The 288,358-nt window shown below is 43.7% G+C and overlaps 1 protein-coding gene across 2 annotated transcripts; it reads right to left on the reverse strand.

The window, feature by feature from the left end:
* Positions 1–72,015: 72,015 nt before the first annotated feature.
* CHST3 (carbohydrate sulfotransferase 3) lies at positions 72,016–226,717 on the reverse strand. 2 transcript variants are annotated; one of them, XR_012322121.1, is made up of 5 exons: positions 226,394–226,717; positions 137,257–137,311; positions 101,221–101,476; positions 96,876–98,478; positions 72,016–73,040 (listed from the first exon to the last, which is right to left on the reverse strand). XR_012322121.1 is itself a non-coding variant. In XM_073685849.1 (4 exons), exons 3-4 carry the CDS (start codon positions 101,355–101,357, stop codon positions 97,227–97,229), a joined length of 1,389 nt encoding a protein of 462 aa, XP_073541950.1. In that variant the 5' UTR covers positions 101,358–101,476; positions 137,257–137,311; positions 226,394–226,717; the 3' UTR covers positions 87,735–97,226. The 2 variants fall into 2 exon arrangements, 1 of the variants encoding a protein (XP_073541950.1); XM_073685849.1 differs by lacking the exon at positions 72,016–73,040 and having other exon boundaries at positions 87,735–98,478.
* Between the last annotated feature and the right edge of the window lie 61,641 nt (positions 226,718–288,358).

The raw sequence follows: 288,358 nt of genomic DNA on the forward strand, positions 1-288,358 counted from the left end.
CGCTGGGGGTAGTAGTGGCGACCCGGTCCGTGGCTCAGGGTGGTCAGACCAGTGGTAGTCCCTTTATAAGTTTTAAGTGATGTCCGACTACGCCACCCGTGGATTGCGGTCAGTGCGGACCGCCGCTGCCAGGTAGACCGCTGGGGCTGATGATGTATGCAGCTGGGATAGTGTGACTCCCCACGGGAAGAGTGCGGCCCCAGGGCAGTATAATGGAAGATGGGGGTGATGGTGACGAGAGTCTCAGTGCCGTTAGTGCTGGAGGAGCAAGGAGCACACAGACAACAGGTTGCAGTCCAGGGTCTTTACTAGAGCAGGTAAACTGACCCACAAACAGTCCCGGCTAGGAGGGGACCTGGATGTCTGAGAGCAGTTGGGAAATTGGCCCTGGTCAGGGTGAGGGTGTAGGCCTACCGTGCTTTCTGAGCTCCTTCTGGCTATCTCCTCCTTATAGGGTAACAGCCCACGTTTCCAAGCTCTCCGTGTATTCTCGCCTGTATGGCCTGCAACGTGGGTTCCTTTCTGCTCCCGGCCTGGTACGGCTTTGCTGGTCCCTTCTATTGCGACAGGGCCTCCGGGCTTCTTAGGCCAAGGAACATACAGTCCCCTGCGGACTGGTTATCTGCTGCAGGATGTGGAATCCTCACAGCCTCAGACACCAAAGTCTGGTAAATTGAGTTCTTTGTCTGCCAAGACAGGTTGACTTCGCCTCTTGTCTCTGGCTTGTGGCTCTCCTACTGCCACACTTCCTCTTAGGGTGCAATGCAACTGTCCCTCTCTGCTCTGGGACACGTCTCAGTCCAGAGACAAGTCGTCCAGTTCTCTCTAACCCAGCCTCCAGTTCCAGCTTTTATAGGGGCAGCCTGTTCCCCCTACTGGCCTGAGACAGCAGGTATTGCATGCTAATGTTCCCCTGACTAGAGAACCTCCCCCTTGCTCTCAGACACAGCTTTATTATATTTGTGGCATCCAGGCCAGGGTGACACATCTGCATGAGCCCTCACTGTGCCTTGCAGCCTGCTGCCAAGTACCGGGTCTGTGTACCTCCAATCACCTTCAGCTTTGTGAATCCACTACAACAGGTAAACTCTACCTCACTAGATTTGGCAGTTAGTATGTCATTGGTGACTTTAGTCAGGGCAGTTTCAGTGGTATGATACGGTCGGAAGCCAGATTGTAAGCGGTCAAAGAGGGAGCGGGAGGAGAGGTGGGAGGACAGTTCAAAATTGACATGTTGATCCAGTAGTTGGAGGCATAGGGGAGAAGTGAGATGGGGCGATAACTTGACATAGGATGGGTTAAGGAATGGTTTTTGGAGGATAGGTGTGATTGAGGTATGTTTGAATCATGAGAGGAAGACACCAGTTGTTAGTGACTGATTGAAGAGGAGGGTTAGGCTTGGGATGAAGACTGTGGTACGGTTTGGAATGAGGTGGGACGGTATTGGGTCAAGTTCACAGGTGGTGAGAGTGATTTGGAGAGTAAAGATGATCTTCCGTAATAGCGGAGAAGCTGGTTTTGGAGGAGGAGAGTTGAGTAGTCATGAGGAGGGGCTGTTGGGACTTTAAGCAAAAGCTTTGCCCTACGTTGTCAATCTTCTGCTTGAAGAATGAGCCTAAGTCTTCAGCTGAGATGAGAGGAGAGGAGAGGGATGGGCATCTGGTGGACAGAGGAGGGACTTGAAAGTACTGAATATAGCTGTTTAGGGTTGTGAGACACGTATGATATGAGAGATGAGAAGTAGGTTTGTTTTGCTGCAGTGAGCAATGGTGCAGCATTTTGAAAACTTCTGTTACTGGACTCCACTACCTTTCTTTGGCAGTCACACAGCGATATGCCTTGTAGATGAGGGCCAGGAAGAACATGTGCTCCAGTAGATGACAAGCGCTGCATCAAGTGGCCTCTGCTCCTCTTCCTCCACCTTAACATCACACACAGTACAGTCCTCAGAGGTGGCACCCCAATTACCCTTCTTTTCACCCGCGTCACACCTTTCCAACTGCCCTACTGACTGTGGGGAAGCACAGATGGGAGAGTCTGCAGAGCTGTTCACGCATTCTATTCTGGGTCATCAGAGGTCTGATCCAAAGCTTCACAGACTCCAGAAGGGCAAAGCATGTGTAGCGATGCCCAAATTTTTTTTCAGTTGATCTTGGCCCAGACAAAGTAGGCTCCGAGAAGAATCCAAACCCTCATCGCCAGACGTTAAACCTCTGGGGGTGGGCATGAATGGGTTGCAGAATGAAATAAATACACACCAGAACATGGAGAACTAAACTAATATACAACAGGAGTTTGAAAACTAAACTAATAAACAGCTAGGGTTGGAGAACTACCTACTACGCACCAGGGGATGGAGAACTAAACCACTAGACACCAGAAGATGGAGAACCAACCTAATAGACAACAGGGGTTGGAGAACTAAACTACTAAACAGCTAAGGTTGGAGAATGAAGCAAATACACACTAGAACTTGGAGAACTATGCTAATAGAAAACAGGGATTGGAGAACTAAACTAATAAGACAACAGGGTTTGGAAAACTAACCTACTAAATAGCTAGAGAACTAAACTACTACACACCAGGGGATGGAGAAGTGTTGGAATCCCCAAGGCCAAACTTCTGTATCTAACACTTCCTTCAGTGTTTCTGTCTCCTTCACCTCCTCTAGGGCCTCCACCTGTGCCCTCAACCTCTGCCTTAATGGGACACACATTCCAACAGTGCAGAGAGAATCCCCCCACCTCCGTACTGCGCAGCCAGGGCTCACCGAAATCAGGCAATGTTAAAATTAATATGCCTTAGAGATCGCAGTCAAACAGGTGAAGAGTTGTGGACAGCTCTCCAGGCCGAGTTTGAGCAATGGCTGTCTCCACTGTACCTGGAGCAAGGAAAGGCCCTGTGTTATAACGGTGCAAACCTGATGGCAGCCCTATGCGGGGGCAACCTCACACACGTGCCTTGCATGGCTCGCATCCTCAACCCGATGGTACAGCAATTTCTCCGCCACTATCCTGGCCTGGATGCGCTGCTGCAGAAACCATGGTCTCTGTGTGCTCACTTAAAACTATAAAAATGAGCAGGATCTTTAGTATAAAAGACAGACTACTAGACAACGAGCAAACTCCTTCATGTTGATAGAGACCACCATCTCCTTAGCTTGCTGGTACTTTTCTGTGGGAATGAACTTGTCTCCAACCAGCCAGGAATATCCGGTGAATGGCACACCACGGTTTGGTATTAGCACCCAGTACCAGAAGAGAAGCCAACCACAATTTCCATACCTCAGGAATTATATTTGGTAGACTGGCTGCCCAAACATTAGTTTCTCACAAAGGAGCTGAAGACACTGAGTGGCAGTAGGTGCAAGTTTCTCCAGCATGACCTGCTTGTTATTGTTAGATATCACAGGGAGAACATAACTGGGCTTCGCCAAGGTGCCATATTGCATCTTAAGTCTTATAGACCCTACACTTGTGGCCTTACATTCTGCTGGATGGTGGGGAAGGAGACAGTAGGTGGTGGTGTTAAGATGGCAGCGAGGCAATGGCAGGCTGTAGGCTGTTTTGAAGAGATGGGTTTTCAGGTTCTGTCTGAAGGATCCGAATGTGGTGGCTAATCGGATGTGTTGAGGCACAGAATTCCAGAGGATGGGGGATATTTGGTAGAAGTCTTGGAGGCGATTGGGTGAGGAACAAATACAGTAAGTGTGGAGGAGAGAAGGAGGTCTTGGGAGGACCAAAGATTACGTAAGGGAATATATCGGGAGATTAGTTCTGAGATGTTCAGAGAAGAAAGGCTATGGATGGCTTTGTATGTCAGTGCACTTTAAACTGGATATGCTGGTCAATTGTGAAGGGATCTTATAGATTGCAATCTTATAGATTGCTGGAGCCAGTCCACAGTAAAAAAGCAGCCATAGAGTGTCCGGCAACCTTCACACAGATTTTTCTTAGTTTTCTTAGCCAGGGCTGCTTCTCAACAAGGTGGACTGGCCCACCAGAGAACCAGAGACTCCTCCAGTGGGCCCTGGCTTCTCCTTCAGGAGAGTTCATAGCGCAAACCTTGCAGCTGCTATGGGGCTCTTGAGCGGGGAAGAAAGGTGAGCCCTCAGAATCAAATCCTCTGGTGGGCCCAATGTTCTTCAGTCTTACACTGCTTCTCAGTGACAGTTGTATTTCACCTCAGCCGTATTCTTTAGCTCAGTGAAAGGACTGGCATAGAGGGAAACCATATCTACTCCGGCTGTCATTTCTCCCAGGAAAGTCCTGTAATGCAGCTTGCTCTATAAGCAATGAAAGTCAGTCCAACATCAGCTCACACTTCTTGGTGGTGCTTCAACACACAAAGACCTTTCTTTGCGCCTTGAATTTCATGACTACAGAGTTGGGCAATGGCCTGATCTGCAATACGTTTTGAGAAATAACTTGCATAAGCAATGCCATAGTTTAGGCCTCTCAAGGTTATCATTAAGCGAAACTCATATAGCTTTTCCACAGACTGAAAGAGGGATATCAAGACTTCCAAGACAGCCAAGACTTCCCTGTCCTCACCAATAGGATGACTCTCCATGTTCTCCTCCTCTTCATTATCCATTCTTTCCCACCATACAACACAGGAAATGCTCTCACAAATCACTCAACCATCTGCTCACTCTCTGTATCTTCCTTCTCTTAGTCGCAGGTGATATTTCTCCTAATCCAGGACCCTCCAGTAATAATAACACTAACTCTTTCCCTGTTACATTCAGAAACCCTGCTAATCTCATTAATATTCCCTGCATGTCTTCTGTCTCATTCAACTGTGCCCTTTGGAATGCACGCTCAGCATGTAATAAACTCTCTTACATCCATGACTTTTTCCTCTCTAATTCCCTCAACCTTCTGGCTCTCACCGAAATCTGGATCCAGCAGTCAGACACCACCGCCAGCTCTCTCCTATGGTGGCCTACAGTTCTCTCATACCCCAAGACCTGACAACAGATCAGGTGGAGGTGTTGGTCTGCTTCTTTCAACAAAATGTACTTTTCAGGTTATCCCCCCAGTACCCTCCCTTATCTTCCCTTCTTTTGAAGCCCACACAGTCAGACTCTACCGGCCCTTCTCCCTGCGAGTGGCAGTTGTCTATCGCCCTCCAGGTCCCTCCCATCAGTTCCTGGATCACTTTGCTGCCTGGCTTCCAAATTTTCTATCCTGTGACATCCCCACTCTAATCATGGGAGATTTTAACATCCCAATTGGCGATTCTCTTTCCCCATCTGCCGCTCATCTTTTATCCCTAACCTCCTACTTCGGCCTTTCACAGCTTGCTAATTTTCCTACACATGAAGACGGGAACACATTGGACCTGATCTTCTCCCGGCTTTGCGCAGTACATGACTTTACTAACTCTCCCCTTCCACTCTCTGACCATAATCTTCTTTCATTCTCTGTCAAGAACTGTGAGGCTACCCAAGAAACCCCCACTTTCCACACTTATAGAAATATACGCACCATTAACACCCAGAAATTTATGAAAAAGTTGCAATCATCATTGGCCCCAATCTCCTCCCTCTCATGTCCCGACTCTGAATTGAAGCATTATAATGAAATATTGCTATGCGCCCTGGATGAAGCCGTACCTCCTACACAAAGAACAATTTGGCATAGACGGCGACAACCCTGGCACACGCCTCAAACACATCTTCTCCAGAGGTGCTCCAGGTGCGCTGAACGGCTGTGGAGAAAATCTAATCTGCCCGAAGATTTCCTCCATTATAAATTTATGCTGAAAACATATAACTCTGCCCTTCACCTCTCCAAACAAACCTACTTTAACAATCTCATCATCTCACTTTCCAATAATCCTAAACGCCTCTTTGACACGTTTCATTCTCTCCTCAATCAAACAGCACAGGCCCCGACCACCAACCTCAGCGCTGACGATCTGGCCAATTATTTCAAAGAAAAAATTGACCATATCCGACAGGAAATTTTCTCCCAATCCACAAACATTATGCATGCTCTCCCCCGCCATATTGTATCTTGCTCACTTTCTGGCTTCGAACCAGTCACGGAAGATGAAGTGATCAGGCTCCTTGCATCTTCTCGCCCTACTACCTGCACCAGTAACTCTATTCCCTCACATCTCCTTCAGTCCCTTTCTCCAGCTGTCGCCACTCACCTAACTAAAATTTTCAACCTCTCCCTCTCATCTGGTATCTTTCCCTCTTCTTTTAAACACGCCAACATACATCCATAACTTAAAAAAACTCCTGGAATGCCTGGTCCATTCCCTTCTAATCCGCTATCTCTCAGACAACTCTCTTCTTGAACCTCTACAATCTGGTTTCCGCTCTTTACATTCTACGGAAACTGCCCTCACTAAAGTCTCTAATGATCTACTAACAGCTAAATCTAATGGTCACTACTCCCTGCTGATTCTCCTGGATCTCTCTGCAGCATTCGACACTGTGGATCACCAGCTCCTCCTCACTATGCTCCGCTATATCGGCCTCAAGGACACCGCTCTCTCCTGGTTCTCCTCCTATCTCTCTGACCGCTCCTTCTCTGTGTCTTTTGCCGGATCATCCTCCTCTCTCCTTCCCCTTACTGTCGGTGTTCCTCTAGGATCAGTCCTAGGCTCCCTTCTTTTTTCCTTATATACTGCTGCTATTGGACAAACAATCAGCAGATTCAGTTTTCAGTACCATCCTATGCTGATGACACCCAATTATACACCTCTGCTCCGTAAATCACCCCTGCATTACTACAAAAGACCAGTGATTGTCTTTCTGCTGTGTCTAACATTATGTCCTCCCTCTGCCTAAAACTGAATCTGTCAAAAACTGAACTACTCGTATTTAGTGTTGAGCATTCCGATACTGAAATATCGGGTATTGGCCGATATTCGCGGTATCGGAATTCCGATGCTTAATTCCGATACTTTTAGAATATCGTATACCGGAATCGGAAGTTCTCATAATGCAATGAGCCAGTTTCATTTTATTCAGCCAATGAGGATCCTAAGAAGTGTGGGCACATCCTGTTAGGCATGTAGGCATGTTAACTAATGGCATGGCTGTGATTGGCTGCTGAAATGATGTCATGATGCACTATAAAAGCCGCCGCCGCCATTTTGAGCTCACTCTGCTGTGAATTCAGTTAGGGATAGTTGTTCTGAGGGACAGTTTTAGCTACCTATTTGCTCTATTCTGCTTTACCCAAGCTACTTTATAAATCGCTGTGCCTTGCAGCGCTAGTGCACAGTTCTCTGTGCTGTTCACCGCTGTCTGCAAGGTCTGTGTGTGTGAGTGCAGCTCACGCTGTAGTGTGTGCTTCAGCCAAGTCTGGTTGTAGTGCGCTCAGCGTGCGTCACTGCCTCATACATTGTCCTTTTTTGCTAATCGATAATTTTTCCTGATTTCTCCTATTAGTGTGGTGGTTCCATCCGTATTCAGCTAAATTGGTTCCAAACACACTATATAGGAGTAGATAGAGAATTTTTTTTGTCTTGCAGCGCTAGTGCACAGTGCTCTGCATCTGCACTGTTCATGCCTGTCTGCAAGGTCTCTGTGTGTGAGTGCAGCTCACGCTGTAGTGTGTGCTTTCGCCACGTCTGGTTGTAGTGCGCTCAGCGTGCGTCACTGCCTCATACATTGTCCTTTTTTGCTAATTGATCATTTTGCCTGATTTCTCCTATTAGTGTGGTGGTTCCATCCGTATTCAGCTAAATTGGTTCCAAACACACTATATAGGAGTTGATAGAGAATTTTTTTTTGTCTTGCAGCGCTAGTGCACAGTGCTCTGCATCTGCACTGTTCACACCTGTCTGCAAGGTCTCTGTGTGTGAGTGTAGCTCACGCTGTAGTGTGTGCTTCAGCCTCGTCTGGTTGTAGCGCGCTCAGCGTGCGTCACTGCCTCATACATTGTCCTTTTTTGCTAATTGATCATTTTTCCTGATTTCTCCTATTAGTGTGGTGGTTCCATCCGTATTCAGCTACATTGGTTTCAAACACACTATATAGGAGTAGATAGAGGAGCCTTTCTGCAGCATTGTGCCCTGCAGCCCCAGCCAGATTAGTATTAGCCTATTTTTTGTAGCCTCATCTATTGCATTGTAGGTTACCTTCCTGCATTGTAATAGCTACAAAAAGTTTGTGATACTATCGGTATTACATCTTTGGGCACATCCAGTGTCTTTTAGTGACAAAAAAACCCTAAATAAAGTTCACCAAACACTCCACTTTACAGTTGTGTAGGCCACATTAGCTCATATTAAAATCTAGTCCACACTTTATAAAATTAGTGTTTCTTATACCTGTTAGGAGCTGTTCAGGAATAAGCACACTAAGCCCTTAGTACTTTTCTGCCTATCTTTATCAGTCTACCAAGATGAAGAAGGCAGGGAGTAAGGCATGTGGTCGTGGTCGTGGGCGTGGAGTTTCTGCAGGGAGAGGATGTGAGGATTCTTTGCCTGCAGGGAGAGGACGTGGGGATTCTGTGCCTGCTGCGGGCAGCAGTGACTCAGCATCCCCCAGTTTTACCAGGGAACAGTCCTTCATGCGCAGCTTTGTAGGAGCTAGCCGTACCCCTCTGCTGCGGGAGGACCAAATTGAAGCCGTTGTCGGATGGATGGCAGCTAACGCATAGACTTCAATTAGTTCCAGATCCTCTCAGGTCCTGAGCACTGAAGAGCACCCATCTGTCTCTTCACCACCTGCCAAATTGCCCAGGCAGTCAGAGAGCCCTGGACAGGAGCCATCTCTACTTCTGTTCTCTGAATCTCTTGGCTTGGAAAGAGGGGGCCAGCCAAGCAGAATTTGAGAATTTGAAGAAGAGGTAGTATGCAGTGATGCGCAACCGTTTTGTCTCTCTGAATCTGAAGAGGCGGGTGGACCAGTGCCTATGGTCAGCAGCACACCTCAGTACGCATCTGATGATGAGACTCAGGTGCCACTTTCTGGTGCATACTGTGCTGTCGAGACTACCCAGGAGAAGCAGTTGTTTGAAGAGGGTGGTGTAGATGATGAGGTTCTTGACCCATCATGGCGTGAGGGGCAGGAAGGTGGTGGGAGCAGCTCTGAGGAAGAGATTCCCCGAACGGCCCAAAAAGGATGGAGAGGGAGGGGGCAGACTTGGTTGCCTGTAGCCTCCACTTTGGCACCCATTAGGAGCATGGCTCTTCCAAAATCCAAAGCGGGCGCTCCCAAGACTTGCAGTGCCTGGTCCTTTTTTGACACAGTTGCAGATGACATTTGCTTTGTCAAATACAAGCTGTGTAATCAGAAGGTGAAAAGAGGGAAAAGTGTCAGCAACCTCAATACCACAAATATGTGGAAACATGTGCGGACCAAGCACGTGGTGGAGTTACAAAAACACACTGAAGACCTAGGCCAACCTACAGCGCCACCTACCACCTGTTCAGCTCGTGTTGTAGCCTCTTCCTCCAGCTCATACACAGCTGGTTCGGCTTCCTCACAGGATCGCCATGCAAAAACCTCTGGCACTGTTGTACAGAGACACAGTGTAATTCCACCCACAGCACCACTTTCCCTGTCATCCTCACACTCCCAGGCCAGTCTACAGCCATTGTTAGCACAGGCATGGGAGAAAAGGCGCCCATACTCGGCAAACCACCCCCGAGCACAGGCTCTGAATGCTGGCATTGCAAAACTACTCCCCCTTGAAATGCTATCATTCAGGCTGGTGGAGACTGACACCTTCCGTAACTTTATGGCATTGGCAGTCCCACAATACAACGTGCCCAGCCGCTTTTATTTCAGCAGGCAAGCCGTCCCTGCCCTGCAACAGCATGTGGAGGGAAAAATTAAACATGCGCTACAAAACGCCGTCAGTAGCAAAATCCACCTGACCACCGATGTGTCGACCAGTAAGCATGGACAGGGACGATACCTTTCCCTCACTGCCCATTGGGTAAATGTTGTGGAGCCGGGTACAGATCTTGAGAGTGGCGCTGTACGTGTTCTGCCAACTCCAAAGATTGCAGGAATCCAGTCTGTACACATTGACTCCTCCTCATACTCCAGTTCCTCTGAATCAGTGCTGCAGGAGCCGTCACGGTCTACCTCCACATCGACCCGTGAACGGTTACCTGTTATGATGACCGATATGAGCACAGCCGTGGCCAAACGTCAACAGGCCGTATTAAAATTAATTTCTTTGGGGAATCGAAGCCACACAGTGCAGGAGCTCTGGAATGCCATCAAGCAGCAGAGCGACGTGTGGTTTGTGCCAGCGAATCTCCAGCACGGCATGGTAGTGTGTGACAATGGCCGAAATCTGGTGGCAGCTCTGGGCCTAGGCAATCTCACTCACATCGCATGTCTGGCACATGTGCTCAACTTGGTCGTGCAGAGTTTTTTGAGGGACTATCCAGATCTTGATGCACTGCTTCACAAGGTTCGCATAGAGTGCGCTCACTTGCGGCGTTCCAGCAACGCAAGATCGCGCATTGCAGCTCTGCAGCGCCGATTATGTCTTTCGGAACATCGCATCATATGTGACCTACCCACCAGGTGGAATTCAACGTTACATATGTTGGAGAGGTTGTGTGAGCAGCAGGCAGAAGTAATGGAGTACCAGCTGCAGCAGGCGCAAACAAGTCGCAGTGCGCGCCGTTCACACTTCACCACCACTGAGTGGGCCTCTATGAAGGACATTTGCCACATTTTGCGTGCCTTCGATTATTCCACTCGGATGGCGAGTGCAGATGATGCACTAATCAGCATGACTATCCCCCTTATCTGCCTGCTTGAAAAAACACTGCAAGCACTAAGGGAGGAGGTTTTGGAAGAGGTGGAGGATGAGGAGTCACAAATGCCATCTGCTTCTGTACAGTCTGCGCAACGTGGTTCCTCACAAAGGCCTAGGCAGGGGACAATTTGTGAGGAGGATGAGGAGGAGTCAATGGAGGAGGAAGACATCTGTCCAGAGGAGGGAGGTACACAATGCTCTAGTAGTCAGTATCTAGAGCGAGGGTGGGGTGATGCAGAGCAGGCAGAGATCACGCCTCAAGCAGGGGACAGCGTTTCTTGGCCAGTTGGCAGTCTGCAGCACATGGCTGATTTCATGCTGCAGTGCCTGAGAAACGACCGCCGCATCGCCCACATTCTCAACATGGCTGAATATTGGGTGTCCACCCTCCTAGATCCTCACTACCGGGACAACTTACAAAGCCTCATAACACCATTGAACCGGGAGCGTAAAATGCTGGAGTACCAAGACGCACTGGTGCATTCCATCATGTTCTCCATTCCAACCGAGAGCAGTGCTGCTAGTGCTTTACAAAGCAGCTCAGTGCGTCGAGGCAGTGGAGGAAGCTCTGCACAAAGAGTGAGCAGAAGCAGCGCCTCAGCACAAGGCAAGACCAGTATGGCCCAACTGTGGCAAAGTTTTGTGTCCCCGCCGCCACAAATGTCTACACCATCACAGACGGCTCCAGTCAGCAGGAGGCAACGTTTCCGTCAGATGGTGACAGACTTCATGTCTTGCCCTCTCAGTGTACTCCCAGACGGCTCTTCCCCCTTCAAGTTTTGGGTCTCTAAGCTGGATACATGGCCAGAGCTTAGCCAGTATGCATTGAAGGTGCTGGCTTGCCCTGCTGCTAGTGTATTATCGGAACGCGTCTTTAGTGCCGCAGGTGGTGTACTAACAGACCGTCGCATGCGCCTATCCTCCGATAACGTTGACCGGCTTATTTTTCTGAAAATGAACAAGGCCTGGATCTCACATGAATTTGCCAGTCCTCTTCCAGAATAAATAATTGGTTGGCAACAGTATCCAGGTCTCCTGTTGTGTTCATGTTTCTACCACCTGAACTGTAATCCCTGAGCTCCAACACCGCCAGTTGCTGCTCAGAAGTGCCATCTGCACAGTCAACGCTTGCTCCAGTGTTATTGGGGTTCAGTAACGTCAGCTGATCCCCAGCTGTGTGTCGGGCAAATTCTCCTGCTCTGTCCACATCCACTGTACTACTAATTTAAAACTTGCTCCAATTACACCTCTGGCTCCTCTGTTTTTAGTATTTACCCTGGGCTCCAACACCGCTAGTTGCTGCTCAGAAGTGCTGTCTGCACAGTCAACGCTTGCTCCAGTGTTATTGGGGTTCAGTAACGTCAGCTGATCCCCAGCTGTGTGTCCGGCAAATTCTCCTGCTCTGTCCACATCCACTGTACTACTAATTTAAAACTTGCTCCAATTACACCTCTGGCTCCTCTGTTTTCAGTGTTATCCCTGAGCTCCAACACCGCCAGTTGGCGCTCAGAAGTGCCGCCTGCACAGTCAACACTTGCCATGTTATTGGGGTTCAGTACCGTCAGCTGTTCCCCTGCTGTGTGTACGGCAATTTCTCCTGCTCTGTCCACATTCACACTACTAGTCTAATACTAATTTTAAAGTTGTTCCAATTAGGCATATGGCTCCACTCTGTTTTTAGTATTTACCCTGGGTTCCAGCACCACCAGCTGTTTCCCAGCAGTGTCTTTGGCACGGGTACTCCCTCCTGCCCAGCCTGGTTCCAGCACGCCAGCTGTTTCCGGGTAGTGTCAACGTCACTTTGCCTCCAATGCGTTGTCCTGTCGTATTGCGGTCGGGTTAGCCGACTCTATGGTGCCTGTAGTTTAGGTGACTCCTATGTGGGCTGCGGGATTTGGCAATGAAGGCTGGTTCCATAGTGCCAATAGGACAAGCACCTCCTGTAGGACTGTGGGTTTCGGTAACTGCGGCTGGCTCGCGGCCTTGCAACTTTTTTTTTCATGGGTACCTTCTGTTACCCATCCGAGTTCCAGTACCGTCAGCTGGTTCTCGGCAGTGCCTTTGGCTTAGGTGCCTCCTTTTCGGTATCCAAGTTCCACCAATGTCTGCTTGTCCTTGGTAGTGCTTTCTGGCATTGGTACCTCCTGCTTAGTAACCGAGTTCCAGTACTGTCAGCTGGCCCTCGGTAGTTCCATTGGCTCTTGTACCTTCTGCTACCCATCCGAGTTCCAGTACCGTCAGCTGGTTCTCGGCAGTGTCTTTGGCACGGGTACTCCCTCCTGCCCAGCCTGGTTCCAGCACGCCAGCTGTTTCCGGGTAGTGTCAACGACACTTTGCCTCCAATGCGTTGTCCTGTCGTGTTGCGGTTGGGTTAGCCGACTCTATGGTGCCTGCAGTTTAGGTGACTCCTATGTGGGCTGCGGGATCTGGCAATGAAGGCTGGTTCCATAGTGCCAATAGGACAAGCACCCCCTGTAGGACTATGGATTTCGGTAACTGCGGCCGGCTCGCGGCCTTGCAACTTTTTTTTTCATGGGTACCTTCTGTTACCCATCCGAGTTCCAGTACCGTCAGCTGGTTCTCGGCAGTGCCTTTGGCTTAGGTGCCTCCTTCTCGGTATCCAAGTTCCACCAACGTCTGCTGGTCCTTGGTAGTGCTTTCTGGCACAGGTACCTCCTGCTTAGTATCCGGGTTCCAGTACCGTCAGCTGGTCCTTGGTAGTTCCATTGGCTCTTGTACCTTCTGCTACCCATCCGGGTTCCAGTACCGTCAGCTGGTTTTCGGCAGTGCCTTTGGCTTAGGTGCCTCCTTCTCGGTATCCAAGTTCCTCCAACGTCTGCTGGTCCTTGGTAGTGCTTTCTGGCACAGGTACCTCCTGCTTAGTAACCGAGTTCCAGTACCGTCAGCTGGTTCTCGGTAGTTCCATTGGCTCTTGTACCTTCTGCTACCCATCCGGGTTCCAGTACCGTCAGCTGGTTCTCGGCAGTACCTTTGGCTTAGGTGCCTCCTTCTCGGTATCCAAGTACCACCAATGTCTGCTGGTCCTTGGTAGTGCTTTCTGCCACAGGTACCTCCTGCTTAGTAACCGAGTTCCAGTACCGTCAGCTGGTCCTCGGTAGTTTCATTGGCTCTTGTACCTTCTGCTACCCATCCAGGTTCCAGTACCATCAGCTGGTTCGCGGCAGTTCCTCAACCTTCTTGTACCTTCTGCTACATTTCCAAGTTCAAGCTTTTTGAAATGGTTCTTGGTAATCACTCTGGATCTCCCTGACGAGGACCCTGAAGACCACCCTGAAGAAGACGAGGTCCCCGAAGACGAGGACCCCAAAGATGAGGACCCTGAAGACGAGGACCCTGAAGACCACCCTGAAGAAGACGAGGACCCCGAAGACGACGACCCTGAAGACGAGGACCCTGAAGACCACCCCGAAGAAGATGAGGACCCCGAAGACGACGACCCTGAAGACGACGACCCTGAAGACCACCCTGAAGAAGACGAGGACCCCGAAGATGACGACCCTGAAGACGAGGACCCTAAAGACCACCCCGAAGAAGACGAGGACCCCGAAGACGATGACCCTGAAGACGACGACCCTGAAGACCACCCCGAAGAAGACGAGGACCCCGAAGACTACGATCCTGAAGACAAGGACCCTGAAGACCACCCTGAAGAAGACGAGGACCCCGAAGATGACGACACTGAAGACGACGACCCTGAAGACCACCCCGAAGACCAAGAAGATGACCCTGAAGAAGATGACCAAGAGGAAAAAGAACAAGAAGACAACCACCAAGATACAGAAGAACAAGAGACAGAAACCCAAGAAGCAGAAGTACAAGAAGCTGCACAACAAAAAGCGGAAGAACATTAAGCATAATACTAAAAATCAGAGCAAAAGATATTATCTAAATTCTAAGCAGAAGAAGACTAAGCAGTGTATGGGGGTGAGTCCGTTCCTCCTCGTGGTGCCCCTGGAAAAGACCTGCTGCTGCAGGCCAAACTGAACGCAGACAAATCCTGTTGTAAATCTTTTGTGACGGGCAGAACGAAAGGTGTAATGTTCAAACTTTTATAGATAACAACTACAGGAATGCCTGTCACAAATAAGAATATGATGAAGAAGAAGAATATGAAGAAGATGAAGAAGTAGAATATGAAGAAGAATAATAGTTGAATAAGAAGAATATGAAGAATGTAAAAAAAAGAATAATACGAAGAAGGTGAAGAAGAAGAAGATGAAGAAGGTGAAGAAGAAGTTGATGAAAAAGATGCTGATGCTGAGGATGATGAAGGAGAAAGTGTGGGAGAAGTAAAAAAGAAGGTGAAGAGCATGGAAGTAGTGAAACATAAATATCTGACAAAACATAAAAAAACTTAACATAGTCAATATTTCCGTAACTCAGAAAGTCTTAAAAAAAATATTAATTCCTGCTATTCCATTTGATTGGGCTAAACCTCTATGCCTTTATTGTCTCCCCCACCTCCCCCAATACATTCTACATTATTCTTAGTTGTTTTCCTTCATGTAGAATTAACCTACAAGGAAAGAAAGGGTTTATTTTCATTCCGATATTTGTGTCCCATTGACTTCCATTGGTTTCCGGTATCGGAATCGGCGATATCCGATATTTTTTGGGTATCGGTCCGATACAATCCGATCCGATATTTCTCGATATCGGAAGGTGTCGCTCAACACTACTCACATTTCCTCCCTCTACTAACCTACCTGTGCCCGATATTGCCATTTCCGTTTGTGGCTCAACCATTACTCCCCAGCAACAAGCCCGCTGTCTTGGGGTCATTTTTGATTCAGATCTTTCCTTCACTCCTCACATCAAATCACTCGCTCGTTCATGTCATCTACACCTCAAAAACATCTCAAGAATCAGGACATTTCTCACCTTTGACTCGGCAAAAACTCTTACTGTAGCTCTTATTCATTCCCGTCTCGACTATTGCAACTCTCTTCTAATCGGTCTCCCTCTTACTAAACTCTCCCATCTCCAATCCGTCCTTAAAGCAGCAGCAAGGATCATATTCCTCACCAGCCGCTACACCGATGCCTCTTCCCTGTGCCAGTCATTGCATTGGTTATCCATCCAATATAGAGTTCAATTTAAACTTATCATGCTTACCCACAAAGCGCTTCATGCTTCAGTACCCCCCTACATCTCCTCCCTTGTCTCAGTCTACCACCCTACACGTGCCCTCCGTTCTGCCAATGACTTAAAACTAAAATCCTCTATAATCTGAACTTCCCACTCCTGTCTCCAAGATTTCTCACGTGCTGCGCCAATTCTTTGGAATGCACTACCCAGGACAGTTTGATTAATTCCCAATACCCACAGTTTCAAGCGGAACCTAAAAACCCACTAAACACACTATCTGTCCATCCCAGTTTTCCCCCATATTAAAATCTTCTTCAATTTCAGGTTCATACCATCCATGTACTTAATAGTCTCAGTCAGGACTGTACACATACTGGCTGGCAACCAGTCCATGTATTATTATTTATCCTATTTAGTATATCAAGGCTGCATTATACAATATATGTACACTTTACCTTTTGTGTCTCTCCCATTTCCTTATAGACTGTAAGCTTGCGAGCAGGGCCCTCACTCCTTTTGATTTGAGAAATGCTTATTCTGTATTGTTTGTATAAGTCTCCTCTAAAATTGTAAAGCTGCTGTGGAATATGTTGGCACTATAAAAATAAAAATTATTATTATTATTATTATCATACAATCTGCATTGAGATGAGGCTAGGCTGTGTGGTATCACCCTGTATACTTCCTTACTCCGCCTGCAATGCCTCCTCTTTAACTGTGAGCACCGAGCGTTCCAGTAGACAGAGAAGCGGGATGGTGACGCTAATTATGGCATCATCGTCGCTCACCATCTTGGTTAAGTCCTCAAAGTTTTGGAAGATGGCACAGATGTTAGACATCCATGCCCACTCAACAGCTCTTATGTGCGGAGGCTGACCTGAATTCCGACAGGCATGTTGAAGCTGGTACTCAACAACTGCCCTCTGCTGCTCACAAATCCTTCCCAACATCTGCAACGTTGATTTCCAATGTGTGGTGACATCGCAAAACAGTCGGTGAGCTGGAAGCTGCACATGTTATGTTCTGCTACCAGAGCTAAGGAAAGAGAGGAGATCTGTCCCTACGATAGAACTCAGCTCAATCCCTACGATGTAACAGGGAACCTGATCCTGCGATCAGACCTGCTAAAGTCCTAAGCTAGTCTGTACGGAGACCTATAGATGTGGGGGAGGAATCCCTACAAGTACTAAGGACTGGGAGGAATATGGGACACCTCCTAACAGAAATAGTAGCAGACAGAAGAACAAACAAAATATATAGAACATAGAGGTCAGTAGACCAAGCAAACAAACAGAGCAAGACACAGAGCACAGGCTAGCTAGAAAGTAGATATACAATGAAGTCCAGCAAAGCCAGAAGGGCGGAGCAGAATTAAATAGGCCAACAAGGTCATGTGACCAGCAAAGGAAAAAAAACTAAGAGCAAGGTTCTAACAGTACCCCCCCTTCTAAGAGGATTCTCCGGATCCCCTAGGACCAGGCTTATCAGGAAATCTCCTGTGAAACGCTCTGATAAGTCTGGACGCGGAAACATCATCCGACCTCACCCAAGAGTTATCCTCGGGACCGAAACCTTTCCAGGCCACAAGATACTGCAAACTACCTCTATACCGTCTAGAATTAAGGATGCGAGAAATTTCATATTCCCCGTCCTCCACCACCGGAGGAACAGAGGCAGAGGCGTCACAATCCGATACAACAGCTTTTTTCAACAGAGAGACATGAAATACCGGATTAATTCTCCAGGAGGTAGGAACCTCCAACCTAACAGCAGATTGGTTGACAACCTGAAGCACCTTAAAGGGCCCTACAAACTTGGGACCCAATTTCTTTGAAGGAATCCTCAACCGCAGATTCCTAGAGGACAACCAAACCATGTCACCAACAGCGAACAAAACCTCCTGTCGTTTCCTATCAAAGTAGTCTTTAGATTTTCTGTTGGCCTCCTGAAGATTACCACGCACATCCGTCCAAACTCTCTCCAAATCACCGGAAAAATTCTCCTCCTCAGGCACGGCAGATCCCAACTTGGAGAACGACCCAAACGACGGATGTCTCCCAGAACAACAAAAAAAAGGCGAACAACCAGCAGAAGAAGATGTATGATTGTTCAGAGCAAATTCAGCAAGTGGCAGAAACTCAGACCACCCCTCTTGATTGTCTGCCACAAAACAACGCAAGAACTGCTCAACATCCTGGTTTTTCCTTTCTGTCTGGCCATTAGATTCAGGATGATATCCGGACGAGAACGACAAATGAACTCCCAACCTATCACAAAAGGCACGCCAAAAACGAGCCACGAACTGAGGACCCCTATCAGAAACAATGTCAGTAGGAACGCCATGAAGTCTGACAATTTCCTTGACAAAGGCCTTAGCGAGAGTTTTAGCGCAGGGCAGTTTGACGAAAGGAACCAAGTGACACATCTTGCTAAAACGGTCCACGACCACCCAGATGACAGTAAAACCCTCAGAGGGGGGAAGGTCAGTTATAAAGTCCATAGCCAAATGTGTCCAAGGAGCACTGGGAACCTCCAAAGGACAAAGCAACCCCGCAGCAGGAGTATGTGAGGACTTAGATCTAGCACATATAGTACATTGACGCACCCACTTAATGACTTCCTTCTGCCATCCAGGCCACCAAAAACTGCGACCCACCAGTCTCTTGGTCTCAGAGATTCCGGGATGACCTGCCAACCGAGATTCGTGACACTCAACAAACAAATCTCTCCTAAAGGTCCCAGGCACAAACAACCTCCCATGAGGAGTGTTAGAAGGGGCATTCTCCTGTGCTTTAAGAATCTCATTTTCCAAAACGGAGTCCAAAGCAGCTATCACAACACCTTCTTGTAAAATGTTCTCCTCTTTCTCAGCACCGACTATGGGAGAAAAACTGTGAGACAAGGCATCCGCCTTAACATTCTTAGTACCAGGGATGTAAGTAACGGAGAAATTAAACCGCGAGAAAAACAGTGCCCACCTAGCCTGACGGGCATTCAGGCGCTTGGCAGCATCAAGATATATCAGATTTTTATGATCCGTAAGAACCTGAACGGGAAATTCCGCACCTTCCAAGAAGTGGCGCCAGTAGTGTTGAGCATTCCGATACTGAAATATCGGGTATCGGCCGATATTCACTGTATCGGAATTCCGATACTTAATTCCGATACTTTTATAATATCGAATACCGGAATCGGAAGTTCCCATAATGCCTGCGCTCTGCAGTGTCTCTGAAGGATGACAAGCTGGATGGCAGCGCTCAGCTGCGATCCAGCTTGTCATCAGAATGCCATCCCAGCGTGGGAGAATTCTCCTGATTGTTTAAAAGCCGGCGCGCGGTAAAAAGCCGCCGGCTTTTAAACAATCACGCAGCCCCATACTGCTTCCCCGCAGCCTCCCACCCCGATCCTCCGCTCCCCTCGCCACCTCCCATCCCGATCGTAAATTAGGACCGGGCGGGGAGCGCAGCACCAAGGAGCGAAGGACCCGGGCGGGGAAGCCGGCAGTGAAAAGACTTCACCGCCGGCTTTCCCGTTCTGTGCTGCGCTTTCCCGCCGGTTATTTCAAATGAACAGCTGAGGTATCAGGTGATGCCGATCAGCTGTTCATTTGAAGTAGCCGCGGTGCCCTCAGAGGGTTCATGTGAGTTCATGCTTGACTGCATGAACTCACATCAACTTTCCCACGGCCGCACAGGTCAGCCTCACCTCCCGGACCCGTCATGATTAGTGTGTGCGGGGTGTGTGTGTGTGCGGGGTGTGTGTGCGGGTGTGTGTGCGGGGTGTGTGTGTGCGGGTGTGTGTGCGGGTGTGTGTGCGGGCAGACATAGGCCGATGTGACACTACTACTCCCATCGGCCTATGTCTGTCCCCCGTCCACTCCTGCCAGCAGGATCAGCTCGATGGGAGCAGTAGTTCCCATCAGCCTGATCCTGCTATTTAAATTGCCCTACTGTGTCCCCAATAAATGTTAGATACATGTCATTGGTGGCCAGTGGTTACCTAAAAGAAATTAGTTCATACATTACCTGTCCCCGCCGATCGCCACCTAAAATAAAGTAAAAAATAAAAAACTACACCTATACTCACCAAGACACCTAATTCCCCGAAGCCATCGATCTCCTGTAATAAAATATAAAATAATAAACCACAACCTTATCCTTACCCCTCCGTAGTAGTCCACGAGTGTCCCACGAAGATCTCCAGTTCAGAGCAGCCACATAGAATGTGACCGCTCTGAACCGCTGCCGCCGCTAGAATGACGGGGCCGTAAGGGTTCACCGGAGTTCAGGCAGCGCTGCTCCGGTTAGCTCCTTTACGGCACTGCTGTATCGTGAGAAATTCCCACGGTACAGCACTGCCGTAAAGGAGGTCTCCGGAGCTGCGCTGCCTGAATGCACTCCGGTGACCTCAGTCAGTGGCTCCCGCTGCCGGGAGCGGACGTGTTCCCGGCAGCGTGAGCTTACAGCAGCCATGCACAGCTGTCACCATCTCCAGATGTGACAGCTGTGCATGGGAGATCAGCGCAGGAACGTGGACAGGTAACTATTTTTTTTTTAGTAAACTAAGAATTAAATAAAATGGTGTTTTATTTCAAATAAATTATTTTTTTCTGGGTGTAGTGTGTTTTTTCTTTTTAACACTTTGTAGGTTAGTAATGGGGGTGTCATATAGACGGCCATCATTACTAACCTGGGCTTCATGGCAGCTGGCGCTGACATGAACCCCACCACTATTACCCCCTGCCACCGCACCAGGGCAGCGTGGAAGAGCGAGGCTAAGTGCCAGAATTGGCGCATCCTATGGATGCGCCATTTCTGGGGCGGCTGACGGCTGGTGTTTCTAGCCTGGGAGGGGGCCAATATTCATGGCACCCTTCCTGAGCTATTAATATCAGCCCCCAGCTGTCTGCCTAGCCTTTGCTAGCTATTAAAATAGAGGGGACCCCACGTCATTTTTTTTTGGGGGGTCCCCCATTTTAATAGCTAGTAAAGGCTAGGTATTCAGCTGGGGGCTGATATTAGTAGCCTGGGAAGCTCCGTGGGTTTTACCCCCTTCCCAGGCTTCAAACATCTGCCCCAGCCGTCTGCTTAACCTCCGCTAGAGACTAAAATTATGGGGGATCCCACGCCATTTTTTTTTTAAATAAATCCTTTATTTTAACACTAAATGACATTTGAGGACTTAATAAAGATGCAGTCCCTAAATTATTATTTATTTTTTAATAAATTTTTCCCAAAACTTTTGACGTGGGCTTCGCCATATTTTTGTATGCCAGCCAGGTACAGCATCCAGCTTCTATGAACGCGCCATTTTCCGGGGCGGCCGCGGACTGCAATTTTCAGCGGGGGGGGGGGAGGGCAAAAAGCTTGGGCCTCCCTGAGCTGCAGATTCCATCCCCCAGCTGCCTAGTTGTACCTGGCTGGACACAAAAATAGGGAGAAGCTCCACGTTTTTTTTTTTTTAATTATTTCATGAAATTCATGGAATAATTAAGAAAAAAAGGGCTTCCCTATATTGTTGTGTCCGGCTAGGTACAAATAGGCAGCTGGTGGTTGGGGGCAGCCCGTTCCTGCCTGCTGTACCTGGCTGGACACAAATATAGTGTGAAGCCCCACGTCAATTTTTTTTTAATTATTTCAGGAAATTCATGAAATAATTTAAAAAAAATTATGTGGGGCTTCGCCCTATAATTGTGTCCAGCCAGGTACAGCAGGCAGGAACGGGCTGCCCCCAACCACCAGCTGCCTATTTGTACCTAGCCGGACACAACAATATAGGGAAGCCCTTTTTTTCTTAATTATTCCATGAATTTCATGAAATAATTAAAAAAAAAAATGTGTGGCGCTTCGCCCTATTTTTGTGTCCAGCCAGGTACAACTAGGCAGCTGGGGGCTGGAATCTGCAGCGCAGGGAGACCCAAGCTTTCTGGGTCCCACCCGCTGCAAATTGCAGTCCGCAGCCGCCCCGGAAAATGGCGCGTTCATAGAAGCGCCATCTTCTGGCGCTGTACCCAACTCATCCAGGGCCCTGGTGCGGTGGCTCACTGGGTAATAAAGGGGTTAAGGCCAGCTTGGCATTATCAGCTGGCCCTAAGCCCGAAATTCATGGGGTCACGCCAATATTAGACATGACCGCCATGAATTTCTAGTAAAGTATTTAAAAAAAACACAAACACCCAGAAAAAAGTCCTTTAATTGAAATAAAGACACAATTCTTTATTGTTCTAAATTAAACCATACTTACCGCCACACCCATTCCAGCTGAAGCCAACGATCTCCTGCAATAAAAGTAAAATAATAAAGCAACCTCATCCTTACCTTTCCATGGTTCCCAGGACAGCTTCAGCTCTGCTACATCGAGATGACAGGCTGGACCGCAGCAGAACGCTGCCATCCAGCCTGTCATCCCGCGGACACTGAGAAGCGCAGGCATGCTTGCGCTCCTCAGTGTCTTTCTGTGACGTCATCCAGATGAGCCGAGGTCATGTCCAATGAACTCAGCTCACCTCATGCACGTCACTGACAGCGTGGGAAAATTCTCCTGCACTCAGCGCTTCAGCGTGAGAATTCTCCCACGCTGTCAGTGACGTGCATGAGGTGCGCCGAGTTCATGGGACATGACCTCACCTCATGCACGTCACTGACAGCGTGGGAAAATTCTCACGCTGAAGCGCTGAGTGCAGGAGAATTCTCCCACGCTGTCAGTGACGTACATGAGGTGAGCCGAGTTCATTGTCGGCTCATCTGGATGCCGTCACAGCCAGACACTGAGGAGTGGAAGTATGCCTGCGCTTCTCAGTGTCTGCGGGATGACAGGCTGGATGGCAGCGTTCTGCTGCGGTCCAGCCTGTCATCTCGATGTAGCAGAGCTGGAGCCGTCGTGGGAGCCATGGAAAGGTAAGGATGAGGTTGCTTTATTATTTTTCTTTTATTGCAGGAGATCGTTGGCTTCAGCTGGAATGGGCGTGATGGTAAGTATGGTTTAATTTAGAACAATAAAGAATTGTGTGTTTATTTCAATTAAAGGACTTTTTTCTGGGTGTTTGTGTTTTTTTTAAATACTTTACTAGAAATTCATGGTGGTCATGTCTAATATTGGCGTGACCCCATGAATTTCGGGCTTAGGGCCAGCTGATAATGCCAAGCTGGCCTTAACCCCTTTATTACCCAGTGAGCCACCGCATCAGGGCCCTGGATGAGTTGGGTACAGCGCCAGAAGATGGCGCTTCTATGAACGCGCCATTTTCCGGGGCGGCTGCGGACTGCAATTTGCAGCGGGTGGGGCCCAGAAAGCTTGGGCCTCCCTGCGCTGCAGATTCCAGCCCCCAGCTGCCTAGTTGTACCTGGCTGGACACAAAAATAGGGCGAAGCTCCACGTTTTTTTTTTTTTAAATTCATGAAATTCATGGAATAATTCAGAAAAAAAGGGCTTCCCTATATTGTTGTGTCCGGCTAGGTACAAATAGGCAGCTGGTGGTTGGGGGCAGCCCGTTCCTGCCTGCTGTACCTGACTGGACACAAATATAGGGCGAAGCCCCACATCAATTTTTTTAAATTATTTCATGAATTTCCTGAAATGATTTAAAAAAAATTGACGTGGGGCTTCGCACTATATTTGTGTCCAGCCAGGTACAGCAGGCAGGAACGGGCTGCCCCCAACCACCAGCTGCCTATTTGTACCTGGTTGGACACAACAATATAGGGAAGCCCTTTTTTTCTTAATTATTTCATGAATTTCATGAAATAATTAAAAAAAAAAAATACGTGAAGCTTCTCCCTATTTTTGTGTCCAGCCAGGTACAACTAGGCAGCTGGGGGATGGAATCTGCAGCGCAGGGAGGCCCAAGCTTTCTGCCCCCCCCCCTCCCCCCGCTGAAAATTGCAGTGCGCAGCCACCCCGGAAAATGGCGCGTTCATAGAAGCTGGATGCTGTACCTGGCTGGCATACAAAAATATGGCGAAGCCCACGTCAAAAGTTTTGGGAAAAATTAATTAAAAAATAAATAATAATTTAGGGACTGCATCTTTATTAACTCCTCAAATGTCATTTAGTGTTAAAATAAAGGACTTATTTTAAAAAAAATTGACGTGGGGCTTCGCCCTATATTTGTGTCCAGCCAGGTACAGCAGGCAGGAACAGGCTGCCCCCAACCACCAGCTGCCTATTTGTACCTGGTTGGACACAACAATATAGGGAAGCCCTTTTTTTCTTAATTATTCCATGAATTTCATGAAATAATTTTAAAAAAAAATGCGTGGGGCTTCGCCCTATTTTTGTGCCCAGCCAGATACAACTAGGCAGCTGGGGGCTGGAATCCGCAGCGCAGGGAGACCCAAGCTTTCTGGGCCACCCCCGCTGCAAATTGCAGTCCGCAGCCGCCCCAGAAAATGGCGCGTTCATAGAAGCGCCATCTTCTGGCGCTGTACCCAACTCATCCAGGGCCCTGGTGCGGTGGCTCACTGGGTAATAAAGGGGTTAAGGCCAGCTTGGCATTATCAGCTGGCCCTAAGCCCAAAATTCATGGGGTCACGCCAATATTAGACATGACCACCATGAATTTCTAGTAAAGTATTTAAAAAAACACAACACCCAGAAAAAAGTCCTTTAATTGAAATAAACACACAATTCTTTATTGTTCTAAATTAAACCATACTTACCACCACGCCCATTCCAGCTGAAGCCAACGATCTCCTGCAATAAAAGTAAAATAATAAAGCAACCTCATCCTTACCTTTCCATGGCTCCCACGACAGCTTCAGCTCTGCTACATCGAGATGACAGGCTGGACCGCAGCAGAACGCTGCCATCCATCCTGTCATCCCGCAGACACTGAGAAGCGCAGGCATACTTCCACTCCTCAGTGTCTGGCTGTGACGGCATCCAGATGAGCCGAGGTCATGTCCAATGAACTCCGCTCACTTCATGTACGTCACTGACAGCGTGGGAAAATTCTCCTGCACTCAGCACTTCAGCGTGAGAATTTTCCCACGCTGTCAGTGACGTGCATGAGGTGAGCTGAGTTCATTGGACATGACCTCACCTCATGTATGTCACTGACAGCGTGGGAGAATTCTCACGCTGAAGCGCTGAGTGCAGGAGAATTTTCCCACGCTGTCAGTGACGTGCATGAGGTGAGCTGAGTTCATTGGACATGAACTCGGCTCATCTGGATGACGTCACAGAGAGACACTGAGGAGCGCAAGCATGCCTGCGCTTCTCAGTGTCTGCGGGATGACAGGCTGGATGGCAGCTTTCTGCTGCGGTCCAGCCTGTCATCTCGATGTAGCAGAGCTGGAGCTGTCCTGGGAACCATCGAAAGGTAAGGATGAGGTTGCTTTATTATTTTTCTTTTATTGCAGGAGATCGTTGGCTTCAGCTGGAATGGGCGTGATGGTAAGTATGGTTTAATTTAGAACAATAAAGAATTGTGTCTTTATTTCAATTAAAGGACTTTATTCTGGGTGTTTGTGTTTTCTTTTAACTTTGACTATGGGGTTAGTAATGGGGGTGTCTTATAGACGCCTCTCCATTACTAACCTGGGCTTGATGTCAGCTGGCATTATAAGCTGACATCAACCCCAACCCTATTACCCCCTGCCACCGCACCAGGGCAGCGTGGAAGAGCGAGGCTAAGTGCCAGAATTGGCGCATCCTATGGATGCGCCATTTCTGGGGCGGCTGACGGCTGGTGTTTCTAGCCTGGGAGGGGGCCAATATTCATGGCACCCTTCCTGGGCTATTAATATCAGCCCCCAGCTGTCTGCCTAGCCTGTGCTAGCTATTAAATTAGGGGGGACCCCACGTCATTTTTTTGGGGGGGTCCCCCATTTTAATAGCTAGTAAAGGCTAGGTATTCAGCTGGGGGCTGATATTAGTAGCCTGGGAAGCTCCGTGGGTATTACCCCCTTCCCAGGCTTCAAACATTTGCCCCAGCTGTCTGCTTAACCTCCGCTAGAGCCTAAAATTAAGGGGAACCCCACGCCAATTTTTTTTTAAATAAATCCTTTATTTTAACACTAAATGACAAGTACAGTAATCAACACTGTCACTGTACTTCATATATATGTGACTGACATGTTTCTATCTATCTAATCTATGTGTGATTCTCTATTCCTTCTATTCTAAATTGTCGGGTACAGATGCTGAATTGCCGGCCGGCTTTCTTAAAGAGACGGTGCATGAAAACACTATTATTTTTTTAAATAAATCCTTTACACTAAATGACAAGTTCTGTAAGCAACACTGTCACTGTACTTCTTATATATGTGACTGACATGTTTCTATCTATCTAATCTATGTGTGAAGCTCTATTCTGTCTGTTATAAATTGTCGGGTACAGATGCTGAATTGCCGGCCGGCTTTTTTAAAGAGACGGTGCACGAAAACACTAATATTTTTTTTAATAAATCCTTTACACTAAATGACAAGTACAGTAAGCAACACTGTCACTGTACTTCATATATATGTGACTGACATGTTTCTATCTATCTAATCTATGTGTGAAGCTCTATTCTTTCTGTTGTAAATTGTCGGGTACCGGTGAATGCCGCTGATGAATTGCCGGCTTTTCATGTCATTCTACATTATTCTTAGTTGTTTTACTTCATGTAGAATTAACCTACAAGGAAAGAAAGGGTTTATTTTCATTCCGATATTTGTGTCCCATTGACTTGCATTGGTTTCCGGTATCGGAATCGGCGATATCCGATACTTTTTGGGTATCGGCCCGATCCAATCCGATACGATATTTCCTGATATCGGAAGGTATCGCTCAACACTAGGCGCCAGTGTTCAAATGCGAGTTTAATAGCCAATAATTCCCGATTACCAATATCGTAATTCAGTTCAGTCTCCGAAAATTTTTTTGAAAAAAAGGCACAGGGATGTAATCCATCCCCGTTATCCTGAGACAATACTGCGCCAACCCCCACAGAGGAAGCATCAACCTCAACCAAAAACGGCCTAGTAACATCAGGCTGCATAAGGATGGGAGCAGAGGTGAACCTCTCCTTGAGATACACAAAAGCTTCAATGGCCTCAGAAGACCACTGAACCGCATCAGCACCTTTCCTGGTGAGATCAGTCAGAGGTTTGACAATACTAGAAATTTTTTTTATGAATTTTCTATAGTAATTGGCGAAACCCAAAAACCTCTGTATCGATTTCAAACCAATAGGCCTAGGCCATTCCTGCACAGCCTGAACCTTAACCGGATCCATCTCAAAACCTTTGCTGGAGATAATGTAGCCCAAAAAAACTAATTCTCTGTACAGCGAACTCACATTTCTCCAGCTTAGCAAAAAGCGAATTGTCCCTACGATAGAACTCAGCTCAATCCCTACGATGTAACAGGGAACCTGATCCTGCGATCAGACCTGCTAAAGTCCTAAGCTAGTCTGTACGGAGACCTATAGATGTGGGGGAGGAATCCCTACAAGTACTAAGGACTGGGAGGAATATGGGACACCTCCTAACAGAAATAGTAGCAGACAGAAGAACAAACAAAATATATAGAACATAGAGGTCAGTAGACCAAGCAAACAAACAGAGCAAGACACAGAGCACAGGCTAGCTAGAAAGTAGATATACAATGAAGTCCAGCAAAGCCAGAAGGGCGGAGCAGAATTAAATAGGCCAACAAGGTCATGTGACCAGCAAAGGAAAAAAAACTAAGAGCAAGGTTCTAACAGTACCCCAATAGAAGGGGGGTACTGTTAGAACCTTGCTCTTAGTTTTTTTTCCTTTGCTGGTCACATGACCTTGTTGGCCTATTTAATTCTGCTCCGCCCTTCTGGCTTGGCTGGACTTACTGTTATGTTCTGCTACCAGAGCTAAGGAAAGAGAGGAGATCTGTCCCTACGATAGAACTCAGCTCAATCCCTATGATGTAACAGGGAACCTGATCCTGCGATCAGACCTGCTAAAGTCCTAAGCTAGTCTGTACGGAGACCTATAGATGTGGGGGAGGAATCCCTACAAGTACTAAGGACTGGGAGGAATATGGGACACCTCCTAACAGAAATAGTAGCAGACAGAAGAACAAACAAAATATATAGAACATAGAGGTCGGTAGACCAAGCAAACAAACAGAGCAAGACACAGAGCACAGGCTAGCTAGAAAGTAGATATACAATGAAGTCCAGCAAAGCCAGAAGGGCGGAGCAGAATTAAATAGGCCAACAAGGTCATGTGACCAGCAAAGGAAAAAAAACTAAGAGCAAGGTTCTAACAGCACAAGCTGCTGAAGCACTGACAGGGTGGCGGAAGCTGTAGCTGACTTTCTGAAATGGGCACACACACGTTGTACTTTCACAAGCAGCTCTGGCAGATCTGGGTAGGTTTTGAGAAACCGGTGAACCACTAAGTTGAGCACATTTAGTGCTCTCTCATTACGAATGTGTGGTCCTGTAGGGAGAACAATATCAGCACCAAAGAATTAAAAGATGAAATATAGCCTGATTTATATACGATGGTCCTAAGAAAACCAATTTTGATTATATCTTGTATACCCCTGTGACAACAATATCTGCACCAAAGATTTAATCTCACTAGAACTTGTATAATGGGGACCGACCACTCTTCCACTACAGCCAACCCAGCATGTGGAGACCCAATCAGGATTCTCCACATTTCCAAAAAGAAGTGGCAGACGCCACCGAAGTGGCATCAAGTTCACTAGAGTAGAAGCAGTATAATGGAGACCAAAACCTCTTCCACTACAGCTAACCCAATAGATGAAGACCCAATCAGGATTCTCCACATTTCCAAAAATTAGTGGCAGACACCAGCAAAGTGGCATCAATTTCACTACAGTAGAAATAGTGTAATTAAAACCGACACCTCTTCCACTACAGTCAACCCAGGAGATGGAGACCTAACCAGGAGAGTTCACATTTCAAAAAATTAGGGCCTGACACCACTATTTCCGTGGCCAACTAATTGGAGATGGAGGAGTTCAATATCTTAGCTTTGTGATGTGTAGGAGAAAGCAATCTTTTACGTGACCACAACTACAGGAATGAGGGCTGGCTGCATTGCTGAGAGAGGGCGCAGTATGGTGAACCGGACAAACGGCTGGACCATGAGTGAGGTACAGGCGGAGATGTTACGGTGGATTGAGAAACATGTGGTGTCCTCAGTGAAACAAACACAGCAGGCATGTCCACTTCCGTTACAGCTGACGGGCTCTCACTCAGCCTGAATGGAGCAGGTATACAACCGGAGGTTTTGCGGTCAGAGACCTGTGTGACAAAATATGGCACGGTAACAGAGCAGGAGGAAGAAGCAGCAGATGTGGTTGACGGGGCAGCTGATGGTTGTTGAGGTCCATATTTTATCACAGCGAGATTGCCAGAGTAATGCATGTTGATTGAGCATGAGAAGGTCAAATTATTGCAATTTTTCCCTCTACTGTTCTTTTTCTTGCAAAGTTTGCAGATAACGTCAGTTGGCTTATCCTTTGCAGTCTCAAAAAAGGACCAGGCTAGGCAACCCTTGCCATCCCTGTGAGCTGCAGACCCGAGACCACTGCTGGCCACAGCCACAGTTGTGGCTAAGAATGCAGTGCTTGTCGCGGTTGCATCACTCTGTGTGTGCGCCGTAGGATGCAATGTAACCTCCTTGTCTTCCTCCTCCTCCACCTCCTCACATGAGCTACTCAGCTGCGTGCCTCTGGATTCACACCAAGTGGGATCCACAACCTTAAAATCATCCAATATGTTATCCCATTCCTCGCCCTGAAAGTCAACCTCCTCCTCTTCTTGCCCTGACAGCATAGTACAGTCGGCATGACCCTCAGTTATCTGAGTCTCTTTAGGATCACCTCCCTCCACCCAGGGGTTAGTGTCTGGGGACGATGGTCAGGAAGCTGCTCGGACCCAACTATTTTTTCCCCCCTGTATGGAGAACAGTATTTGACCCAAAGAATTGTAAGCTCAGATGTAGTCTGCTTTCTATATCAATTTTCAGTTTATCATGACTGTGTACCCCTGTGAGGAGAACAATATCTGCACCAAAGAATTAAAAGATGAAATATAGCCTGTTTTATATTCCACGGTAGAAAGAAAACCAATTTTTATTTCATCATGTGTACCCCTGTGAGAACAATATCTACACCAAAGAATTAATTTCAATAGAATATAACTATTGTAATGGGGACCAACACCTATTCCACTGCAGCCAACCCAGTAGATGGAGACTCAATCAGGAGTGTTCACATTTCCCTAAATTAGGGCCTAAAACCACCAAAGTGGCATCAATTTCACCAGAGTAGAAGTAGTTTAATGGAGACCGAAACCTCTTCCACTACAGCCAACCCAATAGATGGAGACTCAATCAGGAGTGTTCACATTTTAAATAATTAGGGCCTAAAACCACCAAAGTGGCATCAATTTCAATAGAGTAAAAGTAGTATAATGGGGACCGACACCTCTTCCACTACAGCCAACCCTGCAGATGGAGACACAATCAGGACTCTTCACATATAAAAAAAATTAGGACCTAAGACCACCATTTCCATGGCCAACAGATTGGAGATGGTGGAGTTCAATCTCTTAGCTTTGTCATGTGTAGGAAGAACCAATCTTTTACCTGACCACAACTGCGGGACCAAGGGCTGACTGCAGTGCTGAAAGAGGCGGGAGTACGATGAACCGGACAAACTGCTGGACCGTGAGTGACGTGCAGGCGAAGATGTTACCGTGGATTGAAAAACGTGGTGTGCTCAGTGAAACAAACATGGCAGGCTTGTCCGCTTTTGTTAGCCTGACTGGAGCAGGTATATAACCGGAGGTTCTGCGGTTGGAGACCTGCGTGACAAAATGTGGCACGGTAACAGAGGAGGAAGAAGCCACAGATGCGTTTGATGGGGCGGCTGATGGTTGTTTATTGAAAACCAATTTTGAGTTTATCATGTTTGTGCACCCCTGTGTGGAGAACAATATCTGCACCAAAAAATTTATTTCACTACAGTAGAACTATTATAATGGAGACAAAAACCTCTTCCACTACAGCCAACTCAGCAAATGGAGACGCAACCAGGAGTGTTCACATTAAAAAACTAGGGCCTGACACCATCAAAGTTGCATCAATTTCAGTAGATTAGAAGTAGTAAAATGGGGACAGACACCTCTTCCACTACAGCCAACCCAGTAGATAGAGACCCAATCAGGATTCTCCACATTTACAAAAATTTGTGTCAGACACCAGCGAAGTGGCATCAATTTCACTACAGTAGAAATAGTAGAATTAGGAACGACACCTCTTCCATTACAGCCAACCCAGCAGATGGAGACTCACTCAGGAGTGCACCATCCTCTCCAGTCATACACCACGTGTCAGACTTGTCCTCTGTTATGCTGGTATACAAGCTGGTCTAAAAAATGTGTGGAAGGACTCACAGAAATTGCTTCTGCCACTTAGACTACTGCTAATATTTTGGCGTTCACGAATTGACGTACTGGAAGTTGGAACTGTAGAGCTGCGATGCACTTTGTGTGCCTCTCTGCTGTCTTGGGGAAATCTTAAGATTGTGTAAAAGCGTGTTTCGATACTCCAGCATTCGCGGGTTGCTTTCCAAGGCGGGAAGCATCTAGCAAAATTTACTTACAAAAACATGTCAATGTAACACAGGTACTTTAGATGCAGTGACACAGAAACACAGAGCAGCCAGTACAGGGTTAATAAACAGGGGGGATTTATGTTAGCAGGCTCAATCTCCACCCAGGGAGTACAGGGGAAATATGGGGACAACAAGGGGAGTAGCAGGTAACAGACTATAACCGACAATCCACAATTTGGCTAGATGCAGCAGAGTCTTGTTCCCCACAAGGCAGTTGCCGGCTAATGCCGGTGTTGTTTTCTTCTGGCTTCCCCGCCTAAACAATGCTCCATCTTTTGGCGGCAGCGGGTGGTCTCCGGTTTGACCCGCTGAGCCCCTAGTCCATAACACTGCACCTCACTTGCTCGGCTTCACGAACCCTGTGTCTCTTCTCCCTCTAGTGGGGCTTGATCCCAACTGTCAACTCTCTCCTTTCCCGCGCAAACCTCCTTGTTCTCCCTCTTCCTAGACACGCCCCCAGCTCCCCGGTCACCTGACCCCTGAGCTCTGGCTCTGGACACTCCCCTAGCTTCCCGCTCATCTGACTCCTGTGCTCGCAGTCTGTCTTCCCCCTGCAACCAGAGGCACGGCCCCGGCAGTTCCGGATCCGTTGTTCTGAGAGTACTTACACCCCGGTCTTCCCCTTTACACTAGTACTATGGAAGAAACCTCTCCTCTCTGCTAAAGACTATGACCTGTAAAACACTCATGCCCCCACCTTGCTATCTCAGATGATGCAGCAGCAACTCAGAATAAAGCCACATTCACACGTTTAGTATTTGGTCAGTATTTTACATCAGTATGTGTAAGCCAAAACCAGGAGTGGAACAATCAGAGGAAAAGTATAATAGAAACAAGTCACTACTTCTGGTTTTGGGTTACAAATACTGATGTAAAATACTGACCAAATACTGAACGTGTGAACGTGGCCTTTGCAGGGAAGAAACAGACACAGGATGGACGCTGTGCCATTATTATGTTACATTCACATGCGCATTCTGCACTATCTCCATGATTTTGATTATGAATCACCAAAAAATGGACCCAACAGTAATGAACATTGTGCAGAACATAAATGTGAATTTGAGGTGATAAATTTTTATAAAGAGTTACTAAACTTTGTTCATCTTTTTTTTAATTCGGTAAACACTTTAACTGTTTTCAAATCGATGGGTGCTTTGGTTCTGAGACCCCCACTGATCACTAAATAGATCCCCGAATAGTGTGCAGCTCAGAAGACTGAAGCACAACTTCTGGCTGATCGCACACATGGAGAGTAGTATGGATTAAAAAGCACAGGTAGAGCTGTGCACTATTTTGTAGGGGGTTAGATCAGGGGGGACGATTAACCCCTTTACAACCCAAGGTGGTTTGCACGTTAATGACCAGGCCAATTTTTACAATTCTGACCACTGTCACTTTATGAGGTAATTACTCTGGAACGCTTCAATAGATCCCCCTGATTCTGAGAATGTTTTTTCGGGACATATTGTACTTCATGATTGTGGTAAAATTTCTTTGATATCACTTGCGTTTATTTGTGAAAAAAATGGAAAAATGGCAAAAATTTTGAAAATTTTGCAATTTTCAAAATTTGAATTTTTATGCCCTTAAATCAGAGAGATATGTCACACAAAGTAGTTAATAAATAACATTTTCCACATGTCTACTTTACATCAGCGCAATTTTGGAACCAAAATTTTTTTTATTAGGGAGCTATAAGGGTTAAAATTTGACCAGCGAGTTTTCATTTTTCCAACAAAATTTACAAAAACATTTTTTTATGGACCACATCACATTTTAAGTCACTTTGAGGAGTCTTTATGACAGAAAATACCCAAAAGTCACACCATTCTAAAAATTGCACCCCTCAAGGTGCTCAAAACCACTTTCAAGAACTTTATTAACCCTTCAGGTGCTTCACAGGAATTTTTGGAATGTGGAAGAAAAAAATGAATATTTAACTTTTTTCACAAAAATGTTACTTTAGACCCATTTTTTTTATTTTTTCAGGGGTAACAGGAAAAACTGGACCCCAAAATTTGTTCTGCAATTTCCCCTGATCATGCAGATACCCCATATGTAGGGAAAAACATTGTTTGGGTGCACGGTAGGGTTCAGAAGGGAAGGAGCGCCATTTGACTTTTTCAATGTAAAATTTGCTTGAATAATTAGCGGACGCCATGTTGCGTTTGGGGAGCCCCTGATGTGCCTAAACAGTGGAAACCCCCACAAGTGACACCATTTTGGAAACTAGACCCCTCAGTGAACTTATCTAGATGTGTAGTGAGCACCTTGAACCCCCTGGTGCTTCACAGAAGTTTATAACATTGAGCCGTAAAAATAAAATGTTCACATTTTTCCCACAAAAATGTTTTTCAGCCCCCAATTTTGCATTTTCATAAGGGTAACAGGAGAAATTGCACCATGCAATTTGTTGTGCAATTTCTCCTGAGTAAGCAGAAACCCCATATGTGGTGGAAAAACACTGTTTGGCAGCACGGCAGGGTTTGGAAGGGAAGGAGCGCCATTCAACTTTTTGATTGTAAAATTTGCTTGAATAATTAGCGGACACCATGTTGCGTTTGGAGAGCCCCTGATGTGCCTAAACAGTGGAAAGCCACCACAAGTGACACCATTTTAAAAACTAGACCCCTCAGGAAATTTATCTAGATGATTGGTGAGCACCCTGAACCCCAAAGTGCTTTACAGAAGTTTATAACATGAAGCCGTGAAAATAAAAAAATCAAACTTTTTCCACAAAAATGATGTTTTAGCCCCAATTTTTTTATTTTCACAAGGGTAAGAGGAGAAAATGGACCCAAAAAACTGTTGTGCAATTTCTCCTGAGTATGCCAATATGTGGGGAAAATACAGTGCTTGTGCGCACGGCAGAGTTCAGAAGGGAAGGAGCACTGTGTGACTTTTTGAATGCAAAATTGGCTGGAATTGAGAGCGGACGCCATGTCGCGTTTGGAGAGCCCCTGATGTGCCTAAATAGTGGAAACCCCCCACAAGTGACCCCATTTTGGAAACTACACACCTCAAGGATTTTATCAAGGGGTATAGTGAACATTTTGAACACAGAGGTACGACACCGAATTTGATAACATTAGGTCATCATATTGAATAAGTTGTCCTTAGTCTTGAGTGCAAGTGCTCGCTACTTGAGTTAACATCTTGTACTCAGGTATAGAGATGAGCGGTGTTCGACTAGAACTGTTCGCCAATCTCAAATTTGAGCTGTTTTGGGCGGTGTTCGAGTCGTTCGACGAACGCGAACGATTTGCAAAAAATTCGGCTGTTCGAGGTTATGTTCGATAACTGTTCCTGCACCAAAAGCGTAACTGGATTTTTTACATCATGCAGGGATTGTCTGCCACTCACTGTAATGACACAGCCATGGTGGTTGTGGCATTACAGTGGTTGCCCAAATCGATGGGAACAGTGCTCACAGTGAAACATGAAAAGCCGGCAATTCAGCAGCGGCATACACCGGTACCCGACAATTTAGAACAGAAAGAATAGAGCATCACACATAGATTAGATAGCTAGAAACATGTCAGTCACATATATAATAAGTACAGTGATAGTGTTGATTACTGTACTTGTCATTTAGTGTTAAAATAAAGGATTTATTTAAAAAAAAATTGGCGTGGGGTTCTCCGTAATTTTAGTCTCTAGCGGAGGTTAAGCAGACGGCTGGGGCAGATGTTTGAAGCCTGGGAAGGGGGTAATAGCCACAGAGCTTCCCAGGCTACTAATATCAGCCCCCAGCTGAATACCTAGCCTTTACTATTAAAATGGGGGACCCCAAAAAAAATGAAGCGGGGTCCCCCCTATTTTAATAGCTAGCAAAGGCTAGGCAGACAGCTGGGGGCTGATATTAATATCCCAGGATGGGTGCCATGAATATTGGCCCCCTCCCAGGCTAGAAACACCAGCCGTCAGCCGCCCCAGAAATGGCGCATCCAAAGGATGCGCCAATTCTGGCATTTAGCCTCGCTCTTCCCACTGCCCTGTAGCAGTGGCAGTGGGGTAATAGGGCTGGGGTTGATGTCAGCTTATAATGCCAGCTGACATTAAGCCCAGGTTAGTAATGGAGAGGTGTCTATAAGACACCCCCATTACTAACCCCATAGTCAAAGTTAAAAAAAATGTGGGAGAATTCTCCTGCGCATGCGGTGAGCATGAGAGAATTCTCCTGCGCTCACGGCAAGCGCAGGAGAATTTTCCCACGCTGTCAGTGACGTGCATGAGGTGAGCTGAGTTCATTGAACTCAGCTCACCTCATGCACGTCACTGACAGCGTGGGAAAAATCTCCTACGCTTGCCGTGAGCGCAGGAGAATTCTCTCACACTCACCACAAGCACAGGAGCATTTTCCCATGCTGTCAGTGACGTGTATGAGGTGAGCCGAGTTCATTGGACATGAACTCGGCTCATCTGGATGCCGTCACAGCCAGACACTGAGGAGCCCAAGCATGCTTGCGCTTCTCAGTGTCTGCGGCATGGTAAGCTGGATGGCAGCTTTCGGCTGCGATCCAGCCTGTCATGTGAATGTAACAGAGATGGAGCCGTCCTGGGAACCATGGAAAGGTAAGGATGATGTTGGTTTATTATTTTACTTTTATTGCAGGAGATCGTTGGCTTCAGCTGGAATGGGCGTGATCGTAAGTATGGTTTAATTTAGAACATTAAAAAATTGTGTGTTTATTTCAATTACTTTATTCTGGGTGTTGTGTTTTTTTTAAATACTTTACTAGAAATTCATGGCGGTCATGTCTAATATTGGCGTGACCCCATGAATTTTGGGCTTAGGGCCAGCTGATAATACCAAGCTGGCCCTAACCCCTTTATTACCCAGTGAGCCACCGCACCAGGGCCCTGGATGAGTTGGGTACAGCGCCAGAAGATGCCGCTTCTATGAACGCGCCATTTTCTGGGGTCGCTGCGGACTGCAATTTGCAGCGGGGGGGGGGGGCAGAAAGCTTGGGCCTCCCTGCGCTGCGGATTCCAGCCCCCAGGTGCCTAGTTGTACCTGGCTGGACACAAAAATAGGGAGAAGCACCACGTTAATTTTTTTTAAATTATTTCATGGATTTCATGAAATAATTAAAAAAGAAAATACGTGGGGCTTCGCCCTATTTTTGTGTCTAGCCAGGTACAGCAGGCAGGAACGGGCTGCCCCCAACCCCCAGATGCCTATTTGTACCTGGCTGAAAACAAAAATACAGGGATGCCCTTTTTTTAATTATTTCATGAATTTAATGAAATAATAATAAAAAAGAACTTCCCTTTTTTTATTATTTTACTTTTATTGCAGGAGATCGTTGGCTTCAGCTGGAATGGGTGTGATGGTTGACTATGGGGTTAGTAATGGGGGTGTCTTATGGACGCCTCTCCATTACTAACCTGGGCTTGATGTCAGCTGGCATTATAAGCTGACATCAACCCCAGTCCTATTACCCCACTGCCACCGCTACAGGGCAGTGGGAAGAGAGAGGCTAAGTGCCAGAATTGGCGCATCCTATGGATGTGTTTCTAGCCTGGAAGGGGGCAATATTTATGGCACCCTTCCTGGGTTATTAATATCAGCCCCCAACTGTCTGCCTAGCCTTTGCTAGCTATTAAAATAGGGGGGACCCCACGTCATTTTTGGGGGGGTCCCCCATTTTAATAGCTAGTAAAAGCTAGGTATTCAGCTGGGGGCTGATATCAGTAGCCTGGGAAGCTCCATGGGTATTACCACCTTCCCAGGCTTCAAACATCTGCCCCAGCCATCTGCTTAACCTCCGCTAGAGACTAAAATTACGGGGAACCCCACGCCAATTTTTTTTTTAATAAATCCTTTATTTTAACACTAAATGACAAGTACAGTAATCAACACTATCACTGTACTTATTATATATGTGACTGACATGTTTCTATCTATCTAATCTATGTGTGATGCTCTATTCTTTCTGTTCTGAACTGTCGGGTACCGATGCTGAATTGCCGGCCGGCTTTTGTAAAGAGACGGTGCATGAAAACACTATTATTTTTTTTAATAAATCCTTTAACACTAAATGACAAGTACGGTAACCAACACTGTCACTGTACTTCTTATATATGTGACGGACATGTTTCTATCTATCTAATCTATGTGTGATGCTCTATTCTTTCTGTTCTAAATTGTCGAGTACCAATCCTGAATTGCCGGCCGGCTTTTTTAAAGTGTCTTCTGAGCAGTTTGTCAGCTTTTGGACACCTTTGAAGGTGTTTTCTATTCATTTTTATTTGCCTGCCATTGGTTTTAACGGTGTTCGACGGTGTTCGACAGTGTTCTAAGGTGTTCGACGAACAGTTCCACGAACATCCCGGTGTTCGACGAACTGAACCCGAATACTACGGGGGTGACTCAACACTACTCAGGTATGCATCATGTATCGCGAGTGCTCAAGTGACATGCTCGAGTCCCCACCCGCATGTTTCACGGTTATTAGACACCCAAAAAAAAACATGCAGGGATCGTTCATGCATGGCAGGCAATCCCCGCAAGGATTTTTTGGCCTCGAAGCATATGGGGCGGAGACTCGAGCATGTCACTCGAGCAGCTGTGATACTCAGTGCATACCCGAGCACCCGATGCAAACTCAAGTAGTGAGCACTTGCGCTCAACACTAGTCGCCATATCATCATCTTTTTTTTTTTACTTTTGAAAAAACTCCCAACCCTAATACAACCCGAACCCTAACCCAACCCTAACCCTAGCCCAACCCTAACCCCAAACCTAACCCTAGTCCAACCCTAACCCTAGCCAACCCCAATTTTAACCCTAGCCCATTCCTAGCCAAATCCTAACCCCAACCCTAGCCCAATCCTAACCCCAACCCTAACCCTAGCTCAACCCTAGCCAAACCCTAACTCTAGCCCAACCCTAACCCAAACCCCAACCCTAGCCCAACCCTAACCCTAACCATAGCACAACCCTAACCCTAGAGTTTATTTTTTACGTCCTTCTTCGTGCGATATAAGTGATTAGACGCTTTTATTCGGGTCAGTGCGATTACAGTGATAACAGAATCACATCGGGTTTTTATGATTGACAGCTGTCACACACTAAAAGACGCATTTTTTTGTAAAATCTAGTTTTTGCATCGCCATATTTTGAGAGCTATAATTTTTCCATATTTCGGCCGACAATCATGTAACGGCTTGTTTTTTGCGGGACAAGTTGACGTTTTTATTGGTACCATTTTCAGGCATGTGACATTTTTTGATCGCTTTCTATTCCGATTTTTGGGAGGCAGAATAAACAAAAACAAAAAAAACAACAAAAATTCAGGAATTGTTTTTATTTAAAAAAAATTTATACTGTTCCACGTGTGGGTCAGTACGTTTACAGCGGTACCACATTTATATCGTTTTTCTATGTTTTGGCGCTTTTGCACAATAAAAGCTATTTTCTAAAAAAAATATTTTTTGCATTGCTTTATTCTGAGAGCTATAACGTTTTTATTTTTTGGCTGATGGAGCTGTATGGCGGCTTTTTTTTGCGGGACAAGATGACGTTTTCAGCGGTACCATTTTTATTTATACTCGTCTTTTTCATCGCGTGTTATTCCATTTTTTATTTGGCGGTATGATGATAAAACATTGTTTTTTGCTTCGTTTTTTTATTTATTTATTTTACCGTGTTCTCTAAAGGGGTTAACTAGTGGGACAATTTTATAGGTCAGGTCGTTCTGGATGCGGCGATACAAAATATGTGTACTTTTATTGTTTTGTTTTTTTTCATAATAATATTTATTGATGAGTACATTATATTTTTATTTTTGGTGGATTATTTTTTTTATTTTTTTTTTATTTTTTTACAAAAAAAATGTTTTCTTTCATTTTTTAACACTTTTTTTACTTTTATACTTTGTCCCACTATAGGACTTTTTTTACTCTGATCGCGCCTGTATAGCATAGGGATGGAGCACCATCCCTGTGCTATGCAGGCTGTCAGCACTGCAGATGCAGAAGATACTTTAGTCATGCACTGCGCATGACCAAAGTATCTTCCTGCTGACATTCGGTCATCATGGCAACATCCGGAAAGCCGCGGCAGACAGCGTTTGACGACGGCAGGAGAGGTGAGTATGGAGATCACTTCGATCGCAGCATTGCAGGGGTTAATATGCTGGGAGTGGTGCGGGACCGCTCCCAGCACATAGCACTGGGTGTCAGCTGTGACAATCAGCTGACACCCGGCGGTGATCGCGCCCGCACAGCCTGTGTGCGGGCGAAATCAACAGGACGTACTAATACGTACCTGGATCTTAAAGCCCAGGGTACATATTAGTATGTCTTGGGCTTTTAAGGGGTTAAACGGTTGGGGGTCCATAGTGGAAATCCTGCAACAAATACACTACATCTTACATACACATTTTAGGAAATTCTTTTCATACTTCAACCCAAAACCAAAAACTTTTTATGAAGGTCTTTATTTAGCTACGCTTGATATAGATGGTGGGAGAAGGAACTCTCAGGCAGTTATGGGTGACACCGTGGGGGAGGACCCTTAGTCTGTTAGGGATGATAGCTGACTGAGGGCCCCTCCCCCACTATATCACTCCTTACTGATTGAGGGCAATACTGTCAGTGCTGGGGTTGAAAGGAGCCCCCCAATCAGGGCAAATGGCTTATGGACACACATTGAACTTACTTTGGCCTAGAGAGTGAAGCAGTCAATCAGTATTAATCTAAACAGCAGCAGCAACAGCCTGTGGAAGAGCCATGCAAATTACAGCGAATTGGAACAATAGCATTCCGGTCAGCTCAATAACATAGAGAGCTTCAGGCATGGCAGAAGTTTGAGGGGGAAATAAAGGGAACTTGTCATGTCCCCAAATATTATTAACCTGCAGATATGGGGTCAATTTGGAGGTTAATTGAATTCCAAAGCGGCAGCCACCGTACTGAAAGTAAAGCTGCTGGGAGGAAATTAACTTTATTCCTCCAGGCAGCCTCCAGCTTTCAGTCATAGAGGCACGGTAGGCGTGGCTTTAGTCACTGCTCAGTAGACAGTGAGTGGCGATTACAAGCATGACATGGCACATTGACTGACAGCCATTTCTGCACTGTTCCCTAAGAAATGGTGAGAATGAGTTAGCAGGCAGCAGCCAACATGAGGGAGTTGCAAGCTGCACCTGCAGCAATAAGCAATGTGGTGCCTGGGCCAACCAGAAGATCCTCCAGTCCTCTGATGGGCCAGTCCTACCATGTAAGTACAGGAGACACGTACATTCCATATTGGGTCTTTGATTTGTACTTCAAACTTCCTGTGTCTCTGAGATCTGAAATCACCAATGCTTAGATTTGGTACATGCAATTAAGTAGAACACATTTAATTTGGTGCAGGTGAAGGTACCTGGGATCTTGTAATCCTGATGTGTGCTGGTCATTATGTATGAACAATTCTTACAGTTTTTCGGGTTGATTGCTCCTCTTCTCAATTTAGTATTATTTACTTCAGGTCTGCTACAGTATGTCATAAAGCCAGAATATCTAAACTAATGACAGTGCTAGACCTTTTACATTCTAGACACCTGTGGTGCCTGGTGGACCACATTGACTATAATAGGTTCTGCATGGTTTTCTGTCATGATCTATGAACTTCTCTGGAGACCTCAGTAGTCTGGGAAGCTTAATATTTGCTGTAAAATAAGTGTGTGGGGGGGGGGGGGGGCATGCCGTCTAAACTGCCCGGGGCCTTTGCTACTCTTAATCCACCCCTGGCTGCAACATTGCAATAAAATGCAATAGGAAGCGATTACAACATCGTATCTACCCCAAAACCAGTAAAAATGTCAGCTCATAGCGCAAGAAAAGTTAATTTTTCAGATCTGTTTGGTATAGAAGCTGACAAAACAATTAAGCCTATGGTGCTTCTTTTGATGCCTAGTTTGACTCACTGGGTGGATATTTTTCTTCCCTGACTGTACAAACACAGTCACACTGTTTCCACTACTTTAAAAATGACACTGTTTTAATGTGTGCCCGTTTTATCTTCTGTTAGGCTATATGCCCACGATGCAGATATGCTCCGGATTTTTCCTGAGCGTTTCTGCATCTCCCTGGCAGAAAAAAACGCATGCGGATTGTACATGCGTTTTTCCTGCCAGGGACATGCGGATGTGAAGCGTTCTTCGGATGCATTTCCGCATGCGGGTTGTCAAGCGCTTTCCAAGCGATTTTAGCATCACTTGGAAAGTGCTTGACAACTTGGTCACACTATATAAATCCATGCAAATGGCATGGATTTATATACTGTGACCGAAAGAATGGTAAAAAATAAAAAATAAATATCATACTTAACTTCTGATGGCCTCCAGTGTCCTTGTCTTGGCTTGCCGGCAGCTCGTGGTAGACTAAAGGACCTGCGATGACGTCATTTAGTCATGTGACAGGTCACGCGACCGCTGACATCGCCAGGTCCTTAGTCTACCGTGAGCTGCCGGCAAGCCAAGACAAGGACACCGGGGGCCATCAGAAGGTAAGTATAATATTTATTTTTTATTTAACAGAAGATAAAACGGGCACACATTAAAACAGTGTCATTTTTAAAGTAGTGGAAACAGTGTGACTGTGTTTGTACAGTCAGGGAAGAAAAATATCCACCCAGTGAGTCAAACTAGGCATCAAAAGAAGCACCATAGGCTTAATTGTTTTGTCAGCTTCTATACCAAACAGATCTGAAAAATTAACTTTTCTTGCGCTATGAGCTGACATTTTTACTGGTTTTGGGGTAGATACGATGTTGTAATCGCTTCTTATTGCATTTTATTGCAATGTTGCAGCCAGGGGTGGATTAAGAGTATGAAAGGCCCCGGGCAGTTTAGACGGCCATCCCCCCCCACACACACACACACACACACACACACACACACCTGATGTATCACATGACTTGTCACATGATCCCCCTTTGATAGATCATGTGATAGTTCATGTGAAATTAATTCTGCACAATATTAATATATTAATAATAATTATTTTTTTATATTAATTGTATGACTTAATATTGAGCACAATTAAGTATGCTGATAACCCCCTATGTATGTAGGGTCTCATACTGTATAATATGAGCTTTCACATAATCCTCCTATACACAGCAGGAGGCCGCACGGCGCCCCCCAGATGCAGCCGGAGGCCACACGGCGCCCCCCAGATACAGCAGGAGGCCGCATGGCGCCCCCCCAGATACAGCCGGGGGCCGCACGGCGCCCCCCCCCCGGATAAAGCCGGGGGCCGCATGGCGCCCCCCCCAGATACAGCCGGAGGCCCCACGGCGAACCCCCCCCAGATACAGCCAGGGGACGCACGGTGCCCCCCCCAGATACAGCCGGAGTACGCATGGCGCCCCCCCCGCAGATACAGCAGGAGGCCGCACACACACAAACAAACATATACATACATATACAAAGACAAATACATACACGCATAGGCTGCGTGCCCACTGTGCGTTTTCAAGCGTTTTTGCCACGAAATTTCCGCAGCGAAAACGCTGAAAAAACGCTTGGTAATACGTGCCCCATGGTCTCCAATGATAATCCGCATGTGCTGTGCACATGCTGCGGAAATTTCCAATGTGGATTAACATTGCGGAAAAAAACGCAGCATGTCCATTAATTTTGCGGACACGCAGCGTAATTGCCGCCATTGACTTGCATTGAATCGCTTAATATCCGCATGAATACATGTGCACATGTGGATATTAAGCGATTCAATGTCCGGATGGTACCCGGGTTTTGAGAAGAGGAGGCTCTCATCCAGACCCAGGTATCATAGTACCTGTAAAAAAAAGAATTTAAAATAAAAGAAATAAAGATTACCTTCCGATGGCCCCCGGTCTCCTCAGCGATACGTCCGGTCTGTTGTATGCGTCGCGGTGGTGTGAAAGGACCTGCCATGATGTAATTTAGCCATGTGACAGGTCACACAACAGCTGACATCGGCTGTCACGTGACCTGTCACATGACTAAATGACGTCATGAAAGGTCCTTTCACACCACCGTGAGCCGCCCAACACACCGGAAGCATCGCTGAGGAGACCGGGGGCCATCGGAAGGTAAGTATAATCTTTATTTTTTACCATTCTTATTCTTTTTTTTAACTATTACTTGGTCACACTAAATATGCCGGTTGCATGGATTTATATAGTGTGACCAAGTTGTCAAGCACTTTTCCAAGTGATGCTAAAATCGCTTGGAAAAGTGCTTGATAACCCGCATGCGGAAATGCATGCAAAAACGCTTGACAAACGCTTCTACCTGGTGGGAAAAACGAATGTAAAATCTGCATGCGTTTTTCCTGCCAGGCAGAAGCGGAAAAAATATGCAGCATTTCTGCATCGTGGGCACATAGCCATAAACACATTTGAAACACAAAAATACCTATAAACAGACATATCACACAATGATATCTGCACACATTGACACATCACTCACCGTCCCCCTGCTCGGCTCCAGTCGTCCAGATCCTCTATGGTGGTAAGAAGCAGTGCAGGGCACACTGCATGACGTCACGCTAGCAGACACTGCCGCGCACAGGGCCGTGTCTTCTAGCTGTGATGCGGCCGGGCCAGCACACGTGCGCACGCACGATATGCAGATATGCGCACACATGCACACGGTACACAGATATGCGCACAGACACATGCTTACGTACATACCTTATAAACACATAGAACTGTCCTGTCCAGCAGCTCCTCAGGCATGTCTCAGTGCAGGGCCGCCGGCATGTCACAGACAAGGCCCTGGACCATCAGAGGGGCCCACTCGCCGTTGGGGCCTGGGCTGCTTCTACAGCATCTGTGTAGGACCTCTGACGCTGCTTGATTGCTGGCACTTCACCTGACATGGCCGTGCGCTGTGCGGTTGTGTCTGGTAGTAATGGCGCGGAAGGGGCAATACACAAGCACAATTATAGGCGCAGTGTCGCCCCTGCCGTGTCATTAATACCAGACACAGCCGCACAGCTCACGGCCATGTCAGGTGAAGTGCCAGCGGTCCTGCACAGGGGAAGTAGCCCGGGCCACGACAGCGAGTGAGCCCCTCTGATGGTCCACAAATGCATAGATATAGATACATACACACACACATATACATACATACATACACATATATATATATATATATATAAAACACACACACTGCACGTGGACTTACCCTTTCTGTACATGATGCAGGTTCTTCCATCTTCTCTGTGGGGCAGCCTCCACTCCTCTTGAGGCCCGACTGCAGAGCTCTGGTGTAATTGCAGGGCAGGAGGGGGAGAGCGAAGAGGTAACATTCAGACCTGGGTAGGGGGCAGGGAGAGCAGTGGCCATGCTGTAAGTTGGCTCTGTGCTCTGCTGGAGGCAGGAGCAGGTGGGCGGAGCATCCTCTCCTGCACTTACACAGTCAGTTGCTGGTGAGTCATCTTCGCAGCGCCGCCGGACACAGCAGAGCAGATTCCATCTTCTAACTCCCGGGCCCTCCTGTCACACATTATAATGAGGTCAATCCGGCCACAGGCCCCTGGGAGCCCCGGGCCCCATGGCAGCCCCAGGCCCCGGGCGGTAGCCCGGATTGACCTCATTATAATCCGCCTATGATTGCAGCAGCCCAAAAAATGTAATTTCGTAATTTAGATTTTTTTTCGTTACACTGTTTACCGATCGGATTAATTAATTTTCCATTTTGATAGATTGGATTTCGAATGTGGCAATACCAAATATGTGTACTTTTTTTTTTAATTGCTTTATTTTTAATGGGACAAAAGGGGGGTGATTTGAACTTTAATTTATTTATTTTATTTTTTTCATATTTTTAAAAGCATTTTATTCACTTATTATTGTATTTGATAGTCCCATTAGGGGATTTGAACCTGTCATCATCCAATCGCTTGTACTATACTCTATATAGCAGTGCTATGTATTGTAAAAATCAAGGTCTCCTATGAATGCCTGCTAAACACTGGCTTTTGCTGGAGAACTGTCATGACAAGGTCTTCAGCAGAACCCTGGCTGTTATGGCAACCCATCAGCACCCTGCGATCACATCACGGTATGATGTTGTTACTACATCTGTGATTGGTTGGCTGTTATCCTTGTTTCAGGTTCTGCCTAGTGATGTAATGGGGAGGAGGGGACAAGGTAGGAGGAGGGTAGCGCGCGGATAACGGAGGGAGAGGGGAACGGAAGCAGGAGAATAAAAGTATGGCTGTTTAAACCTACCATCCAGCATCTCTGTGTGGCCTTCTGGAGTTCCTTTCGTCTGCATAACAACACCACAACTGGCGACGAGGAAGCGTTCATCATCAACTAAAGGTATTTCAGCTCTACAACAATGGCCTGTTTACCTGCCTTCCCTGCTTTTGATGTACATCAGTCCCCAGCTAACCTAGCAGCATGTTGGGAGAAATGGCTGAAGCGTTTTGATATATTCCTACAAGCCATGAACATATCAGATGATACCAGGAAGAAAGCCATGCTATTACATTATGCAGGGGAATAAGTCTATGATATCTTCACTACTCTGCCTAATGCTGGAGAAGACAAAGACTATGAGCTCAGCAAAGCAGCATTAAGCAAATACTTCTCCCCACACAGAAATGCGGCATTTGAAATCTTCAAGTTTAGACAATTAAAGCAGTCAGCAACAGAAAATATTGATGAATATCATGTCCGACTACGGCACCTTGCAGCTTACTGTGAATTTGCAGCTGTCGACAAAGAGATCCAAATGCAGATTTTACAAGGCTGCATCTCCTCTAAATTACGGAGACAAGCACTCAGAGATCCCACCATGACTTTAGCAAAATTGCTTGAAACAGCACGTGTAAATGATACCGCCGAAAAACAAGCTAAACTCATAGAGAACATTGAGTGCGAGGCGGAAGAACCATCTTGTACAGCAAAGCTAACACAGAGACCTCCTGTGCCTCGTACGCAGGGGGCAACTTGCTACAACTGCGGAGGGTCGTATCCTCACCAGAATGTCTGCCCAGCAAAAGGGGGGACCTGCCATAATTGTGGAAAACAAAACAATTTTGCAAAAGTGTGTAGATCCAAACCACAATCCCCTCATCCCACAGTACAACCCAGGTCACAAAAAGTCCAAACGCTGCAGCTTACTGACGAGCCTCACAGTACTTATCTATTCTCAGTAACTGCAGAGGGATCTCAAACACTGCACGCACTTACCAGTCCAAGGCGACTTATCCTGATAAATGGCAGTCCGGTGGAAGCCCTAGTAGACACGGGGGCGTCAGTAAACGTCATCAGCCGTGCAGTCTATAGCCGACTCCCGAACAGACCTGCTCTACAAAGCACTAGCCTAAAGATTTTTCCTTATGGTTCAGCATCGGCACTACCCCTGTGCGGCAAATTTCAGTCAGAACTTGCAGCTGACGGGAAGTCCATCACCGACACTGTATATGTAGTAGAGTGCTCCGCAGACACGCTTCTCAGCTGCAGTACTGCTATATCTCTGGGTCTGGTCAACCTGGTCAATAGCGTCACGGGTCCTTCGGCCCAACACATCATGCAGAGGTACCCCAATCTCTTTAAAGGTCTCGGTAAGCTAAAAGACGTTCAGATAAAATTGCATATTGACCAGTCAATACAGCCGTCTGTTCAACCTCACAGGCGCATCCCATTTCATGTCCGCAAACTTGTGGAGCAAGAACTGCAAGATCTGGAAGCGTCTGATGTTGTTGAACGAGTTGAAGGCCCGACCCCTTGGGTATCGCCCATTGTCGTTGCACCAAAACCAAAGCAGCCTGGTAAAATCCGGCTATGTGTGGATATGCGGCATGCCAATCTGGCTATTCAAAGAGAAAGGCACATCACGCCCACTATTGATGACATTCTCGCAGACCTGAATGGTGCAAAAGTATTCTCTAAAATTGATTTAAAATCAGGTTATCATCAACTTGAGTTGCATCCAGATTCCAGATACATTACAACTTTTAGTACCCACGTGGGTTTACGACGATTCAAGAGGTTGAACTTTGGTATCTCATCTGCGGCAGAAATATTTCAGAATGTTATCAGTCAGGTTCTATCTGGAATAGCAGGAGTCCTAAACGTCAGTGATGACATTCTTATATATGGTACAACCCAAGAGGAGCATGACAGTCACTTAGAGCAAGTGTTTCAGAGACTGCAAGCCTGCAATCTAACTGTCAATGTGAGTTTAACCAAAAGTCATTAAGCTTCTTTGGATATATCTTTTCTGAGCAAGGAGTTTCAGTAGATCCTCAGAAAATTTCTGCCATAAAGTCAGCTAGCCAACCTCAAAATGTGTCAGAGGTTCGCAGTTTCCTAGGACTAGTCACGTACTGTGGACGATTTATACCTGATCTGGCCACGGTCTCCGAACCCCTGCGACTACTCACGAAAAAAGACACTCCTTGGACATGGACTACTGAACACCAAGCAGCATTCGACTCCATGAAGTCAAGTCTAACTGGCGACACCGTCATGGCCTATTTTGACCCTCTAAAGTCCACCGAGCTTATCGTGGATGCAAGTCCGGTGGGCCTGGGTGCAATTCTCACACAAGTGTCCAAAGCAGGTAACGTCTCTACCATCTCCTATGCAAGCAAAGCCTTAACAGAGACCGAACAACGCTATTCACAAACTGAAAGGGAAGCTCTTGCGGTTGTATGGGGATGTCTTCATTTTCATCTGTACCTTATGGGACATAAATTCACAGTGATAAGTGACCACAAACCGCTCATTCCGCTTTTCAACAAACATTCTTCAAAGCCTCCCCCACAACTTGAACGCTGGTTGCTCCGCCTACAGAACTACCAGTTTCGGTTGAGATACGAGGCAGGAGCTGGTAATCCGGCAGACTACTTCTCAAGACACCCAACACCACAAACTACCAAGGACGACATCCCAGCAACTATCCTTGCAGAGGAACATATCAATTTTATTGTTGCACATTCTGTGCCAAAAGCCATGACTATGGAGGAAATACAACAAACGGTGGATTCCGATCACCAACTTCAGTTAGTTATAGAGACTGTTCGATCTAAAAATTGGAGCAATTTTCTTGCTGAAGCCCGCCTCCAAACACCAGATCAAACAACCTACTTGACAGCTTTCTTTAATGCACGACATGCTCTCTCCGTGTCTGATTCAAATCTACTGTTGCGTAACAATCGGCTGGTGATACCCCAGAAGCTTCAAAGCAGAGTACTGGATCTGGCCCACGAGGCTCATCAAGGGGTGGTGAAAACAAAGCAATTACTGAGAGAGAAAGTCTGGTTTCCAGGACTAGACAAAAAAGTAGAGGCACTTATTGAAACTTGCATACCTTGCCAAGCAACTACAATTGACCATAGACGCGCACCCTTACAAATGACACCCCTGCCAGAGGGCCCGTGGACTGCTGTTAGTGTTGACTTCTGTGTTTTACCGGATCACTCCTATCTGCTGGTTGTCATGGATGACTATTCGAGGTTCCCAGTCATTGAACATGTTTCGACAACCTGTGCCAGGGCTGTTATACCAAAATTAGACAAGATCTTCTCGGCATATGGCATACCGGAAACAGTGAAATCCGACAATGGACCACCTTTTAATAGCACAGACTTTCGATCATTCGCAACCTATCTGGGTTTCACTCACAGGAAAATAACTCCTTACTGGCCTCAGGCCAATGGTGAAGTGGAACGGTTCATGCAATCAATCAACAAAACTTTGAGGATCGCTACCATGGAGCACAAGGATTTACAGCAAGAGCTACACAGATTTCTTAGACAGTACAGAGCTACACCCCATTCTACTACAGGGGTACCACCCGCCACTGCGCTGTTCAACAGGCCTATGCGTGTCAAACTCCCGAGCATTCCGCTGAGTCCTGTTCAAACACCAATTGCTACTAAGGATGCCATATCCAAACAGAAGATGAAGAGGTATGCAGATAAGAGCAGTCATCGTTGCAAGCCGCCGGAAGTTTTGGTGGGAGATTGGGTCCTTGTAAAAAGACTAAGATCTAGTGACAAGTTTGCATCAGGATACTATCCTGAACCCTTTCAGGTCACACAAGTCAAAGGCACCATGGTCACTGCTCAAGATCACGGTCGCCAGGTCACAAGGAACGTGTCACATTTTAAAAAACTTTGTGACTATATCCCAGAAACAGACGAGGCAGATGGCGATGACGTCCTGCCGGGTCCCCAGAGCTCAGCAGTTCCAAGGGAGGATACCTCAGAGGACTCGGAAAGTTCATCTGGGACTGAGATGTCTCACCGCTATCCAGCGAGGGCAAATCGAAGACCGCCAGCCCACCTCTTGGACTATGTTCTGCAGTAAAAAGAAAAAAAAGGAAAAAAAAAAAAAAAAACCCTTTGTATTAATGTGAATTTTTGAACCGTTATCCAGTTCTATTGTTGTTTTGTTTTGTGAGAAGAGGAGAGATGTGATGTTGTTACTACATCTATGATTGGTTGGCTGTTATCCTTGTTTCAGTTTCTGCCTAGTAACGATGATGTAATGGGGAGGAGGGGACAAGGCAGGAGGAGGGTAGCGCGCGGGTAGCGGAGGGAGAAGGGAACGGAAGCAGGAGAATAAAAGTATGGCTGTTTAAACCTACCATCCAGCATCTCTGTGTGGCCTTCTGGAGTTCCTTTCGTCTGCATAACAACACCACACACGGGTGCGCCGATGAAATAACATGACCCCCTGCAGACACACATTAAATACCGCTATCAGAGATTGAGAGAGGCATTTAACAGGTTAACAGCAGCAAGTGAAGCTCCACCCGTGGGTGTTAGAGGCAGATAATTCAGCCATCATTTGCTGGGAAAGATGAGAGCTTGACTTGTGGGCCCGCATTAAAGTCAGGGACCCGGCATATGATGTAACTGTACATCATATGTTGGGAAGATGTTAAAGGGCAGGACAGATCCAGCACTAATTAGTAACTAAATTAATCTATGTAATTTAGTTACAACCACCCCAAACCATATCAAATTAACATGGAACATCACATCTCTCTCCAATAATGAAACACTAATGATAAGTACCAAATCTTCTACATATGGACATACCCTTATTCTCCCATGGACACCAGTAGATTATATAGCTATTTACATTTTATTCCTCTAACATATGAAATAATCTAGAATTAAAATTGAGTCTCTGCTGCATACATTAGCTTATAACGAAGAAAGACTTCCCAATAACAGATAAATCATAACCATTAGTCTTACCATAAGCAAGTTGAGGCCTCTTATTCCCTTGAAGCATTTTCAATTTTATGACTTTCTGACTTTTGCAATAAAGCGTGAGGCACCAGTTAGCAAGTCTTTTACTAGGCAATAAAAGTTTGTTCCTTTGGGGTATTTTTTATATGTATTCTTTATTGTCTATATCTGTTTTGAGATAATAGACTAAACACCTTTGTAAACAGACCTAATTAAATTCAAAGAAAGAAAACTCCATCTAACAAAACACTATAGCCCAGGTCTGTACAATAATCTCCATAAAAAGGAAACATTATATTAACTGCCAGAATATTGCAGTAAACCCTACTTTTGTGAACTAATTAGATGAGAGAGACGCTCTGAACTGAGAGCTGCGCTATCCAAGCCTAGAACTAAGAGACTACTGTACCCAAAGCACAAAGCTAATAAAAGAGCTGCTAATACCATAAACTAATATGTATGTAAATGTTTCTGGAAGTTCTCAGAGAAGATTTGTCAGATAAAGTAGTAGGGGCAGATGTTTCTATAGTATTTTCTCTTTGTAATTCCAGTGTAGAACAAGCTCTCCACAGCATTAAATGGTAAATGTGCATTCAAGTAACTTTTCAGAATAAGCTGTCCTGCGTGTACATGAGGAATTACACTATATTTGGACATTATATGACTTATATCCTGCATTTCACCAGTTTTCCTCTTTGTAGACCTGATCTCTTAATTTGCAATTGACTCTGGTGTAGATCAGGGTTCCCCAACTCCAGTCCACAAGGCCCACCAACAGGTCATATTTTCGGGATTTCCTTAGTATTGCTCAGGTGATAATTGCATCACCTGCACAGGAAAGAACTCCATCACCTATATAATCGTAAGGAAATCCTGAAAGCATGACCTGTTGGTGGGCCTTGAGGCATGGAGTTGGGGAACGCTGGTGTAGATGAGTACTGGCTATGATGACTCACATGCACATTACAAGGATGGATTCCTCTTATTCATTCCTTAGACTACACAGAGAAAATATATAAGACAAGAAGATACATAACCATGGTATTCAAAATTAAGTATAAATCACAAGATCTCCTGCTCTACTCCCCTTTTATCCCCTCTACCCACAATCGCATACAAGATTTCTCCCATGCAACCCCCCCCCCTACTTTGGAACTCTCTAACCCAACATGTCAGACTCTCGCCTACCGTGGAAACCTTCAAAAGGAACCTGAAGACCCACCTCTTCCGACAAGCCTACAACCTGCAGTAACTATCGCTCCACCATACTGCTGCACAACTAGCTCTACCCTCACCTACTGTATCCACACCCATCCCTTGTAGACTGTGAGTCCTCACGGGCAGGGTCCTCGCTCCTCCTGTACCAATCGCCATCACATTTTGTTAAAGATCATTGTAAATGTTTTTGTATGTATACCCCTTTTTCACATGTTAAGCGCCATGGAATAAATGATGCTATAATAATAATAATCATTATTTAATTAATATATACAGTATATTTTTAAAAAATAGAATAACAAAAGAACAACAGGGGGATGTTACACAAAAAATTAAATTAAAATATTATGTACATCAGATGGTGGAGGTACTGTTAGAATCTATGTTGTTTTACTATCGGTCATCTTGTTGTGGTTTGCAGACTTCTAGTCTTTCCCTCTGGTGCTGGGTGTCATGGTCACGTGATCTCTTCACTCTTTATTACTCAGCACCTGTCTCCCATTCCCCGCTGGACATCAGTGTTTTTACGCTTGTGCTCTGGCTACGTAGCCTTGTTAAGTTCTTTGTGCTTTGGACTATTGATATCCTGAGACTTCTTGTTCCACCAGTTTTGTTCCCTTTAATCTTCATTTCTGCAACTAACTTTTCTGTTAGGAGGTCTCCTGTTTTTGCTCCCAGTCCTTAGATCTTTTAGGGACCCCTTTCCCCTTCCTTCAGGTCTTTGTTTGAGTTCATTGCAGGAGTTTCGGTGGGGATATTCACAAGGAATAGGGCACCCACCCCAGCGTAGGGTTAAGCTGAGTCTCAGTGCAGGGACAGCTATTCCCTCCTAGTCCTTAGTTCTAAGTTGCAGAATATAACAGGTACAGTATTACATAAAGTTCAAATATCTATTCAATGGTAAATATGCAGGGTGGTCCAAAAGTAGGTGGCCAGAAAATACTAACATTTATTTTGATTTATATATAAAATTATATTTACTAACACAAGCATAATATTGACAATTAAATTTTATTCTGAATAATAATACAAAAGCCCTTAAATTTTATCAACGCAGGTGCTCAAACTGTTTTCCATTACAATTTGCACAGCTTTGAAGTCTGACGCTTACGCTTCGACAATCTTTTTTGCACAAGTCTCTTTGGGTACTAATTTCTTGAAATACATCTCTTATGTAATTTTTCAAATCACTGACACTTTTTGGTTTTTGACTATAAACTTTGTCCTTGAGTACTCCCCAAAAGAAAAAATCCATTGGGGTCAAGTCTAGTGAACGTGCCGGCCTATCAAGTGAGCCTCTTCGGCCAATCCATTTATTAGGAAATGTTCATCAAGATACTCGCGGACTACTCTTGAATAATGTGGAGGGGCCCCATCTTGTTGGAAATAAAGGTCATTTGAATTAGGCTGTTGCTGTAACTGGGGAACACCTTGATTCATTAGAATTTCGAGATACTTATCTCCTGTGACTGTTCCATCAAAAAATATTGGTCCTAAAACACCAAAACTTGAAATACCACCCCAAACATTGACACCAGGCTCATTTAGTTGTTGCTCTAATGTTAAATGCATGTTCTCATTATACCAGTAAATACAATTATGTCTGTTAATATAGCCGGATAATTTGAAAGAAGCTTCATCACTCCACATAATGTTATCTAAAATTACTGGATTTTCTTCAATTTCGTTAAGCATAATCTCACTAAATTGCAGCTGCCTGTCTGGATCATCCTCCAATAAACCATGAATTAGAAGTGGACAATAAGCTTTCCACCCAATAGATTTCAGGATTCGCATGATAGAAGCTCGTGAAATTCCCAATTCCAAAGAGGCTCTTCTGGTGGACTTTTTTGGACTCTGAACAAATGTTTCAGCAACAAGTTGTTTATTATCTTCTGTACTGACAGTTTTGGGTCGACCAGTTTTTGGAGCATTAAGGATTGAGCCAGTGGCATTGAATTTGTCACAAATGCGGTAAATGGTTTGTCTCTTTGGGGCTTGAGTAACAAATGTTTCAACCCAATTTGCTCTAACGGTTTCAGCATTTTGAGATTTCCAATACTCTGTTGAAATCCATTTTCTTTGATCTGTATTTAAATTATTTGCCATTATGTGTTATCTTAATTATCTGAAAATAAAACAGATTTGGGGGAAATCTATCTGTGAAAACTAGATCTGTGAAACTGGTTCATTCCACCTTTCATTTTCCAAAGAGTCAGTGAGGAATGAAAAGTGAAATCTGATTGGTTGCTAAGGGCTACTGAGCCAGTTTCACTTTGCACCATGTTTATAAATCCCCCCCTTCATAACCTTATTACACTTTCTGTCCACCTACTTTTGGACCACGCTGTATATAAAATATATATAAAAAGTGCATAGTGATAATAACCAGGCAGTATTATAACAGAGTATCTCAGAAAATAAATATAAAGTGCATAGTGCTGTTCCTGATCGCTTTAGTAGATGGTAATTAATACATTTATAGGCGAATAATACTATAATAGCGATAGCCAGTGCATAGTCAAATCAACAAATGCATATAGAGTAAGATATATATACATATACATATATACATCAGATACGTCAGACACCTGAGCCGTCACCCAAATCTCACTGCCACCTTCCATTACTCTCCCCTCTTTTCAGGTGCACTGTGTGCGCATCTACTCCCCCTCCAACTGGCTGCCACCACTATCTTCGACAACTTCACCACCTGGCTACTTTACTTCCTTTCAGCTGACTTCCCCACTGTCCGATGGCATCATTTCCACTGACATCGCCACTATCATCATGGGCGACTTCAACAACACCATTGACACTTCCCACTCATCTGTCTCTAAGCTTCTATCCCTCACTTCCTCCTTCGGCCTTGCTCAATGGTCTTCGGCAGCCACTCACAAAGATGGCCACACACTGGACCTCATCTTCACCTGCCTCTGGTCCCTATCTAACCTCTCTAACTCACCTCTCCCTCTTTCAGAGCACAACCTAAGTACATTCTCTGCCCTCTCCTCTCCAGGTCCATCCCCACTTCACAAACTTGCACACCCTTGCATAAATCTCAAACACCTTGACCTACACTCACTCTCTGAATCCCTCTCCCTCCTACAGACATAAGTTCCTGACACTATGCAGATGTTGCTGCTGCTTTATATAACACCACAACAGCTGCAGCTCTTGATTCGGTCGCCCCTCTCACACATACCAAAGCTTGCACAATCAATAGGCAACCCTGGCACACCAGCCTAACTAAAGAACAGCAACAGGCCTCAAGGGTTGCTGAGCGGAGATGGAAAAAGTCCCACTCCAATAAGCACTTTATCGCATTCAATCAATCCCTCACTATTTTCAAGTCCACACTTACCACAGCAAAACAAACCTACTTCTCATCTCTCATATCCTCTCTGTCTCACAACCCTAAACAGCTGTTCAACACTTTCAATTCTCTCCTTCATCCCCCAGCGCCTCCTCTCTCTCCTCTCATCTCAGCTGAAGACTTTGCTTCATTCTTCAAGCAGAAGATTGACAACATCAGACAAAGTTTTGCCTAAATTCCACACAGCCTCTCCTCATATCTACTCAACCTTCCTCCTCCAAAACCAACTTCTCCGCCACTACAGAAGATAAAGTTTCCTCTTTACTCTCCAAATCACACCTCACCATCTGTGAACTTGACCCAATCTCATCCTACCTCATCCCTAACCTTACCACAGTCTTAATCCCAACCCTAACCCACCTTTTCAACCTGTCACTAACAACTGGTGTCTTCCCCTCATATTTCAAACATGCCTCGATCCCACTCATCCTCAAAAAGCCCTCACCTGACCCATCCTCTCTGACTAGCGATCGCCCCATATCACTTCTCCCCTATGCCTCAAAACTACTGGAACAACACGTCCACATTGAACTGTCCTCCCACCTCTCCTCCTGCATCCTCTTCGACCACTTACAGTCTGGTTTCCGGCCACATCACTTGACTGAAACTGTCCTGACTAAAGTCACCTACTAACCGCCAAATCCATGCGACACTACTTTGTCCTCCTCCTCCTGGACCTGTCATCTGCCTTCAACACAGTAGACCACTCCCTCATACTACTAACTCTCTTATCTCTTGGCATTACAGACTTGGCCCTATCTTGGATCTCTTCATACCTAACAGACCGGACATTCAGCGTTTCCCACTCACACACCACTTCCTCATCTCGCCCCCTAACTTTCGGTGCGCTCCAAGGTTCAGTTGTAGGGCCCCTGCTCTTCTCCACCTACACGTTTGCCTGGGACAGTTCATAGAGTCTCACGGCTTTCAGTATCACCTCTATGTTGATGACACACAGATCTACCTCTCTGGACCCAATATCAACTCCTTACCAACCAGAATCCCACAATGTCTGTCCACTATTTCATCCTTCTTCTCTGCTAGATTTCTAAAACTTAACATGGATAAACCTGAATTCATCATCTTTCCCCCACCTCACTCAACCCCCCATTCTGACCTATCCATCAAAGTTAATGGCCACTCTCCCCAGTCCCACAAGCTTGCTGCCTCGGGGTAACCCTGGACTCTGATCTCTCCTTCAAACCACATATCCAAACCCTTTCCACTTCCTGCCGACTCCAACTCAAAATCATATCCCGCATCCGCTGATTCCTCAGCCAAGACTCTGCAAAACCACTAGTGCATGCCCTCATTATCTCCTGCCTCGACTAATGCAACCTCCTGATCTGTGGCCTCCCTTCTAACACTCTTGTACCCCTATAATCTATTCTAAACTCTGCTGTCCGACTAATCCATGTGTCCCCCCGTTACTCCCAGGCCTCTCCCCTCTGTCTATCCCTTCACTGACTCCCCATTACCCAGAGACTCCAGTTCAAAACCCTAACCTTGGCATACAAAGCCATCCACAACCTGTCTCCTCCATACATCTGTGACCTTGTCTCCAGGTACTTACCTACATGCAGCCTCCAATCCTCACAAGATCTCCTTCTCTACTCCCCTCTTATCTCCTCTTCCCACAATCGCATGCAAGATTTCTCCCATGCATACCCCCTACTCTGGAACTCTCTACCCAAACATATTAGACTCTCGCTTACTGTGGAAACTTTCAAAAGGAACCTGAAGACCCACCTCTTCCGACAAGCCTACAACCTGCAGTAACCCTCGCTATACCATACCGCTGCTCGACCAGCTTTACCCTCACCTACTGTATCCTCAGCCATCCCTTGTAGATTGTGAGCCCTCATGGGTAGGGTCCTATCTCCTCCTGTTCCAGTTGCTGACTCTTTCTGTTCAAGATTATTTTAAGTGTTTTTGCTATGTATACCCCCTTTTTCACATGTAAAGCGCCATGGAATAAATGGTGCAATAATAAATAGTAATAATATATATATGCGTACAGACCTCATACCAGGAGCAGGTTCCCTTAGACTTCCCTCGGCAGGGGAGAGAGAAGGGCACCTGTACAGGAGCGTGATGGGGAACACTGTGTGGATGACTTCGCGTACAGTACAGACCAAAAGGTTGAACACACCTCATTTAAAGATTTTTCTGTATTTTCATGACTTTGAAAATTGTACATTCACACTGAAGGCATCAAAACTATGAATTAACACATGTGGAATTATATACTTAACAAAAAAGTGTGAAACAACTGAAAATATGTCTTATATTCTAGGTTCTTCAAAGTAGCCACCTTTTGCTTTGATGACTGCTTTGCACACATAAGTGGGATTTCTTGCCTTATAAATGGGGTTGGGACCATCAGTTGTGTTATGCAGATGTCAGGTGGATACACAGCTGATAGTCCTACTGAATAGACTGTTAGAATTTGTATTATGGCAAGAAAAAAGCAGCTAAGTAAAGAGAAACGAGTGGCCATCATTACTTTAAGAAATGAAGGTCAGTCAGTCCGAAAAATTGGGCAAACTTTGAAAGTGTCCCCACGTCCAGTTGCAAAAACCATCAAGCGCTACAAAGAAAATGGCTCACATGAGGACTGCCCCAGGAAAGGAAGACCAAGAGTCACCTCTGCTACTGAGGATAAGTTTTTCCGAGTCACCAGCCTTAGAAATCGCAGGTAAGTATATAATTCCACATGTGTTAATTCATAGTTTTGATGCCTTCAGTGTAAATGTACAATTTTCACAGTCATGAAAATACAGAAAAATCTTTAAATGAGAAGGTGTGTCCAAACTTTTGGTCTGTACTGTATGTCATCGACACGAAGCAAGGAGGACAGCAATACCAGCCACGCCCATTGGACCCCACCACCCCTTATGTGAGTATAATCAAAGGTATTCTTTGTGCTATGCAGAAGGGATTGGGGACATATAAACAGCATTCTAGAATGCTGTATATGAGAGCTTTCAAGAGCGCTGGCTCTACTTTACATGGGAAAAAACCTGGTGACAGCTACCCTTTAATTCAGAGTTCTCCAATAGAGTATTTGAAAATTCATTCTCAGAACCAGAACACCATACTTACCAACAACTTGGTTGATAAAAGAGTAATGTTTCAGTTCACTCCCAGAGCAGATGGGAATGCCTACATTTTGTATGAACCCTTTTAGGACCAAAGCAAGCCAATTTGCTGGGATTGTTTAAAAAAAATTGAGAAAGTCCCTGCAAATTGGAGACTGTTTACACTATGCTCATCCTTTTTAGTTGCTAAAAACTGTACTTTTAATCACTATCTCTACTTTTCAATTGGTAAGGAGAGCAAAAGACATTTTTCACAATTTTCATGCTTAGTAAAGATAACAAATAAAACAATTGAGACATAGACCATACCACATGATTCTCATCAATGAATCACTGACACAGACTTGTAATTCCGGCTGTGATTTCACAAAACCAGAAAGTGCGTTTTTAGTGGGTGTAATTGTAGCCACTAGTATAGCTCTATAAGAGAATTATATTGATGTCTTTGTTTTAATACTCCTTTATAGTGATGGGCTCTCTTTGAAGCTCTGCTCTTCCTATTGATCCAATTTCCTCTGTGAATAGATTAGTCTATATACCACATCTGGACTTCATATGGTAAATGTACTGTTCTGTTGACTGTTAAATGTTTTTGTAATTGTGACGTGTTTCCTAAAAATCTACAAATAAACATTGCTATATAAGCATTAACTACTAAACAGAACTGTAACAAATGCAATACAAAAGAAGACTTATCAGCATTAAAAACATTCTAAAACCCACAAACCTATTAGTGTAATATAAAACCCAAATATAAAAGCTGGATAAACTGGAACAAAGCAGCATTGTGTGCAAAGAGATTAGTTCCAGTATTACATAAAAATGTTATTGTCATCCCACAGATGTGTATGTATGTGTGCCTCTAAGTAGAGTTGAGCCACCCCCATAGTGTTCGGATTCGGTTCGTCGAACACCGGTGTGTTTGTCGAACTGTTCGTCGAACACCGTCGAACACCGTTAAAACCAATGGCAGGCAAAGAAAAACACATAGAAACACATAGAAAACACCTTCAAAGGTGTCCAAAAGCTGACAAACTGCTCAGAAGACACAACTAACACATGGAAAAGTGACAAGTACATATAGTCATGCGAAAAGAAAAGAGGTGGAGGAGTAAAAGGAGGGGGAGACACAGATATAGGCATGTCATGCCCTTCTAAAATCAAGAAAGGTTGGAGTAAAAATCTAAAATCAGCCTACCAACACCCAGACGTCGTGACAAGAAAATTAAAAAAATAAATATTTTTAGGTAGAATGGCGGTTCCATTCAGAACACTTTCCTTACAAGACGTAGTGGTATCCCCGTTGTGAGTTGTGCCAAAAACGGAACCCAATACATTCAAACTAATCCACCATTTGTCATATCCAAGTGGCAGGTCAGTAAACGACAACATTGATGCGGAACCAAGTACAGTAGTATATACTGTACATCCTTTAACAAGGCAATCAGGCGGATCAAGAAGTTGGGAAGGATCACCCTAATGGCCAAAACAGACATTGATGCGGCGTTCCGGTTACTTACTACCTGTGCCTCCGAATAGTGTCCACCTATTGGGCTGCTTCTGGGAAGTAGCATACTATATAGATTGCTGTTTGCCCATGGGGTGGTCCAGATCCTGCTCACTATTTGAGACGTTTAGTTGCTTCCTCGAATGGGTTGTAATGGACGTTTCTAAGGGGGCACATATTATCCATTACCTCGACAACTTCTTATGCCTGGGCCAAAAGATTTGCCACAGTGTGAATACACGCGGTAGTCCACCTGTGAGAAGGAGAGAGCTGGAGGGAGAGCAGACACCACAGAGCTGAGGGGTTAGATGGAGAACGGAAGAAGGAAAGAGGGCGAGGGAGGTAAGGGAGTACAGTGGAAGGCCGACCTGAGCTCCCCCACGTTCCTGCTGGGCGGGGAACAGCCCTGGGAAGAAAAGCCGCTTGTGCATCCCTTTGAGGCTAGAGGCGCGAGCGGGCAGAGGAACTACGCTGGAGTGTGAAGCCGACACGGCCAGTCCGTTCCTGCCCGTGCGACCTCCGTGTCGCCGGGTTTGTGCCAGAGCCACGGTGGACCCTGATGGCCAGCCCCCCTCTCCCATTACTGGTGCCTGTCCGCTGGTGGGTCGAGCCCCCCCGCGGTGGGGGGGGGAGTAACATCTGCAGAAGAAAGACTATCTTCCAGCCAAACTAAGATGTCTACTTCTTTTCGTGGACAATGTGATACAATCCCATTCTTACGGACATGCCCATCGCTACAAATTCCAGATGAGGCATAAAAACAGCAGGTGCTTCAACGGATATCAAGTGCTCCTTCAAGTGGGCTCTCCTCCACCTCAACTTCAACATCACAAATACTCCAGTCCTCAGAGGTGTCACCCCAATCGCACTTGCTTCCTCACAGCTCCCGAGTCTCCAGCTACCCGTCTGAGTATGGGGTAACACAGATGGTTGAGTCTGCACAGCTGTTTACTCATACTATAGCCTGGGAAACGGAGGTCTGCTCCAGAGCTTCTGTTAATCCAGACGAGGAAATGATCTGCACTGATACCCAGAATCTTTATGAGTCGTAACCAGGACCAGATGAAAAAGGTTCTGCGCATAATGCAGAACCTCGTTCCCAAACTTTAACTCCGGTTGGTGGAGACAATGATGAAGACGATGATGAGACTCAAATACCTGATTGGAGCGACAACTTGACTTTTCGGTCAGGGCAGGAAGAGGTTGGCTCTGAAGACGACGGGTGTGAGAACACACAGGGTGATGATGACGAGGTTGGAGACACCACTTACTGTCAACCCACAGTCAGCCTGTCAATGAGGTCAGCAGAGGAGGTGGAGGAGGATGCTATTGACGACGAGGTTAGGTTGCACCTTCCTGGACAGAGACGGAGTACTGGAAGCATGTCAACAACTGCATCCTCAACCACAACTCTGCCTCTGACCACAAGTCGTGGTGGCTCTTCAGGTCGCATGGGCTCTAAGCCTTGCATAGCCTGGGCATTTTTTCAGATCGATAAGGATGACCCAACTCGTGTTATCTGTAATATTTGTCACCAAAAGCTAAGTAGAGGCCAAAAAATCCATAGTTTGAGTACTTCATGCATGAACCGTCACATGGATATGAAGCATAAGTTGCAGTGGGAAGCTCACTGTGCTACAATGCGGCCTAGCGGGCCGGGCCAACCACCGTCTGCCCCATCTTGTGCATCCGCGGCCTCTTCATCCTCTGTGACTGGGGGGACAGCAGTCACACATGTTTTTGGACGCAGACCTGCCACCTCTTTACCCGCAACAGCCAGTGTGATTGGCAGGTCATCATTTCATTTGGAAGTGGAAACACCAGCTGGTGTTGAGCGCTCTCCGACATCGAGAGCACCACCTTTGGATCAAGGCAACCTAACTTTTCCGCCTGCATCTTCCTCACAGACCGGCAGTTTGCCGGGGACACCCTACTCAACCCCGTCTAAGCACAACAACCAGCCCTCGGTCCCTCAGATGTGGACAAGTAAAAGACCATTTCCTCCTAGCCATGACAAAGCTAAGAGGTTGAATTTCACCATCTGCAAGCTCTTGGCTACAGAAATGCTGCCTTTCCGCCTGGTGGACACAGAGGATTTTCGAGACCTTATGTCCGTCGCAGTGCCCCAGTACCAGATGCCCAGTCGGCACTACTTCTCAAAGAATGGTGTGCCTGCGCTACACCAGCATGTCGCACACAACATCACCGCTTCTTTGAGAAACGCTGTGTGTGACAGGGTGCATTTCACCATAGACACTTGGACGAGTAGGCATGGACAGGGGCGTTACATGTCGCTGACTGGGCACTGGGTAACTATGGTGACAGCAGGACAAGGGGCTGCTGTCCAAGTCTTGCTGTCCCCACGAGTTGTGCATCAATCCTCTTTATCTAGAAGTTCCTCCACTGCTTCTGCCTCCTCAACCTCCTCTCGGTCCTCCACCTGCACCCAAAGCCTGTCTGGTAATGCCACCCGCTTTCTAACTACGCAGAAGGAATCCTGCACACCTCCTTACTATGCTGGCAGCAGGGCTCAACGGCATCAGGTGGTGTTTACTTTGAAATGTCTGGGAAATGTGAGTCACACAGCTGAGGAGTTGTGGTCAGCTCTGGAGACTCAGTTTCATCAATGGTTGTCTCCACTGGACCTGCAACCAGGGAAGGCCGTGTGCGACAATGCTGCAAACCTGGGTGTAGCCCTTCGCCGGGGCAATGTCACACACGTGCCTTGTATGGCTCACGTGTTGAACCTGGTTGTCCAGCAATTTTTAGCCCACTATCCTGGACTAGATGGCCTTCTGCAGAGGGCACGGTCGCTGTGTGCTCACTTCCGCCGTTCGCACCCCGCAGCTCAACGACTTACATCTCTACAGAAGTCGTTGGGCCTGCCAGTTCACCGGCTGAAATGCGATGTGCCGACACGGTGGAATTCAACTCTGCACATGTTGCAGCGACTGTGGCAGCACCGACAAGACCTGGTGCAATACGTTCTGACGTATAGCCTGGGCCAACGAGATCCAGAGGTGGGGCAAATCACGCTGCAGGAGTGGTCTCAGATCAGAGACCTATGCACCCTTCTGCACAGTTTTTAAATGGCGACGAAGATGTTTAGTGCTGACGATGCCATTATCAGCATGACTATTCCGGTGATTTACATGCTGGAGCACACGTTAAACAGAATTCGGAGTCAGGTGGTGGGACAAGAGGAGGTGGAGGAAGTAGAGGAGGAGTCGTATGCGGAAGGGATAACATCTCCAAGGTCCAGACGGTCGGCAGCACCAAGGTGGCAGGCATGGGAGGGTGGGGGAGAGTGATTAACCAGGGCGCATGGTAGCAGTCAAACTGTTGAGGAAGGTGCAGGAGCCGAGGAAGAAGTGGAGGACGAACTGGCGATGGGCATGGAAGACTCATCAATGAGGGAGACCTTGATCACATTTCTGTTGTGCGAGGTTGGGGGGAGAGGGCAGAGGAAGGAAGCATGATTCTTACCTCGCTACCAACACAACAAGGACTTGGTCCTCCTGGATGCGCAAGACACATGAGTGCCTTCTTGCTGCACTACCTGCAACATGACCCTCAGATTGTCAGAATTCGAAGTAATCCCGACTACTGGGTTGCCACACTCTTAGATCCCCGGTACAAAAGTAAATTTGCCGAAATAATTCCTGCCATAGAAAGGGATTCACGCATGCAGGAGTATCAGCAGAGGCTGTTGCAGAATCTTACATGTGCTTTTCCACAAAACACCAGTGGAGAACGTAGTGAATCTCACAGTTCTAACTTGCCAACCGTGGGACTGTCGAGTCTTCATCACTCAAACCGTAACAGTAACACAGTTTCTGCTGGTAACAGCAATTTTGTGGAATCGTTTCACCACTTTTTTAGACCATCCTTTGCAAGGCCACAGGAGACAAGAAGTCTGACACATAGTCAATGCCTAGAGAGGATGGTACAGGAGTATCTCCAAGTGAACATCGAAGCCATGACTGTGTCACTGGACCCTTGCTGATTTTGGGCTTCCAATCTGGAAAAATGTCCGGAGCTCGCCACTCACGCCTTGGAGATCTTGTCATGCCCTGCAGCCAGCGTTCTCTCTGAACATGTGTTCAGCGCTGCTGGTGGTGTGCTGACAGATAAGCGCACGCGGCTGTCCACTGAGAATGTAGACAGACTCACCTTCATAAAGAAGAACAAATCAAGGATCCGCAATTACTTTTCTACCCCTGTGTCATCCTGGGGAGACTAAAAGCTTGAGGATTTGGTAAAATCACCTCACTGTTACGGGTCAGGGTGGTGGAACCTCTGTGCTGTGGTGCAAGGAGGGATCCATAGGGGTGTAGCTAAGTATCAACTCAGACCGACCCTGGTCGTACGGCGGCTAACGACTCCGTGACCAGGGAGGGACCGAGCAGAGGGACCAGGTGCTACTCTGGGGACGACCTTGTAAGAGAGCAGGTGGCTCCCAGGGGTCAGATGACTGGGACTGACCGGTATAGCAGATGGGCAAAGCAAGCAGGCAGAAGTCTCTGGGTTAGCTGACAGGTGGTCACGGCACGTGACGGCCAAGCAGGCTGAAGTCTCTAGGTTAGCAGACAGGTGGTCACGGCAAGTGACGGCAGGAGCCTCCAGGTAGGCTATCAGGTAGTCACGGCAAGTGACGGCCAAGCAGGCTGAAGTCTCTTGGCTAGCAGACAGGTGGTCACGGCAAGTGATGGCAGGAGCCTCCAGGTAGGCTATCAGGTGGTCACGGCAAGTGACGGCCAAGCAGGCTGAAGTCTCTTGGTTAGCAGGCAGGTGGTCACTGCAAGTGACGGCAGAGCCTCCAGGTAGGCTAGCAGGTAACAGGCAGGTAACAGGCGAGTGTTCCCAGGTGAGCAGGCTAGCTTGCCCATAGACAGAATGGCGGGTTGAACGGAAGACAGACTGTTGGGCTGGAGAGTAGTCAGGCTGGCGGACTGGAACAGTAGTCAGGCTGGCAACTGGACTTGAGGGCTGAAGCAGAGGTAAGAATACTTGTGCAACAACTATTGCTCGGGCACCTCCATTTTGGAGGAGGTGCCTTATATATGGGAGGTCCTCCGGCAATTGGCCGGGGACTCCTTAGGACGGCCCGCGCGGCCCCTTTAAGAGAGAGGGAGCGCGCGCGCGCCCTAAGCACAGTGCCCGGGAAGCTGTGCGCGCCGGCAGCCGCAGGAAGAGGAGCGCTGGATGACGCCGCGCGGGGAGGCGAGAGGGATGACGTCTCTGCCTGGCAGGGGGCAGAGACGCCGATGCTACACTCACCAACCATTTTAAACAACTCTGGGGCAATTGATGCCACTTAAGTGGTGTCTGTGCCACAATTTTTGGAAAAAATGGAGACTCTTTTTGGAGTCCCCTTGCTGTGTTTTACGTGACGTTGGCATCGTCAATTCCAGGTGGGTTGGGTCGCTCCCCCCCCTTTTAACCATAAGAAACTACATACACTATGGCTTGGGGTAACACAGATGGTTGAGTCTGAAGAGCTGTTTACTCAGAGGTCTGCTCCAAAGCTTCAGTGTCTGCTAGTCAGCGTAGTAGCCCAGCTCTGAAGCAAGCTACACCGCCTGTGTATCTAATAAGAATTTTTAACTGCATCTAGCCTAGGCAGACTGTGGGGACCCCCAACCAAACCCAGACACTCAGCCCCCCTACCGCCCCCCTTTCCTTGACAATACAATAATGTAACTCTTACAACTGGATGGGTGAGGATCGGTCACAGCTTTATTAACTCTTTATACTCATTCCATTAGAAAGGCATTTTATTTCTAAAATAATTCAGCTTGTTGCAGCATGCCCTGTGTCTCCACACCGGCAAGTTGGCCAACAAGTGTAACTCTCCAACATGTCCTTTCTATTTCCAGGCCACGGAGGATCATGAGTACTCGTATGCAGGACTCTGACCCCCATCCATCACTCTTAACGCTTGTTCCACTCCGTCTTGGAGTCCTGACAGGAATATGTCCAGTCCAATATCCATTAAGTGAACACCGTCGGGCCGTATGAGGCCTGCTTTATCTCCTTCCAGTTGTCGGTGTCGTATCACTACACCGCCTCTGTCTCTTCTAAATTTTGCCATCCGAATATTTATTACCTGCCTTGTCCGTTCGATGGCCGTGATGTATCGCGCACCTTGCCATACCGCTATCGGCACAATCTCTGACCATACTATAGTTAGTTTTGTGAAAAATTCTCTGAAGCTCTCAGTGTCTAGTTTCATTATTGCCATTAGTTATGCGCTCTTGTGATGACCTAGGTCGTTTCCCCCGGCCTGTATAACTAAGATGACCGGACCTCTTGCCTCTCTTCCTACCTTGATTACCTCCATTAATACCTGTGGCCATTGCAGGCCTCTAATACCTCTCCAGTTGAAATATGTGTTATGAAACTCTAATTTCCTCCCGCCTGGGTGGACTTTCCCCCTTTTTTCTGCTCAATATATATACGAGTGGCCTATCACCCACACTGTTGGCTTAGCGTCACCTGTAAAAGAAACAAACCACGTTAGGATAACAAGTCCAGTGTAGCATCTGCGTCTCAGCCCCCTGCCAGGCAGAGACACCGTCCGTCTCACCTCCCCACTCCCCGCGCGGCGTCCTCCCGCGCTCCTCTTCCTGCTGCTGTCGGCGCGCACAGCTTCCCGGGCACTGTGCTTAGGGCACGCGCGCGCTCCTTCTCTCTTGAAGGGGCCGAGCACGTCGTCCTAAGGAGTCCCCGGCCAATTCCCGGAGGACCTCCCATATACAGTGCCTACAAGTAGTATTCAACCCCCTGCAGATTTAGCTGGTTGACACATGCGGAATTAACTTGGCATTGTGACATTTGTACTGTAGATCAGCCTGGAAGTGGGAAATGCACTGCAGCAAATTTTTTTTTTTTTTTTAAACGTAAAAAGTTAATTCAGAGTGTCATTTATTATTCAACCCCTCAAACCACAAGAATTCTGTTTGGTCCCCCTAAAGTATTAAGAAGTAGTTCAGGCACCAAGAATAATGAGCTTCACATGTGTGGATTAAAGATCTCTTTTGCTAGCCTTTTCTGACTATTTAAGACCCTCCCCAAACTTATGAACAGCACTCAGACATGGTCAACATGGGAAAGACAAAGGAGCATTCCAAGGCCATCAGAGACAAGATCGTGGAGGGTCACAAGGCTGGCAAGGGGTACAAAACCCTTTCCAAGGAGTTGGGCCTACCTGTCTCCACTGTTGGGAGCATCATCCGTAAGTGGAAGGCTTATGGAACTACTGTTAGCCTTCCACGGCCAGGACAGCCTTTGAAAGTGTCCTCCCGTGCCGAGGCCAGGCTTGTCCGAAGAGTCAAGGCTAACCCAAGGACAACAAGGAAGGAGCTCCGGGAAGATCTCATGGCAGTGGGGACATTGGTTTCAGTCAATACCATAAGTAACGTACTCCACCGCAATGGTCTCCGTTCCAGACGAGCCCGTAAGGTACCTTTACTTTCAAAGCGTCATGTCAAGGCTCGTCTACAGTTTACTCATGATCACTTGGAGGACTCTGAGACAGACTGGTTCAAGGTTCTATGGTCTGATGAGACCAAGATCGAGATCTTTGGTGCCAACCACACACGTGACGTTTGGAGACTGGATGGCACTGCATACGACCCCAAGAATACCATCCCTACAGTCAAGCATGGTGGTGGCAGCATCATGCTGTGGGGCTGTTTCTCTGCCAAGGGGCCTGGCCATCTGGTCCGCATCCATGGGAAGATGGATAGCACGGCCTACCTGGAGATTTTGGCCAAGAACCTCCGCTCCTCCATCAAGGATCTTAAGATAGGTCGTAATTTCATCTTCCAACAAGACAACGACCCAAAGCACACAGCCAATAAAACCAAGGCCTGGTTCAATAGGGAAAAAGTCAAGGTGTTGGAGTGGCCTAGTCAGTCTCCTGACCTTAACCCAATTGAAAACTTGTGGAAGGAGCTCAAGAATAAAGTCCACATGAGACACCCAAAGAACCTAGATAACTTGGAGAAGATTTGCATGGAGGAGTGGGCCAAGATAACTCCACAGACCTGTGCCGGCCTGATCAGGTCTTATAAAAGACGATTATTAGCTGTAATTGCAAACAAGGGTTATTCCACAAAATATTAAACATAGGGGTTGTATAATAATTGACCCACACTTTTATGTTTAAAATTGAATAAAATTCAACTGAGCAACATAACTTTTTGGTTTGTAAGATTTATGCTTCTGTTCATAAAACCTACTCTCGTTTGCAGTTTGAAGGCTCTAACTTATTTGCATCTTATCAAACCAGCTAAATCTGCAGGGGGTTGAATACTACTTGTAGGCACTGTATAAGGCACCTCCTCCAAAATGGAGGTGCCCGAGCAAAAGTTGTTGCACAGTATATTACCTCTGCTTCAGCCCTCAGGTCCCATTGCCAGCCTGACTACTGTTCCAGTCCGCCAGCCTGACTACTCTCAAGCCCGACAGTCTGCCTTCCGCTCTACCCGCCAGTCTGTCTACGGGCAAGCCCGCCTGCTCACCAGGAAGCACCTGCCAGTTACCTGCCTGCTACCTGCCGTGCCTGCTAGCCTGCTCACCTGGGAGCACTCGCCTGTTACCTGCCTGTTTCCAGCTAGCCTACCTGGAGGCTCCTGCTGTCACTTGCCATGACCACCCGTCTGCTAACCCTGAGACTTCAGCCTGCTCTGCTGTCACGTGCCGTGACCACCCGTCAACTAACCCAGAGACTTCTACCTGTTTGTCGTGCCTACCCGCTATACCGGTCAGTCCCAGTCATCTGACCCGTGGGAGCCACCTTCTCTCTTACAAGGTCGTCCCCAGAGTAGCACCTGGTCCCTCGGCTCAGTTCCTCCCTGGTCACGGAGTCGTTAGCCGCCGTACGATCAGGGTTGGTCTGAGTTGATACTTAGTCACGCCCCTCTGGGTCCCTCCTTGCACCGCGGCATAGAGGTTCCACCACCCGGACCCGGTCTTATGTATCTCGCCAAACACGTGGATCGCCATCTCCCTATCCTCTGAACTTCTGTTTCTGACAGTCCTGCTCTTGCTGCTTCCGTGGCCGCGCCTATGCGGAATTAGTGCGTCCCGTAATCTTTGGGGTGGTTTCCTGCCGATGTTAGGCATTTATTAAATATAGCTTGGAACTGGTATCTTGATAATGGCGTTCCATCAATGTGTGATAGGAAGAAATTCCTTTGTGATCTGATGGTTATATATGTTTTTACTATTGTTACCCGACTCAGTGTACCTTTTGTGGGTTGTAGAAGTACCCAAGTGCCCCTGCCCGCTGGAACAGTTTTCGATTTGTGCATGCGTAGACATATTGCATTATAGGCTATGACTACGTCCTGGTGTAATAAGCCTCCACTGGTGGTAATTTTGGATTGAGCGACTAATTCGCTTATGCATGGCGCCCCGAAGAAGGCGATCGAAAATGCAGTAGACAGTAGTGTTGCTTCAAATTGTGAGTGTCATGTTAATGGTGTTAGGGATATGATGTGAGAAATCAGTTTTAGTGACACGGGACGGAACGTCTACACTCCTGACTTGGCTGACCCCTTTTCCACCCTTTTATGGATTGTCTGATGATGAATCTCTTTGTCACATCTCCCCAATTCAGTAGTTGGAAGTGAAATGCTACTCCGGTCAGACACCGCTGTGCTGACGCCCCTGATATGCCCCTCATCATTAGCTGGTGGAGAAATTCTATGGTGACTTGTAATCTGGCTTGTTCACATTGGTCAACCCGTCTGCCTGCTACTAGTCAGGTCCACTCTTCCCATGCCTTACCGTATGCTTGCCACATCGACGGGGCAACTGATGCTCTGATTAATGGCATCAACTATTCGCCACTAGATCCCATAGGGAGGTGGGCAACTGTTGCCTGATGGGTGGGCGTTGGGGAGGAGCTCTGTGAAAATCTGCCAATTGAATTGTGATAAAGCGTTAGCAGCAGCGTTAGACCCCTTAGCATCGTGGCTAGCGCGGACCCATACATTGTGTTTTAGGCACAGGAATGCTAGCCGGCGTAGTAGGCCTAGCACTGGGAGAGACGATGATGCCATCTTATTAATGCAGTGCGCTAGGCTGGTGTTTTTTGTTATGAAGCGTATATTTTTGTTAGCCAGGCGCGCGCCCCATATTTCTATTGCTACCACTATTGGGAAGAGTCCCAGGAGTGTCTGTTTTTTTGTCAGCACTTGTTCTGCCCAATACGGAGGCCATAAGCTTGTGCACCATTGGTTATTTAGTATTGCTGCATATCCATACAGATGGGCTACTCAAATGAGTAACAGACACTGCTACTGGCCCAAAAGGTTTTACTTGGCTAGATGCAGTAAAAAATTGTTTTTAAATACAAAGGTGGTGTAGCTTGGTACAGATGGGCTACTACAATGAGTAACAGACACTGCTACAGGCCCAAAAGGATTTACTGGGCTAGATGCAGTAAAAAATTGTTATTAAAAACAAAGGTGGTGTAGCTTGGTACAGATGGGCTACTACAATGAGTAACAGACACTGCTACTATGCCCAAAAGGTTTTACTTGGCTAGATGCAGTAAAAAATTGTTATTAAATACAAAGGTGGTGTAGCTTGGTACAGATGGGCTACTACAATGAGTAACAGACACTGCTACAGACCCAAAAGGATTTACTGGGCTAGATGCAGTAAGAAATTGTTATTAAATACAAAGGTGGTGTAGCTTGGTACAGATGGGCTACTACAATGAGTAACAGACACTGCTACTATGCCCAAAAGGTTTTACTTGGCTAGGTGCAGTAAAAAATTGGCATTAGATACACAGGTGGTTTAGCTTGCAACACGGATAGGCTACTCCACTGACTAACACACACTGCTAGAGGCCCAAAAGGATTGACTTAGCTATATTTAGCCAAATGCTGTGAAAAACACTTGCACAGCACTGGCACAGACCTGCCTGGCAAAAAGTGCTAGGAACTGCTGTAACCTAGCCCTCAAAAGGGCTGCAATTACAACGAATCCCTACTCCCTAAACCTATCTGTCTATTTAAGAGCAAATTCGCTTGCAATTCACACAGTTACAAAGTATAGCGCCCACAGCAGCAGCGGTGCCGTCTAACACTCAGCTGCAGCAGTGAGAAAATGGTGGCGACGGAGAAAATGGCTGGGTCTTATAGGGCAAGGACATGTGACATACACAGCCAATGACACATGCCCTTGCTTGTGTGAAAAAAAAGCACTTCGCTGCGTGTGTGCGCTGCTGATAGGCTGACAGACGGCACCTCCACACTGTAAGAAAAAAAAAATGGAGATCGGCATTATTTATTATGCAGAGATCCATCCCCTGCCCCTCCCCCCGCCCACTCTACACTGAAACTGTCTATTAACATTGATTAACAGTATTACTGCGAAAAAATCCAGTTGCGATTTTGGTTCACGAACAGTTATTGAACATAACCTCGAACAGCCGGATTTTTTGCAAATCGTTCGGGTTCGTCGAACGGCTCGAACACCGCCCAAAACATCTTGACTTTGAGATTGGTGAACAGTTCGAGTCGAACACCGCTCATCTCTACCTTTAAGTCCAGCTCACAGTGTTTGACTGTGCCCCGAACGCACATGTCAAAATGCAACTGCACAGATATATTCGCTGAACAATCGCATCACTTTCAGCTTTATCCAAGTACTTTAAAGGATAAAAAAGAAAGGATGAAATAATGAATCATTCAATGTTAGGAAAACTGATAGGCATCCACATCTTGTTGTATTACAGTCTAGACCTATATTCATTGATAGATATTGCATGTAGACAGAAATATTTCCTACTTGTTGAGTTTTATCATTACATTACCTTTAATACACAAACTATGAATGTCCTTTTTCACATGACTGTATGAAATACAACATAAGTCAGTGTCTTTTCTGGATGGTCCCTTGAAACATTGTGCCGTGTTTAACTTATATGCAAAAAAAATTGCCATCATGCAAGACCTTAATTTTAACCAAAATGGTTTTGAATATAGTTATGGTCATTTAATTAAAGAAACCTGACTGCCAAAAGTTTTGCATATACTATTTATTGATCACAACATAGAGAGTAATTCATTGTTTACAATGCCATAACTTAGTATTTTGTAGTATAACCTCTTGCTTTAATTACTGCACCACACCAACGAGGCATTGAAGCCACTAGGGTACTCAAGATATCTTGAAGGATCTTGCTCCATTCTATTTGCAAATACGCAAACAATTCATCTTTATTGCTATGAGTGCAGGCCCCAACTCGTCTCCCTAACTCATCCCAAAGGTGCTCTATAGGGTGTAAATTAGGTGATTGGTTTGGCCACTGCAACAGGCGAACATTTTTCTTTGCTAACCAATTTTTGACTAAATTGGATGTGTGCTTAGGATCATGGTCTTGCTGGAATTTCCATCCTCTGCCTACTTTGCTTTTACCATGTGGTAGCATTGGATTCTCCAGTATATCTTTGTACATGGTAACATTCATGTTTCCATCAATTCTATGCAGAGGGCCAATGGCAGATGCAGGAAAGCAGCCCCAAACCATGACATTGCTACCACCATGTTTCACTGTAGGTGTTTGGTACCTTACATTATTTCGTTTTCCAGTTGGGCGGTATATATAGTGCTTGCCATCACTAGCAAACAGATTGTATTTAGACTCATCTGACCACAACACCTTAGACCAATCTTTCTCTTTCCATTGGCTGTGTTCTTTGGCAAACGCAAGTCAGACCTTCCAGTTTTTTTGCTGCGATTAAAGACTTCTTGACTGGAACTCGTGCATTCAACCCTATTGCTCTCAGCCATTGCACCACAGTTTCACGACTCATTTTGACCCCACATTCTTCGTTCATTTCGTGTGAAATCTCTACAGCACTTTTATGGACATCAGATACTGAATTTTTCTTAATAATGTGATCAACTCTGGAGAAAGTTTTCCGTGGTCGTCCACTTCTAGGTTTGTCAGCTGTTCCATAACCTTCTATTTCTTTCTTTAATATATGTGACACTTGACTCTGAGGACAGTTGAATTCCATAGCTACCTCTTTTTGGCTTTTGCCTGACTTTACTCTCAGAATAATAAGCTTCCCGACATCTGGTGATAAATTATGCTTTGTCTTTCCCATGTTTTAACCTAAAAATACACACATAAAAAAAAAAAATTAGGCAAAATTTGGCTACCCATGACAAAATATGTAAAACATTTGGCCCAGCAAATTTTGAAAACTAACACATAAAGGGATAAAACAATGTCAAACACAATTTTCGTCTTTATAGCTGACAACCAGACAGAAGTAATCACACTTTTTAAAAAAATGCAAAACTTTTGATCGACACTGTATATACAATATATATATATACAGTGGGTACGGAAAGTATTCAGACCCCTTTAAATTTTTCACTCTTTGTTTCATTGCAGCCATTTGGTAAATTCTAAAAAGTTCATTTTTTTTCTCACTGAAGTACGCTCTGCACCCCATCTTGACTGAAAAAAACTGAAATGTAGAAATTTTTGCAAATTTATTAAAAAAGAAAAACTGAAATATCACATGGTTATAAGTATTCAGACCCTTTGCTCAGTATTGAGTAGAAGCACCCTTTTGAGCTAGTACAGCCACAAGTCTTCTTGGGAATGACGCAACAAGTTTTTGACACCTGGATTTGGGAATCCTCTGCCATTCTTCCTTGCAGATCCTCTCAAGTTCCGTCAGGTTGGATGGTGAATCTTGGTGGACAGCCATTTTCAGGTCTCTTCAGAGATGCTCGATTGGGTTTAGGTCAGGGCTCTGGCTGGGCCAGTCAAGAATGGTCACAGAGTTGTTCTGAAGCCACTCCTTTGTTATTTTAGCTGTGTGCTTAAGGTCATTGTCTTGTTGGAAGATGAACCTTCGGCCAAGTCTGAGGTCCAGAGCACTCTGGAAGAGGTTTTCATCCAGGATATCTCTGTACTTGGCCGCATTCATGTTTCCTTCAATTGCAACCAGTCATCCTGTCCCTGCAGCTGAAAAACGCCCCCATAGCATAATGCTGCCACCACCATGTTTCACTGTTGGGATTGTATTGGGCAAGTGATGAGTAGTGCCTGGTTTTCTCCACACATACTGCTTAGAATTATCACCAAAAAGTTCTATCTTCGTCTCATCAGACAAGAGAATCTTATTTCTCATAGTCTGGTAGTCCTTCATGTGTTTTTGAGCAAACTCTATGCGGGTTTTCATATATCTTGCACTGAGGAGAGGCTTCAGTTGGGCCACTCTGACATAAAGGCCTGACTGGTGGAGGGCTGCAGTGATAGTTGACTTTGTGGAACTTTCTCTCATCTCCCTATTGCATCTCTGGAGCTCAGCCACAGTGATATTGGGGTTCTTCTTTACCTCTCTCACCAAGGCTCTTCTCCCACGATTGCTCAGTTTGGCTGGACGGCCAGGTCTAGGAAGACTTCTGCTGGTCCCAAACTTCTTCCTTTTAAGGATTATGGAGGCTACTGTGCTCTTAGGAACCTTGAGTAATGCAGAAATTCTTTTGTAACCTTGGCCAGATCTATGCCTTGCCACAATTCTGTCTCTGTGCTCCTTGGGCAGGTTCCTTTGAGCTCATGATTCTCATTTAGTCTGACATGCACTGTGAGCTGTGAGGTCTTATATAGACAGGTGTGTGCCTTTCCAAATCAAGTCCTATCAGTTTAATTAAATATAGCTGGACTCCAATGAAGGAGTAGAACCATCTCAAAGAGGATCACGAGGAAATGGACAGCATGTGACTTAAATATGAGTGTCTCAGCAAAGGGTCTGAATATTTATGACCATGTAATATTTCAGTTTTTCTTTTTTAATAAATTTGCAAAAATTTCTACATTTCTGTTTTTGTTCAGTCAAGATGGGGTGCAGAGTGTACTTTGATGAGAAAAAAATGAACTTTTTAGAATTTACCAAATGGCTGCAATGAAACAAAGAGTGGAAAATTTAAAGGGGTCTGAATACTTTCTGTACCCACTGTATATATATATATATATATATATATATATATATATATATAAATAAAAATGTAAATGTTCATTTGTTCAAAATCTTAAATCTCCGAAAATTCTTCACAGATTGCTTTAAAATTTTGACACAACGTTGCATTCAAATACACGCATGTTTTTATATACCTACTATGTTTTTATATACTAGCTGTTGGACATAAAAGGAACAGCAAGAGGGGGGTGTTACGATCTCAGTCCCAGGCTGACTCTCCCCGGGCGCCCGGCATTCTCCCCCCTTTAGTGACATTTCATTCATAAACCCTTCTCCCTCTCCTTCATTCGCCCCAGCCGCTGCCTGTGCTCTGCTCCTTTTGTGTCCCCCCGTGTGGGTTGGGGGAAAGGGGAATCACGAGACCATCTGTTCGAGGCCGAAAGATGCTGCTGCTCATCACCACCTCTGCTCTCTGGCACCGCTGCTGCTGCGGCTTCTTCTTCTCAGGTTAGTCTTATTTTCAACTGCGCAAAAACAAGCGGGGGAGGGAGGTTAGGAGAGGGAAGCTGCACAGAGAGGCGCAACCCGCGGCCTCTGCTCTGGGCGCTGAGCTAGGCCCGAGCCTTGAAGCAGTGGGCGGAAAGCGAGCGAGTGCAAATCCCACTGCGCCACCGGCGGGAGTGGCGCTGTGATCTGGCCGGTACCGGCCCAGGCCATGTTAAGCGGATCAACCCCTGCTCCTCTGCCATCTGCCTTCATCTCTGCGCCCCCTCCTGTCACATTCCCTCTGTACTAGGGAATTGTATAACTAGCAATCCCTGACATGACCGGCTCCATTGTGACACCTGACAGCAAGTACCGACCTCTTTAGTGATCTGTGCAGAGTACAGGCCTGCAGGGGTCACAGGGTACAGGCAACAATTAATGAGCAACGTCATTGAAGCAACAATCTTGGCAGGACCTTTCAAAGGTGAAGATGTCCTCATTCCTATGATTCCAACGGATATGTCATTTCAATTTAAGAGATTGCAATTCCCAATTCGATTGGCGTTTGCAATCACCATCAACAAAGCTCAGGGCCAATCTTTAGAATTGTGCGGTTTAAATCTAGACACGGATTGCTTTTCACAGGGACAATTATATGTTATATATATCTACACAGACAATGGAACAACAAAAAATATTGTATACCCACAAGCATTGAGAAATTAAATATTTTAGAAATGTGCGCTTTCGCTTTTCTTTCTTTTCCATTTAACCAGACTGAGCCACAGTAACGCGTGGCCGGGTAAAGCTGGTATATATATATATATATATATATATATATATATATATATATATATATATATCAAGATATGTAATTTTACTGCCATGAAAGCAAAACCCTAAAACAATGACAGAATTGCTGTTTTTTTCAACTGTGCAATATATTTTCCATGTTTTTCAGTGCATTACAGGTAAATTGCATGGTGCCATTAAAAAATACAACTGTTCCCGCAAAAATATCTAATTTGGCTAGTTTGAAAAATAAAAACAAAATTCTATCTCTTGAAGAGCAAGGATAGAAAAGGAAAGTGGGAAAAAATGTTCAAATGATCAAAAGATAATCAAAAACATTTTTTTTTCCACTGCCACCAGATCTCTCTGGTTCTAGACTGGATTTTTCCATGACACTTGTTATGTTCTTACTAAAAGGTATTTTTTTATTCTATGTGAGCAAATTTGTGAGACACCAGCAAATATCCCTTTCTGAAGCACAGAACAAGCCTTCTTTGATTTATAAAAAACAGACAGCCATTCAATATTTTTTTAAAAGAGTGACTCTCTTTAAAAGGTTGTTTTTGGAAGCAATTTGAGTATTTTTAATTGACTGCTCAATTATAAGATTTGTTATTCTTAATGTTCAGCCTTGAAATTCCTTACATTGTATGGCGGGCAGGTTAACATTTGAGTTATATGGAAGCTTCATACTGCTACATATAGGAAGGAAATTCCAAACCACTTGGTGACTCTACACTGATATACACAGGAAATACCAAGGATAAAAACTCCAGAATTATTACAGCTTATCACAATCACTTCCATTGCAAGCAAGATTCATTCAATAATAGCATTGTTGCCCAGCAACTAATAGTAAAATAGTAGAAAGGGAAAAAAGAAGTCAATGAATAAAAACGAATAAGCCATTTTTATTACATTCTATGGAAGGATGAGTCAAAAGGAAAAAAATGTGAACAACATAGAACCCATTATTTCTGGCAGAAATCGAATATAACATTTCACAAAAAAGAACTCAAGACATCAGAACATCGGTGAATCATGATGTTAATAGTGCGTTTATGAAGGATTGCTTTGCAGCTTCAGAATCTTAGCAACATGCCATTTTTTTAAACTAAGACTTTTGCTCTAAACTCAAAAGTTCTTTACAAAATGTCCACTCATCTGTTCTTAAAGTTGAAGCATAATAAGAATACTGGGGAAGAAAATGATCTGAATGACACAGATGTCTAAATATAGTATTTCAGTCTAAAGTTGATCCTTGGAGCGCAGTCAGATGGCCGTAATACTTGGGTGAGGATCGCATCACAACCCTCGGACTGGCCATCGGCTCTCCTGATCTGAGCGTGATAGCTGTTATAGAAACACATGTTGTCACGCTCAGGTCAGGAGGACGGACTGCCAGTCTGAGGATTGCAATGCGATCCTTGCACGATTGTTATGGCCGTCTGTCAGCAGCCTTATAGAATTACTGTGTCAAAACTTGAAAAAAGCAATTTATGCATAAAACGTACCATGTACACAACCAGAGTTTTCTACATGGATCAGAATACTGTATCCCCATACAGAGGCAAATAAAACTTTCAAAAATAATCCACAGTATAGAAAATTGGTCCAACTATGAACATTGGTACAAAAATTTTTTTTTTTCAACACAATTGTTTATGTGGAACTTCAAAAAGATGTGGTGCATATTTACAATGAAAACGCTAAATCCATCACAGCTGTCACAAAAGTGGAGTAAGTCTGAGACAAAGTTTTCACGGCTGCGCCCCTGCAGAAAGGGAAGATACCTGAGCTTGAGAAAAGGGAGGTCCCCGAAAAGTCACAACAACAAAGCTAGAGCAACAGGTGCAGATGGAATATCCATAACGCAGCATTTATGCAGTGGATGACATGGAGCCGTGAATATTTTGTCTCATGGGATTACTTCACTTTGGTGAGAGTGGTGATGGATTTTGCATTTGCTTTGTAAATTTGACACTAAAACTTTTGAAGTTCTACTTAATGAAGTTTGTTGAAAAAAGAGGTTTTTGTATTGGTGTTCAAGGTTGTATCATATACTGCGAAATAGAGAGAGACAATTCATGGTACATTGTTCTATGAGGGGGTTAAGAGTTTGTCAAGAAGGGTCAAAGGTCTGGAGGAGTATATATAAAATTGGACCATGATTGACTACATTACATTTTTCAGACGTATTCAGAGACATCACACAAGATTATATGGATTGCATTTTACCAGTCCAGATTTGTATTACAGTGGTGTGTGTGACGCGCCCCCTGGGCCATATTCTTTTAGGGGAATACCCGGAGCCGGATCAGATGGGGGTTGTAGTCTTCCGAGTGGCTGTGACCCGGTCCGTGCCCAGGGTGTCAAGCTCAGTTGTATGTGGCAGTCCTACAGATGTTATTAAGTTCTTAATGTCGACTATGCCACCCGTTGTATTGCGGTCACTATGGCCGCCGCTGCAGCAGGGTCCGCTGAGGCTGATGGTGTTGGTGCAGCTTTTGATGGTATAACCCCCAACGGGTGGGGTATAGCCTCAGGGGGTCAGGTGCAGAGGATGGGGGTTGTGGTGGTGCAGCGTAGATGTTAAATGAAGACCGAGTCGGGTTATGCAGTTTAGGGTATTTACTCACTGCTGATGTTCCGGTCACTCCAGCTTCAAGTGACCACCCGAGCCGTGCTGCGTCCACCAGGTCCTGGATTCAGCAAACCCCCAAACAAGTCCGGAGCGTGACCCTGAGCTCTCCTTCTGTCCTTTCCTCTGGCCGTCCCCACTAGTGATCCACCTAGGTCCAGCTCCCTCGGGCCTTCTGTTGGGAGACCCTTGGCCTTGGGTTCCCTGACCCTCCACGTGGTCTGCCTTCGGGGTGGATGTGGTGGGTGGCCGTGGCAGACGCTGCCCACGGCCTCCGGTCTCTGGCTAGGGTGTGCTTTTGCCCCCACCAGCTTGGGATCCGGTACCCTATTGCCGACTCTTCACCCGGGGATTGAATTTGGGTTCTCAGAGTCCTTTCTTTTCCCCCTCTGGGTCTCTCTTTCTTCTCCTCTCTCACTCTGGCTCAGGCTGCTCTGCTCCTCTGCTAAGACTGACTGACTGACCCTGATCTTAGATGGTGCCCACCTTAAATACTCCCTCTATGTGTGAGCTCAGGTGACCAGCACCCAATGAGCTCCTAACTTTACCCAGGCTGCTCCCCCTATCTGCCCCTACACTACTTGGGATGTACCACCCCCCTCCCACTCCAGCCAGGAACAGACTCGGTCGTACCTGCACATTTCTAAGTGGGAGTACCGTTGGTCTGCTCCTCGGAAATGGGATGTGTGTAGTGCATGCAGCCTACCGAGCTCAGTTCCACACTCCATCCTTACCCGGGAGTGGAATATCACACCTCTGGGTTGAGGTGCAATACCCCTGTAGCAGCCGGATCCTCAGGGTGCTACATGTGCATGAGTACTTTCCCTACTCGGATACTTCACCTTTTGTTATTTTTACTACTGTGTACCTAATAAGCCAAAACTCATATCAGATATTGCTTATTTATAGGTGAATGAGGAAATCACCAGCTCACCTACGTTGCCAACTTTAGATCTTGGAGAGCCTGGAGCAAGATGGTGATCAATTGAAAAAAAAGAGATTGTGGTGTCCGGCTCGATACAAATGGATTAAAATTAGCACTTTATTTCAAGCATTTCAAACCTATAGAAGAGTAGTGAATGGATAATCATCAAGGTGTTTCAAACGCTATATGCATTCTTAATTAAGTTAAAATACACTCTCGCTATGTGGATGAAAAGTATACTTACTCTCCAATAGCAAAATCTGCCACCCTTCAGATGAAATCCACAACTAATATGCACATGTGATTTAATTATCTTAATTGAATAGTCTTTGTAGGCAAAGAGTTAGTTATCTATATTGGAGAAACCTCAGATTTATGTGAACAGGGTGTTAAGATATTGAAGTGGTGAGCAAGATTGAATGAATATAAAAATAGAGTATACGCTAATTTTAATATATTTAACAAGCCAGTTGTAAAAAAAAATCTAAATGAACTCAACCACCCCTATAAAAAGCAAAATAAATGCAGTATATATACAGTACAGACCAAAAGTTTGGACACACCTTCTCATTTAAAGATTTTTCTGTATTTTCTTGACTATGAAAATTGTATATTCACACTGAAGGCATCAAAACTATGAATTAACACATGTGGAATTATATACTTAACAAAAAAGTGTGAAACAACTGAAAATATGTCTTATATTCTAGGTTCTTCAAAGTAGCCACCTTTTACTTTGATGACTGCTTTGCACACTCTTGGCATTCTCTTGATGAGCTTCAAGAAGTACTCACCAGAAACGGTCTTCCAACAATCTTGAAGAAGTTCCCAGAGATGCTTAGTACTTGTTGGCCCTTTTGCCTTCACTCTGCGGTCCAGCTCACCCCAAACCATCTTGATTGGGTTCAGGTCTGGTGACTGTGGAGGCCAGGTCATCTGGCGTAGCACCCCATCACTCTCCTTCTTGGTCAAGTAGCCCTTACACAGCCTGGAGGTGTGTTTGGGGTCATTGTCCTGTTGAAAAATAAATGATGGTCCACCTAAACGCAAACCGGATGGAATAGCATGCCGCTGCAAGATGCTGTGGTAGCCATGCTGGTTCAGTATGCCTTCAATTTTGAATAAATCCCCAACAGTGTCACCAGCAAAGCACCCCCACACCATCACACCTCCTCCTCCATGCTTCATGGTGGGAACCAGGCATGTAGAGTCCATCCGTTCACCTTTTCTGTGTCGCACAAAGACACGGTGGTTGGAACCAAAGATCTCAAATTTGGACTCATCAGACCAAAGCACAGATTTCCACTGGTCTAATGTCCATTCCTTGTGTTCTTTAGCCCAAACAAGTCTCTTCTGCTTGTTGCCTGTCCTTAGCAGTGGTTTCCTAGCAGCTATTTTTTCATGAAGGCCTGCTGCACAAAGTCTCCTCTTAACAGTTGTTGTAGAGAAGTGTCTGCTGCTAGAACTCTGTGTGGCATTGACCTGGTCTCTAATCTGAGCTGCTGGTAACCTGCGATTTCTGAGGCTGGTGACTTGAATAAACTTATCCTCAGAAGCAGAGGTGACTCTTGGTCTTCCTTTCCTGGGGCGGTCCTCATGTGAGCCAGTTTCTTTGTAGCGCTTGATGGTTTTTGCAACTGCACTTGGGGACACATTCAAAGTTTGCCCAATTTTTCGGACTGACTGACCTTCATTTCTTAAAGTAATGATGGCCACTCATTTTTCTTTACTTAGCTGCTTTTTTCTTGCCATAATACAAATTCTAACAGTCTATTCAGTCGTACTATCGGCTGTGTATCCACCTGACTTCTGCACAACACAACTGATGGTCGCAACCCCATTTATAAGGCAAGAAATTCCACTTAATAAACCTAACAGGGCACACCTGTGAAGTGAAAACCATTTCCAATGACTACCTCTTGAAGCTCATCAAGAGAATGCCAAGAGTGTGCAAAGCAGTCATCAAAGCAAAAGGTGGCTACTTTGAAGAACCTAGAATATAAGACATACTTTCAGTTGTTTTATACTTTTTTGTTAAGTAAATAATTCCACATGTGTTAATTCATAGTTTTGATGCATTCAGTCTGAATGTACAATTTTCATAGTCATAAAAATACAGAAAAATCTTTAAATGAGGTGTGTCCAAACTTTTGGTCTGTACTGTATATATATATAGGGTTGTCCAAAAGTAGATGGACAGAAAGTGTAATAAGATTATGAAGGGGGAGATTTATCAAACATGGTGTAAAGTGAAACTGTCTGTTTCCCTTAGCAACCAATCAGATTCCACTTTTCATTCCTCACAGACTCTTTGGAAAATGAAAGGTGGAATCTGATTGGTTGCTAAGGGCAACTGAGCCAGTTTCACAGATCTAGTTTTCACAGACCGATCTCCCCCAAATCTGTTTTCTTTTCAGATAATTCAGATAACACATAATGGCAAATAATTTAAATATAGAGCAAAGAAAATGGATTTTAACAGAGTATTGGAAATCTCAAAATGCTGAAACCGCAAATGGGTTCAAACATTTGTTACTCAAGCCCCAAAGAGACAAACCATTTACCGCATTCATGACTAATTCAGTGCCACTGGCTCAATCCTTAATGCTCCAAAAACTGGTCGACCCAAAACAGTCTTTACAGAAGATAATAAACAACTTGTTGCTGAACCATTTGTTCAGAGTCCAAAAAAGTCACCAGAAGAGCCTCTTTGGAATTGGGAATTTCACAAGCTTCTTTCATGCGAATCCTGAAATCTATTGGGTGGAAAGCTTATCGTCCACGTCTAATTCATGGCTTATTGGAGAATGATCCAGATAGGCGGCTGCAATTTAGTGAGATGATGCTTAACGAAATTGAAGAAAGTCCAGTAATTTTAGATAACATTATGTGGAGTGATGAAGCTTCTTTCAAATTATCCGGCCATATTAACAGACATAATTGTATTTACTGGTATAATGAGAACATGCATTTAACATTAGAGCAATAACTAAATGAGCCTGGTGTCAATATTTGGGGTGGTATTTCAAGTTTTGGTGTTTTAGGACCAATATTTTTTGATGGAACAGTCACAGGAGATAAGTATCTCGAAATTCTAATGAATCAAGTTGTTCCCCAGTTACAGCAACAGCCTAATTCACATGACCTTTATTTCCAACAAGATGGGGCCCCTCCACATTATTCAAGAGTAGTCCGCGAGTATCTTGATGAAACATTTCCTAATAAATGGATTGGCCGAAGAGGCTCACTTGATTGGCCGGCACGTTCACAAGACTTGACCCCAATGTATTTTTTCTTTTGGGGAGTACTCAAGGACAAAGTTTATAGTCGAAAACCAAAAAGTGTCAGTGATTTGAAAAATTACATAAGAGATGCAATTCAAGAAATTAATACCCAAAGAGACTTGTGCAAAAAAGTTTGTCGAAGCGTAAGCGGCAGACTTCAAAGCTGTGCAAATTGTAATGGAAAACAGTTTGAGCACCTGCGTTGATAAAATGTAAGGGCTTTTGTATTATTGTTCAGAATACAATTTAATTGTCAATGTTATGCTTGTGTATATATATATACATATACACACATATATACAGTGCATTGTGAAATTATTTGGCCCCCTTGAACTTTTCTACCTTTTGTCACATTTCTGGCCTCAAACATAAAGATATAAAATTCTAATTTTTTTGGGAAGAATCAACAAGTGGGACACAATCTTGAAGTGGATCGCAATTTATTGGATATTTTAAACTTTTTTAACAAATTAAAAACTGAAAAGTGGAGCGTGCAATATTATCGGGCCCTTTACTTTCAGTGCAGCAAACTCACTCCAGAAGTTCAGTGAGGATCTCTGAATGATCCAATGTTGTCCTAAATGACTGGTAATGATAAATAGAATCCACCTGTGTGTAATCAAGTCTCTGTATAAATGCACCTGCTCTGTGATAGTCTCAGGGTTCTGTTTCAAGTGCAGAGAGCATCATGTAGACCAAGGAACACACCAGGCAGGTCCGAGATACTGTTGTGGTGAAGTTTAAAGCTGGATTTGGATACAAAAAGATTTCCCAAGTTTAAAACTTCTCAAGGAGCACTGTGCAAGTGATCATATTGAAATGGAATGAGTATCAGACCACTGAAAATCTACCAAGACCCGGCTGTCCCTCTAAACTTTCATCTCTAACAAAGAGAAGACTGATCAGAGATGCAGCCAAAAGGCCCATGATCACTATGGAAGAACTACAGAGATCTACAGCTGAGGTGGGAGAGTCTGTCCATAGGACAACAATCAGTCGTACACTGCACAAATCTGGCCTTTATGGAAGAGTGGCAAGAAGAAAGCCATTTCTCAAAGATATCCATAAATAAAAAGTCTTGTTTGAAGTTTTCCACAAGCCACCTGGGAGACACACCAAACATGTGAAATAAGGTGCTCTGGTCAGATGACACCAAAATCGAACTTTTTGGCCACAATGCAAAACAATATGTTTGGCGTAAAAGCAACACAGCTCATCACCCTCAAAACACCATCCCCACTGTCAAACATGGTGGTGGCAGCATCATGGTTTGGGCCTGCTTTTCTTCAGCAAGGACAGGGAAGATGGTTAAAATTGATGGGAAGATGGATGGAGCCAAATACAGGACCATTCTGGAAGAAAACCTGTTGGAGTCTGCAAAAGACCAGAGACTAGGATGGAGATTTATCTTCCAACAAGACAATGATCCCAAACATAAAGCAAAATCTACAATGGAATGGTTCAAAAATAAACGTATCCAGGTGTTAGAATGGCCAAGTCAAAGTCCAGACCTGAATTCAATCGAGAATCTGTGGAAAGAGCTGAAAACTACTGTTCACAAATGCCCTCCATCCAACCTCAGTGAGCTTGAGCTGTTTTGCAAGGAAAAATGGGCAAGAATTTCAGCCTCTCGATGTGCAAAACTGATAGAGACATACACCAAAAGGTGGTGCTACAAAGTATTAACTCAAGGGGGCCGAATAATATTGCACACCCCACTTTTCAGTTTTTAATTTGTTAAAAAAGTTTAAAATATCCAATAAATTATGTTCCACTTCACGATTGTGTTCCACTTGTTGTTGATTCTTCCCCCCAAAAATTGAATTTTATATCTTTATGTTTGAAGCCAGAAATGTGGCAAAAGGTAGAAAAGTTCAAGGGGGCAAAATACTTTCACAATGCATTGTATATATATATATATATATATATATATATATATATATATATATACTGTAAATATCAAATTCACCAGTAATCATGGACAAATTATAGACAGAACTACTTTTTGTAAATCCACCGAAGGAACGCATTGCTAGAAATACTATTTACATAACCAGATATTTAATCATGATTAAAAACGCATATAGCATTTATAACGCATTGATGATCGGTATTCATTCACCACTGTTCTATGGATTTTAAATGTTTGAAATAAGGTGTAAATTTAAACCTATTTGGATCATGCTGGACAACCCCACCTCTTTTTTTGATTATTTATTTATCTATTTATCAGAATTCTGAACTTGAATTTTATTATTTTTTCTGGACAGCTTATCAAAAAATCAGACAACATTTTTTTACAGACACATTGAGCCTGGGATTACAGAGGCTGTAGGAAATTTGCACAACTCCTGTCCACAGCCAGAGAGCACTGGCCTGGACCATAAACTGGGGTTGTGCAAAGGATCCGCTCATCTCTAGTTAATAGTTTATTTCTATCAATTAACAAAATGCAAAGTGAATGAATAAAAGAAACATCTAAATTACATCAATATTTGGTGTGACCACCGTTTGCCATCAAAACAGCATAATTTCTTTTAGGTATACTTTCACAAAGTATTGGTAACCAATTATACCAAACAGGTGATAATGATCATTATTTTCATAGGAAGGTTAAAACACAATCATTGACTAAAGCCAGAAACATCTGTGTAAGAGGCTTAAAACTGGATAAGGAACAGCTAAACTCTACTACAAAGGTGAGGCTATGGAAAACTGTTTTGTCACATCTCCACCAGAACCTTCTCCTGTGGCTTCTGCTTCTGTCGCCAGGCCCCGCCATATTCACTCTGCGGGTAGCGCTGGTGATAGAGGAGATGTCAGAAGAACCTAAAGCTCTGGATGGCGGGGTCTGTCCATCCATTAAGGCTATAGTGGCTGGGACCTGTAGTGCCGTCCAGTCTGGCAGTATGGGTGTGTGTTCCTCCAGCTGAAGTTATCAGCTCCAGCCAATTGGAGAGCACCAAACCATACTAAGGCTTCCAGCTTACTGCTGGAAGCTGCTAGATATAGCTTGGTGTTTCCTGGCTAGGTGTACATCGTCTTCTCCTGTTTTGTCTAGTGTTTTCCTGTTTTGACCCCGGGTTGTTTTTGACAATTCTTACAGATCCTGATTTTGTCCTTGACGTGACCTCTTGGCTCTGTCCCTGTTTGGAGATCATTCCTACCTATGGACAGCAGCCCTTCGTTGGTAGCATTCTACTGGGTGTAAAACCAGATCCTTGTATAGGGATTAAAGGGTATTGAGATTTCTCTGTAGTCTCGCAGACTGAGTGACTTGTGCCAAGTCTGTCCGAGGCAGACTTTTGAGCCTGTGGCATCAGGCAGATGTTACAGGTTTCATGTCACATGTTATACAGCATAGCAAGACTGAACACAAAAACAAGGAACAAGGTAGTTATACTGCATGAGCAAAGTCTCTCATAGGCAAAGGTTTGAAAGCAGATTGGAGTACAAGGTCTTTTGAAGAAACACCAAGAAATGAGCAATGTTGAGGACTGTAGATGCAGTCAAGGAAACTTATTGCAACAGGTGACACATCATGCTTAATTCCTTTTGAAATCAGAAGATGTTCAGCAGTGCCATCAATTTAGAACTGGCAACAACCAGTGGGACACAGCTACACCCATCTACTGTTCAGAGAAGTCTATCCAGAAGTATTCTACATAAAAGAATTGCAACCAAAAATCCATACCTTTCATATGGAAACAAAGTGACTCAACTATGCACAAAAAAATAGAAGCTGGAGTGCAGAAAAATACAGCAGATGATCTGGACTGAAATATGTGAAATATTTCCCTATAGAGAAGGAAGATTGCTTGCCTTAGGACTGGATGTATAACCAATGTCTGCAGGCAACAGTGAAGCATCAAGGAGGTTCCTTGCAAATTTGGGTCTGCTTTTCAGCAAATAAAGTTGGGAATTTGAGCAGGATTACTGTTGTCATCAATATGGAGAAATACAGAAAGATATTATCCATCAGGCAATATAATCAGGAAAGCATCTGATTATCTACAAATTTATTTTGCAACAGGACAATGAAAGAAAATGTACAACCCATGTCATTAAGAACTATCTTCAAGAGTCCTGGAAATTATGATATGCCCTTAATGTCAACATCATTGAGTCTATCTGCGATTACATGAAGAGATAAAAAGATTTGTGCAAGCCTATATTCAGAGACGATCTGTGGTTAGTTCTTCAAGATGTTTGGAAGAATCTCCCCGTCAAGTTCCCTCAAAAATTGTGTGCAGGTGCATCAAGAAGAAATGATGCTGTTTTGAAGGCAAAGGGTGATCACACGAAATATTGATTAGATTTCCATTTTTTTGTTCAATTTGTATTTTGTTAGTTGATAAAAATAAACTATTACCACTTCTATTTTTAAAAGCATTCTTACTTTACAGCATTTTTTTCACACGGGTCTAAAACTTTGCACAGTGCTGTTTCTATAGACCATAATTCTGATACGAAGACATTGGCTGCATAGTCTGTGCACTGTAAAATGATGATAATAACAGTCAAAATAATCTGTACCAATTTCATCAGTGTAAAAGCAAATCATTGATGCATCAAATATGGTAAAAAACGTCTCTATTTTTAGGGATTGTCCAGGAATTTCTTGATGGTTGGCAATGCTGTAATTAACCCAATGACATGCCCTTTTAATGTAGAAAATCTCATGTAACAATGAATTAATACAGTAAACATAGTTCATTTTGTTAATTTGTTTTTTTAATTTTTTATTTATTTTTTACATTTTTGGTACAGCTCAAATCTTGCAAAATAAAATATTTATTTTCCCCCTCTTAATAAAATAAATAAATAAAATTACTTGGAAATTTTAACATCATTTTTTTTGTAAAATCAAATAATTAAGATAAAATCAAATATAAACTAAAACCTGGATGCCGACTAAAGAAAAATTAAACTGTAAAAATGAAGAAATAAACAAAATCACTTGTAAGGTGAATTGAATTGCACTTAATTCTCAAAAAATGAGTCTATTTGATATAGTGCAAGTTTATTGCCATGTGTGACAAGTTGTATCCCCTTCACTCTATTACTTTAATGTGTTAGTTAAAAGTGCACTTCAATAACAGAACTAATCCACCAATCATAAAAAGATCAGAGAAATTTGTCTATTCAACTTAAACTTGCCGTAGAGCCTAATCTAGCTAAGGATAACACCTTACAGGTCCATATTTTACAACATATTACAAAATCTTTAGTTACTTAAACTAAATTAAAAATATCAGATCACATATGTAGAAAAGTTCCCTTAGATCATTATAAAGAGGTGGTGAAAACTAGCTACTTGCTGCGTGACACTGATCTGAAAAATGTAATTCCTTGCTCGGTAAGGCCCAAGTCAAGTCAATTATCATGGAGCCATGCTTATGCATATATAAGAAGGTATTGGCTGAAGGTTACACCTTTTGGGTATGTTGATAAGCGTCGGATTTGACATACATTTTAGCACAGATTATGTACTGAAAGCTGAAGACTATCCAAATCTCATACATGTTAAAGGACTTTTCCACTATCTTGTTCACATGCACTGGAAATTTTCTGTGCAGATTTTTCTCAGTGGAAAAGTCAAGTATTAGCCCAACTGAATGACAATAGGGCTAATCCACAACAACACATACTGAAAATCCTCGGCAGAAATCTGAGGACCCAATAACGCAAAAATGAGCTTTGGTCACACCTTCAGATTGCATAACTAATGCTCCTTTGAATAATTATAACATGCCATTTTAGGGGTATTCCTCTTTTATCTTATTGCATATTTAATAAAATATGGAATAATACAATTTTATACTATACTATGAATTGGATTGTATAAAGTCTATAGACCTGTCCCTAGACATGTGCCCGGTAGAGGATACAGAGACACGTGCTCAGTGGCATGTTTAGCCCCTTCAGTTAGCCCATGAATATTCTATACGCACACATCTATGAACTCTACTTTTCAAAGGGGTTTTCCAGGGAAAAAAAATTGTAAAAACAAAAAAATATTAGTCCTTATTATGTCCATAAGCCTTCGACAACTTTTTATCAACTTGGTTTCTCCTTTCCCCCCCTTCTCAAATCAGCTTGATCTGCAGACCCAAAGATTCCAAGTATTTCGACTTCTCCGCCAGCGCTTGATCTGGTCCCACCTAAATACTGGAGAAGGAGATCTTTAACTTCTTCTGGAGTGCCCTTGTAGACAGAGTTGCCGAAGGAGTGGGGATACAATTCCTCACTCCTTCTCCAGCATTCATGTCCAATCCCCACACCGTCTGTATACAGTGCAGTACACAAAGAGGAGAATCTGCAAGTACGATCCAACTGTTTCTGAATCACTTATAGGAGCGGAGAAAGCATGTGCAATCCAAGTTCTTCAACACTACCCACAAAGAACCTTCAGCAGACGTTACGTGTACTTGGTAGAACCTTTCTGGCAGAAAATCATGTGGGTGGTATACGGAATGTCACCAGAGTGGCGTCACAGCCTATATTTCCGGCACACTGAGGAGATGTCAAGGACAAAATTTTTAGTGTAAGTCCCTTATAAATCTGTTTAGGGGAAAGTTGAGGGACAAATAAAAAAAATATCTCGGATAACCCCTTTAACTGTGCAGGGACAGGCGTCTACCGCACTAATAAAAGACAGAAATGGGAACAGCATTTTACATTCCTAAATATAAAAAATGCGTGGTTACCTAAGTACTTGATCCTAGAGTAAAATGTTTAAGAATCCCAAACTCGTCCCTATTTACTAGTGTTAGGACCTCACAGCTTAACCGATTAAAAAACACGCAATTTTTCGTTGTTTTCCTTCTCTTCTTCCAAGAGCCGCAACTTTTAATTTTTCTGTTCACATAACCAGATGATGATTTGTTTTACAGCAATGGGGGTAACCCATCGGTGCCCTGCGACTGCATCTGTAGCACCAGTGCACGTTCCATTTATGTACTATAGCCTGCGTCGACTGCATGTGGAAAGAGCTCAGCTCCTGAGAACCCTCGCAATCACGTACGTGTGAATGATTTTGCATGGAGGGGTTAAAGAAGAGCTGCGCTCTGATGGATGTCTCTACGCTGTGCCTGATAATTGACATACAGAAATGAATTGCTTTTAAGAACTAATGTTTGTGGAGTGTATGAGCACCATTTCCGGAACGCCTTTCCGTGCTAGGTGTCAATGTTAGAGAAAGTAAAGTGATGCCTCACAAATGCCACGCTGCATGCATATAACCAGCTGCAGCCAGTATACGGGGTTATTTGAGGATACGCTATTAATTTAATGTATACCTGAGTTATATATGTGGTTGATTTACTATCACCGTATAATGTTGAGAAAACTGTGAATGAAAATAAAAATCTACGATTTGCACCTCAATACTCAGCAATTCATAGAAACAGACCAGGGCTATGCTACCTTGTCCTTATTCAGAGCTGTGCAGGTCTTAAGGGATGTCTTGGTGTCAGGAGTACACAGAGGGCATTATAGTGCAATAATCAGCCAAAAGTAGCAAAACCCATCTTACTAGTAATTTATGGCATGTAGTGAAGTGTGAATCTGAACCGAGCAATGCATATACAGTTCCCCGATTCACAGACCTGCTTACTGCCAGGAATGACCTCAATAAGGCTTTACTGGGAAATAACATAGAGGGTCATTTATTGGACAGAATGTATCTTTATAGCCTCTCTTTACTTCACATTCTTTTTAGCTTTTTGGGCTATAAATGGGGAAGGAAAGCCTTCATGTATTTATTTTAATGCTGTTTTATCACTGTTATGGAAGATATGTTACTGACGGCTTCTACAATTCATGCAATAATGCATACAAATGCTCCTTGAACCTAATCAGGTAGTCTTCATAATATGTCATATCTCCCTTTCCACATAGATTTATATAAAGGTTTGTGCAGATTTATGAAATAATGAGACCAATGATTTTTATGCTTTAAAGTGACAAAAGAAGCAGTAGCTATCCGCCGAGGATTCCCGCACCGCCTCTCCGCTCATCAATGGTCACAGTCAGCCAATCACTAGGCTCTTGTACCGTCTACCTCGGCATCACTGCTCAGCCCAGTGCAGCGGTCACGTGTTGCAGACATGGCATCACCGCTGCAGCCCTATAAATAAAGCCCAACAAGAAGCAGTGCTGGGGCAGCCAAAACTACAGCAGATAAGGATTGTTTATACTGTTATTTTAAAGCATAAACAGCACGGGTCCCATTTTTTAATGAAACAGGACAACCCCCTTAAGTAACTTTACAACTGAATATAATAACCAAACTGTTTTGTTGTCTGATTTAGACCACGTTCACACACTCAGTATCTAGTCAGTATTTTACCTCAATATTTGTAAGCCAAAATCAGGAGAGGAACAATCAGAGGAAAAGTATAATAGAAACAAGTCACCACTTCTGTATTTATCCCTCACTCCTGATTGTAGCTGACAAATACTGATGTAAAATACTGACCAAATATTGAACATGTGAACATGGGCTAATATGTATAAAAAAACCTTTGATAATATATTGATAAATTTAACAACTGAAACATGGTAAATGTAATCATGTCTATAACACATAGCTGATTTTTTGCTTTGTATGACCGCTAAGTCTTCACACAATATTGTTAATAATGGATCAGAGTGTGTCAATGCTGTAAGCTACAATTTAAGAAAAACAAAGACTGTAGATCTTCATACCTGTAACATTTAGGCTGGGACAACATGGCCACTTTGGCCGCAACACCTGTCACGCAACCAAATTCTGCTAGGTGTCGCTGCTACATCACAGCACAATACAAGGGAACTGGGTTGCATTGAGACTCCAACGAGCAAGGAGAAAGAAATCCAACCGCATCGGATGTTTGCAACTTGCTTGCTCCAGTGGAAGTACCCTCGCGGTTGTCGTGGCAGGACCCCCAGGTTGCAATTTACTTGAATTGCACCGCAATGTAGCAACAACACCCAACGAACTTTGGTTGCGCGACAGGTGTCACGGCCAAGGTCACTGTGTAGCCCCAGCCTAAATATAGTGAAATGAGTAGGAATTCATTTATCTCTTCTATTAAATAATAGGTTACTAAGCTACTTCTTAATTGAGTGTACATACAGCAGGTAATGTCTGCAGTGTATAGCATGGTATGTCATAGCTGTACAGGTAATGAGTATGCAACTACAAGACTTGTGTATCCCCTGAACACTAATATAATTTTCTTCTTTAAAAGGAACCTGTCACTCCAACAAATGTTATTTACCTACAGGTATAGTGGTAATCTGCAGGTAAATAGCATTTAAAGTATGTCTGACAGACTTACTGTAGCAGCGGCTACAGGGAGAAAATTAAGTTATATTCTCCCTGCAGCCACTTGCTTCCGGACATTGGGCCACTGCAGGGAGCTGTTAGTCACGGCCCACTATACAATGAGTGTGCTGTAATCACTCCCCGGCACACTGATTGACAGCCTGCCCGCAGAGCAGTGTGCGCAGAGCTGGCTGTCAATCAACATCCCAGGGAGTGATTACAGTCACGGTCACTGTGGAGTGAACAGTGACTGTAAGATCACCCTGCACTGACCCGATGACACGAAGTGAATCGGGAGAATAAAACATAATTTTAGCCGCTGCTCCAGTAAGCTGGCTATACAGGATTTAAATGCTATTTACCTGCAGATTAACCTTGTACCTGCAGGTAAATAGCATTTCTTGAGGTGAAAGGATACGTTTACCACCATACATTCATATTACAGCTATTACATTCCTCTTACAAATATATACATTTATTCTATATAACATGGTAAATGCTGCTGGTGTAGAATACACACAACATTTACAGAAGTATTAGCTGCACACATCTCATAAATGTGTAATCATCAACCCATTCATGATGGATTGGGTTACATTTCATTGCTGCTCATGTTTTCTAACTATTTGGGCTATTAGACAACATGACCAGTAGCAGAGATATTTCAAACTATTAAAGTGTACCAATCATCAGTAAAAAAAATGTTTTATATAATATAGGGGCTACAGAGTAGCAGAGGCAGCTCCAAAAGTGCCCAGCTCTTGCCGAAACATGCATAGAGTGGTATATAGTAAATCTATGGTTCCATACACTGCTTTTGAGAGTGGTGTATGGAGCCATATACTTATTATTGAGCCTGTACACAACTCTGAGCCTGATCCTGAAGGCGTTGGGCTCTTCAGAATGATGTTTTGATTGACAAGTGTGGTTCAGGAGCCTGAATCTCACCGATCTACAGAATTTTGTAGCACCTTTATTATATGAAAACATTTTCCGAATGATAGGTACAATTTAAAGGTGTGGTCTCCATAAGATTAACTCAATATACTCATCTTGTATTTATAGTTTCTCTGCTGGCTCTTCTAATGTCCATCACCAAATGTCTCTCACCATAACTCACACTTCTGTATGATAACCTGTCATCCTGTGAATGTCATAGCTGGTTACAGCCCTGTGTGCCGATATCATGATAGTCCACACATGTCACTGCTATGGGTCATGACAGAATGGTTTTCTTACGCAGGATGATTACCAGAGATGTGGCGTCAGCAGGGGAATGGGGGATAGCTATATATATATATATATATATATATATATATATATATATATATATGTGTGTATATTAAGAATTGTTTACGTAAAAAATCATAGAGATCTGGCCAATATGATGAGCATTTCTTTTATTGTAATTCTTTTCGAGAAGGGACATATTCAAAAAGATTTCCAGTTATACGACTTAAGCAGTAACCATTAAGTTTCTGATTAGCATTTCTTTTATTGTAATTCTTCTTGAGAAGGGACTTATTCAAAAAGATTTTCAGTTATACGACTTAGGCAGTAACCATTAAGTTTCTGACAAATGGAGCAGTTTAGATAATATATGGCGGTCTAGTTCCAACAAAGTGAAAACCACTCAAGGTTCTTTACAAAATGGAATAAAGTGGGATCCACAGATTTTAGAGAGATTGGTCATCTATCAAATGCGTATGAGACCTCCCGGATCCATCTGTTAACTCAAGGGATAAGTGGCCGACACAGCTGGGAGGCAACAACAACCATGATAGCTTGGGTGTAACGCTGACTGTTATGTATTGCAGCTTTATACTTTGCATTTCTCCTCTCCGGGGTAACAGACTAACCGTCTGTATCGTTTTTTTCATAAATCAATCGTACACATGAAAATAAGAAACTTTGTCATATATCTTATCAGAAAAATCTGCTTCTTTCTCCACCAGAACAAATCATTTATTTCCAAAATTCACAATTCATGGGTAAAATCTGTATTCAGTAAAGACAGAGTATTACATTACTGATAGAGAAAATTACAGTTAAGGAAATTACAGTTAGTGCTGATAAGATGCTATGTAAAAGGGAGGAGAAGGAGTAGTTAGAGGAAAAGCTTCCCCTTGCTCCTCTTCTCTTCTTTACAAAGACTCCTATCAGTAGCAGCTGCCATCTCCTATCTCAGTAATGGGAGAGTCGGCCTTCAATGAACACAGATTTTACCAGGGAATTGAGAATTTTTAGAGTGAAGGATCAGTCCGGGTAGAGAGAAGAATTATCAGATAAGATGCATTACAAAGTTTGTTATTTTCATGTGCATTATTAATTTTTTAAATAAAAATTCTACCGATGGTTACTCTTTAAGCAGGGAACTCCCTATTCTGACATCTATTTACCATAACAGAAGATAAGATAGGGGTTGCCCTGGTAAGTTAACCTCTTTTACAAGATATCCTTATGTTTTAAGATGTAAAATACCATAGGGACATCTGGTCCATTTTAGTATTTGTATAAGGAACAAAACAATCTCCACTGTGTCAAGTCAAATTCTTAGCCACAACAATCTTTCCGAATCTTTTGAAAGGCATTCAAACAGTAAGCTAGAAAGAATGAAATGAAGGTAATAGCATATCATAGCAGCATATCCTGATCTCTTCACAACATGCCTGCCCTTTGTTCGAACAAATTATCGTCGTGTTTGAACATTCTTCAGTTATGTTACTTAATTAGAATAAAGAATTGTTATTGATGAGACAGTTTACTTTGCTAATCCAGGAGAAGGACAAGTTTCAACATGCTGGTAATTACACAGCAAACAAAAATGATTCACTTTTTACATGAAGTGCACTGTTAACCAACACAATCATTTAGTACAAATGGCTCCTTTAAGTATAATCATCTGCTTCTTAGTCTACATTACAACTCAGATACGTTCATTCTTGGAACCATACATAGAAGGATGGCAGATTGGATTACTGGTGAGTCCCCATATGAACATTATTGGGATGCCCTCAAGTTTGAAAGTTGTCTCCTATCCAAAGGATGGAGGAAACTTTCTGATTTCTGGGGTTCCGACCACCATGGGCCCCACCAAACCCCAGAACTGGGGCTCCGAAGAGCTATAGCGGAATAGAGTAGAGGTCGATCATGCGCACCGCCTCTCCATTCATTTTAATAAGAGCACAGAAGATTAAACGTGCTCTGTGCTCGGAAATCTCTGGGACTGCCATCAAGAATGAATAGAGCGGTAAAGAGCATGGCATGATCAACCTCCGCTCCATTCAGCCAAGGATCTTCAGAGCCATGTTTTTGGGGATCAGTAGGGATGATGGGGGTCCAACACTTAGCAATTAGAAAGTTATCCCTTATCCCACTTTTACACTTGAGAACCCCCTTTAAATTATTCTAAATTATATTCTCTAATGTAGTCCAACTAGTAGATATGATTAATTAATTTTAGTGTACTGGATGGATTTAAAACTTCATATTCACATTTAATACATTAGGACTACTTCCAAAAATGGTCACTTGGTGTCCAGCACTGCTGATCACTAAAGTCCTCACAGGACCCCCGGTAAATATTATAGTAAGACAAGATTGTTATCTAGCCGTGTTCAGACAAACCCGAGAGTCCAGTTTTTGGTGTGATCATAATTTAATACAATGATTTTGTGCAACTGATCATAGGAGGGGAGTCGAAATATCTAGAAAGTCTGCTAATTACTGGTACTTGTTCCCAGTGCTTGTCTATTGGCTATGTAGACTAGTTGTGTTGTATACCAGTGAGAAAGGCTTAATATGTCCGGGCTAACAAAAGCTCCTTCATATCGATCTTAAATTAGAGTCTAATCACTACACTGAACTAATAAATGTTTGGACAAGACCAGCTGCCCACTACTCTGCTCTGAGCAATTCGCAGTCCTATTGAAAAGCATTCATTATCCCATTACAACCTCAATGAATGGAGAAGACAGGTGAGAGGTCTGCTCACGCTTTATGGAGTGTTAGAACAAGCTACAGTGAGAAACAGGTGGTGCAACCTCACATCCTAAAGAAAAACACAAGCCGACTTCCTCCGTTATACAGTATTTGATTTCACATGCAAAGCCTCAGCCAACTGTGTTCAAGCCTTGTAAGAAAAATACACTTTGTAAAGCTGGGAATTTTGGTGTTAAATGATAAGGACTTGGAGAGCTGTAGCTTCTCACCAAGATGTATCATAAATATTTTCTTTTTGCGAGGGACTGAATGTACAAGCTCGTTCTTGCTCTGATACACCGCTTTAGAAGGTCTCTCTCATACTCTAAGCGTCATAAAGAAAACATCTGCTCTGACTGGCAGCAATACTTGTACAACAAAAGTCCACTGTCTGTATGTAAGAAACACTCAATATAAACCTATCGCTTTAGAAAATAATCATTCACAAAGGCTGTTTGCCCCCCAAAAATGGTAAAGCTTTCATCCTCTGTACATGTGATTTCATAATTTATGTGCTATATATATTGAGCTATTTTACGTTTGCAGAGTCCTTGAACTTTTTGGATGCCTTGTAGTGCAGAAAATCTTTACCTCGGCTTGAGAAAACAGCTTGTGCTGTGGAGAGAGAAATAAGTCTTCCAGGAATAGATTCAGCCAGTACCCGAAAAAGTAGGCAGTTTCTGTACATCAGCAGGAATCATCCACTATAAAAGCCAATCTGGATAATCAGTATCTTCAGCTTCTTCTCCTGACTTTTCAATAAGAAAGACTTCCTAATTTAGGAAGTTATACACTGAAAAATGCACACATGCTAAAAAAAATGGCGCATTGCGGCTCAGCAGGTGCAAAAATTGGCCCTTTCCCATCTGCCTCCCCTGTTTCAAGCACAAAGTTCAATGGCAGTTCTTGACCCAAGATATAAATAATTTAAATAGCAGAACACTAGCTCATCCAAAAATTAACCTTATCCTCTAGCAAACTGATTGAACGATTTGTAAGCGTCTTAAAGTCATTAGCCAACTTGTAGCCAAATAGTTTCATTGCTGGTTCACACACGTCCTGAACTACTTGGGCTAATTTAAATGGTATGCTGAATCGCCACTTCTCAAACTGTTCGGAAGAGTTTTTCTGTGTAGAGTAGATACCATTTTCTTGGGAAGCTTGGGTGTTCTTAATGATCCACTCTTCCACCTGTGGTGTAAGTGTGATTCCAGCAAACTTATACATTTCCTTTGCCTTTTGAAGAGGAAATCTAGCAATGTCTTCATATCGTATGAGCATGTAGCGACCTCTGAGCCAATTTGGTTGCCTCAAGCCCAGTTGTGCAGACATACGTATACTCTCACAGTTACCCTTTAGTTTTTGGACTTCATCCTCATGTACGGGAGCTGCCCCTTCTAAAGCCCATTTTTTCCATAATTCATATTTTCCAGAGAAAGCTACCATGCGAGAGGCCAATACAGCTCTTGGGTCACGAACTAACTGTATTATCCTCATGTCAAGTCGTGGATCTTCAACAAGAGTGCGTAGAAACTCCAACTGTCGGACACGTACTGTCTTAATAGCCACATGATCTTTTCTTAGACATCCTTCCATTGCTAATGTCATGTTAAGAGGACCACATCGACGATTCTTGCAGTGATACTTTTCAAAGGCTTTTTTCACAAAGGGAGTACACACTGGGTCTTCACATAAAGATTTACTAGAGCCTCTACGGAATAAGAATCTTGTGAGGTGGTTTTCAGAAGGAGGTGAAATAAAGTTCTCCAAGATATGTAGATCGCAGAGGAGAAGTTGCTGGAGAACGTCTCTGTAAACAATTGCTGAACCAACCGCATTGGCACCAATCGATTCAAAAGACACCGTTCTTTCAATGTGCCACAGTGGTTCAAACAAATAGAAGATATTACCCTGTTGGTTAAAGAACTCTCCTACAAAAGATGAGCCTGTGCGCGTGGTGGCCATCAGCAGTATATGCCTACGAGGCATTTTAGGAAGGTCTCCAAGAAATGGGTTTCTACCACCGAGTTGTAAGGTGACATTAACCAGTTGTTTCCTAAGCTGAGAAAAGGTAGAGTCCAGCTCACTGAGTGACAGCAAGGAACCATTTTCTGAGTAGACAATATTGGAGTCGGTATTGTTGATCTCAAATATGTTCTGCGGCATTTGCTTCAGGTTAAGTTTGTCCGATACTCTGCAAGAAAAGAAAAATAATGTCACAACTTGTTGTTAGCATTTCCTAATTTTAACTAAATTCTGTGTTTTTTGTATCTGAACATTATTCAATATAGGATCTGACCGATCGAACCAAAGAATGTCTACCAAAAGTTTTACATATTTTCCTGGAACTGTTCTTTGTGTATATTGCATAAATATTAGATAAATTATTATGGTCTGCCAACAAAAGTCTTGTGAAAATAGCATGAATCTTTGCAGTAATTAGGAAATTCTAGATTGTTGATGGGGGAAATCAATAATAAGCAACAGCTAGATCTCTATGGGTAGGTTTTAAAAGTTACTGTTTCATAGAAAGACCACATGTACATGGCCAAGAAATATGAGTAAAGTCCATGTGGAGAAACACAGAGGGCCTGATTCATAAAAGCTTTTACGCCATAAAACTAGCATTAAAAAACGTTGTAAAGTTGCAAAATTCTTGCGCAGTCTCATGTTGTGCAAAAATTTTCAACTTTAGGCGCCATTTTTACTCAGCTCCCACAAAATTTGCATATATCTGTGGCAGGAAGGGGTCAACCCCCCCCCCCTCTCGTCAAATTCATGATGAGTGGTGTCGTATCTTATGGCACAAATAAACAGTCCCACACGCCACTTCGCACCTCGCCTGATTCATTAAGAGGCATGTGCGACGAAAAAAATGGCAGTGTTGATGAATTGGCGTCTCTATGTTGCAGTATTATTATTATTATTTATTCCAGTACTATAGATCTTTGGACAATCCATATTCTGTTCTCTTGTTCCAATATATAATCACATATTAAAGGGAATCTGTCAGTAGAATCAACCCTCCTAAGCCGTCTATATCTGCATGTAGATCATAGGAAGCTGAATGAAGGGATACCTTGATATCTGCAATCTGATGTCTTATTTCAGAGAAATCCACGTTTTTCTTATATGTAAATGAGCTGTTCAGGACTATGTGCCGGACACAGATCTCCCTGAGCTTATTACCGCGATACACGCAGGATATACAGACATCTTACGTTCCCTAGAGTCTCTGTGATCTTATATGGTATTTATTCCTTGCACAAACACACTTCATTGCTTGATGCTGAATTTTATATTAGTCCTGGTTTTGGTGTGTTAGCTTTAATATATGCATATACTTTGTTACACTTCGTAATTGTACTTCATGCTGTGTGCTACTTATATTTCTTACATTGGCAAGGGACCCTTATATACAGGAGTTAGGGGGTAATTCCAGCCACTTATTATGGTGAGCCAGTTTGATCTTTATCTGCAGCACAATTGTGCTTTTTAAAGTATTTTTAAACATTTGTGCAGTTTCTTTGTGTTATGCAATGACGCTTTTAATAAAATTGTATTTCCATGATACCCACCAGTGTGTACTGCTATTATTCGTGTAGCTTTAGGTTTTTTCTTTAAGGAAAAAGTACAACTAACACACGCGTTTCGCTTTTTCCAGGTGTTGTGCTCAACACACATTTGACGAGTTGCTTTATAATAATAGATGTGCCCTTCGAATTAAATTACTGATTGGGGACAGATTAATACTTCTGTAGTGTAATATCACCCTTTGTGATTGGCCTGTATTTAATTACCTTTTCATCAAGCAGTTACTGCATAATAATGCTTGGTCGCGCCAATAGACTTCAATGAGCTCCACTTACTTCAATGGGACATACAAAAATCAAAGCGCAGTCGAGCATATGCGCTGCTCATAAAGGGAAAGTATAGTGTGGGCTGTGAGGACTTGACCTGGAGCAGGAGAGCCTCTTGGATTTGCAATCTCCTAATAATTCCCAAGGGGCTAACATTATTTATCTACTATGTAACAGTGTAAAAAAGTATCTTTAGTTGAAATGATTTACAATGGAGATTTCTCTTAAAATAAAAGGTACCTGCTTGTAATGTGAACTATTAGGGGTTAAAGGGAACCTGTCACTTCAGAAAACACTAGTTACTTGCTGATAATAGGTTAATCTGCAGGTTAATAGCGTTACAACGATCCCCGTCCAACTTATTCAAAGTGCGGCTACCGAGAGAAAAGGAGTTTATTTCCTCCTGGGAGCCACTGGCTTTTAGTCATGGCTATAAGCACAACCTAGAACTTTGAGTGACAGCTCATTCTGCACAATTGTGCTGCAGAGCCAGCTATCAATCCAAATGCTGGGTAAGGCTTACAACCACAGCTAACAGTATAGTGAGCATTGCTGTGATTAATGACTATAGCCACGTCGGCACTCCTGCATGACTGAAAGCCAGTGGCTCCTTGGAGGAAATAAGTTCCTTTTCTTCAGGTAACCACACTTTCAGTAAGACAGCCAAGCAGCACTGTTAACGATATTTAACTGCAGATTAACCCTATATTTGCAGGTAAATAGCATTTTCCAAGGTAACAGGATTTCTTTAAAGGGGCTGTTTGGCCTTATGATATTGATGACCTCGCTTTAGCATAGATCATTAATATCAGATTGGTGGGAACTTGACACTCAGCATCCCCACCGATCAATTGTTTTCAACTTTGGCACTGGCTGAATGTAAACAGTAATTGGAGCCAAAACAGCTGCATCCGGCACTAAAAAAAACGTTGCTTGGCGGTGGTGCGACCAGTGAACAGATATTGATGATCTTAGGATAGGTCATAAATATCATAAAGCCAGACAACCCCTTTAAACATCATTCTAACATTCTTACATTTTCTGTTCATTTCCGAAACTATTTCTTATTATCTTACTTTGAGATGATCTTGTTTTCCTTCTCAATGATGACCAGAACCACGACTAGGACTATGAAAAGAGCATATTTGGCTTTTATCCTGATTGTCCTCAGCACATCTCTGATGTCCATGGGGGAGTACTTCAATCTATCCATGGCAGAGAAGGTTTCCAAAGGAACATCACTTTTTCATTTTTTGGTGCGAGAATTTGTTTCTCCTTCAGGCATTGGGACAAAGCCAAGTCTTGAGAATCTTTGCATCTTCAATTATTTTCCTACAAAGAAAAAAAAATGGTTATATTGTTTTTGTACTAAGATACAATCATAACCTCAAAATACGCACTCTACTGTGTAGCTGCCCATTCTATTAACTTTTAATAATATAATTGTATAGAGATTCAGCAATATATCACTCCAGACTATAGGTGTTACTTTATATTTCTAAAATTCTAAATATGAGAACACAAACTTCAAAAATATACAGCCTGGTGTTGCATCACACCACACAAGTGTAACATCAATGCCGGTTACTGCTTCAGCCGCTAGGCGGCGCCGCGCCTTTGTTGCAGGAGATGAGTGACAGCATCAGTCCTGTTTAATTCCTGGGACTTTTGGTGCCACTAGATCAGGGAGCTATGGAGTTAATTGTCTGGGTTTTGATTACTCCTTTCTGAGAGCCCTGGGCGGGGCTTTCTGCTATTTAAAGGGAATCTGTCACCACTTTGGAGTTATCAGACCTCTACTATGGCCATACAAGGTATAGAAAAGTAAATCTATACAAACCTGTATGGCCCATGGTAGAGATCTGATTGCAGAGAAAAGCATTTTAATCAATTCTATTTTGTACAGGCTTGGCGTCCGGGGGACGCTAAGCAATCCTCACCTATGTGCTTATTATTCCTCCAAATCCCAGCCTATATGCTTAATTATCATATTCCCTCCTCCCCTGCATGGCACAGGGCCCTATGACTGGCCCTGTGATGAGCACTGTGCTCCCTGACTTCCAGGCGCCTGCGCAATAGAACCCTGCAGCGCAGTGCACAGGCAGACGGGGCCGGGATGAAGTAAAGCGCGCTCTATGTGAGCTCTATGAGAGCGGCGCTTTGCGCATGCCCGGGAAGTCATCGAGCACAGTGACGTGCAGGGCAGGGGGGATATGATAATTAAGCATATAGGTGGGGATTTGGGGGGGAATAATAAACAGATGGGCGGGGTTTCTTAGCGTCCGTACAAGATAGAATTGATTGAAACGCTTTTCTCTGCATCCAGACCACTACTATGGGCCATACAGGTGTGTATAGATTTACTTTTCTATACCCTGCATGGCCATAGTAGAGGTCTGATATCTCCAAAGTGGTGACAGATTCCCTTTAAACCCCTGGGTCTCTGACTTCCACTGTCCACTAGTTTTGCTACCTGGCTTCTGCTAGTCATTGCTTGTGTTGGTATCCTGATTTCTCCTGTTTTCTGACCTCGGCATGAATTTTGATTGTCCTCTTCTTTTACAACTCTCTTACTGAAGTGACCTCTTGGCTTTGAACCTTTCCTGCCTCTGCTTCGTTCTTCCAGATGGCAGCCCTTCTGTGGAAGAAATCCACTGGACCCCATTGTAAGACCAGATCCTTGTACAGAGGTTACAGGGTGAAGATCAGGGTTCCTCTGGAATTTTCCAGATGGAGTGGCTAGTGTCAAGTCTGTCTGAGGTAGCCTTTTTGAGCCTGTGGCTTCTGACAGCCGAGACAACAAGCAATACAAATAACAATAAGAGTATATTCACAAACTGTAGATATTTATTTCCTGAAAACAGAGTTTGCACGAATCCATGTGTTTGCAGCCAAACAATCCCATTCAGATAAATGGCGCTGAATTTTCTGGCCCATATTAATATACACTAATGTTGCCTTCATGCAGTTATGTGAGATGAAGTAACTGTAATTGCTAAGGGGAAATTTACTGTACTGCACGTAGGTTTATGGGCCAATGTGGACACGTATGTAGCAACATGATGAGAGATAACTTAGTGTCATATGAACCCATTCATTAGTGAGTGGAAATATTTGCGGGGGTCTTGAGTGATTTTCATTCTGTACATTTTTATGTGCTTGTTAACAAATTTTAGATTTGTGTGAACTTCACCAAGTAAGATATGACTTCTTAGGTTTTAAAGTCATTTGTTAACGTCTGAGAAGGAACCAACTGATTATTTGCCAAACGAGTGTTGAGTGTCTTTTGATAATTTATGCTTGGTATGAGGGAGCTAAAATAAGTTTTTAATTATCCCCTCATCAACATTGTACGGGAAAGACAACATATGCTTCCAATTGTGATACAGCCACACAGACAGACACTCGCCCTATGCGCAGAGAAATATAATGACATCTACAGACATCATCATGATAGCTGCAAAATACACAGGAGAATAAAGACGAAAATCGACAAGGATGGACAGATTACCAGCGTTTACACTGGATACATATACAGCCAATCTTTCATTGTATGTAGACAATGACAATATTTAATGTTCTTTACAAATGGACTTTTCAAAAGTATTTTCAGTGTCTCACCCATATGAATGTCATTATAAATATTACAAAAATACATAACATATGATCCTCTTTGGAAAATCTCTTTTTGGTAAAACATTTCTTTTATAAGATGATCACATCTACTCAGACGTCCCGGGATCAGAAGTAATCGGAGGTACATCCCATCAGAATGTGTTCAGTTCCCTTACAGAACTGGCATAGGAGAAATGAATTATTAAATATTATTCCACAAACAACAGTTAATACCTACCCACAGGATAGAAGAAAAAGTAGCTCCAGCGTCCAAGGTAAGATAAAGACATAAATGCTTTATTCCTTCTTCTTAAAAGGGTAACATGCCATATCAGACAAGGAAAACATCTAAAAATGTATTTCAAGCCTGTTGAGCCATAAAGGCTCAAAACACATAATCAGATGATTTTTCTGTCTTCTTTATCTATGTCATGTTACCTTTTTAAGCAGAAGGAATAAAGCATCTATGTTTTAATCTTACCTTGGACGCTGGCGCAATTTTTCCTTGGTTCACACTGGTTTCATTACTACCCATAGTGAAAAGACTATGTGCGCTTCTGAACAATCCCTTAAAATCAACGGACTCACAAATATCAAGGGTGCTCCATAATTAATGTCCACCTCTGCTCTAGCTCATAAGTGAAAATTATGATTTTTTTGAAACATGTTTTTTTAACCTAAATTCTCTGAAATTTACAGGACATTATTCATCGATAACATCTACAGTGCCTACAAGTAGTATTCAACCCCCTGCAGATTTAGCTGGTTTGATAAGATGCAAATAAGTTAGAGCCTTCAAACTGCAAACGAGAGTAGGTTTTATGAACAGAAGCATAAATCTTACAAACCAAAAAGTTATGTTGCTCAGTTGAATTTTATTAAATTTTAAACATAAAAGTGTGGGTCAATTATTATACAACCCCTATGTTTAATATTTTGTGGAATAACCCTTGTTTGCAATTACAGCTAATAATCGTCTTTTATAAGACCTGATCAGGCCGGCACAGGTCTGTGGAGTTATCTTGGCCCACTCCTCCATGCAGATCTTCTCCAAGTTATCTAGGTTCTTTGGGTGTCTCATGTGGACTTTATTCTTGAGCTCCTTCCACAAGTTTTCAATTGGGTTAAGGTCAGGAGACTGACTAGGCCACTCCAACACCTTGACTTTTTCCCTATTGAACCAGGCCTTGGTTTTCTTGGCTGTGTGCTTTGGGTCGTTGTCTTGTTGGAAGATGAAATTACGACCCATCTTAAGATCCTTGATGGAGGAGCGGAGGTTCTTGGCCAAAATCTCCAGGTAGGCCGTGCTATCCATCTTCCCATGGATGCGGACCAGATGGCCAGGCCCCTTGGCAGAGAAACAGCCCCACAGCATGATGCTGCCACCACCATGCTTGACTGTAGGGATGGTATTCTTGGGGTCGTATGCAGTGCCATCCAGTCTCCAAACGTCACGTGTGTGGTTGGCACCAAAGATCTCGATCTTGGTCCCATCAGACCATAGAACCTTGAACCAGTCTGTCTCAGAGTCCTCCAAGTGATCATGAGCAAACTGTAGACGAGCCTTGACATGACGCTTTGAAAGTAAAGGTACCTTACGGGCTCGTCTGGAACGGAGACCATTGCGGTGGAGTACGTTACTTATGGTATTGACTGAAACCAATGTCCCCACTGCCATGAGATCTTCCCGGAGCTCCTTCCTTGTTGTCCTTGGGTTAGCCTTGACTCTTCGGACAAGCCTGGCCTCGGCACGGGAGGACACTTTCAAAGGCTGTCCTGGCCGTGGAAGGCTAACAGTAGTTCCATAAGCCTTCCACTTACGGATGATGCTCCCAACAGTGGAGACAGGTAGGCCCAACTCCTTGGAAAGGGTTTTGTACCCCTTGCCAGCCTTGTGACTCTCCACGATCTTGTCTCTGATGGCCTTGGAATGCTCCTTTGTCTTTCCCATGTTGACCATGTCTGAGTGCTGTTCACAAGTTTGGGGAGGGTCTTAAATAGTCAGAAAAGGCTGGCAAAAGAGATCTTTAATCCACACATGTGAAGCTCATTATTCTTGGTGCCTGAACTACTTCTTAATACTTTAGGGGGACCAAACAGAATTCTTGTGGTTTGAGGGGTTGAATAATAAATGACACTCTGAATTAACTTTTTACGTTTAAAAAAAAAAAAAAAAAAATTTGCTGCAGTGCATTTCCCACTTCCAGGCTGATCTACAGTACAAATGTCACAATGCCAAGTTAATTCCGCATGTGTCAACCAGCTAAATCTGCAGGGGGTTGAATACTACTTGTAGGCACTGTATATATACACATATATATGTATATATATATATATATATATATATATATATATATATACATATATATATGCACACACACAGTATATATATATATATATATATATATATATATATATATATACACATACATACATATATACAGGTGCTTCACACTAAATTAGAATATCATCCAAAAGTTAATTTATTTCAGTTCTTCAATATAAAGAGTGAAACTCATATATTATATAGAGTCATTACAAACAGAGTGATCTATTTCAAGTGTTTATTTCTGTTAATGTTGATGATTATGGCTTAGAGCCAATGAAAACACAAAAGTCATTATCTCAGTATCTCCACTCTTCCTCCAGACTCTGGGACCTTGATTTCCAAATGAAATGCAAAATTTACTTTCATTTGAAATCAACACCTTGGACCACTGAGCAACAGTCCAGGTCTTTTTCTCCTTGGCCCAGGTAAGATACTTCTGACCTTGTCTATTGGTCATGAGTGGCTTGACACAAGGAATGTGACACTTGTAGCCCATGTCCTGGATACGTCTGTGTGTGGTGGCTCTTGAAGCAATTACTCTAGCAGCAGTCCACTCTTTGTGAATCTCCCCCAAATTTCTGAATGGCCTTTTCTTAACAATCCTTTCAAGGCTGCGGTTATCCCGGTTGTTGTGCACCTTTTTCTACCACACTTTTTCCTTCCACTCAACTTTCCATGAATATGCTTGGATACAGCACTCTGTGAACAGCCAGCTTCTTTAGCAATGACCTTTTGTGGCATACCCTCCTTGTGGAGTGTGTCAATGACTGGCTGTCTTCCCTATGATTGTGGAGCCAACTGAAACAGACTAAGGGACCTTTTTAAACGCCTAGGAAGCCTTTGCAGGTGTTTTGTGTTAATTATTCTAATTTACTGAGATAATGACTTTTGTGTTTTCATTGGCTGTAAGCCATAATCATCAACATTAACAGAAATAAACACTTGAAATAGATCACTCCGTTTGTAATGACTCTATATAATATACGAGTTTCACTTTTTGTATTGAAGAACTGAAATAAATTAACTTTTTGATGATATTCTCATTTAAAGAGAAGCACTTGTATGTGTACATATTAACAGAGTAAGATCTCTACAACTATTAGGGTATGTGCACACGATGCAGAAATGCTCAGGATTTTTTCCTGAGCGTTTCTGCATCTCTCTGGCAGGAAAAAACGCATGCGGATTGTACATGCGGTTTCCTGCCAGGGACATGCGGAAATGAAGCGGTCTTCACTTTCATTTCCGCATGCGGGTTGACAAGCGCTTCCCAAGCGATTTTAGCATCACTTGGAAAGTGCTTGTCAACTTTACACTATATAAATCCATGCAACCGGCATGGATTTATATAGTGTGTATGTCAAAAAATAAAAAATAAATCTATACTTTACCCTCCGATGGCCCCCGGTGTCCTGCTTCATCGGTCCCGGCTGTCGGCAGTGAAGACTTTAGGACCTTCCGACGTCAGCGTCACGTGACCCGTCACATGACTCTGACGTCAGCGAAGGTCCTTCATTCAACCGTGAAGTGCCCGGGAAGCCAGCAGGACGCAGCGCGGGCCGTCAGAAGGTGAGAATATATATATATTTTTTATTTTATTCTTTTTTTTTTAATGGTACCTGGGTCTGGATGAGAGTCCTCTCATCCACACCCGGGTACCATCCGCACATTAGACCGCATGAAAAGCGCATCAACATATACAGTGATGCGTAATCCATGCGGTCTAATGCAAGTCAATGGCGGCAAAAGAGCAGCGTTTCCGCAAAATTAATTGACATGCTGCGGATTTTTGACCGCAGCGTTTACGCTGCGGAAAAATCCGCATCATGGGCACAGCACATGCGGATTTCCATTGGGGAACATTGCTGCCCTTCTACCATGCGTTTTTCATGCGTTTCCGCGGCGTTTACGCAACTGCAAAAACGCCGCGGAAACGCATGAAAAACGCATCGTGTGAACTCAGCCTTATAGAATCAGTTTTAGATTTAATGTTTATTTACAAATATATTAACACGAATAAACAATAACAAACAATACTTTGCAAAAACTAAAGTTGGTGAAAACTAAACCAAAAACTTTGACTCTAGTAAAACAGTCTCTGATTAAAAGTTTTAAAAAAAGTCACCAGCAACATATGCTTGTTGTCTCGTTATCTGTCACCAAAAATTGGTCATAGAAACAGGAAAAAAGTATCTTTCAAGTAAACAATAGCTGCAAGAATATTTAAAAAGTCATGCGTTCATGTCACATTTTCTCCTCAGACAGCACAAATCCCCAAGAGCCTGTCACACTTATCCTCCGAGCCGGTCATTCTTAGCAGTTACAGGAAAATTAAGGGGTCATTTTCAGGATGCATTTAGATTTACAAAAAAAAAGATCAGGAATCTCTACTGAGATTTAAGCTGGTTATACTGAAACTAGATGGATGTCAAAAAATGTTTTGAAAATGCCGGTGTAGTAGGATGGAAGCTTCTCATCTCTTCTGTAGAAATGTCAGGCAGGTTAATTAAATGGTGTTGCTTTATACCTTATTTTCTATAGGAGTAAGTATATGATAGGGACAATATGTGTTATTTGTTCACATGAAAGTTGATATAAAACTTCTGCATGCTTCAATCATTCATGTGACCGCTGCAACCAATTTCTAGCCTCACTGGTAATGTATGCATGTAAGGAATGTGACTGATGAGGCCAGTGATTGTCTGCAGAAGTTCTATGATGATGGATGTGATATACCGTAATTGCAGCAGGACCATCGGTACCATTGGAGTGGTGGGTAAGTAATGTTTATTTCATTTTAACATATTTCATACTCTTAGCTAGTTTGTGAAAAATTCTACCAACTTCCTTAAGAGAATTATTGTTGCTACTTTTTGAAGCCTATAAAAATGCATTCTCTACATTGTGTCTGGAAAAAAATCATGTTTCTCTGGCACATTGCTTATGGTTCTTCGTTGTTGATCCACTAATCACAAGTGGTGCAGAGAGCTAGGACTGAACCTCTTGTACCATTCATTGCCATTACTGACTCTGGATACAAAGAAAAGCAAGAAGAAAATATGAAATCCATATATTACATAACAATAATCTGGGAGATATATTGGTTTCACACTGTTATTCTGCAAACCTAAGAGCAAGAAGACTTCTGAAAATCTAATTACATCTAAGCACATTCAGTTAGATTGGTTAATCGAGTATAAACTGAATGTTCAGAAAAAAACGTTGTTTGTAATCAGAAAAAAAGACGACTGATTCTACAATACCAGACACATCCCTGTTAGATAAGAATGAGTCCAGAAGGTGGATGTGCTTCCCAGTCTTCAGGTTATTGTAAGACTGTGTGATGTATCACCTAGTACATGGACTTAGGTCACAGCTACACATTACAAGAGAAAGTCCAGCACTTGGGGTAAAATCTTTTTTTTAAACCAACATAGTACACATATTGGCAGTCCTGAAATGTGTGCAAAACTCCAACGCGTTTCACACCGAGCACAGTTCGTTCACAGCCATCGTAATATGAAATCATACTACTGTTCATTTTGTCAAATCAGCAATTTAAAGGGGTTGTCAGTCATAAAATATTGATGACATATTCTCAGGATAGATCATCAATATGCGATTGGTGAAGGCCTAGCACCCTCAGCAATCACCTACAATATGCCCTGTCACCCGTTGAATGAAAATATCTTGAATGGAGCGGCAAAGCACAGCTATGCTCGATTTGTAGTGGCCGCTGCCATGTACTGCAGAATAGCTCATATTCTTTTTCAAGTTGGAGCAAATAACAGCGGGTCGGTGGGGGTGCTCATATTTATGACCTATCCTCTGGATAGATGATCAATATGTTGTGACTAGTGATGAGCAAGTATTTCTGTTAACCCTTTTGGTGAGCTTGCTCGGGTGCTCGCCGAGTATCTTCAGCGTGCTCGGTCATTATGTTTTAGTCACTCCGTGCACATGATTTGTGACTGTTTGACAGCTTTAATACATGTGAGGAATGCCAAAGAAACAGGCATTAATCGCATGTATTAAAGCTGTCAAACGGTCGCAAATCATGCGCACGGCGTGACTCAAACATATCACCCGAGCACGTTGAAGATACTTGGAAAACACCAGAGCATGCTTGTAAATCTCAAGTAACGAGCATGGTCGCTCATCACTAGTTGTGACTGGTCGACCCTTTTAATGAACAGTTTCTGCTTTATTAGACAAAGTCAGTGGCCCCCTTTTAATGGCTGAAATATAAACAGTCAATCACCAAAGCCTATAGTGATAATTACCTAATAAATATCAAGTGTTTACAATAAGAGATGCTGATTCCCAGTAAAATGCAAACATTTGTCAGATATTTACCAAAAAAAGAATTCAGAAAAGAAAACAGAAGCTGAAGCAAGGGCTGTCATTAGGACTGCGGTCATGTTGGAAACATATGGTCTATGAAATGCGTAAGATTGCTTGCCAAGATAAAACGTTGTTCTGTGAAACACTGAGGATTCTGGCGTCTCAAGCTAAGCATTCAAAGATTGCCAATAACCCAAAATGACATATATACTATGAGCAAACCACTGACTGATTAATGGCTAAAAGCTAGTGATTCTCCATTGTAATTATCATTTCGGACTCTCAGATTTCATAGTAAAACCTTACAGAACATATGCCGAGTTTAAATGCTTCCATGTTATAAGGTCAGACACATTACTAATTAGCTTAGAATATAAACTCTAATTATATAGTATATTTGTACAGCGCAATTACAGTATATTCTGGGACATTGTAGAAAAGTTCTTGTCCTTGTCCCATGTTAGTTTACAATTACAATTCCCTACACATATACATCAAGGGCAATTTCAAAGGGAGTCAATTAACCTAACATCATATTAGGGAGGAAACTGTTGTGCCTGGAGAAAGCTCACCAACATATGTACACATAGAATCTAAGAGTACAGATATTATATAAAAAAATCATTTTTGCATCATCTGTGGTAATATAGAGGAAGATCTTGGCCATTAGTGTATATTGTTGCTAATTGCTGCAATGGTCTAGTGGGAGACTCCAGAGTTTTTATTTTTTTAAAAACACATCCTCAGTTTACAGGTTAAGTCCTTCCGTTTCCTGTATCCCACCCCACAAACATATGTCTGAGTTGTGGGTGCCAGGGAAGCAAGCAAAGCATTCATGTAATGTTGATTCCTTGGAGATTTAAGTAGGCTTCTGTGATGCACAGGAGATTTACAAAGTATCATTGGCTTCTGGGAGGTCTTTCTTTTTTCTAGAAGCCATTTTAGAAGGGTTGGCAAGTATGTGGCACCTAACAGGTGTTGGCAATAACTAAATCACACTTGCAGCCAGTTAACATGGATTAAAGTTGACTCAACCTCTGTCCTGTGTCCTTGTGTGTACCACATTGAGCATGGAGAAAAGAAAGAAGACCAAAGAACTGTCTGAGGACTTGAGAGACCAAATTGTGAGGAAGCATGAGCAATCTCAAGGCTACAAGTCCATCTCCAAAGACCTGAATGTTCCTGTGTCTTGCATGCGCAGTGTCATCAAGAAGTTTAAAGCCCATGGCACTGTGGCTAACCTCCCTAGATGTGGACGGAAAAGAAAAATTGACAAGAGATTTCAACGCAAGATTGTGCGGCTGGTGAATAAAGAACCTCGACTAACATCCAAACAAGTTCAAGCTGCCCTGCAGTCCGAGGGTACAACAGTGTCAACCCGTACTATCCGGTGGCGTCTGAATGAAAAGGGACTGTATGGTAGGATACCCAGGAAGACCCCACTTCTTACCCCGAGACATAAAAAAGCCAGGCTGGAGTTTGCCAAAACTTACCTGAGAAAGCCTAAAACGTTTTGGAAGACTGTTCTCTGGTCAGATGAGACAAAAGTAGAGCTTTCTGGGAAAAAGCATCAACATAGAGTGTACAGGAAAAAAAAGAGGCATTCAAAGAAAAGAACACAGTCCCTACAGTCAAACATGGCGGAGGTTCCCTGATGTTTTGGGGTTGCTTTGCTGCCTCTGGCACTGGACTGCTTGACCGTGTGCATGGCATTATGAAGTCTGAAGACTACCAACAAATTTTGCAGCATAATGTAGGGCCCAGTGTGAGAAAGCTGGGTCTCCCTCAGAGGTCATGGGTCTTCCAGCAGGACAATGACCCAAAACACACTTCCAAAAGCACTATAAAATGGTTTGAGAGAAAGCACTGGAGACTTCTAAGGTGGCCAGCAATGAGTCCAGACCTGAATCCCATAGAACACCTGTGGAGAGATCTCAAAATGGCAGTTTGGAGAAGGCACCCTTCAAATATCAGGGACCTGGAGCAGTTTGTCAAAGAAGAATGGTCTACAATTCCAGCAGAGCATTGTAAGAAACTCATTAATGGTTACCGGAAGCGGTTGTTCGCAGTTATTTTGGCTAAAGGTTGTGCAACCAAGTATTAGGCTGAGGGTGCCAATACTTTTGTCTGGCCCATTTTTGGAGTTTTGTGTGAAATGATCAATGATTTGATTTTTGCTTCATTCTCTTTTGTGTTTTTTTATTGAAGAAAAATTAAATGATAATAATACCAAAGAATTTGTGATTGCAATCATTTTCAGGAAGAAACTGAGTATTATCTGACAGAATTGCAGGGGTGCCAATATTTTTGGCCACCACTGTACTACTGATCAATATGTTACCAGTGAGTTCACATCTACACCAGAGACTAACAGGAGCCTTCATTGCAATCTCCAACATATTTGACAATTAGAACAGAGTCTGTTATTTATCCCATCAAAATACCAGACACCACTGAGGAACCTGATGGTCAAGGTGGTCCATTAAAAAACAGTCAGTGTCTGTGCTAGAATCACGTAAAAAAAACAAAAATCAAAGACCCAATTTGGACTCAACCTAAGGGCAATTTCACACATATGTGAAACATGGATTGTGCTCGGATCGCAATACCTGGCTAACCATTGGGTCTTTTGACCCAAGCTGACTATAGATTAGAGAATCATTTGAAAATGAAATTTGCCAGCTTTGCCAAATTTTCTCAAATAATTTATTTTGACGCACATCTCAAAACTGCAAAGCCTCCAATTGCCTAGAAAAAACATCTATAACACTCCGAGGTCTCCAAGGACTGTATTGAACCCGTTTTGAGTTCTTTAATAGAAAACACAAACTAGGACAGAGGGGTATTAAATTGCTCTCCTTGTTTGCTGGGCATCAAGAATAAAAAGAAAGTGTATTATTAGGATGCTGTTTCAGCAGTATACTAAGATCAATGAATTCACAGTCACACTGACTGTGCAGGTCCAGCACCTCCCTATGTCACTTGATTCTTTGGTAATATTTTGAGACTGAGACATTCCCATTTTCATGTTTTGAAAACACCACAATGAGATGTAGCCATTTCCCTATCCAAATGTGTAATGATAAGCTGTCTACTCTGAACTCCTGCCCCTAGGTTGTAAAATCCTAAAATAGCGCTAATTTCCCTGCCCTCATTATTTTATAATCCTTGTGATAGTCACCCCTGATTGGCTGCATTAGACTATGAGATGTGACAGCTGCAAGGCATTATGATGAATCCCGCCCAATGGCGTCTGATGTGATTAGCCCACTCTCTGGCTGATGCAATTGTCAGCAGTGTGTGCAATGGTGCAGGGCATTTTTTTGTGATCCTCACAAATAGAATTGCAAATTGTTCAAATGCGCCTGGTCCTGCGAATTTCAGAAAATTCTATTCAAGATCGATCCGCTCACCCCTACTAACTACCTCAAAGACATTTATGAGGCAATTTTCTCCGGTACGGAGATCCAGAGGTTGGGCCAGGTATCGCGATCCTTGCACTGTCCATGATTAACAGATGTGTAAAATCGGCTTAATTGGTCATGTGAGTGACACTTCTCTATCTCCACAAAAAAGTGCCTGAACCATTTCTACTACATCTGATACAAAGCAATGCCCAAGAAAGTAATTATTGGTCAGCAAGTTACAATTGGTTATTTGCTAATGAATAATTACTGCAGGGAAAACTTGTTTTGATGGTTTCTAGTGTTAAGCGAGTATGTTCTGTCCGAGTATGCTCGGGCCGAGCTCCGAGTATTTATAGCTGCTCGGTGATAAGGTTGAATCGCTCCCGTGTGCATGATTTGCAACTGTTTGACAGTTTTATTACATGTGAGGAATGTGTAAGAAATAAACATTCTTCACATGTAATAAAACTGTCAAACAGTCGCAAATCATGCACACGGGATTGATTCAAGCATATCACCGAGCAGCTATAAATACTCGGTGCTCGGCCGGAGCATACTCGGCGAAAGGGTTAATAGAACATACTCGCTCAACACTAATGATTTCCATTCAATATTTACTAATAAATATTACTATACTAAAAGTGAATATTCTAAATATTATGAGATCAGGGCTCCTAGAACACAAAAATGCTCTTTTTCAGCTAAAGTTTTGTGGCAACTTTCTAAGGCTTTTGGAAGTCAAGTCTGTTCTGAATAGGTATTTTGCTGTACTGCCAAGCTATTAAAGGCAGGACGTTAGTCATAATGTGCTTTTCCTTCTGCATTTAGATCTTAATCACAGAATTCCCAAGCATGACCTAGCCTGCTGAAGTGAGCTAGCAAACATTTCAAAGGCTTATAATCACACATAAAGTTGTGTTCCAGTGACTTCTGGGAGAGATCTATGTACTTATTTACTATAGATAAGAATTTTTAATTTTCCATTTGACGTACATGCAGTTTAGACTCATTGGTAGATAGGAGGACACAGAATCAGGGGCAGACATACCATTGGTGGAACCTGTGCAGACCCACAGGGACCCATTTTCACCTCCAAAGCATTAAACAGCTTTTGTCACAGTGGCTCGCTTCTGACTGGGGCTGCCACTGCACAGAATAATCGGTTGTTAAAGGATTAAAGAACCAAAAATTCTTTCCACTGAAACAATATGAGCTACCATAGTAATGAATTTCCCACTTTTCCAAACACTGCCACAGTAGCTGCAGTCAGTTACCCTTAGTAGAGGCTGCATGTACCCAGAATCACATAATTAATGGGGTTTTCTCATGTTCCATCTCCATTCCATGGTTCAACAACAGCATAGAAAGCCGGGAGGCTCGGGAGTGGTGCGCTCCTGGGGATTGACAATTCAGACCAACAGTTAAACAGTGGACTCTCTGATGCAGCAAGCATAGGAAACTTTGTCTCTGCAGCACCAGAGGAGCACAGTAGCACTAAGGATGTCTGGATCAAGTTCTCCAGTGATCCAGTGACCTTTAGATCAACACTTGCAAACTCTCTTAAAAAAGCTTGCAAGCATTGAACATGTTCATTCACCAATACAAGACCGCAGTAGTGGCTGATAGCCTAGATAAAAAGCATTAAACAATACAATTATGGTTGAAAATGGAGGATTTATTGAATTCCCTGTTGATTGTGGCTCTAAGAGTCAAGTGGGCAGTCCTAATCAGAGATTGACAGCCTTCCCTGTATGTGTGCATACTAAAATAGATGTCAGTCATTGAGTAGGACCACCACATTGACTGCTAATACCAGAATGAGCAGGGATTTCTACAAATTCAAGTTATATGGAATGTTTTCCAACAAACCAATATATGAGGGCAGCAGGGTGGCTCAGTGGTTAGCTCTGCAGCCTTGCAGCACTGGGGTCCTGAGTTCAAATCCCACCAAGGACAACATCTGCAAAGGAGTTTGTATGTTCTCCCCATGTTTGTGTGAATTTCCTCTGGGTTCTCCAGTTTCCTCACACACTTCAAAGACATACTGATAGGGAATTTAGATTGTGAGCCCCAATAGGGACAGTGATAATAATGTATGTAAAGAGCTGAGGAATTAATGGTGCTATATACGTGAGTAAAATAATAATAATATTATTATCATTCTGCTTCTCCTGTAATATTCTGCTGGCATAATATAGTTTTCAAAGTGAAAGGTTCTATTTAAGTTTAAAATATGTTCAGATCCTAAAACTAGTTTGCCTTTTGTACTGTTTCCCATTTATGTTGAACATAAGAAATTAGCAGTTTTGACAGAAGATGCCTTCAAGGCTCTCGCAATTTCAAAATACCATTAATGTGGTAATAAAAGCTGGCAATGACTTTCTCTGCTGTACACAGCTGATCTGAAAGCTACTTGCTGCGCTGGTTGGCATAACAGAACATGAGTGTCTGTGGAACAATATAACTTGGCTTAGCAGCCAAAATTTTATTTTGCTAAAATTCAACTAAAATATAACATGAAGCAACTTTAGAAATAGTCTGATAGTCTTTTGATCATATGTTACTAAGAGACTGAAGACAAGTGGTAAGAAGTAGGAGTGCAGAATTTGAGGAGACTGTGTATGATTGTACTGTAGTGTTTGATCTGCTTAGGAGATGTAGACACAGAGTGGGAGGGTATTTGTGACAATGCACTGGAACAGTAAAGGTGATTTTGCAGAATTAAACAACCACCAATTGGTACATATTTAACAGTAGGTATTTGTTTAATAGCCTGTTTACACAGCCAGACGAGACGTAATGATGCGCACTGAACAATCGGTAATAGATCACTCAGAGCCATTTGTGATGGGAGGAGTGGGGGGTGGGCAGGGAGACATGCACAGTAGACCAGTCCCCAAGCAGCTGTTTAGGGCCACTTGGCCAACTGCTGCATTAGCAACCATGGGCCGGAACTCAACTTTTAAATGTACGGCTGTGCCGACCCGACGGCAAGACAGTATAGCAGGTGCAGCTGCGCAGCATGCTGTATGCGGATGCATTGTCCTGACTGATGTCACAGAGCAGGCGGCCTGCCGAGAGGATCTCAGGGCAGAAGGGTTGGCAGTACAGGAGACAAGCTGCACAACAGATGGTGAATGCTATATGGTTGACTGCCCGCCAATTCTGGGATGTAAAAGCATTAGTGATGAGCGAAAGTGCTCGGATACCGTGCTATCCGAGCATGCCCGGGTGTTATTCGAGTATCTGCTAATAGGTTTGCCTCCCTGCGGCTGCATGTATTGCGGCGGTAGACAGACGCATCACACGCGAGGATTGCCTAACAAACAGGCAACATGCAGCTACAGGGAGTCAAACATATTAGCCGAGCATCTCAAAGATACTCGGATAACACCCAAGCATGCTCAGATAGCACGTTTTCCCAGCACGTTCGCTCATCACTAAAAAGCATCCCCAATGTGTGTATGTATATGGAATTGTATGTATGTGTATATGTATGTTTGTATATGTATGTGAATAGATGTATGTATGTGTATGATATGACTGTATGTAAGTGTATATGTATGTGGAATTGTGCATGTGTGTATATTTATGTCTGTATAAGTATGTGAATATATGTACTATATGTACTGTATGTGTGTATGTAAGTGTATATGTATGTGGAATTGTATGTGTATATTTGTAAATGTATATATATGTATACATATGTGTATTTGTATATACAGTACAGACCAAAAGGACACACCTTCTCATTTAAAGATTTTTCTGTATTTTCATGACTATGAAAATTGTACATTCACACTGAAGGCATCAAAACTATGAATTAACACATGTGGAATTATATACTTAACAAAAAAGTGTGAAACAACTGAAAATATGTCTGATATTCTAGGTTCTTCAAAGTAGCCACCTTTTCCTTTGATGACTGATTTGCACACTCTTGGCATTCTCTTGATGAGCTTCAAGAGGTAGTCACCGGAAATGGTCTTCCAACAATCTTGAAGGAGTTCCCAGAGATGCTTCGCACTTGTTGGCCCTTTTGCCTTCACTCTGCGGTCCAGCTCACCCCAAACCAACTCGATTGGGTTCAGGTCTGGTGACTGTGGAGGCCAGGTCATCTGGCGTAGCACCCCATCACTCTCCTTCTTGGTCAAATAGCCCTTACACAGCCTGGAGGTGTGTTTGGGGTCATTGTCCTGTTGAAAAATAAATGATGGTCCAACTAAACGCAAACCGGATGGAATAGCATGCCGCTGCAAGATGCTGTGGTAGCCATGCTGGTTCAGTATGCCTTCAATTTTGAATAAATGCCCAACAGTGTCACCAACAAAGCACCCCCACACCATCACACCTCCTCCTCCATGCTTCACGGTGGGAACCAGGCATGTAGAGTCCATCCATTCACCTTTTCTGCGTCGCACAAAGACATGGTGGTTGGAACCAAAGATCTCAAATTTGGACTCATCAGACCAAAGCATAGATTTCCACTGGTCTAATGTCCATTGCCTGTGTTCTTTAGCCCAAACAAGTCTCTTCTGCTTGTTGCCTGTCCTTAGCGGTGGTTTCTTAGCAGCTATTTTACCATGAAGGCCTGCTGCACAAAGTCTCCTCTTAACAGTTGTTGTAGAGATGTGTCTGCTGCTAGAACTCTGTGTGGCATTGACCTGGTCTCTAATCTGAGCTGCTGTTAACCTGCGATTTCTGAGGCTGGTGACTCGGATAAACTTATCCTCAGAAGCAGAGGTGACTCTTGGTCTTCTTTTCCTGGGGCGATCCTCATGTGAGCCAGTTTCTTTGTAGCGCTTGATGGTTTTTGCAATTGCACTTGGGGACACTTTCAAAGTTTTCCCAATTTTTCGCACTGACTGACCTTCATTTCTTAAAGTAATGATGGCCACTCGTTTTTCTTTACTTAGCTGCTTTTTTCTGGCCATAATACAAATTCTAACAGTCTATTCGGTAGGACTATCAGCTGTGTATCCACCTGACTTCTGCACAACACAACTGATGGTCCCAACCCCATTTATAAGGCAAGAAATCCCACTTATTAAACCTGACAGGGAACACCTGTGAAGTGAAAACCATTTCCGGTGACTACCTCTTGAAGCTCATCAAGAGAATGCCAAGAGTGTGCAAAGCAGTTATCAAAGCAAAAGGTGGCTACTTTGAAGAACCTAGAATATAAGACATATTTTCAGTTGTTTCACACTTTTTTGTTAAGTATATAATTCCACATGTGTTAATTCATAGTTTTGATGCCTTCAGTGTGAATGTAAAATTTTCAAAGTCATGAAAATACAGAAAAATCTTTAAATGAGAAGGTGTGTCCAAACTTTTGGTCTGTACTGTATATGCTAATTGTAAGTATTTGTGTATATATACATGTCTGTGTATCTGGAACTGTATGTATGTTTGTAAGATGTGCGTTTATGTAATAGTGTATTGTGGTGTGTATATGTGTAAAAACATTTGTTTGTTTGGGGCACATTTAATAAATCTGTAAAGAGTTTTTCACATTTTTTTTAGGGAATTCCATTTGTCTTTCCAATTTTAGGAACGTAAGTGAAATAAACTCCTCAGTGCACTCTGGCATTACTGTACGTCACAGTCAGGGTGAATGAACCCACCCATACCCTGCAGATGTCGGCTGTAATGCATAGTCAGCATCTGCTTGATCAGAGCTAGCCTCAATCTTTGCTATTTAACTATCACTGTCAATAACTGATAGCTGTATTTAAATAGCACAAGGGAAGGTTCAAGGGCTACAAACACCTATTAGCCCACACCTGTGACTGCTGATGAGGTTCCATGGCAGGCCCACTTTGCTGCCATTCTGATCATCCTATAAAGTCCAGCCTGAGGCTAGGACTCCTAGGAAGACGTCTCTTTCACTATATACTGCAACACTCAGGGTATTGCAGTTTATACTACAATTGGTCAAGCAATCACAGGTTGAAAAAAAAAAAGAATGAATTTTTCTAAGGCAGATGTGAAAGTAGCCTGATGAATTTACACTGCCTGATTATCCTAGGTATTGTCCCTTCCCAATTATCGGCCAAAGTAAACTAATGACACAAGTTGTGCAGTGTAAGTGTGCCCACTAATCACATTATGGTCTCACATTGGACAGGCGTGTAGGTTGGAAAAAACACAAATAAGTTACCCGGGGCTCCGTTCCACGGAGCCATGGACTGTAGTGGCAGACGTAATCACCTCTGCTTGAGTCGGACTTTCTTTATGCCATTTACACATTTCTTTTTAACAGTATAGTAAAGCGCAGCATATACTACACTTCTAAAAAAAAACTTACATAAGGTGTAAAGATGGTGGAACTTAAGCATAGCTGTACCACATGAGATTATTATTACAGTTTATGGCTCTGGACACTGCTAACTTTAAATAGATTTTTTTTCTTTCACAAGTATTCACTTGGTTGATGCTGATATTGTAATGTAGAGAACCCTTTTTCTAGATTTGTTCCACATTTTTATATCTATTCAGTTTTTCTACAAACAATGGAATGCACTGTATGTAAATTATATGCTGTTTACATGGATTCCTTCGTGTTTTGTTCTACAATGGGGTGCAAAATATTTTTCTCCTGACTGCACAATTTTACCCTTTAACACATTGAATCATAACACTGTGTAATGCACTGTTAGGATTCGGCTGATTTTACACGCTCCGCGCTGGTCACATGATCATATGCAATTTGCATAGAGATGTTCATGCTGATTTCACTTCTGCTTCTCTCAATAGTTTCAAATGAAAGAAGCAGAAGAAAAACTGATTTTTTTGTGAAAAAAAAGTTTTCAAAAGTTTTGTTTTTTTCTTTTACAAAAGGTGATGTGCAAAAGGACCTCCATTCAGTTCTGTTCTTGGATCTCTGTAGTAAGCTTTGTTCTGATCCTTTACATACAGTTATATGAAAAAGTTTGGGCACCCCTATTAATCTTAAGCTTAATGTTTTATAAAAATTGGTGTTTTTGCAACAGCTATTTCTGTTTGATATATGTAATAACTGTTGGACACAGTAATGTTTCTGCCTTGAAATGAGGTTTATTGTACTAACAGAAAATGTGCAATCTGCATTCAAACAAAATTTTACAGGTGCATAAGTATGGGCACCCTTATCATTTTCTTGTTTTAAATACTCCTACCTATTTTTTACTGACTTACTAAAGCACTTTTTTTGGTTTTGTAACCTCATTGAGCTTTGAACTTCATAGCCATGTGTATGCAATCATGAGAAAAGCTACTTAAAGTGGCCACTTGCAAGTTGTTCTCCTGTTTGAATCTCCTCTGAAGAGTGGCATCATGGGCTCCTCAAAACAACTGTCAAATGATCTGAAAACAAAGATTATTCAACATAGTTGTTCAGGGGAAGGATACAAAAAGCTGTCTCAGAGATTTAACCTGTCAGTTTCCACTGTGAGGAACCTAGTAAGGAAATGGAAGAACACAGGGACAGTTCTTGTTAAGGCCAGAAGTGGCAGGCCAAGAAAAACATCAGAAAGGCAGAGAAGAAGAATGGTGAGATCAGTCAAGGACAATCCTCAGACCACCTCCAGAGAGCTGCAGCATCAACTTGCTGCAGATGGTGTCACTGTGCATCGGTCAACTATACAACGCACTTTGCACAAGGAGAAGCTGTATGGGAGAGTGATGCGAAAGAAGCCGTTTCTGCAAGCACGCCACAAACAGAGTTGGCTGAGGTATGCAAAAGCACATTTGGAGAAGCCAAGTTCTTTTTGGAAGAAGGTCCTGTGGACTGATGAAAACAAGATTGAGTTGTTTGGTCATACAAAAAGGCATTATGCATGGCGGCAAAAAAACATAGCATTCCAAGAAAAACACTTGCTACCCACAGTAAAATTTGGTGGAGGTTCCATCATGCTTTGGGGCTGTGTGGCCAATGCCGGCACCGGGAATCTTGTTAAAGTTGAGGGACGCATGGATTCCACTCAGTATCAGCAGATTCTTGACAATAATGTTCAAGAATCAGTGATAAAGTTGAAGTAACGCAGGGGATGGATCTTTCAGCAAGACAATGATCCAAAACACCGCTCCAAATCTACTCAGGCATTCATGCAGAGGAACAATTACAATGTTCTGGAATGGCCATCCCAGTCCCCAGACCTGAATATCATTGAACATCTGTGGGATCATTTGAAGAGGGCTGTCCATGCTCGGCGACCATCAAACTTAACTGAACTGGAATTGTTTTGTAAAGAGGAATGGTCAAAAATACCTTCATCCAGGATCCAGGAACTCATTAAAAGCTACAGGAAGTGACTAGAGGCTGTTATTTTTGCAAAAGGAGGATCTACTAAATATTAATGTCACTTTTCTGGTGAAGTGCCCATACTTATGCACCTGTCAAATTTAGTTTGAATGCAGATTGCACATTTTATGTTAGTACAATAAACCTCATTTCAAGGCAGAAACATTACTGTGTCCAACAGTTATTACATATATCAAACTGAAATAGCTGTTGCAAAAACACCAATTTTTATAAAACATTAAGCTTAAGATTAATAGTGGTGCCCAAACTTTTTCATATAACTGTATATCTTAAGATTGATTCTATTCCCATATCTAAGCAATAAATTCAGTTCTGTTCCAGCATCTATGTAATAAGCTAAGTTCTGTTCCCATATTTATGTAGTAAGCTCGGTTCTGTTCCCGTATTTATGCATGAAGCTCACTTCTGTTTCTGTATCAATGAAATATGCTCAGTTGTGTTCCCATGTTTCTGAAGTAAGCTCAGTTCTGTTCCCGTATCTATGAAATAAGCTTAGTTCTGTTACCTTGTCTATGTAGTAAGCCCGGTTCTGTTCCCAAATCTATATTATAAGCTTGATTCTGTTCCTGTACTGATGTAGGTATTCAGTTCTGTTCCCATAGGTATGTAGTAAGCTCAGTTCTCTTCCCATATTTATGTAGTAAGCTCAGTACTGTTTCCCATATTTATGTAGTGAGCTCAGTTCTGTTTCTGTATTTATATTGTAACCCTGGTTCTGTTCCTGTGTCTATGTAGTAAACCTGATTATGTTCCCGTATCTATGCAATACACACAGCTCTGTTACAATATTAATGCAGTAAGCTTAGCTCTATTTCCGTATATACAGTGCATTGTGAAAGTATTTGGCCCCCTTGAACTTTTCTACCTTTTGCCACATTTCTAGCTTCAAACATGAAGATATAAAATTCTAATTTTTTGGGGAAGAATCAACAACAAGTGGGACACAATCGTGAAGTGGAATGAAATTTATTGGATATTTTAAACTTTTTTAACAAATTAAAAACTGAAAAGTGGGGCGTGCAATATTATTCAGCCCCCTTGAGTTAATACTTTGTAGCGCCACCTTTTGCTGCGATTAGAGCTGCAAGTCGCTTGGCGTATGTTTCTATCAATTTTGCACATCGAGAGGCTGAAATTCTTGCCCATTCTTCCTTGCAAAACAGCTTGAGCTGAGTGAGGTTGGATGGAGAGCGTTTGTCAACAGCAGTTTTCTGCTCTTTCCACAGATTCTCAATTGGATTCAGGTCTGGAGTTTGACTTGACCATTCTAACACCTGGATACGTTTATTTTTGAACCATTCCATTGTAGATTTTGCTTTATGTTTGGGATCATTGTCTTGTTGGAAGATAAATCTCTGTCCCAGTCTCAGGTCTTTTGCAGACTCCAACAGGTTTTCTTCCAGAATGGTCCGGTATTTGGCTCTGTCCATCTTCCCATCAATTTTAACCATCTTCCCTGTCCCTGCTGAAGAAAAGCAGGCCCAAACCATGATACTACCACCACCATGTTTGACAGTGGGGATGGTGTTTTGAGGGTGATGAGCTGTGTTGCTTTTACGCCAAACATATCGTTTTGCATTGAGGCCAAAAAGTTCGATTTTGGTTTCATCAGACCAGAGCACCTTATTCCCCATTTTTGGTGTGTCTCCCAGGTGGCTTGTGGCAAACTTCAAATGAGACTTTTTAAGGATATCTTTGAGAAATGGCTTTCTTCTTGCCACTCTTCCATAAAGGCTAGATTTGTGCAGTGTACGATTGATTGTTGTCCTATGGACAGACTCTCCCACCTCAGCTGTAGATCTCCGCAATTCATCCAGAGTGATCATGGGCCTTTTGGCTGCATCTCTGATCAGTTTTCTACTTGTTCGAGATGAAAGTTTAGAGGGACGTCCGGGTCTTTGTATATTTCAGTGGTCTGATACTCCTTCCATTTCAATATGATCACTTGCACAGTGCTCCTTGAGATGTTTAAAACTTGGGAAATCTTTTTGTATCCAAATCCAGCTTTAAACTTTGCCACAACAGTATCTCGGACCTGCCTGGTGTGTTCCTTGGTCTTCATGATGCTCTCTGCACTTGAAACAGAACCCTGAGACTATCACAGAGCAGGTGCATTTATACGGAGACTTGATTACACACAGGTGGATTCTATTTATCATTACCAGTCATTTAGGACAACATTGGATCATTCAGTGATCGTCACTGAACTTCTGGAGTGAGTTTGCTGCACTGAAAGTAAAGGGGCCGAATAATATTGCACGCCCCACTTTTCAGTTTTTAATTTGTTAAAAAAAAGTTTCAAATATCCAATAAATTTCGTTCCACTTCACGATTGTGTCCCACTTGTTGAGAATTCTTCACAAAAAAATTTGAATTTTATATCTTTATGTTTGAAGCCAGAAATGTGTCAAAAGGTAGAAAAGTTCAAGGGGGCCAAATACTTTCACAATGCACTGTATGTAGTAAACTCTGTTCTGTTCTTATTTTTATGTCGTAAGCTGTGTTCTAATTCCATATCTAAGTATCAGTCACTATCAGTTATTTTTAAAGATTGCTATCAGTCAGAAATAAGAAGGCTGAAGATAAGCCAACTCAACTAAAGGCCCCGTCACACTTAGCGACGCTACAGCGATCCCGACAATGATACGACCTGTCAGGGATCGTTGCTGCGTGGCTATGTGATTGCTGGTGAGCTGTCAAACAGGCAGGCTCACCAGCGATTAGGGGAGCAGCGACATCGTGGAAAGAATCTTTCCACGATGTCCTGCTCCTGGTTGCCAGCCTGCTGAAGCAGGAGCAGGCTGGTAACCATGATAAACAGCGCGTTACTAGGGGCACACGCGCACTTAGTAACCCGCTGTTTATCATGGTTACCACTCTGCTACGGTGAGCGGGAGGTTACTGCTCACTTTAGCAGGCTCGTAACCATGATAAACAGCGGGTTACTAACTGCGCGTGTGCCCCTAGTAACGCGCTGTTTATCATGGTTACCAGCCTGATCGCTGGTCCCGCTGGTCACACACAGCGATGTGTGCTGACCAGCGGGAGCGCAAAGACCAAAAAATGGTCCAGGACATTTTGCAGCGATCAGCGACCTCACAGCAGGGGCCTGATCGCTGCAAAGTGTCACACATAGCGACATCGCTGGTGAGGTCGCTGTTGCGTCACCAAAACCGTGACTCAGCAGCGATCTCACTAGCGATCTCACTATGTGAGACGGGGGCTTAAGGAGCCAGTGCTTTCTAATTGCCCACCAGGCTAAGATTTGCCAGCCCCTGCTTAGTGTGTATAGGCTGCCATTGTTCTTGGCAGCTCGAGTCATGCTTACACACGACGATTCGCTGCCGAGAACAATGCTGTTTTGTGAAAGCCCAAAGATCATTTCAGACGATCAACTAATACTTTTTCGTTCATCGCATGATCGGCAGCCTGTTTAGACTCCGAGGTTATCATGAAAAGAGTGGGTTCCTATAAACGCTCATTCACGAAAACCTTGCAGTGTTAAGAAGGGTTACAAGGTGGGCATAATTTTAGAACTAAAACGATTTTTTAATAAAACTTGTATGACCCACCCATGTATAAAGCTGATCATAGGGGTTTTAGCATATAGAGCATGTTCAGTGCATAATATACAAGAAATAGTATAATAATAAAGACAGGAAACAAAGGGTAATATTTCTACGTCTATTTACATTCATATGCAGTTTATTCTTAAAACCAATAAATATAAGCTGTATTTACTGTACCAAGTATAATGACAGCATAACAACGCATTATTAAGAACACATCTATTCTTGAAAGACTCATTATTTCCTTACAGTCATCTCTGAGATTTGGCACCTGCAATAAGAATGCCTCAAACGAGGATAAATCTAAGTGTGCACCTGGAAAGGAAAAGAGTCTATATACAATATCCCTGACGATGCCTCTTTATCACAAGATAAATGACATATACTTGTTCTTTGTGCTCGTTGCATTTGTTCAGAATAGATCCAAGAACTGCTGGAGCGGTTACTTTAATTACTTGCACTAGTCCTGCTCACTGATAAAGAAATGAATGCCAAATATTGCATCAGGCCAAAAAAGCGTCAGCATGTTCCAGTCCAAAAAATACATTTGCTTTTTTTCTTTTTGGTTACAGGACAGCAGCTCGATTTTTTGCTCTCTGACATTTACCGTATGTAGATTGCTAACAAGAACCAAAACAGAAAGCTACTATTTCAATTTACAAAAGCTTTTCTTTTTAGGAGCAAATTTGTTACATGTACCTAACAGAACTGTAAACTTAAAATATTTTATCACTTTACTTTGTTCTTCTTGGGTATTAGGATGCATTCACACTGGCTTATTATTGGGAATAAGCATTCCTAGGATAATTGACCTGTTTATACAGGCTGCCAATCACCCAATGAACAAGCAAAACTCTTGTTCGTAGGGTGAAATGATTTTTAAGCTCATGTAAAAATAATTACGGTACTGTCTGCAGCACATTGCTCCTTGTAACAGGATATGTGCTGCCAAGAACACTGATATTCTGTGCACAGAACGATTGTATTAACAGAGTGAGCATGGAAAATGTGGCTCACCTGTCTAAAAAAGCGATTGGTCGCCATTTAACATGATTACAGTGATAGCAAACTTACATAGTTTTATTTTTATTTTAAATGGTAAAAAAAATCTGAAATTTATTTAAAACAACAAACATTTTTTGGGTCACTATTTTCTGAGAACCATATTTTTTTTTTCTCTGTTATTGGACTTGTTTTTGCGTCGTGACTCTTAGTGAGCTGACATTTTTATCAATAGTATTTATTTATTGATACCAATTTGGGGTATATGCAAGGTTTAAATGCTTTTATTGCATTTTTGTAAGAGGTACAGCAACTGAAAAATGACAATTAGATTTTTATTTTTTTATACTCCTTGAAAAAGCCGTCCGCAAAACGGCGTTGGAGGTTGTGGGGCTCTGACTATATGGTATTTATTCTTGTTTGCATGTTATATTTCTTTCCATATATTATTTATTTAGTATAGCACTTCTATTTACTATATATCTACTTGGATTTAATTATTTGTATTTGATATAAATTAAGTTGTTGCTACACTTATTTTTTGGATTTATTAATTCTAACACATATTCAAGAAAAAACATTTATTATCATAAGTATGTTATACCCCATATACAAACGTTCTAGGAATATTGTATATCCCTGAGTTATCTCCTTATAATCCCGTTCCCCTCTGTTTTTAATCATGTATATCACTAAAAATGTATATATTTTATATTTTACATCACCTCTGTGTTTATTCATCATTTATTTGAGGAGGTTTAATTTTCAAAATCTTGTCAACCCAATGGCATCCCGTGATTGTGTCTCGGGAAGTCGACCGATGGGTGCACAACAGCAGTGATTGGAGCAATTACAGATTGACGCCGAGTTCCTGAACCTGCTTCATAAACTAGTATGTCACATATTGGGAAGGAATAAAACTGACTGCCAGAACTGGGATGAAAAGTTACGGTAATTCTTGAAAAACATGTTATGGAAGCAAAATAAAGATTGGGAAAGCATATGAATCTGAGTGAATTTGACAAAAAGCCAAATTTTGATGGCTAGACAACTGAGTCAGATCACCAAAACCACAGGTCTTGTGAGGTGTCCTCGATATGCAGTAGTTAGTACCTATCAAAAGGAGCCTGAAGAAGGACAATCAGAGAAGCGGTGGCAGGATCATTGGTGCCCAAAGTTAATTGATCAGAACTCATAGATGAGCTGCTATGATCAAAACATTGCGAACAACATGGCTATGATGCTTACCACTGTCCACCTCCAAAAAGTGACTACAATATGAACGTGCATATTCTGATATTAAACATTTTACTTTGATATGTATCTGCAACCTAAACATTGTTCCAGACCACATACATCCTTCCATAACAACAATATGTCATAACTGCAGTCACCTCCTGCTGCATTGCTTTTCGACCGGCTTGAAGAACATGTTAAAGAGTATTGACCTGATGGCCCCCATATAGACACAGTCCATTAAACATATCTGTCAAGTTAATAAACTTTCCTCTGTAAGGGTAGCATATTACAGCTTCAGATCAGTGCTCCAAGTAGTGAAAACAGCACAAAAATATTATGGAGCTTAGTTAATAGAAGCTCTGAAATAATAACCTATTTCTATCCAGTATATTCATGAGGCGAGCACTCCCCTATCTCCTCTAAGGCCGGGATCACACGAGCGAAGATTCTCTCTTCTGAGAGAATCGGACTGATTATGTGAATGAAACTTGGCTCAAAGTCTGATCAGAGTTTGATCCGAGTGTCATCTTAGTGTGATCTAATTCTCTCGCATGAGAAAATCGTATCACAGGTGTGAAGAAGACGGAAAACTTAATTTCTCCATCTTCTCCATTGTGTGTGATTTCTCCATCTTCTCCATTGTTTATGTCCTCAGAAATCAGAATGCACTCGGATGACATCCAAGTGCAGTCCTATGTTTTACTCACACCCATAGACTTGTAAGGGTGTGCATGGTCCAAAGCAGCTTACAGCATGCTGAGGTTGCTTCCATAGACAGATTTGGTCTGTGGAAAAAAACGCAGATCTGCACTGCCCCATTATATAACATTGGTCCGAGTGCTAGCAAGTAACACATCAGATACCACTCGTCATACGCCTGTGTGAGAGAGCCCTTAAAGGGTTAATTGACAGCCTGCTGTGATTGTAGGCAATGCACAGCATTCACTGTAGAGAAGGATGGGGGAGGCAGGGGTGATGATGGATTCATGAATACACCAGACTTATTTCTTTCAGGACCCCTAGAAGCCATGTTGGTTTTTATGAATTCGGACCTGGAGCTCTAATATTCTGACTTCCCATGGTGCACCATATAAAGGAGACAGATCTACTTTAAACAATCTGCTGCTAAGGTCTTAATAGGTCATGGAGAGCCAATATTAGGCAGCTAGATTTAATGCAGTGTCTGATCTCTGTATCTTTGGCTTTAAAGGGTATTCATGGTACAACTATAGGATATGCCATAAATGACTAATGAGCTGAGGATCATCCCTCACCTGCATTGGGGTCCCATGATCCTAATGTGCAGATAGATAATTTTATCATTTACATTAATTTACAGAAAGCAATGAAGAGCAATTATTACAATTGCCATAACTGATAAGAAGAATATGCCGTAAACTGTGTTCATGTTGCAACGGATAGCCGCATCAGCCCCATTCAGCTGCGGTCTTTCCACTGTTTCCCTGCACAATCATTTACTCTTGCAAGGAAACAGCTTCACTTCCAAGACTGTGCGGCCAATCCAAATGGTCTTGCGGTTCTGCAGGTGAATCAGCTGTTTCCGATCAAGATTAAGTGAATATGCTGGAAAATTGTGCACAGGCCTGTTGTGGGTATTTGTCGCAGCATCACCATGTGTGTGAACACAGCCTTAGCCAGTTGCCACTTATGGCCACAGTACTATAGACATGGCATTCTTTGTGTTGAGAATCTATACTCCTGTGATCAGGAGCGGGACCGGAAGTGACTACCAATCTACTCTAAAGACTAAGATCAAAGCACCACTCATCTCTGCAACTCAACCATATCATCTTCAAGGGGAGTAGTGCCTCTTTTGTAAGAGTCACAGATTGATAGCTGCCCATCCAAAGTATGGACAGGCAGCCTACAGTCCATTGAAGGACTTCAGGGCCATTTTATTATAGCCCATAGCTTACTTATGAATGCCCTAGCAAAGATATGTACAATAAATGTACAATACTACTTATGATTACTAGTGGATGATGTTCAATCATGTGAATACTAATGTAAGTTTACCAAAATGTTGCTCTAATAAAATGTAACTTGTCTTGTTGGAATAATAATAGTAATAAAACTCAGGAAAAAAAAAGAGAAAAATGTTCTAAGTGTCAGAATTTGGCCAGTTCCATATATCAGTTCTCCAGCATGTGTGCAATCTGTTATTATTGTGGGTAGATCACGGACCCATTACAATCAGTATGCCTTTTCACATATTCTTTGTGTACTGATTACTAAAAAAAACAATAATTTTAAAATATCCAACTTTGATCCATGTTGTGAATCAAATTTGCTAATGTAAGTCAATGGCCATGTTTTAAAAAAAAAACGGATAGCACAGGGATGTCAGCTGTTTGTTGTCCATATTCTAGTGTTTAGTGAGTAGGAGAAGCTTTTTTTTCATACAGGAAATAAGGATGAAACAAGGGTTGTAAAAACTGATACAAGGATCAAGTGTAGGTCCAGTACTCTGAAAAAATGTCCGTTTTCACATATGAGGAAAAAAAATGATGTATAAATCGAGCCTCGGTGAAAAGAGAAAAATGCAGAAAAAACAGCTACATCTGAGTCCTAAAGGAGTTAAAAATACTGTGGTCCAGGGTATATAGAAACAAAATATAGATAAACACAGTAAAAAATGGAACACAGCTGGAGTCTTCTTATTATCAAGAGGTTCCAGCTGTCTTAATGTTGGCTGCTATTTTGCAGCTCCAACGTGTCAGTTCAAGGCTTTTTTTTTAAACTGCTTTGAGTTGGAAACATTTGAGCCTTATTACGTACCATTATATCATTTAAAACTAGTTACAAGGTTTTTACATGAAATGAGGTTTAGAAAGTAAGATGCAGCCTCCATAAATCTGCAACGATTTGTCACTATTCATCGTGATTTTGTTGGGTGAGAGAGGTAAATGATTAAAAGGGGTTTTACATGCTTGTAGAAAATACAAAAAAAAATGTACCTATATCTGTATTATTTATTATTGACGTATTCTGCATGATCTCACTTAGCTCTGTGCAGCACAGATGTTTTCATGCGGCTTCCTGGGGGGCAGAATTAACAATATAAAGGAGAGGCTCTCACAGTTCTTATTCCCTCTCACGGCCATTGCCTCTATATACTAGTGCCTGCCAGCTCCTCTGTGAGGGTACGCTCACACTAGCGCAGATTCTCTCATGCAAGAGATTTTGTCAGGGTTTGATCCGAGTGTCACCGTAGTGTGATCTGATTCTCTCACATGCGAGAAGTGTATCACAGGTGTGGAGAAGACAGAGAACTTAAAGAAGTTGTTCACTACTTATACACTGATGCCCTATCCATAGGATAGGGCATCAATGTCTGATCGGCCATGGTCCGGCACCGAGCATCCCCGCCGATCAACTGTTATTGGTGTTGGCAGCCGCCGGCCAGAAGTACTTGCTGAGCTTGTCCGTCTAGTTGTAGTGGCCGCCGCGGGGTACTACACTTCCACCTCCCATTGAACTGAATAGGAGGCGGATATATAGTACCCTGCAGCGGCCACTACAATTAGACGGCCATGCTCAGCAAGTAAGTACTTCTGACAAGCTGCTGCCGCCCCCGACACCGATAGCAGCTGATCGTGGGGGTGGCAGGTGTCAGACCCCAGCCGATCAGACATTGATGCTCTATCCTATGGAGTAGTGGACAACCCCTTTAATTTTGATGCTGCAATTGTTTTCTCATGCCGAATTAGCACAAGAAAAAAATCGCAGTTCATAGTATAACATTGTGCAGAATGCTATCAGATAAAACATTGGATAGTACTCGGCCATGTTATACGCTTGTGTGAACAAGCCCTGCCAATAGTATAAGGTAGTAGTGTAATTACTACTAGTCTTCACAGACAATACACTAAGAAACCGCTCTGCAGCTTAGGATTCTGCACTCTGCTGTCTGTATGTGATAATACACCAGCGACAGACAGGGATTGGGGAAAGGTGAATTAGAATTGGGGGTGGCAGGAAGAGTACAGACACACGGTGGTCACGTACTACAGGAAAGAGGGGAGAAGAGAATACCACACATCACTCAAGCAGGAAATAAACACTGTATGTGCAACTAGCAAACAGGCATAGAAACCTAATACAGTATATCAGTAAGTGGTAAATCATACTCCTTTTAAATAATTTGCATAGAATTCTTAAATTGATATGTGAAGGGATTTCAAATTTAAGACGTTATCACCTATTCATAAGATAGGCGATTACCTTGCTGATAACTGGAGGTCCCACCATCAAGCCCTAGAACGAGGCTTTGCAGCGCCCTGTGCGAATGGATCGGTGCACCATGACTTCATTCATTGTCTATGGTATATGGCTATGTCTGACAGTCCCAGAATAGAGCGGTGGTTCACATGCTCGACCACAGCTCCATCTATTCAGACAGGGCACTCTTATAATCTATACAAAGTTGTATTGTTGTTGAATTTTTCATGGTAATATTATCCACACTTTAAACCAATTGACAAAATAAATGTTGATACATCTGTGCATTAATATGAGCAACTAAGCAAAGAAGATCCAATATTCTAATCCTTAGTTCTTTGACACTTTTGATGTCCATTGTCAAAGCTCATATAATAGCTCTAAAATCTTAAAGGGAAGCTATAATCAGTAAAAAGGACCTAATGTTTAAATCAGGTATTTGTGTTACATATATTGAAAAAATGTAATTTTTTTATTTTCATAACACAACTTTTATTTAAAAAAAAAAATAGTAATCTTGCAATTGTTATACCGGCAACTGTTTTTAAACTTATACTTTCTCTCTTTTCACAAAGACTGAATTATTCAACACGGTCTCCTTATCAAAAGTGCAGTTTTTATTTATATGACCTTTAGCAACAAACAAAAGGATATATTAACGTTGTGTGTCCAAGAACAGATATACCAAAAAGGAATGACACATTACAACAGTGTCATGAAAAAATATACAGTATATCAAATTTATTGATTAAAATGATGCAATAATAAAGAAAGGGAAGGAAAAGTGCCCAAAAAAAGGTTGCACCCAGGGTAAGTATATATAGATAATGTTCCAATAATGAGACTAATAAATAAATAAATCAATAATTAATTTACCAGCTATATACAATCTAACATAGGATCCAAACAAGTAGTTAGGACAAGATGTACATACTTGCAAAGGATACTCTCTGATGGCAATGAGACATGTAAATAAAGTGCATTGTGCTAAGATGATCAATTCATCAGAACTACTTATCATCTATGCGGATGTGCTTGTAATAAGTACCATGTCCACTAATTCCTATGTATAGTAACAGATAAAGCAGGTAAGAAACTGGAAAATAATAAGTGAATAAGAATACAAACCCCAGGATGCCACCGCTCATCCCTGGTTTATTACAAGCAATCCACATAGATGATAAGTAGTTCTGATGAACTGATCACCTTAGCACAATGCATTTTATTTACCTGACTCATTGCCATCAGAGAGTATCCTTTGCAAGTATGTATATCTTGTCCTAACTACTTGTTTGGACCCTATGTTTGATTGTATATACAGTTGAAACCAGAAGTTTACATGCACTATAGAAAAAGACACATATGCATGTTTTTCTCAATATCTGACATGAAATCAGAATAAACCTTTCCCGTTTTAGGTCAATTAGGATTACCATCATTTGTAATATTTGCCAAATGCCAGAATAATGAGAGAGAGAGAATGTTTTAAGGCATTTTTATTACTTACTGCAAAGTCAAAAGTTTACATACACTAAGATTACTATGCCTTTAAACAATTCTGGACTGCCCATATGATGATGTCATGTGTTTGGAAGCTTCTGTTTTTTGGCAACATCTGAGTTAATTAGAGACACACCTGTGGATGTATTTTAAGGCACACCTGAAACACACTGCTTCTTTGTGTAGCATCATGGGAAAGTCTAAAGAAATCAGCCACGACATCAGGAAGAGAATTGTGGACTCACACATGTCTGGCGAATCCTTGGGTACAATTTCAAGATACCTGAAGGTGCCTCGTTCATCTGTAAAAACAATTATACGCAAAAACAAACAAGATGGGAATGTCCAGCCATCATGCTGCTCAGGAAGGAGACGGGTTCTGTGTCCCAGAGATGAACGTGCTTTGGTCCGACATGTGCATATCAACACAAGGACAAAAGCAAAAGACCTTGTGAAGATGATGGCGGAAACTGGTAAGATTGTGTCAATATCCACAGTGAAATGAGTATTGTATCAACATGAGCTGAAAGGCCACTCTGCCAGGAAGAGGCCATTACTCCAAAATAAACATAAAAAAGTCAGATTAATGTTTGCAAATGCACACAGGTACTAAGACCTTAATTTTTGGAGACATGTCCTGTGGTCTGATGAAACTAAAATTGAACTTTTTGGGCATAATGACCATCGTTATGTTTAATGGAAAAAGGTAGAAGCTTGGAAGCCTAAAAACACCATCCCAACTGTGAAACACAGGGGTGGCAGCATCATGTTGTGGGGTTGTTTTGCTGCAGGAGGGACTGGTGCACTTCACAAAATAAATGGCATCATGAGAAAAGAAGATTATGTGGCAATACTGAAGCAACATCTCAAGACATCAGCCAGGAAGTTAAAGCTTGGGCGGAAATGGGTCTTCCAAATGGACAATAACCCAAAGCATACTGCCAAAATGGTAACAAAGTTTCTTAAGGATAGCAAAGTCAATGTTTTACAGTGGCCATCACAAAGCCCTGATCTCAATCCTATTGAAAATTAATGGGCAAAGCTGAAAATTCAGGTGCGAGCAAGGCGACCTACAAACCTGGATCAGTTACGCCAGTTTTGTCAGGAGGAATGGGCCCAAATTCCGACCAACTATTGTGAGAAGCTTGTGGAAGGATATTCCAAACGTTTGACCCAAGTCATTCAGTTTAAGGGCAATGGTGCCAAATACTAATGAAATGTATGTAGAGTTTTGACTTTGCAGTAAGTAATAAAAATGCCTTAAAACATTCTCTATCATTATCCTGGCATTTGGCAAATATAAAAAATTAGGCAAATCCAAATTATCTTAAAACTGGAAAGGTTTATTCTGATATGCATGTTTTTCTCAATATCTGACATGAAATGTGTCTTTTTATATAGTGTATGTAAACTTCTGGTTTCAACTTTAGCAGGTAAATTAATTATTGATGTATTTATTAGTCTCATTATTGGAACATTATCAATATATATTTACCCTGGGTCCACCATTTGTTGGGCACTTTTCCTTACCTAGTCGGCCACGCCCACTGGCCGGCCGCGTAACTAGACGGGACGCGGGCTGTCTCCATACAAGTATACGAAAGCGAGGCCCCTCCCACTGGCCGGGAGTATGTATAACTCATACATACCCTCTGGTCCTGGGTCTGAAATCGGTGAATCTCCGCAGCGTACAGTGCCTGCGCCGGGGGGACTCATAAGTCTGCAGTCACACAGAGTGACTGCAGACATCGATTTGGGCCGGACAACCTCTTAAATGTTACTGTGGCACTGATATTTTAGGCTATCTTTGTATTAGCAAGTATGGTCTATTTTAAGTGATCAATCAACAGAGCAAATAAGGCTGAGGATTTCTGCATATTCAGAGCATTAACTATTGTCCTTAATGTGGATCTCTCACCAAATTTCACAGTACAATCTGTACACATTATTAAATTATACGTATGTATAGACCTGATGAGCCTGGTGTATTTATCCATGTTAGAATGGCTGTAAAATCCTAATGTTAGGATGGGCATTTTATGAGTCCCGCTATAGAATGAAATAGCTCGGGAGTCAAAGTGACTGACATCTGCAGGTTGTACTGAGCAGAATGAGATCTCAGCAGCAGGAGGGACATGTCAATAGAGCTACGTGGTGAGGAATGTGTTAATACACCAATTATTTTAATTTATATCAGGTCAGATCTATTTAGTAATGTATATAGCTTGTATTGTGAAATCTGATGACAGATCTCCTTTAAAGGGAATCGGTCACCAGGTTTTTGCTATCCCATCTGAGAGCAAGATGATGTAGGCACAGAGACCCTGATTCCAGCAATGTGTGCAATTTTACTTAAAAACTGTTTTACCGGCTGCAGATCTAGCAGTTCTCTGAATGATGAGCTCTGTATAACCCCGCCCACATCACTGATTGGCAACTTTGTGTGTGCACTGTGCATAGGTAGAAAGTTGTTAATCAGTACTGGGGGAGGGGTTATACAGAGCTTATCAATATGGACGACTATAAGGCAGCAGCCCAACTAGTCTACTGATGTAAACTACAGCATGCACCCCAGTAAGTGATATATTGCTGGAATCAGGGTCTTTGCCCCTACATAATGTTATTCTCAGATTAGGTAGTAAAAACCAGGTGACAGATCCCCATTAAATCCGCTTTATGAGTTTTGCATGTGACAGACCTCAACATCCAAGCAGTCAACTGATTTTTGTTTGTATCTAACATCAAAATCAACTGTCGAACAAGTGTAAGCACTGGCCTTTATTCTGGCCCTGGCTGTAAGTCACTCTCTATTATTGGATGTACGGTACTTAGTGGCAATGTGCCTAGATACAACCAATACATCTAATTTATAACATACGACTATTTAATTAAAATATAAATATACAAACAGCATTCCATAATTATTTTTTTCACATGACAGGACACTGAGGGGGATAAAAGAAAAATGTTTGCAACATTTCGCCATCATCTATATCAATATAAATGAATTAACATTATTATTTAAAAATACAAATGGTAGAGAAAAGAGCAATCAAAGTTAATCAATATACCATACTGATCAACTTTATTTTACAAAATCTTGCAGGCAGCTACAAAACCGACCATACATTTTAGTTTTCCAAAATTTTGTTTACACCTGTTAGAATCTGTATGTACCTACAATTAATCTACTATTAATTACTCAGGTACTTTGTAATATACAAATAGTGTATTTTGGGTGTTGGGAATGACGTTAATAAAGCCGAACCACATACCAGACTAAGTAATGCTTTTATACAGTATACTGTACTGTGTTCATAAAAGTATCATCCCATTGAAAGTATCATCTAATTAATGTATCACCCAAATAATAGTACTAGCAACAAGATACGGTCTTTTTTTAACTTGCGTAAAAGTTATGTTATAGGGAAGCGCTCCACTTTTTGTCTGCACTAGTTGTCATATACGAGGCTGTGATACTTTTGATGATAAGGGTATGTGAGCCCAACTATCCGTACCATACATTTCTTAACGATTAAATGTAATTCTAATTTACATACCTTTTACGAGAGCTGCAAATTCACTTTTCTATCATTGACGTAGGAAAAAATGCACCTGAAATTTCAAGAAAAAAAATAGGTCACAAGAGCCCAATACAGCTGCAGGTCTCAAATTCAATGTTTCTGCCAAACAGCAAGTTCCTATGTAGAGTAAAGCAAAACCATTCTGCTAGCATAAAAATAGTCACTGGGCTGACGTTGAAACCGTACTTCCTTCCTTATCAGTTTAACCCGCTGCAGACGCTTTCCTCCTTTGAATATTAAGCAGAAACTCTACTAGACACTCAATATTAATGATTTCTAAAAGCTTTGTGTGTGTTTGCAGCTTCATGACAGTCAACTTTATTATTTTTCCACAAGATTATTATTATTTATGATACACATTACTGTTAGGATGTTGTTTACCTAAGAATCGAATGTAACACCAGATCGAAAGAACTCCGCTCAGTCCCGGTAATGCACTGAATCATCAACATCCGGGACAACATCACTAAATCCAGATATTTCTATTGTATATAGATTGTACATTCCAAAATGGCAAGCAGCAGTGGAAGATCTGTACAGTCACTGACTAACACTTCTGGAATAGTTCAGCTTAAAAGCCAGCAGAAGACCAGTAGAGAAGAATGGACTACTTACTACATGTTCGTGATTGGGAACTCGTATATACTGTAAGTAAGAAAATGTATCTACAAGGTTGCTTGACTCTGGGACATCCGCGTATTGGGCGAGTATTCTCCATGGCCAAAAGTCCCAATACACACTGCATAAAAGTCAGCCAAACCCGCCTATTCAAAGGGGTTTTACCAAGAACAAAGTTAATTTTAAAGTTGATTTTAATCAATAGATCTTGGAATAATAATAATTTCCACAATTGGATGTGTTTAAATAAAATGTCCCTGTGCTGAGATAATATTATAAATGTGCCCCTGCTGTGTACTGTGTAATGGCTGTGTCTTACCGTGCAGGAACATGGTCCGATCATATCACAGCTCCTGGGCAGGGGAGGACGCAAAAGAGATTATACAGACATTACAGCACGGGATCACAGCTGATTCTATTTCTGAGATAAATCATTTCCCTGCTTGTTTTTTAAAAAAATGTTTTACCTCTAAGAAAGAATAATTTACGATCCTGTGCTGTAATGTTTTTATACTCTCTTTTGCTTCCTCCCCTGCCCAGGAGCTGTGGTATGATCAGACCATGTTCCTGCACGGTCAGACACAGCCATTACACAGTACACAGCAGGGGCACATTTATAAAATTATCTCAGTACACGAAAAAAATTTTAAAACACATCCAATTGTGGAAATTATTATTATTATTCCAAGATCTATTGAATAAATCAACTTTGTTCGTGGGAAAACCCCTTTCTGACGTGTGCCGTAATAGTACAACACTTCGGCTCCCTCCTTTGGTGTGGACTCCAGCACTGAGCCCGAACCTATCCCGGCACATGACAGCTGATCTGATCAGCTGTCATGTGCCCCTAACAGCCGCGGATGGAATCACGATCCACCCACGGCTGTTAACGAGTAGTGTTGAGCCACCCCCGTAGTGTTCGAGTTCGGTTCGGTTCGTCGAACACCCGTGTGTTCGCCGAACTGTTCGTCGAACTGTTCGTCGAACACCTTCGAACACCATTAAAACCAATGGCAGGCAAACAAAAACACATAGAAACACATAGAAAACACCTTCAAAGGTGTCCAAAAGCTGACAAACTGCTCAGAAGACACAACTAACACATGGAAAAGTGACAAGTACATATAGTCATGCGAAAAGAAAAGAGGTGGAGGAGTAAAAGGAGGGGGAGACACAGATATAGGCATGTCATGCCCTTCTAAAATCCAAAAAGTGAGAAGCCGAGACGGCCAGTCCGCTCCTGCCCGTGCCACCTCCGTGTCGCCGGGTTTGTGCCAGAGCCGCGGTGAACCCTGACGGCCAGCCCCCCTCTCCCAATACTGGTGCCTGTCCGCTGGTGGGTCGAGAGAGCCCCCCTGTGGTGGAGGCAGCTCTAAGCTTTTTAATTTAAATTGTCCCTCTAATTTGAATGAATACACTTTAAATCCATTTACAAGGATCTATTGGAGGGCAAGTCTCATGCCAGCAGCCGCGTAATTCCAGCTCCAGTAGCGTCCACTAAAGCTGCTGCAGTTAAAAAGCTTTTATAAGGATCGAGCTCGGCTGTCCACCGCAAGGCATCCTAGTGCCAGTCCCAGCCCCTATGCCTTGGGGTGCCTCCTGATGCTCTTCACTAAGTATCCCGTGGTCCCGAAGCATTTCCTTTGAAAAAATTAAGTGTCCAAACTACAGGTGGTGTAGCTTGCTTAACAGCCGGGATAATCCGCTGACTAGCAGACACTGCTACTAGGCACAAAGTATTTCCTGGGCTAGATGCAGTTAAAAATTTGTAAGTAGATACTCTCGTTGGATGCTGAGAAAGCATTCCATAGAGTCTCCTGGCACGCCATATATGATTCTCTTAAAAAGCTTGGGGTAGGGGTCTAGGGGACCCTTTTATAGCCAAAATCACGGCCCTGTATCACAATACGTCACCTAGGCTGAAGATAAATGGAACTGTAGCACCGAGGGCTCGGTTGCTACAGACGTATTGCACCTCACCCAGAGGTGTGATATCTCACTCTCAGATAAGGATGGAGTGTGGATCAGGACCCGACACCTGCATGCATTACACCACATTGCCGTGGGGCAGGGCGACCAATATGCCCCTGAGATGGGCACGACAGTCCCTGTCCCTGGCTGGAGTGGGGGGAGGGAACACTGAGGAAGGGGAACCCTGCAGTGCAGGAGCAGGGAGGAAGCAGTTCCTGGGTGCATTGAGAAGGGAGTATAAAAGGTGGGCACCATCTTAGTTCAGTGCAGAGAAGTCTGAGCAGAAGTGGCAGGGAGCAGGGGCTCTGCATGAGCTCTGCTCCGGAGGCGGACCTAGTAACAGAGGCCCAGGCCTGCAAGAGGGAGAAGGAAGGAAGAGGAGCGGAGAAGGCTCCAGGAACGAGGAATGAAGGGATCCCAGGGGTGCGGACGGGCGAGTCGCCACCGCACGCCCGAATCCACCTGCGTGGAGGGGTCAGGCCAAAGGGGGAGACCGGTCCCCGAACTAGTGGAGGCAGGAAACGACCCTCAGCTAGAAACCGGAGGCTCTGACATTTTATGTGGCGCAGCCCCTTGCTCCACCCGCTAGGAAGGCACCACATAGGGTCAGGGAAACTGGCGCCAAGTTTACCAAGAGGAGGCCCGAGGCAGCCGGACAGAAGTGTTGGTAAGAAAGGCCAGACAAAGGACACACAAAGGGGGTCCTGTGAAGCGCTCCAAAGTTATCTGGGAGTTGTCTGAGCCCCTCACCTGGTGAGCACAGTACGACGTGGGCAGCCGTTACCTGCAGACGTGGTCTGGATAATAAGAACTGTGAGTAAAGGCCCTGAACTGCATCACTGACTCCGTGTCGTTACTGCTGCTGCCCTGCACCATCACCCCCATCCTCCGCATACACTGCCCTGAGGCTATACTCCTCCCGTGGGGAGTTATGCTACGCTCTGCTGCACCCACAACACCAGCCTTAGCGGTCTGCCCTGTAGCGGCGGTTCACTCTGACCGCAATCCACGGGTGGCGTAGTCGGACATTTAAACATCAAAACCACATAAATAGTTCCGCCACTGGTTTGACCGCCCTGAGCCACGGAACCGGATCGCCGCCACGAAGACTACAACCACCAGCATCCACCAAAAAGGGTCCGGCTCCGGGTGTCCCAAGGCCCAGGGGGTGCGTCAGAACATTTTCATCACCTTTCACAATCACCAATGGGACAAGGCAGGGATGTCCTCTGTCCCCTCTCTTATACATCCTAGTGACGGAGCACCTGCTCTCATCAATTCGCCATAACCCCAATATTAGGTGGATTGAGGTGGGAGGCACCGAGTACAAGTGCTCTCTATTTGCTGATGATGTCCTAGTATATATCACTCAATCACATATATCCATCCCTGCTGTTATGGCTGAAATAGATCACTTTGTTACATGGTAAAATTTTAAAATCAATGCAGCGAAGTCTGAGGCCCTCGATGTCTCCCTCCCTAAATCCATATAGGATTCCATCCAGTCCAACTTTCCCTTTGCCTGGCCCTCACAGGGTATCAAATACTTAGGAATTCCTATTCATAGAGACCTCTCCCATCTATGTTATCTTAATTTTGGGCCCTTTATTGAACAATTCCATACAGACCACGGTTGGCAAGTTAGAACTGTAAGATTCACTACGTGAACCACTGGTGTTTTGTGGAAAAGCACATGTACACCGCGTTCCAAATTATTATGCAAAAAGTGTTTAGGAGTGATAAGGGAAGAATTTGTTTGTTTGTCAGTTAAACTCATTGATGGTGATGTGTGTCAGGGCTCTTTATATCACTGTAAGCAATTGCAGACACCTGTGCTAATTAGTTTGGCAGGTGTGTCCAATGAAAGGCAAGACTACTTAAGAAGGCTCTCTCACATTATTAAGCAGCCTACATTTTCTGCCAAAATGGGAAAGAAAAAGGATGTGTCGGCTGCTGAGAAGCAACAAATTGTGGAGTGTTTAGGTCAAGGCATGACTACAATCAACATTGTGCGATGATCAGGATGAAGTGTCTTGGCAATCAAGAAGTATGTAGCTGATTCACAGTACACACGTGTGCGTGCTGATAAGGGCAAATTGAGGACTCTTTCCTACAGGCAATTACGTCAGGTTGAAAGAGCAGCGGCAAAAAAGCCTTGTCATAGCAGCAGACAAGTTTTTGAAGCTGCTTGTGCCTCCAACGTCCCCCGAACAACAAGATGCAGGGTCCTTCAGAGGTTTGCAGCTGTGCATACGCCATCCTGTCGACCTCCTCTATCCACTTCACACAAGCAGAAACGGCTCCAGTGGGCCAAACATTACATGAAGACTGATTTCAAAACTGTTTTGTTCACGGATGAGTGCCGTGCAGCGCTCGATGGTCCAGATGAATGGAGTGGAGGATGGCTGGTTGATGGACACCCCACGCAAACACGGCTACAGCGCCAACAAGGAGGAGGTGGAGTAATGTTTTGGGCTGGAATCATGGGGAGAGAGATTGTCGGCCCCTTTAGGATCCCTGAAGGCGCTAAAGATGAACTCCATAATGTATGTGGATTTTCTCAAACAGCACTTCCTGCCATGGTTCAAGAAGAAGAACCGTGTATTTCACAGCAAGATCATTTTTCTGCATGATAATGCACCATCTCATGCTGCACATAAAACATCTGCATCTCTGGCTGATATGGGCATAAAAGGGGACAAACTTATGGTGTGACCCCCATGCTCCCCTGACCTCTACCCCATTCAGAACCTTTGGAGCATCATTAAAAGGAGTGTCTATGATGGCGGGAGGCAGTTCACATCTAAGCAACAGCTCTGGGAGGGTATTCTGTCCTCATGCAAAACAATTGAAGCAGAAACCATCCAAAACCTGACAAATTCAATGGACGAGAGAGTTCAGAAGCTCCTTTCGAACAAGGGGTCCTATGTGAAAATGTAACATCACCTAGAATAAAGTTTTGAGTTGAAAACTGTTTGATTTCAGTTTCTAACAACCTGCTAATGCTTATAATTTCAAAAATGACCATTTTTTTGGTCTTTATTAAAATGAAAAGGTTGATCGAAAAGTTTGGGGGATCTAAGAGTGTGGCAACCCAGTAGTCATGATTACTTCGAATTCTGACAATATGAGGGTCATGCTGCAGGTAGTGCAGCAAGAAGGCACTTATGTGTCTTGCGCATCTCGGAGCCCCAAAATTATTTTCCGGGCTAGATGCAGCTAAAAATTATTTTTAATTTTAAATCTGGTGAAGCTTATTATAGATGGCCTAATAGGATCAGTGCTGCACACTGCTACAAAGCCCAAATTATTTTCCAGTCAAGATACAGATAAACATGATTAGTAATTTGAAAGCTTAAAACGGTTGGTAGGGTGATTTTAACCAATCATCAAGCTTTTACTCTCCCCAGGATGACACAGGGGTAGAAAAGTCGTTTCGGATCCATGATTTGTTCATCTTTATGAACGTGAGTCTGTCTATATTATCAGTGGAGAGCCGCGTGCGCTTATCTGTCAGCACACCACCAGCAGCGCTGAACACACGTTCAGACAGAACGCTGGCTGCGGGGCATGACAAGATCTCCAAGGCGTAAGTGGCTAGCTCCGGCCATTTATCCAGATTGGAAGCCCAAAAAGAGCAAGGGTCCAGTGACACAGTCGTGGCTTCAATGTTTACTTGGAGATACTCCTGTACCATCGTCTCTAGGCGTTGACTATGTGTCAGACTTCTTGTCTCCTGTGGCCTTGCAAAGGATGGGCTAAAAAAGTGGTGAAATGATTCCGCAAAATTGATGTTACCAGCAGATACTGTGGTTCTGTTACGGTTTGAGTGCTGAACACTTGACGGTCCCACGGTTGGCAAGTTGGAACTGTGAGATTCACTACGTGCACCACTGGTATTTTGTGGAAAAGCACATGTAAGATTCTGCAACAGTCTCTGCTGATACTCCTGCATGCGTGCATCCCTTTCTATGGCAGGAATAATTTCTGCAAATTTACTTTTGTACCGGGGATCTAACAGTGTGGCAACCCAGTAGTCAGGATTATTTCTAATTCTCACAATTCGAGGGTCATGTTGCAGGTAGTGCAGCAAGAAGGCACTCATGTGTGTTGCGCATCCAGGAGCACCAAGTCCCTGTTGTGTTGGTGGCGAGGTAACAATCATGCTTCCTTCCTCTGTCCTCTCCCCCCAACCTCGCACAACAGAAATGTGATCAAGGTCTCCCTCATCTGATGAGTCTTCCATCAGTTCGTCCTCCACTTCTTCCTGGGCTCCTGCACCTTCCTCACTAGTTTGGCTGCTACCATGCGCCCTGGTAAAATCATCTCCCCCACCCTCACATGCCTGCCGCCCTGGTGCTGCCGACCGTCTGGACCTTGCAGATGTTAGCCCTTCCGCATACAACTCCTCCTCCTCTACTTCCTCCACCTCCTCTTGTGCCACCACCTGACTCCGAATTCTGTTTAACATGTGCTCCAGCATGTAAATCACCGGAATAGTCATGCTGATAATGGCATCGTCAGCACTAAACATCTTCGTCGCCATTTCAAAACTGTGCAGAAGGGTGCATAGGTCCCTGATCTGAGACCACTCCTCCAGCGTGATTTGCCCCACCTCTGAATCTCGTTGGCCCAGGCTATACGTCAGAACGTATTGCACCAGGGCTTGTCGGTGCTGCCACAGTCGCTGCAACATGTGCAGAGTTGAATTCCACCGGGTAGGCACATCGCATTTTAGCCGGTGAAGTGGCAGGCCCAACGACTTCTGTAGAGATGTAAGTCGCTGAGCTGCGGGATGCGAACGGCGGAAGTGAGCACACAGCGACCGTGCCCTCTGCAGAAGGCCATCTAGTCTGGGATAGTGGGCTAAAAATTGCTGGACAACCAGGTTCAACACGTGAGCCATACAAGGCACGTGTGTGACATTGCCCCGGCGAAGGGCCGCACCCAGGTTTGCAGCATTGTCGCACACGGCCTTCCCTGGTTTCAGGTCCAGTGGAGACAACCATTCATGAAATTGGTTCTCCAGAGCTGACCACAACTCCTCAGCTGTGTGACTCACATTTCCCAGACATTTCAATGTAAAAACCGCCTGATGACGTTGAGCCCTACTGCCAGCATAGTAAGGAGGTGTGCAGGATCCCTTCTGCGCAGTTAGAAAGCTTGTGGCATGACCAGACAGGCTTTGGGTGCAGGTGGAAGACCGAGAGGAGGTTGAGGAGGCAGAAGCAGTGGAGGAAAAATGACATAAAGAGGATTGACGCACAACTCGTGGGGACGGCAAGACTTGGACAGCAGCCCCTTGTCCTGCTGTCACCATAGTTACCCAGTGCCCAGTCAGCGACATGTAACGCCCCTGTCCATGCCTACTCGTCCAAGTGTCTGTGGTGAAATGCACCCTGTCACACACAGAGTTTCTCAAAGAAGCGGTGATGTTGTGTGCGACATGCTGGTGGAGCGCAGGCACACCTTTCTTTGAGAAGTAGTGCCGACTGGGCATCTGGTACTGGGGCACTGCGATGGACATAAGGTCTCGAAAATCCTCTGTGTCCACCAGGCGGAAAGGCAGCATTTCTGTAGCCAAGAGCTTGCAGATGGTGAAATTCAACCTCTTAGCTTTCTCATGGCTAGGAGGAAATGGTCTTTTACTTGTCCACATCTGAGGGACCGAGAGCTGGCTATTGTGCTTAGACGGGGTTGATAAGGGTGTCCCCGGCAAACTGCCGGTCTGTGAGGAAGATGCAGGCGGACATGTTAGGTTGCCTTGATCCAAAGGTGGTGCTATCGATGTCGGACAGCGCTCAAGACCAGCTGGTGTTACCACCTCCAAAGAAAATGATGACCTGCCAATCACGCTGGCTGTTGTGGGTAAAGAGGTGGCAGGTCTGCGCCCCAAAACAGGTGTGACTGCTGTCCCCCCAGTCACAGAGGATGAAGAGGCCGCGGATGCACAAGATATGGCAGACGGTGGTTGGCCCGGCCGGCTAGACCGCATTGTAGCACACTGAGCTTCCCACTGCAACTTATGCTTCATGTCCATGTGCCGGTTCATGCATGAAGTACTCAAACTATGTATTTTTTGGCCTCTACTTAGCTTTTGCTGACAAATGTTACAGATAACACGAGTTGGGTCATCTTTATCGATCTGAAAAAATGCCCAGGCTATGCAAGGCTTAGCACCCATGCGACCTGAAGAGCCACCACGACTTGTGGTGAGAGGCAGAGTTGTGTTTGAGGATGCAGTTGTTGACGTGCTTCCAGTACTACGTCTCTGTCCAGGAAGGCGCAACCTGACCTCGTCGTCACTAGCATCTTCCTCCACCTCCTCTGCTGACCTCATCTCTTGGCTGACTGTGGGTTGACAGTAAGTGGGATCTCCGACCTCATCATCATCACCCTGTGCGTTATCACACCCGTCGTCCTCAGAGCCAACCTGTTCCTGCCCTGACAAAAAACTAAAGTTGTCGCTCCAATCAGGTATTTGAGTCTTATCATCGTCTTCCTCATTGTCTCCACCAACAGGAGTTACAGTTTGGGAATGAGGGTCTACATTATGGTCAGAACCTTCTGCGTCTGGTCCTGGATCCGACTCATAAAGATTCTGGGCATCAGTGCAGATCATTTCCTCGTCTGGATTCCCAGAAGCGCTGGAGTCGACCTCTGATTCCCAGGCTATAGTATGAGTAAACAGCTCTGCAGACTCAACCATCTGTTCTACCTCATACTCAGACGGGCAGCTGGAGATTTGGGAGCTGTGAGGAAGCAAGTGCGATTTGGGTGACACCTTTGAGGACTGGAGTATTTGTGATGTTGAAGTTGATGTGGAGGAGAGCCCACTTAAAGGAGCACTTGATATCCGTTGAAGCACCTGCTGTTTTTGTGCCTCATCTGGAATTTGTAGCAATTGGCGTGGCCGTAAGAAAGGGATCTTATCACATTGTCCGCTAAAAGAAGTAGACATTTTAGTTTGGCTGGAAGATGGTCTTTCTTCTGCACCTACCCCACGGACACAACCTTTTTTCCCCTTCCCAACACGCCTATTCCCCTTTCCACCAGCAGCAGGCCTTTTTCCACTCATTTTGGTGGTTAACTAATTCACAACTCTGGAGTTGTTTGCACAAAAAAACAATGGATGGTAACCGAGCAGAGCTGAGTGGCCAAACTGTGGTATTAGGCCAAAACTATTGGCTGGGTTAGATGCAGAAAAAAATTATTTTTAATTTGCAACCTGATGGAGGTCAGTATAGATGGACTAATAGACCAAGTCCCACACACCGCTAGAAGCCCAAATATTTTTTCAGAGCTAGATGCAGAAAATTTTTTTATTCAATTTGCAACCTGATGGAGGTCAGTATAGATGGACTAATAGACCAAGTCCCACACACTGCTAGAAGCCCAAATATTTTTTCAGAGCTAGATGCAGAAAAAAATTATTTTTAATTTGCAACCTGATGGAGGTCAGTATAGATGGACTAATAGACCAAGTCCCACACACCGCTAGAAGCCCAAATATTTTTTCAGAGCTAGATGCAGAAAAAAATTATTTTTAATTTGCAACCTGATGGAGGTCAGTATAGATGGACTAATAGACCAAGTCCCACACACCGCTAGAAGCCCAAATATTTTTTCAGAGCTAGATGCAGAAAAAAATTATATTCAATTTGCAACCTGCTGGAGGTCAGTATAGAAGGACTAATAGAACAAGTCCCACACACTGCTAGAAGCCCAAATATTTTTTCAGAGCTAAATGAAGAAAAAAATTATTTTTAATTTGCAACCTGATGGAGGTCAGTATAGATAGACTAATAGACCAAGTCCCACACACTGCTAGAAGCCCAAATATTTTTTCAGAGCTAGATGCAGAAAAAAATTATTTTTAATTTGCAACCTGATGGAGGTCAGTATAGATGGACTAATAGACCAAGTCCCACACACTGCTAGAAGCCCAAATATTTTTTCAGAGCTAGATGCAGAAAAAAATTATTTTTAATTTGCAACCTGATGGAGATCAGTATAGATGGACTAATAGACCAAGTCCCACACACCGCTAGAAGCCCAAATATTTTTTCAGAGCTAGATGCAGAAAAAAATTATATTCAATTTGCAACCTGCTGGACGTCAGTATAGAAGGACTAATAGAACAAGTCCCACACACTGCTAGAAGCCCAAATATTTTTTCAGAGCTAAATGAAGAAAAAAATTATTTTTAATTTGCAACCTGATGGAGGTCAGTATAGATGGACTAATAGACCAAGTCCCACACACTGCTAGAAGCCCAAATATTTTTTCAGAGCTAGATGCAGAAAAAAATTATTTTTAATTTGCAACCTGATGGAGGTCAGTATAGATGGACTAATAGACCAAGTCCCACACACCGCTAGAAGCCCAAATATTTTTTCAGAGCTAGATGCAGAAATTTTTTTTATTCAATTTGCAACCTGATGGAGGTCAGTATAGATGGACTAATAGACCAAGTCCCACACACTGCTAGAAGCCCAAATATTTTTTCAGAGCTAGATGCAGAAAAAAATTATTTTTAATTTGCAACCTGATGGAGGTCAGTATAGATGGACTAATAGACCAAGTCCCACACACTGCTAGAAGCCCAAATATTTTTTCAGAGCTAGATGCAGAAAAAAATTATATTCAGTTTGCAACCTGATGGAGGTCAGTATAGATGGACTAATAGAATGATGCTATGCCCAAAAGATTTTACTTCACTAGGTGCAGTAAAAAAATTGGTATTCTATACACAGGTGGTATATCTTGCAACACAGATAGGCTACTCCACTGACTAACACACTCTGCAATAGGCCAAAAAGGATTAGCTTTGCTAGATTCAGCCAAATGCTGTGAAAAAAACTTGCACAGCACTGGCACAGACCTGCCTGGCAAAAACTGATAGGAACTGATGTAACCTAGTCCTGAAAAGGACTCCAATTACAATTAGTCTTTACTCCCACAATCTATCTATTTAAGAGCACAGACCTGCCTGATAAAAGTCGTAGGAAATGCTGTAACCTAGTCCTTAAAAGGACTGCAATCACAACTATTCCCTACTCCCAAGCTATCTGTATATTTGTGCGAAAATTGGCTTGAAATTAACAAGGTATAGCGCACACAGCAACAGCGGTGCCGTCTAACACGCAGCTGCAGCAGTGAGAAAATGGTGGCGACGGGGAAAATGGCTTGGTCTTATAGGGCAAGGACATGTGACATACACTGCCAATCACACATGCCCTTGCTTGTGTGAAAAAAAGCACTTCGCTTCGTGTGTGCGCTGCTGATAGGCTGACAGATTGCACCTCCCCACTGCAAATGCGGGAAAGAGAAAAAAAAATGGAGATCTTCATTGTTCCTGCAGAGATCCATCCCCTGCCCCTCCCCCCGCCCCGCTGTACACTCAAACTGCGTATTAACATTAATTTTCATCATTACTGAGAAAAAATCCAGTTATGATTTTGGTGCACGAACAGTTATCGAACATAACCTCGAACAGCCGAATTTTTCTCAAATTGTTCGTGTTCGCCGACCGGCTCGAACACCGCCCAAAACAGCTCGAATTTGAGATTGGCGAACAGTTCGAGTAGAACTACGCTCATCTCTATTAACGAGTTAAATGCCGCTGTCAATCTCTGACAGCAGCATTTAACTCGCGTAAACCACATGCGCGTCATTGTCCCTGCCAATCGACCCCGTCACATGATCACGGGTTGCCGATGGGGTGGCATGACAACCCGGAGTCTGCAGGAGACCCCAGGGATCAGCGCTCATAGCAAGTGAGCAATTCTGCTACACACAGGCGATCTGGTGATCGCCTGTGTGTAATACAGGCAATCAGATAATAGCAGATTCAAGTCTCCCATAAAGACTATTGAAGCATGCAAAAAGTAAAAAAAAAAAAGTTTTTAAAAATATATAAAAAAAAAAATATATATAATAGTTTAAATCACCCCCCTTTCGCCCCATTCAAAATAAAACAATAAAAAAAAATCAAATATAGACATATTTGATATTGCTGCATTCAGAATAGCCCGATCTATCAATATAAAAAATTAAATAATCTGATTGGTAAACAACATAATGAAAAAAAAATTCAAAACACCAGAATTATGTTTTTTTGGTTGCTGCTGCATTGCAATAAAATGCAATAACGGGCGATCAAAACAGTGTATCTACCCAAAAATGGTATCAATGAAAAGGACAGCTCGGTGCACAAAAAATAAGCCCTCACCCAGCCAAAGATCCCAAAAAATGGAGACGCTACGGGTGTCGGAAAACGGCGCCATTTTTTTTTAACAAACTTGATTTTTTTTTCACCACTTAAATAAAAAAGAACCTATACATGTTTGGTGTCTACAAACTCGTAATGACCTGGAGAATCATAATGGCAGTTTTAGCATTTAGTGAACATGGTAAAAAAAAAAAACAACAACTGTGAAATTGCACTTTTTTTTGCAATTTCACCGCACTTAGAATTTTTTGCCCGTTTTCCAGTACACGATATGGTAAAACCAGTGGAGTCATTCAAAAGTACAACTTGTCCTGCAAAAAATAAGCCCTGAAATGGCCAAACTGACTGAAAAATAAAAAAAGTTATGGCTTTGGGAATGAGAGGAACAAAACACAAAAATGGAAAATGTCCCGGCCATGAAGGGGTTAAGACTACCATCTAATGTGTATGGCACCTCCTGACTCTTCCTGCATGTTGATGATGATGTTGGGGAGAAGTATCGGGCCTGCTGAATTTCAACAGCAATCCTTTTTTTTAGATAAACCACTTACCAATAATTCTGTCAGCAGTTTTCTAATAATGAATACAGGAACCCTCAGCCAAGCGGGATAGATGTCGGACACGTGATTATTTTGGCCAATTGCTAGCCAATGTGTATGGCCAGCTTAATTCTTAGTGGCTTCTCTATCTACACTATGTGCACAAATGTTAGGCAATTTGTATTTTTGATGAGTAATTTTATTATTGAACAAGTACCATGCTGTTGGTCAATCCAAAAAGTTAAAAAATCTGAAACCTGAATATTTCAGACAGTAAAAGTGAGGTTTTGTCTTTCTTAGGAGAATATCTATATGTTTAGAATTCTTGAACAACTATTATTGTGCAGAATTATTATGTAACTAAATGAAAAATGTAAATTCCCATCTCAATTGTTTATTTTCATCTGTTAAAGTGAGAATAATAACCCAAAAACTCAAAATGTACAAAAATTTTACTATTTTCCTTCACTGTAAATCTCTCATTTAAGATGGACCCAAAAGTACTGAATACAGTTTAAGTCAGGTGAGGAAGGGGCCATGTTATTATTCTTTCATCTTTAAGGCATTTACTGGCAGCCAAGCAAAGAAGACTTCAATATTGTGATGGAGCATTGTCCTGCATAACAATCATGGTTTTCTTGAGAGATGCAGACTTTTTCCTGAATGACTGTTTGAAGAAAGTGTCTTCTAAAAAAGGGTAGTAGGTTTGGGAGTTGATTTTGAGTCCATCTTCAACCCAAAAAGATTCAACTAGCTCATCTTTAATAATAGCAGCCCATATCAGTTGCTCACCTCCATCTTGCTAGCGCCTGAGTTGAACTGGAGGTCTGTGCCCACTACTGATCCAGCCATAGGTCCAAAAATTTGGTTCGTCAAGAGTCACTCTCATCTCATCAGTCCATAAAACCTTTGAAAATTCTGTCTTCTTATATTCCTTGGCCCAGTTTTGACATTTCTACTTTTATGGCTTGTTCAGTGGTGGTTTCAGCCCTCCTTACCTTGGCCATGTCACTGAGAACTGAGCACATTGTACTTCTGGACCTCCAGGGAGGTTGTGTGGTGCCCCTGAGGGTTCAGTCGCCACAGAGGTACTGCACCTCACCCAGAGGTGTGGTGTCTCCTTCTCTCAGGTAAGGAGGGAGTGCTGCCCGGAACCCCAACACCCACATTCAACACTACACTGCTCCAGGCAGGCTGGAAGGGCAAGATGCAATGTGTTTTCCTGCTGAGCCCTGTCCCTGGCTGGAGTGGGGGGAACCCAGAGGTAAGGGGGAACCAGTAGTGGGTGTGGGTTGAGGAAGTAGTTTAAGGGAGCACTATAGTAGTAGGTATATAAAGGGGAGCCATTTTAGGGTGGCAGGAGAGTTCAGTAGAGAAGTCAGTGGAGAACGGTCACGGAGCAGAGGCTCTTTAGGAGCTCTGCTCCACGAGTAGGGCCCAGTCCTAGAGGCCCAGGTGGGGAGCATAGGAGTAAGCTCTGTTCTAAGAAGGGATTATAGGGGGTACGGCGAGTGCAGGATGTCACCTGTACGCCCCGCATCTGTCAGAAGACAGAGGGATCGTAGGCCGCAAGAAGGGGACCGGCCCCTGGTCCAGCCGTGTTACTCCAGGTCTCGGTTGGGAAAACTGGAGGCTTCTGGCTTATATAGTCAGTTGCCGAAGCCTCATTCTAATCCCCGTGAGGGTCAAGCAGGTCTGTGAACTCCGACGGACAGGAGGGACTTCAGAGCACCCGAGCGTGATTGAGAGTGGGAAGCGCAGGGCAGGAGGGAGAAAGACCCAGCGTGAAGATGGTCTAGCTAGGAACACAAGAAAGTTGGGTTCTGTCAGGTACTCCTAATATAACTGAGGAAGTGCTGAACCCCTGCCTGGTGAACGCAGCGCGACGTGGGAGGCCGACAACTGTACAGTGCACCAGTGGAACTGTCATAAGAACTGTGAGTAAAAACTCGGATGACTGCACCGCACTGCCTCTGTCCATCCTTTATCTGCACCATCTTTCCCTCCCTGCACTACAACACCCAGCGCAACCTTCACCGCCTTACACTGCCCTGGAGCAAGCTCTACCTGTGGAGAGCCACACCATCCCTGCTGCCGTAACACCAGCTCCAGAGGACTGCTCCGCAGCGGCGGCTCCCTTTAGCCGCATTCCACAGGTGGCGTCACGACAAATCCCCTATAAATAATAATTCCCCCTTTTGCACTGACCGCCCTGGGTCACGGACCGGGCCAGCCACCGTGATATTCCCCAGACCGGCATCCATAGGCCCGGCACGGGGTACCCCACGGCCCTGGGGGCGCGTAAGATCTGGCGTCACGAACAGGAAACATGACCAACCCATTATCGGCGGGTGAAGTGTGCCTAAAGAACTGTGTTATGGTACTGAATGTGGCGCCCGCCCAAGAAGAACGGGCGCCATTATGTGCGTGATCAAAGACAACAATATGGAGCCTCCCATCGTGGGCCGGGTCCCAGAATGGCGCCAAAAGCATACCCTGCCCTTGCAACAGTGACTGTCCGCATAGATGTGTCCGTCAAGGCAGGGAGGCCGTCACAAGGAGTGACCGACAGCAAACAGCCATGGGACCGCCCCCAAAAGAGGAGAGGAGGAGGAGAGAAGGAATGGAGACAGGGTGTGGTCTTAACCAGTCTAGACAGACCGCACCCGGCAGCCAGCATGGATGGACGCCAAGACCAAGCCTCCGCCTCTGGCCTGCTACAGTGGCAAGCGACCCCCCTCACCCTTGAGGGAGAAACTGGAAAGTTGTCCCAGGAGGACGCGGAGTTCCTCCAAAGTGAAGTCTTGGAGCTGAGCCGACAAGTGGAACAGGCCCAGCAAGCAGCGGTCACCAAACGGAGGAGCGAGCTGCTGGAGAAGTTGGCAGCATGGCGGAGGGCAGCACCAGAAGCCAGCGGTGGCACCCCAGCCCCGGCTGAGTCAGCGGAGCACCAGGAGGCCATATACAGCACAGGAGCAGGTAGGAACGAATCCCCTGTCCCGGGTGCTGCAAGCGCCAACCTGCTCCTGGGCCTCTTTCACCAGCACTCCCCGTATTCCGCCATGCCCTCTCTGGAGCAGCTGCTCTGCCTGGAACCTCCACCCCCGGGCGCTGACCCTGAGGATCCTCCACTCAGTGCCCTCCCGGAACTTTCACTCCCGGGCACGGAAACCAGGAACCTGCTACTTGGTTCCTTTCTGGCGCCTCCACCTCCGGCACCCGAGTGGGTGTGCGGCGCGCCGGCCTTCGACTGGTCCGCCCGGATCGAGGACCAGCATCCGTACCTGCTACTCCCGGCACAAGCGCCCCCGGTTGCCTACACCAGCGCAGTGGAGTTTTACTGGGACAACCGGGGGGGGGGGACCTGATGGGGTTCCCAAGGGAGACCGAGGCCGAAGCCCTGCAGAGGAAGGAATTCTGCAGGCGGGAGCTCCAGCAGCTGGAGAAGGAGCGGCGCGCTCGGCGGGCGCGGTGTGAACGTCTGGAGGCCCGGAACAAGGCTGAAAATGCTCAAGCCCGTCAAGTAGAGTCAGCCCACCCCAGGCCCCGTGAAGAAGGACTCATAGTGAAGTTTGACCTGAAGGCTGGGTGGGGCTTCATACAGGATCCTAACTTTGCGAGGGACATTTCCGTAAACCTGCATGGTGAACGCAGCGCGCCGTGGGAGGCCGACAACTGTACAGTGCACCAGTGGAACTGTCATAAGAACTGTGAGTAAAAACTCAGATGACTGCACCGCACTGCCTCCGTCCATTCTTTATCTGCACCATCTTTCCCTCCCTGCACTACAACGCCCAGCACAACCTTCACCGCCTTACACTGCCCTGGAGCAAGCTCTACCTGTGGAGAGCCACACCATCCCTGCTGCCGTAACACCAGCTCCAGAGGACTGCTCCGCAGCGGCGGCTCCCTTTAGCCGCATTCCACAGGTGGCGTCACGACAAATCCCCTATAAATAATAATTCCCCCTTTTGCACTGACCGCCCTGGCTCACGGACCGGGCCAGCCACCGTGATATTCCCCAGACCGGCATCCATAGGCCCGGCAACGGGTACCCCATGGCCCTGGGGGCGCGTCAGTTGCAGTTCTGGAATATGACAGTACCGAAGGTTAATGGGTTCCTGGTCGCTTCACATTTGATTCTTCTCAAATCTTTGGCCGTTTATGTGCGTCTTTTATTCTCAATACGTTTTTTGTGACCCTGTTGACTATTTGCAACAAAATGTTTTATGGTTCTGTGATCACGGCAAATATCATAGCAATTTCAAGAGTGCTGCATCCCTCTGTAAAGCTGTGTGCCCAAGATGCGTTTTTTAAGCGTTTCCGCAGCGGCAAAAACGCTGCAGAAACGCTTTAAAAACGCATGGTAGAAGGCCTGCTATGTTCCCCAATGATAATCCGCATGTGCTGTGCACATGCTGCGGAAATTTCCGCTGCGGATTATCATTGCGGAAAAAAACGCAGCACTACCAATTATTTTGCGGAACCGCTGCGTTTTCTAAGCCATTGACTTACATTAGATCGCATGGATTACGCATCACTGCATATGTAGATGCGCATTCCATGCGTTCTAATGTGCGGATGGTACCCAGGTCTAGAGGAGAGGAGACTCTCCTCCGGATCTGGGTACCATAGAAAACTGTAAAAAAAAAAAGAATTTAATAAAAAAAAAATATATACTTACCTTCTGGCGGCCTGCGGTGCGCTCCTCCTTGCTTGCCGGCAGTTCGCGATGGACTGAAGGACCTGCACTGACGTCATAGTCATGTGACGGGTCACGTGACACTGACGTCGGCAGGTCCTTCAGTGTACCGCTGCCGGCAGCCGAGACGGTGAAGCAAGACTGCGGGGGCCATCAGAGGGTAGGTATATATTTATTTTTTTATTTTTTGGCATTCTCGCGGGTCACACTATATAAATCTATGCCGTTTGCATGGATTTATATAGTGTGACCAAGTTGACAAGCACTTTCCAAGTGATGCTAAAATCGCTTGGAAAGCGCTTGACAACCCGCATGCGGAAATGCATGTGAAGAACGCTTCACTTCCGCATGTCCCTGGCAGGAAAACGCATGTACAATCCGCATGTACAATCCGCATGCGTTTTTTTCTGCCAGGGAGATGCAGAAACGCTCAGGAAAAATTCTGGAGCATTTCTGCATCGTGGGCATATAGCCTCAGACTTTTACAATTTTTGACTTTTCAGTGTCAGCTAAATCTTTTTTTTGGTCTATTTTGCCTGAGGAAGACAAGCTGCCTAAGGCTCAGTGCCCACGATGCAGAAATGAAGCAGAAATTTTCCTGAGCATTTCTGCATCTCCTTAGCAGAAAAACGCATGCGGTTTTTACATGCGTTTTTGACGCGTTTTTGCATGCGTATTTGCCATGCGTTTTTCCAATGCATTGTATAGGCAAATACGCATGCAGAAACGCACAAGAATTGGTCATGTCCGTATTTTTTCTGCAAGTAAAATCTGTGCAGAAAAAATACGGACCATGTGCACAGAACTTGCAGAATGTCATAGGAAGTCATGGGATAAGGTATGCAATGCGTTTCTGGAGCATTTACGCGCTGCAAATAAGCACCAAAAAAAGCACCAAAAATGCATCGTGGGCACACAGCCTAATAATTCTGCACACTTTGAAAAAGGGTGTTGTATCCTTAGGCCTCCCTCATTACACAAATACACATCACCTGATCTGCTTCATCCAATAAGCATTCAAGTTTATACAGCTCTGAATTGGAAAATATGAAAAAAAATGATGATACACTCACTTGCCTAACAATTGTGCACACAGTGTATTTGCAGTTGCCTTTTAAAGGGGTTTGCCCACTAGGAACTTTAGCCAAAGGATAGGCGATAAATGTATAATGACACTGATCTGAGAATAAGGGATTTGTGTCCCAATTTCAATAGAATTATGGTAATGCACGCTATACTACAGCATTATTCAATGTGTATGGGACTTGCAGATACAGCTAAGCACTGCACTTGGTTATTTTCATTAGTCCCAGAGACACAACGATTGTGCGTCCACTGTATAAAAACAGGGGCTTGGGACTTTATTGTCAGTATCAGTGGGGGTCTCAGCTATGACACCCAGCGATCATACATATATCTAACACCTATACTAAATACGTGTCATGATAACTAATTGTGTCTGTCTATTATATGGGTGCCAACGTTTCATCCCAGCAATGTCCGTATTCAGCTTTAGTGGTTTGCATGCAACATACTATATGTTTTGATACCAGGTCATTAAGCAGATGTTGGCATCACTATCATCACGTACATGAACGGAAATTTTCAACTTTATCTTTGCAGCACGCATAATCTACTGTGTACGATGTGTTCATCATCTTCTTTTTTATCGGAACCCAAAGATGTTATCATACAGTAATTTTCATAAGCCATGACAGACACTTCCCCAAACAGATAATTTACACTGAACAGTTCTCAATCTTGCTGTAGAAAAACATTAAAGGGAACATGTCACTGGAAAAAACGCTATTAACCTAGGGTTAATCTGCAGGTTAATAGCGTTATTAACCTGCCCGGCGCCTGCACGTAGCTGAATGCTGCAGAGACAAAAATGAACTTTATTCCCCCCCGAAGCGTTCCCCTTTCAGTCACGGGAGCAGCATCGGCGCTGGTTCAGTAATTGCATCCCCAGCCCTGACTGACAGCCGGCAGAGCGAGTGACAGTCAAGGTCTGGGGCCACCCCCGTGACTGGTACTAAGAAGCTGCCGAGGGGAAAAGAGTTCATTTTCTCCCCGCAGCGTTCGGCTAAGTGCAGGTGCCGGGCAGGTTAGTAACGCCATTATCATGCAGATTAGCCCCATATCTGCAGGTTAATAGTGTTTTTTCTAGTGACAGGTTCCCATTAAGGGAATCCACACCTGAGTTTTTTTTTAAACAAAATGCTTGTAATGTTCAAAAAATAAAAACAATAATGTCTCATCACTTTATCGCTCCTCTCCCCGCACTGCCTTGGTCTCCTGCCCCTGCTAGTCTCTGTTGTACCTCTTTTGGATGGACTGGCATGTGATGGCTTCAGACAATCACTGGTGCCAGTGGTGCCCTACGCATAGCATCTATATATATAATCGTCTTATCCCGTCTGTGTGTCTGTCTGTCTGTCTATCTATCTGTCTGTCTGTCCAGGAAATCCCGCATCGCTCATTGGTCCGGCAGCGGCCAATCAGCGCCGCGGGATTTCTGAAAAAAGATGGCAGCCGTTAGCGGCTCATCTGCGGGACGGAGCTCAGCAGCGATGCAGCCGGGAGATGAAGCCGGGAGATGAGCGCAGCGAGGCGCTCATCTCCCGGCCGGTACCAGCAGAAGGACCTCGACCGCCGGACCCATCTGCGGGACGAAGATGCAGCCGGGAGATGAGCGGCGCGAGGCTGCCCGCCACCAATCACCGATTTGGGCGCCAAATTTAAATATCGGCCGCGACCAGTCACCGATTTGGGCGCCACATTTAAATATCGGCCGCGACCAATTAGCACAGCGGTGTTTAAATGTGGAGACAAGATCGGTGATTGGTCGCGGCCGATATTTAAATTTGGCGCCCAAATCGGTGATTGGTGGCGGGCAGCGTCCGCGACCAATCAGCACAGTAGTGTTTAACTTTTGCGGCAAGATCAGTGATTGGTCACGGGCCAAGGCGGCGACCAATCACCGATTTGTGCGGCACATTTAAATAGCGGCCGCGACCAATTGGATGTAAGCGCCGCTCCCCGGTCCTCCCTTCACACCCTAGCCGCATGGATGTCAGCGCCGCTGCCTGTGCGGATACTTCCGCTGCGAGAACCCGGGACATGAGCGGGCGCTCGCAGCAGAAGTATCCGGACCGGCAGCGCCGCTCCCCGGTCCTCCCTTCACACCCTAGCCGCTGATGTCCCCACAGTATCCGCATGGTGTTACAAAGGTTCGGACATTTGTGTTAAAAATCGCTGATTGGTCGCTGGCGCTGCCCGCGACCAATCACCGATTTGGGCGCCAAATTTAAATATCGTCCGCGACCAATCACCGATCTTGGCTCCACATTTAAACACCGCTGTGCTGATTGGTCGCGGACGCTATTTAAATGTGGCGCCAAAATTGGTGATTGGTCGCGCCCAGCGTCGGGGACCAATCAGCACAGCGGTGTTTATATGTGGAGCCAAGATCGGTGATTGGTCGCGGCCGATATTTAAATTTGGCGCCCAAATCGGTGATTGGTCGCGGGCTGCGCCAGCGACCAATCAGCGATTTTTAACACAAATGTCCGGACCTTTGTAACACCATGCAGATACTGTGGGGACATCAGCGGCTAGGGTGTCAAGGGAGGACCGGGGAGCGCCGCTCCCCGGTCCTCACTAATACGATTCCGCTACCCGCTCCTCACCAATACGATTCGCTGATTGGTCGCGCTCTCCGCACGCGACCAATCAGTGATCTTGGCGCTAAAGTTAAACACCGCTCTGCTGATTGGTCGCGGCCGCTGCGATTTGGGCGCCACATTTAAATAGCGGCCGCGACCAATCACCAATTTTGACGCCAAATTTAAACAACGCTCTGCAGATTGGTCGCGTATGCCAGACGCGTCCAATCTGCGAGACTGGCGCCAAATTTAAACAACGCTCTGCTGATTGGTCGCGGTGGCCGGCCGCGACCAATGAACGAGATGGGCGGCAAATTTAAACGCCGCTCTGCTGATTGGTCGCGGCCGGCCACCGCGACCAATCAGCGATATCGCCAGCAAATTTAAACGCCGCTCTGCTGATTGGTCGCGGTGGCCGACCGCGACCAATCAGCGAGATGGGCGGCAAATTTAAATGCCGCTCTGCTGATTAATCGCGGCCGGCCACCGCGACCAATCAGCGAGATTTTGGTCGATTTTATCGCCAAATTTAAACAAGCTCTCCGGTCCTCACTAACACAGTTCGCTGATTGGTCGCGGCCGCCACCCGTGACCAATCACCGATATTGCCGCCAAATTTAAACATCGTTTTGCTGATTGCGCCCGGTCGGCCGCATACCTATTCTAGAATACCCGATGCATTAGAATCGGGCCACCATGTAGTACTGTATGTTTTGACACCAGCATACTTGGCAACTTTTGGCATCACTATTCTAACATACATAAACGGACACTTTGAACTGTTCTTTATCTGACCTTTGCAGCATGATAATACATTTTATACAATGTGTTCAATTATGGTGTTACACAAACAAGTGATGAAACCTTCTAGTCTTTTTATCTAAACCTTAAGATGTCGTCAACATATTTTTCATAAGCCGCAATTTCCTCAAATACACAAATGAAGACTTCTTGATGTTGCAGTAGAAATGCATTCTGTGTCATCAGGCAAACGAAAGCACTAGGCAAAAAGTCAGTGCCCAGTGAAATAGTCACACATGCATAAGTCATAAAACCTCAACATTAAAAATTTGTCACATTTTACATTATTAATATTCTACTTAGAATGAAGGACAGGCATCAATTTTTTGCAAACCATCTAAAGTGTTCCATGGTGTTTGCATGCAGTTGACTGCAGTGTAGTTGGGGCCAACATTGGACTGGGGTGCCAAGGACCCACCTGTAACATCAACTCTGGGGGCAAACTGTTCAGCTACATGCAAAATATTACATTACCGTCATTCACAAATTTATATTATAATAGTGAACTGGTCAGTTTGTTAGATAAATGATGAGACGCTGCCTTCATCTGTACATAATGAATCAAGTGTATTGTGCCAACTACTGCTCATATGGCAGAATGGGGGGCTCACTCTTGTACAGGGGCCTACCGGGGGATTTACCAGTTGCCCTGTGGGTCAGTCCGAGCCTGATTGGGGCACACAGATTATAAGGGTTCTTTATTCTAAAGCATATTTGCTGTGTGCTAAAACTGCATTATTATAAATGAAAGAAGTCATACATACTTTATAAAGTATGCGCTGAAGAAAATCCAGATTGAAAAGTTCTATTGTTTATTTTCATCGGTCTTATGATCGAGCAGCTGCTTATTACAAGCACATGATAGTGTTTGATTATGAATTATGTACGGCATAAAAGCACTTTGTACAAAGGAATAATATGTGCTGGTAGTAGGATCCAAATTACATTTGCTGTATTTTCCGCAAAAGCAGTTCCTCTGTGTCTGACAGTGAATTTTGACTTTTACATTGTATCTATACACGTCATCTATGATAATTATTGATGAAGCTGCACCACCATTTAATATTAAAACTTAATTTGACTCTTAATTATCTTTATAAAATCAATTTTCACTTGAAAAGAAATGAATGAACTATTCAGTGACAAATAAAACAAAAACATTGGATCACGCTTGTCCCCATGTTATTCTATAGGGCCGTGCACATGTCCGATATTTTCCTGGGACCGAATCTGTCCGAGAAAACAAATTGCAGGATGCATGATTTGCATCCATAAATCGGATCGCACGTGGCCTTGCAATCAGTCCGTGGAAAACATCACACTGCACTCAGATGACATATGAGTGCAGTCCGATTTTCACCGACTGACAATGGAGAAGATGGAGAAATTGCTTTCCCATTTTCTCCACATCTGAGAAAATCGAATCACACGATGATCACACCCTGATCAGAATTTGAACAGATTGTGATGAGTATAATCAGAGTGATTTTCTTGGATGATAGAATATATTCTCTCGTGACTGTGTCCTTAGGTAAATTATATCTACTACCGAAGTAACTGCTGTTAGCAGATCAGAATGCCGAGAAGTCTACGTTGCCATTCGCCAGAGCCTCTGCTGTTATTAACACGGTGTTGTTACTGCTCTCCATTATTTTTTATGACCCGCCTAATGTTTTTTTAGGTTCAAGCTAACGTTACGATTATTTACTTATCCGTACTCTCATACGACTGAATGTATAATACTAAACGAGCCATTGTTTATAAGCTTAGGGTAATTAAGTTAGGGTCCCAACCGAAAAGATATTTATGAATGGCCTTTTACTTAAAGTCTACCTTACATTAATATTTGTGCCTTCCTATTCTTTCTTTCTAGAATTTTGGTTATATTATTCCCCCGTTGTGCTGCTCCCATATTTTCATGGCTAGAGTGCTTTTGATATATAGTTGCAATCATCCTGAATAACTTATAGATCAGCCAATTCACATTTAATAGCTAATATATAGCTGTATGCTACATTATTTATAAAAGCATTATGGAAGCCAAATACACTTTGCATACACAAGTAGTATCACAGGAAAAAGCATTGCTTAGTATATTGGCCAAATTAAAGAGAAAAAATGGTCGAGTGCACATGAATGCATATTGCAACTTGGAAATTATTAGATGGCTGTGAGCTTTTGCTGATCGTTTGGTGGGATGCCATCTTGGCCCACTCTCCCATACACAGGAGCAATCGTTTGGCTGAGCGCTCCTGTATTCTCTATGATAGAGCCGACAACCGACAAGCGTGACATCGGCTTATCGCGAGTAAACAATACAATCAGCAGTCGAAAATCGGACATGCCGGATTGATAAATTGTCTCGGGCTCCCATACTCATTAGGGGTATGTTCACACTAGGCGTGTTTTCGGCGTTTTTTTATGCAAATTTTCAGCAGCGTTTCCCAGCACCAGGAAAGTATAGGAGATTTCAGAAATCTCATGCACACACATAGGTTTTTGTGTCATCAGTAATTTGTGGTTTTCATGTTTTTTTGCATAATAGAGCATGTCACTTCTTTCAGCGTTTTTCACCCATCGAAAGTAATCGGTGGTGAAAAAACGCTGAAAAAATGCCTAGTGTGAACACAGCCATCAGGTTTTGCTGCGTTTTTAGTGAAAAAAAGCAAGTACAGCAGTATGTGAAACTCATTTATTTTTGTGATTTTCCCAAGTTTGACATCTTGTCTTGGTCACCTAAGATGGCAGTTTGGATTTGTATTAATTAAATTAGTGATGCGTAAGTAAACATTGGCTGACTATGTATTATTCAATCTCACACCTTGATCAGCCAATGTTTTACTGTGGATGACAAAGGTGTGACATTGAACAACGCCTGAGCAACTCAATGGCAGCTCAAAGTGTGAAAGTAAGTAAATGCACTGCCATTGGTGACCTATGTTCATGCTTCTGAAGCAAAGTTGAACTTTGGGATCCTGAAAAACGCACCAAAACCTGCATTTTTACTGCAGCTTTTTTCCTGCCAAGAGATCAGGTTTTGCTGCAGAAAAATGGGGCTTAATACTTAGGCCCCAATTCATTATTTCCATTTTTTTTTTATCAATTTTCTTTTTATGTCTTGCGGTATTCATTGCCAGTTTTTGTGAAAAATTCATCAAAATGGCGCACGTTGTGCTTGAAGTAAAAATATTGTCTCTATTTTTGTCTTTTTAGTACAAAAACGTTGCCCATTTGACAAAAGTTTACAAAATTACACAAAAATTTTCTAAATTGCATGAAATCATTCCAAGGTTAAAACTGAAGTACATTTGTGACAAATTTTGTGACTTTTCGAAAAGTCGCAAATGATGAATGAAAACATCTAGAGTCCCTAATCTCGGCCCACAATGGCGAAAAATAATAAAAACCTGGCGAGCACATATAAAAGTTTAAAAAAGATGCAAATTAAAAGAAGAATTAGGCACAAATGAAAAAAGGGTGAAAAACACCTAAAACTACCCAAATCACAGGCACAAATGAATTAAAGAACTTGGCTCTCAGGCTGGATGTTCAGATGGGACAGCTGTATGTTTAAGGTGGAGTCAGGAGAAAACTGTAGACAGATCTCTTGTCCTGACTCCACCAAACATGCATGTTCATTTCAATGGAGCCAGGATACATGCCACCACCAAACACCAAAGAACATACGATTGGGCATGTTGAAATACAACATGCTTAACCCCTCTTTCCCCTGAGTGGGAGAAATAAATGTTCCCACACACCTAAGATTGGTGACCGATTCTGCCATTATTGTCAGGTTCAGATGACTTTATGTTATCCTATGCCCAGCATTAGACAGCACTAACAAATCTATCCTACAAAATATTTACGCACAGGTACGAGGCATAGATATTTTAGCTATATAAATATATTACCAAATATAATCTCTAGTAGTGCTTGTAGTGCTTTTATACATTACTGATCTTGTATGCCATTTTTTTAGAAATAGAGTGGTCTGGTATGTTAAATCAATCTTATTACAGGAATTCTGTCACCAGAGTTTGGCACCTAATCTGAGAGCAGACTAACGTAGGAGCAGAGACCTTGATTCCAGTGATGTGTCACTTACTGGGCTGCTTGCTGTAGTTTTGATAAAATCACTGTTTTATGAGCAGGAGATTATCACTAGTGGACTAGTAAACATGCTGCCAGGTAGTCCTCCATATTCACGAGCTCTGTATAACCTGCCCCCACCACTGATTGGCAGATTTCAGCCTATGCACAGCATACACAGAAAGCTGCCAATCAGTAATGTGGGCGGGGTTATACAGGGATCAGCATTGAGAGAACTGCAAGATCTGCAGCAGAGAAAACAGGGATTTTATCAAAACTTACACATGTTACATAGCTGGAATCAATCAGGGTCTCTGTCCTTACATCATGGTGTTCTCATATGCAGTGGCAAAAACCTGGTGACAGATTCGCCTTAAAGTTATTCCCATGTTTTAAAATAAAAAGAGCGATAGACAGTGAGAAATGAAGCAACTTGGCAAATACACTTGCTATTTCTTTCTGCCTCCATTCCACTCCTCTTTTCTGTTTATTGCTCATTGCCAAGTTGACCTGCTGCAGGGATGACGCTGCCTCCTATAGAAGCACAGGGTCAAGGCTAACAGTCCGACAATGCTGCTGGCCTGAACGATCCATCGATTAGGAAGGCAGAATCAGTGGGTCATAAAGGCACAAGAGGAGTCACATAAAATACTATCTGCCAAAACTGAACTTAATAAATGAATGTATATTTTTAATCATATTGTTCAATGTATTTGTCGTCTAGAAATCATTAAGAGAAAAAAAAAAATCCACATGGCAAAGTGACTGTTGTCTGTTCCAATGAATGTGTGGCCGTATTTGGTTACAGTCATCACTGCAGTCTTATAAGGCAGTTATATTGCGGTGAGTCAGTCTGGCCACGTGTGTTCATGTAGCTGCTTCACAGCACAAACATTTAGCTACTAAAGCCTGACATTAACACCCCATTAATGTGAATGGAGGAGAATTCACTCCTTTATTATTGTTTTACTCCAGACAGGCAGCAGACCCATACAGGGTCACTTATAGGGTCACTTATAGATCCTTTCCATTTTCATTTTTGAAGTTTACTAAATCTAACGTCCATCTATTCTACATTTAGGCTGTGTGCCCACGATGCGTTTTGGTGCGTTTTTTGGTGCGTATTTGCAGCGCGTAAACGCTCCAGAAATTCATTACATACCTTATCCCATGACTTCCTATGACATTCTGCAAGTTCTGTGCACATGGTCAGGATTTTTTCTGCGCAGATTTTACTTGCAGAAAAAATACGGACATGACCAATTCTTGTGCGTTTCTGCATGTGTATTTGCCTATACAATGCATTGGAAAAACGCATGGCAAATAAGCATGCAAAAACGCGTCAAAAACTCATGTAAAAACCGCATGCCTTTTCTGCCAAAGAGATGCAGAAATGCTCAGGAAAATTTCTGCTTCATTTCTGCATCATGGGCACTAAGCCTTACAGTGCAGTTAAATGCAACCTATTGGCCCTTATAAGCAACTTTTATAGACTAAAGTTGTCTCGCTGCTGCTCCTGATGTCTGGCATTGTCTGTCGTGCTGTCGACGTGATGTCAGAGCTGCAGCCAATCAGTGAGTTTAGCAGCGCGGAGGCGGGCGTTTCTATGAGCCACTGAGCTCACTGATTAGCGCCAGCACCACAACCAGTGCTAAACATGAGGAGCAGCAGCAAGACTTGTGGGTGGACCTGGGTAAGGTGGGTATTGCAACGTGTTTCTTTATAATAATCTGCAGCCAAGGATTTACTTTTACTGAAGGGGAACAGCGCTTTTAAGGGAAGCTGAAAGAAGCAGAGAATTAAGGCTGGAAAACGGAGATGCAATGGGGGAGATAAAATGCAAAAGATATTACAAGAAAACATGAAGTGACACTATCCACAGGCCATAATCACTAATTTATAGTTAACATTTCATGTAAATATTTTATGTTTTAATAATTAGATGTAAGTATAAAATCATGTATTTTATTATTTATTATGCTTTGCTTATGTAGCACCATTAATTCCACAGCGCTTTACAGACATTATTATCGCTGTCCCCATTGGGGCTCACAATCTAGATTCCCTATCAGTATGTCTTTGGAGTGTGAGAGGAAACTGGAGAACCCGGAGGAAACCCACGCAAACACAGGGAGAACATACAAACTACTTGCAGATATTGTCCTTGGTGGGATTTGAACCCAGGACCCCAGCGCTGTAAAGCTGCAGTGCTAGTTACTGAAGTATTTTAAATATTTTTAGGCAGTGTGCCCATGATGGGGATTTAATGTATTTCTGCGGCTCCATTTCCACTGCGAAAACGCATTAAAAACGCATGTTAAGTTGTCTGCCATGTTTCCATTATCATCATTGACTAAATGGCGTCAGCGCAGGTCCATTCAGAACACCGCGGGACGCCGAGGACAGGGGACTCCATCGGAGAGGAGACCGGGGTCAACCGGAGAGGTAAGTATAATGTTTTTTTTTTATTTTTTAAGTTTTAATTCTTTTTTTTTTTTTACTATTGATGCTGCATTTAAAGCAGCAGAAGTTGGTCACACAATATAAATCCATGCCAGTTGCAAGAATTTATATTGTGTGACCAACTTGTCAAGCACTTTTCTAAGTGATGCTCAAAATTGCTTGGAAAAGCGATTGAAAAAAAGCATAGTGCACTTTGTGGCAGCTGCATTGAATAGCAGTCAGTAGAAATGCTTGGATGTGATGGAGTGAAAAGAGCATGGAGTGACAGTATATAGAGCCGCATCTGTATGTATAGTAGTATTGCTATCTTGCATTATCTAGATCTTCATCATTACCACAGAGTTGTCATTAGAGTTGGTCGTACACATCTGATAGCAGTCGGATGAATGATCGTTCAGCTCAGAGCCATCTCTTTTGATTCCTCCATATATATAGAAAGGTTTGGCTCAACTGAGCGCTACTGTGTTCTTTATCAGAGGGCCGGTGTCGGACTTTTCTGCCAGAAGCTTAACTCCAGGAAAATAAAATGATCGGTCATTGAAATTCCAATGGCCGAATCCTTCTCTCCTACATCATCTTTCGTGGGAAGAGTCAAGAGGCCCCTTCAGATGGTTGGCTAATCCCGTCGATATCAGAGGCTTCATATGACCTTTCTCTTATGCGTATGGGGCCTTAACACTTTAATGATAAGAAATAACTCTGATACACACAATATATGAAACAAGAACAAGAGTTTTTTGTTTTATGTGGATAGTCACTGGGGATGAGTAAATCTGCCAATATTCAGTTTGCTCAAATTTGGCCAGGAATTTTGATTTGCAGTTATCTCTCCAGACTTGAGAGAATGAAAAAAAAACAAAATTGTGTGTCATGACATCTAAGACTTACTCAGTGTTGGAAGCCCTGGTGCTGAGGGAAGACGATGGAAGGGCCAAAGAGGACATGCAGAACACCAAACGACAGACCGTGAGACAAGTGAGTAACAAGATGAGCATTTTTACAGTCCTCTAAGATTCAGCAAAATGGTCACCGGCTTCCATTTAGCTGAATTCACACCAAGCAAATCAATAAAAATTAGGATTCAAAAGAACAGATTTGCTGATCTCTGACAGTCACCAAACATTTCTTGCTAAATATGTTTAAAATAAAAACATGACCCAAATAATGGACCAGTTTCTGATTATACATCCCCTAAAAAACTTAAATACAATGTATGTTCAGTTCTAATAATAATAATGTACAAACAAATATATGAATATTATCAGGGGTTTATAAGGTTCATTACATAGTAAAGGTGTTGCCCACAAGATACAGTGGTGGCCAAAAGTATTGGCACCCCTGCAATTCTGTCAGATAATACTCAGTTTCTTCCTGAAAATGATTGCAATCACAAATTCTTTGGTATTATTATCTTCATTTAATTTGTCTTCAATGAAAAAACACAAAAAGAATTGTCCTAAAGCCAAATTGGATATAATTCCACACCAAACCTAAAAAGGGGGTGGACAAAAATATTGGCACTGTTTGAAAAATCATGTGATGCTTCTCTAATTCGTGTAATTAACAGCACCTGTAACTTACCTGTGGCACCTAACAGGTGTTGGCAATAACTAAATCACACTTGCAGCCAGTTAACATGGATTAAAGTTGACTCAACCTCTGTCCTGTGTCCTTGTGTGTACCACATTGAGCATGGAGAAAAGAAAGAAGACCAAAGAACTGTCTAAGGACTTGAGAAACCAAATTGTGAGGAAGCATGAGCAATCTCAAGGCTACAAGTCCATCTCCAAAGACCTGAATGTTCCTGTGTCTTCCGTGCGCAGTGTCATCAAGAAGTTTAAAGCCCATGGCACTGTGGCTAACCTCCCTAGATGTGGACGGAAAAGAAAAATTGACGAGAGATTTCAACGCAAGATTGTGCGGATGGTGGATAAAGAATCTCGACTAACATCCAAACAAGTTCAAGCTGCCCTGCAGTCCGAGGGTACAACAGTGTCAACCCGTACTATCCGTCGGCGTCTGAATGAAAAGGGACTGTATGGTAGGATACCCAGGAAGACCCCACTTCTTACCCCGCGACATAAAAAAGCCAGGCTGGAGTTTGCCAAAACTTACCTGAGAAAGCCTAAAACGTTTTGGAAGAATGTTCTCTGGTCAGATGAGACAAAAGTAGACCTTTTTGGGAAAAAGCATCAACATAGAGTGCACAGGAAAAAAAAAGAGGCATTCAAAGAAAAGAACACAGTCCCTACAGTCAAACATGGCAGAGGTTTCCTGATGTTTTGGGGTTGCTTTGTTGCCTCTGGCACTGGACTGCTTGACCGTGTGCATGGCATTATGAAGTCTGAAGACTACCAACAAATTTTGCAGCATAATGTAGGGCCCAGTGTGAGAAAGCTGGGTCTCCCTCAGAGGTCATGGGTCTTCCAGCAGGACAATGACCCAAAACACACTTCCAAAAGCACTATAAAATGGTTTGAGAGAAAGCACTGGAGACTTCTAAGGTGGCCAGCAATGAGTCCAGATCTGAATCCCATAGAACACCTGTGGAGAGATGTCAAAATGGCAGTTTGGAGAAGGCACCCTTCAAATATCAGGGACCTGGAGCAATTTGCCAAAGAAGAATGGTCTACAATTCCAGCAGAGCATTGTAAGAAACTCATGATGGTTACCGAAAGCGGTTGTTCGCAGTTATTTTGGCTAAAGGTTGTGCAACCAAGTATTAGGCTGAGGGTGCCAATACTTTTGTCTGGCCCATTTTTGGAGTTTTGTGTGAAATGATCAATGATTTGATTTTTGCTTCATTCTCTTTTGTGTTTTTTCCTTGCAAGCAAATTAAATGAAGATAATAAGACCAAAGAATTTGTGATTGCAATCATTTTCAAGAAGAAACTGAGTATTATCTGACAGAATTGCAGGGGTGCCAATACTTTTGGCCACCACTGTAAGTGATAACTTATACTCACTGATACAGAGAACGGCACTCTGTGAATGGAGCAATGGCCGCACATGCACATCGCCGCTCCATTCGTTGTCTAGGACTGGTCAGAGATAGCAGAGAACGTAGCTGTGTGTATGATGAAAGTGACTTAAAAATGCAGAAAATAGATAAAAAGTGCAGTAGAAGACCACAGCTGGCCATACACATAGGATCATGGTAAGCTGACAGTTATAAGTCTGGTTTAATATTCGTGTTCAATGAATTTGCATGTTATATCTCTGTAGGGTATTTAAGAGGCTTTAAGACCCCTCTGATACCACTTATCTGTGAGGAAGCAGAACAACGGTTCAGACTTTAAAGAAACGAGAAATATCTGGCAGAACTCATGGAAAATAAATGGTCTGTGACAAAATCTGTGGGATTTTCAGAGAAAGATGTAGCATCTATTGGCGGCTTACCAAAAGTCTTCAGCACCACGTTTTAAAGTGACAGAGCAAGTTCCTATACTCACCGAATGTCATCAGGCATGTGTCCACGGTGCCAAAGATAGAAAAAAATGTAATGGTTCTCCGTCCATTACAGCTTAAAATTAGGCCATAATGATAGATTAGTGAAAGCTTTATCCTATCACTGGGGCCTTGAACCAGCCTATGTGTGGTCTATCGGAGATTACTCAGGTATCTGCTGTGATGAGGATATACGACAAGATTTTTCTTTTCATTTTCTTTTCCCCATTAATTTCATGTAACTCAACAATAATCCCAAAAAGTTTGTCAGTGCTCCAAGTACCAAACCAGAGCCACTAAGAAAAGTAAGTAATATGGATTGTGTATTATATAAAATTTGCAGACTTTAGTAGCTTTAATATTTTCATTTTTCTTTACCTTGCCTTATCTAGTAGTTTGTAAAGGACCAACAGAAACCTCTGTGGACAAAGGCTACTGATCACGTGATATATGAATACAATCGTGCTGGCAGAGAAAATACTCACTCCAAGACTAACAACCATGCCAGACCTTAGCTGGGTAGTTTCTATTGTGCCCTACTAGATTTTCCCATATTGGATCACAAGTCACAGCATTAAAGGAATGATTGAAATGATTAAACATTGAATTGGTAAAACATAAAGTTGAATCCATTAATGACCCCACATAACACTCTGTATATTATTAGCCATGACAGTAAAACCTCTGAATAATATGCAGTGATTAGTATCTACCAAAAGCGTTCCAAGGGGGGATAAACAGTGACAAGGTCATCGACGTCCAAAGGATCGTTAATGCACATGACGATCTATGGCAGTGGCCTCTTTTACCAGGATTATGCGCCCTATCATACTGCAAAAATGTTCAGGAATGGTTCAAGAAACATGACAAAGTTCAAAGTGACGACTTTGCAAAAAGTTTCTCCGTTCAAGTATGAGGAATGTACTGGCAAAACAAGTTCAATCCATGAAGGCCACACACCTCATAACTTACATGGATCTGCTGCTATTTTAATGCCAGATATGGACATCATTATCGGTCTTGTGGAGTCCATGCAATCATAGGTCATTGTGTTTAGGTGCCAAGAGTGCTTAGTCCCAGATATGGACACCATTAGGCTATGTGCCCACGTTGCAGAAATGAAGCAGAAAATTTCTGCTTCATTTCCACATGTCCTCTCCCGGGAAAAACGCTTGCTGAATTTGGCAAGCGTTTTTCGCGCGTTTATGATGCGTTTGGGACATGCGGAATTGCCTTGCGTTTTTTATTGCATTGACAAGGCAATTCCCATGCGTAAACGCAAAATTAATGGACATGCTGCGGATTTTTGAGCGCATCAAAAACGCTGCAGAAAAATCCGCAGCATGGGCATTGAAACTGCGGATTCTCATTGGGGACCATGGGGGACGGATTAACAAGCATTTCACAAGCATTTACGCTGCGGAAATTCCGCAGCATATACGCTTGTAAAACGCTATGTGGGCACATACCCTTAGTGGTCTGGTGGAGTCCATGCTTTGACAGGTCATTGTGTTTAGAAGCCAAGAGTGCTTAGTGCCAGATATGGACACCATTAGAGGTCTGGTAGAGTCCATGCATTCAAAGGTTATTGTGTTTAGATACCACAAACATCTAGTGGCAGATATGGATGCCATTAGTGGTCTGGTGGAGTCCATGCATCGATAGGTCATTGTGTTTAGGTGCCACAAATGTCTAGTGCCAGATAAGGACACCATTAGAGGCCTTGTGGAGTCCACGCTTAGACAGGTCAGATAGCAGGGGCGGACCTACCGCCCGTGCAGCCGGTTCATTGAATGAGGGCCCCCGAGGGAGAGGGGGCCCCTCCAGCAAGGCCGCCATCAGGGCATGACTGCCCTGACTCCAGCATGGGGCCCGGCCGGTCGGGACCCCATCGGGTCCCCCCTCTTGTGCGTCTCCTCATGGGGCCCCCCCGCCGTCACATGACCGGAGATGACCCTGCGCTCAGCATGGGCCCCCGACCCCATGCTGAGCGCAGGGACATCTCCGGTCATGTGACGGCGCCGGCACAATACTTACCCCTCCCCGTGCCTCCGCAGCGTCTTCCGCGTCCTCTGACTGCGACGTCTAAGGTCAGAGGGCGCGGTGATGTCTTTACACCGCGCTCTCTCCTGACCTGTCACAATGCAGAGTGGGAAGACGCGGACGACGCTGGAGTCCGGAGCAGCGACAGCAGCAGGTAAGAAGTGAGGTGAGTATTGGATTTTTTTATTTTTTTCATGTATGGGGCATTATATGGTGGGGGGAGAGTGGGTGTGACATCCTGCATGGGGCATTATATGGGGGGGTGACATCCTGCATGGGGCATTATATGGGGGGGGTGACATCCTGCATGGGGCATTATATGGGGGGGTGACATCCTGCATGGGGCATTATATGAGGAGGGGGGACATACTGCATGGGGCATTATAAGAAGGGAAGGGGGGAAGTGACGTCCTGCATGGGGCATTATAAGGGAGGGGGTGTGACATACTGCATGGGGCATTATAAGAGGGGGGAGGGGGGAATTGACATCCTGCATGTGGCATTATATGGGGGTGGGGGAGAGTGTGACATCCTGCATGGGGCATTATATGGGGGTGGGGGGGGAGTGTGACATCCTGCATGGGGCATTATATGGGGGTGGGGGGAGTGTGACATCCTGCATGGGGCATTATAAGAGGGGAAGGGGGGAAGTGACATCCTGCATGGGGCATTATAAGAGGGGAAGGGGGGAAGTGACATCCTGCATGGGCATTATAAGAGGGGAAGGGGGGAAGAGACATCCTGCATGGGGCATTACAAGGGAGGGGGGTGTGACATCCTGCATGTGGCATTATAAGGGGGGGAGGGGGGAATTGACATCCTACATGGGGCATTATAAGGAGGGTGGGTGTGTGACATACTGCATGGGGCATTATAAGGAGGGGGGTTGTGTGACCTCCTGCATGGGGCATTATAAGGGAGGGGGTGGTCTGACATACTGCATGGGGCATTGAAAAGGGGGGAAGTGACATCCTGCAAGGGGCATTATATGGGGGGGGAGGTGACATCCTGCATGGGGCATTTTATGGGGGGTAGAGGTGACATCCTGCATAGGGCATTAAAAGGGGGGTGTCATCCTGCATGGGGCATTATAAGGGGGGAACAGCCTGCATGGAGCGTTACATGGGGGCTAATATTCTGTATGGAGCGTTATATTGGGGTCAGTATTCTGTATAGAGCATTATATGGGGGACAGTATTCTGTATGGAGCGTTATATGGGGGTCAGTATTCTGTATGGAGCGTTATATGGGGGCCAGTATTCTGTATGGAGCGTTATATGGGGGCCAGTATTCTGTATGGAGCGTTATATGGGGGCCAGTATTCTGTATGGAGCGTTATATGGGGGCCAGTATTCTGTATGGAGTGTTATATGGGGGTCAGTATTCTGTATGGAGCGTTATATGGGGGTCAGTATTCTGTATGGAGCATTTAATGGGGGCCAGTATCCTGTATGCAGTGTTATATGGGGACCAGTATCCTGTATTGAGCGTTATATGGGGACCAGTATCCTGTATAGAGCATTATATGGGGACCAGTATCCTGTATGGAGCATTATAAGGGGGTCAGTGTCCTGTATGGAGCATTATATGGTGCCCATAATACTGTATGGAGGACTATACTGTCCGGTCTGCACTGTGCGCTGAGGATGTCGCTCATGTAATGTAGTAAGTGAAATCCTTGGCCTTGTACTATATGTATATATTACGTAGTCAAAAACATACAAAATAAAAAAAAGTTTTAGCTCTCTAAATACAGAGGCAAAAATGCAAAACTATGCTGAGGGTCAAATTTAGAATAGGTATGTAGCCTATGGCATATAGGTTGGGCGTAAAATGTCAGAATTGTATGCAAGTATGATCAATATGTAGAACTACTGTCAGAATTTTAATGTCTATACTGTATTTATATACTTTTTTTTAACTATCCCTTTTTTTATTATTTTCTCAACTAGCTTTTTAAGAAAATGTATGCATTTTAGACGTACAGGAACGTACACCTATATGTTTCAATATATCTCCAATTGAGAATAATGGAGAAAAAAATGTACACACTTTTGGGGGACCAAAAATATGTGGTCACATTTTTTTTTTGTTACAGTGAAATTAAATGCAATACACGATATAAACTTTTTTTTTTACTATATCCTTCCTATTCTAGTCTATGGCAGGCAACATAGGTGGCCAAATACGTATGACTACAGGTTTTTGCATTTCAAGCATACAGCACAGACCAAAAGTTTGGACACACCTTCTCATTTAAAGATTTTTCTGTATTTTCATGACTATGAAAATTGTACATTCACACTGAAGGCATCAAAACTATGAATTAACACATGTGGAATTATATACTTAACAAAAAAGTGTGAAACAACTGAAAATATGTCTTATATTCTAGGTTCTTCAAAGTAGCCACCTTTTGCTTTGATGACTGCTTTGCACACTCTTGGCATTCTCTTGATGAGCTTCAAGAGGTAGTCACCGGAAATGGTTTTCACTTCACAGGTGTGCCCTGTCAGGCTTAATAAGTGGGATTTCTTGCCTTATAAATGGGGTTGGGACCATCAGTTGTGTTGTGCAGAAGTCAGGTGGATACACAGCGGATAGTCCTACTGAATAGACTGTTAGAATTTGTATTATGGCAAGAAAAAAGCAGCTAAGTAAAGAAAAATGAGTGGCCATCATTACTTTAAGAAATGAAGGTCAGTCAGTCCGAAAAATTGGGCAAACTTTGAAAGTGTCTCCAAGTGCAGTTGCAAAAACCATCAAGCGCTACAAAGAAACTGGCTCACATGAGGACCGCCCCAGGAAAGGAAGATCAAGAGTCACCTCTGCTTCTGAGGATAAGTTTATCCGAGTCACCAGCCTCCGAAATCGCAAGTTAACAGCAGCTCAGATTAGAGACCAGGTCAATGCCACACAGAGTTCTACCAGCAGACACATCTCTTCAACAACTGTTTAGAGGAGACTTTGTGCAGCAGGCCTTCATGGTAAAATAGCTGCTAGGAAACCACTGCTAAGGACAGGCAACAAGCAGAAGAGACTTGTTTGGGCTAAAGAACACAAGGAATGGACATTAGACCAGTGGAAATCTGTGCTTTGGTCTGATGAGTCCAAATTTGAGATCTTTGGTTCCAACCACCGTGTCTTTGTGCAACGCAGAAAAGGTGAACGGATGGACTCTACATGCCTGGTTCCCACCGTGAAGCATGGAGGAAGAGGTTTGATGGTGTGGGGGTGCTTTGCTGGTGACACTGTTGGGGATTTATTCAAAATTGAAGGCATACTGAACCAGCATGGCTACCACAGCATCTTGCAGCGGCATGCTATTCCATCTGGTTTGCGTTTAGTTGGACCATCATTTATTTTTCAACAGGACAATGACCCCAAACACACCTCCAGGCTGTGTAAGGGCTATTTGACCAAGAAGGAGAGTGATGGGGTGCTACGCCAGATGACCTGGCCTCTACAGTCAAAAGACCTGAACCCAATCGAGATGGTTTGGGTGAGCTGGACCGCAGAGTGAAGGCAAAAGGGCCAACAAGTGCTAAGAATCTCTGGGAACTCCTTCAAGATTGTTGGAAGACCATTTCCGGTGACTACCTCTTGAAGCTCATCAAGAGAATGCCAAGAGTGTGCAAAGCAGTCATCAAAGCAAAAGGTGGCTACTTTGAAGAACCTAGAATATAAGACATATTTTCAGTTGTTTCACACTTTTTTGTTAAGTATATAATTCCACATGTGTTAATTCATAGTTTTGATGCCTTCAGTGTGAATGTACAATTTTCATAGTCAAGAAAATACAGAAAAATCTTTAAATGAGAAGGTGTGTCCAATCTTTTGGTCTGTACTGTATACGTCCAACAAAAAAGTCCATCTAAAGGAGAACCTGGTCTACATCTGTAATGAGTTGAACACCGAGATGTTCAGGTTGTAACTTAGTTACATGATTGTTAACTCTAATTACTACTGTTCATATTAGGGTTTTTTCCTACAGTTTTAAGTCTGACATTCTCTTTAAAGTAGTAGAATGCAGTTGGAAATTTGGCAGGTGAATGCGCCAGAGAAAATAAGTGCCAAATTTTATGAACAACGGATAAACATTGTCAGTTGAGAAGAAGCACACGGCCTGAACATTGCTCTATATACAAGCTGCTAATGTAAGTGGCCTATTCTGCCCACGTGGTAGAGAATCACTGAGCTCACTGGACAAGGGTCCCTCTAGATCTGTCCACAGGTTCTATTCAACATTATGGTTGTACCAACAAATCTACTATATGTTTATTTTAATCATTTTTACAAAGCAAAATAACAAACCAGAAGATATCCTAAAGGGAATGTGCCATCAGAAAATTACATACTTTGTAAATCAGTTTTTTTTTGTCAAATTGAATTTTTAAAAACTTTTGGAAATGTTTTGTTTTTCCATATCATTATCTATATTAAAAATAGAAATAAAAAATCTTTCAAATTTTCACAGTGGCCATTGGGACCAGTATTTCAGAAAATGGACATGTACATTAGCAGCAATGAACAGACTCTAACCCTATCTTTTGTATTGAGGCATCTAATGAGCATGTGCAAAGGTCATTGTGAATGGTCAGCTGTGACATCATCGATTGTGATTGATTGATACTGTGTTATCGGCTGTGTATAGAGGTGTTACCTGTCATTGTAATCCTGTCTGTGATTATAAGAAAGCCCATATAAAGTCTTCCTTAAAGAACAGGAAGTTAGAGTCTAAAATAGCTCCAATAGCCAGTGTGATAAATGCGAGATATCTAATTTTACTTTTTCAATTCAGATCGTGATATTAAAAAAATGTACAAAAACATTTAAAAAATACATGTAACACAAAAACCTGATTAGATCATTTTCTGATTATACATTCCCTTTATGGGGTTTATATCCCTATCATACTACCATGAAGATATCTATGTACATGCAGAGAAAAATATCACTCATTCGAAGATCTGAATGTGTATGTTAATGGAACTACGGGAAGATACAGCAGTTGACTAAATGAGTGTTCATCCGACAGCTTTCTCATATGTATTGCCAGATAAACCCCTATAAATGGTTTGAAATATCCCCTAACTTATAAGGCCTGTTTGCCATTAAATAAGCTTATGATATTCTGATTTAGTTGTTCCCATAATAAATAGGAATGTCTTATTATAGCAGACCACTAACCATCGGTAAGGCAAGGCATGGATCTCTTACTATTTTCACTTTGCTGGTTTGTCTTGAATCATTTAGAATTAATGGGAACCGCCATCTGATTCATGCTGTCTGAATCACGTATAAAACATACTTTGAAAAACCGGCCTCTTGGATGACTAGTCTGAGCCAGGTCCCACGGCGGCTTACCCCACCCCGCTCACTCGAGCATGACAGATTTCTCCCTATTCATGCTGATTCACCCTCTCATCTCCCCTTCCCATCAGTATCGGCAGCCCGTTACTGTGTGATCTTGGGCGCAACGAATGCCCGCTGCAAACGGGAATGGAGGCACATGCATTGACACTGTGTGCACTCTCGATTCCTGCAGTGTCAGTGTGTGCAGGGCTGCATAGCAAGAATTGACAATCAACACATTGAAGGTTCAAAGGATTGTAATTGATAAGCTGGAACAGTGCACTGAGCCCTTGACCACGCTAAATGTGCAACAAAGCCCCTCATTTATATATCCATTAAAAGTTTTTATTTAAAATTAAATAAGTAAAATCTGTGCCACCAGTATGATTTTTATAGGTATAAAGTCCCCTATATCAATATATAAATGGTTTAATTTGATTTTTGGGTGGTGACAGATTCCCTTCAACCTGCTTCAAAATGCTAATAACCAACCCCCGGATACGATAAAGATTATTCTAGGGGGAAAACATTTTCATTAGTGATCTAATAGGTTAAAATCACTTACAAAGTAAGAACATAGTGTGATTTTTACAACATCTCGGTCTTCGAAGAGTCTTTCCCTATGTGCTACTTGGTTAATTAAAAAGGGACTTGTAAAAGTCCCTTAATATCACACATTTAGGTTTACTGTTGCATTTTTAGACATAAAGATTCTAATTTCTTTGCATTTTTCTCACTATCAAAATTGCTTTAGCATAAAAAAATATATTTTTATAGTCAGAACAGAACAGAACTGAAATAATATTTTAATATTTTCCAATTCCAAACACAGCTTATGTGACCCGAGTTTGTCATTCATGAACTACACAACATTACTATTGACAGAAGCTGTTGTTTTTCACAGAGCACAATAAAATGGATTTTTTATGGATAGAGCATCTCTTTTGTTTTACAGCACTTCTATAATACTAGGTGTCCAGCGAACGCTCATATTTCTCTCATTTTCCGTATCCAAAGTGATGCAAAATTTTGCAATCAATCACTTTGCATTGTTCTATCGCACTTGGAGAAAAAGAAATGTCTGTACATACTGTAGTCTTAGACAGAAAAACTAAGTATACAGCTCCTATGCAAGGTTATGTGTGTCTTCATGGACACAGACTACAAACGGATGAAGTGTCCCTTGTCAGGTCTACAAACGGATGATGTGTCCCTAGACAGGTCTACAAACGGATGATGTGTCCCTAGACAGGTCTACAAACGGATGATGTGTCCCTAGACAGGTCTACAAACGGATGATGTGTCCCTTGTCAGGTCTACAAACTGATGATGTGTCCCTTGTCAGGTCTACAAACGGATGATGTGTCCCTTGTCAGGTCTACAAACGGATGATGTGTCCCTTGTCAGGTCTACAAACGGATGATGTGTCCCTTGTCAGGTCTACAAACGGATGATGTGTCCCCTGTCAGGTCTCTTTTCCTCTGTTTCTGTTACCAAAGATAGTGGACAGATGGAAGTGAGTAACACATGACAGCAGGGTCAGACTACACACTGAGATTGTAATTTGTAACAGATACAGAATCATTTTTCTATCTGCGGTAGGGACAGACCGACATGACAACTCAATGTGATGGTGAATAGCAGAACTCTGATCGGGATAGGTCAGAACCAACTTTATTAGTTATGAAGCGGAACTTATATATTAGTCACATGCTTTATTCTTCAAAAACTTGTTAATCATTATCATATCAGATATTCTGTCTATCAGTTATATTAGGAAACCTTGGTCAGCAAGACGTAATCAGATACCAATACTCTTTAGTATAATCTAAGCATCCCTATACATTAAATAAAAGTCATCTGAGCATGCAAATTTTGGCAGGATCGGCCAACTATTAGATGTGTAAGGGGCCTCCCGACAGATTACAGTATGTAGGGGGACATAAGGACTAGGGAGCTTTCACATTGCGTTCACGCACCCGTTCATTTTAATCTGGTGACAGGTCCTCCTTAATACTCCTTGCTCACTACATCACCAGAGCAAATCTGAAAATGAATCACATAAATCATTAGACAATCATGTTTCACTCTTCACATACTACTCTTAAAAAGTACTTTTCTTAATTTCCTGTCTCAGAAAATTACCATTAACATTTACCATCTAAAAGAAGACATTTCTGCATTCAAAGCATCTCAGGGAAAGGGGCTGAAAAGATAAGGATTCTTGCATTGTCATTGGGACCTTATGTACATTGAATACATTACTGGTTCTTCTAGACCTGCCTATTTTCCATAGTATTTATTTTATTGACATCCCAGTAAAGACACGTATTATAATTTGCGAAACCAAGCGATCGATACGGCTAATCCATCATCCAAATCCATTGAATGGATTTACTTGTTGAAAGTATCCTAAACCTTCTTTAGAATGTTGTTTTCCAAAAGGCTTCTTTGGTTCTAGAGCTTTATATAAGTGTTTTTTACAGTAACTATGGAGTTATACAACTTGGTATGGCAGGTGCATACACAAAACAGACTTTCAATCAAGTTTCTCTGCAGTTTATTTTATATGTATTATAACAATGCAAACCCACGATGTGAACTCTGTAGACACATAAACCAGACATCTAAGCAATGATAGATAATTTGTCAAACATTTCTGGCCAACTTCAAGGACCGCAGAAGGAACTGTTGGGTCATCCAGCTTGGCCAAATAAGGATTTGTTAACTCTGTTGGTATTTTACACCCAGACTCATACTGGTCATGGGAACATCTACATTTCGTGAAACAAACAACCTAATTTTCCAGGCGCTTTCCCAGTCAATTAAGGATCCAACTGCTCATAACATCTTCACTTCCTGCTCTAACAGCAATTAGATTTCTAAGATATTGCGTAAATTGTCTTTGGAACAATTTGTATTGTATTTTCAGATGGGAAACTAATGTTATCAGCGAGTATTGTGCTCGAATCGAAGTTATTCTTCAAAACACAATAACGAGAAAAGCTAAAAGTAACAAGATATTAAGCAACGTTACATAGAGAAGTTCATGCCTCAGCTATTTCATGAAGTGTATAGGCCAAAGCACACCATAAATTATTAGTGAATTGTTAATAGAACCATAAATTATTAGTGAATTGTTAATTGAGTTTCTAAATCTCTGCCCTAAGGGTTTATTCGTTCACAGGTCATTGAAAGCTAGTTACACTTAACATATTAACTTATATGATTTAAAATACTTTAATCAGTTAGAAAAAACTTACCAAGCACATAGGGTAAATTACAAAACAGAAAGAAGGTCCATCTTACATCCTAGGCATCTTGTAAATATAGAACCTTGATACCACTATGAGCGGATGTGTTGCCCTTCTGAAAGATTGACAGTTTAGACCACGCTGCTGGCCCAAACTATGCTGTCTCCAATGCTGCAAGCTGTGAACGCAATAGGCTCTGAAGCTGGCCAGATCTCATGATCGTCCGCTTCACAGAAGCGCTTGCATGCTCTAATGCAAAGAGCTTGCATGCGCTGCTCTCCTTGCCTTGTAAACTGGCCACCTTTGATGCACTGCACCACTGGCCGGTACCCTAGGCATTGGTTAATAGACAATAAAAATAAAAATACCTCCTTCCACTTAACTAAACATATTACTTAAAAAAAAGTTATAACTTGAAAAAATATTTTTTGCAAAAAGACTGATGCCATTCATTTGAGGCTGAAGTCTGAACTTCTACGTGTCTGGTTTACAAAGAAAACATCTAAAAAATGTTAATTCTCTCTCTGAAAAATAAAAAAAAACTGAATAAATAAGTTGCACGGTTTCTGAAACTCTGTATAAGTATAACTCTACACCTGTTATTTTACTGTTACAGCCTTCCGCTAAATTCACAACCTGTCATTTTTTCCTGGACACGTTCCTCGTGTTGACGGTACAGCAGCCTATTTACTGCTATTTCTTATTTTTCTATAAGATTAGAAGCCATAGTGTAGGTTGGTGAGACGAAAAATTACACAGCTCAAGAACACCTACTCATTACTCCGTGCGCTGAGCCATGGGGACCAGTGACTCGGACATATAAGGTAAATGTCGAAATTCTTTGAACCTCGGAAAAGCTGTTATGGAAAATATGTAGTGAACAAAATGTTACAAATAACTTATGGAGGTGAGACCAATGCCAGCGCCAACACAAATGTATAATAACAGATGGAAATTACTCTTACTAGATAGAAACTTCCATGGGAAACTTTTACCTAAGATGCAGTTTTCCCAATATGATCAGGAAAAAAAAACAACCTAACATACGAAGTGAATTAATAAGTAATAAGGAAAAGGACAAATATGGTTAAATCCGAGAGGACCAAGAGCCAGGGCACCTAGAAATGTCAGCCGAAAGGGATATTCTCATGTTATGAAATTGGTATAGCTAATAAGACGTCATTCACACGTCTGTGTTACACGTACTTATTCTGTTTTTCTTTATGTATAGAACACGTACCCAGTAATCTATGGGGCTATTCACGCGTCTGTGTTTTTTTCATGGACGTGTCTGTGCAAATCTCATGGGGACATGTATGTTTTTCTCCAGTATCACGGATGAATAGGGCCAATACAAGTCTATGGGTCCGTGAAAAACACGTACAGCACATGGATGGCATCCGTGTCGTGTGCTATCAATGTGCTGCACTTATATTACATTGCAAATTATAGGAGAAGCTTTGTAATTTATTAATTTATCCGTCCATTAAAAACACTGACACACAGACCAAACACTGATGGCACACTAATCCAAAACACTGATGACACCGGTACCATTTTTTAACTTTCTGTTTAAACACAGATGTGAATGAGACCTTAGAGAGCATAAAAATAAGCAGGAGAAGTGCCAAACCCCCTCCCGCCGCAGCAACAAATAAGTGACAGAGACCGGAGAGTTGTGTGGCGCTCAAGACAAAACTTGAGACTAAACTTTGAACTTTGGGATTGTTCTCAATTAATGTCAATTACATACTTTACATTTTATTCATAGGCCACTAAACTAGTCAAACTGGCCCCTATCCACTGAATAGGTGATGTCGTATAGGTGGAGTCAGATTGATGGGACTCCCACTACTCATGAGTTGTCAGATTCATCAGATTCATTTGACTAAACAATCTATTTATTCATCTGATTAATATTCGGGAGCTCTTCTGGAGTCTTACAGGTCCCCTTCCAAAGCATTACGTACCAGTTGTAGAGGATATTCAAATATTCATCAACTGTTAAGTGTATGGAATATGAGATAATCGATCTTTCCAAGCATTAAGTATGAAGTGTTCTTCCCACTCTCACTGTTTCTTTTTTCTCTAGTATTGTGATCATCGTTTTTTGCACTTATGCAAACTACAATCTTTAGTTGCATCATCAAAGCACAGATGAATTCCAATATTCTGGTGTTGCAATATTACGTACATATAAATAGTATTCACATTAGATTTGTTGTATTTAAACTTGAATCCACATTTCTGTAAAATATTGAAGACCAAATGTACAGTATATATGACATCATAAAATTAATATGTGACATCATCTCATACTTTTACATTCTACGGGTGATTGCCTTAAAGAAAATCTGTCACCAGGTTATTGCTATTCAATCTGAGAATAACATAAGGTAGAGGCAGAGTCCCTGATTCCAATGAGGTATCACTTACCTGGCTGTGTGCTGTAGTTTCAATACAATCAGTGTTTTATCAGCAGGAGATGAATACTAGAGGACTAGGTCTCATGTGCAGGCCAGTCAGGCAGTTTTGTGTAACCCAGTCCCTACCACTGCTTGGCAGATTGCTGACAATGTACAGTGTATACACAGAAAGCTGCCAATCAGGGGTGTGGGCGAGATTATACACAGCTCAGAATTATGACCATTGCAATTATTTATACAGCGCCAACATATTCCTCAGCGCTTTACATACATTATCATCGCTGTCCCCATTGGAGCTCACAATCTGAGTTCCTTATCCGTATATCTTTGGAGTGCAGCACTATACTATAGTATAATACGCCCATGTGCATGTATACAAGAGGATATAGGTGATGAGAGTTTGAGAAGGCCTAAGCTAAACCTTTCTACTAGGGACCATGAGCTTTCAGCAATGCAAAAGCTTCTTCCATCTTGGAATAATAAAACTCTGGTATAATAAAATGGCTCTTAGGATCCCAGTTAATACATTAATATTAAAATGATAATGATGATAGGATAATAGATTTAAAATGCATTCAGTGTAAGCAACATATGCAATTTGACTACAGAATACATTAGTAATAGTGCTCAGACTGGGCGGACATCACTTATATTGCTGTATAGTACATGTAACTGCAGCTTTTGTTTTCATTTATAGCCAGAGGGTGACAGATTGATGGGCAAAAAATGTAACCCAATAAAACATCAGGATCTGACACAGACTTGACAAGTTAAGGACTGGATTACTTCATATTTCACAATGCTGGTTTGAAATAAGACTTGTTAAAATAAAAAATGGAATTTCACAAGCATGATTTCTATCTACATCACCTTTATAAATACTATAAATGTATATAGTGTAAGCAGGGCCAGGACGAGGGGTAGGCAGGGTAGACATCCGCAAAGGGCGCTACCTCCTGCGTACCCGAGGGGGGTGTAGTTTAAAAAGAAAAAAATCACATGCTGAATGTCTGCGGCCGTCTGGCACTTTCATGCGGCTGCAGACATTCAGCAAAGTGAAGATGGCAGGTCACTGACCTGCGGTCAGGCTGCATGAGGGCGGTGAAAAAGTCCTCTGTGCTGTGTGCCCGCACCCTGCTGTAAATTCGGCCTTCTCTGATGCTCTGAGCAAAGCAACCAGGCAGGACCCAAAGGACATTCCCAGCTGGTGCTGCTGTGCCTATGATCTCCCTTGAACTCCTGACCCCTCTCATCTCCTCACACGAGAAGGAGCCGAAGACTCATTGCAAGATCCTATGAGACGGATGGGGAGGTGAGCAATGTCTGCAGCCATAGTGAGGCCCCTGTCTTGTGCATGTGTCTGTGTATATAATAGCTTGTCTGTGTATATATTAGTGTATGTAACAGACTGGGTGGTGGAACCACTGTGCCAAGACGCGAGTAGAGCCTGGACTGGCGTGACTAAGCTCCACACCAAGGTTGACCCTGGATGCACGGCAACTGACAGTGCTGCGGTCCGAGGAGAGCCCGTGAAGGCAAGACCTGATGCTACACCAGGACTGACCTCGGGTACTCGGCAGCTGACCCCCAAGGAACAGGTAGCTGGAACGGCCCGGTAGGAGGATACAGCTGATACAGGCAGGCATGGCAGGAACACAGGAACCACAGATGCAGATGGGTCCGGCTGATGTGCAGACTGACAAGATTGGTGCAAGTGCCGACGGGTCCGGCTGATATGTAAATTGGCACGATAGGTACAAACGGGACCGGCAGATATACAGGCAGGCGGGCACGGCTGTCACACAAGCACAAGCAAGCAGGTGCTGGCAGGCACAGCTGATATACAGGCAGGCAGGTGAGGTGTAAAAAATAACTAACAGGCAGGCATGGCAGACGTGGATATACAGGACAGGTATAGTGAGATACGAGCATTGGGGACCTGAGAACTAGCACGTGTGTTTGGGAACAGACTAACAACGTTGCACAGGCATCTCCATGCAGGTGGAGGTGCCTTAAATAGTAAGTGTCTCCCAGCCATTAGCTGGGGACACTTTAGGATGGTGCGCGCGCAACTCATTTAAGAAGGACGGAGCTCAGTGCTCGGGAATATGCATGCAGCGCGCGTACCCTGGACAGCAGGAGAGGAGGAAGGAAGTGCTGTACAGGGGCCGCAGCAGTGAGATAGTCGGCATCCCTGCCAGGGGAGGGAGGCAAAGTGCAGAGATGCCAGTGCAACAGCGTGTGTATATATATATATATATATATATATATATATATATAAAAATATATATATATATAGTGTGCCTGTGTATATAATAGTGTATATAAAGGGCAACCGTGTAAATAGCAGGGTATATATAATGTGTGTGTAATAGTGCATGTATATATATATATATATATATATATATATATAATATGTATATATAATAGTGTAGATATAATGTGTGTGTATAACAGTGTATATATAATGTGTGGGTGTGTATAAAAAGTGTATATATAATGAGTGTGTATATAATAGTATACAGTACAGACCAAAAGTTTGGACACACCTTCTCATTTACAGATTTTTCTGTATTTTCATGAGTATGAAAATTGTACATTCACACTGAAGGCATCAAAACTATGAATTAACACATGTGGAATTATATAGTTAACAAAAAAAGTGTGAAACAACTGAAAATATGTCTTATATTCTAGGTTCTTTAAAGTAGCCACCTTTTGCTTTGATGACTGCTTTGCACACTCTTGGCATTCTCTTGATGAGCGTCAAGAGGTAGTCACCGGAAACGGTTTTCACTTCACAGGTGTGCACTGTCAGGTTTAATAAGTGGGATTTGTTGCCTTATAAATAGGGTTAGGACCATCAGTTGTGTTGTGCAGAAGTCTGGTGAATACACAGCTGATAGTCCTACTGAATAGACTGTTAGAATTTGTATTATGGCTAGAAAAAAGCAGCTAAGTAAAGAAAAACGAGTGGCCATCATTACTTTAAGAAATGAAGGTCAGTCAGTGCGAAAAATTGTGAAAACTTTTATAGTGTCCCCAAGTACAGTTGCAAAAACCATCAAGCACTACAAAGAAACTGGCTCACATGAGGACCGCCCCAGGAAAGGAAGACCAAGAGTCACCTCTGTTTCTGAGGATAAGTTTATCCGAGTCACCAGCCTTAGAAATCGCAGGTTAACAGCAGCTCAGATTAGAGACCAGGACAATGCCACACAGAGTTCTAGCAGCAGACACATCTCTTCAACAACTGTTAAGAGGAGACTTTGTGCAGCAGGCCTTCATGGTAAAATAGCTGCGAGGAAACCACTGCTAAGGACAGTTAACAAGCAAAAGAGACTTGTTTGGGCTAAAGAACACAAGGAATGGACATTAGACCAGTGGAAATCTGTGCTTTGGTCTGATGAGTCCAAATTTGAGATCTTTGGTTCCAACCACCGTGTCTTTGTGCGACGCAGAAAAGGTGAACGGATAGACTCTACATGCCTGGTTTCCACCGTGAAGCATGGAGGAGGAGGTGTGATGGTGTGGGGGTGCTTTGCTGGTGACACTGTTGGGGATTTATTCAAAATTGAAGGCATACTGAACCAGCATGGCTAGCACAGCATCTTGCAGCGGCATGCTATTCCATCCGGTTTGCGTTTAGTTGGACCATCATTTATTTTTCAACAGGACAATGACCCCAAACACACCTCCAGGCTGTGTAAGGGCTATTTGACCAAGAGGGAGAGTGATGGGGTGCTACGCCAGATGACCTGGCCTCTACAGTCAAAAGACCTGAACCCAATCGAGATGGTTTGGGGTGAGCTGGACCGCAGAGTGAAGGCAAAAGGGCCAACAAGTGCGAAGCAGTCATCAAAGCAAAAGGTGGCTACTTTGAAGAACCTAGAATATAAGACATATTTTCAGTTGTTTCACCCATTTTTGTTAAGTATATAATTCCACATGTGTTAATTCATAGTTTTGATGCCTTCAGTGTGAATGTACAATTTCAATAGTCATGAAAATACAGAAAAATCTTTAAATGAGAAGGTGTGTCCAAACTTTTGGTCTGTACTGTATATATAATATGTGTGTATATATTAGTGTATATACAGTATAATGTGTGCGGGACCTAATATAAGGGGGTATGGGTTGACCTGATAAAATGGGCTGCGGGGGGGACCTGATATGAGGGGCTGCGGGGGGACCTGATATGAGGGGCTGCGGGGGGGACCTGATATGAGGGACTGTTGGGGGGACCTGATATGAGGGGCTATGGGGGATGTGACATGATGGGCTGCGGGATGATCTGATATGTGGTGCTGCGGGGTGGACCAGATATGAGGGGCTGCGGGGGGGAAACTGATATGTTGGGCTGTGTGTGGACCTGATATTAGGGGCTGCCGGGGGGACCTGATATGAGAGGCTGTGGGGGACCTAATATGATTGGCTGCGGGGGACCTGATATGAGGGGCTGCGGGGGGAACTGATATGAGGGGTGGTGAGAGGACCTGGTATGAGGGGTGCAGGGAGACATTATATGTGGAGCTGTGGCGGAAATTATACCTGGGCTGTGGGGACATCATACTGTATAGGAGGCTGTGGTGACTATACTGGATAGGGGGCTGTGGTGGATATACTGTGTGGAGTGGTGTGGGAGACATTATACTGTATATGAGTGGCTGAGGGGGCTATTATACTGTATTGGAGACTGTATAAGGTGGCTATGGAGATGACCGTACTATAAAATGGGAGATCTGTGGTGACCATACAATATAATGGGTGGGTTGTGGTGGACATCATACTGTATTGGTTGCTGTGGTGACAATTATACTGGGGGTACAGCTTGGATATAGCAGTGTGGTGGACGGTATGAGGGCATAGTGTAAAGGGGGGCAAAAAATGGAGAGGGGGAAGCGTTAAATGGGGGCACAGTATGGAAAGAGGTTAGCATGGTGGGGGGCAGGGTGGAGATGCAGAGTTTGCAAGGGAAAACAGTGAAGAGAGTACAGCCATGGTATAGGCCGTGGTTCATAAGGGCTATGATGGTTCTGGTGATGTATTAATGTACTGATTGTGGTCCTGGTGATGACTACATTACTAGGACCATCATCGCTCCATGAATACATCACCAGAGCCATCATCAGTACATTAATACATCACCAGAACCATCATCATTACAGGAATACATCACTAGAACATCATAAGTACTTGAATACAAGAACCAACCTTAATACAGCAATCAACTGCAATTTCAAGTCAGCCCCATAAACATTTTTATCGCATAAACCTACAAGTCCCAATATGTCCTTAACAATGGTAAGAAGATACTGGGAGACTTTGGACCATATAGGAACCACAGAACCAGAACCAATAATGATCAGTTTTGTTATAAGCAGTATTTGTTACATGATGGATGTAAAATCCATCATACATGTCCCTTTATCTATAATAGGGTCTGTTTGGTTTCTATTAAGGTGTCCAGCAGTTGGCGGAAATCGTAATGGAAACTAATTGGCCCCCATTATAGTTAAGCTATATTAGTTTCCATGACTGTCTTTGGGTTTGACATTTAAAATATAGGACGTCAGGGATCAATATCACTGTGTTCCTCATATTGTGTAATTGGTTCGCAAACAATGAATGATTCTATATCTGGTTTGAAATTGAAAAAGGCAACTATTCTAGTGGATGTGGTCGTTGGAGCTTGTTACTTTACCCATGGGGCGGGGGTGTGTTAGGAGTCCTGTTATCTTAGTCTCTGGTCCATTCCTAAGCTTGGGTGGGGAGGCGCCATTTGCTTCAACTGCCTAGGGCACCAAAATACCTTGTCCGGAGTCACACATTCTTTTTATTTTTCTCTCATACTTGAAAAAAAGTCCTTCTGGGTTTTTTTAGTCTGCTGGATCCATTTTTAGTTTGTGTGTTAATTTTTACAATTCTTGTTGCATCCGTTTTTCACATATGAAAAAAAAAAAATCTTAGCTTCAGCTACTTATTAAACAGTAAAATGCAGATAGCACATGGATGACATTTGTGTGCTGTCTGTTTACTAATTTGAGTAAAACTGAAGATTTTGTAAATGAAAATTACATTATTACTCTTACTTTCATGTTATGGGTTCAAAAAAAATTCTATGGAACTCAATCTGGCCAAACTTTGGAAATTGTTCTTGTGCTCAGTAAGATATTGATTCAAATCTTACTTATCAAAGGACGTGTACTCATTTATGCACATCGCTATATATATATTCATATATATAATTAATTACTTTACTCACTTATATAGTGCCATTAATTTCACAGCGCCTTACTGACATTATTGGAACTGTCCCCATTGGGGCTCACAATCTACAGTAGATACCCTATCAGTATGTCTTTGGAGTGTGGGAGGAAACCGGAGAACCCGGAGGAAACCCACGCAAACACGGGGAGAACATACAAACTCCTTACAGATGTTGTCCTTGGTGGGATTTGAACCCAGGATCCCAGTGCTGCAAAGCCACCGTGCTGCTTGTATTTATGTATATATAATAACTCATGTGTTAATTCATAGTTTTGATGCCTTCAGTGTGAATGTACAATTTTCATAGTCATGAAAATACAGAAAAATCTTTAAATGAGGTGTGTCCAAACTTTTGGTCTGTACTGTATATATATATATATATATATACATATATATATATATATATATATATTAGTGTAGTATTCATATGTGGTATAAAACTCCTTCCTTGCCATCTTTGGATTTTTCGGATCTTGCATGCACAGCTATGTCTGCAATCATGGTGGAACAAAATGGGACATGTTTTTGAGATAGGTCCAAGTTCCAGAGGTGTGATATACATCGATCAGACATTTATGAGATATATTACCCCTTTAAGTATTTATATCATTCTCTAATATATATTTTATTGGGTGAGTACACATAATGTCACATCTCACTGAACTGTTTCAGACTAAGTACACAATTCGCAATCCAGGGAGGTTGGACTAGTGGACATGCTTCACTAAAGTCCACTGCTTCCCTTGTGAAAAACTTCCAGGATGTCTTGTATACTAAAAATAAATACATAAAGGATACTGGAAAATGATCAGAACCACTGTTACTGTTAATTAGTCATTATTATTTGTACTTTCTACAAAGCAACTGAGAGCTATCCTCCTACTAAATGTCAGGTTTTACTTGGTCCTAATGACAATGAATATGCTAATAAAATTAGTAAAATAAACACATGAGTTTACTGTGTTCACATTTTCTCACTCAAGTAGAGAACTGAAGAGGAACATTGTGCGGGCCATAAAAAATCAAAAGACAGCACAAGATGTGAAAGCTCCGCCAGCAGAACTGCCATTACACTGGGGTTCATTAATTATTGGGAGCTACTTTGCTGATTCTTACAATCTAAATCATCAAGATTGATTTTCTTCAGATATCCTTCTGCAGACATAGCAAGACTATATTCCTGGTTAACTCCCCTAAAAAGCCAAGTGCTGAAGTAAATCTATACCTTAGAAAAATATGTAAAACTTACCAGAAGTATGTAGGAGAGGGAGAGTAAAAAAAAAAAAGAGAAAAAGTACAAGAGAACTTCTCGATGGCTTCCACATTCTAACGTGTTTGTCGTAATGACAATAGTAACGTTTGTGGTCTAGCCATATAAAGCCAATAAGCGATTTCTTATGATAAACAATGAGCTTACAATTAGCAAGAATAACCGCACTTTGGCTTTTCAGACATTCTTTCTCCTTGTCTTTCATAACTTCAGAGCTGAGTTGCTAAATTCAGCCAAAGGAGCATAGACCACATCATGTCATAGAGACCAGAACTGTGCTTTATCCATAGCTCTGGAATTTGGCCATCTGCCTGATTCTTACATTCCCACTCCCTGAACTGTACTGAAATAGAAATGGAAGGATTTTCCTTCTGCATCTCCCAAGTTTTTCTGCTTCATCCAGGGTTCAGCAGAGGACAGGAAATTATACTCCCAATAATGTCCCTTCTTGATAGAAGCAATCATGCCATGATTTTTATGCGTCTTTCTCTGAACATCTCCTTAATATGTTAACATCTGTTGAATCCAGCAGAATTCTGCATATGGAAGTACTTAGCGATGTATGCCGGGCTGCTAGTGACGTTATATTATGAATCAGTCTGAAATCATTTATAAAAAGAGAAGCCAGTGACATATGTATTCCCAGCCACAGTAACCAACACCCTTTTTTTTAAAGAAGTTGTGGGAGATTATAAAAAAAAGTCAGCTTCTTTTCCCCCAGAATAACTGATACTATTATTTATGAACTTACAAGAAAATAGTGAACACTCAAAAAACTGTCTCTTAATTCGATTATAAAACATATATAAAAACAGATAAAAAAAAAAGTAGGTCATCCAGTGGATGACGGACTCACAATACATCAGGAGACAAGTGTAGTAAAAACTATAGCTAACACTATGGGCCCATGAGATCTCCAAGAAAAGATGATAAACATTTATAGCAAGACATATAAGTCAAAGGAGATGGACTCCAAATTTAAGAAATATGTGTTATATAATCATAACTAGATGGAGGCCCGATGCTATCGCATCGGGAGGGCGGTAATGTCACGCCGCGCTGCTGCGCTCTGCCTGCTCACGCCGTGCTGCTGCGCTCTGCCTGTTCACACCGTGCTGCTGCGCTCTGCCTGCTCACGCCGTGCTGCCGCGCTCAGCCTGCTCACGCTGCTCTCTGCCTGCTCACACCGTGCTCTGCTGTGCTCTGCCTGCTCATGCTGTGCGCTGCCTGCTCATGCCGCGCTCTGCCTGCTCACGCTGCTCTCTGCCTGCTCACACCGTGCTCTGCCTGCTCATGCTGCGCGCTGCCTGCTCATGCCGCGCTCAGCCTGCTCATGCCACGCTCTGCTTGCTCATAAAGCTCTGCCATGCTGCCCTGCCTGCTGATGCCGCTTGACACCACTCTGCCCTGCTCCTTTTCCCTGCTCCTGTATCACGTCTTCTAATGCGGTAGTAAGCTCTGAATTGTACAGGTGCAGAGCTGAGTTTGTCATTTGGTTCTGTGACGTCACTGCATAAGACTACAGGGAATCCTACTGTCTCATAGATCTTATAGTACAAAGGTTGTCTGCTGCAGTTCTGAGGAATCCCTGCCATTAGATACGGCGGTCAGTGAATCATTCGGCTGGTCCCGGCGGCGGGGTGTGCAGCGTGTATGGCGTGTTTGCGATGGTGTTCCGCTGGTGGTATCGCGCAAGAGGCTGGTACCACCAGCAGTTTCCATTTTGAGACACCCATCACTTGGGTGTTCCAATATGGCGGTCGACAAACTTCTGCCGCTTGGAATTCTGGGATCTGGACACATCTAGACAGAACAGGTTGTGAAGACATTACAAGGTAAGTTTATATTAGGATAAGTCCTGAAATCAACAAACTATTTCATAAGCTTAGATACATATATGGGTCCTACAATATTAAATACATGAAAAGAGAAAAAGAAAGCTCAATGTCTGAAGGGTGTATAAAGCTCACATTAACAAATAATAAATACAGAGAAGATCAATGATATATGAAGACATAATGAATAATACCTCCTTTTGGATAGTCTGATGTGTGTACGCCAACATATTAGACTATCCTCACCTTCAAAATCTTTAAAAAAAGACCAAACTCCTAAGATGTTTATATCACATTTTTTACTTTATGAACTAACAACCTGTTTTTAAATGTTTTCTATAAAAAAAAACCACATTAAAATGTACTACATATAATAAAGCTGGAATTAATGTCTAGTTATTCTGTACTTTGTACTATTTCTTATTTCATTTGTATATCTTAAAACATATTTTTTTAACCTTGCATTAACAGCAATTCCATAAAACATATTTGCATTGTTGGAATAAATCATACACAATGTAAAAAAAAATCATATAAAATAATACAGATTTAGTTGTGTAAATTTTAAGACAAAAAGGTAAATGAAATCAAACAAACCCATTTTCTGGCAGAAAACAAACAAAAAATAAAAACTTTTACCATTACTGACCTAGGAGAAGAAAAGGTCAAGACAGTATACAGCAGAAGGTCTCTTCTTCCCAGGATAGAGAGGAGGGAATGTCTGGAGTCTACAGAGGAAGAAGCCCTGATGGCTAGGACTTCTGTTTGCTCTGACCTGTCCATGGGAGGTTTTTGTCCCCTGCTTGTTTATTTTGCTGGACATTTCCCTCCAGCTGTGTTTTCCCCTCCTGTTTACTGGTCACTACATTTGCTCCCATTGTCCAGTAAAGAAAATGCACTCATAAGGTGAGAGACAAGCAATGAAACAGGCCATGAAGCATATCAGTGTAAATCTGACTGTTTTGGGTTTTAGGAGTCAAAATTTCAACATAAAATTAAGAAACTGCATGTTGACGTTAAACCTATGTTCACACTTTGCGTTGTTTGCTTCAATTTATTGCATTTGTTTATGTTCACACTTTGCAAAACGATGCACGTCACTTCTTTCAGTGTTTTTGCAGCATTTTTGCATTTTTTTGACCCATAGAAAGCAACGAGTAAGTGCAAAAATTCAGCAAAAAAACACAAGTATCAGGTTTTGCAGCGTTTTTGGTGCAAAAGTCTAAAGAAGTTGCATCATCATTTTTTTGGGAGGGGGGCACTAAAAATCAGCATACACAAGAGACAATCAAAAAGTAGCAAAAACACAGCAAAAAAGAGAAAAACTTCTTTTTTGAAGCAGCTTCTTTACTGCCAAGAGAGCAGGTTTTGCAAAAATGAAACGTGTGAACATAGCCTAATGGTGTCTTGCATTGATAACAGTGTTTAGTATTCATGGGTATTGGTGTCTTTTTTTCTCAAAAGATTTGTTCAATACGCTGTTACTGATATATTTCCATTGGAAAAACAAATTATTTGGACTGCAAGGCATAGATGAGGCCAATAATAAAGCTGATCTGTACATCTATCAGTAAAAACAAGTGACGGTGGAGCAGTGTGGGATTTAGCATATTTTTGCATGGTGAAACTTTATCTATTAGCAGTATTCATCCTCAAACTTTCTTCATATTCTTAAATCACCCATAACAACTAATTCCTTATCCAGCGAATAGGTGTAAAGTATCTGGTGGAATGTCTGACCCCATGTACCCTCAGAAAATCAATAGTCCATCATTCTATTCAAACAGTTGAATCTCTGTTGTTCAAAATGTAGTTACTAAAGACTGCCCTATGTAAACGCCTTAGAGGTGATATACAAATAATCAGATTAGCACAGGGATTAGGCGAACAATAAACCCTGACACTAGTAAATAGGATGCTCTGATATCAAGATAGGAGTGTGTACATAGGGCCATCTTTTAGGTTCACACCTGTGTGTTCCCTTCAGTAGGTCAGGGTCTTTTCAGAACTAGGACCAAAGATTTAGTAGGGCAATTTCCTGAGATTAGGAATTTGTATATTGTTGTTCTCCATCGATAACAAGGGCATAGTGCAATATTCCCAAAAATATAGCTGAGAGGGCATTGGTGCAATAATATCAGACTGATTTCTTATTAATAGTGCAATATTATTCACATTAACCTATGCAATAATAGGATACTTTGATATAACTCTGGGATATTATAAACACAAAAAAAAATCCTCAATTATTACAGTAGTATAGATTATTGTGTGAGGCATAGATGGAATGAAGGATGCAAACACATGGAGAGGACATATGGGTGATTTTACCCAGTATTAGTATCTATAATATGACCCTGATATGTGTAGCAGGGCTATAGAGGATAGACTGTACATTGCATGGTAGATTTGGGAAATTAATTTTATTTAACAATAATAAAGCTTATATTTTATTGTGTTCATCCACCTCAGTCAGTGATTGTTTTATAAGACTTTTTGAGTTCTCTAGGTCTTCACTCAGTGATGTCTCAGCAGTTATCATCTATTCTGTGGATAGGTGATAAGTTAGTATGGCAGACCAATCCCTTTAAATTAATACTAATTTCCATAAAGAAGGGAGATACTCTTGACACCACCTAATATTTTCATAAATCATACAACATATGACTAAATTCGGGTTTGCAGAATGCCAAATATTGGTAAACTTTTCAATGGAACTTGTCAGTAACTTCACCCTTCAAAACCATTAATATGACTGGATAACCTTTAAAAAGATAAGCCAGTTCACCGCTTTATGACCTCAAAGTGCTGCTTCAGTAGAGAGAAATTGCATTTCGAAGTTCAGTCTGGAAATATAATGGAGCATGATGATGCCCTTACAACTCCTTAACCTCCACTGTATTCCCAAACTATCTGCAGCCTACCCAGGCTGATTGACAAGTTAACAGCCAATGTACCAGAGCCAACGACCTGTCCGTCAGCCAGGGGAGGGTACTACTGGCTCAGGACTACACAGGAGGCTACGGAGCTGTAGGGGCATCATCACGACCCAATGCACTTTCAGACTGCACTTCAAAACACAATTTATAGCTGCTTAAGCAGAACATTTGGGTCATAAACGGATGGATTGGCTTATCTTTTAAAGGATACAAAGTCATATTAATGTTTTTGGGGGGAGGGGGTAGAAGTTTCTAACAGGTTCTGTTTAAAGCCACTATCACTATTTGGTCAGTATTTTTTCTCAGGAGTGGGTGATAAATCCAGAATTGGTTACTTGCTTCTATTATACCTTTTCTCTGATTGTTCTTCACCTGGTTTTGGCTCCCACTCCTGAGAAAAGATACTGACCGAATACTGACCAAATACTGATAGTGGGGCTGTGGCCTAAGTAATATAAGCTCCATGATACGGGTATCGATCAGTTTAAAATTGGTTCCTAAGTGAAATGACATGGTCAGTTTTGAACAATGGTTTAACTTGAAGCTTGTAGGCCCCAATGCAAAATCTAAAACAGGGTCCACAACAACTATCACATGTTTTTAATAGTACTTGGCTTGTCATATGGGCCAAATGAACCTTTTGGTCCCCCTAGGCTCCAGTGCTTGGGTGTGATTGCAACAACTGCACCTGTTATAGTTACCCCCCTGGTTGTGAAGTTTAGTTTTCTTATACTTTATCACTTTTGCATCCTTCAATGGATGACACAGTTGTACTCGGCCACATGCTGGTTCCTGAACTGTGTGCATTTGGCTATGGGCACTGTCCTTCCATTGTAAACATTCCTCTTTATGAGTATGTGATAAAAAAGAAGCATCATTAGGCATAAAAACAATAAACAGGAGGTAAGAATTAGCCTATACTGTGATAACAACACACAGCTGTGCCCCCAACTCTTGTGGTCACTCATGTGTCAGTATGTCTATTTTCTCAGATAAAGAAAACACCAAGATCATGTATTGTGTGACTAATCCCGAATTCTGAATGTGTACACACACCAATTAGCCACACATATTCAGCATGTTCAGCTGACCACACACAGTACAGGGTTCAATCTAGAATTTACTATCACCCACGTCAGAAACGTTATTATTACTTAAAGAAAACACTTTGATTTCTCAAAGGAAATGTATCATAAGAAAATGACCTCCGTTTTTAAATAATTTTATTTTTAGTTTATTTTTGTTGAGTTTTTACATATTTATGCCACTATATAGATTTAAGGAAAATCCTGAAATCTTGCATTCTTACCATGACCACTGAGCCTCATACAAGGATAACCTTCCTGTTATGTACATATCACTTTTCATCAGTCATCTCATTACCATCACAGGCAGGTGTCAGTGACAGCTGGTAGAAGTATATTGCTGGTACGAAGGATATCACTCTTGGTAATAGTTGATAGTCACAGCTCACCTCTTCCCCCTCTGCACATGAAGCTCAAAATGCAAACTTTACAATAATTGAGTTTGACGGAAAGCTAAAGCTGGCCTTACAAATTACACTAAAGTCAGCCCAAACCGCCAATATCATCCGACAGTCTAATGTATATGGGATCTTCCCGTTCCTCCCCGACAGATGATGTAGAGCGAGGGAAGTATCAGCACATATGAATTACAACTTGGAGAATCTGGAAGCAGCTTTCTCATAGAAGACACACGAGCGCTTGCCAATTGAAAAGTTGGGTGAAATAGTTGTCGGCCTGATCTAATGTGTATGAGGGCCCTTACTTCTGAGAAATGTGTGAGACTGTTGGCCAAATACTCGTCATAGGGGCAAGGTAGAGTTCATACAGTTTCAGAATTAGTGTACAACACTGAAGAATATGTTGGTGCTATACAAATAATTGCAGATCATTAAGCAGTAAAATATATACATTTTAAACATGATAACCACTAAGGGTCCTTTTAGACCACCCGATCTAAACGACTGCTAATTGGTAATTATTTACTGATCGGCGGTCGTTCAATAGCCTGTATACACCAACAGACTGCGCTTCAGATGTGCCCTGAACAATCTGTATGTAATAGATGGCTCAGTACACATAGGTTGCCATTATTCTCATCACTGTGAGTCCAATGTACAAAGGACAATACTTTGAATGATGACCTCATATGCAGCACAAAAGATCATTTCTCTTTGACTGATGACAGTTTTCCTAATTTGTCGGGTGATCGGCAGCCGTTTAGATTGCGAGAATATTGTGAAAAGAGCGTTATTAGGAATTCTCATTCGCATTGTAAATGGACCTTAAGTCTAATGGACCTTAAGCCTAAACTCTATAGGCCTGATTCATTGTTGCATTTGTACCTGTTTTTTATGAGTTTTTTTCTAGTTTTCGCCTGTTTTTGTTAGCACAAAATTCATCTTTCCATCTCCACTTTTTTTTACATCCATTTCATGTGTTCACTTGTGTTTTCTTTTTTAATTTCCACTGTGGGTGATTTTTAGCGCTTTCACTTTTGCAACTCTTCAAAAAGTCGCAAAATTTGTCTCAGATGTTCTCTTGTCCCTTTCCCTCACATCCCCTGGAGTGATTTTATGTATACCAGCAATTTTTTGATCAATTTTTGCAAAATGTATGGCTATTTGCTCTAAAAAGTTGCAAAAATAGTTAAAGACAGAAAAAAATTGCCATTTTTTACTTTTTGCAAATTAGTGAAACGTGCAACGTTTTGATGAATTTGGCACAAAAAAACATCAAGAAATACTTCAAGATGGAAAAAGAAGAGACTAAAAAAACGCAAATGATGAATCAGGCCCCTATGTGTTCTCCTTGTTTCTACTCGTCACTAGGTGTCTGGCACCTTTTTTGTGAAGTCCGCCATCCTAAAAAAGTGTTTTGTTTGAAATCAACATATGTAAAAGTCTTAAAGCCTAAAGCTTTCCGAACGAGTCGGTGTATGATGTAATGGAACTGTTACATCTAGTATTACACATAAGTGCTATATGTTGTTATATAATACAGACAGGAATAAAAACGCAAAGTAATCATATATAATAACTCATATTTTATGCAGAATATTGACATAATATCTTGTTTCTGATGTAATACCCCAAATTTAAAATAAAAAATGGTAAAACTGTAACAAACACATAGAGACGTCTTTAGAGACTTTGGCATTAAACGTTATTCTTCCTGTCAAAAAATGAAAACTATGATGTAACAAGATGTCCCCCATTATAAGTCAGTAGGATCTGTCAGGCGCAGGTGGTATCCATCATGTACAAATGGAAACCACAACTCGAATGTGAACAGAGCCGTATTCAAACAGCATTCTTTAAATAAAGATCACATTGATATTTTGATAAGCTTGTCTCCCCACCCTTGTAGGAATTAAGTTATTAAGCTATTTGAAACTGAATGTGCCTTTATGACATAGTGCATGTGAAGAGGTTTTCCATTGGCCGACTGCCCGTTATTATTTCCATTTGCAATGCTTTTCAAAACAAATACACATGCATTGAGCTGGCCATATATAATGACACCCATAGTCCCTAACTTAGGCCATGTGCACACATTGAGTTTTTGGTCAGTTTTTTTACCTCATTATTTATAAGCCAAAATCAGCGGAAAAGTATAATAGAAACACGTCTCCACTTCTGCATTTTTTAGCCACTCCTGATTTTGGCTTATAAATACTGATGTACAATGCTGACCAAATACTGAACGAGTGAACGTGGCCTTATAGCCTCCATACACATTAGACTGATGTTGACTGAACCCATTTTTGGTGGGGCCAGTTGATTATTTAAGAGGGATATAAACCTCCTGACAGATGATGTCGAGGGAGAGAAAGATCGGTAACGTTGAATTTCAAGGTGCCTTTCATTGGCTCTCAGTTCTCCCTAGTGAAAACACATGCTCTCTCATCTGGACCGAGCATACATGTGTAGAGTGGATCAGGAGAGATAGCTGTCAGATGAATGACTGTCCAGCCAACCGATATCTACCGTATGTGTATGGACACCATTAACTGCTTCCACCTAAGTATAAAATGTAACCACAAAAAATTAGCTGATCGAGCAAAAAATATATTAGCTGTTTGTGTGTCAATCACAAATATAAAACCTAAAATAGACACATCAACCAAAGGATATATGATGAATAATTAAATTTATTGAGTGAAAAAAATATATAGTAAAAACACGGGGTATAGCAATATGGGAAAGGGAATAAAATAGAGTCAGAGAGCATAGAGGGGTTTATATAGATAAACTACGTCCATGTAAACTGATATGCCTGATAAAATATAAGATATAAGTAAATAAGTAATTAAAGTGCACAGTGCAATGTCAATTCAATCAGAATATCAAAAAACATATGGATAAAGCCATCAATCACTTAATAACATAATAAGAATCATTATACATGGATAGTAGGTAAGTAAATACATGAATAAATAATATAATAATTCATATAAGTATATGTACTGACCCCAATTGTACTATTATATAAGATTAAGTAATACCGCTCCACCATGACTACATGATACCACTACATAGTCACAGAATAGTGCCATAACACTGATCGTTAAAATGGTTGTACACCCCTGAGTTAATCTTCTGCAAGTACTAGTGCAGCCTAACAAATCCTACCAGCGTGTAATATATCCACCATTAGGATTCGCCTCTGCTTGTCAGTTCCCACAGTTGTCATGTGATGGCAGGTGTGTGATTTCCATACTTGTGGTTATGTGCTGCCTGAGTCTCAGCCGCTTCGCTCAGTATTCTATTCTAGTCTGCACAAGACTACAATTATGCAAATCGCATAATCGCGATCATATGGCAACTGCTCTAACCTGTATATTACACACTGTTAGGATTCAGCAAGCTGCAATGGTTGCAGGAAATATACTCAATGGTTTACAATATTAGCATTAATAATGTAATTTAATATACAAATAATACCACCAGTCCATAGCCAAATATTACCAGCATATACAGTAGTGATAATACCACCACACTGATCATCAAGAAAAACCACTAGGGTTGATATCATGACCATACATTGACCATATAATGGTAATATCAGTCCTAAACCAGTGCTCTGTAGACCACATACTGTGTGTGTGCACTATACAGTCTCTTACCAGTGATGTGCTCCATCCATTTCTTTTCAATTCAGTACAGACAACCATGTTCACTTCTTCTATCCATAATGCATCTCTGCAAAATGTAACAGACATCTTTTGGCTTACTACTTTTCCAGCACCCTCCTCACATTCCTCTACCTCTCTACACAAATGCTCCTGTGTGGCCCTCCACAGTGTTCCCTCTGCATTTCATCATTGTAATAATATCCCTCTGTGCCTCCTCATAATAATAATCCCCCTGTGCTTTGTTATAATAATAATGACCCGGTACCTCCATAGAATAATAATAATGCCCTTATGGTTTTTTTATAATCATAATAATACCCCTATGTTTCCCTATAATCCAAATGATCTTTCATTGTGCCTCCTTATAATGATGTTCCACTTCCCACCATACACAGTATGATGGCCCCTATTGTATATTTCCCTATACACAATATGATTTAACCATAGCATGATATGCCCCACAACCCCCCATACACAGTAAGATGTCCTCCACAGTACATTCCCCTATACACAAAATGAAGCCACACAGCCCCCCATACACATTATGATGCCCCCACAATCCCCATTCAGATGCCCCACAGCTCTCTATGCATAGTATGATGCCCAATTGCCCTCTATATATTGTAGAATGTCCCAAAGCCCCCTATACAAAGTATGAGATTCCTACAGCTCTTCTACACACAGTATGAAGTCCTCACAGTGCATTCCCCACTACTCAGTATGATGTCCCACATTATATTCTCGCATACACAGTATGGCACCCCCAAAGCCCCCCATACACAGAATGATACCCAACAGTTCCTTACACACAGTATGATGACCAATAACACCTAAATATGAAATATTATGGACCATAGACCTCATACACAGTATGATGACCCATACCCTCATATACACAGTAAGATACTCCATAGCCCTTCTACAGATGGTATGGCACCCATTAGCCACGCATACACAGTATAATGGCCCATAGACTCCCCTATGCCCAGTAAGATGCTTATACTCATTACCCCTAAATACGCAGTATTATGAATCATAGACCCCACAAAGTATAATGTCCCATAGCCCCCATACACAGTATGATGCTCCATAGCCTCCTATACAGTATGATGACCCATATCCTCATACACACAGTAAGATACTCCGTAGCCCTTCTATAGGTGGTATGATGCCATTAGCCATGTATATACAGTATAATGGCCCATACACTCCCCTATTCCAAGTATGATGCTTATACTCCCTCACTCCTGGTTCCCCATCCACCACTGCAGTACAATGCACTGCTATCTCTCTGCTCTGAAATAGCGGTTAACAATATCAGATACTGTTACAAGTTTTTCAAGCCAATGCAGCCGACTGCCAAACCATCTTGTCTGGCATTTGCCAGATTTTCCTGATGACCAATCCGTCCTTGGCCGACAAGGATTAGTATGCAGATATTTGCAGAGCACTGAATTCATTTTGTCACTGGGCATTCTTGGCCACACAAAGAAATTACCATTTATCTAAATCATTTGTTATTTTCAAGCCAGTGCAGCAATTGGCTTCTATGCATTTGTGAAATATTGTATAAATGCTCAAAACATGAGCAGAATCAAAATCAGATAATTTCTAAAGCTTGTCATACACATGATATAGCTACAGCCAACAGTCATCTCTCCCTCGTATGCATGAGCAATCATCTGGACCAAACGTTCATGTGTTTTCAAGGTAAAGACCAGAGAAAGAGGCTGCCAGATACTTCTGGCAGCAGTTTTTTCCCTCTGTAATCAAAAGGAGTGGGTGTTGAAATTCCAGCTGCCCAATCTCCTCTCCCCCCGACATCACCTGTTGGCCCTCCATACACATTAGATGATCAGCTGGTCTCATCAAATTCGTCAGGTTTAGCCAACTTTCATTCAATGTCTATGGAGACCTTGCACAAGTTATCCCTTTTCAGAAAAGTTTTGACTGCATTCTTAGTTTATTGTAAAAAAACAAAAAAATGCACTTTACTTACCCTCCCCGGGTTCAGCGCTGGTTCTCCGGCACTGCTTGGGTCTCTGTTGTTTGGCTGCAGTGGTGACATCACATCGACAGTACTGCAGCCAATCATTGAGCTCAGCGGTTTGTGCCATCCATATTGACGTGATGCAACCTATATACAATTAATGGAGCAGTGCTGGACTCAGAGAGGGAAAATAAAGTGCAGTTTGTCTTTTTCCAATGAAATGAGCCAGCAAGCAAAAGTTTTCTGAAAAGGGACGACCCCTTTAAGCCTTTGTTTTGTGATGAGATCTGTTTCATTCAGCAACTTTAGGATGTAAATGTAGAAACGGTCTATACGGTAAGCACAGGTAATGCAATTCTACATGAAGTTGTATAGCCGTATTAATAACATAAATCTAGATTCAAATATCACAATACAAACATTATGTTCTGTGGCTTATAACACCGACTCATCAAGGTAAGGGATTTCCTGCCAGACTCGTTTCCTTTAGTCATCCTGCACTGAGCGTGCTACTGTACAGTGTTTCTGTATGGCAGCAGATTAAGATGTTTTCACCTGGAGCAATGATTTTTCCCCTAATATGCAATAGGATAGAATATGACAATTTTTTTTCTTTGAATTCTTTGGGGGCCTGCTGTACCTTAATATACTTCTGTTTTCATATGGAAACATAAAATGATAATGCAGCGCCCCCACAGACCTCTATGGGTACCTATCCGAGCCCCCATACATCTCTTACTTAATGCAGATGTGAGTATGAACCCTACATTTTAAACATGAAATACAATTATTTTCAGGACCACGGTTTTATTTTGTTTTTATTGAAAATGAATACTTTTGCTGATTAAAGGGAACCCATCAGCAGTGTTTTGCTATGTAATCTGACAGACAAAACCAAAGATAGAAATAAAATGAAATTATACCCTGCTATAAGTAAGCAATAGTGCATACAAATAACATAGGATACTTAATAACACAGTTTTAGATTAAAAAAAAAAGCGTAAAAGCTATCCCACCAACGTCAAGGTGTACCACAATCAGGACGGTCCTATCCTCTAGTATTAAAACCTTGCTATGTGTCAAAAATGACCTCAATGTGAATAAGGGCCAATCAGGACCGGGGATACCCAGCAACTGTGGATACCCAAGCTATCTTGGTTTTTGTCTGTTTAATGGCCAGTGTGTGCAGAAATATCCACCGGATTCTCAGGAAGATCAATTACAAGGTGATTTTATTCAATAGTGTATATACACAATAAGGTACGGTGAATCAGATGGAACGAAAGAGACACTCTAACATTGGACATTTCGACCAGTCCCAGGTCTTTGTTATGGGTCGCCAAGACTATAAAATAAAAAGATACTATATAATATGGTGTATAATACATAATGTACATAATACATACAGAAATATAAAAAGCACCAACAGTTATCTCCTACTGGCAAAGTCTGTCTTCACTGAACAGATTTGATAGATTTTACAAATGAATTGAGAGGGAAAGATCGGTCCAGGAGGAGAAAGAATAAGATTTCTCTGATAAGATATACCACAAAGTTTCTTATTTTCATGTATATTATTGATTTTGAAAAAGTTAAACAAAAGTTACTCTTTAAGCAAACTCTTCTATTAGAGTGTGACACAAGATGAGGGAGTTGTATCCATTAATGAGTCTGTCTCTATGGTGACACCGTGTAAAATCGGGCGAGTTAACATGTCTGCCAAACCTAGAAGTAAAGGTTAGACAGCTCTAAGTGACATGAAGGCAACAGCAAAATGAATCCTGGATTAATACTCTCCAATCCAACCTTTCATACAGAAGCCAATACCTGTCCAGACAGAATAACCTAGGGTACACCATTAATAAGTAATTAACATAATCATGTATTTTGAGCATAAGGTTACTTGTCTGATATCCACATTGTCATCTGTAGGCCATGTGTATGTGCCAGATCTGTGTGAACTCCTAACAGCTCTGTGTGCTGCCATGTTGTGCTCTATGCAGGTCTATATGTTACAGATATTCCTCACCAATTTTAGTAAAACTGAGTTAATACAGAAAGCTCCATAGATATTAAATTGTGCCCTACTACAGCTCCATAAAAGATAACAAGGTGGTCCAAAACTAACACAGATTTTATCCTAAATCTCTATTTAATGTAATAATCTAATTGCTTTTCTAATATACTTTAATTAAAATTCCTTATGTATCAGCTTTATTTTTTTTGACTGCTTCCTCTTATAAAGCTTTGTTTAAGAATCCCCAGTGCATGCTTTTTTGGATACTCAAACGAGACATTATCAGAGGGCAGATTCTGTGGTCATTGCCACAACCTCTGCCCCCACCCTGAAACAAAGCATCAGTAACATACATTTCAGGGACAGGGCTAATCCCTGCTCTACTGAACATGTGTCGGTTGTCAATTCCCACATATGCTCAGTAGGATCTTGTGACTGTGCAATATTCCTTTTACTACATAGTGACAGTGCGCTCCCTTGCCGGGAGTTGGCAACAGAGCACACTGTCAGTGCACATTGTAATGAGATTACCCAGTGAGCAGACTCCAGCCCCACCCCCGAAACCGATGTCACTTTCAGGGGCAGGGCTGGTCTCTGTTGGTCATCTCAAATCAAAAGTCATCAAACAGAAAGTTGGTAAAAAATAAATAAAGCAGTTAGAGTAAAGAGGGAACAATAGGGAATTTTTAGGTAAGGTAAAACGGAAAAGCAATTAGATCATTACATTAAATAGACTTATATTTAGGATTAAATCAGTGTTAGTTTTGGACCACCCCTTTAACGATATGGATATATTTTATAAAACATTGGGGGATATTGTGAAGACCTGGGGTCTTCCTTGGGCATAGTACTACTCAGATACAGGGTGAATATAAAACAGTGTGGCAATACTTGAACCACCGAACAGACAATAACACATATAGAACAGTTTCAGCAAATACCCAAGATGGTGCAAAATTACAGAGTCTCTCCCTTCCACTGGCCCGCCGAGAATAGAGCAGCTGTGACTTTGGGACTTCCAGGGCCAATTACCTCAACCAGTGGCCCCCGCTTTTGGTGGGCCCCCACAGAGAGGAGGTAGCGGCAAGCTTAAGAAGCTGACAGTCCATTGAGGTACAAGGCCACCAGACCCAAGGGTCCCACCCTGGCCTCTCCGAGAGTTTCCACGAGGCCAGATGACCGGTTGGTCCCAATCTGGCTTCTCCGAACATCTCCATGGGTTCCAGGCGACCGGAGGGCCCCACCTGGCAACCCCAAACAACATATCCATGGGGCGAGGTGATCTCATTGTCCCAAATGTATCCATGGGTTCTCTGATGGTCAATTGAACAGATTTGTATAGTTCCAGCCAGGGCTGTGTACCCTTAGGCTAGAATCCTGTAGAATCCAAATCTGTGTCTCTCTGGATGGAGCCATGCTACCAAACTACTGTCCTGAAGAGTCTCTCTGATTCCCTCATTCTCCTTGCAGCAGGATAGAAAAACCTTTTTAAATTTACATATGTGGCTAAGGTCATCATTCATGGGTATTTTATTACAGCCTTCTCCTGCTTTGTGGGCCTCCACCATTTTCATTTTCAGAGTGCTAGGCTGCTACTTAAAATAACTCATGGCTGCTGTTTTTTGAGGAGGCTGAGTTTTTATAAATCTGGGAAATTTGAATCACCTGGACTTTCCTAAAGATGATAGTGAACAAGCCAAAACCCTAACAGGCTAATTAAGGTCTGGAGCCTTGTTCAAAGTTATCTGAGCACACAAATCTTCAAGGGTGCCCAAAATTTGCATCAACCTATTTTCCTTTTTGTTATATTTAAAATGTAAAAAATGACAACATACATATATATATATATATATATATATATATATATATATATATATATATATATATATTGTAATGCAGCAGGTTGCTAGCATTACTGTAAATGGTCCAGGATGTGCTTACTGGACCATGTACCTTCCCCTTTATCTGACTGGTCACATGACTGTGACATCACCCAGGTCCTGCATGCACAGTAAAGCTCTGTATACATGACTGGGACAGCACACAGGACCTATACACACAGCTGACTGATCACATGACTGTGACATCAGCAAGGTCCTGTCAGTATGAGGCTGTCTGTGCACAGCATATATAAACCTGCTTAATTTGAGACAGGTGTGTTCGGTGTGAGAGGCGTGAGGCCTGTTCCCCATGTGTGTGGGATACCGTGATACCGTGAAGCCTGGCAGCCTGAAGGCAAAGACTAGATCCTGTGCGGATGCTAGTGGCCTTGGAAGGCAGCGGCTTTGAAGTGAAGCCTGGTACCTGAAAGGTCGAGCCTGGATCCTGTGCGGATGTCAGTGGCCTTTGAGGGAGAGCCGGCTTGAGTAAGAGTCCTGGAAGGCAGAGCCTGGATCCTGTGTGGATGTCAGTGGCCTTTGAGGGAACGACGGCTGGAGACCCCTACCTGGGAAGCCGCAGAGCCACAGTGGTGGCAGAGTAACGGACTGAGACAGCTATACCCGGCAAAGGTAATACCCGGTGCTATATGGACATTGTGATATGAACATTGCTACTTTATTACCTTGCCGTAAGCTGTACCCTGGAGCAAGTGGGCCAGTGTGCCACTTGGCTCATGAATTGTTTATGTGTGTAAACCTGCCGGTGGCGGACTAAGATGAACTGTGTGTGAACAGCGGTTTATGAAGTGCCATAATAAACTGCAACACTGTGAGAAAAACGTAAAGACATTGCACGTGTGCATTGATTGACGCAGCGAAGCGAGTTACCCCCAGTATGATGACGAGCGCTGCCTTACAATATATATATATATATATATATGTATATATTGCTTAAAATACAAAGGAAATGTGTCATCTTTAACTTTAGGCCTTCCCTTTAGAGATCATTTCATCTTTAACTAGCTTAACTCTTCACAATAACAATAATTTAAACCAGGGTTGCCTAAACTTTTACATGTCACTGTAAAAGGTAACAATGTTTCGATCTTTCAAAAGGTACTTATCAAGTGCTGTCACTATGCCATGTCAAAAGTTTGATGAAACCACGGTTAAGGCCTCCATACACATTAGACAGCCCAATGTGTATAGGGGCACCAACCGACTGAAGGTCAGGAGAGATGTCGATTGCGCATGTCCAATAGTGGACTTCTAATCACATTGCTCACCCAGAGATAACCTGCCGTCCAACGTGTCAGTCGGTGACCTTCTCATAGAGAACATAGGAGCACTCAGCCATGTGAGAACTCCTGTGTATGGGAGAGTTGGATGAGATGGTAATCGGCCAAACGATTGGATGAAATATCATCTAATGTGTATGGCCAGCCATAGTTTTTAAACCCATCACTTTATCTACAATCTGTCAAGATAAGTGTAAGAAATGTTTAAAACACATGATAAAATCAATGAACAGCATATACTCTATTGCTTTGTTGCAATTTACACCAAATGTTTTTGATTTTACTTGGTAAATCTCCCCCCAATCTGGCTTGCTAGTGAATAAATAAGATGTAAAGGAGGAAATCTTCCACATCTGGGATATTGAACCTGATGTCAGAAAGGAAGCAGTTTGACTAACATCTGGAAACTTCAGACATAAAAAGTTCATTCCTTTTGGCATGAAAAAGTAACATGATAGCTTTAAAAGTCTCTTTTGTTACTCAGAATGTGCCCTTAAACACTAGCTACATGTGAGTGCTGAACGCTGCCCAAGAACTGGAAATCTTTTGAGTAGTAATACGCTGAATGTATCATTTCATTTTCCAGGATGGAAACTAATTTAACTATTTGACCAGTTACCCTCATTATCAGAGGCTTTTTTTTACTATGGCCACCTCCCATTGTGTTCTCCGCATTCCCACGCCTTAGGCTTTGGTTAGTAACTTGGAATTTAATATGGTCAATTATTAACCAAATTATCTATAGAAGATGTATTTGCACATAAAACTGCTAATTTAAACTATTCCAACTATCCAATTCCCATCAGAATCTGTCAAAAGTAACAATGACTTATGCAGCCTGTCCACGCCCAACACCAAACATCTGTAATATTATACCGCAGAACCCTAAGTACAATTCCTGCAGTTCTGTATTCTACATCTGCCTGTGACTTATTCAGTTGGTTCAGTTATAAAAATGCACTGCCATAGTATGAATGGCAGAGGTGTCCTTTTTCTATTTAATCCTTCCCTTATAACATTCTAAAAATGCTGAACGTAAGAAGATCTGACTTCATTGGGATAAACTGCTGGCAAATTGCTTTTGCACACATCATCACGGTTAAAGAAATAAAATTGCAAAATCAATGTATTAGCAGTACATTGCCATTCACTATTACTTTGAGATCGATGTGTGCTCGAGATGGATGATTTGCTTTATGTAGGAATACAAATTGTACAAGTGTTGCTAAGACAAGCAAGTAAAATTGATTTGAAGATCAGACCCTTCTGTATTCACTTTACATTAAATCATCAACAAAAATATAAGTACATAATTCTAACTTAATAAAGTGACTCGTAAATCACAGAAAACATAACTGTCGCATTTGGTTTTTGCAGAATATGCAGATATAAAATGCTTACAGTTTGCTTATTTTTATAACTTTGTTGATACTTGGGAATGAAAAATTTATCAATTGTTCGTCTGACGGATCATGTATTGCAGATTTCAGCTTTCAGCAGAGTCATTCAGCGTTCATATATTGTGGGAGAATGAAGTATTTTACTTGGGAAGTAAACCAACCATCTCTTTATCATATGGGGGTTACATCAAAGAACTGACATAAGCAAACCAAAGAGATAATATAGTACAGTATAGAGGAACTGCCCACAATAACAAACTCTAACAACACCGTGCCATCATCTGTCTGCTTAAAGGGGTTGACCACTACTAGGACAACCCCTTCTCAAACTAAACGTTGGGCCCCGATAAAATCAAAAAACCTATACTCACATCCGGCCCCGTTCCAGCTGTGTCGGCACTCGTGGTCCCGGGGCTGTGATGCAGTGGAATGACACATGATGCCTGGGGACCAATCAGCGCTGGTGTCACTATCCCCACCTTCGGACAAACTGAACATGAAAAGGAAGTCCTGGATTGACTGCAGCCCTGGCTTCCGCTTCATGTTCATGTGACGCCCAGCTGCGCTTGGTATCACAGATCCTAGAAGAGTGCACTGATGGATTCCTCCACAAGAGGCCCCCATAAACATTCACACATCTCCACCTTCCACCTTAGACAAGCAGAGGGAGCCCGTTAGGGATATAAATAGGGAAGGTGGAGCTAGGTAGTTCAGTCTAGTCTAGTTCAGTCTGGTTTAGCAGTCGAGTCGAGTACAGTCTGAGAAGAGTTACCTCAGAGGACAGAGCCTGTTCCAGCTCCTGCAGTTGCTAGCCTGCAGTGGAGCTCATCCAGACTAAGACTCAGTTGTAGCTCAGAATAGTGAACTTAAGGTGTGCCGGCGCCATAAGATCGGTGAAGCGCGTCAAGCTGCCGTTAGTGTGAGTAGCCTAGTGAGGGCCCGAGTAGGCCGAAGGCGAGTGGAAAGTGAGTAGCAGTGGGGGCAGAGGAGCTTACCCAGCTCACCCCGAAACATATACCGGACACCGGGTCCGAGCTTATCGGGATCTCTACGACCCAGTAAGGTATAACCGGAATACCTGGAGAACTACAGGTCCCAGGTTCACCAGAGAGCTGATACGTAAGAGAGCCAGGAGACACATAGGACCCGTAAGCTGGGAGCGTGCACTCCAAGAGAAGGCCCACCACAACGTCAGCCGGTGCAGGAAAGAGATAAAGTAAGGCCTAGCTCCAGGCAGGTCAGAAACTTACTACACAGAGGCAATAAACGGGGCCCTACACCCGCTCATTGGGGAGGATCCTGATATGCACCCTTCACCCTACAGTGCTCCAGGATCTGCCTGAATTACCATCAGTAAAAGGTACTGAAGTGACTATCGTGTCTGTTCCTGCTCTTGCTCTGACCCGGCTGGGTCTCACCTGTCCTGCATCCCCTTCTCCGTACGCTGCCCTGAGGCCTAGCTCCACCTGTGGGGAGCTATACCATCAAGCAGCCTTATCACCGGCCTCAGTGGACTGCGCAGCGCTGGTGATTCTCACCAGAAGCCACAGGTGGCATCACGAACTTTCATAAAATTAACAAACCTATTATCCCAATATACAATCCCCTTTTTAAAAGCTGACCCCAGGGTACGGGCCCGGGAGCCGACCACCGCGACATCCCCAAGGCCAGGCAAAAGGCCCGGGTACCGAGTCATCCCCATTCCCCTGGGCTAGTCATTCAGTTTTTCCAAAGGAGGGGACAGTGATGCCAGCGCTGATTGGGCGCTGGGCATCACGTGTCATTCCCATCACAGCCCCGGGACCGTGAGTGTCAACACCACTGTAACAGATCCTGCACGGGAGGTGAATATAGGTTTTTTGATTTTATCAGGGCCAAAGATTTCGTTTAAGAAGGGGTTGTCCTAATAGTGAACAACCCCTTTAACACTGTTCCCTCCAGCATAAGTCTGCAGCTGGAGTATTGCTGAGTTCATCCATGGGCCTATTCCAGTAATAAGTTATCCCGTGGCAAAGTAATAAGAATCAGTCCTCCACCAATATCATATTAATTGCCTATCCTATGGATAGGATATCAGTTTTAAAACATGTTGTTACCCATTGAAAGGGGTTGTCCAGCTTCTGGGTCCAATTTTTTTTCTTACTTAAAAATATTTTTGTCAAAAAATAAGTTTTGCAATTTGGTTGCAATAAAAATTTTGCATTGTTAGCCCTCTATAGCCTTTGTGTTGTGCTGCTGCCTATTGATGGCTGTAGACTTGGTTAACTGAGAATCGGTCACTGAGCTTGTTCTTTTGGTCCAATGGGAGAGATTGTAACTTTATTATCTTTTTTTTAGCTCCTCTCAGCTGATTTATGACAAGAGATAACATCAAAGAATATACAGGGAAACAAGGAGTCTGGAAAAGCCAAACAGTGAAACTGAAATGTAAAAATTATTTTTGGCCATGAATACATGCATTTAAGTAAGAAAAATGTCTTCAGAGGTGGACATCTCCTTTAAGTTACTTCTCTTCTTTTTGCAAAGTTTTATCAAATTTGCCGCTATCGTCTTTGACCTCTGTCTAGTACTGCAGGTCAGCAAGTAAATTGATGATCTTGTGTGTAATAAAGGCATCGTCTTCTGATCAAAAGAAGTCTCCTTTCAAACGTAAAAAAATAAATAAAACAACAGGCATATTTTTCGAAACCAGCAAAACTGAATAGCCAAAGTAAGGAGACAATGTTGCTATTATGTTGACGTTATTACCACAATTTTATGAAAACTGCTTCAAAAGCTGCCATATGGTACTTCGCACAATAGATACTCTGTGCTAAATCTTTTATATTTATTACTGTCCATTTACAAAGTGCATTAATTGTATCAGGACATCAGGATTTACATCTAATTGACTTTCTGATGGTGTAATCAATACCACCCCGTACCACATTAATTATTAATGAACTGATCTCAACCATAGTGTGGGCTTTGAAGAGTTCTTATTCATGTCATTCATGTCAGCATTAAAAAGGCCATTGTGAATTTTTGATTTGAATTCTGCAGCTGGAAATTGTAGGCCAGAATCTGCTCACGGCAGGGATCCCGGCCATTAATTCAAGGATCCTTTACATTTCACAATGCAGTTTTCCTTCCATTGCTGTGAATGGCATTAGTAAATAGGAAGAAATAGATTCAGTAGGAATTCGAGAAGCTTAAAAGAAGTCGTTGATATAAGCATATAAATGATAAAATTGTACATTGTATATGGTAAATTCCAAACCATCAAAGAACTGCAAGTACTATTGTCACAGGGGGCCAGGGTAATTGGAAGAAAAAAGTTCCTGTACGGCAAATCTGTGTATCAAATCAGATCTTGTTAACCCTCAGATCAGAGAAACATTACCCCCCTAGATCCCAGTCTTAAGCCTCTCACCAAATCAGATCTCATACTTTGCACTGAGGAGGGGCAATACCCGAAACACCATGTCTGCAAATTGAGATTCTGACTTGGCCTTTATCCTAGGTCATATAACAAGGCTTGTTACAGGGTCGATAATGACTTGTAAGATTGCTATTTACAATAGGTATCACTAGAGTTCTAGTCCTCTTCCTCTCTGAAGAGGCAATTTGCATATTTAATTTCCCAGAGGAGCATGCATTGCATATAAGTCTCCTCACTCTGACATGCCAGGCTTGGCTTGTCACTCTCCACAAGGAGAAACGTTACCCCTTAGATCCCAGTCTTTAGCCTCTCACCAAGCCAAATCAGTTCTCATATGTTGCACTGATGAGGGGCAACACTCCGAAACACTGTCTGCAAATTGAGAATCTGGTTTGGCTTTTATCTTAAGTCATATTGCAAGACTCGTTAAAGGGTCCATATTCTCTTCCTCTCTGAAGATGCAATTTGCATATAAAAGAAGACAGGCACCCATATAGTGTGGAATGAATAACACCACATTTTATATATGGGTAATCATAGATACAAGCAAGGCTCTATCACTGTACATAATGTAAAACTGCACATGCCCTAATTACATTTTCATGATTAGCATTGACAGGAAACTGAAGGGGCCAGTGACACATAGACTACGGGAGGAAGTGGAGGCTGCAAAGCAAACGTAGGTAGGAATGTTATGCATTCTAAAAACAAGCCTGGCAGTAAGGCTAAGCAAAAGCTGCTAAAATTATAAAAATATACAAATGTGCACCTGTAGAGTTATGTGCATATGTGGATTTTAAAGGGACATGATTCATTTATTTCTGTCTTTTGGCATTTCCCCACTGACTACATTTTCTACAGGGAGTAGAGCTGCTAAATTTACATCACATTTGTGGTGTTCCGCAGGAAAAATACGACGTGTCTATAAACTTTAGTGGGCAAACATATGCCTAAAATAAGAAGTCCCTTTGGCATGAATTCGACTGTTGGCCACAACTGTATTGAAAGACATAGTTCAATATACTTTTCAAAGCAAAATATTGCAAAAGTCTCTAACTGAAAATTACATTAAAGGATCATTCCTCTCATGAAAAGACTGGAGATAACTTGTAGATTGGTCGGGTTCTGAAAAAAAAACAAAGTAACACAAGACAGAAGACTGCTGTACAGTGTGTTTATTTTTTAAGACAGGTTGCGGGATTTTTTCAGACAAATTCCAGGTAAAATCCATCTGAAAAAAACATTGTGCTAACTTACTCTAGCTATCCAATCAAGAGTTGTGATTATCTGAACTCCTCATGGTTTTTAGAGGCTTTTAGCTCCAAAAACTCCTAATAAAACTCATTGTGAACTTTGACTCAAGGTATGAGCATACTGAAATTTTTTAGACATTCACAAATGAAGCGTTTTCCAGTGGGAATTGCACCAGGAAACAAACCCTCTTTATAGAGTATTTTGAGGAGGTTTTTGTTTCCTGAAGAGGTTTTGAAGATTTTTTGAACTGTTTTGGAAGAGTTTTTTCCCAGCATTTTTCAAACCTGAAGAATTGAAAAAAAAAAAAACTCAAAACAATGAACATATTGAACTCCTCAGATGCTGCCATCTTGAATGTTACTTACACAATTAACTGCAATAAGAAAGGGAGAAAAAGTAAAGTAAAAGTTGAAAAAAAAGTTTTCAAAAACATTAAAAAGTAAAAAAAAATAATGTCAATTTTTGGTTGCCACATTGTCCCCCAAAAAATGCAATAAAAACTTTGTATATACACAAAAATGGTATCAATTAATAACTACAGCTCAAAAAATCAAACCCTCACACAGGTCCATCAAAAGAAAATTACCCAGAAAATGGCAAAACAAACCAATTTTTTTAACAAATAAATAAATGACATGGAGTCCCCCTATTTTTGATAACCAGCCAAGGTAAAGCAGACAGCTGGGGGCTTATATTATCAGGCTGGGAAGGTCCATGGATATTGGGCCGTTCCCAGCTTAAAAATGCCAGCCCGCAGCCGCCCCAGAATTGGCGCATCACTTGAGATGCGCCAATTCTGGCACTTTGCTTAGTTCTTCCTGACTGCCCTGGTGGCAATAGGGGTAATATTTTTTGGGGTTGATGAAAGCTGTGTAGTGTCAGCTGGCATCAAGCCAAGGGCTTAGTAATGGAGAGACGTTAAAGCTGCACTTGGCTAAAATTGTATTTACCATGCAGATTACCACTATGGCTGCACGTAAATAAAGGTTTTTCTTTTTTTTTTTTTTTGCTGACAAGCTAACTTTAAAAACAGACAACACAATAATGAGAAACAAATATGTGAATACAGGCTTAGGCTACATTTACACATCCATTTACATGATGACGGTTTTTCTCTCATCTGTTTTGCCTGTGTTTTGCAGCCTTGTTGCATTCATTTTTTTCTCATCGGTTTTCAAAAACTGAAGCAGGTAAACTGCCTAAACGTCTTTCTACTATGTCTTAACAATGTATCAGTGAAAAAACAGAAGAAACACGGATGAAACACTGAAGTACATATAGTCTGTCTTCTGTGTTTCATCTGTTTTATACGATACCCCGTTGACTTTAATGGTAGAGACTGATTCGCAAAACTGATGAGAATAGGACCTGCTCTGTGTCTCACGGACCGGAGACATGGATCCATTTATAAAACTTATGTGTGCATGACTCAATGAAGCTATATGGGTCCGTGGGCTGGGAGAAAAAAACTGACGGATGTGTACAAACAGATGTGTGAATGTAGCCTTAGGCCTCATTCAGACGTCAGGGATAAATGATTAAAGTTTCATCAGTATTTTTGATCAGAGTTTGGTCAGAGCTATATCAGTTTTTCTCAGATGAAGGCTTCACACATCAGTATTTTAGATCAGTATTTCATCAGTATCAGTATGTGAAAACCAAGAGTATCTCAAAAACACATAACAGGTGTCAATCTTTCAATTATAGTTTTTCTCTGTAAGGCCATGTCCACACATTCAGTATTTGGTCAGTATTTTACATCAGTATTTGTAAGCCAAAATCAGGAGTGGAGCAATCAGAGGAAAAGTATAATAGAAACATGTCACCACTTCTGTATTTATCACCCACTCCTGGTTTTGGCTTATAAATATCAATGTAAAATACTGACCAAATACTGAACATGTGAATGTGGCCTAAGTTCCACTCCAGGTTTTGGCATACAAACACTGATGCAAAATACTGATCAAATACTGACGTGTGAATAAGAAAATCAATATGCCCAGATCTACATATGGGAATGACCAGGCAATCACAGGGAATACTCAAAAAAAAGTTATTAAAGCAATAATACTTTATTAATGAAAAAATACAAAAATAAATTAACAATATAAGGTTAAAAGGTGCCTCACACTGTGAGGGACATGACAATAGACCTACTAATCTCAGTATAAGACAATACTATATGCCAATCAACGCCTTTGAAATGTGGCGCTGGAGAAGGAGATTATCAATACCACGGATGGCAAGAAGAACAAACAAATCAATTTCGGAAAAAATCAAGCCAGACATCTCAGTAGAAGCAAGGATCACCAAGCTATGAGTTGCCTATTTTGGACACATCATATGAAGAGAGCAATCACTGGAGAAGGACATCATGGTCAGAAGAATAGAAGGAGCAAGACGAAGAGGAAGACCAGCAACCCGATGGCTTGATGCAATGAAGATAATGGCGGAGAAAACCCTGTTGGACCTATCTAGTCTTGCACAAGATCAATCTTACTACAGAGCATTCATTCATCAAGTCGCCATGGCTTGAGATCAAGCTGAAGGTCGTTAATAATAAAAATAATAATAATAATAACAATACTATTGTCAAAAACCTAGTGGTTGTCTTTATGCAATGCTAATCAAAGTATATAGCTGGTCACAATGCCTAGCTAAAATTATATAGCCATATCATAAAGAGTGCAATTACTTTCTAGATAAAGTGCATGAGGTTTAGCAAATGCAAAGCAGCAACACCCCCTGAGGAAGTGCAACGAAACGCAAGTCGGAGTGGAGGCATTTGCTAACTCTATGCACTTTATCTAGAAGGTAATGAGACCCTTTATAATGTTGCTGCTTTTCATTTGCTAAGCCTCATGCACTTCATCTAGAAAGTAATGACACCCTTTATGATGTGGCAATATCATTTTTGCTAGGCATTGTGACCAGCTATATACTTTAATTTTTAATAGCATTGCATCAAGACAACCACTAGGGTTTGGATAATAGTATTAAGGATATAGTATTGTCCTATACCGAGATTAGTAGATCTATTGTTATGTCCCTCACAGTGTGAGGCACCTTTTTAACCTTCTATAATTTATTTATTTTTGTATTTTTTCATCAATAAAGTGTTATTGCAGTAATAACTTTTTTTTAGTGTTCGCTGTGATTGCCTGGTCATTTCCATATGTAGATTTGGGAAAATTGATTTTTTTATATCTTCCACACAGTGACACTAGATATGTGTTGCCTGAAAGAAAAACTGATGGAGGTCTTTCAATCTTCTCCTATCAATAAATCCATGAAAAATGGACAGCACATGGATTGCATCTAAGTTTGTTTCATGGATCCATAGACTTGCAATGTTGAATTTGATCTCACACGTATCAACATCGGAACTACCCCATAGACTGTGATAGGTGTGAGTGCTATCCATGAAGAACACAGATAGCACTTGTACGAGAAAAACATACATCTGAATGAGTCCTTACTCTAATTTTTAAAACTTTGACTGAACAAAGCTATCTAATGCCATACATGACGGCACGTTTCTTACTGCTAGAAAACATTTAGGCCTTTAACGAAATAACTAAAGTAAATATATCAGATATCCTGATTCCTGTAACTGTTTGTGTGATCAAGGCGATGCTTAGCAACATATAGAAAATATGAAGAACTCAAACAGGGGTTTGGTAATTATCATAACGGAATGTGATAAGCTGAAGCAGATTTTGTAACTCATACTGGAAAATAGTACTGGAGTTGATAATCACCATTTATCTCCACACGTTTATTATATTATCCTCCAATCAACATAGTGGAGGAGTTTCCACTGTCCTCAGAATCTAAAGAAAATTGCTTAACAAATTGTGGTGTATTTTAAAGGAACTCATTTTCCTGTATATATGGCTACGGGTATATTCCGTTGGGCATATTTAAAGGGAACTTGTCAGCCATTTTATACTGTCCAAACCAAGAACAACATAAAATACAGAAAGGATCCCTCTTAATAGAGATATAGCTGAGCACTGCGTCAGAGTTTTCCCTCTCAATCCCTGAATGTTGGATCAGATGTAACCCCTAATAGAGCTATTCATTATGATGAGGCAGACGAAGTCACTTTGGTTCCTGTGGTGTTTCTCCACTTAAAGCCTCATCGAGACATCTGTGAAACAAAGTCTGTGTACAGATTGAGACGCATGGACTGGTCATGGATTTCTTGACTGACCCAAACTCGACAGTCTCATAAGCATATATGAAGCAGTTGAGTTTGGGTCGAGAGAACCGCGGTCAGTCTTACATCACAGTCCATACACAGGCTGTGTTTCATGGACGTCTGAATGAGGCTTTAGGTGGATAGAATAGTATAGTGCTCAGCATAGAAAACAGTACAAATGTAAGAGAGGCCCTACTCTGAAGAAGTGAAGCTTTTCAAAGAAAACCTAGGTGAAAATGAGTCCAGAAAGGAGATACATGTCCACTGAGTGGCTCCAGCTTCTGCTTGCTTGGCTTGGCTTAATTTATATATCTCTCCCTATTTGATCTGTTAGCAAAGCTGAGCTGGGCAAGAAAAAGTTGTACAAAGCGAAAGCTACCCAGCAGACTTCTCCACCATGCCAGGCTTGTATTTTTGCACTATGTTTTTTCCTAAACATCACATTATTTCAGAATAAAACACAACTTTCTGCAATAAGCCAGCCTTGATGTATGTCATGCTGCCTGTGGTTCAGGCAGCATGAAATGGCTGACAAGTTTCCTTTAACTGTCTGCATTTTACATTAAAGGGGTTGTCCGGTCCAAATCAATAAGTCTACAGTCACCCTGTGTGACTGCAGACTTATGAATCCCCCCAGTGCACGCACTATGCGCTACGAGATTTGCCGGTTTCTGAGCCGGGATCGGAGGATATATATGCGTTATACATACTCCCGGTCAGTGGGCGTGGCCTCGCTTCCACACACTTGTATTGAGGGAGGCCGTGCCCTTAAGTTGGCCACGCCCACTGGACAGCTGTGTCACTAGATGTACAAGTGTATGGAAGCGAGGCCATGCCCACTGGCCAGGAGAATGTATAGCTCATACATCCCCTCCGGTCCCGGGTCCGAAACCGGTGAATCCTCGCAGCGCACAGTGCATCAACTGGGGGGATTTATAAGTCTGCACTCACACAGGGTGACTGCAGACTTACCAATTTGAACCGGGCAACCCCTTGAAGGCCCAGACCTTTCTTTGAGCTGGACATTATATCCATGTGATACCCCATGGCTGCGTGTCACCGTGAAATGGTGGGATGGCTTTTACATTTTTTTTTTTAATCAAAATGATGTTAACTAAGTACCCTATATTATTTTCAAGCAGTATTGCTGTTTATTTATTTACTGCAGGGTATTTGCTTATTATGTTTTTATGTTTTTATCTAGGCTTCTTTCACATCTACACTACCGTTCAAAAGTTTGGGGTCATTTAGAAATTTCATTATTTTTGAAAGAAAAGCACATTTTTTTTCAATGAAGCTAACATTAAATGAATCAGAAATACACTCTATACATTGTTAATGTGGTAAATGACTATTCTAGCAGTAAACGTCTTGTTTTTATTGCAATATCTACATAGGTGTATAGAGACCCATTTCCAACAACCACCACTCCAGAGTTTTAATGGTACATTGTGTTTGCTAAGTGTGTAAGAAAGCTAATGGATGTTTAGAAAACCCTTGCACAAATATGTTAGCCCAGCTGAAAACGGTTTGGCTGCTTTGAGAAGCTATAAAATTGACCTTCCTTTGAGCTAGATGAGAATCTGGAGCATTACATTTGTTTGTTCTATGAAACTCTCAAAATGGCCAGAAAAAGAGAACTTTCATGTGAAACTCGACAGTCTATACTTGTTCTTAGAAATGAAGACTATTCCATGCGAGAAGTTACCAAGAAACTGAAGATTTCCTACAACGGTGTGTACTACTCCCTTCAGAGGAGAGCACAAACAGACTCTAACCAGAGTAGAAAGAGAAGTGGGAGGCCCTGCTGCACAACTGAGCAACAAGACAAGTACATTATAGTCTCTAGTTTAAGAAGGCGACTCCGGCATGCTGGCCTTCAGGGCAAAGTGGCAAAGAAAAAGCCATATCTGAGACTGGCTAATAAAAGGAAAAGATTATTATGGGCAAAAGAACACAGACAATGGACAGAGGAAGATTGGAAAAAAGTTTTATGGACAGACGAATCAAAGTTTGAGGTGTTTGGATCACACAGAAGAACATTTGTGAGACACAGAACAACTGAAAAGATGCTGGAAGAGTGCCTGACGCCATCTGTCAAGCATGGTGGAGGTAATGTAATGGTCTGGGGTTGCTTTGGTGCTGGTAAAGTGGGAGATTTGCACAAGGTAAATAGGATTTTGAATAAGGAAGGCTATCACTCCATTTTGTAACGCCATGCCATACCCTGTGGACAGCGCTTGATTGGAGCCAATTTCATCCTACAGCAGGACAATAACCCAAAGCACACCAGATCTCAACCCCATTGAGCTGTTGTGGGAGCAGCTTGACTGTATGGTGCGCAAAAAGTGCCCATCAAGCCAATCCAACTTGTGAGAGGGGCTTCAGGAAGCATAGGGTGAAATTTCTCAAGATTACCTCAGCAAATTAACAGCTAGAATGCCAAAGGTCTGCAATGCTGGAATTGCTGCAAAGGGAGCATTCTTTGACGAAAGCAAAGTTTGAAGGAGAAAATTATTCTTTCAAATAAAAATCATTATTTCTAACCTTGTCAATGTCTGGACTATATTTTCGATTCATTTTGCAACTCATTTGATAAATAAAAGTATGAGTTTTCATGGAAAATACAAAATTGTCTGGGTGACCCCAAACTTTTGAAAGGTAGTGTACGTGGGTAGAATGAACTAATAGACTTATAGCACCATCATTTCTATACCTATCCCTCAGCAGCAGCACTTGCCAAAGTCACACCTCACTAATGGGGCATGGCTCATTGGATGGTGAGGAACAGGAACCTGACAGAATGAGAGGTGATAATCACACCAGGAGCAATAGGTACAGGTAGCATGGAATTGCACATCTCCAGCTAGTATGGCTTTTCCATGACAGCTGTACTGCGGCTCCTGATTGCCCATCCGCATAAAACAGAGGCATATCGGGGCAGTGTCTTTATTTATCTATTGCCTAGTATACATGGGCACCCTATGTTGTTCCTGCTGCTGCAGGTTACTGGGTGTCAGTGAGATACAGAGAATGAGGGACAGACCCATAGGATGACAACAAGTCATGGGCTCAGGGGTGGCTGGAAATTCAGCTCAGTGCATAATACAATATATATACCTGCATAAATATACATCTTGATTCCCTCGTAGATACCCACAATAGCTTATCCATAGCTCAGTGGCCACATGTTGTGTGCACAGAGTTTTCCTCTAGAGACTTTCAGGATTATTTTCTTTCCCAATCTCTTGCATGCCTGGGGGCTCATGTTATAATGTAAGTGGAGGCTCCAACATATGAAACATTTACCAGAAGGTGATCACTGAAACATCACATTTGGCCCAGAAAGCAGGTTCTATTCTCTCTCTGTGCTCCCTTATTATGAGCACTAATAATCGTCCTGATTCCCTCGCCATGTATTCAGGCTATGCATCTGATGTTTCGGGTATTTTGCACTGCACGGTGGTATTTGTTTGGCACTTCTGGAAAGGTATTTGGTGCTATGAGGGGGTATTATGTGCACTGTAGGGTACTATTTGGTTGCCGCTGAACAGTGGTATTTGTTGGGCGCTGCATGGTAGTTTATTTTTTTTCAATCTTGAGGAACTGGCATCTGCATGGATTGTCTGGTGAGCTCCAAAAAAAGAAAAAGTTTAAGAAGTCTTGATTTACAGTTTCCAATAGTAAATCTAAATTGGCCCTGATGTAAAACATCCCAAACATATGGCTGACATGATCATCATCGAAGGCATAAGGGTAACTAACTAACACACCTTTAAGTAAAGTGAAAAACTAGACAAAGGAAACTAATTTCCACTCACTTTTGTCACATGCAAATGGATTCTTGATTTACATTCAGTGTCAAACTATCCTAATGAGGAGAACTCAAAAATCACAGCCAAGTACCAAAGTGATAATGAATATTACACACATTGCACAGTGTAATGTCGCACCTATGTGCTATACTGCTAAAAGAGTCAGTGTAGAAGAATGAAGGGCTGCCATGTTTTATTGAAAGTGTTATATTTGTGGAAATCTGTGTAACCCTTCATGTGCTATCAATAGATCAACAAGCAAAGCTTTTAGAAAGCGAATACCTTTGTGATTTGGAATGTTTTTGAACATGCTACATTTATTTTTCTACTAGCCTTCAAATGAATCTTTGACAAAACTATTATTGTTTTAATAATGCATCTATTACCGTTGAAAACACATAGAGGTACAGTATGGGCCCATAGCAGGCGGCGCTGTACAATAGTAAGGATGGTGGACAATCGCTGTCGCGTTCCTACCCCTAAAGACACCAATCGCATTGTGTTGTATAATAATGTGAATAATGTCATGCGTCTTTGTATAAATAATGTGTATAGGGTGTAATAATGTAAGTTAAGTATAATGTAATGCATAGTGTTATCAGATAGTCTTTTGTAGGGAAATTCTGCTCATTAACAGATGGCAAGGTGCGTAAGAATTAAGGGGCTATGTAGGAAGACAGTGGGGAACTTTCTGTAGTTAATCAGATAGGGTTTGGAGATAGAAAAAAGCAGTGCTGCCATTGGGGTGATCCTCAGTTAAGAAGAGACTTCAGAATAGGGAAAGCGAGATTCTAAAGGAGAAATGACTGATTAGTCACAGTGGCCTTCCGGAGGAGGCACCCGTGGATAGGAGCCAAGTCACGAACCCACGAACTTGCAACGCCGAAGGTAACGGGCCTAAACAGGACTGAGCTTGTGGGACTTGGGGGGGTCCTGAGCGGTAGATCCAGGTTACCAGTAGTGGAAGAAATAGGACGTGGAGCCGCTGAGTGAGTAGAGAGATTTTCTGATCAGGATTGTGGTGATCCGGATGGGTTGTGGCAATGTAGGACATAACAGATACGCTGTAGAGCCCTGGAGTAGAACTACAGAGAAAGAATATGGTGTGAGGCAAGATGCTTTTATGCCGTACAGGAAACAACCATAAGACTTTGTGCTGGTTATCCCTTCTATATATCCTTTGCCAAGTTATTGTTCAGTAAGGTCTTTATGTTTGAACGACAGTCTCCTTTATTAAACTGAGGAACACATGGTGCTGGCCATCCAAACACCACCAATTACAGGCGGCCTGCATGGGCATAAGGCCCTCAAACCACGAGTACCAACATCCAGCCAGGACCTACACTTTCATGTACCATGCTAGGGCATAAAAGGAGGAGACGAGTGCCTCGCCTGAGGCTGCCGTCCTGCGCCACACTACACAACAAGGGTCCATCATGTGGCATGTAACCAATTAGTTTTCATTAGCATAAAATTTAAAATGTACATTGGAAGTCCATAGTGTTGCTCAATCTATGCCAGCCTTCCGTGTGTCCAAATCCCAGTCCGAGTACTCAATTTAAAGAGGGACTTGTTTTAGTAAACACCTACATTCTCCATGAACAACCTATCCTCAAGAATCTTTGCTTTGAAATTGGCGGAGAGCTGACAGTTCCCCTTCAAAAACTTTTCCATCATTAACTATTTTTAGTGCCAGAGGTAAATGGGCTGGAAATTTTTTTCATAGGTCATATATTTACTGGACCAATACGTGTAAACACTGCCCGAGTGTGGCGAGACAACCACTCCTTTATGCAGAATTTGTGGAAAATTATTTCTTAAAAATCAGCAAAATTACTGTTCAAACCAAGCAGAGCACCTTGCAAGGGACACTGCTCTAATAAAAATGATACAATTAACATCCAGATTCGCTCCTACATTTTCCAGAAACTGTTCTTTTTTAAAATATGCTAATGAGATGCTCAGTGCTCCATTGCATGGCCAAACAGTTCTTTTCCATCTATCTCTGCCCCTTTCTGGCTCTCATAATTTACGTTCCCAAGATGAGCTTTTGCTGAGTTTTTGATGTTGCAGATTTTCTGTACCCATTAAGTAAAATAGGTTACTTGCATTTTTTTGAACATATGCGGTGTAAAAAACTCACCAAAAACTCATCTTTGGAACGTAGCCTTACACTAAATCAATCAAGGAAGATGAGGGCACGGATAAAAAAAAATAGCTGGGAAGATGCACTGAAGTGCTCTGCCACGCCCAGGGTGCACTAAGCACTTCATTAGCATATATGAATAATAAAATATTTCTGTCAAATGCAGCAACGGATTTGTCCACTAACGGTAGGATTTTTATGAGGTCTCTGTCACCTATGAGGTGCCTTGCTTTGTTTGAACAGTCATTTGGTGCTGACAGACTCCCTTTAAACACAACATAGTCTTAATATAGTAACCCCATTAATTCTTTATCCTGCCAGACCATGCATCACTCCAGTATGTGGAACTGAAAGTGCATAATAAAACCTTTTCATGATACTTGACTTGAGTCATCAGCTGCTCACACAGTAGCTCCTCTGTGGAGCGCTGAAGAGCACTACTCTTGCTTTGACAGAACAGCTCTTTCTCATAGTTTAGATATTGAAGCTTACTATGATGTAGACATCATACCAGGATTTATACCCTATTCAATGCAAACTCTTTGTAGCAACCTACAGAAACAATAGATATTTACATACACAAGTATCCATATAAACAGCGACAGAGTAAATGTGTATATATATATATATATATATATATATATATATATTTATACTTGTGCCTTGGTGCTTTTGTGTTTGATTGCTTTATATTTCGGAGCAGAAAAGCAATTGAACACATGCTGTGAAATAGTACTTGTTTCCTGTGGTTATAAACAGCAGTTTTGGGTTTTGCTAGATGAGCTTCTGCTATATGTGAATCTCTCAGACACATGGATATACTCACACAGGAACAGAAAGCCTTCCACTCTCCATTGCCCGGGGCTTTAAAGTCTCCTTTGCTTTTGGCATGTTTTAAGTGAATGTGAACAGTAAGCGGAGAGCTTTATCTCCTGAGCTCCATTGAAGCCCAGACTTCTCTGTAGTACAGATCTTTCTGGGCTCTAGACACTTGCAATATGCTGTACTTTACTTATTTATTTTACTCATTTATATAGCGTCATTAATTCCACAGCGCTTTACAGACTTCATCATTGATATAAAGTCCTTTAAAATACAATATAGTCCTATACAATACTATACATCTTTCTGACAGTTGTTGACAGGTCAGTTTTTAGAGAGTTAAAAAAAAATCTCATGAAAGATAATTCCTTGAACGGTCTCTTCTGTCAAGTTGTTCTTTCCACAACCATTAGTTATACCTGTTTTCGAAGAGTTGGGTAACAACCAATATATGTCATTCCAGCTCTCGGAGACTAAATTGCTTAGTTATGTAGAGATTCATTCTCCCACTACTCACCAAACTATTCAGAAATTTGAGAAAGTTGGGTGATGTAAACTATGTCTCAAATTTTACACGAAATGTCATAAGAAAAATGTGACCCAATATATGTAGAGCAGCATTTTATAGCCCAGAGGCAACTTCACCTAGAACACCAGTTGTCATCTGTCATTATGCCCTGGGACCAAAACTTACTTTGCCCGACTTTAGAAAAGTTTGTCTTGCTAAAAATGATGCCAGTTTTCAAGAATCTTATAGTATTTTCAATTTTATAAATTCTACAGTTCTTTTGTACAGCCCAATTTAAGAATTAGACATTTCCACTGTGAAAGAGCTTAGTTTCCCATAATGTATTTTAATATAGATACTTGTAAACGCCATTGTCCTTATTATAAATCTTGGTATTCCCAAGGCTACAGGTCACCGGAACAATCAGAAATGTTGAAAAAGAGCAAATTTATTGCAGAAATTTCAGCGATGGTCCCATTCATCTGAAAGAGGGTTTGGAGAACTGCAGCGTCACATGTATAGGACAGATTTTCAGTCACATAGAAGGTCCCTATTCTGCCATCAGTTTCAGATTTCCCTGTTCACTGAAGTGTGAATGGCTGCTGCCAGTAACAGATCACATGAACCAGGCTGGCGGCATCACAAGATGCCAAATATAAGCATTTTATGAGAAGCTGTCAAACTAGCGGTCAGGAATAATAAATCTGTCAATTCAGGTAATGACGGTATTTTTGTACCATCTCATAATCAATTTAGATAATCGTTGTGCTATCAACCTGATTATCTGTAATTTACACATCCGCAGCGGAAAATCGCAACCAACATACTAAATGTCTATGATCTGTCACTATTCACGACACATCACATAACATAAATGTCTTGACCAGGCATCAAAATGTGATTACTAATTATCAACGACGGTATTAGTTAGAACGTTTTAGTTCAATTTGGTATCAGATCTAAAATATATGGAGACGTCATGTATGAGATGGAAAATTGTATATGTGCAAATCTACGGCCAACCTGATGGCAGGTATAAGATGTAATACAGTGATATTAATCAAATATCTTCTACATCGATTTATCCGCCTATCTGTATATAGTTATGTTATGCCAAGCTATTCCGATGATGTGTAACTTGGCACAAGGCTCCTCTATATGTGCTGGATACATATTATAATGATGAAATAACCCAGCAGGAAGATTGGAAAGTTCTGCCATCCCAGATCGCCCTCTTCCTGCAGCTTCCTAGAAGTAAAACGTGTACTTACTATGAGAGGCGCAGCACCCAGTTTCCTTCCTCAGACCTCAGGCTAGGGTGAACTTAAGATCCATACTGGGTGATACTGAGCCCAGGGGTGGCTGCTAGTCAGCAGCAGGACAGCTGGCATCTCAGGAGCTTGTGGATCTCACATGTATTCAAAGCCCTTCAGCAAAGTGTTTCCTATACAGTCACACCAGGCACTTTACAAGCCTCCTCCTAACTGATCCTTTATCACATCCTCCCTATGTATGAAGTTAGGAGCTGAGTGAGAAGTTGGTGAGTGGCTCCTGAATGGAGGCTGGAGTGCATCATCTCAGGAGGAGCTTGGTAAGGATCCCCCACCCCTCTCACCACCCTCTGTGTCCCCTCATGTCTCCCTCTCCTCCCTGAAGCCATCAGCTACTTCTTCTCCACACCCATCCTGCTTTTCCCCCCTCCTCCATAGAAGTAGCAGCAGCAGGACCACCTCCTTCCCTCTCCCCTTCCTTCTCCAGGGATCCTTATGAACAACGACCTCTCTGTTAGCTTTGTCTCAGAGCAGCACCAAGTGTTCACTGCTTGACTATTCTGCACTTTTACTTAAAAGTCATTTCTTTCTGTCACTCCTTTTTTCACTTGCATGCTATTTTTTGCAGATGATTATTTACTGCTGTCCCCACAGTCTTGTTAAAATAAGGGCTGCCTGCAATAAATAGCATTCATGTGTTACTGCACCCTTCCTTGGGAGCTCACATCTGCCTTGTGATGGACCAATGAACCACTTACAAGTTGTTGCAACCTTTGCTTTATTGCTGATGGACAGGACAAAATTAAACTATATTAGCCATCCTTCATGTATAGTTTCCTGCCTTGATATTTGTTTTAAAACTGTGCCCTGTGTACCCGGAAAGTTTGTGAAATGAGATCTTGTAGTAAATAAAAAAATGCACTCAACTCTTTCCAAAATGGGCAATTTTTTGCACGCTCCATTTTTCTTCCCCTTTTTTCAAAGAGCCATAACTTTTCTTATTTTTCCATCGAAATATCCTTGGGCTTGTTTTTCGAGCGAAGAGTTGTCCTTTTGATATCGCCGTTCATTTTACTATTAATGTGCTGAAAAAAGTGAAAAAAATACCAAGTGAGGTGAAAAGGTTAAAAAAAAAACCTTAATTCCACTATTTGTTTTTGGATTTTGCTTTTTATCATCATCTATTGCACAGCAAAAATGACCTGGCAATATGACTCTCCAGGTCAGTGCAATTACAGTGATACCAGATTTGTATAGTTTTTATTTATATTTGGGGTCATGTTCCCACATAGTTTAAACACTGCATTTTTTGAGCATAAATCCTCTGCATTTAACAGTACAAGCAAAGTGTACTGGATAAACTGACCCGAGGTGCATGTTTTAAATCTGCAAAATATCAACTTCTCTTGCAGGTACGCTGAGTTTTAAGTGCAGATTTTCCCCATAGAATTGCATGAGATGCAGAAAATCCATAGGCAAAAATCCATATGCATTTTAAATGCGTTTCCGCTGCGGAAACACATCAAAAACACATAAAATCCACACATAACTGTATCACTAAAGATTTTTCAAAGCCAAATACCAAGAAGTATCAAAAACAAAGCAGTTTTATTTAAAACATGACATATCAGAAATAAACAAAAACTGCAATTCCAAAAACGCAATGAAAAGAATGCAAGTAACTTAATTTACATAATAAATGCAGAAATGTAGCAGAAAATCTGTAACATCAAAAACTCACCAAAAGCTCATCATAGAAAACCAGTCTTATAGGCTAATATCGGACGCAGAATGCCAGTGTTTCTGCACTAAAAAACACATAAAAACACTGCTTCAAACCTGCACCAAAAAGCATAAAAAAGGAGGCAATACATAAAAAGCATCAAAAATGCAATCATCAGAGCAGAATGCTATTTTGTATTTTAGTATGGATAAAATGCAGCAAAAAAGCAGTTTTTGCATGTAGGAACATGGCCTTAGAAGGTAAAAAGAATCAGAGCTTTGTAACTAAAGAAATATTTGGTTTGTGCCATTTTCTAAGATATAATCCTAGAAATAAGTTTATATTTTCAATAGTAATGAGCGAGCGTGCTCATCACTGCTCTGTACTCGCCTGAGCATCTCACTAGTCGAGATGCTCCGCGCTCGGCGAGTATTTCCGGGATGCTTGAGCGGGAGCTCGGGTCCCCGCCCAGCATGTTTGGAGCTCTTTAGAGAGCCAATGAACATGCATGGTATTTAAAACCGTGGGTCCGTCAGACGTGATCCCATATTACTGCGGTACAAATCCAGCAATTTTTAGGGACCGTTGAAAATATTATCCTCCTTTTACAGTTTCGCTGCGGTGTGTCGGTGAAGCTATTCATATGTGGTCGCTGCCAATAATAGAAACTACAAGGCCGGTATTTAAAACCATGGGCATCCGTCAGACGTAGGACATATTACTGCTGTACAAATCCAGCAATTTGTAGGGACTGTGCAAAATATTATCCTCCTTTTAAAATGGGCAAGGCACGTGGCAAGGGACGGGGAAGTGGACGTGATGGTGATAGTGCATACCGAGGCCGTGGGCAAGCTGAAATTGTGCCACAAAACACTCGGGCAACAAACACTCACATCTTGTTGCCCGACCTTCCTGTCCCAGTTACTAGGTGACTGCAGCACAACACTATTGAATCCAGAGCAGTGTCAAAAGGTTGTTGGTTCGCCACCACCATCACCCTTTCTTCCACACGGTCAAGTTTCAGTAGCCGTGAGTCTGGACTGTATATTCCTCATCCTGATCCTCCTTCCTCCCACCATGCCGAGTGCCTGGAGACAACTGATCCCACACTTGGACACTCAGAAGAGCAGTTCACTTTTCCATATAGAGATTCGGGCCTCTCCCCCGGCCAGCTTCAAGCGGGGCAAGAGGAGATTGCATGTAGCGCTGCTCAAATATTTGAGCAGCCACAGTCACACAAAGGTCACGGTGGTGTGGCGCCCCTGAGGGTTCGATCGCCACAGGGGTACTGCATCTCTCTAATGAGGTGTGGTATCTCTCCTTCGAGGTAAGGAAGGTGCAGCTGTCAGGACCCCACCTCCGCATCCAACACTACACCTCTCCCACCCGAGGGGGGTTTATATGCACCAGGGTGCTGCCCCAGCCGGGATAAGAGGAGAATGGGGGGAACCAAAAGATAGGGGGAACCAAGTAGTGGGTGAGGGTGGAGAACACACTTAGAGGTTACACTTACTAAATTCATATTTAATAAACAGCCATCTTAAGTTCAAGGTCCTTTGATTGTGATCTTCATCACTGAACGTGGCTTTCTCTGTGCACCTGCAGCTGATGGGGACACGGTCCTCGTACTCTAGCCTTGAGTCGAGGAGCGGGCTAGAGATAACGGCTGTCTCTACCCGGTCAAGGTCCCTACCTAAGAAGGCCTGGAGGGGAGCAGAGGAGACAAGCTCCACAGGCAAAAGGATCCCAGGGGGATGCAGACGGAGCGGCATACGCCACCTGTCCTCACTATTCTGGCCTAGCCAGAGGGACTCCTGCTGCAAAAGGGGTACCGGCCCCCGATACCTGACTTTGTTACTTCACGTCCTAGTCAGGAAAGCCCAGAAGGCTCAATGGATCCCACCGTGTAACGGACGGAGCGGAGTCGCCACCCGTACCCTTGTTCTGTGTATAGACCAGAGGGAGACCCGGCCTTACTACACGTACTACACACGGACAGGAGAGGACCTAGTGGAAAGTCTAGGAACACTCTGGTGCACGGGGTCCTGACCAAAGCACCTGAACTACTCGGAGGATGTCTGACCCCCGGTCCCGGTGGCCGCAGAGCGCCGTGAGGAGCAGGGAGAAGCCTTGCAGCTGCATGCTCTACCGTGAGTAAAACCTGGAAGACTACGCTTATGGCCTCCAGTCCTTTATTCCCGCACCGCACTGCACCAGAATTCACTACTACTCCCCCCCATCCGCGTCTCTGCCCTGAAGCCCTGCTCCGCCTGTGGGGAGTAGCACCATCCAAAGCTGCCACTACATCCCGCCTCAGAGGACTGCCGCAGCGCTGGTGGCCATCACCAGACACCACAGGTGGCGTAGTCATTTAATCCACTCGATTACCACTGTCCCTCCTAGCCCATATTTTTAATGTGACGACCCTGGGCACGGACCGGGCCTAGGCCACGACTGCATCCACCCTACACAGCGGGCCCGCCGTCCGAGTAACCCCATCTCTCAGGGTAGGGGCTAACGAGCGGGAGCGAGACGTCACAGTGGGAAAGTGCAATTACTGTCACAAGAGGTGGATGATGATGAGACAAAATTGCCAGAAAGTCAGGAGGAGGCCCAGGGTGCGGAAGTGGAAGATGAGGTGGTGGACGATGAAGTCACTGACCCAACCTGGCAAGGTGACATCCAGAACGAGGATAGCAGCACACAGGGGGAGGGATGCATAGTACCACAACAGGCAGGAACAAGCAGTGTGGTGGCACAGACACATGGTGGGCAACCGTTCCCTGGAACACAAACACGATGGATGTTGCCAGTCCAGCTGTTAGGTCTTCCCGAGTCTGGTTGTTTTTTAAAGACTGTCCAGATAACCCCAAAAAGGCCATTTGCACCATCTGCCAGGCCAGCATCAGCAGGGGCAGCAAAACTACCAGCCTGACCATCATCAGCATGCTCAGGCACATGACAGCAAAGCACCCGAATAGGTGGGCCAAACGCCAGGGCCCAGAAACAGTGTCTGTGGGTGACACCACTGCTTGTTCCGCTGTTGTGCGTGCACACCAATCCCCAACTCACACATTTCTTGAATGCTTGCGCTCAAAATGTTGCCGTTTAGGCTCATGGAGACGGAAGCTTTCTGCAACCTGATGGCGGCGGCCGTCCCTCGGTACTCGGTTTCCAGCAACCACTATTTCTCCCGGTGTGCCATCCCCGCATTACACAAGCACGTGTCCCAGAACATAAGTCGTGCCCTCAGCAAGGCAGTTACTGGGAAGGTCCACCTAACCACGGACACGTGGACAAGTGCTTGTGGCCAGGGATGGTACATCTCGCTGACGGCACACTGAGTTAATATAGTGGAATCCAGGACCCAGTCAGACCATGTGACGGAATACGCCCTCCTGATGCCGAGGATTGCATGCCCTTGGTCAATCAGGGTTGCCCCCACATGCTACAGCTCCTGCACCTCCTCCTCTTCAGCCTCCATCTCCGAAATAACCACATTAGTCGGAAACTGGAAGCACTGCAGCACTGCCTCGGCCAAGCGGCAACAGGCACTGCTGAAGCTAATATGCTTAGGGGACAAACCACACACCTCTGAAGAGTTGTTGACAGCTGTAACAGATCAGGCAGATCTGTGGCTGTCACCGCTGAACCTACAGCCCGGCATGGTCGTGTGTTACAATGGCCGGAACCTGGTGGCGGCTCTGAAGCTAGGCCACCTCACACACGTACCATGCCTGGCCCATGTGCTCAACCTAGTAGTTCAGCGGATTCTTAAAACCTACCTGGATCTGCATGATCTGCTTGTCAAAGTACTGTCCATTTCAGAAATTCACCTACAGCTTCTGCCGCGTTCAGCAGCGTTTTCAGCTTCCAGCTCACCGACTGGTGTGGGATCTCACCACACGTTGGAACTCAACCTTGCAGATGTTGGGAAGGATTTGTGAGCAGCAGAGAGCAGTTGTTGAGTACCAGGTTCAACACACCCGTCGGCATTCAGGTCAGCCTCTGCACATAAAAACTGAGGAGTGGGCATGGATGTCATACATCTGTGTCGTCCTCCAAAACTTTGAGGACTCCACCAAGATGGTGAGCGACAATGACGCCATAATTAGCGTCAACATCTCACTTCTCTGTCTTCTGAAACGCTCACTGCTCACAATTAAAGAAGAGGCATTGCAGGTGCACCACAATGAGATGGAGCAAGGAACCATACAGGGTGATTTCACACAGCCCAGCCTCATCTCATCCCAATGTGGATTGGGTGCTAATTGGGAGGAGGAGAAAGAGGATGAGGAGGAACAGTAGTTGGTTTCATGCGCTACAGACGGTACTACCCACACTACATTCATACCGTCTGTTCAGCGTGGATGGCCTGAGGAAAGGGAGAATGAAGAGGAGGAGGGGGATGAGGAGGAGAGCATGGACAGTCGTCCTCATGTTCAGGACAGCGAAGACTTGGCTGTTGGCAATCTGGCACACATGGCTGACTTTATGTTCCGCTGCCTTTCTCGTGACCCTCGCGTTGTACGCATTTTGGCCGACAGTAATTACTGGTTGGTCACACTTCTAGACCCATGCTACAAGGAGAACTTTTTATCTCTCCTTCCAGTGGGAGGTCTAGTAAAATGTTGCAGTACCAGAAGGCCCTTGTTGCGGAATTATTAAAAAAATTCCCATCTGAAAACGCTGGCGGCAGAGGTCACAGTTTGTTGGACAATCAAGGAGTACTGGCAAGGGAGACACAAATTCAACGCAGCGGAGGCAGGGGAACACTTTCAAAGGTGTGGGACAGTTTTCTCAGACCCTTCCAACGCCCAGGCCCTGATGCGCAGGGTATTCTGACAAGGAGGGAAAAGTTTGGAAAGATGCTAAAGGAGTACCTTCCCGACCGTACCAACGTCCTCCGTGATTCCTCCATGCCGTCCTCCTTGATTCCTCCATGCCTTATAATTATTGGGTATCCAAGCTGGACACATGGCAAGAACTGGCTCTCTACGCCTTGGAAATCCTGGCCTGCCCTGCCGCTAGCGTTTTGTCAGAGCGGGTTTTTAGTGCCGCCGGGGGCATTATAACTGATAGGCGCACCCACCTGTAAACTGAAAATGCTGACAGGCTGACTCTTATTAAAATTAACAAGGGCTGGATTGGGCCCGGATGATAGCAGCGGAACATAAAGTCAAATCCAGTGGCTTTTTTTGGGAGGTTTATTCAGATGCACCTCTTCACATCCAGACATGGGTATACGCTTGCTAATTTTGGATATTTTCAATTGTCCTCCTTCTCCTCACTCTCCACCACCATATCACCAGGGTGATCGTGATGCAACACCCACATAATTTTTTTAAGGGTGTTTATGATGCCCGTAGAAATTTTAGAGGCCTACCTCTAACATTCTGTATGATATACAATATGTTCATGTATATCCCTCAGGGGTAAATGTTTTTCAGCCCATGCACTTAGTGCATGGGCATTACCAGTGTAGGAGAGCCACTCCTTAACAATGGTAACAATTTTTTGAATGAGGACCTCGAAGACCTTGTCTTCATCTCTTCAAAGGGGTATTGGGATGCATCCAAATTTTTGGCAGCCCTTGCATTAACTGCATTGACAATAACAGTATATGAGACCCACTTCCTAATAATGGGAACATTTATTTTACTGAGGCGACCCTCTATGTCTCTTCAAAGGGGTATTGGGATGCGTCCAAATTTTTGGCAGCCCTTGCATTCCTTGCATAGGCAATAACAGTTTAGGGGACACACTTCCTAATAATGGAAAAATTTTTTTTACTGAGGCCCTCCTCTATGTCTCTTCAAAAGGGTATTGGAATGCGTCCAAATTTTTGGCAGCCCTTGCATTCACTGCATAGGCAATAACAGTATAGGAGACCCACCTCCTAATAATGGGAACATTTTTTTTACTGAGGCCCTCCTCTATGTCTCTTCAAAGGGGTATTGGAGTGCGTCCTAATTTTTGGCAGCCCTTACAGTCACTACATACAAAATAACAGTATATCAGAACAGCTCCTTTATAATGGGAACATTTTTTACTGAGGCCCTTTCTATATGTGTCTTCACATTGGTATTGGGGATTTTCCAAAGTCTTGGCAGCTGTTGCAGTCACTGCATGTGCAATAACTGTATAGCAGAACCGCTCCTTTATAATGGGAACATTTTGTTACTGAGGCCCTCCTCTACGCGTCTTCAAAGGGGTATTGGGATGCGTCCAAAATTTAGGCAGCCGTTGCAGTCACTGCATATGCAATAGCAGTATAGGAGACCCGCTACTTAATAATGGGAAATTAGTTTTTTAAATCAGGCTCTTGATGTCTCTTCAAAGGGGTATTGGGGTTTTTCCAAATTTCGGGCAGGCCTTGAAGTCACTGCATACACTATAACAGTATAGGAGACCTGCTCTTTAATAATGGGAACAACAAAGCATAGCCAGCAGAGGGCCCTCTAACAATAGTGAGGGACGACTGCTGGCCCTTTAACAATCGTAAGGGCCACCTGATGACCCTATAAAAATAGATTTTGTGACTTTTAACATCCCTCCTTCATAAATGAAACAGGATGTGTCTGATCATGTCTTACACACCACATGGCCAGATCAGGTAGTAAAATGTTAAAATGACATTTACTGGTGAATACATTTTTCACCATTGAAAGCAATGCAAAAGTGCAAAAACGGATGAAAAACGCTACGTGTGAACATAGCCCAAGGTGTGGAGGATCATTTTTGTTTTTGGTTATTTATTTTGCCATATATACAAGTCATTACCCTGGAAAGGATGTTCCTTAATATTTTTCCCAGGAAAATCCATTTTGGTTTAGTTTTTGTATGTTTTGTTGTGAGTCTGTAAAAGTGGCGTAATACTCTGACAATATTGTTCACAACAATGACCTGGGAGTCAGAGATGCTTCCAGGGATCTTCCCCATTTTGTTTTCATGTCATTTGAACACTGTTCCCATCGATTTTGAAAATTTTTAGGCCCCCTGTAGACCTCCGGGGGGAGGGGGCAGCTGGAAAAATGCTCGAGTTTCCCATAGTCTTACATTGGACTCGTTGCTCAGGTCGTGCACCCAAGCATTCCAATTTGCTCGACCCGAACAATGAGCACCCGAGCATTTTAGTTCTCGCTCATCACTAATTTTCAACCATCTGAGTATAAAGGATACAGCAATTCAAAATATGTTAATTTTTTAAAAAATTCTTTATATTTTAACTGGGAAATGTGGAGTGATCTAAACTTTTCTACATCTTTTTATGTATTTTTTTCAAAACCTTTTTTTATGTGTTTATTTTTCTTTTAGTCTATGCAGGCGATTTGAACCTGCGATCGCTTGTCCTATATCTCTGTATTGCAGCATGTATTTGAAATAGTAATCATAATAGAGGAAGTGGGGTGGAACCGGACTAGTCTTGTCTCCTGCTACTGTGCCCTGGATCTTAAAATGATATAATGCTTCGACATTTCAGAGAAAGATATACCTCGTTGCAATTGTGCAGCAAGGCTCTGATTCATGTTGTCTGTAGTTTTGAATCAAATGAATCAGTTGACAGGTTCCCTTTAAACTTCACATACTCAATGTTTGCCTATATCTGAGCGCATACAATGTGCTTCTATATTCTTATATTCTTTGATTTATATATACTGCATTCACAGCAGTTTGTACCTAGGAGATGTGTTAGGAGATGCTGATTAGTAATGAGCGAGCACTAAAATGCTCGGGTACTCGTTGCTCGGGTAGAGCAAATTGGAATACTCGGGTGCTCAACCCGAGCAACGAGCCCAATGTAAGTCTATGGGAAACTCGAGCATTTTTCAGGCGGCTCCCCCGGCGGTCTGCAGAGGGCCTAAAAATTGCCCAAATCGATGGGAACAGTGCTCAAATGACATGGCAACAGCATGGGGAAGACCCCTGGAAGCATTTCTGATTCCCAGGTCACTGCTGTCAACAACGTTGTCAGAGTATTACGCCACTTTTACAGACTCACAATAAAACATACAAAAACGAAACCAACATGGATTTTCCTGGGAAATATGTTAAGGAACATCCTTTCCAGGGTAATGACTTGTATATAAGGCAAAATACATAACCAAAACCAAAAATACTCCTCCACACCTTGGGCTATGTTCACACGTAGCATTTTTGATGAGTTTTTGCACTTTTGCATTGCTTTCAACAAAGGCAAATGCATTCACTGGGAAATGTCATTTTAACATTTTACAACCTTATCTGCCCATGTGGTGTGTGACACATCATCAGACACATGCATACAGTGCTGAAAAGACATGGGAACAGCATGGGGAAGACCTCTGGAAGCATTTATGACTCCCAGGTCACTGCCTAAAAGTGTGCCCATCATAAGTGATCCTTGGAGCATGCGAAGATGCCTCCCGCCATGCACCTGTCGTTGCAGACTTGCAACAATCAGCATCCACGTCCTTGTCCCTGTGCAGCCTTCAGTTGTCCCTACACCATTCCTTGGAATGCAAGCGCAAGTATGCAGCCAGCCAGCCACCCACCCACAGGCCGCAATACTAAACTGCCAGATTTCTGGGCAGCTGCTTGCACATGAAATATGGACTTTTAGGCTCGTGGAGTTGGAAGCTTTTCACAACCTCATGCCGGCGGTGGCCTGGTGTCCATACTCGGTCCCCAGCCGCCACTATTTCTCCCGGTATCTTCTCCGCCTTTCACAAGCACAGGTCCCACAACATTACTCGTGCCCTCCCCAGTGCACTTACTGGGAAGGACCGCCTAACCACAAACACGTGGACAGGTGAATGTGGTCAGGGATGGCACGGAGCCAGTCCACAGCTTTTTTTGCTGAGAGTTGAATTTAGCTCGGTGAAAGAACTGGCGGGAAACCGTATCTACCCTGGGTGTCATTTCTCCCAGGAAGTCCTCTAATGCTGCTTGTTGCAGAAGCAATTAGAGATGAGCGTTGTTCTACTCGAACTGTTCGCCAATCTCAAATTCGAGCTGTTTTGGGCGGTGTTCGAGCCGTTTGGCGAACACGAACAATTTAAGAAAAATTCGGCTGTTCGAGGTTATGTTCGATAACTGTTCGTGCACCAAAATCATAACTGGATTTTTTCTCAGTAATGATGAAAATTAATGTTAATACGCAGTTTGAGTGTACAGCGGGGTGGGGGGAGGGGCAGGGGATGGATCTCTGCAGGAACAATGAAGATCTCCATTTTTTTTTCTCTTTCCCGCATTTGCAGTGGGGAGGTGCAATCTGTCAGCCTATCAGCAGCGCACACACGGAGCGAAGTGCTTTTTTTCACACAAGCAAGGGCATGTGTCATTGGCAGTGTATGTCACATGTCCTTGCCCTATAAGACCAAGCCATTTTCCCCGTCGCCACCATTTTCTCACTGCTGCAGCTGCGTGTTAGACGGCACCGCTGTTGCTGTGTGCGCTATACCTTGTTAATTTCAAGCCAATTTTCGCACAAATATACAGATAGCTTGGGAGTAGGGAATAGTTGTGATTGCAGTCCTTTTAAGGACTAGGTTACAGCATTTCCTACGACTTTTATCAGGGAGGTCTGTGCTCTTAAATAGATAGGTTGTGGGAGTAAAGACTAATTGTAATTGGAGTCCTTTTCAGGACTAGGTTACATGAGTTCCTATCAGTTTTTGCCAGGCAGGTCTGTGCCAGTGCTGTGCAAGTTTTTTTCACAGCATTTGGCTGAATCTAGCAAAGCTAATCCTTTTTGGCCTATTGCAGAGTGTGTTAGTCAGTGGAGTAGCCTATCTGTGTTGCAAGATATAACACCTGTGTATAGAATACCAATTTTTTTACTGCACCTAGTGAAGTAAAATCTTTTGGGCATAGCATCATTCTATTAGTCCATCTATACTGACCTCCATCAGGTTGCAAACTGAATATAATTTTTTTCTGCATCTAGCTCTGAAAAAATATTTGGGCTTCTAGCAGTGTGTGGGACTTGGTCTATTAGTCCATCTATACTGACCTCCATCAGGTTGCAAATTAAAAATAATTTTTTTCTTCATTTAGCTCTGAAAAAATATTTGGGCTTCTAGCAGTGTGTGGGACTTGTTCTATTAGTCCTTCTATACTGACCTCCAGCAGGTTGCAAATTGAATATAATTTTTTTCTGCATCTAGCTCTGAAAAAATAGTTGGGCTTCTAGCGGTGTGTGGGACTTGGTCTATTAGTCCATCTATACTGACCTCCATCAGGTTGCAAATTAAAAATAATTTTTTTCTGCATCTAGCTCTGAAAAAATATTTGGGCTTCTAGCAGTGTGTGGGACTTGGTCTATTAGTCCATCTATACTGACCTCCATCAGGTTGCAAATTAAAAATAATTTTTTTCTGCATCTAGCTCTGAAAAAATATTTGGGCTTCTAGCAGTGTGTGGGACTTGGTCTATTAGTCCATCTATACTGACCTCCATCAGGTTGCAAATTAAAAATAATTTTTTTCTGCATCTAGCTCTGAAAAAATATTTGGGCTTCTAGCAGTGTGTGGGACTTGGTCTATTAGTCCATCTATACTGACCTCCATCAGGTTGCAAATTAAAAATAATTTTTTTCTTCATTTAGCTCTGAAAAAATATTTGGGCTTCTAGCAGTGTGTGGGACTTGTTCTATTAGTCCTTCTATACTGACCTCCAGCAGGTTGCAAATTGAATATAATTTTTTTCTGCATCTAGCTCTGAAAAAATAGTTGGGCTTCTAGCGGTGTGTGGGACTTGGTCTATTAGTCCATCTATACTGACCTCCATCAGGTTGCAAATTAAAAATAATTTTTTTCTGCATCTAGCTCTGAAAAAATATTTGGGCTTCTAGCAGTGTGTGGGACTTGGTCTATTAGTACATCTATACTGACCTCCATCAGGTTGCAAATTAAAAATATTTTTTTTCTTCATCTAGCTCTGAAAAAATATTTGGGCTTCTAGCGGTGTGTGGGACTTGGTCTATTAGTCCATCTATACTGACCTCCATCAGGTTGCAAATTAAAAATAATTTTTTTCTGCATCTAGCTCTGAAAAAATATTTGGGCTTCTAGCAGTGTGTGGGACTTGGTCTATTAGTCCATCTATACTGACCTCCATCAGGTTGCAAATTAAAAATAATTTTTTTCTGCATCTAGCTCTGAAAAAATATTTGGGCTTCTAGCGGTGTGTGGGACTTGGTCTATTAGTCCATCTATACTGACCTCCATCAGGTTGCAAATTAAAAATAATTTTTTTCTGCATCTAGCTCTGAAAAAATATTTGGGCTTCTAGCAGTGTGTGGGACTTGGTCTATTAGTCCATCTATACTGACCTCCATCAGGTTGCAAATTAAAAATAATTTTTATCTGCATCTACAGTACCTCTGAAAAAATATTTGGGCTTCTAGCAGTGTGTGGGACTATTTGTATTAGTCCATCTATACTGACCTCCATCAGGTTGCAAATTCAAAATAATTTTTTTCGGCATCTAACCCAGCCAATAGTTTTGGCCTAATACCACAGTTTGGCCACTCAGCTCTGCTCGGTTACCATCCATTGTTTTTTTGTGCAAACAACTCCAGAGTTGTGAATTAGTTAACCACCAAAATGAGTGGAAAAAGGCCTGCTGCTGGTGGAAAGGGGAATAGGCGTGTTGGGAAGGGGAAAAAAGGTTGTGTCCGTGGGGTAGGTGTTAAAGCAACAGTAACATCTGCAGAAGAAAGACCATCTTCCAGCCAAACTAAAATGTCTACTTCTTTTAGCGGACAATGTGATAAGATCCCTTTCTTACGGCCACGCCAATCGCTACAAATTCCAGATGAGGCACAAAAACAGCAGGTGCTTCAACGGATATCAAGTGCTCCTTTAAGTGGGCTCTCCTCCACATCAACTTCAACATCACAAATACTCCAGTCCTCAAAGGTGTCACCCAAATCGCACTTGCTTCCTCACAGCTCCCAAATCTCCAGCTGCCCGTCTGAGTATGAGGTAGAACAGATGGTTGAGTCTGCAGAGCTGTTTACTCATACTATAGCCTGGGAATCAGAGGTCGACTCCAGCACTTCTGTGAATCCAGACGAGGAAATGATCTGCACTGATGCCCAGAATCTTTATGAGTCGGATCCAGGACCAGACTCAGAAGGTTCTGACCATAATGTAGACCCTCATTCCCAAACTGTAACTCCTGTTGGTGGAGACAATGAGGAAGACGATGATAAGACTCAAATACCTGATTGGAGCGACAACTTTAGTTTTTTGTCAGGGCAGGAACAGGTTGGCTCTGAGGACGACGGGTGTGATAACGCACAGGGTGATGATGATGAGGTCGGAGATCCCACTTACTGTCAACCCACAGTCAGCCAAGAGATGAGGTCAGCAGAGGAGGTGGAGGAAGATGCTAGTGACGACGAGGTCAGGTTGCGCCTTCCTGGACAGAGACGTAGTACTGGAAGCACGTCAACAACTGCATCCTCAAACACAACTCTGCCTCTCACCACAAGTCGTGGTGGCTCTTCAGGTCGCATGGGTGCTAAGCCTTGCATAGCCTGGGCATTTTTTCAGATCGATAAAGATGACCCAACTCGTGTTATCTGTAACATTTGTCAGCAAAAGCTAAGTAGAGGCCAAAAAATACATAGTTTGAGTACTTCATGCATGAACCGGCACATGGACATGAAGCATAAGTTGCAGTGGGAAGCTCAGTGTGCTACAATGCGGCCTAGCCGGCCGGGCCAATCACCGTCTGCCATATCTTGTGCATCCGCGGCCTCTTCATCCTCTGTGACTGGGGGGACAGCAGTCACACCTGTTTTGGGGCGCAGACCTGCCACCTCTTTACCCGCAACAGCCAGCGTGATTGGCAGGTCATCATTTTCTTTGGAGGTGGTAACACCAGCTGGTGTTGAGCGCTGTCCGACATCGATAGCACCACCTTTGGATCAAGGCAACCTAACATGTCCGCCTGCATCTTCCTCACAGACCGGCAGTTTGCCGGGGACACCCTTATCAACCCCGTCTAAGCACAATAGCCAGCCCTCGGTCCCTCAGATGTGGACAAGTAAAAGACCATTTCCTCCTAGCCATGAGAAAGCTAAGAGGTTGAATTTCACCATCTGCAAGCTCTTGGCTACAGAAATGCTGCCTTTCCGCCTGGTGGACACAGAGGATTTTCGAGACCTTATGTCCGTCGCAGTGCCCCAGTACCAGATGCCCAGTCGGCACTACTTCTCAAAGAAAGGTGTGCCTGCGCTCCACCAGCATGTCGCACACAACATCACCGCTTCTTTGAGAAACTCTGTGTGTGACAGGGTGCATTTCACCACAGACACTTGGACGAGTAGGCATGGACAGGGGCGTTACATGTCGCTGACTGGGCACTGGGTAACTATGGTGACAGCAGGACAAGGGGCTGCTGTCCAAGTCTTGCCGTCCCCACGAGTTGTGCGTCAATCCTCTTTATGTCAAAGTTCCTCCACTGCTTCTGCCTCCTCAACCTCCTCTCGGTCTTCCACCTGCACCCAAAGCCTGTCTGGTCATGCCACAAGCTTTCTAACTGCGCAGAAGGGATCCTGCACACCTCCTTACTATGCTGGCAGTAGGGCTCAACGTCATCAGGCGGTTTTTACATTGAAATGTCTGGGAAATGTGAGTCACACAGCTGAGGAGTTGTGGTCAGCTCTGGAGAACCAATTTCATGAATGGTTGTCTCCACTGGACCTGAAACCAGGGAAGGCCGTGTGCGACAATGCTGCAAACCTGGGTGCGGCCCTTCGCCGGGGCAATGTCACACACGTGCCTTGTATGGCTCACGTGTTGAACCTGGTTGTCCAGCAATTTTTAGCCCACTATCCCAGACTAGATGGCCTTCTGCAGAGGGCACGGTCGCTGTGTGCTCACTTCCGCCGTTCGCATCCCGCAGCTCAGCGACTTACATCTTTACAGAAGTCGTTGGGCCTGCCACTTCACCGGCTAAAATGCGATGTGCCTACCCGGTGGAATTCAACTCTGCACATGTTGCAGCGACTGTGGCAGCACCGACAAGCCCTGGTGCAATACGTTCTGACGTATAGCCTGGGCCAACGAGATTCAGAGGTGGGGCAAATCACACTGGAGGAGTGGTCTCAGATCAGGGACCTATGCACCCTTCTGCACAGTTTTGAAATGGCGACGAAGATGTTTAGTGCTGACGATGCCATTATCAGCATGACTATTCCGGTGATTTACATGCTGGAGCACATGTTAAACAGAATTCGGAGTCAGGTGGTGGCACAAGAGGAGGTGGAGGAAGTAGAGGAGGAGGAGTTGTATGCGGAAGGGCTAACATCTGCAAGGTCCAGACGGTCGGCAGCACCAAGGCGGCAGGCATGTGAGGGTGGGGGAGATGGTTTTACCAGGGCGCATGGTAGCAGCCAAACTAGTGAGGAAGGTGCAGGAGCCCAGGAAGAAGTGGAGGATGAACTGATGGAAGACTCATCAGATGAGGGAGACCTTGATCACATTTCTGTTGTGCGAGGTTGGGGGGAGAGGACAGAGGAAGGAAGCATGATTGTTACCTCGCCACCAACACAACAGGGACTTGGTGCTCCTGGATGCGCAACACACATGAGTGCCTTCTTGCTGCACTACCTGCAACATGACCCTCGAATTGTGAGAATTAGAAATAATCCTGACTACTGGGTTGCCACACTGTTAGATCCCCGGTACAAAAGTAAATTTTCAGAAATTATTCCTGCCATAGAAAGGGATGCACGCATGCAGGAGTATCAGCAGAGACTGTTGCAGAATCTTACATGTGCTTTTCCACAAAATACCAGTGGTGCACGTAGTGAATCTCACAGTTCCAGCTTGCCAACCGTGGGACCGTCAAGTGTTCAGCACTCAAACCGTAACAGAACCACAGTATCTGCTGGTAACATCAATTTTGCGGAATCATTTCACCACTTTTTTAGCCCATCCTTTGCAAGGCCACAGGAGACAAGAAGTCTGACACATAGTCAACGCCTAGAGACGATGGTACAGGAGTATCTCCAAGTAAACATTGAAGCCACGACTGTGTCACTGGACCCTTGCTCTTTTTGGGCTTCCAATCTGGATAAATGGCCGGAGCTAGCCACTTACGCCTTGGAGATCTTGTCATGCCCCGCAGCCAGCGTTCTGTCTGAACGTGTGTTCAGCGCTGCTGGTGGTGTGCTGACAGATAAGCGCACGCGGCTCTCCACTGATAATGTAGACAGACTCACGTTCATAAAGATGAACAAATCATGGATCCGAAACGACTTTTGTACCCCTGTGTCATCCTGGGGAGAGTAAAAGCTTGATGATTGGTTAAAATCACCCTACCAACCGTTTTAAGCTTTCAAATTACTAATCATGTTTATCTGTATCTTGACTGGAAAATAATTTGGGCTTTGTAGCAGTGTGCAGCCTTGATCCTATTAGGCCATCTATACTAAAGCTTCACCAGATTTAAAATTAAAAATAATTTTTAGCTGCATCTAGCCCGGAAAATAATTTTGGGGCTCCGAGATGCGCAAGGCACATAAGTGCCTTCTTGCTGCACTACCTGCAGCATGACCCTCATATTGTCAGAATTCGAAGTAATCATGACTACTGGGTTGCCACACTCTTAGATCCCCCAAACTTTTCGATCAACCTTTTCATTTTAATAAAGACCAAAAAAATGGTCATTTTTGAAATTATAAGCATTAGCAGGTTGTTAGAAACTGAAATCAAACAGTTTTCAACTCAAAACTTTATTCTAGGTGATGTTACATTTTCACATAGGACCCCTTGTTCGAAAGGTGCTTCTGAACTCTCTCGTCCATTGAATTTGTCAGGTTTTGGATGGTTTCTGCTTCAATTGTTTTGCATGAGGACAGAATACCCTCCCAGAGCTGTTGCTTAGATGTGAACTGCCTCCCGCCATCATAGACACTCCTTTTAATGATGCTCCAAAGGTTCTGAATGGGGTAGAGGTCAGGGGAGCATGGGGGTCACACCATAAGTTTGTCCCCTTTTATGCCCATATCAGCCAGAGATGCAGATGTTTTATGTGCAGCATGAGATGGTGCATTATCATGCAGAAAAATGATCTTGCTGTGAAATACACGGTTCTTCTTCTTGAACCATGGCAGGAAGTGCTGTTTGAGAAAATCCACATACATTATGGAGTTCATCTTTAGCGCCTTCAGGGATCCTAAAGGGGCCGACAATCTCTCTCCCCATGATTCCAGCCCAAAACATTACTCCACCTCCTCCTTGTTGGCGCTGTAGCCGTGTTTGCGTGGGGTGTCCATCAACCAGCCATCCTCCACTCCATCCATCTGGACCATCGAGCGCTGCACGGCACTCATCCGTGAACAAAACAGTTTTGAAATCAGTCTTCATGTAATGTTTGGCCCACTGGAGCCGTTTCTGCTTGTGTGAAGTGGATAGAAGAGGTCGACAGGATGGCGCATGCACAGCTGCAAACCTCTGAAGGACCCTGCATCTTGTTGTTCGTGGGATGTTGGAGGCACAAGCAGCTTCAAAAACTTGTCTGCTGCTATGACAAGGCTTTTTTGCCGCTGCTCTTTCAACCTGACGTAATTGCCTGTAGGAAAGAGTCCTCAATTTGCCCTTATCAGCACGCACACGTGTGTACTGTGAATCAGCTACATACTTCTTGATTGCCAAGACACTTCATCCTGATCATCGCACAATGTTGATTGTAGTCATGCCTTGACCTAAACACTCCACAATTTGTTGCTTCTCAGCAGCCGACACATCCTTTTTCTTTCCCATTTTGGCAGAAAATGTAGGCTGCTTAATAATGTGAGAGAGCCTTCTTAAGTAGTCTTGCCTTTCATTGGACACACCTGCCAAACTAATTAGCACAGGTGTCTGCAATTGCTTACAGTGATATAAAGAGCCCTGACACACATCACCATCAATGAGTTTAACTGACAAACAAACAAATTCTTCCCTTATCACTCCTAAACACTTTTTGTATAATAATTTGGAACGCAGTGTACATGTGCTTTTCCACAAAACACCAGTGGTTCACGTAGTGAATCTTACAGTTCTAACTTGCCAACCGTGGTCTGTATGGAGTTGTTCAATAAAGGGCCCAAAATTAAGATAACATAGATGGGAGAGGTCTCTATGAATAGGAATTCCTAAGTATTTGATACCCTGTGAGGGCCAGGCAAAGGGAAAGTTGGACTGGATGGAATCCTATATGGATTTGGGGAGGGAGACATCGAGGGCCTCAGACTTCGCTGCATTGATTTTAAAATTTTACCATGTAACAAAGTGATCTATTTCAGCCATAACAGCATGGATGGATATATGTGATTGAGTGATATATACTAGGACATCATCAGCAAATAGAGAGCACTTGTACTCGGTGCCTCCCACCTCAATCCACCTAATATTGGGGTTATGGCGAATTGATGAGAGCAGGTGCTCCGTCACTAGGATGTATAAGAGAGGGGACAGAGGACATCACTGCCTTGTCCCATTGGTGATTGTGAAAGGTGATGAAAATGTTCTGACGCACCCCCTGGGCCTTGGGACACCCGGAGCCGGATCCTTTTTGGTGGATGCTGGTGGTTGTAGTCTTCATGGCGGCAACCCAGTTCCGTGGCTCAGGGCGGTCAAACCAGTGGCGGAACTATTTATGTGGTTTTCATGTTTAAATGTCCGACTACGCCACCCGTGGATTGCGGTCAGAGTGAACCGCCGCTACAGGGCAGACCACTGAGGCTGGTGTTGTGGGTGCAGCAGAGCGTAGCATAACTCCCCACGGGAGGAGTATAGCCTCAGGGCAGTGTATGCGGAGGATGGGGGTGATGGTGCAGGGCAGCAGCAGTAACGACACGGAGTCAGTGATGCAGTTCAGGGCCTTTACTCACAGTTCTTATTATCCAGACCACGTCTGCAGGTAACGGCTGCCCACATCGTACTGTGCTCACCAGGTGAGGGGCTCAGACAACTCCCAGATAACTTTGGAGCACTTCACAGGACCCCCTTTGTGTGTCCTTTGTCTGGCCTTTCTTACCAACACTTCTGTCCGGCTGCCTCGGGCCTCCTCTTGGTAAACTTGGCGCCAGTTTCCCTGACCCTATGTGGTGCCTTCCTAGCGGGTGTAGCGAGGGGCTGCGCCACATAAAATGTCAGAGCCTCCGGTTTCTAGCTGAGGGTCGTTTCCTGCCTCCACTAGTTCGGGGACCGGTCTCCCCCTTTGGCCTGACCCCTCCACGCAGGTGGATTCGGGCGTGCGGTGGCGACTCGCCCGTCCGCACCCCTGGGATCCCTTCATTCCTCGTTCCTGGAGCCTTCTCCGCTCCTCTTCCTTCCTTCTCCCTCTTCCAGGCCTGGGCCTCTGTTACTAGGCCCGCCTCCGGAGCAGAGCTCATGCAGAGCCCCTGCTCCCTGCCACTTCTGCTCAGACTTCTCTGCACTGAACTAAGATGGTGCCCACCTTTTATACTCCCTTCTCAATGCACCCAGGAACTGCTTCCTCCCTGCTCCTGCACTACAGGGTTCCCCTTCCTCAGTGTTCCCTCCCCCCACTCCAGCCAGGGACAGGGACTGTCGTGCCCATCTCAGGGGCATATTGGTCGCCCTGCCCCACGGCAATGTGGTGTAATGCATGCAGGTGTCGGGTCCTGATCCACACTCCATCCTTACCTGAGAGTGAGATATCACACCTCTGGGTGAGGTGCAATACGTCTGTAGCAACCGAGCCCTCAGGGTGCTACAGTTCCATTTATCTTCAGCGTAGGTGACGTATTGCGATACAGGGCCGTGATTTTGGCTATAAAAGGGTCCCCTAGACCCCTACCCCAAGCTTTTTAAGAGAATCATATATGGCGTGCCAGGAGACTCTATGGAATGCTTTCTCAGCATCCAATGAGAGTATCTAATTACAAATTTTTAACTGCATCTAGCCCAGGAAATACTTTGTGCCTAGTAGCAGTGTCTGCTAGTGAGCGGATTATCCCGGCTGTTAAGCAAGCTGCACCACCTGTAGTTTAGACACTTAATTTTTTCAAAGGAAATGCTTCGGGACCATGGGATACTTAGTGAAGAGCATCAGGAGGCACCCCAAGGCATAGGGGCTGGGACTGGCAGTAGGATGCCTTGCGGTGGACAGCCGAGCTCGATCCTTATAAAAGCTTTTTAACTGCAGCAGCTTTAGTGGACGCTACTGGAGCTGGAATTACCGCGGCTGCTGGCATGAGACTTGCCCTCCAATAGATCCTTGTAAATGGATTTAAAGTGTATTCATTCAAATTAGAGAGACAATTTAAATTAAAAAGCTTAGAGCTGCCTCCACCACAGGGGGGCTCGCTCGACCCACCAGCGGACAGGCACCAGTATTGGGAGAGGGGGGCTGGCCGTCAGGGTTCACCGCGGCTCTGGCACAAACCCGGCGACACGGAGGTGGCACGGGCAGGAGCGGACTGGCCGTGTCGGCTTCTCACTTTTTGGATTTTAGAAGGGCATGACATGCCTATATCTGTGTCTCCCCCTCCTTTTACTCCTCCACCTCTTTTATTTTCGCATGAATATATGTACTTGTCACTGTTCCATGTGTTAGTTATGTCTTCTGAGCAGTTTGTCAGCTTTTGGACACCTTTGAAGGTGTTTTCTATGTGTTTCTATGTGTTTTTGTTTGCCTGCCATTGGTTTTAACGGTGTTCGAAGGTGTTCGACGAACAGTTCGACGAACAGTTCGGCGAACACACGGGTGTTCGACGAACCGAACCGAACTCGAACACTACGAGCATCTTTCTTTGCGCATTTAATTTCATGAATACAGAGTTGGACAATGGCCTGATCTGCAATGCGGTTTGAGAAATAACATTTTGTCCGATCCACATTACAAAAACAGCCATAGAGTGTCTGGGAACCTTCCCCCACAATTTTCTTAGCCAGGACTGCTTCTCGGCAGGGTTTGACGGTCCCACCAGAGAATCCTCTGTTGTGCCCAGGCTTCTACCTCAGGAGAGTTCATAATAGCGCTAACTTTGCAGCTGCTATGGAGCTCTTCAGCGGGGGAGAAAGGTGAGCTCTCAGAATCAAATCCTCTGGTGGGCACAATGTTTTTCAATCTGAAACAGCTTCTCAGTGGGAGTTGTATTTCACCAGAGCCATATTCTTTAGCTTGGTGAAAGGACTGGCATAGAGGGAAACCATATCTACTCCGGCTGTCATTTCTCCGTCACCAGGTTCCGCCCATTGTCACACACGACCAAGCCTGGCTGTATGTTCAGCGGTGAGAGCCACAGATCCGGATGCTGTGTTACAGCTTTCAACAACTCTGCAGAGCTGGGCGGATTGTCACCTAAGCATTAAGCATGTTATCTTCAGCACAGCCTGTTGCCGCTTGGCCAAGGCAGTACTGCAGTGCTGTCAGCTTGTGACTGATGTGGTCATTTCGGAGATGGAGGAGGAGGTGCAGGAGCTGAACAATGTGATTACATTGAGGTTAAATTGGCGAAGCTGTTTTTTATACTAAAGAAAGATCCTATTGTTTTGTTTTTTTTACGTTATTTTTTGAGACAAATGCATTCACCAGGAAATGTAATTTTAACATTTTACAACCTTATCTGGCAATGTGGTGTGTGACACATCATCAGACACATCCTGTTTTATTTATGATGGAGGGACTCTGAAAGTCATAAAGCCTATTTTTATAGGGCCATCAGACGGCCCTTACTATTCTTAAAAGGCCAGCAGTCGGCCCTCGGTATTGTTAGAGAGCCATCAGCCGGCTATGCTTTGTTGTTCCCATTATTAACAAGTGGGTCTCCTATACTGTTATTGCGCATGCAGTGACTGTAAGGGCTGCCAAAAATTTGGACGCAACCCAATACCCCTTTGAAGAGACAAAGAGGAGGGTCTCAGTAAAAAAAATGTTCTTATTATAAAGGAGCGGGTCTCCAACAGTGGTAATGCCCATGCTGTGACTGCTAGGGCTGCCAAAATTTGGGAAAAACCCCACAGTAACGACAAATTCCCATTAGAAAGTAGAGAGTCTGTTATACAGTTATAGGGTATGCATAGAGAAGGGCTACAGTAACGACAAATTCCCATTAGAAAAGAGAGAGTCTGTTATACAGTTATACGGTATGCAGTGAGTCCAACGGCTGACCAATTTTAGGAAAAGCCCCACTAAGAATTTAAAGACATATAGAGCAGGGCCACAGTAAAGACAAATTCACATTAGAAAGGAGAGAGTCTGCTATACAGTTTTATGGTATGCAGTGAGTCCAACGGCTGACAAATTTTAGGAAAAACCCCACTAAGAATTTAAAGACACATAGAGCAGGGCCACAGTAGCAACTAAGATATGTTCCCATTAGAAAGGAGAGAGTCTGCTATACAGTTATAGGAAATGCAGTGAGTCCGATGGCTGACCAATTTTAGGAAAAACCCCACTAAGAATTTAAAGACACATAGAGCAGGGCCACAGTAACAAGTATGACATGTTACCATTAGAAAGGAGAGGGTCTGCTATACAGGTATAGGTTATGCAGTGAGTCCAACGGCTGACCAATTTTAGGAAAAACCACACTAAGAATTTAAAGACACATAGAGCAGGGCCACAGTAACGACAAATTCCCATTAGAAAGGAGAGCGTTTGCTATACAGTTATAGGGTATGCAGTGAGTCCGACGGCTGACCAATTTTAGGAAAAACCCCAATAAGAATTTAAAGAAACATAGAGCAGGGACACAGTAACGACAAATTCCCATTACAAAGGAGAGAGTCTGCTATACAGTTGCAGGGCCACAGTAACGACAAATTCCCATTAGAAAGGAGAGAGTCTGCTATACAGTTATAGGGTATGCAGTGAGTCCAACGGCTGATCAATTTTAGGAAAAACCCCTCTAAGAATTTAAAGACACATAGCGCAGGGCCACAGTAAAGACAAATTCACATTAGAAAGGAGAGAGTCTGCTATACAGTTATAGGGTATGCAGTGAGTCCAACGGCTGACCAATTTTAGGAAAAACCCCACTAAGAATTTAAAGACACATAGAGCAGGGCCACAGTAACGACAAATTCCCATTAGAAAGGAGAGAGTCTGCTATACAATTATAGGGTATGCAGTGAGTCCGATGGCTGAGTAATTTTAGGAAAAACCCCACTAAGAAATTAAAGACACATAGAGCAGGGCCACAGTAACAAGTGCGACATGTTCCCATTAGAAAGGAGAGGGTCTGCTATACAGTTATAGGGTATGCAGTGAGTCCAACGGCTGACCAATTTTAGGAAAAACCCCACTAAGAATTTAAAGACACATAGAGCAGGGCCACAGTAACGACAAATTCCCATTAGAAAGGAGAGAGTCTGCTATACAGTTATAGGGTATGCAGTGAGTCCGATGGCTGAGTAATTTTAGGAAAAACCCCACTAAGAAATTAAAGACACATAGAGCAGGGCCACAGTAACGACAAATTCCCATTAGAAAGGAGAGGGTCTGCTATACAGCTATAGGGTATGCAGTGAGTCCAACGGCTGACCAATTTTAGGAAAAACCCCACTAAGAATTTAAAGACAAATAGAGCAGCGCTACAGTAATGATAAATTCTCATTAGAAAGGAGAGGGTCTCTCATAGTGTTGGCCTATGCAGTGAATGCAAGGGCTGCCAAAAATGTGGGGGCACTCCAATGCCCCTTGGAAGAGACTTAGAGGGCCTCATAAAAAAATGTTCCCATTAGAAAGGAGCGGGTCTCCTATACTTGGAATGCCCATGCACTAAGTGTATGGGCTGACAAACATTTACCCCTGGGGGTATACATGAACATACTGTATATATATATTTTTTTTTACGGACATGATAAACACCCTTTAAAAAAATTATGTGGGTGTTGCATCACGGACCATGGTCACCCTCGTGATATGGTGGTGGAGCATGAGGAGAAGGAGGAAGACAAGAGCAAATAGCCAAAATCAGGAAGCGTATACCCATGTGTGGGTGTGACGAGGTGCATGGGAATACACCTTCCAAAAAAAGACACTGGAGTTGAGTTTATGTTACGCTGCTATCATCCGGTGGTGTTGAGAAGTCTGACCCAATCCAGCCCTTGTTCATTTATATAAGATAGAAACAAGAAAAGGAATAAACGATCAAAAAGCCATAAATATATAAATATATCAAAGATTTATTTAACACATAGTAGCAAAAAAGTTACATTTGTCACGAGCTTTAACTCCCAATTCCCTCGTCTCAGAGGAATACTATCTAAATCATGGCATATCTTGAAGGCCGATCCGATTATCTCGAGGTTTATCTCGGACAGACCATCAATCACCACTAGACGGTCTAGGAATCTTCGTGATTATCTAGTACGGTCACATTATGAGGGCTCTGGGGGTGGCACATTTTTGGACGGACAGCCCGGGAGATCTGGGTGTACTCCGTGTGGTCGGTGTGTGGCATGCCCAAACGTTGAACGTTGCGATATGTTCTTGGGATCAGATGGGTCCAAAATCTACAAGATCAAGAAATTTATCACATGTACCACCAAATATGTGATATATTCGGCTACATGCCCATGTGGACTACTATATGTAGGGATGACTACCCGGCAATTCAAGATTCGGGTTCGTGAACACGTGTTGGGGATTATTGCTGCTGCCGACCACGCGGATGCATCCACCCTTAAGACTATACCGCGCCATTTTAAAATCCATCACAATTGTGACGCCTCGGTTTTTAGGATTAGGGGGATTGACTCAATTATACCCCATATACGAGGGGGAAAAATCGGACAGAAGCTGGCCCAACTTGAGTCTCGTTGGATCTGGACCTTGAATACCCTCCACCCAGTGGGATTGAATGAAAGTATTAGCTATGCACCTTTTCTCTGATCATCTGCCTTCTGCACCTGCTTATCACATTACTTTGTTACATGTGACTATGATTATACCGTCTACACAGGTTCTATGGATATTCTCTGTTTATTATTATTCTTTTATATGGTTTTAATTTATGTCTTTTTGTGTTGTTTAGGATTTTGCTTTATTTTTGTATGCCTTTTCACACTATGAGTTGGGACAGTCTCAGTGGACCGAATTAACTACACAATACAGAGAGTGAAAATCTACGGCTATGTGATGCTAACCGCTCACTTGGGATAATACTGTCTACCTTGTTGTTTTAATAAATTATATTTGTCTTGTACTATTCCATGACATAAAATATGGATCCTGCATGATCATTATATAGGTGTATATTTGTGGTATGTAATACTCTGTAATTTATGGATGATATGCGGCCATTACTAAGAAAAAATATATATATAAATTGATGTAGATTTATTAGGTTGATGGCCTCTTTCTATGTTGTAATTGGCAATATTATACTGCGCTCCAATTCTTTGGGGCCACTGCAGTGACTTTTTGTTACCATACCATACCATGTATATCTCTTTATGGTCATGCTGTGGATGTGCGGGTTAATGTATTTCATATGTCCTGATAGATACTTGTTTCCATATTGTCCCAAATCATGGTATATATATGTGTTGCTATATTCTTGTATGTATTCTGTGAACTGACCTTGCACGCATGCGCACTATGGACTCTAGACGCTGACCGGCTCTCCGCGTCTCGGGTGCCTTCCGGCGTCGGGTCACGTGTGGCCTGCCGCCGGTTGTCATGTGACGCGGACGCCGCTTGGCGTCGCGATCTCCATGGTGACGCATGCGTCACTTCCGGTCACTTCCGGTTTTCGGCATCGCGGAACGCCGATATAAAGTGGATCCTCCACACATGTCTTCAAGCCCCCTGACGAAGGGACATCCGAAACGCGCGTCGGGGCTCCTGCTCCACGTGTGTAGCTTGTCCTCTGCCCCTGTGCCCTGACAGTCTGTTCATAGATCTCCCTTTATTTTCCATTGGTACGTATAGCGAGACCTTTATGGTTGTATATGAGATTACTATATGAATAATATTATTGTTATGTCTAAGGGCACATTATGACTTTCTGATAGATACCTAATGATTGTACTCTTGAATATGGGGCTATGGTAGTGACTACTTATTTTGCAATTTTGTAACTATACAATGATATACTCAACACGTGGATTGTGGTTTTTGTCCATGGTATCTGTATTTTACCCCCCTTTTTTTGCTACTATGTGTTAAATAAATCTTTGATATATTTATATATTTATGGCTTTTTGATCGTTTATTCCTTTTCTTGTTTCTAACATATGTTTTGCTTACGATTTAGCCTATTATATGTCCACATTCTAGTAGTCCTGGATATGAAAATACTTATTGAACATAATATTGATGACTCCCATATGGGACATGAACTACTGCTACTTCCATGAACTGTATGTATTATCATTTATAGAAGAGTCAGACTGTCAGCATTTTCAGTTGACAGGCGGATGAGCTTATCAGTTATAATACCACCAGCGGCACTAAAAACCCGCTCTGATAAAACGCTAGCGGCAGGGCAGCCCCGGACCTTAAAGGCGTAGAAAGCCAGTTCATTCCACGTATCCAGCTTGGATATGCAATAAAAGCCACAGAGGAATCACGGAGGACGTTGGTACGGTCGGCAAGGTACTCTCTTAGCATCTTCCCAAACTTTGCACTCCTTGTGAGAGTACCCCACACTTCAGGGCCTGTGCGATGGGAGGGTCTGAGAAAACTGTCCCAGAACTTTGACAGTGTTCCCCTGCCTCTGCTAGATTGCATTTGTGTCTCTCTCGCCTGTACTCCTTGGTTGTCTGACGAACTGTGACCTCTGCCGCCAGCGTTTTCAGATGGGAATTTTTTTAATTGATCCGCAACAAGGGACTTCTGGTACTGACCCATTTTTGTACACCTGTCCGCCTCAGGAATAAGAGATATAAAGTTCTCCTTGTAGTGTGGGTCTAGAAGTGTCACCAATCAGTAATGACTTTCACCCAAAATTTTGAGAACGCGAGGGTCATGGGAAAGGCAGCGTAATATAAGCTCAGCTATGTGTGCCAGACTGCTAACAGGCAAGACTTCCGTGTCCTCACCAAGAGGATGACTGACCATGGTCTCCTCCTCCTCTCTGTCGTCTGGCCATCCACGCTGAACAGACAGTGTGACAGTTGTGCAGGTAGTACTGTCTATTGTGCATGAAACTAAATACTGTTCTTCCTCCTCTTCCTCCTCTTCCTCATTGTCACCTAATCCACTTTGGGATGAGATGAGGCTGGGCTGTGTGTAATCACCCTGTATGGTTCCTTGCTCCATCTCATCGTGCTCCGCCTGCAATGCATCCTCTTCGATTGTGAGCAGAGAACGTTTCCGAAGACAGAGAAGCGGGATGGTGACGCTACTTATGGCGTCATCGCCGCTCACCATCTTGGTGGAATCCTCAAAGTTTTGGAGGATGGTACATATGTCTCACATCTATGTAGACTCCTGAGGTCTTATGTATGGAGTCTGAACTGAATACCGATGGCCTTGTTGATGCTGGTACTCATCCACTGCCCTCTTCTGCTCTCAAATCCTTCCCAACATCTGCAGTGTAGAGTTCCAACGCATGGGGACTAGTGATGAGCGAGCATGCTCGCTACTGCTCGGTGCTCGCCCGAGCATCTCACTGCTCGAGATGCTCGGCGCTCGCCAAGTATTTCCGGGGTTGCTCGGCAGGAGCTCGGGTCCCCTCCCTGCATGTTTGGTGCTCTTTAGAGCACCAATCAACATACAAGGATTGTCTGCCACTCATTGTAATGCCGCAGCCATGGTTGTTGTTGCATTACAGTGATTGGATGGCCGTACAGTGTCATCAGGTCTATATCAGACCTGGCACCGCTGTGCTCGTCACAGTCACTCCGGAATCAGGCAGAGTAGGAAGAGTTGCTGCTGCGTCAGGGAGAGATTTGCTTGTGTATTAGGTAGTGTAGGGAGAAAAACCAGACATTACACATATCCATCTTAACAAACAGTCCTTTTGAGGACTAACTAATCCAACTGCAGAGATTTCAGGCAGGCAGTGTATATAGCAGTTCATATAGCACAAGAGGCTCCATTCCAATTCTGCCTTCTGCTGCTGTTAGATACTTCTATACAAAGGCCAAGGTCTCAGGGGCCAGGAATACTTTTTTTCGGATCTTAATCCTCATTATTTGCTTAAAAACCAATCCAGAGAACACCGTTTTTCTGCACCATTTGCTTGTTGGCACTGCAGAATACAGCCAGGTCCTTTCCATATTACAGCGCTAGAAATACAGCTATTTAAAACTGTGTTTTCTCCGTCACACGGATTACATATAAGTTTTCAGAAAATACTGCCATTTTTGGCCTCCATTCCAATTTTTTTTCACTGTGTCAGCGAAGTTTTTGACACCGGTTTGCTTTTCAAACTAGTTACCTACAGCCCAGTTATTTAAAACCCTGTTTTCTCCGTCACACGGATCACATATACGTTGTCAGAAAATACTGCCATTTCTGACCTCCACTAAAAATTTCCTTCAGTGTGTCAGTGAAGAAATTCACACGAGTTTGCTGTTCAAACTAGTTACCTACAGGCCAGGTATTTAAAATTCAGTTTTCTCTGTCAAACAAATCACTTATACGTTGTCAGAAAATACTGCCATTTCTGGCCTCCATTAAAAATTTCTTTCAGTGTGTCAGTGAAGCAATTCACACCAGTTTGCTGTTCAAACTAGTTACCTACAGGCCAGATATTTAAAACTCTGTTTTCTTTGTCACACAGTTCACATATAAGTTCGCTCCAAACTCAGTCATTTGTAGTGAGCGTGGAAGATACTGTCCTCCATTTAAAATGGGCAAGGCACATGGCAAGGGACGGGGAACTGGACGTAATGGTGATGGTGCATGCAGAGGCCGAGGACAAGGCCATGGGCAAGCTGAAATTGTGCCACAACAAACACCCACATCTTCTCGCTCGACCTTCCTGCAGCACACCACTATTGAACCCGGAGCAGTGTCAAAAGGTTGTTAGTTGGATAGCGGATAATGCTTCCAGTCACTTAGCCACCACCACCACCCTGTCTTCCACACGGTCAACTCTCAGTAGCCCTGAGTCTGGTCTGCATATTCCTCACCCTGATCCTCCTTCCTTCCACCATGCCAAGTGCCCAGAGACAACTGATCCCACACTTGGACACTCTGAAGGGCTGCTCACTTTTCCATTTATAGATTCGGGCCTCTCGCCCGGTCCACTTGAAGCGGGGCAAGAGGAGATCGTATGTAGCGATGCCCAAATATTTGAGCAGCCACAATCACACGAAGGCGACGGTGGGAAAGTGTCACAAGATGTGGACGATGATGACACACAATTGCCAGAAAGTCAGGAGGAGGACCAGGGTGCGGAAGTGGAAGACGAGGTGGTGGATGATATAGTAACTGACCCAACCTGGCAGGAGGACATGCAGAGCGAGGACAGCAGCACACAGGGGGAGCGAAGCAGAGAACCCCAACAGGCAGGAAGAAGCAGTGTGGTGGCCGCAGACAGAAGGCAGGCAACCGTTCCCCATAACACCAACACGAAGGAAGTTGCCAGTACAACTGTTAGGTCTTCCCGAGTCTGGTTGTTTTTAAAGACTCTGCCGATAACCCCCAAAAGGCCATTTGCACCACCTGCCAGGCCAGCATCAGCAGGGGTGGCAAAACGACCAGCCTGACCACCACCAGCATGATCAGGCACATGGCAGCAAAGCACCCGACTTTGTGGGCCAAAAACCAGGGTCCTGGAACAGTGTCTGCTGGTGGCACCATTGCTTCTTCTGCTGTTGTGCATGCAAGCCAATCCCCTGTCCATGGTGCATGCGAAGATGCCTGCTGCCCTGCAGCTGTCGTTGCGCACTCTCAAGTAGCAGCATCAAGAAGCACGTCCATGTCCTTTTCCCAGCGCTGCGTTCAGTTGTCCATTCCCCAGTCCTTGGAACGAAAACGCAAATATGCAGCCAACTCCCCACAGGCCACACTACTAAATTATCACATTTCATGACTGCTTGCGCTCAAAATGTTGCCTTTTAGGCTCGTGGAGACGGAAGCATTCCGCAACCTGATGGCGGGGGCCGTCCCTCGGTACTCGGTCCCCAGCCGCCACTATTTCTCCCGGTGTGCCGTCCCCACTTTACACAAGCACGTGTCCCAAAACATTAGCCGTGCCCTCAAAAACGCAGTTACCGGGAAAGTCCACCTAACCATGGACGCGTGGACAAGTGCTTGTGGGCAGGGACGGTACATCTCGTTGACGGTACACTGGGTTAACATAGTGGAAGCCGGGACCCAGTCGTACCTTGGGACGGAACACGTCCTCCCGACGCCAAGGATTGCGGTCCAAAGGTCATTCAGTCTTGCCCCCATTGTCTACAGCTAATGCACGTCATCCTCCTCAGCCTCCCCCTCCTCTTCAGCCTCCATCTCCGAAATGACCACATCAGTCACAAGCTTGAAGCACTGCAGCACTGCCGCGGCAACAGGCTGTGCTGAAGCTAATATGCTTAGGTGACAAACCGCACAATGCTGAAGAGTTGTAGACATCTCTGAAAGAGCAGGCAGATCTGTGGCTCACACTGCTGAACCTACAGCCAGGAGTGGTCGTGTGTGACAATGACAGGAACCTGGTGGCGGCTCTGAGGTGAAATTATAACTGATAAGCGCATCCGCCTGTCAACTGAAAATGCTACCAGGCTGACTCTTATAAAAATGAACAAGGGATGGATTGGGCCAGACTTCTCAACACCACCGAATGATAGCAGCGTAACATAAACTCAAATCCAGTGTCTTTTCTTGGGAGGTGTATTCCCATGCACCTTTTCACACCCAGAGATGGGTATACGCTTCCTGATTTTGGCTATTTGCTCTTGTCTTCCTCCTTCTCCTCATCCTCCACCACCATATCACCATGGTGACCATGGTCCGTGATACAACACCCACATAATTTTTTTAAAGGGTGTTTATGATGGCGTAAAAAAAAAAATTTTTATACAGTTTATTCATGTATACCCCCCAGGGGTAAATGTTTGTCAGCCCATACACTTAGTGCAGGGGCATTACAAGTATAGGAGGCCTGCTAACTTTCTAATGGGAACATTTTTTTATGAGGCCCTTCTCCATGTCTCTTCCAAGGGGCATTGGCATGCCTCCAAATTTTGACAACCCTTGCATTCACTGCATAGGCCAACACTATGAGAGATCCACTTCCTAAAAATGGGAACATTGTTTTGAGGAGGCCCTTTGACCTCCATGTCTCTTCCAAGGTGCATTGAAGTGCCTCCAAATTTTTGGCAGCCCTTGCATTCACTGCATAGGCCAACACTATGGGAGACTCTCTCCTTTCTAATGGGACTTTGTCGTTACTGTGGCCCTGCTCTATGTCTCTTTAAATTGTTAGTGGGGTTTTTCCTAAATTTAATCAGCTGTTGGACTCACTGCTTACCCTATAACTGTATAGCAGACCCTCTCCTTTCTAATGGGAACATGTCGTACTTGTTATTGTGGCCCTGCTCTATGTGTCTTTAAATTCTTAGTGGAGTTTTTCCTAAATTTGGTCAGCCGTTGGACTCACTGCATACCCTATAACTGTATAGCAGACTCTTTCCTTTCTAATGGGAACATGTCGTAATCGTTACTGTGTCCCTGCTCTATGTGTCTTTCAGAGTCCCTCCATCATCAATGAAACAGAATGTGTCTGATGAGGTGTCACACACCTCATTGCCAGATAAGGTTGTAAAATGTTAAAATTACATTTCCCGGTTAATGCATTTGCCTTAAAAAATAATGTAAAAAACAAAAAACAGTAGGATCTTTCTTTAGTATAAAAACAGAGTCGCCAATGTAAACTCAATGTAATCATATTGTTCAGCTCCTGCACCTCTTCCTCCATCTCCGAAATGACCACATCAGTCACAAGCTGAAAGCACTGCAGCATTGCCTTGGCCAAGCGGCAACAGGCTGTGCTGAATAGAACATGCTTAATACTTAGGTGACAAACCACCCAGCTCTGCAGAGTTATTGAAAGCTGTAACACAGCAGCTTGATCTGTGGTTCTCGCCGCTGAACATACAGCCAGGCATGGTCATGTGTGACAATGGGCGGAACCTGGTGACGGACAAATGACAGTTGGAGTAGATACGGTTTTCCTCTATGCCAGTCCTTTCACCGAGCTAAACAATATGGCTGTGGTGAAATACAACTCCCACTGAGAAGCTGATTCAGAAAAACATTGTGCCCACCAGAGGATTTGATTCTGAGGGCTCACCTTTCTCCCCCGCTCAAGATCTCTACAGCAGCTGCAAAGTTAGCGCTATCATGAACTCTCCTGATGTAGAAGCCAGGGCACACCAGAGGATACTCTGGTGGGACTGTCCAACCCTGCCGAGAAGCAGTCCTGGCTATGAAAAGTGTGTGGGAAGGTTCCCGGACACTCTATGGCTGCTTTTCTACTGAGGTGGAAACCCATGCAAACATGGGTAGTACATACAAAGTCCTTGCAGATGTTGTCCTTGCTGGGATTTGAACCCAGGATCCCAGCGCTGCAAGGCTTCAGTGCTAACCACTCATCCAATGTGCTACCGTTCACCCTCTAATATCTAACAGGCTGGAGAAACTTGCACCTACTGCCACTCTATCTTCAGCTACTTTTTGGGAAACTAATGTATTTGGACAGCCACTCAGTCTACCAAATAAAATTCCTGAGAAGGAAATTGGGGATGGCTTCGCTACTGTTACTAGTTGCAGTGCTAATACCATGGCGTCGTACCATAGTTTACCAGAAATATTCTAAGCTGGTAGGAGGCAAGCAAATTCCCACAGAAAAGTATCAGCAGTAATGTTCAGGGACCAGCGCTTGTAGAAGGCGGAAACAACACTGGGAGAAATAGTGACGGCTGGGGACCGAGTATGGACACGAGGCATGAGGCATGAGGTTGTGAAAAGCTTCCGCCTCCACGAGCCTAAAAGGACACATTTCAAGTGCAAGCAGCTGCCCAGAAATCTGGCAGTTTAGTATTGCGGCCTGTGGGTGGGTGGGTGGCTGGCTGAATACTTGCGCTTGCATTCCAAGTAACAGGAAACTAAGCAGATGGTGGCCTCTATCATCATCATGGCCTCACCTCGGCACTATGAACTCTCCTGAAGGAGAAGCCAGGGCCCACCGGAGGAGTCTCCGGTTTTCTGGTGGGTCCGTCCAACCCTGCCGAGAAGCTGCCCTGGCTAAGAAAAGTGTGGGGAAAGGTTCCCGGACACTCTATGACTTTTAATGTGGATCGGACGTGCTTATGCATGTTATTTCTCAAGCCGGATTGCAGATCAGGCCATTGCCCAACTCTGTAGTCATGAAATTAAATGCGCAAAGAAAGATGTTTGTGTGTCAAAGCACCACCGAGAAGTGCGAGTTGATGTTGGACGGGCTGCCATTGCTTCTGCAACAAGCTGATTTAGAGGACTTCCTGGGAGAAATAACACCCAGAGTAGATACGGTTTCCCTCTATGCCAGTCCTTTCATCGAGCTAAAGAATATGGCTGTGGTGAAAAAAAAAGCTGTGGACTGGCTACGTACCGTCCTTGGCCACAATCACCTGTCCACGTGTTTGTGGTTAGGCGGTCCTTCCCAGTAAGTGCACTGGGGAGGGCACGGGTAATGTTGTGGGACCCATGCTTGTCGAAGGCGGAGACGATACCGGGAGAAACAGTGGCGACTGGGGACCGAGTATAGACACCCGGCCGCCGCCGGCATGAGGTTATGAAAAGCTTCCGCCTCCACGAGCCTAAAAGGCCACATTTCAAGTGAAAGCAGCTTTAGAGGACTTCCTGGGAGAAATGACAGCTGAGTAGATATGGTTTCCCAAGTCCTTTCACCAAGCTAAAGAATATGGCTGTGGTGAAATACAACTCAGCAAAAAAAGCCGTGGACTGGCTCCGTACTGTCCCTGGCCACATTCACCTGTCCACTTGTTTGTGGTTAGGTGGTCCTTCCCAGTAAGTGCACTGGGGAGGGCATGGGTAATGTTGTGGGACCCATGCTTGCGGAAGGTGGAGACGACACCGGGACAAATAGTGGCGGCTGGGGACCGAGTATGGGTACACGGTCGCCGCCGCCATAAGATTGTGGACAGCTTCTGCCTCCACAAGCCTAAAAGGCCACATTTCAAGTGCAAGCAGCTGTCAAAAATTTGGCAGTATAGTATTGCAGCCTGTGGGTTGGTGGGTGGCTGGCTGCATATTTGAGCTTGCATTCCAAGGAATGGGGTAGGGACAACTGAACGCTGCACTGGGACAAAGACGTGGATGGTGATTGTTGCAAGCCTGCAACGACAGGTGCATGGCGGGAGGCATCTTCGCATGCGCCAAGGATCACTTATGATAGACACACTTTTAGGCAGTGACCTGGGAGTCAGAGATGCTTCCAGAGGTCTTCCCCATGCTGTTCCCATGTCTTTTCAGCACTGTATGCATGTGTCTGATGATGTGTCACACACCACATGGCCAGATAAGGTTGTAAAATGTTAAAATGACATTTCCTGGTGAATGCATTTGTCTTGCTTGAAAGCAATGCAAAAGCGCAAAAACGCATCAAAAACGCTACGTGTGAACATAGCCCAAGGTGTGGAGGAGTATTTTTGTTTTTGGTTATTTATTTTGCCTTATATACAAGTCATTACCCTGGAAAGGATGTTCCTTAACATATTTCCCAGGAAAATCCATGTTGGTTTTGTTTTTGTATGTTTTATTGTGAGTCCGTAAAAGTGGAGGAATACTCTGACAACGTTGTTGACAGAAGCAATCTGGGAGTCAGAGATGCTTCCAGGGGTCTTCCCCATGCTGTTCCCATGTCATTTGAGCACTGTTCCCATCGATTTGGGCAATTTTTAGTCCCTCTGCAGACCGCCGGGGGGAGCCGCCTGAAAACTGCTCAAGTTTCCCATAGACTTACATTGGGCTTGTTGCTCGGGTCGAGTACCCGAATATTCCAATGTGCTCGACCCGAGCAATGAGTACTCGAGCATTTTAGTGCTTGCTCATCACTAGTGGGGACATCACATAGCAGTCTGTGAGCCGGAAGCTGCAAACGCTGCTGAAACACGGCAAGGGCGGCGGAAGCTGTAGGTGACTTTCTAAAATGGGCACACCGGCGGCGTACTTTAACAAGCAGATCCGGCAGCTCCGTGTAGGATTTGAGAAACCGCTGAACCATGAGGTTAAGCACATGGGCCAGGCATGGTACGTGTGTGAGCTCGCCTCGCCTCAGAGCCGCCACCAGGTTCCGGCCATTGTCACACAAGACCATGTCTGGCTGTAGGTTCAGCGGTGTGAGCCACAGATCTGTCTGCTCTTTCAGAGCTGTCCACAACTCTTCAGCATTGTGCGGTTTGTCACCTAAGCATATTAGTTTCAGAACAGCCTGTTGCCGCTTGGCCGAGGCAGTGCTGCAGTGCTTCCAGCTTGTGACTGATGTGTTCATTTTGTAAATGGAGGCTGAAGACGAGGGGGAGGCTGAGGAGGATGAGGTGCAAGAGCTGTAGACTGTCGGGGCAACCCTGATTGACCTAGGGCCCGCAATCCTCGGCGTCTGGAGGATGTGTTCCGTCCCAAGGTCCGACTCGGTCCCGGCTTCCACTATGTTAACCCAGTGTGCCGTCAGCAAGATGTACCCTCCCTGCCCACAATCACTTGTCCACGTGTCCGTGTTTAGGTGGACTTTCCCGGTAACTGCGTTGTTGAGGGCACGGCTAATGTTTTGGGACTTGTGCTTGTGTAATGCGGGGATGGCACACCGGGAGAAATAGTGCCTCTGGGGACCAAGTACCGAGGGACGGCCGCCGCCATCAGGTTGCGGAATGCTTCCGTCTCCACGAGCCTAAAAGGCAACATTTCGAGCGCAAGCAGTCGTGAAAAGTGAGAATTTAGTACTGTGGCCTGTGGGGCGTTGGCTGTGTATTTGCGCTTGCATTCCAAGGACTGGGGTATGGACAACTGAATGCTGCGCCGGGACAAAGACATGGATGTGCTTCCTGATGCTGCTACTTGAGAGTGTGCAACGACAGGTGCAGGGCGGGAGGCATCTTCACATGCGCCATGGACAGGGGATTGGCTTGCATTCACAACAGCAGAAGAAGCAATGGTGCCACCCGCAGACACTGTACCTGCACCCTGGGATTTGGCCCACAAAGTTGGGTGCTTTGCTGCCATGTGCCTGATCATGCTGGTGGTGGTCAGGCTGGTCGTTTGCCACCCCTGCTGATGCTGGCCTGGCAGGTGGTGCAAATGGCCTTTTTGGGGTTATCGGCAGAGTCTTTAAAAACAACCAGACTGGGGAAGACCTAACAGTTGTACTGGCAACTTCCTTCGTGTTGGTGTTATGGGGAACTGTTGCCTGCCTTCTGTCTGCGGCAACCACACTGCTTCTTCCTGCCTGTTGGGGTGCTCTGCCTCATTCCCCCTGTGTGCTGCTGCCTCGCTCTTCATGTCCTCCTGCCAGGTTAGGTCAGTTACTATATCATCCACCACCTCGTCTTCCACTTCCGCACTCTGGTCCTCCTCCTGACTTTCTGGCAATTGTGTCTCATCATCGTCCACCTCTTGAAACACTTTCCCACCGTCGCCTTCGTGTGACCGTGGCTGCTCAAATATTTGGGCATCGCTACATGCAATCTCCTCTAGCCCCGCTTCAAGTGGACCAGGCGAGAGGCCCGAATCTATAAATTCGGAGTGTTCAAGTGTGGGATCAGTTGTCTCTGGGCACTCGGCATGGTGGGAGGAAGGAGGTTTAGGGTGAAGAATATGCGGTCCCGACTCACAGCTACTGAGACTTGACCTTGTGGAAGACAAGGTGGTGGTGGCTAAGTGACTTGAAGCATTATCTGCTATCCAACTAATAACTGTTTGACACTGCTCTGTGTTCAATAGTGGTGTTCTGCTGTCCCCTATTAATTGGGACAGGAAGGTCGTTCGAGAAGATGTGGCTGTTTGTTGTGGCACACTTTCAGCTTGCCCACAGTTTCGTCCTCTGCATGCACCATCATTACCATCACGTCCAGTTCCCTGTCCCTTGCCACGTGCCTTGCCCATTTTAAATGGAGGACAATATCTTCCATGCTCACAACAAATGACTGAATTTGCAGCGAACTTATATGTGATCCGTGTGACGGACAATCCACAGTTTTAAATACCTGACCTGTAGGTAACTATTTTGAACAGCAAACTGGCGTCAATTGCTTCACTGACACACTGAAACAAATTTTTAATGGAGGCCAGAAATGGCATTTTTTTCTGAAAATGTATATGTGATCCATGTTACGGAGAAAACACAGTTTTAAATACCTGGCCTGTAGGTAACTATTTTGAACAGCAATCTGGTGTCAATTGCTTCACTGACACACTGAAACAAATTTTTAATGAAGATCCGAAATGGCAGTATTTTCTGAAAATGTTTATGTGATCCGTGTGACGGAGAAAACACAGTTTTAAATACCTGGCATGTAGGTAACTATTTTGAATAGCAATCTGGTGTCAATTGCTTCACTGACACACTGAAAAAATTTTTTAATGGAGGCCAGAAATGACAGTATTTTCTGAAAACATATATGTGGTCCGTGTGACTGAGAAAACACAGTTTTAAATACCTGGCCTGTAGGTAACTGTTTTGAACAGCAATCTGGTGTCTATTGCTTCACTGACACACTGAAAAAAAAATGTAATGGAGGCCAGAAATGGAAGTATTTTCTGAAAATATATATGTGATCCGTGAGAAAACACAGTTTTAAATAGCTGGATTTTTAGAGCTGTAATATGGAAGGACTTGGCTGTATTCTGCAGTGCCAACAAGCAGCTTTTTAAGCAAATAATGAGGATTAAGATCCAAAAAAAAATTATTCCTGGCCCCTGAGACCTGGGCCTTTGTCTAGAAATGTCTAACAGCAACAGAAGGCAGAACTGGAATGGAGCCTCTTGTGCTATGTGCACTGCAGTCTGCTATATAGCCTGCCTGCCTATATACACTGCCTGCCTGATATCTCTGCAGATGGATTAGTCCTCAGAAGGATTGTTTGTTGAGATGGATATGTGTCTGTAATATAGTCTGTACACATACACTAACTAGAAACAAGCGAATCTCTCCCTAGCTCAGCAGCAGCTCTCCCTACACTGTCTGATTCCGGAGTGACTGTGACGAGCATGGTGGCGCAAGGTCTGATATAGACCTGATGACGCTGTGCTGCCAGCCAATCACTGTAATGCCACAACCAACATGGCTACGGCATTGCAGTGAGTGGCAGGCAATCCCTGCATGTTCATTGGCTCTCTAAAGAGCGCCAAACATGCAGGGAGGAGACCCAAGCTCCCGCCGAGCAACCCCGGGAATACTCGGCGAGCGCCGAGCATGTCGAGCAGTGAGATGCTCGGGCGAGCACTGAGCAGTAGTGAACATGCTCGCTCATCACTAATGCTGATCAATTTTTTTGTTTCTTTGTTAAATGCTACTCAAGTATTACCCAGACTTACAATTCTATGCTGTTTCCCTCAAAAATAAGAGCCAGGCTCTAAATTTTATATGGAGATGGGTAACCTCTTTGCCATACATATACCAACTAGACCACATATGTCAAAGTTTGCTAAATCTGGCCTGCAGGTTGTGTATATTTAGCAAGCGATGCCGAGCGGTCCCCCGAGTATATTTGGCCCACGACGCCGGGCGGTTCACCCTCTGGGCTTCGCACTTTCAACTACAGTGGCTTGCGAAAGTATTCACCCCATTGGCATTTTTTTAGCTTTGCTACCTCATAACCTAGAATTTCACTGTGAATATTTGTTTTTCTTTTTATTGTGACGCAAACAAATAAGATAAAATAATTTAATGTGCATAACGATTCATCCACCTAAAGTCAGAACTTTGTAGAGCCTCCCTTTCAGGCAATTACAGTTGTAAGTCGCTTTGGATGAGTCTCTATGAGCTTTCCACATCTTGACACTGGGATTTTTGCCCATTTCTCAAGGCAAACTGCTCCATCTCGTTTTAGTTAGATGGTTTCCTCTGGTGAACAGCAATCTTCAAGTCTGACCACAGATTCTCAATTGGATTAAGGTCTGGGCTTGGAATAGGCCACTCCAAAACATTTACACATTTCTTAAACCACTTGAGTGTTGCTTTAGCAGTATGCTTTGGGTCATTGTCTTGTTGGAAGGTGAACTTCTGTCCCAGTCTCAAGGCACTGACAGACTGAAACAAGTTTGCTCAAGAATATCCCTGTATTTCGCACCATCCATCTTCCCCTCGACTCAAATGATTTTCCCTGTCCCTGCAGCCGAAAAGCATCCCCACAGCATGATGCTGCCACCACCATATCTCACTAGAGATGGTATTCTTGGGCTGATGAGCTGTGTTGGTTTGGCGCCAGACAGCGTTTACCTTGGTGGCCAAAAAGTTTAATTTTGGTCTCATCTGACAACAGCACCTTCCTCCATACATTTGGGGAGTCTCCCACATGTCTTTTGGCAAACTCAAAATGAGCTTTACAGTTTTTGTGTGTAACTAAAAGCTTTTTTCTATCCAATCTTTCATAAAGGCCACCTCTATGGGGTGTATGGCTTATTGTGCTCATATAGACAGATACTCCAGTCTTTGCTTGGGAACTCTGTAGCTCCTTCAGGGTTACTTTAGGTCTCTATTCTGCCTCTCTGATTAACATCCTCCTTGACCTGGCTGAGAGTTTTGGTGCCTGGTCCTCTATTGGCAGGTTTGTTGTGGTACTAGGTTCTTTCCATTTAATGATAATGGATTTGATGGTGCGCTGGGAGATCATCAGAGATTGGGTTATTTTTTTTTTATAATCCAACCCTGACTTGCAGGACTGCCACCATGAATTTCATGGCCCCATACTGGCAAAATTTTCGGGCCCCCTTGAGACTCTGCCCAGGCTCCACCACAGCTCCACCTCCACCCCTCAAACATTCGACAGTCCCACCCACTCTTGGAAATCACACATTAACAGTTCCCATCGAAAATCACGTACATAGCTATCAGCTTTTGTTTTGGCCAAAAGATTTTTTAAGCCACCACCATGACAAGGTAGACTCTTCTAGCCGGACCCTACTCTACTCTAACCTATTAAACATTTCTTAAAATAACCAATACTCATTTTAGGTATATTTTTCTTTTTTTTTTCTTTTAGGGAATGTGTCACATACATGTTTTAAAATGACCAATAATACCACATACAAGGGACAAATACCATCACACCATGGCCAGACCACATATTACCACCACATAGTGACTGAATAATACCAGATACAAAGGCCAAATACTGCCACACCATGACCTGATCACATATGACCCCCACATAGTGATCGAATAATACCTCATACAGGGGACAAATACCCCCACACCATGACCAGACCACATATTACCACCACATAGTGACTACTGATGAGCGAGCGTGCTTGCCACTGCTCAGTACTCGCCCGAGCATCACACTGCTCGACAGCACTCAGTGAGTATTTCCGGGCTGCTCGGGGGGGAGCTCGGGGCCCTGCCCTGCATATTTGGCGCTCCTTAGAGAGCCAATGAACATGCATGGATTGCTTGCCATGCACTGTAATGTTGTAGCCATGTTGTTTGTGGCATTACAGTGATTGGCTGGCCGCTGTTATGATCTGCAACATGTACTAAGGAAAGATAGGAGAAAGCTGTCCCTACAGTAAGACTAAGCTGAATCCCTAAGATGTAGCGGGCTGCCTGTTCCTAGTGAACAGACCTGCCTTAGTCCTCGGCTAGTCTGAACGAAGACCTATAGATTTAAGGGAGGGATCCCTAAAAGAACTAAGGACTGGGACAAAAATGGGACACCTCCTAAACAGAAGTTGTTGCAGAACACAAAAAGACAAACTGACAAAAAGTACTAGAGGTCCCAGAGGACCAAGCAAACTTGACAGAGAAAGGCACAGAAGTACCAGGCTAGAGAAACAGTAAAACACTGAAGTCCAGCGCAGCCAGAAGGGCGGAGCTGGAATATAAAGGCAGATGGTCACATGACCGCAAACCACAAGATAGAAAAAACAAACAGGAGGGTTCTAACACCGCATTGGGTCATCAGGTCTATATAAGACCTTGTAACGCTAGGCTCGTCATAGTCTAACCTTCATCAGGCAAGGTAGGGAGAGGTGCTGCTGTGTGAGGGACAGAATTGGCGGTATAATAGTTAGATATACAGGTGCTTCTCACAAAATTAGAATATCATCAAAAAGTTAATTTATTTCCATTCTTCAATACAAAAAGTGAAACTCATATATTATATAGAGTCATTACAAACAGAGCGATCTATTTCAAGTGTTTATTTCTGATAATGTTGATGATTATGGCTTACAGCCAATGAAAACACAAAAGTAATTATCTCAGTAAATTAGAATAATTAACAAAAAACACCTGCAAAGGCTTCCTACGCGTTTAAAAAGGTCCCTTAGTCAGTTTCAGTAGGCTCCACAATCATGGGGAAGACTGCTGACTTGACAGATGTCCAGAAGGCAGGCATTGACACACTCCACAAGGAGGGTAAGTTTCAAAAAGTCATTGCTAAAGAAGCTGGCTGTTCACAGAGTGCTGTATCCAAGCCTATTAATAGAAAGTTGAGTGGAAGGAAAAATGTGGTAGAAAAAGGTGCACAAGCAACAGGAATAACCGCAGCCTTGAAAGGATTGTTAAGAAAATGACATTCAAACATTTGGGGGAGATTCAAAAAGAGTGGACTGCTGCTGGAGTCATTGCTTCAAGAGCCACCACACACAGACGTATCCAGGACATGGGCTACAAGTGTCGCATTCCTTGTGTCAAGCCACTCATGACCAATAGACAACGCCAGAAGCATCTTACCTGGACTAAGGAGAAAAAGACCTGGACTGTTGATCAGTGTTCCAAGGTGTTGTTTTCAGATGAAAGTGAATTTTCATTTCATTTGGAAATCAAGGTCCCAGAGTCTGGATGAAGAGTGGAGAGGCGCACAATCCAAGCTACTTGAGGTCTAGTGTGAAGTTTCCACCATGAGTGATGGTTTGGGGAGCCATGTCATCTGCTGGTGTATGTCCACTGTGTTTTATCAAGAGATCAAAGACAGCGGAGCGGTCTGCCAGGAAATTTTAGAGCACTTCCTGCTTCCCTCTGCCAGCAAGCTTTTTGGAGATGGAAATTTAATTCTCCAGCAGGACTTGGCACCTGTCCACACTGCCAAAAGTACCAATACCTTGTTTTTGAAAACAACAGTATCACTGTGCTTGATTGGCCAGCAAACTCGCCTGGCCTTAACCCCATAGAGAATCTATGGGGTATTGTCAAGAGGGAGATGAGAGACACCAGACGCAACAAGGCAGACGAGCTGAAGGCTGCTATCAAAGCAACCTGGGCTTCCATAACACCTCAGCAGTGCCACAGGCTGATCGCCTCCATGCCACGCCGCATTGATGCAGTAATTGATGCAAAAGGAGCCCCGACCAAGTATTGAGTGCGTTTAAGATAAGATAAGATAAGATATACTTTATTTATCCCGGAGGAAATTGCGGTATCACTGAACATAAATTTCAGTAGGCCAACATTTTGAATTTTAAAAACATTTTTCAAGCTGGTGTTATAAAGTATTCTAATTTACTGAGATAATGACTTTTGTGTTTTCATTGGCTGTAAGCCATAATCATCAACATTAACAGAAATAAACACTCGAAATAGATCACTCTGTTTATAATGACTCTATATAATATATGAGTTTCACTTTTTGCATTGAAGAACTGAAATAAATTTACTTTCTGATGATATTCTAATTTTGTGAGAAGCAGCTGTAGGTAGTGGTACGCCAGGAGTATATCAATACACACATATATATATTTATATACAGTATATATATATATATATATACAGTGGGGAAAAAAAGTATTTAGTCAGCCACCAATTGTGCAAGTTCTCCCACTTAAAAAGATGAAAGAGGCCTGTAATTGACATCATAGGTAGACCTCAACTATGAGAGACAAAATGAGAAAACAAATGTTGAAAATCACATTGTCTGATTTGGAAATAATTTTTTTTTCAAATTTTGGTGGAAAATAAGTATTTGGTTAATTACTAACAAGCAAGATTTCTGGCTCTCACAGACATGTAACTTCTTCTTTAAGAGGCTCCTCTGTCCTCCACTCATTACCTGTAGTACTGGCACCTGTTTGAACTTGTTATCAGTATAAAAGACACCTGTCCGCAACCTCAAACAGTCACACTCCAAACTCCTCTATGGTGAAGACCAAAGAGCTGTCAAAGGACACCAGAAACAAAATTGTAGCCCTGCACAAGGCTGGGAAGACTGAATCTGCAATAGGCAAGCAGCTTGGTGTGAAGAAATCAACTGTGGGAGCAATAATTAGAAAATGGAAGACATACAAGACCACTGATAATCTCCCTCGATCTGGGGTTCCACACAAGATCTCACCCCGTGGGGTCAAAATGATCTCAAGAACGGTGAACAAAAATCCCAGAACCACACGGGGGGACCTAGTGAATGACCTGCAGAGAGCTGGGACCAACGTTACACAGGCTACAGTCAGTAACACACTACGCCGCTAGGGACTTAGATCCTGCAGTGCCAGACGTGTCTCCCTGCTTAAGCCATTACATGTCCGGGCCCATCTGAAGTTTTCTAGAGAGCATTTGGATGATCCAGAAGAGCATTGGGAGAATGTCATATGGTCAGATGAAACCAAAGTAGAACTGTTTGGTAGAAACACAACTCGTCGTGTTTGGAGGAGAAAGAATGCTGAGTTGCATCCAAAGAACACCATACCTACTGTGAAGCATGGGGGTGGCAACATCATGCTTTGGGGCTGTTTCTCTGCCAAGGGACCAGGATGACTGATCTGTGTACATGAAAGAATGAATGGGGCCATGCATCGTGAGATTTTGAGTGCAAACCTCCTTCCATCAGCAAGGGCATTGAAGATGAAACGTGGTCTTTCAACTTGACAATGATCCCAAGCACACCGCTAGGGCAACAAAGGAGTTGCTTGGTAAGAAGCATTTCAAGGTCATGGAGTGGCCTAGCCAGTCTCCAGATCTAAACCCTATAGAAAACCTTTGGAGGGAGTTGAAAGTCCGTGTTGCCCAACGACAGCCCCAAAACATCACTGCTCTAGAGGAGATCTGCATGGAGGAATGGGCCAACATACCAGCAACAGTGTGTGCCAACCTTGTGAAGACTTACAGAAAACGTTTGACCTCTGTCATTCCCAACAAAGGATATATAACAAAGTATTGAGATGAACTTTTGTAATTGACCAAATACTTATTTTCCACCAAAATTTGAAAAAAAATTCTTTCTTAATCAGACAATGTGATTTTCAGGATTTGTTTTCTCATTTTGTCTCTCATAGTTGAGGTCTACCTAAGATGTCAATTACAGCCCTCTCTCATCTTTTTAAGTGGAAGAACTTGCACAATTGGTGGCTGACTAAATACTTTTTTTCAACACTGTATATATATATATATATATATATATATATATATATATATATCCATCTGAACTAACAGTCCTTCTGAGGACTGATCCAGCTGCATATATTAATCCTGATAGCAAGAGTTAGGCAGGCAGGCAGGGTTTGTGGCAGTGTATACAGAACAAGAGGGTCCATTGCACGTTCTGTCTGCTCCTGCTGTTACAAATATCCGTAGACATAGCCCCAGATATCAGGGGCCAGGGCTAATTTTTTTTTTTATCTTAATCCTGATTATTTGCTTGAAAAGCAATCCCGAGTACACCATGTTACTGCTCCATTTGCTTGTTTGCAGAATACAGCCAGAATTTTTTGATTTTATTTGCATTACTGTATTGTGGAAGCATAGAAACTTTTTTCAATGATCAGATGTGATCCCATATGACTGCCGTAATAATACTGAAATTTTGTGGAGCGTGAAAATATTTCACTGAATTTAAAGTCAGCCAGCTGTGTTTTGTTGAACCAATTGACACTTGGTCACTGACAAAATACCATACTATTAGGTGGCTGCTTGAACCCGTGGCCATCAGACGTGATCACATATGACTACAGTAATACAGAAATTTTGTGGAGCGTGCCAAATATTCCACTGAATTTAAAGTCAGACAGCTGTGTTTTGTTGAACCAATTGACACTTGGTTGCTGACAAATACCATACTAGTAGACGACTGCCTGAAACCGTGGCCATCAGACATTATACCATATGACTGCCGTAATAATACAGAAATTTTGTGAAGCGTGCCAAATATTCCACTGAATTTAAAGTCAACCAGCTGTGTTTTTTTGAACCAATTGACGCTTGGTCGCTGACAAATACCATACTATTCGGTGACTGCTTGATAACATGGCCATTAGACGTGATCCCATATGACTGCCATAATAATACATAAATTTTGTGGAGCGTGCCAAATATTCCACTGAATTTAAAGTCAGCCAGCTGTGCTTTGTTGAACCAATTGACGCTTGGTCGCTGACAAATACCATACTATTAGGCGACTGCCTGGATCCGTGGCCATCAGACGTTATCCCATATGACTGCAGTAATAATACAGAAATTTTGTGGAGCGTGCCAAATATTCCACTCCATTTAAAGTCAGCCAGCTGTGTTTTGTTGAACCAATTGACACTTGGTCGCTGACAAATATCATATTATTAGGTGACTGCCTGAAACTGTGTCTATCAGACGTGATCCCATATGACTGCCCTAATAATCCAGCAATTTTTGTGAGGGTGTCAAATTTTACATTCCATTTAAAGTATTGCAGTTGTGGGTTCAAACCTATTCACAGTCGTTTGCTGACAAATAGCATACCTGTGAACAATGTTGTCAGAGTATCACGCCACTTTTACGGACTAACAATAAAAAAAACAAAAAACAAGCAAAAATTAAAAAAAATGTTAAGAAACATTCTTTCCAGGGTAATGACTTGTATATAAGGCCAAAGAAATGCTAAAAAAACCTTTATGGACTGTGGAAGACATGTATGCGACCGGAATGAACACTCATCAGGAGCTGATGATACCACCTAGCACCTGTCCCTATTGTAAATGCATCTAACAGCATTATCTATAGGTAATAGAATATATTTTAAACTTTTTTGGGCAGCACCAGCAGCATGCAGTATAAGGCAATAATACCTGGCTGGATCGGTGTAATACGCTATCCATACTGCGATACCTCGTCCATAAACGAATTTCAGATAAGACAGTTAATATTCTAGAATACAGAATGTATTTGAATTGTCCTTCCCATTATTAAAGAGTGGGTCTCCTTTACTGTTATTGCAAATGCAGCAATTTCAAGAGCTGCTAAAAATTAGGACGCACTCCAATACACATTTGAAGAGAAGTTGATAAATAAATAAATAAATAAAAAAACAGTAGAATCTTTCTTTAGTATAAAAAGAGGAAAAGAACACTGAATGCCAAAGCACAGGTCACCTACCATAATATACCCCGTGGATTAGCCGGGTGTTACCTATACCCAGTGCTTAATATATGGACCAATAAGGAATGGCAGACCATTCGGTAACACACACAAAACAAGAAAGAACCACCGAATGATAGGTCCAATGAGACAAAGGATATCAATAAATAGCCTTTATTAGTGTTGAGGTAAAAAGTGGCACTACATGCAGAAGGAGAGCCGCATTGCAATGTCCAAACACAACAATACATCACACAATAGTAGTTGCATTTTATACTGCACAATAGAAACTATAGTAATAAGACAACAGGTGCGTATACCAAGCAGTATAAATGGGTATACATATCACGTATCGTACGGGTCACCTAAGGGTCCATAGTATATAGCAGGTGGATGGCCAACTAGTGTATATAGAGTGAAGGTACCATGTGTATAATAGTTATGACCAAATCCCCAAAACCTTTGGACAACCAATAATGTATATCAAAGGTGACAGCAAACAACAGATCCGAAAATGAATGGCATACCTGTATGTAAAGCAGCTTGTGTGAAGGACACCTCGCGGCCAACCCCGACGCGCGTTTCGAACACACGTCCTTCGTCAGGGGGTGTCCTTCACCTGACGAAGGATGTGTGTCCGAAACGCGCGTTGGGGTTGGCCGTGATGTGTCCTTCACACAAGCTGCTTTACATACAGGTATGCCATTCATTTTCGGATCGGTTGTTTGCTGTCACCTTTGATATACAGTACATTATTGGTTGTCCAAAGGTTTTGGGGATTTGGTCATATCTATTATACACATGGTACCTTCACTCTATATACACTAGTTGGCCATCCACCTGCTATATACTATGGACCCTTAGGTGACCCGTACGATACGTGATATGTATACCCATTTATACTGCTTGGTATACGCACCTGTTGTCTTATTACTATAGTTTCTATTGTGCAGCATAAAATGCAACTACTATTGTGTGATGTATTGTTGTGTTTGGACATTGCAATGTGGCTCTCCTTCTGCATGTAGTGCCACTTTTTACCTCAACACTAATAAAGGCTATTTATTCATAACCTTTGTCTCATTGGACCTATCATTCGGTGGTTCTTTCTTGTTTTTTAGTATAAAAACCAGACTCGCCAATGTAACCTCAATGTAATCCCATTGTTCAGCTCCTGCACCTCCTCCTGCTCCTCGGCCTCAATCTCTGAAATGACCATATCAGTTACAAGCTGGAAGCACTGCAGCACTGCCTCGGCCAAGCGGCAACAGGCTGTGCTGAAGATAATATGCTTATGCTTAGGTGACAAATCACACACCGCTGTAGAGTTGTTGAAAGCTGTAACACAGCAGGCAGATCTGTGGCTCTCACCGCTGAACATACAGCCAGGCATGGTCCCGTGTGACAATGTCCGGAACCTGGTGGTGAAGAAATGACAGACGGAGGTTTCCCTCTTTGGTAGTCCTTTCACCGAGCTAAATAATATGGCTGTGGTGAAATACAACTCTCACCGAGAAGCAGTGTCAGATTGAAGAACATTGGGCCCACCAGAGGATTTGATTCTGAGGGTCTACCTTTCTCCCATGCTCAAGAGCCCCATAGCAGCTGCAAAGTTTGCGCTATGAACTCTCCTGATGGAGAAGCCAGGGCCCACCGGAGGATGATCCAACCCTGCCGAGAAGCAGCCCTGGCTAAAAAAAAGTGTGTGGGAAGGTTCCCAGACACTCTATGGCTGCTTTTTTACTTAGGGGGAAACCCACGCAAACACTGGGAGAACATACAAAATCCTTGCAGATGTTGTCCTTGGTGGCATTTGAACCCAGGACCCCAGCGCTGCAAGGCTTCAGTGCTAACCACTGAGCCACTGTGCTGCCCTCTCTGCTCTCCCTCAGATATTTAACATGCTGGAGAAACTTGCACATTGTAACATACCTGGCGGCGTTCTTGCATAGGGCACCATCTCCCACTATGCAAGATCGCAAAATTGATCATCAGTCCAGTCTGCTAGCCTGGCTTCTTTCCATGCTGTCTGTTTGTCTCTGTTCTGTCTGCTTAGGGTGGCGGCCCGGTCACTTCCTGCTTCTTGTAGCTGCTGTGGGCACACCCCTAGTGCGTCCCCAGCCTATTGCTGTCAGTCACTGGATATTTCAACCAGCTTCACCTGGAAGCTGATGCCTGAGCAACGCTATCATTCAGTGTGCTTCTTGACTCTGAATGTGCCAGGTCCTGTTCTGTTCTGGTCTGTTTTCGCCACTCTGGGGACTGTATTCCCAGACTGGCTTCTGTATCTCTTTCAGTAGCAGTTCCTGTCTGAACTGTACCCTAACCTGTCTGTCCGCCTTCCTGGAGGCTGTATTTCCAGGCCAGTCTGAACACGCTCCTAGCCTGTTCGTTCCGCCTTCTAGGGGCCGCATACCTAGATCTGTTATCTGTGTTTTCTTGCCTGTTCCTGTCTGAACACGCTCCTAGCCTGTTCGTTCCGCCTTCTAGCGGCCACATACCTAGACCCGCTCCTGTATCTTGCTGCTGTGTCTGTTCTTGTCTGAATACTCTCCTAGCCTGTTACCTGTTTCTCTCTGTCCGTACCTTTCCTTTTCCTGCAGAGTCTGAACCCGTACCTAACTCCTACTCATTGTCCCTGTACTCCCGTTTGTGAGTTTAGAGTCCACTCGCTACTTCATTGCAAGTATCTTGTGTGTATCTGGTTCTGCCTTTCCCTTCCAGTCTGTTCCATGTGAACAGAGGCCTGTCCGCTCTGCTCTGCCTTTGCTCACCGCTCCGGCGGTTCTTGCCTGCTCTGCCTTGCTCACCACTTCGGCGGCTCTTGCCTGCTCTGCCTTTGCTCGCCGCTCCAGGAGGTCTCGCTCTGCTCTGCCTTTGCTCGCCACTCCAGACGGTCTCGCTCTGCTCTGCCTTTGCTCACCGCTCCAGGCGGTCTCGCTCTGCTCTGCCTTTGCTCATTGCTCCAGGCGGTCTCGCTCTGCCTTTGCTCACAGCTCCAGGCGGTCTCGCTCTGCTCTGCCTTTGCTCACCGCTCCAGGCGGTCTCGCTCTGCCTTTGCTCACTGCTCCAGGCGGTCTCGCTCTGCTCTGCCTTTGCTCACCTCTCCAGGCGGTCTCGCTCTGCTCTGCCTTTGCTCACCACTCCAGGCGGTCTCGCTCTGCTCTGCCTTTGCTCACCGCTTACAGACGGTCTCGCTCTGCTCTGCCTTTGCTCACCGCTCCAGGCAGTCTCGCTCTGCTCTGCCTTTGCTCATTGCTCCAGGCGGTCTCGCTCTGCCTTTGCTCACCGCTCCAGGCGGTCTCGCTCTGCTCTGCCTTTGCTCACCGCTCCAGGCGGTCTCGCTCTGCTCTGCCTTTGCTCACTGCTCCAGGCGGTCTCGCTCTGCTCTGCCTTTGCTCACCGCTCCAGGCGGTCTCGCTCTGCTCTGCCTTTACTCACCACTCCAGGCGGTCTCGCTCTGCTCTGCCTTTGCTCACTGCTCCAGGCGATCTCGCTCTGCTCTGCCTTTGCTCACCGCTCCAGGCGGTCTCGCTCTGCTCTGCCTTTGCTCACCGCTCCAGGCGGTCTCGCTCTGCTCTGCTTGTCTACCGTATCTGCGGTTCTGTTCCTGAGTCCCAGTCTGTACTGGACCTTATCCAGTCTGTGCTCCAACCTGCTAGTGCCTCCCTGTCGTCATTCCAGCCTTGCTTGCCAGTACCCCCTACCTGCATACCAGTCGTGCTTACCAGTGCCCGCCTGTCTGCATACCAGCCGTGCCTGCCTATACCCACCAGTCAGTGTGCCAGCCTAACCTGCCTGTTCCTGTATTCTCTGGTGTGGGTCAACAGCTGTGTCCGGGGTCTGACCTGGAGTAGCACCTGGTCCCTCTGCTCGGTTCCTCCCTGGTGCACTGGCGTCGTTAGCCGTCGTGCGACCTTGGTCAGATCAGGTAGATACTTAGTTACACCCCTCCAGGCACTCTCCGGTTCATGGTCTAGTGGGATCACTAAACACGCACACGCCAGTCAGTCCGGGCGTGTGCATAACAGTTTGCTCAGGCCATGGTTCCCGTTGAGCCCCACGACCCTTTGCTCTCAGAGACATTTTGAATCCGTGTCCAGCGAATACGTGCATTAAAAATAAATAAATAAAAAAAATAATTTTCTCTAGCTATGGCCCAGGCGATGTACGCACCAGTCCAAATGGAGCTTTCTGCACCCGTTCCTGTGGATCCGCCACGGTACTATGGGGATCCTAAACAAAGCCTTGCGTTTTTGGAGCAATGCATGCTGCATTTCAAGTTCTACCCTCTCTATTTTCCTACCGATTGGACTAAAGTGGCATTTATGTTATCCTACCTAGCGGGTGATGCCTTGAAATGGATCACCCCCCTATGGGAAGCATGGGATCCTATCGTCCTTGACCTGCCGGCCTTCCTGGTGGCTTTTCTAATGGTCTTCGATGACCCCAATCCTGAAGCCTCTGCTAATGCTTCTCTTCCCAGTATCCCGGAGCAGCCCCGATGGGTAATGTGTGTGAGTAGCTCACCAGTTCTCCAGCCCGAAGAGACTGATGCCCACCCAGAATCCACACAGGATGACTACGCTCCGCAGAATACTTTTCTTCCCAACCTCAAGAGGCAGTCCAGACGTGCAAGGCGTAGAGGCAAACCATCACGCCAGGTTCTGTCCTCCCAAAGACCTCTTGTTCCCCAGCCTGCAGACGCAGCTACCCGCACTGAATCCATGAAGGTTGACCATGTTCGGCAGGCAAAGCAGAGGCCGGAACTCAGTCACAAAATCGGATTGCAGTCCCGCTGCGGTTGTTTGGGTCCCCCTGACGGTCTTTGTCCAGTGAAGGTTGGAGAATCCCAAGACATTAGGCCTGTAGGAGAGGCTGCCCTGGGCATTGGTGTTTCCTCTCCACAGATGACCATGACTGTCTCCGTGGCAAGTGAAAGCCTCGGATTAACCAGAAGTTTCGGGCTTAAAGCCTTGAAGAGTCAGTGTCTGATTCCCGTCTGAAAACTCCAGAAGCCGGTTTGGCCATTGTCTGCAGAAGGACGAGCCCTACTCAGAAACAGTCAAAAGATGTCTGTACAAATTAAGCTCCAGATTGGAGCATTACACTTGAAGAATCTTTCCTTTCAGGTGCTGACTGGTTTACCCACAAGTCGTCCAGAACCGAGAAATCTAGTGCCCGCTCAGGTCTGGAGACCTTGCATGGTGTATCGTGGGGGACTGTTAAAGTACAAGGGGTGTCCAGTCCCCATATCTTCAGGACAGTCAGCAATGTCTTCTTCTTCACCAGATCTACTAGTCGCTGACTCGCTGTGCGCTGAAGTCTCCGAAGGAAGAGAAGCGAAGGCAATGTCCCCACACAGTCTCGATGATTGTACCAATGATCTGGCTTCAGGTATCGTCCCGCCTCACAGACATGTCATATCTGAAACCAGTTTGAGGATGGTCCCAAAGCATGGACCCTCCATCTTTAATAAATCTGGCCTTGCGTCCATCGAGGCGGTGGATACCCCCAAGTCTCTGCACCCCTCACACCAGGCGGATGACCTCCAGTTGTCTCCTGAACCCTCCGGGGTGCTACCCGATAACAAATGGACAGAGACTTTCTTACACCCTGTACCTGATACCTTGCTCACTTCGTCCAGTGAGCTTGACCCAGTGTACCCCGAAGCAGTGGTTACCCCCGAGTCTCTGCATCCCTCCATCCAGGCGGAGGACCTCCAGTTGTCTCCTGAACCCTCTGGGGTGCTACCTGATAACAAATGGACAGAGACTTTCTTACACCCTGTACCTGGTACTTCACCCACTTCATCCGTTGCTGAGGATGGCTTGATGGGAGGAAGCATCCTAGTTACCAAGATGATGAGACCAGTTTTGTTTCCTCTAGTGGATAGAAGAGGCAATCCTCTTGAAGAGAAGGATTGGCCTTCAAGTTCTCTGCGGAACGCCCTTGCAGGCTTGAAGAAGAGGGGGCGTAAAGGGGGGGTACTGTAACATACCTGGCGGCGTTCTTGCATAGGGCACCATCTCCCACTATGCAAGATCGCAAAATTGATCATCAGTCCAGTCTGCTAGCCTGGCTTCTTTCCATGCTGTCTGTTTGTCTCTGTTCTGACTGCTTAGAGCGGCGGCCCGGTCACTTCCTGTTTCTTGTAGCTGCTGTGGGCATACCCCTAGTGCGTCCCCAGCCTATTGCTGTCAGTCACTGGATATTTCAACCAGCTTCACCAGGAAGCTGATGTCTGAGCAACGCTATCATTCAGTGTGCTTCTTGACTCTGAATGTGCCAGGTCCTGTTCTGTTCTGGTCTGTTTTCGCCACTCTGGGGACTGTATTCCCAGACTGGCTTCTGTATCTCTTTCAGTAGCAGTTCCTGTCTGAACTGTACACTAGCCTGTCTGTCTGCCTTCCTGGAGGCTGTATTTCCAGGCCAGTCTGAACACGCTCCTAGCCTGTTCGTCCCGCCTTCTAGGGGCCGCATACCTAGATCTGTTATCTGTGTTTTCTTGCCTGTTCCTGTCTGAACACGCTCCTAGCCTGTTCGTTCCGCCTTCTAGGGGCCGCATACCTAGACCCGCTCCTGTATCTTGCTGCTGTGTCTGTTCTTGTCTGAATACTCTCCTAGCTGGTTACCTGTTTCTCTCTGTCCGTACCTTCCCTTTTCCTGCAGAGTCTGAACCCGTACCTAACTCCTACTCGTTGTCCCTGTACTCCCGTTTGTGAGTTTAGAGTCCACTCGCTACTTCATTTCAAGTATCTTGTGTGTATCTGGTTCTGCCTTTCCCTTCCAGTTTGTTCCGTGTGAACAGAGCCCTGTCCGCTCTGCCTTGCTCACCGCTTTGGCGGTTCTTGCCTGCTCTGCCTTTGCTCACCGCTCCAGGTGGTCTCGCTCTGCTCTGCCTTTGCTCGCCACTCCAGGCGGTCTCGCTCTGCCTTTGCTCACCGCTCCAGGTGGTCTTGCTCTGCTCTGCCTTTGCTCACCGCTCCAGGCGGTCTCGCTCTGCTCTGCCTTTGCTCACCGCTCCAGGTGGTCTTGCTCTGCTCTGCCTTTGCTCACCGCTCCAGGCGGTCTTGCTCTGCTCTGCCTTTGCTCACCGCTCCAGGTGGTCTCGCTCTGGTCTGCCTTTGCTCACCGCTCCAGGCGGTCTCGCTCTGCTCTGCCTTTTCTCACCGCTCCAGGCGGTCTCGCTCTTCTCTGCCTTTGCTCACCGCTCCAGGCGGTCTCACTCTGCTCTGCCTTTGCTCACCGCTCCAGGCGGTCTCGCTCTGCTCTGCCTTTGCTCACCGCTGCAGGCGTTCTCGCTCTGCTCTGCCTTTGCTCACCGCTCCAGGCGGTCTCACTCTGCTCTGCCTTTGCTCACTGCTCCAGGCGGTCTTGCTCTGCTCTGCCTTTGCTCACCGCTCCAGGCGGTCTCGCTCTGCTCTGCTTGTCTACCGCATCTGTGGTTCTGTTCCTGAGTCCCAGTCTGTACTGGACCTTATCCAGTCTGTGCTCCAACCTGCTAATGCCTCCCTGTCGTCACTCCTGCCTTGCTTGCCAGTATCCCCTGCCTGCATACCTGTCGTGCTTACCAGTGCCAGCCTGTCTGCATACCAGCCATGCCTGCCTATACCCACCAGTCAGTGTGCCAGCCTAACCTGCCTGTTCCTGTATTCTCTGGTGTGGGTCAACAGCCGTGTCCGGGATCTGACCTGGAGTAGCGCCTGGTCCCTCTGCTCGGTTCCTCCCTGGTGCACTGGCGTCGTTAGCCGTTGTGCGACCTTGGTCGGATCGGGTAGATACTTAGTTACGCCCCTCCAGGCACTCTCCGGTTCATGGTCTAGTGGGATCACTAAACACGCACACGCCAATCAGTCCGGGCGTGTGCATAACACACATACACAGTCTGGAGACTTGCCTCTCCAAACTCACAACAGAAAAAAAAACTCACTGCTGGAGATTTACCTGCTCCAGTCACACCCTTGAGATGGAAATATGGTGAGTAGGCGTCCCACCCATCTCACACCTACTCACAAAGAACCTGTCCCAAAATGGCTCATTAACCTCTTCAGCCCTAACATACTAAAGAAACTTCTAGGTTCAGTTCACTGTGGCTAGTAGCAGCAGTGAAACATATCTCCCCTCACATATATCACCAGTGACTGTTTCACATATTTCCCCCTCTGCCCAAAGCCGGGTGTTTGGGCACCTTCAGACACCAGATAGGGAATTCTGGAGAGGGCATCAGCGTTACCGTGTGACTTCCTGGGTCTATGCTCCACATGAAAATTAAAGTCCTGGAGACCTAAGAACCAGCTAGTTACCCAGGCGTTCTTACCCTTCTTTTCCCTCAACCATCTCAAAGGGGCATAGTCTGACACAAGTTTAAACTTCCGGCCTAGTAGGTAATATCTTAGCGCAACTACGGCCCATTTTATGGCTAAGCATTCTTTCTCAAATATAGCATAGTTTTTCTCACAGGAAGAGAGCTTCCGGCTCAGATACAGGAAGGGATGCTCTTCCCCATTTATCTCTTGGGAGAGCACGGCTCCAAGGCCAACTTCTGAAGCATCTGTCTGGACCACAAATTCTTTAGTAAAGTCTGGTGTGACCAGGACCAGTTGCTTACACAGTGCCAGCTTCGGCTGTTGGAACGCCGTCTCCATTTCAACCATCCATTTTGCGATCGTTGATTTGGTACCTTTGAGAAGATCTGTAAGTGGCCCGGCAATCATGGCAAAATTTAGTATAAACCGCCAGTAATATCCCACGATACCAAGAAACGCTCTCATCTGCTTCTTGGAGAGCGGTTGCGACCAGTTCTGGATTGCCTCAATTTTATTGACTTGTGGCTTAATTTCGTCTCTCCGATGACATAGCCTAAGTACTTGGCCTCCTCCTTTCCAATGGCACATTTTTTCAGATTTATAATAAATCCCGCCTTCTTCACAACATCCAGAATAGCCTGTACCTTTGGTAGATGACTGGCCCAGTCTGGGCTAAAGACGACAATGTCATCAAGGTAGGCTGCGACATACTTCTTATGTGGGCCAAGAATCCGATCCATGGCACTCTGGAAGGTTGCTGGGGCCCTTCTGCAGTCCGAAAGGCATTCGAGTGTATTGGAAACACCTACCAGGTGTTGAGAAAGCTGTGTTCTCCTTGCCCTCTGCGACATCGGGATCTGTCAGTATCCCTTCGTCAGGTCAAGGTTGATAATATACCTCACAGGTCCAAGTCTCTCGATGAGTTCATCAATGCGGGGCATCGGCTATGCGTCACACTTGGATAACTCATTCAGCCGGCGGTAGTCATTGCAAAACCTTCACTCCCCATTGGGCTTTGGCACGAGAATGATGGAACTTGACCATCCGCTCTTTGATTCCTCTATCATACCGAGGTCCAGCATCCTCTTCACCTCGGCTGAGATCACCTTATGGCGGGTTTCAGGAATCCTATAGAGCTTAAGATTTACCCTAACTTGCGCTGCCGTCAGCTTTTAGGCTGGCGATAGAGTCTCTGCTATCGTGACGTCGTCCACTTTGGCTTTGGGGCTGGCTACCAAACAAAGAGCCCTCAACATTTCCAGATCTCGCCATGGCTTGAGCAAGTTCACATGGTACACTTGGTGCAGCTTTCTTCAGCCAGGCTGGTTGACTCTGTAGTTCACTTGGCTGAGTTTCTCCACCACCTCATACGGGCCTTGCCACTTGGCCAGGAACTTGCTCTCGATGGTGGGAATAAGTACCAAAACTCGTTCCCCAGGTTAGAACTGTCTCAGCCTTGCTGACCGGTTATACACCCTCGCCTGGGCTTCCTGCGCCTGGAGGAAATGTTCCTTCACAATGATCATCACTTTCGCCATTCTCTCCTACAACTGGGCGACATGTTCGATGATGCTCCGGTGGGGAGTGACCAAGGCCTTCCAGGTTTCCATGGCGATGTCTAGGAGTCCTCTTGGATGCCGACCATAAAGGAGCTTGAACGGAGAGAAGCCAGTGGAGGCTTGAGGAACTTCTCTGACAGAGAAGCGCAAAAATGGAAGCAGGTAGTCCCAGTCTCGCCCATCCTTCTCAACGACCTTCCTGAGCATCGCCTTTAAGGTCTTGTTAAAGCGCCTCACTAGGCCGTCCATCTGTGGATGGTAAACTGAGGTCCGTAGCTTGGCAATCCGAAGGACCTTACACAGCTCCTTCATCACTTTGCTCATGAAAGGGGTTCCCTGGTCTGTCAAAATCTCCTTTGGCAGAACTGTCCTGGCAAAAATATGGACCAGTTCCCGGGCTATACTCTTACTTGACGAGTTCCTTAGGGGTACCGCGTCGGGGTACCTGGTTGCAAAGACCACCTCCATGACCACCAGGATGTATTTGTGGCCCCAGGGCTGATTTAACAAAGGGCCCCACGAGGTCCATGGCAATCATCTCAAAGGGAACCTCTATCACAGGTAGTAGGTTCAAGGGACTATGGAAGTGGGAGGAGGACGTGGTTATCTGGCAGGTGGGGCTGGACCTACAATAGTCTAGGATCTCCCGGTAACATCCTGGCCAATAGAACCTCCTCATTATTCTCTCCTGTGTCTTCTCAACCCACAGGTGTCCCCCCAGAACATGTGAATGGGCCATATCTAATACCCTCTGTCGGTATGGCCCTGGAACTAACAGCTGTTCCACTATCTCTTCACTTCTTAGTTTGGTCACCTGGTACAATAACTCCCCCTGAACTGCTAAGTGTCGGTACCTGGTGTCTGCCCCCGACTCTTGAGCAACCCCCATTACAAACAGTAACATTGTCCCACGCCTCCTTTAAGATCAAGTCCCGAACTTGAGCAGACCCAAAGTTCTCTCCGGACACCTCTAACTCAGGGAGGTCGGCCACCTTGGTCACAGCCTCGTCCTCATCGCCGGCAAGGACACACAATGGGAACTCATCCAATTGAGATTTCGACAGGGGTATTTCCCTAGGGACCTGGCTTTTGTCCACGTGACTCAGTCCGGTTCCCTTCCCCCACTAATCTCAAAACAAAGAAAAATTGCGCCCCAATATGACGGGATGTATCAGGTCCTTGACCACCCCGGCCTCGTGGGACTGGGCACCACAGTCTGTTCTCACTGTCACTCTGGCCACGGGGTAGTCCTTGGCATCCCCATGTATGCAGCAAACTTCCACAGTTTTGGCAGGGATCAGCTGGTGGGGAAGGATGGCACTGATTAGGGTCACCAAACTCCCCGAGTCCAATAGTCCAAGCACCATCACCCCATTAATGGACACGCCACATGCCTGTGGCCCCTCACCAGGTTAACCGTCCACGCTACAGGATAGGCATAATAGGAACAATGCCGACCTAGGCTGCAGTCCATTGGTTTAGGGGACATATGGCACCGGGCCGGACAATAATCTTTGCAGGGCCCTCAGTGGGATTGGGACAACACCCGTTTGTGACTCTAGACCCCTTACGTGGTGAGCCCGCCCCCCTTTGGGTACTCCAGTACAGGGAAGTGACTATGTCCACAGCCACTTCTGGACTAGATGTAGCAAGTCAAACATCTGCGAGTGAGGAGGTTTGTCGCCAGTATATGCCCAGTGGTGGACCCTTTGTGCTTTGACAGACATAGTCACTCCTGAGCGTGCCAATATATCTGTCTTTAATTTGACATACTCCTGTGCATCATGTTGGGCCAGGTCATAGTAAGCCTTTTGGGCTCACCCATTAAATAGGGGGCCAGCACCTCTGCCCACCGCTCCGGCGGCAGCTTCACCTGCTCTGCTACCCTTTTGAATACAGTCAGAAATGCCTCAACATCATCACCCGGGGTCATCTTTTGCATAGCACGCCCTACCGCCTTCCAGACGTATGATACATGACCTGGACTTAGGGGAAGGACGGTTTCTCTGCGGCGGATCTTCCCTGCTAGGAGTTCCATCTGCCATTACTGCTGTTGGATCTGCTGCATCTGGAGTTTATTTGACTCTTGCTGTACCTGCTGGCTGTGCTGCTGCTGCTCACGTTGCTGCTGTAGAAGCTCCCGGTGCCTCTACTGCATGTGCTGCTGGCTCTGCAGGTGCTGCTGGTGCTGCTGTTGTTGGCTTTGGAGCAGGTGCTTGAGGAGCTCCTCCATGCTGCTGGACATCTCTGGCTGGCTGGTGGCCTTTACTCAGGACATCCACCGATCTCTGTGGCAGGTACACATGTTCCTGGAATCTTGACTACACTTTCACACCAACTGTGGCAAGACGACTCACTCGGCTGCTTTCGGAAGTAGACTCAGGAAAGGTTTCGTCTGCAGGTTTATTATAACGGCATAAAGCACTGCAGGTTCAGCAAAATAAACTCAGCCTTGCTGGCATAACAATAACAGCAAAACAAAAAACAAACGATAGCACAGTCCATATGTGTGCGGGGTTCGCCCGCACCAGTTGCAGCACACTTCAGCTCTTCCTGAGCAGAAGTTCCACAGTCTAGAGACTTGCCTCTCCAAACTCACAACAGAAAAAAAATACTCATTGCTGGAGATTTAAAATTCTCCAGCCACAACCTTGAGATGGAGATATGATGAGTAGAGGCCCACATCCCAAAATGGCTCATTGACCTCTTCAGCAACTAACATGCTGAAGAAACTTCTAGGTTCAGTTCACTGAGGCTAGTAGCCGCAATAAAACATATGTCCCCTCACATACAGTGAAGGAAATAATTATTTGATCCCTTGCTGTTTTTGTAAGTTTGTCCACTGACAAAGACATGAACAGTCTATAATTTTAAGGATAGGTTAATTTTAACATTGAGAGATAGAATATCCCCCAAAAAATCAAGAAAATCACATTGTATAAATTATATACATTTATTTGCATTTTGCAGTGAAAAATAAGTATTTGATCCCCTACAAACCATTATGAGTTCTGGCTCCTACAGACCAGTTAGACGCTCCTTATCAACTCGTTACTTGCATTAAAGACAGCTATTTTACATAGTCACCTGTATAAAAGACTCCTGTCCACAGACTCAATTAATCAGTCAGACTCTAACTTCTACAACATGGGCAAGACCAAAGAGCTTTCTAAGGATGTCAGGGACAAGATCATAGACCTACACAAAGCTGGAATAGTCTACAAACCATAAGTAAGACGCTGGGTGAGAAGGAGACAACTGTTGGTGCAATAGTAAGAAAATGTAAGAAATACAAAATGACTGTCAATCGACATCGATCTGGGGCACCATGCAAAATCTCACCTCGTGGGGTATCCTTGATCATGAGGAAGGTGAGAAATCAGCCTAAAACTACATAGAGGGAACTTGTTAATGATCTCAAGACAGTTGGGACCATAGTCACCAAGAAAACCATTGGTAACATATTACGCCTTAAAGGTTTAAAATCCTGCAGTGCCTGCAAGGTCCCCCTGCTCAAGAAGACACATATACAGGCCCATCTTTGCCAATGAACACCTGGATGATTCTGTGAGTTATTGGGAGAAGATGCTGTGGTCAGATGAGACAAAAATTGAGCTCTTTGACATTAACTCAACTCGCCGTGGTTAGAGGAAGAGAAATGCTGCCTATGACCCAAAGAACACCGTCCGCACTGTCAAGCATGGAAGTGGAAACATTATGTTTTGGGGGTCTTTCTCTGCTAAGGGCACAGGACTATTTCACTGCATCAATGGAAGAATGGATAGAGCCATGTACCGTAAAATCCTGAGTGACAACCTCCTTCCCTTCGCCAGGACATTAAAAATGGGTCGAGGCTGGGTCTTCCAGCAAGACAATGACCCAAAACATACAGCCAAGGCAACAAAGGAGTGGCTCAAAAAGAAGCACATTAAGGTCATGGAGTGGCCTAGCCAGTCTCCAGACCTTAATCCCATAGAAAACTTATGGAGGGAGTTGAAGCTCCAAGTTGCCAAGCGACAGCCTCAAAATCTTAATGATTTAGAGATGATCTGCAAAGAGGAGTGGACCAAAATTCTTCCTGACATGTGCGCAACCCTCATCATCAACTACAAAAAACTTCTGACTGCTGTGCTTGCCAACAAGGGTTTTGCCACCAAATATTAACCACTTCGTACCAGAGCCTGTTTTTGCCTTCGTGACCGGGCCAATTTTTTCAATTCTGACCACTGTCACTTTATGAAGTAATTACTCTGGAACGCTTCAACGAATCCCCCTGATTTTGAGAATGTTTTTTCGTGACATATTGTACTGCATGATAGTGGTAAAATTTCTTCGATATCACTTGCATTTATTTGTGAAAAAATCGGAAATTTGGCAAAAATGTTGAAAATTTTGCAATTTTCAAACTTTGAATTTTGATGCCCTTAAATCAGAGAGATATGTCACACAAAATAGTTAATAAATAACATTTCCCACATGTCTACTTTACGTCAGCACAATTTTGGAACCAAACTTTTTTTTGTTAGGGAGCTATAAGGGTTAAAAGTTGACCAGTGATTTCTCATTTTTCCAACAAAATTTACAAAAACATTTTTTTAGGGACCACATCATATTTGAAGTCACTTTGAGGGGTCTTTATGACAGAAAATACCCAAAAGTGACACCATTCTAAAAACTGCACCCCTCAATGTGCTCAAAACCACATTCAAGAAGTTTATTAACCCTTCAGGTGCTTCACAGGAATTTTTGGAATGTGGAAGAAAAAAATTAACATTTAACTTTTTTCACAAAAATGTTACTTTAGACCCAATTTTTTTTATTTTTACAGGGGTAACAAGAAAAATGGACCCCAAAATTTTTTGTGCAATTTCTCTTGAGCGCGCTGATACCCCATATGTGAGGGAAAACCACTGTTTGGGCGCACTGCAGGGTTCGGAAGGGAAGGAGCGCCATTAGACTTTTTGAATGTAAAATTTGTTTGAATAA

The sequence above is a fragment of the Phyllobates terribilis genome, unplaced genomic scaffold (genome assembly GCF_046119375.1).
Source record: "Phyllobates terribilis strain yellow unplaced genomic scaffold, ASM4611937v1 Scaffold_5__5_contigs__length_657084704, whole genome shotgun sequence".
Taxonomy (NCBI): domain Eukaryota; kingdom Metazoa; phylum Chordata; class Amphibia; order Anura; family Dendrobatidae; genus Phyllobates; species Phyllobates terribilis.

Coding starts and splice junctions, on each gene's coding strand:
- CHST3 (XM_073685849.1), bottom strand. CDS start 101,357: ATGGATAGATTGAAGTACTCCCCCATGGACATCAGAGATGTGCTGAGG. Junction 98,479..101,220: donor GAAAACAAGATCATCTCAAA/GTAAGATAATAA, acceptor CTTTTCTTGCAG/AGTATCGGACAAACTTAACC.